Source organism: Neopelma chrysocephalum, unplaced genomic scaffold (genome assembly GCF_003984885.1).
Source record: "Neopelma chrysocephalum unplaced genomic scaffold, ASM398488v2 Primary Assembly neopelma1_166, whole genome shotgun sequence".
Taxonomy (NCBI): Eukaryota; Metazoa; Chordata; class Aves; order Passeriformes; family Pipridae; genus Neopelma; species Neopelma chrysocephalum.
In genome coordinates, this window is record NW_020897828.1 from 456,604 (window position 1) to 744,961 (window position 288,358).

Sequence of the window (288,358 nt, forward strand, 5' to 3'; positions counted from 1 at the left end):
CAGGCTTTCCTCCTGGATCCTGCACCTCCATGACCTTCCTGCTTTGGTTCAGTTTGGAGTTCAGTGCCCCGGACTTTCACTGGGATATATTTTGATATCCATGTGCTGCTGTCGGTGATGCGGTGAGAGAGGTCATCTGGCAGCACACTGGGATTCCTCCCTGCTATTTGAGGTTTTGGGTTTTGTTTTGAAAGCTTTGGAAAAAAAAAAAAGTCACGAAGCACTTTTACTCCATTTTTTTTCAGCATTCTGTTTGTTAAACTCATGGTTTGGGCTCAGCAACACAGAAAATTCCCGCGTGTTCAGCCATCTGGGAGGGTCTCTCACAAATTAAAAGATGCCACGCTTGTAAAATGATACTACAGCTGTTACCCTGACTGATTTTATTCTATTTATTTATTTATTTTCTATTTAAAATGCCCTCACGATATCAAGTGCTTATAGTGCCACCGTCTGGTCGAGACAGCTGCTGCCTCCAGGTTTTATCTTTAAACGAACATTTTGCTGTTGCTATAAGAAAATCCAAGCCGGTCTTGTGAGATTCTTAACACCCCTTCCTCTTGTTTGTAGTTGTTGAGAGGAAGTAATTTGAAGGCAGCAGCTAAAACGACTGGCACTGCAGAGGGATTTATATCTCCATTATGTGGTATGAATAACTTAATTTATCTGCTTTGGAAACTGTGAATATTAATCTATGTTAATATTTTAAAGCCATAATTTGAACTCGAGTTCTCAGTTTTTAAAATTGGTCTGTGCTTTTTATGATTATTTAATATCTTGGGGACGTGGTTCAGGGGTGATTATGGTGGTGCTGGGTGAGGGTGGGACTGGGTGATCGTGAAGGTCTCTTCCAACCTTGATGATTCTGTGATATAAAATTCTTCTGTATGTATTTAACCATCCCAAAAAGGGTTTGTTATTCTCTGTGCTCCACTGATTCAGTCAAACAGGGCAATGAAATTAATTACCACAGTTGATTTTTTCCTTTTTGATTTTTGCTTCTTCACGGTCTGATCCCGCAGTTGTAAAAGCCCCATTAGCAAAGATTATGGGATCAAGGTGGGAAAATAAGCAAATGGTGTTTGTGACACCATTTCAGAGTCAGTCAGGTGGGTCTGGCAGGGCAGGGAAGCCCTGAAACAAACCCCCTCTTGGCAGGTGAGTGTCCAAACAGGCCTGGCTGGTTTGCAATTCCACTTATTTCTTTGTCATGTTTACCATCCTATGGGTGCCACAACCGATGCCCAGCAGTTAATAATGACCAGGTCTGTGCCTGAAGTGCTGCCCTGTGTTTCAATCCACCTGCTGCCAGCATGGACTGTCCAGTGTGCTGCTGGCTCTGGTCCCAGTCTCAGCACTGGATTTGAGGATTTTTTTCACTGCCTGTTCCCTGGCTGACAACTGGTACCACCTCTGCCTGCATTAGATGCCTGAATTTGCCCAGAACCCCTCCAGTAGCTTGGGGTGGTTGGTCCACAGTGCTCAGGGGAGTCACTGGAGTACAAAAGTCACATAAACCCATCTTTGTCCTCTGTCCAAGTGGCAAATCACTGCCTCCTGCTGTCCTGGGCTCTGCCCTTACCTCTGGAGAGCCTTGAGGAGGGAGCAAATCCAAGAGCAGGTCTGTGCTTGCTCAACAGAGCAGGAAAGGGTGGCTGGGCATGAGAACAGGGTCCCCAGAGAAGTGGTCACATCACCAAGATGGTCAGAGTCCAAGGAGTGTTTGGACAACGCTCTCAGGGCCATGGTGGGATTCTTGGGGTCTCCTGTGCAGGGCCAGGAGTTGGACTGGATGATCCTTGTGGTTTCCTTCCAATTCAGCATGTTCTGTGTTTCTAACAGAGAAATCCCATGTGGTCGATTTGTTTGACCCCCTTTCCCCTGTGGACAATTCCCTTGTAGGGTCCTGCTGGAGAACTTGGGCCCTCCTATGGGGCAGGTTGGCAATGTTGTCCTGCCTCTCCCAAAACTGGGAAGACCATTTATGTGCTGCCTGAACCTTCTGTCCCTTGCAGAGAGCACAGTCACTGGAGGACACAAACCTGGGCATGTGACCTGAGGTCTTTTATGGGTTCCTTCTCAACAGCCACGTTGTGCAGGTGCCATAAGCAATTACCGGTTTTATAGGATACTTGAGTGAAACATTTTCAGAGGGGGAGATGTGGGTAATCTCTGGGCCCCAAGGAGTTGTTTCATTCTTAATTGTGCATTTTAGGGCCTGTGGGGCTCTGATATTTCAAGTTGTGTGCAAACAGCGAGCACACTGCTATCATTGTGCTCCCCTGCTCGGGGCTTGTGGCTGAATTACCTCATGATAGGCTTTTTAAGTCTTTTGGCCTCCTTCTTGGCCTCATATTTCAACACAGCACGTGAAAGAGATGAAGAATGAGCTAAAGCTCCCTTCCAAGTGCTGCAGAGTTATGGGCTATTTTATTTTTCATTCCATGTGTTTTCCAGCAACCTCTGGCTTCGCTAAAGCGATGCGGGATAGGTGAGGACGGCACGGAGGGAGGGAGTTTCCCCTCTGATGTCAGCACTTTGACTCTTTTTCCTTCACCCAGAAAAGGTGGAGTTTTGCTTCTGTTTGCTGCAAACAAAGCGAAGGTCCCTTCCCCAGTGGCCCTCTCTCTCTCTCTGCTCTGCAAAATCCATCTGTGAAGCGTGGCCCACACGTTCCCCCGAAAAGCAAACGCATCGTGACGTTCCCCTGGCTGCACAAAGGGCTTCGTGCCGAGAAATGTCACTCGGTTCTTTATCCCAGCAATGTTTTCCCAAGGCCTGCCCCAGCTCCCAGCTGTGTGTCCCAGGAGCTGCCAAGGGCTGGGGCTGGAGGGGTACCAGCACTCACAGCACTCAGAAATCTGCCAGAGCTGGTGCCACCGGGGCTGTGCTTGATCAGCCACAGCCTTTTCAGCTTTTAGGGAGCTTTTGGGCTGCCTGGGATTCCCTGGCCATGATTCTTCAGTAAATAACAGGGAATTGAAGCTCCAGTGCACGACTCAGACCTCTCCCCCTCCAGATACAGATCTGCCCCAGTCAGGGTCTAAAAGCTGTGCCAGAGGAGGGTGAATGGTCACTAGTGGGGTTCCCCAAGGCTCAGTATTGGGGCCAGCTCTGTTCCATATCTTTATTGATGATCTGGACAAGGGGATTGAGGGAATCCTCAGTAATTTCATGGAAGACACTAAGTTGGGTGGGAGTGTTGATCTGCTGGAGGGCAGGAAGGCTCTGCAGAGGGGTCTGGACAGGCTGGATCCATGGACTGAGGCCAACGGTGTGAGGTTCAATAAGGAGAAGTGCTGGGTCCTACACTTGGCTCTGGTTGGACATCAGGTAGAATTTCTTCCCTGGAAAGGGTGGTCAGGCCTTGGAAGGGGCTGCCCAGGGTGGTTTGGAGTCCCCATCCCTGGAGGTGTCCAAGGAAGGCCTGGATGTGGCACTCCGTGCTCTGGGCTGGGGGACAAGGTGGGCATCGGGCACAGGGTGGACCAGATGGTCTTGGAGGTCTTTTCCAACCTAAATTATTCTGGGATTCTGTGATTCTGAGTGGAGTGGATGTGCCCCAGCAGAAGGTGGGTGTCTCACTGCACTCCCACAGGTAAGTGCCACCAATAAGGTCCCCCCTGAGCCTCCTTTTCTCCAGGCTGAGCCCCCCCAGCTCCCTCAGCCCCTCCTGCTGATCCAACCCCTTCCCCAGCTCTCTTCCCTTCCCTGGACACGCTCCAGCCCCTCAATGTCTTTCTGGCAGTGAAGGGCCCAGCACTGGACACAGAATTCAAGTCGTGTCCTCACCACTGTCAAGTACAGGGGGAACAATCACTGCCCTGGTCCTGCTGGCCACACTATTCCTGATCCAAGCCAGCTGACATGGGATTCTTGCCCATCTGGGAACACCTGGGCTCTTGTTCAACCACTATCAAACAGCACCTCAGGCCCTTTCCCAATAGGCAGCTTTCCAGCCACTCTTCCCTCAGTGGGAATGAGCAGGTGAGATCTGAGACAACCACAGGTAAGGTCTAGGAGGGCTGGGATCTTCACAGAGCCCATGAAGAGCTAATTTAATATGGGGAAAAGGAATATTTCCACAAGAAGCTCTTGCAGCAGAAGACACTTCTACAGGGTGGTCAGTGCAAACTCTGCAGCCTGTTCTCTGCAGCACAAGTCAGCCCAAATATACAGGAGAAGGTGGTGGCATTGAGCTGGAAAACTTTCTTCCATGCTGTCATCTGGAAATGGTTGAAAGCAAAGTACATAAAGATGAGGAAAGGACGAGAAACTTTGCTTCTGTTGGGTGATTAAAGGGGGAAAAAAGCCTCACCGCTGTAAATAGGAATGAGATAAATCACATCACAAAGAAGTTTTTTTGCTGTGGTTATAAAAGTCTTCCCCTTTCATAAAAAGAAACTAATATGGCCGGGATCAAGTATGATTAGAGCTTAACTCCACAAAGAAAATAAAAGAAAATAAAAATACAAAAACTACACCAGTCAGAGAGGAAGAGTGGAGGAAGAGATAAAGGAGAGCACAGGAACGAGATGTGGGTAATTCGTAACTTTGCATCACATTCAAAAAGATTTAGAGGGCCTGTATCCTCCCAGAGGGGCTTTGGCATATCATTAAAACCTTTAACATTGTCTCGACAACTCTTCTATTGCTTGTATGTAGCTGTCTGATAAGGCAATATTGCTAACTTTAGTATTGCTGCCTTTTTAATTCCTTAAGAAAAATGCAATTGATCTTGAGAAGGATGAGGGGAAAAAAAATCCCGAATCCCTCAAGATGTTTTTTTTTTAAAACCAGATTGGAGCCAGGAAGCCTTACAAAGCCCTAGAGGAGCCTACAGCAATCACAGCCCTCCTGCCATCAGATTTGTTGTGAAGCTTTGCTGCACAACCTGACTGCACGTCTGTGGGTCCGTTTTGTGCCCGGGGACGGAGCTGAGTGAGACTGAGAAACCCTCCCTCGTGACTCCAGCCCTGGCATCTGCTGACTGCAGCGGGGCTGCTGCCGCCGTTACAGGCTGGTTTTCAGCATGAGTAACGGTGTCTGAGCTGGCCCATAAATCCTGGGTCATTTGTAAAGTGCCTGTCTCTTATCTGAAGAGCTGTGGCATTTTGGGAACCGCTCCGGGCAGTGGCAGAGGGGAGGCTCCTCAATTTGCTTTTCCAACGCGGCCCTGATCTCACGTGCTGCAGTGTCTTCCTTCACAACATCATGTTAACATCATCTCAGGAGGAATTTCTTTATGGAAAAGGTTGTTTGACACTGGAAGGGGCTGCCCAGGGAGGTGGTGGAGTCCCCATCCCTGGAGGTGTCCAAGGAACGAGTGGACGTGGCACTCAGTGCTCTGGTCTAGTTGAAAATGTGGTGATCAGCCACAGGTTGGACTCAGTGATCTTGGAGCTCTTTTCCCACCTAAATGATTCTGTGATTTCTGCTCCTGGTTGTGCCCATGGTGTCCATGGTTGTAGAAACTCAAAGGAAAACGTTTCATTTATCACTTCCCAGTTTTTCATTTCACATGAGAACATTCAACGCCAGAAAACTTCCTGTGCTCCCCCAGCCTGGTGAGCACATGTGGTGAGTTACCTGAGCAATTAAATGAAGGCACTTGTGTGAGTGGGTGCACATGGAACAGCCTTTGAAGATGTTCTGTGATCAAAGCAGAGAAAGGAAATAAAAACGAGTATATTTGCTAAATATTGAATAAATTAGATGTGAGGGTACTGCAACAAAAAGGTAGAACATGTGTTTGTGAAAAAAAGGCTGTATCCACTTCATACCCATGATAAAATATTTTCTGTTGTCCTGTTAACATTCCTTCCTGTCATTCCTGGTCGGGAAGCTAGAGGATAAAGGAGACTGAGGCAAAAGGGGGTTTGTGGGCATCTCTTTATGATTAATTTTGCAATTGCTGGGCCAAAGACAAATTTCTTTTATCTCCACAGGAAGAAACAGAACTGAGAGGGCTGCCAGGGCATAGAACTGTACAGTGATGCAGGCACCAGATTCCAGGGATGGGGCTGCCACAAGCTCTCTGGGAAACCTGTTCCAGGGTCTCACCACTCTCACAGGGAAGAATTTCCTCCTAATATCCAATCTAAACCTACTCTCTGAACCCATGCCCCCAGCTCCTGAGGAAAAGTCCCTCTCTGGATTCCTGGTGGGCCCTTCACATACTGGAAGGCCTTGTGGGCCCCTTTCTCCTGCTAAAAGGGAGAAGTAAAAATCAAGATAGGTTAAGTTTGAAATTGTTGGTGGTTTAACCTTTTTCACCACAGAGTCACCACCAATTTGTAACCCCTTATAATTTACTTAATAAGCTTTCTGTGGATTGGAAATTAAGCTTTAATCTCTGCACATCAGCTATGGCATCAGCAGAGGGTTAGTTCTGACTGTTCAGTTGAAGTTTATTGTAGGATGAAATACACAGTGGAATAAAAATGCACAGCCCTCGGGTCACAGTTTCCATCTATTGTGAAGGAATTCCCTTACAGATGTGGGAGAACATTTTGCCAGGTTATATAATTGGGAATACAGCAGCACAAACCCCAGTGAACTGCAGATCATGTATTCAGTGTCTGAAAGAGAAAAAAAAAACTACTCAGGTCTCTTGACTCACTCCAGTATTCTGCTTAGCAGTGGTAAGTCTTGTTTTAACTCCTCCTGGGCAGGCAGGAAGACCAGTATTATTTGACATTTCTTAAAATATCCAATGGCAGGTTTAGTGAAGAATGTGATAGGAAGTTTTGCTCTTGCTCAAATGTGTGATTCGACAAAGTCACAGTGAATCTGAGCGTGAGTGAGAGAAACTCAGTAGTTAATCCTGCAAAGTCATCTCTCTGGTTTCTTTTAATGAAATCAAAATTCATCTTTCAGATGTTGCTGTGTAAAATCTGAATTAGGCTGTCTGTCTCTCAGGCCACCATAAGTAAATTAAAAAAGGCGAAAGTTTCAAGTACGTTTTATAAGGGTGATAATAATAACAACTCCCTGATTTCTGCAACTGCTATGCACAAAAGATGTAAAGCTGTGTTTCTGCTCTTCAGAAATAAGGGGATGATCATATCATTCAGATTTTCAGACCTGTAAAATGCAGTGAAAGGAAAAAAAACTTTGCTTCTCTTTTTTCACAAACTACTTTCTGAACAGGAGGGGCTTCCCACCTTTTAACGTGACCCCGTCTGGTTTCACTTCATCTGATTTCTCGGTAGAGGACAGAGAGAAGTCATTCAGAATTCCTCTGAACACCAATTTCTCTTGCTTCTTCTGACTAATCAGGGAGTTTTCAGGTTTGCTAATCATTCCTCTTTGAGGTTGCCCCATTGATCTCGACCAAGTTTCCCTTAAAGGTGTACCCTTAATTCACAGGAACATCACCACCTTCTGCTTTTCATGTGCCACACACATGACATAAAATACTTTGCACGGAGTCTTCCTCCACAGAGGGAGGTGTAATACTGTGGGATCATCACTGGGATTGCCAGACCTCCAGATTAAAAGAGGCATTTGGCAGCAAAGCACTCCCAAGGCAGAGCTTGCACTTTATTAAAGGCTGATTGACATTCTTACCTCAAAATGCCGTGTGGGGTTGCTTGAATGTGGAAAGAAGCTGAGAGAAACACTGGGTGTTCAGCCAGTCTTTGCTTCCACCTTTACTACCACAGCAGCACCTACTCAAGCCACCTCAATTAATTTTGAAGTTATTAAGCCAAAAATCTTCCTAAATACAAAGTGATGTTTTAAATGACGCCACCTAAAGCTTATTATCCAAAATGAACGTGATTTACAACCCACCTTTTTCTTTCAGACTAACCAAACTTTAATTGCTGGGGTTAAACTTCACAAGCATGAAAAAATCCACCAGCTGCTGTTCTCAGAAGGTGCTTAATATGCCTCCAAATCTGGTCATTTTGCTCTCTCAAAAACACTGTGCTTTGTTGTGTATTAGTTTCCTTAGACAGCAAAACGACATAGGAAATATGAACAATGTGATCTTTTTCTCCCTTAATGTCGTTCTGACAGATGGCAGAAATATTCATATATTTTATTCATAAATATTACATATTGCCTGCAAACCATGTGATGTCTGAATATGTGCTCTTAACCCTCCTCAAGTGACTTCAGAGAATTAAAGCAATGCTTCTTTATAGACTACCTTTAGCAGAGATTTATTAACCTGTTTTAATTGTAGATCCCGTGTTTCCTAGAAGAAATGGTAATTGCACTGGATCACAGAGGGGCAACTTGCTCTGGAAAACAATATGAATATGGTGTTTCTTTGTATTTCAATTCACTCAAATATCTGTGATTTCACACTCAGGAAGCATTTAATCATAAATACAGCCCCTCTCTTCAAAGCACAAAACCTGTTTGCAATCCCAAACAATAATCACATTAAAAGTGGATTACAAGATAGACCATCTTCTAATTTAAATTAACATCACACCTACCATCCCATTTTAAAAGTTGCTCTAAGCAGGTGAACAAACCTGTTCTTCAAAGCCACTGAGATGGTGAGGGGTTTGGAGCATCTGACATGTGAAGAGAGGCTGAGAGAGCTGGGGTTACTCAGCCTGGAGAAGGGAAAGCCCAGGGGGATCTTATCCACATGTATAAATTCCTAGTGAAGGATGACTCCAAAGGATGGAGTCCAACTCTTTACAGTGGTGCCCAATGAAAGGACAAGAGGCAATGGGCACAATCTGAAATAAAAGGAATTCAACTTAAACATAACAAAAACCTTTTTTACCATTGGGGTGAAAAAACACTGGGAACAAGTTGCCCAGAGACATTGTGGACTCTCCCTCCTTGGAGATGCTTAAAATCAGTCTGATCTGCTCTGGCTGACCCAGGAAATCCCCTTCTTTCAACAGATCCACTTAACAGAGGGATCTTCCCAATCTTTTGGGATTTGGCTCCTGTTTTCTTATCCTGTCCCTGGAAGCAGATTCCTGGTGCACAGCTGAGAACATGTGCCCTGTGCTGGGACACACTTTGGTCAGACATCAGGCACGTTCTCAGCAGCAAAACTTCCCCAGTCCTTACCTGTCCCAGTGAACACACCTGCAGGGAACCACAGCTGACAGGGATCATCCCTCTCAGTGCACACACAGATTTAGGCTGGTTTTTAATGCTCTTTAGTTCATGTGATACCTCAGATGCCACAGTTCTATAATCAGGGGTTTGGTGATCTTGCCTCCTCCCCTTTCCTTGCAGTCTGGTCTCCAGCCACTTGAGATCCCAGTCTTTTCTTGTGTTCTAGATGACAGGACATTTCTGTGTGCTTGACATCCTCTGGTCTGGAATTTCCACTCTCGGAGCAGCTACATGAAGCAGTTCATTCCCTTTTCCTTATCACCTCCATCTATTAATAATCTCAGGCTTCAAGAAAGGGAACATTCAGTATTTTTCCCAATGCAACACTCTCACTCAATCCAGATTAGATTCCACTCCTCCACTGTTTATTTTAAGGTGCAGCAGAGTAAAAAAAAAAGAAGTAGAAAATAAGAGACTCTTTGTTCAAGCATGTGGTATATTTTGTGCAGAAATTTTAATTCATGCAGAAGAATTCTTAAAGACTTCTTTGTTATTAAGGTGGAGCCTGAACAGTCACCATGTCCTCACCAGTCTTGTTCCCTGAGCCTGTCTCCTCTCCACAGTTACTGGGGATACAAGATCTTTTCACTCCAAAATCTAGAAATCTTTCCTCCCATCCCTCCTGACAGCAGCAGCCTTTGTCCACCTCACAGTGTCTTGCTTCTTTCATGCTACATTTTGACTTCAGTAAAACACCTGCTCAAAATCTTTGGGGTCTCCAATCTGCCTTTAAACTTCTTTTCCCTCTCTTTATTTACCTGGTTTGGTGCTGTACGAAACAGAGCCCAAAGGGACTGCCTGAACACATGAGGCTTTGCCTGATGTTGCAGACAGACTGAGAGACATCTAGAAGCTCAGCTTCCACCCCAAAGCTCTTTAAGATCCTCACTCTCATGGGTCATCAACCTCACTCCCTGTTTAAATTCACTTGTGGCCAGTTTATGTTGATTTTCTCTTTTATCAAGTCTATCCTTTGCTTTAGGAGCTCAAATACCTCCCTAATTTACATGTGGAAGGCACTTAGGCTTTCTCCCCCTTAGATATAACTTTGGTGGACTAAACAAACCAAACTCTTCCAGCTTCTTTTTTTTTTTGCCATCCTAGTGGTCATTCTCCACATCTGCTCTGGTTTGGAAGTTGCTCTTATAGATGCAATACTGAGATCTTAATGCAAACACTATTATTTTACTCTATCCTGGCAGGATTTTCTGTTTGAATTTGTCTGTTTCTGAGCCGGATCACAACATTGTTTTTTAGGAACCTCATTTTCTTCCCCCTCATTTTCAGCTGGGAGCTGCTCAACATGCATGCCAGTTTTGTGGATATTTCTTGGATATTTGAGAGGACTGGGAAAATGTGGGACTTCTGGTTTCCTGCACTGTGCTCTTTTTTTTGGAACCAAGCTGAGTTTGGAGAGATCCTTACATTTAACATAAGAAAAGCCAAGTAGGATCAAGTTTGAAGCCAACTTGTGAATCCTTTGCTCTTCATAATCCCCTGCAGACATGGATTCAGTTGGATATTTCAAAATATCTCAGCAATTATGGGCATAATTTTTTATGAAGTATCTTAGCATTTAAACACACTCATTCAGTGACACGGCTCAGAACTGTTATTTTAAAAACCCTTTTACATATTCTTGGCCACTTTATTTGTCATGACTGTTTTTGGAATGCTTATCCTTAACAGTCCAGAGTTTTGGCTTTTAACTAATGATTGAATAGTCACAGTTCTGCCCCCCCCCAAAAAAAAGATCTGCTCTGATCTCAACACAGCCCAAAAAAGGTCCTGTTGTTGCTGAAGGCTGACATAAGTCAGGTGGAGTCTAGATTGGGTGTGAGACTGGGCTGGAGAGCGTAGGAACAGGAGAAAAGCTCACCTATCCCCACTGGAAACCCAGAAGAAAATTTATCAGAAAGAAATGTAAGCAAAATAAATCAGCTCTGGTACCAAAAATGTGCACAATAAAATGCTTAATCTCTTCATAAATGTGACAGAGGAGCACTTCAGACACAGAATCAGTGCCGACATCCTGCTCGGTCGGTGACGGGGGAATAATCCAGCGGAGAAGGGATTTCTCAGCAGCTTAATGGTACGAGAGGCACTAAAGGAAAAAAAATGAACTGAAACAAGAAGCAGCACGAGATAGATGTCTAACCCTGGAAGGGCTGGAAGTCTCCTGCTGCTGCTGCCAAGATTCCTGGCTGGCCAAGAGGAGCCGTGAAGGAGATGTCACAGTGCACGAGCGACCGCGCGGTGACCGTGGCGGGCAGCACACGAAGGGCAGGAGCTGCACCACAGCTCAGCCAGTTTTTGTGGATTCCTCCCTGATAGATCTGCTGGCTGTGCCTACTCTGCAGCAGCTCTGGAAGAGTCCTTCAGGGATTCCCGAGGCGTGTGTGGAATGGCAGTTCTGGGAAGTTGTGATGAGTTGCACAGCACTGCTACAGCGAACCAGAAACAGGGCAGGAGTCCTCTCCGCAGGGCACGGAGGGGGAAGAGGGACTTTCTGCAGTTTTACTCTTAAGTTTCATTCTCTCTCTGCCCTGGCATCTTGTGATCTGATACTTCTGCAGAACAGGAACTGGAGATCTGCCCTCCTCGGTTCCTTCTGTGCGCTGGACATTTTCTGCAACAAAATACTCTCCCAGCAGCTGCTCTGGCCTGCAGGACTGAGGATGTGGCTTTGTTTCCTGAGGGCTATAACTGAAGAAAAATACTGATCTCTTCATGTTGTCTTTATGTTTTTATGTATGAGGTTGTTACAGGCTGAATTTCATTTTTATTTCACTATCTATCAAATAATTTTATGGGAACAGTCTGCAGTGGGATAGTGTTTTGCCATTCAAAATTTAGGAATACAGTAAAGGCCCCATACAACTTCCCAGCAGAGTCATCAGAACCAGCCAGAGAAGATAATCCTGCATATGCTGTCTGTGTAGGATTTATTTCATTTGTGGACATTAAAACAGTTACTCACAGTTCAGCCTCATGAATTTGAACACTGTAACTTAAAGAAATGAGAAAACATCCTCTGTTTAAGCAAATCATGATAAGATTGTTTTTAATTGATTTTTTCCTAAAATATCATTACAGTGGTACTTAAAATATGAAAAAGCCCTTAAGAAATGAAAAGAATATTTGCTGGTTTTGACAGGCACATTCCACCTGAGGAGCTGCCAATCTGATAAGCGTGTTCTGCATGTAAAAAACTGAAGCACAGGGGAGTAAAAGATGCTCAGAGACTTCACAGCATCTTTGTAAAATGTATTAACTGGTCAGATGGTTAAAAGAAAAAAAAGAAAAATAATCAGCAAATAAAAAAAATATAAAGAATAAGGAGGGAATATACTTAATCCACAACAATACTTGTCTGGGAAGGAGAAATATAAAAGAAGTGATAATCATAGAAGGGTTTGGGTTGGAAGGGACCTTAAAGATCATCTCATTCTAACCCCTGCCATGGGCAGGGACATCTTCCACTATATCAGGTTGCTCAGAGCCCCTTCCAACCTGGCCTTGAACACTTCCAGGGATGGGGCAGCCACAGCTTCTCTGGGAAAATTTCACAACTTTAAAATATTACACAATTTGAAAATATTACACAATTTCATACAGCATGAACTCTTCAAGGAATTACGACTTTTAGAGGCTGAGTTCCACTTGGTTTGCCTTTAAAAAATCTACTCCAACTCTTGGAGGCATGTGGGAAGGATCTTTCCAATCCAACAACGTTGTCCTGTTAAAAAAAATAACCAAGAAAAGACAATTAGCTTTTCTGTGGATAACTTGCCATTCTGTTCTGTACAACTCTCACTCAGCAAAGGCCTCTGGTACTTGCTTAAATCCATCCCTGTTGACTTCAAGCATGTGCTTTAGGGCTGGGAAAAGTATCTGAGTTATTGGTGTGTTCATGAAATCCACGATGGGAAAAGTATTTGAGTTATTGGTGTGGCCATGAGATCCAGGATGAGAAAAATATCTGAGTTATTGGTGTGACCATGAGATCCAAAATGAGAAAAGTATTTGAGTTATTTGTGTGTCCATGAGATCCAGAATGGGAAAAGTATTTGAGTTACTGGTGTGTCCATGAGATCCAGAATGGGAAAAGTATCTGAGTTATTGGTGCAGACATGAGATCCAAGATGGGAAAAGTGTGTCCATGAGATCCAGGATCTAAAAGTGTCCGAGTTATTGGTGTGGCCATAAGATCCAGGATAGGAGATGTGCCTAAATTATTGGTGTGGCCATGAAATCCAGGATAGAAAAAGTATCTGAGTTATTTTGGTGTCCATGAGATCCAAGATGGGAAAGTATCTGAGTTACTGGTACTGCCATGAGATCCAGGATGGGAAAGTGTCTGAGTTATTGGTGTGTCCATGAAATCCATGATGGGAAAAGTATCTGAGTTATTGGTGTGGCCATGAGATGTAGGATGGGAAAAGTATCTGAGTTATTGGTGTGGCCATGAGATTCAGAATGGGAAAAGTATCTGAGTTATTGGTGCGGCCATGAGATCCAAGATGGGAAAAGTGTGTCCATGAGATCCAGGATCTAAAAGTGTCTGAGTTATTGGTGTGGCCATAAGATCCAGGATGGGAGATGTGTCTAAATTATTGGTGTGGCCATGAAATCCAGGATAGAAAAAGTATCTGAGTTATTTTGGTGTCCATGAGATCCAAGATGGGAAAGTATCTCAGTTATTGGTGCAGCCATGAGATCCAGGATGGGAAAAGTATCTGAGTTATTGGTGCAGCCATGAGATCCAGGATGAAAAAGTATCTGAGTTATTGGTGTGGCTGCAAGATCCAGGATGGGAGAATGGGAAAAGTGTCTGAGTTATCGGTGTGGTCACAAGATCCAGGACGGGAGACGTGTCACGTTGCCGAGCTGTGTGACTTGGCAGCCTCCTGCTCGACAGGAGCTGTGGGGCCTGCTGGGGTTTTCCACCACCCTTCAGATCCTTGGCTGTCACATTAATCCCCCTTTAAGCCCAGCCTCCCTTCTGCAGCAATTGACTCCTACATCTTTTTTTTTCCCCTCTCGGAGCAGCCAAGCAGCATCCTGAGCAGCTGAAAGCTATTCAGCTCCGGGCCCAGGCACACAGTGTGAGGGAAGCTCGTGGCCTTTCTTGGTGGTGATGGCCAAAAATGTGTGTAATGTGCTTAGTCTTCACCAGCCCACACAGAGAGAGACCCTGCTCCTCTCTTGAACTTGGGTGTAACACGTTCCCTCCGCCATCGGGCAGGCCAAGCTCTAGACTAATATTTTCTGTACAGTTAATTATGACAGGACAAGTGCTGTACCCCCGTGGAAATTTGCCCACTTGAAAAATTGCCTAAAAATATATCCTACAGTAAATGTTTCTCTGGGTGATTAAGTGTGCATGTGGACTGTGCTGCAGAGAGGGTTTCCCAAAAGCAAATGTCTCGCCTGAGTTTCTTGGCAAGGCCCCCTTGTTTTTTTAACAGTTTATCAGCTTGTGTGCTATTTACTAATGGCAGGGATTGCTCTGTCATTCCTTTTTAAACTGAAAGGTCTAAAAGCCTGTAAAGATGAGGGACCATAAAGGTAAAAAGAGGAGGATGAGATGAGGCAAAGAGTTTCGTTCTGGAGAACAAAAATACTCCAGGGATTAAAGAGGTATTTTTTAAAATTGGGGCCAACTCCTTGTCTTGCCTCAGCCTTCATGCACTCTGTAGGTAGCTCATTGCTGGACTGTTGTCACCTCTGTGCCAGGGGACCTGATGCATGGATCATAAGCAATGAGTGAATTTTGGAGCAAAGGCAATGTGAGATCATCTCAGGCTGTCACCACCGAGCAGAAGGTCAAACTACTGCACATGTGCTGCCATGAATCATGGAATGGCCTGGATTGGAAGGGACCTTAAATATCATCCAGTTCCAACTCCCTGTCATGGGCAGGGACACCTTCCACCAGCCCAGGTTGCTCCAAGCCCCGTCCAACCTGGCCTTGGACACTTCCAGGGATCCAGGGGCAGCCACAGCTTCTCTGGGCAACCTGTGCCAGGGCCTCACCACCCTCACAGCCAAGAATTTCTTCCTAATATCCAATCCAACCCTGCTGTCTGTCAGTTTGAAGCAATTCCACCTTGTCCTGTCACTCCATACTCCTGTAAATAGTCTCTCTCCATATTTTCTTTAGGCTCCCTTCAGGTCCTGGAAGGCCACAATCAGGTCACCCCAAAGCTTCTCTTCTCCAGGCTGAACAACCCCAGCTCTCCCAGCCTTTCCTCCCAGCAGAGCTGCTCCATCCCTCTGATCATCTTGGTGCCTCCTCTGGACTCTCTCCAGCAGCTCCATGTCCTTCCTGTGCTGAGGATCCCAGGGCTGGAGGCAGCTCTGCAGGTGGGGTCCCATGAGAGGGGAGTGGAGAGGAACAACCCCCTCCTCACCTGCTGCTCACACTGCTTTTGGTGCAGCCCAGGACTCGAGGGGTCTCTGGGTGCCAGAGCACACGGACAGGTGTCCTGCTTTTAACTCAAGAAGAATCTTGCTCCCCAAGACAGTGTTGAGACCCCATTCCAGAGCCTGGGGTCTGGAAAGTCTGGGAAGAGGATCTGTCCTTTTGACAGCCTCGAGCTGTTGTATTAGTCCAGTTGTTGTGTTAACCTGCCCCTGCAGACATGGAAGGGGTCACACTCCCAGCTGGGGATCGAGTGGGGTTCCACTGAACACATTTTCAGCTTCTAGAAAATGCTGCCTTGGGCTCTGGTGCACTTGATGTCTTGCAGATTTCTCTGAGAGAATATTGTGTAGCTGGCAAAAGAAAACACAGAGAAAGGAAGGAAGAAGCACTGATTGCTTTTCAGCCCTTTACTGTTCTCCTCTTCCCAAACCAGGCAGAGACACCTCGCCACGGCAAAGATGTGACACAAGGACAGAACATCTCTTGGAACCACAGAGAAAATCTCAGCCTAGACCTTTGCTTTTCCTCTTTAGGCAGACTGATGCAATTTGAAGGGCACAAGACAAGCTGTGTGAACCCAGAGCACCCCCCTGCCTAAGCAGGTTCCCATAAAAACCCTCTTGGTGTGATCTGCCCCGGTGCTCCGAGCTGGATTCCTCTGAAGACCAGAAAGGACTATTGCACTTGCATCCTCTGAGACAAATTAACACAATTCCCCCCCTGTGCTCCCACAGTCAGAGTTCTGTGATCTGCCAGGGTTGCAGTGCAGTTAATCTGGGGAGCAGAGCTTTCCAAAGGTGCCAACTGGTGTTTCACGGTGCCCCTGGGGTGCTTCGCTTTCATACGGGGCCTTGTCTGGAGAAATGCTGCGTGAGTATTTGCAGCAGCTACAAGGGCTGTTTGATCAGCCAGAATGGCTCCTCTGGGCAGTATTTGGGAAAAATAATATTTAAAAATTGCACTTTATAAAAATTCCGAGGACATACACCCCGAGTTGTCGGGTGTCAGCATAATGCCCGTTTGAGAAACGTTCTTCTCCTCGCTCTAAGTTGTGACAAAACAACACAGAAATCAGAAGGAAACCAAACTGCACAGCTTTACACAGTGACACTTTTTAACAGGGTTTCCACAGTTTTCTCTGTATCACAGAACTAAAATTTCGAGGTGTGTGGGGGTTTTTCTTTTACTTTGTTGAACCCAGGGACACCTCCCACCAGAATTAAATGTATTAGGCTTTCATAAGTAGCCACTGCCAGGGGGAAATTGTGTGCTCCTTCAGGGTATATCCATTTGGAGCTTTTGGAGAGGTTTCATGAGAAAGACCCTGTTTGTGTTCAGCCCCCAAGCCTGCCTCACACCTCAGGGCTGTCACCTCTCCCAGTGGATGCACAAATGGAATTCTACAGGAGTCTGTGTAGTTTAGATCACGTTCCATGAAGATTCAGAGGTCCACAGGGCAGGGAGAAAAGAGAAGGAGAAGAGGAGACTGTGTTGATGGCTCCTGACTGTATCCAGTGAGGCTCCTACAGATTTGGGATTCTTTTCTCAAGTTTTAAAGGTCTACCTTTGGTGTCCTGGCTGTGCCCCAGTTTGTGTGATCTTTCCTCCTGACCTACAGCCCTTCTTTAGTTTCAGCTGAATAATCTATTCCTCATTTTCTGTCTGTTTACCTTTGATGTATCCTGTTAGGACTCCATCTGGGAGGTGTGGAGCCCTCCTGTGACATCCTAAATGGAAAAAGGTAGCAAAAACCTTCCAGTTTGTTATCAGAAATTTTTCCTCATTCTGGGGCTGGAAGAACAGTGGGACAAGGATTTGAGCAACCAGACACTGCAAGCAGTGCTCTGCTGGGTTGGTGGGAAATTTCATCCCAAATTGCAGAGCACTTGCTGAGGTGGCATAAGGGAAAAGAGGATTTTCTTATGAGAAATTATGAGAAATTTCTGTCATCCAAAATTGCCAGTCACCTCAAGCACTGAGCTTCCTTTTGACTTTGCTGGCAGCAGGAAGCTTTCCCAGCCAGATGGATTTAGGTCCTTAAACTGCTGCTGCTTTTCCTTTGATGACTTGCTCCCTCACTTCAGTGGGCTCAGTGCCACTTGCAGTGCAGTTCCCTCTGGTCTGGGCTGTCCCTCTTGGGGCTTTGCAAAGGGCAGGGTTCCTCCTTAACCCCCAGGTCTCCTTAACTGGGCCTTACTTGGAGATTAAACCAGTTTTCCTGTTGAAATGCTCACCACTTTTCCCTTTTGCTTCATATTTGAAGCTCTGTGGTGTTATTTCTTCTGTGGGGGTTTTTTCCCTTTTTTTTTTTTTTTAAGTCTGCAGTCAGGTCAGTGTCAGGACCCTGAATCACAGAATCCCAGAATCATTCAGGTTGGAAAAGACCTCCCAGATCATCAAGTCCAACCTGTGCCCCATCCCCACCTTGTCCCCCAGCCCAGAGCACTGAGTGCCACAACCAGGCCTTCCTTGGACACCTCCAGGGATGGGGATTCCACCATCTCCCTGGGCAGCCCCTTCCAATGCTTCCTGCTGCTCCTGACTGACTTCTTGGATGAACTCAGGTCATCTCCTCTGCCTGGAGGATCCCCACTCTTGCTGCTCCCTGGCAGTCCTTCCTCCTTGTTACCTCCTGATCTTTCAAAACAGCTTTACTGCTGTTATGAAGCTGGAAAGAGAAAACTGGAACAGAACTCTGAACCCAATATGACCTTGAGATCATCTGGATTCAAGAATTCCCATATTATTTCAATGGGTCTCTCCCAGTAAATGTTGGATCTTTTACCATTAGTGCCTAAATGCATCTCAGGTTTTGGGGAGAGAAGTTTTTGCTCCTTCATAAAGGAGCTTTTTATTTTAAGACCTACAGGATTTCTGTCAGGATTAATCCATGGTGATTACCTCAGATCCCTGATCTTACAGCATGTAGGAACAATTCCAGGGAATCACTGATCACCAGTAGAGGACAGCCATCTGTCACAAGTGTTGGACCAGCCATGGGTTGTTTCCTGGCAGAGGTGACCCCCTGAGAACGTGACCTGAAAGCAACAAGGATGATAATTAAGCTTAATATACTAATAAACCGAGCCTTGCTATGTCTTGAAGTCACTGTAAATGACAAACACCCCTGAAGGAGGAATAACCTGTTCCCCATTCAGATACAGACCTCCTGGAATGATCTGTAGGAAAGAGAAACAACAAAAAACCGTTCTGGATAAAATATACCTTTGAGTATCTGAAGTGTCTCCATCCTCTGATCCCTAATAAAAGAAGAAATAAGCCCTAACTAGTAAAAGTCACAAGACCCAAGATTCTCCTGGAAAGAGAAATATGGGACCACTTCTATCTGATATTTGTTACTCGGGGCTGAAAGATGTTCAGGTGCCACTGTGAGATTTCTGAGGTACCTCTTCAGACACACGTGAGAGTAAGTTGTTCTAAATGTTTTCATTATCAGGAGATACATATATCTCAGAAGTGATTCTATTATCTAACAGAATCTGTATAAATATATTTATTATTATGGTGATATTTGGCTAAAATCCCACAAGATCTCTTAAAATGTCTGGGTTTAGACATTCATTGTAGGGTTAACAGGTGGGACACCGTGGTACATCAAGATCTGCGCTGGTGGATCTCAAGGAATACAGAAACTTTTGTTTCTAAATTATATCTGATCCAAATCAACAACAGATTTGCTTGTTAACAATTTTTTTGAAGCCTAAACAAGATGAGTAGGGCAAGTATTTCAGCCACCATCAAAATGAGTCTTTATTGGTAGTGATAACACACAAGAGATGACATTTATAAAATTTCCTGCCCCTTCCCCCAAGCCTGTAATGAAATTCCTCCAAGCCAAACTCACGTATTGAAACTCTCCGTGCTCTCTTGGTGCAGTCCATGAGTTCATTCTCCAGAGATGTTTTCCTTGCACATCTTAGGAGAAGCAGATTCGCTTTCACAAATGGGCGCTAAAAATCTGTGTGTAGGGAGAGCAGCAATCCAAAGGACATCCCATTTTTTTTGTGGCAAGGATATCTGTCCATGGTAAACAGCAATGCTTTGCCTATGATAACATCACCTTGCAGTTTCACTTTGGATGCAGAAAAGCTCCAACGAGGTCTTTTGGCACCTCATCCCCGTTGAAACAATTTCGAGTCAGGCATGTAAATATTTTGAACGGTCAGGGCCCAAATTTATGTTTGTTTGCAACTCTGATGTCTTCTCCATTTATACAAAACCTCTCAGCATAAAATTCAGTCTTTGCAAGTCAGTGGTGGCTGATAATGAATGGAACTAATGTAGTGAGGGTGAGAGGCACCTGAGTGAACAGAACACAGTCACATGAAACCCACCTAATCATCAGCCTCACCTCTTGTCACCAGACAGAAACAGCTGCCAGCAAAGAGGTTTTTCACATTTGCCCATGAGATTTCCAAATGTATTAATGATTTCTAGATGGTAAGAAAGGCAGCAAACACGGGAATCTGCAAAAATATTTGTGTGTAGGATTTCCCTCTCTCGAATTCTTGTCCCAGCTGACTCTGCCAGGAAGGGGCCTAAAATGCCCAGATCTGGAGGGTCGGTTTTAGCCCCTTCTGCCAACCACACACCCATGGGTTTGACAACCCTTGGAAAAGACGCTGTTTAAAGCTGTCTGCAGCAAGAAATTAAACAAATAACTCTGATAATGGGACTAACCTCGAAGATAGAACACTTAGAATAATTTACTATTGTATGAAGTGATGCAGCTGGTAAAATATTCCCCTCTTCTACACAGAGAGAGAGATGGATGCAGGAAGCAGTTCTAGAGAGCCATTTGAATTCCCCTGTGGCTTGTTTTGCTAAATCAGTTGCAGCAACAAAGGAGCTGCTCCAAACGGTGCATTTTTCTTGCCTTGGTTTGTTTTGTACTTGTTCAATAAAAGAGAGATTCCAGAAAACACAGGGTTGTATAATTTTTAATAAGATTCGTTAAAAATAGCGTGGCTGTGGTGAGAGGGATGACCAAAGGAAGTGATTTGTTTCCTGTGATCGTTCCTCCTCCTTTACCAGGGGACTTCACCAGAAAACATTCACTTTATTTAAAATTCATGGCAAACAGCGAGAGGGTAGCAGGGCTACCACAACTCTCATAAATTACACCCAAGCCTGACCCTTCTGGAAGGGGAGACTGAGGGACTTTCAGAGTTTGGTGCTGCTGCCTCTGACCACAGTGGGACACAAAATACACAGCGGGGACGTGCCTGGAGGAGGCCGAGGCTAAGCCAGGCCTATCTCCAAACCTCTGCAGAGGCTTAACCCCGGAAGGAAGCCCTTGCCCACAATGGTTCCTGCCTGTTCTAAAGGGGAACAGCATGTGCCTTAATGTGGTCATGGCTCCAGCTTCCACCAGCATCCCCCCCCTCCATGGAAAACCAGCAGGGTCTCCTGCCCTGCCTTCCCCAGGTGGGTGCTGGCAGAGCCCCCATCCTTCCCTCCTTGACAGGGAAAGCAGGAAAGCTGCCCCTGGCAAGAGCAGAGAAGCTTCAAACCCGTATTCTGCCCCCTTTTTTAATTCTTGTGTGACTGGTATTTCTCATGCAGGACTCCAGCAAACAGCAAAACACCTTCTTTTTGCAGCCGTGCAGTAAAAGGGAAAAGCTGAGGAAGGTCCTGTGGAGCACAGTGATAAAATAATCAGCACAACAACCCATATTCCAACTGGAAGTAGTCAGTTTGGTGCAGTTCCTCCCCCTGAACTGGGAAAGCTTACTCCTAGATCCAGAAATGATCATATTTTGCTCTAAAAAGGCTTTTCAGTGGGCCATTTTTGCCAGAGAGCTTGGCCGGCTCCTCCGCGCTCGGTCCGTGTTAACAATAACAACAGCAACAAAACTTTACAAGATGTTCTTTCCTCTTTGTCTGGAAGGATTAACAGTTCAGCCAAGGTCTGACCGGCCCCTGGCTCCAGAGAAGGACTCCAAGGCACTCAGAGGGAGTAGTCACAGGGAGAGCTATGCTACCAGAGGGGGCTTTGGGGATTGATTTTTCCCTCTGTGCTCATTCTGGGTGACGCTGATCACTGCCCAGAGTCCAGGATTGGGCTCTTGTGCTGTTGGAGGAACTTGCTCTGAGGAGTCTTCTAGGAAAAGCAAAGTCTGGGAGTCAGATGGACGTGCCAACATTTTCCCCCTGAATATCCACTTCTGGGCGTCTCGTCAGCGCCGAAGGATTGAAATAGCAAAGCTTTGGAAAACTGTTTTCTCCCCTGGAACAGTCACAGAATCACAGGATCACAGAATCACAGGATCACAGAATCACAGGATCACAGAGTAGTTAGGGTTGGAAGGGACCTCTGGAGATCATCCAGTCCAACCCCTCTTTGTGTCCCATCTCCGAGCATTTGTGTTTAAGCTAAAAAGAAGGGCAGATGTCACTCAAATGGATTGAAACAAAAGCATAACTCCATCAAACTTATCTCTGGACTGTTTTAGCCCATCACTGGCAGGCACATCCCAAGAGTGGGGCAGAAAAGAACCCATTAGCCTGGAGCCACGAGGTCAGGAGGAGGTGATGCCAATGACAGGAGAGCTTCTTGCTCAAACAGTGCAGTCAATGAGATTATTTTTTCCCCCCTCTCCTTGTGCATGAGAAGGGAGAAACTTCTCTTTTAAACATTTCATAGGCAGAATATAAACACACAACCTCAGGGCCATAGGTGCTGCAAACACTGTGCCTCTGCTTGTCTTTGCTCCCATGGGATGTTCCCATTGAAGATCCAAACCATGCAGAGCAAACAGGGAAGTGGAGTCAAGCAGGTGAGCCTGTGGATCCAACTGCCCTTCCAAGGAATCCCGACTGAGCTGGCTCACGAGGAGTCAGGATTAGGCCCTCATTCTTCCTGCTTAACACGCTGGATTTTCACCTTCCATGCTCCTCCTGCAGTACAACCCCCTGCTAAATTTAGAAAGCCTTTTTTAGCAGTTGTTTTATGAACACACACACGCACACGCACAATAATTACATTGTGAAAAACAAAAAAAAAATTAAATAAAAAAGCAGGCTTCAGAAATGCCATTTGTGAGGCTTTCCAACTATGTACGGCTGGCTCAGTTGCTGGCTCGCAGTTGCCATCTGAACATCTATTTTTCCAAGCATTTAAGAAAAGTGATGTGTACATTTTTCATGTGTAATTAGGCAGCGTAATGTGATCTCTTTCTGCAGTCAAGCTGCCATGTGCCGTAGCCTCACTGAATAGCTTCCAGATTTCAACCCAATCTCTTCTGTCTAGACTCTACGTTGCTATTTTTTTTCTTCTTTCTCTCTTTTTTTTTTTTTTTCCCTTGCCTAGCTTAAAGCAGACTCCAATATAAAATGCCAAAACCAGAAGGTTTTGTCCCTCTCTCTCATAAAGACGTGGGACAGATCTGGGAGGCCCCGCCGAGAGCTGAGTCCCAGACTTTTCATAAGACATGTGTCGTCTGAATCTGACATTAAAGATTGTGCAGGCATTTCAGCAGGTCATGCACACACAGGGGGGAAAAAATGCCCGAAAATATGGTTTTCATTAAGAAAGTGAGTATTTTTAGAGAGGTGTGGTTCAGTTCAGATGAAAAGGGAAGAAAGAAAAATGAAAGCGGCGCAAGAGATCCCCAACTGCAACATTATTTATATTGCTGTTGAAATGCAGTGTGTTCTCTTCATAAAGCTGCTTTTGGGAGAGAAATAATATAGACCCTGCCAGAACCAGGTGCATATCATGTAGATTGTTTATAATCCAAGTTAAAGGAGAGCAGATTTATACCAGAGAGAACTCTCCAAGGGGACTTTGGAGTTTAAGTGTACTGTCTTAATCTATACATTACCTCCTCAACAAAGCAGTTGTCTTGAACCAAAACATAAAATACACTCTCAATGAATTCACAGATAATTCCGGGGAATTTTATCTAGTGTGATATAGTTTTAGACTGCTTATTCTGTTCCCAGCTTTTTATTTGACTCTAAAGTTGTTTTATTCCTGCGTCAAGAAAATGAAAAAGATCAGAGGGGGCTTGTTTCCACAGAAAGATGTCTTTGTGCAATACAAGCAAAAAAAATAAAAGCAAGGCTTTCCCTGGCTTGCATTTCCACCACCTTGTCCTGGGATTCGCTGCAGTTTGCACACACTGCAATGGCTATTTCTACCTGAAGCAGAAAAGGCTCTTGTTTTAGTCCAGAAACAGAGTTGTGCAAACATTCCCTCACTTTTTTTTTTCATCCTTTTATTTTTTAAATTTTATCTTTTCATCTCTACCGCAATAACACCACGCTTTGGGTTTTCCTTTTGCTCTCAAGAAAATGGCTGTTGTCCCATTGAGAACATGCCCTTCTGCCTGCTCTTTGTGTAAATGGCAGATTGCTTGGAAAAACAGGAACGCTTTCACTCCTTTCTGAAGGGAAGCATGCAGTTCTCGCTAAAAATTCCCAGGCTTCTGCAGAACCAACTGTTCTTCGCATTAAAAAAACATCCACCTACTTGAGAAAACTTTTCAATGCGTTGGCCCAATTTTTCATCATTTTGTGAACTACAAAATGCTTGAAATAGTTGAAAAAAACCCCGTGCAAATACCTTTTCACACGTGTAAAAGGGAAATTAAACCAAAAAGATACCTGTCCAAAATGTAACTCTCTGTGAAATTCTAAATGATGACAGCAGACAGGGCAGTAATTTGATCACAGAATCATGGAATGGTTTGGGTTGAAAGGGAACTTAAAGATCATCTTGTTGCAACTCCACTGCCATGGGCAGGGACACCATCCACTAGACCAGGTCACTCCAACCTGGCCTTGATGACTGTGAAACGTTTGAAATTACATTTTAAGTAAAATTAATTTTCTTTTCCTCTTGTGTCTGGTATCTAAAATGATCACAGGAAGTGGTTTTCACTCTTCTGTTTCACAGTATCACAGAATCAATGAGGTTGTATAAGACCTCTGAGATCATCGATTCCAACCTAATGGTAAGGACTCATTTCACTAAAAAAGGGATTTTCCGAGTTCTAAATCATGTCAGAATTTTGACACAGGGGCTAGGGTGAGTGTTTGCAAGCTTCACATCATCAATAACAGCTTTTTTACAGTGTCTATCCTAGACTGCATTGATTTCCTAAATCTTTAAGCCAGATGGGACCAATTATGATAATTTATTCTGTTGAATGGTAGCAAAGACTGTAGGATTTCTTACAGTTGTTTTGTGTCTCTCTCTTTTTATCACCTTTTCTAGACATTCCTCTTAGTATTTCCAAGAATGTGGAGGGCCTTGTCCAAATCTTCATTCTGCTCATGAGCATCACCAAATATATTTGAGTCATATTTTGAAGGACGTGGAAGTGTTGGAGCAAGTCCAGAGGAGGCCACAGTTGATAAGGAGAGTAGAGAACCTTCCCTATGAAGACAGGCTGAGAAAACTGGGATTGTTCAACCTGGAGAAGAGAAGGTTGTGTGGAGATCTCACAGCACCTTCCAGTGTCTGAAGGGGCTACAAGGAAGCTGGAGAGGGACTGTTCATCAGGAACTGGAGAGACAGGACAATTGGGAATGGGTTGAGACTGAAAGAGGGGAAATTTGGTTTGGAAAAAATCCTTTACTGTGAGGGTGGTGAGGCCCTGGCCCAGGTTGCCCAGAGAAACTGTGGCTGCCCCTGGATCCCTGGAAGTGTCCAAGGCCAGGTTGGATGGGGCTTGGAGCAACCTGGGCTAGTGGAAGGTGTCCCTGCCCATGGCAGGGGTTGGAACTGGATGATCCTTAAGGTCCCTTCCCACCCAAACCATTCCATGTTTTGTGGTTCTATTTTGCTCCAACCCCCCAGTGTCAGAAGCAGATTTCAGGAGTGAGATGTGCTTTTGAATACTTCGCTTTTTCCAACAAATAGGGCACGAGAGCCTGGTCCCCTTTTGACCTACAAGCATCTTTCCATGTTCCCCAGTCAGCTCGAGGGCTCAGATACAAAATTCCTTTGTGGGATAATCCGAAGTTTTCTGATGCTCTAAGTCAAAAAACAATGGGGTCCATCATGTCATTTTTTTTCATGTGATAGAGCAAATAGACTTCACTTAATCCAGTCCAAATGGCTGCTCTGAATGAAACACACTCTTCATTTTTCATTATCTCTGAATATCACATACGACAGAAATGTGTGACAGGGAATCATGGAACCATTAAGGCTGGAAAAGGCCTCCAAGATCATCGAGTCCAACCTGTGACCGGTCACCACCTTGTCAATTAAACCATAGCACTGAGTCCAGTGGATAAAATTGTTCATGCTGAACATGACTGAGGGTTGGGACACACAGGGAATGTGCCACCAACCAGGCAGCAACAGAGCATCAGCCATGGCATGTGTGTCCCCACACACAGACAGATCCCCTCCATCACCCCCATTCCCAAATGCTGCCACCACCTCTCTCACCATCTTCTGCTTCAGATGTGTTCCTGCAGCAGCTGAAAGCAGGGGGTGGGTGTCTCCCTTTGCCATGGCTCATCCAGAGGGTGATTCAGTGTCACATCCAGAGCTGAGTCACCTTCTGCAGCGGCCTCTCCCTTCCTCTGCAGGCAGCAGACAGGAGCCTGTGCTGAGGCACCTGCCCAGCAAGCCAGCAGAGTGAGCTCTGGCCTGCCTGCAGACCACAGGGATGGCGTTTTTAGGGTACATATGGGACTTATTTGCACTTCTGCCACAAGGTAGGTGTGAAAACCGACTTGTGTTCGTATGCCTGTGTGTGCATTTGTGTGCATAGAACTGTAGCTGTGGAAAATCAGATTTATCCTGTTTGTTTATCACTAGGTTTTTGTAGCTTCAGGTTCTGTTTTTCTGCCTCTGATTTCAGGTGTTCCTCTGTTGTATGACACAACCAATGAAGAAATGCCGTGGCAAACTTGTGCTGAACTAGCCAAACGAAGGAGGGGGGTGGTAAAATGAGGTGATTAAATATGGGAAGAGCTGCAAAGAGATAGATATAGAGAAATATCACCTTTCCTAGAGCCATGTGAGTATGGAGGTGTGCTAACTAAGCTGTACGTACAGCAGCACAGACACTTGTGTATGAACACAGGAACAATTCCACAAACCTGAAGGCAATTTTTTTTTCCCCTGGTACATGACAAGGTAAAGAATGTAAAGAAGAGAGAGATTATAGTTCACAAATTTAGATCCTACACAAATTTTATTTACCTGGATATTGATTCTCTGTTGGGTTACATTTGCATTAAGCTATGGCCTCCTCAGAGATCATCATACACCAAGTAATCCGAGGGAATGCCGAAATGGAAGGACATGAATAAACAACAAGCAAGTAACTTTATGTATTTAAAATTATTAATTGCTTTCTATTGAAGACTTTATTTTTGGTCAGGCTTGTAGTCACCCTTTATTTAGCACCAGCTTTTTATATTAAATACCCATTCTGACCCAAATTATTTCTGTATCATAGAATCACAGAATCATGGAATAGTGTGGGCTGGAAGGGGACCCTAAGGATGATACAGTTCCAACCCCCTGCCATGGGCAGGGACACCTTCCACCAGCCCAGGTTGCTCCAAGCCCCATCCAACCTGGCTTTGGACACTCCCAGGGATGAAGCAGCCACAGCTTCTCTGGGAAACATGTGCCAGGGCCTCACCACCCTCACAGGGAACAATTTCTTCCTAATATCGTATCTAACCCTGCCCTTGTCCTGTCTCTCCAGGCCCTTGGAAATAGTCTCTCTCCATCTTTCTTGGAGTTCCTTCAGGTCCTGCAAGACCACAATCAGGTCACCCCAAACCTCCTCTTCTCCAGCTGAACAATCCCAGCTCTCCCAGCCTTTCCTCCCAGCAGAGCTGCTCCATCCCTCAGATCCTCTTGGTGCCTCCTCTGGACTCTCTCCAGCAGCTCCATGTCCTTGCTGGGCTGTTCCCCAGGGCCGGAGCAGCTCTGCAGGGGGGTCTCACCTCAGGGGGCAGAGGGGCAGAATCCCCCCCTCCCCTCTGCCCACATTGCTTTGGCTGCAGCCCAGGACATGTTTGACTTTCTGGGCTGCTAACACACATTACACATCTTTAAGTAGGAAAAAAACAAAACCAAAATGAAAATAAACAAATTATTTTGCTTGCCTTTTAGCCCACTGCTTGGGAAACAGTGTGAATTGTTTTAAATTGATACAGCAGTCCTGAATATCCATTGATGCTGAATATCCCAGTATCAGCAGATAGTGGTGATCAATATTCCATAATTCCAAATACCCTCTCTAACCATGCATTTAATCAGGTAAGTCCCAGTGTCTCTTCAAATTAAATAATTTCTTTTTCCAGTTTAGAGCTTTAAAAAAAAGTATTGTTCTTTCCTTCCCTAACTAAAAGCAATTCTCTCTTGGGAGAGACTTCAGAGTCTTCTCAGAGAGTGCCAAAACAATATTGGTGTTGAGTCTGTGACCAAAAGAAATCCATAAATGCTGTAAAAAGCCACCCTTTCTGATCCCTGAAAAATAGTTGCCTGTTCATATCTAACACACAGGATGTGTCTATATAAATGCCAATCTCTCCTGCTTTAAATGCCATTTTTACATGAGAACCTTTATTAATGAATGTCATCCACACCTGGGAGAGGTAATATTTATAAAAGTGTCCCCATTTTGTTGCCTGACTAGCCCCTCCTAAATGGTATTTTCATGGGTACAATGTTAATCCTTTCTGATTTTACTGAGGAAATCAGGTGCTGGAATTGCATTTTGTTTCACCTTGTTTCAAATCCAAAGAAATAAACATCATTCCTATATCCACTGACTTGATAATAACTATGATGTTTAACGCTATGAGTTTTTCACTTTCTTCAGTTCTGTTGAATGAATTGGTTGTTTAATCTGAAGGAAAGAAGGTTTATGGGGGTCCTTCTTGCTCTCTACAGCTCCCTTAAAGAAGGTTGGAGCCAGGTGGGGGTTGATTTTTTTCTCCCAGGGAACAAAGGATAGGACAAAAGGAAACAACCTCAAGTTGCATCTGGGGAGGTTTAGGCTGGATATTAGGAAAAATTTCTTCACTGAAAGGGTGGTCAGGCATTGGAACAGGCTGCCCAGGAAAGTGGTGGAGTCACCATCCTGGAAGTCTTCCAAAAACTTGTGGAGGTGGCACCTGGGGACATGGTTTGGTGGTGAACACAACTGCAGGCTAAAACCACTGTCAGCTCTGCACCCTTGAAGTGGTTCAGCCCCCAGTTCTTCCATGAAGAGACTGGAAGTTATCTGAGACTGTGCTATAAACAGATTTTCACAAGACCACTGCTCTGAAAGAAAAACCTGGTTATGGTATAATTTTTTTAACCCAGATGTGAAAATTCATTATTTTTTTATCATTTATTTGAAACTTATATTTTGAAAACCGTGTTTAACGAGATGGAAAATGACATGAACATTTTTTTGTCTTTCCACATGATGCTCCCGAGCAAGAGGCGGCACTCAAAGATCCACTCTCCATCTGCTCCTGTATGGAAACTCCCTCCTTCCTGGTGAGAGCAAGTCTTCAGGGTGGATCCTGTCCCTGCACAGGGCAGCAGGGCCAGGTTTGGGCACAGCTGCTGTGACAGAGCAAGTGGCTGTGAGCAAAGAGCTGCAGGGCCCTGGGAGCCGGGGCTGGATGTGGAAGGGGCTCCTTGATGCTGGCCGGTGGCACAGCAAGGATGCTCCAGCCTCCCACCTGGCTCTCCCTCCACCCCTTTCCTACCTCGTGCTCCCACTGCAGAAGAAACAACTTACTTTCTGCAGAAACCTGAATATTTGGGGTCACACGTGTCGGGCTTGAAGGATCAGCAGAAGATTGTTTTTTGGTTGGCGGCGTGAAAGGACAACGCAGAGCAGGTTGCTGGGTGGAATCCCCCCAGCTCTCCTCCTGACCTCTTGTGGTGGTGGCTGGTTTGCTGTGGGGCTGCCAAATTGTCCCCTCCCTCCACCTGAGAGAGACTGCACAGGACTTTACATCTGAAGGTGATGCAGGGTGGGCATGGAGATAGCTGGACATGATCCCCTGCTGGCTTTGCTGCAGCTCCTCAAGGAAAATACAGGATTTTGGGAACCCTGTCGTGGGTACAGCTCCTGCATCCACATCTGGGTGTAGCAAGAAGCTGCCACCGTGCTCAGTGTCCCTGTGTCTGCTCTGTTACTCAACAGGAATTCTGCATCACGCATTCCACAGAGCAGTTTGTGGCCATCGTGTTGCTGAGAGTTGCTGCGTGCAGCGTCCAAAGTGCATGACAAGGGTTACAGGACCCCCCCCAACCCACCTGCCCTCCTGGCTCCCATCCTGCCAGGCATTTTCTGACCCCAGGAATACCCTTACTAGAGTATCTAAACACCACACTCCTCCTGACCAGGGGTATCTAACCAACAGCTCCGCTGGGCAAATCTGATGCCACCAGCGCATCCTAAGGATGAAACTCCTGCTGGTTGTAGTTTGTTTCGGGGATCAACTGGTTTTGGGGCTGCCTCCTGCTAGATTTATGTTCTCTGAAGAGTTAAGTACATTAGTGTGGGTAATCTCACTCCATTACCTTCTATAAAACTGAATCTGTGATTTCCTCCCTGGTGAGCATTTACCATAGCGAAATAGGCTACTATTTTCATATTTAACTCATTGGTAACCCATAAAACCAGCTCAAATTGTCTTCCCCAAAGAGCAGAAGCTGTGGGACAGGATGGAGGGTCAGAGTTTTTACAAGACCCGGCAGTGTTGGTGCAGTGCTCTCAGCATCTCCTCTCACTCGCCCTTGCATCCCCATCACATCCCTCTCCCTGCTCCTTTGAGATCCACAAAATTCAGAAATTTACAGGCTTCTTAAAAATCTGAGATGAAGCAATTAAATCTCCAGACTGGAGGATGTGAACCTTTAAAGGCCCTTTGCAGAATATCAAAAGAAAGAGAGGATTATATTTAGCAGGTGTGACAGCCCACGCAGGACATTTCATTGCGAAAGGGGCTGACATGAACCAGGACCCAATACTTAAATTAATATAAAACATCTTGGGGGAAAGGTGTTTTCTTCTTTTTTTTTTCTTTTTTTTTTTTTAAGCATTAGGAAATAATAATGCTTTCTGGCTTCTTCAAAAGCAAAAGGCCCGAATATACAGGAGTCATCTGGCATGTAAAATAAAAAGCGGGTGGTGGGGGGGACACAAACCACCTAAACATGTTTTGGATGAGGTTGGGAGGGAAATGTTGGGGGGCTAAGACCAAGAAAAACAGTTGTGGCTCTCCCTCTGCTGCCTCACTTGAGGCTTTGTATTGCTGCTTGCAGATCCATGGGTTCTCCCTCTCCAGGGTAGCTTGTTCAGGGCAGAGGGGCAGGATTGGGATGCGGTGCCCCAGCCAGGTCTGTTCGTGCTCTCGGCGCTGTGGGATCATCCTCCCTGCCGCCACCTCTCCTCGTCCCTAACGCCCTGGAGGCACAACCCTTCATTACAGGAGTGCTTTATTCTGATCACTCCCGTTTCTATTCCTATCACACCCTCCCAAGCCCTGGAGTGGAAAACTTGAGTCGGTAGTTTTTGTGGGGAGGTGCCCACAACTTCCTCGCTTCATTCACCGGTGCGTGTTCCTAATTTTAACCAAACTGCTCCGTTTTGATTTTTCCAGAGCTGTGGATTTAATATCCAGAAGCTCGAGTTGTTTTCACACCCACTCACCGAGGGCCACAGGAGTGATGCTGCCTGTCCAGAGCAGGGCAGGCTGTGGGGAAGGCGGGGTGGGCAACAACACAGTGCCCTGCCCTGCACCGTGGGCTGGGGGGAAGGAACCACCCAAGCTCACCAGGAGATCTCCATAGCTGGGTGCTGCTGTGGCACAGGGGGCTCAGTCCCACTTTTGGGATATTTTACCTCTTCACTCTGCTAATTTGTGCACCAGGCTGTTGCTCGGGACCTTTGGGTTCTTAATCGCCCCAAAAAAATGCACAGAGGGGCAAAAAGCCCATCTTTTTGCTGTGGCTGCTCTGAGGGAGGAAGGTGTGTGGCTGCCTGGACCCTTTGGCATCGAGAGAGTTAAAGGTCCTCGGCACCCACCAGCCCTGGTCTAGGCAGTGTCTAAAATCAGTCCTAGACCCGCTTTATTTTTTCCTTAAAAACAGGAAATGGAGCCCTGAAGGCTTTTTAACCGGAGAGGGAGAGTGAGGAGGGGGTTTACTCGCTCTGCCCATACCCAGCCCTGAGCCTGACCCAGACTTGGGGGTCTCTGTGTGTGTGTTTTTTTTTTTTTTATTTCTCCTCCTTTTTTTTCCCCCCTATTATTTTGGCAGACTTTTTGGAATGTCTGGGAGCTAAGGGCTTTGCTTCATGGAGCAGAATCCTGAAGCAAGAAAAAGAGAAAGTTATAGACTAAACCACAGAAATGTAAACATGTCTGCAGCTAAAATAACTCCACTTTCATTGAAAACACTCCTCGCTCACAATCAGACTTCTGTGTGTGCTATGCTCAATAAAACTGCATGCTAATAGCGACCAATTAATACATTATGTAGTTCTGCCTTAAAAACTGAGACGCTTTTAATTTTTTTTTTTAATTTTTTAAATTATTATTATTTTTAATTAAGGGACTACTGGGTTTTCTGCTCTGGACGCTGGTTCTCGGCGGAGAAGCGCCGGGGAGAGCGGCGGGCGATGCCCGGCGGTGCGGCGAGCCCGGGGAAGGTCGGGGTGAGGCGGCGGAGGGGAGAAGCGGTGCCCCCTCGGTAAAGACCCCCTGGAGGGACGGGGCGCACCTCCCGCTTCCCCCCGGCTCGCCCTCCTCCCGCTGGGATTCCCCGCGAGGTGAGTGCCACTGGAACGCTCGGGATGCATCCCCCGCACCCCAGGGGGATGGGGCGCTCATCCCTCTCGGTTTCAGCCGGACCGGTCCCTTCTCCCCCTTTTACATTTCGGTGGGTCCCGTTATTTATCCCGCTGCCCTCCGCACCCCCCCGCAGCCACCTGGGGAGAGGCCGGGCTTAGGCTCGGGCTTCCCGTCGGGTCTCCGCAACAACCTCACGCTTGTTCTCGCCCCTTAAATCCGGCTCTTGTTCCCCGCGCCGGGAGCCCCGCCGAGCTGAGCCGAGCCCAGCCGAGCCCAGCCCAGCCGAGCCGAGCCCAGCAGAGCCCCGTGTCCCCCCTCCCTGCGGGTCCCGCTCACCTCCAGCTCCGCCCGGCCCCTCCCGTGCGGAGCGGGGGAGGACTCCGGGGACCGGGGGGGAGGATTGGGGGGTCCGAAGCGCCCCGGGGGGCGCCGGTGCCCGGCGGGGCCGCCCCGACGGCGGCGGGGGAAGCGCCGGGGAGCGGCGGCGGCCCCGCTCGGCGATTGGAGAGAGAGGCAGAGGCGCCCGGAGCCCGGGGCCAGCGCGATGGGCTGAGCCCGTCCCGACTGAAGTGACTCACCGCAGTCGGCAACGCCGCCGTCCCCTCGCCCGCTCCCTCACTCCCTCCCTCGCTCCCGCCGCCGGCGGCCGCTGCCTTCCCCCATCCCGACCCGTCCCGTCCCGTCCCGTCCCCCTTCCCCAGGAGCCCGGACTCGCCCCCAGCCCCCGCCCGGTAAGTCCTTTCCCAGCGGGGCTGCGATGGGGCGGGTGGGAGGGAGCGGCCGTCGGGGACAGCGGGGACAGCGGGGCGAGGGACCGGGCAGGGACCGGGATAGGCTCCCGGGGGCGGCGGGGGGACGGTCCGGTGCCCCCTCTCCCCGCACGTCGGTGGTGGAGCGAGGCAGCCCCGAGGGCTCGGCAGGGCGGCCGCGCATCCTCTGCGGGGAGAACCCTTCCCAAGTTCCCTTAACTTTTGAAGCGTTAAGGCTCTTTGGCTTCGGGCTGGCTGATGTCTTTTCGGGCAAAAATTATATCGCTCCCCCGTTCCCCCTCGCCATCATTCCACCCCCTCCCCCTTCCCCCTGGTTCGTACTATGAACCTTTGTAATTCTTTCATCAATTCATCATTCAATTAACTAACATCTCTATCGGCTTTTTAAAAGCCGGGCAACCCTTGAGCGTAGGAAAACCCTCAACTACCTGCGCTGGTCTGAGTAGGTTGTGGTACTTGTCGGAGTAAGGGACATGCAGAGCCGTGTTTTGGTGAGCAGATGACTCTGCTGGGGGGGTTTGGAGTGCGCATAATTATATTTACAAAAGCTGAAGTCGCGAGTTCTGCCTAACGTAAACTTCCATTCATTGCTGCCTTCGCTGACAACCCGCGGCGCAAGGAAAATTGCTCTTTCTTTAATGAAGTTTTTGTTTGGACTCAGAAGTGTCGTTCTCTGAATTAACTTCGGTTCTGGAGGACGAGTTTGGAAATTACATTCTGCCCATGTAATTTTGAGTCCATTAGGAAAGCCAGGATAGGTCTATGAACTGCACATGGAGAAATGTCACATTCCTTTGGTTTAACCCTTCAAGCACTTCCCTGGTTTCACTGAAACAAGTGAAGCAGACAAAGACAGCTTCTCACTGGGGTGCGAAATGTGAACTTTCATCAGGGTACGTGTATCAGGTATGTGATTTCAGGCACACCTGAACTGATAGGAAAATCGAGGAAGAGAAATAGATTGTTTGATAGCTTCCTAATTAAAAGTAAATATGTAAAGGCAAAAATGAACCAAGACATACCTCAAATACATTTTTGTGTTGATTATCTTATCTATTTCTTAAAGGGCACTTATAAAAACAAAGATATGGTACATTGGAATAGTAACATCAGTTCTTATTTTCTCTTTCATACACTTATGTGGGCAAACAATGGCAAATTCTTTGAAAAACTTTGCAAGACAGACAAAAATCACCTTCAAAACCATTTCAGGGTTTAGAGCTTTGAACAGCATCTGCCCCCACCTCCCCCAATTTAGTCCCAAAGTTAAACAAATCATATAGTACTGGATAGAGTTACATGTTCCAGGAATTTTATAAATGATCTGTCAGTGTAAGTCCTAGGTGTGATTAGTTGGATTTTTTGCTCCTAAGGTGTTACATTTGGATTGTCATTTCTGTAGCATTTGGTTCTTAAGGATATATTCTAATAGATATATATTTCTTCTGATGGTTTATAAGCAGTAGTGCCTGTGCGGCTTCTCTCTCTTTCTTTTAAGTGAGTTTGAGCTCTTTGTCAAGAAGTGAAGAAATCTGGGTGTGTGAGTCCAGTGAGGATTTACAGTGATGGGAACCATGAGCTTAAAACCCAGGTTGTTACAAACTTGTGTCTCTTACCACAAAGATGCTCATTTGTATGTTCATTCATTAGACCATTTCTGCTTGGAATACCAGGTTGGATCCCGCTGTTGTCAGTGTTTAAATGACAATTCTGCCTCAGAGCAGGACACGTGAATGTGCCTTTGCTACCTGCTCTGCTGTTGGAAGCTTATTTTCTGTGTGTGCCTGGAGTTGTGTAAACAAACAGAAAACCCTGGGAAGACTTGTTATCCAGTTGGTCTGAACAAAATACCTGGCTACTGATGAGGCAAATCCTCTGCCACTGCACTTTCTCCAGAACTCCAGGGCTTCAGTGTCCCGGTGTGAGGCTCATGGCTCTCCCTCTGCAGAGTGTTTGGTTTTCATGGCTTCACACACAGCAGTACCTCCTCCAGCAAGGATCAAAAAAAAAAAACACACGAGGAGCTTTTGTGGTGCTGGTGGCATCTGGTAGCCCCAAAACATTGCATGCTACATTTCCTTTCCTCGCCTCTGGATTGCTAAATGCTCCAGGAGTTACAAGCAGGTAACAACAAAATAATTGAAAATGTTTGGGTTGAAATGAGCCTTTTCCTTTAAATATCCATTGAGTTGGTTTGTTTGTTTTTTTCCCACTATCAGAAAGCTTGCCATTTTCTTTTCAATGAATAGTTGTTACTTTTCTCAGGAAAAGGCAGCTGTAAAGGCACAACTTTTAATCATGTGAGTGGCTCTGTGGAAATCTGTGTCCCAAACTCGAGGTGGAAGTTGTTGACAGGGGGGAAGGTCGGAAAGGGCCCTCTGGGCCTGATCCATATCAGCTGAGGTCAGTGGTGCAGGCTTAGCCCTGAGTGCCTAAAGCTGCCCACTGGTTTTCTGTCCAGCTGGGAAGGTAGGCCAGGGATTACTTTATGCTTTGTATGTTAGTTTTCCTACAGGGTTGACTTAAAATGCTTTTGTTTAAAAAAAAAAGTTCACACGGGCAAGATATTTTCAGCCTGAATTATAATGATGTTTGTCTTGGGTTGGAAGAATTACCTTTTGTGTGATAACACCACACTGGTTTTCATTATACCCACAACTGGCCACTTTCACAGCCAATGGAGTATTTTTTATTTCCCAGTGTGGTTCTGGCCATGAACTTTTCAATAGGCAGGTTTCCCAGCAAAATCAAACATTGTTTTGTCTTTTGGTTGAAGGTTTGAATCAAGAGAATTTCTATCTCTTTAGAAAATAATTATATAAGTGGAGAAAATCTAATATGTTTCCTTCACAGTGTAGTTAACCAGTGTAGGTAGAAAACTGGGCAGCCTAAAATTACTTTGCTAAATTTAAATGTAAGTAAAAAGTAGGCAATAGGAAAAAATTAAAGGGTATCTCTAAATATGGAGCTGCGGACATATCTGTTATATTTAAACTGCATTTTAACCTCTTCTATTTATATTTAGTGGTCTGGGTATAATGTGGAGGGCTTGATTGAATTCAAGAAACAGTAATTTCACCATGAACACCAAGGAGTTTGTTCTGCTGTGGATGCAGGGCACGTCCTTGTTAATGGGTGATGTATCAAAAGTCACACGTGTGCATGGAGGTATTTTCTTACGCCGTTTGAGAGCAAAAATGATACTTGATCTAAAATAAGCATGAATGGATTTGCAAAACGCCTGCTTCCCGCTCTGCTGTGGCAGGAGTATCTCCCGCTGACTTGGGTGGCACTTTTTCCTTGTGTGTGGAGTGTGAGACTGCACCGCAAAACTCATTTTCTTCCACCTCCCCTCGTTCTGAAATGCCCCTTTTTTAATTTACAAAGCTGCCACGGTGAGTGGATTGTTCTTGCATGCTGCTTGCATCAGCTGAAATCCCTCCTTGGCACAACTTCATTCCAATAAGGAAAAAAAGCCCCGTTATTCCAGGAACAAAATACATAGTTATTTTTGTTTGATAACGCATCATATAAATATTAATCGTCTGCCCGAAGAGGAAACAACAAACACATGTTTTCACTTGAGCTGGAGATACAACAGGCTCTGATAGAGGTTGGTTTGAAACCAAGGGCCTTGACTGGAAGCCACACAACTCTGGGTGACCACTATGGCTGGGAAGTTGTGGCTGAGCACAAGTGGGCGCTTGGTCCTGCCTTGAGATCTTTTGATTGATTTTAATTTGGAGGCCACGTGAGGAGAAGATACCCAGGTGCTTATTAAAGTGTCCCGGCAGCGGCTTTGCTTCCAGCCTTCGGAAAGATGCTGAGCTTCTGCTGGTCTTAGCAACATTGGTGGGATATTCCAAAGCTCCTGCAAACAAATACTGCCTTCTGCTGTGTTCCAGGCCCTCTGAATTTGTCAGGTAGCTTGGAACCTCAGGCACCTAATTAGCTGCTGATTGGGAAAAGCCAGGTTGGCTTGTAGGGAGCGATGAGCACCGGCGGGCCCGGAGCGCCGAGCGAGGCGAGTTAAACAAATACCACCTAAATGTGGTTTCAATCAGCCCCTCTTAAGACACCCAAGTTTTCAGCTTTCTCCAGGAGGTCTGTAATGAAACGGGCTTGTTTTCTTTTCACCTCGCAAAGGAACGGCGACGGGAGGGGAAAGTCTGCTGGAGCTTGCAGCGGGAGAGCGGTTTGGGGTGTCCGGGCGGGATGGGGCAGCACGGAGGAGCTGGAGGCTGTTCCTGCTGAGTCTGGGAATGCTGCCTGTGGCTCACACGCAGCTCCTTCCCTAATGAGAGCGGGGCAGGTCACAGCCCTGACTGCAGCACCTGGGCAGAGGCAGCCCCGTGAAGGCTGTGCAGGTGGGAGCGGGTCAGGAGGAGCTTTCCCTCCCTGCTGACCTGCCCTCATCCCAAACCTGCATCCCGGTGCCTGCTGAATGAGCATCTTTTCCTTCTGCTTTCCGCTGTCGGTAAGGGTTTGGGTTTTTTTTCTTTTTTCCTACTGCTCTGCTGTTAAAATGTGCATTGATTTATCAGCTGTCCAGGTCTTGTTTCGCTTTTTTAGTGCTGGGAGCGTAGGAGGAGCAGTTTGCTGCCCTGTAAACCACTTACAACAAAATGTTTTGTGAAATCTGACTGATTTCTCCTAATTTTAAAGGCTTACACTTTGAGCTTTTCATTATACTTTCTGGCCTTGCATTGAGTTGATTATCTGTAGCTTATTAAGTATGGATGTACGTGGTATATTTGACCTGATTTGACTGAAAAAAAACCCCCTCTTTCAAGTAGTCACATATTTTTGATATTCAGTAGCTATAGTGCATGAAGTCACTGTGTGATTTGTTTCAGTGCAGTTAAATGTATATTAAAAATCATGTGGATTTAGAAAACTGCACAAGTATCTTCTTCTGTAAATTGCTCTTCTTAAACAAGAACAAAAAAAATGAAATATGGCATTTAAACAATTTACTTTAGACAAACTACATTTCTGTCATGGTTTATATTTTTCTGTGTAAGTGAAAAGGGCTTTATAAAGAAGGAAGTTTAGTAGTTATGCAGAAGGAAAGGCTTCTAAGCAAAATTCCGTTTTCTAAGGAGGCTTTGTCAGTTCTGAATAAACCCTGCAATAAATTTAAAGCCGGTGGTTTAAAATTCTGTTTATAAAATGGACTGCTCTCTATAGAGTTCACAAATTATACACAAAGGATTAACCACTAAAGTAACATTAAGATGTTGCGTTACAACATGCACTGAGACTAAACTGAAAAATCTGCTTGAAAAAGCAGCTGATTTTTGCAGGACTTGCAAAGCAGTCATGGGAAAAGTTCTCCATCATTTCTCCAAAGAAACACAGTTCCATTGATTGTTCTGCTTGTGGTTGGCTCTTCAGAGGCTTACAGAAGGAGGTTTTTGCACAGTCTTGTGCAAAAAGCTGCATTAAAATCAGGTTTGGAAAAGAAAAAAAAAAATAAAGGTTTTAATATCACATGAAGATAAAATAAGGGATTTAATACCAAATTAAGATCTAGTTTGGTCCTGGTGGATATCTTGTGCCTTTTCTTGAATTTCATTAGATTGGCCAGAGGGTGAAGCTGGGAATTTGGGCTGGTGCTCTTCATTCCTTTGCTCCATTTATAAGTTCTCTGGTATTTTTATATATTTATAGCAAACGGTCTGTGACAGCCTCTGTAGCTCTCGCCATCAAGACAAGCCAAATCATCTGTCACCAATATGTGTGTCAACATCCTGACACCACCGAGAGCACCTTCTTTGCAGGCACAACCAAGGCTTCATTTCAGCAAAGCAATTAATCACCCTCTCCAGCTGAAGAGCCTGGAGAAATCTGAACCTGGGAGCCTTGTTCTTCTGTGTGGAGAAGTGATGAGACTTCCAAAGTGGTTTTAGGAGGGTGGAATTCACCTCACTTCGCTGTAGCCATCTGAAAATCAAGCACCTGGGTGACAGGAGCTGTGTAAATCTTGCCAGTCTGAGACTTTTGGGAAAGGGCACTGAAGGTGCAGCAGATGGTCCATCATTTTGGGTAGGAATTTGGATTGCAGGACTGGGTATCTTGGCTTTCAGATGGCTGGCATGGACTGAATTCTGTATCCAGAGACCAACCCAGGCCCCAGCAGCTGATCTGAGGGAGACTGAAGGAAAAAAATGTGATTAAAAGTACAGCGGAGAGAGCAGATGAATATTTTACAGTCTGACTGGGATTCAATCTTATTGCTTATTTATTATATTCATTTTAAGGTTGACCTGCTACATAATATTTTAATTTTTACTGTCAAACATCCCTTTTGTTGTCCAGTTTAGAAATAGAAACACAAATAGAAACACCAGAAATAGCAGCAGAAAGCCCTTCTGTGATTTCTGCACTGCTCTCTTTTAACTTCATTGAAAAATTGGATAATGAAAACATTAGCCATAATTTCTTTTAGCTTTTAGAGTAAGATAGGAATGGATTAATACTTATGCCTTTCTATCAGCATTCTGTTCTGCTCCTGCAGGAAACAGCAATATCCATTTAAGGTGATTTTTTTTTGTTTTTAGGCTGGTCCAGTATCTCATCCTGCTCAAAAAGGTTTTACCAACTGTACAGATGACAACCTTGGGTCCCTACTTTTCTTAAATCTCTCAAAGCACAGTTATGGAAAGCTTGGTTTGGACAGGGCATAAGATTTACGCCTGGCCTTGGGCACGGGGGCAGTTTTTGGGCCCCTGATCTGTGTCTTGACTTGCCAGTGGTCCCTGCAAGGAGCCCAGCTGAGCTCTGGAGCTGCAGGGAGAGTTGCAGAGCAGCTCTGCATGAGCCAGTGGGAAGGAGGGGCGAGCTCTGAGTTTGTTATTTGCTTGTGATTTCCATGACAGTTCACAGGAAAGAGGGTTTGTAACCAAATGTGAGCCCGGGGAGCTCGGTCTGTGGTCGGTCTGCAGAGCAGTAATGTGGGATGGGGGGGGTCAGGTTTGCTGGAGGGTGCAGGAGCTGGGATGGAGGGAATTTGAGCTGTTCTCCTCTCAGTTAACACCTCCCTGTGTCATGTGGCATGTGGGGCAGGGGATAGGGAACCAGCAGGATGGGGCACTGCCCCCTCAACCACCCACATCCATCCCTCATTTCTGCCCCTTGGACTGGGTCAACAATTCCTGCCAGGTTTTGATCCAGGATAGGATTTATATAAGTCCCTCTTTGCCGTGTTGGTTCCACAGGACTAAAGAGGAGTGAGAAGTAGTAAAAGTCTATTTTGGTCACTAAAGTAAGCAGACATGACTCAGAATACTCACTGGGAGCAGATCTGCTGGATGAAAAGGTGCCATTTTTACATAGTCACTTTTCTGACCGTGCCCTTTAAACTCTTACAAAAATAGAATCCTTTTCTCTGGCACTTCTCTTGGAAAGCAGAAATGGGAGTGAGAGCAGGGATGTTTGCTGCACTTCAGCCCCCGCTTCGAAACTGTGTGCAGGTTTTGTAAGGCGTGTGTAACATGTGTTTAACACCAGGAAAAGCAGAGAAGGAAGGCGTTTGAATTTGGTGGGGAGGGGATTTGGGCTCAGATAGCTTTACCATTTGCAGTGGGACAGCGTTGATTCCTCGCTCCTGCCCGTTAACGGTTGGATGAATCCTGGCTGCGACTCCGCGCCGATTTCTGGCTGCCTCGTGTCCCTGCAGGAGTAGAATTCACACCAGTGGGTTTGTCTGAGGCACGGCAAGGCTCCTCCTGACCATGGCCTCTGGGTTCCTCTTGGACCACGTGAGTGGCCTCAGCTAAAAATGAGCCTGAAACCACACTGACGTAATTGTGAGTGTTTATGGACCTGTGAGGAAACAAATCATCGCTGGCAACCAGAGCCCTGAAGGGGCTGACACTCACATGAGAGGCAAGTACCCCCCACGCCAGTGGGCTGAGGGCCCCTGCAGCTCCTGGGGAGGCTGATGGAGCCGGGCTCTTCCCGAAATCCCCACCCTGATCTTGCATTCCATGGAAAGCATTAGCAAGGCAAATCATTTCACAAAAAGTCGCTCTCGGCTAAGTAGGTGATACTGAATTTTTGACCTCTCGTCTCCTTCTCTTTTTTTTTAATGGTTTGGTAGGAAGCTGGGGTCTGGCTGGTGCAGGGAAACCCAAAACCAGTGGTGTAAGCACGCCACATGTGCTCCTGGGTGTTTGACAGTCCTGTTGTTCTCTTTTTGGAGCGTTGCTCTCTTGAAAAGAAAAACAACAAGCCCCTTTTAACGTATTTACCACTTTCAGTTGGTTTTACATGGAAAAAACACCAACCCATAAATTCCTCTTCCTCCTCCTTGCCAGAACAACCCATGGAAAGGTTTGAAAACTCTGAATTTCTGTTCAGGGAATGAAATCTTGACCTCGCTGAAGTGGCTGAAGCTTCTCTGCTGGCTTCTGAGGGGACAGAGCTCTTCAGCTTAAGTGTTTCTTCTTCATGTTTCTACTGGGGCTGGAAAGCCCTGGAAGTGTTCTCACTACTCATTTCCTACAGCCTTATATCCCCCCAGTTACTACAGCATTTAAAGGCACTGTCTTTTCAGCGCACGAAACGGGCACTGCTTTTTCTCCTGATAAAATTTCCCTTGTATAAGCTCAGAGAATTTCCACTTTCTCTGTGTGGGCTCATCTTTCAAAGAGGAGGAGACATGGGTCATACGCCTGTGGGTCTCACAACTCCCTCCTGCTCCATCTCTGGCCTCCTCCCAGTCCCTTGGCAGCAAGGAGTCAGTGAAGATTTGCTGTCAAGGTCTCTTTTTAATTCCTTACAGGACCCGGTAGCTTCCTATTGCTGGGGAATCCTATTTTTTCTGGTTTAAATTTGAAAGGTGTCTTGGATATGATGACATTTACAGCCAAAGCACATCACCTTTTACATGTTGTCTCCTCTTCCTGCAGCGAGACAGGAGATTTCAACAGGTCAGGAAAGGGAGGGAAGGCCCAGCAGTCTTGGGGGACACACAGGACTGTGACTAACCTGACACTGAATGAGGAGAGTGTTCCCTTCTCAGCACCACTTGTGTTGTGTGAAACAGAGCTGAGAACACCACGGGGAAACTCTTAAACTCCAGTTTTTCGAGTAGAGCTTGTTTGGAAGTTTTCTGTGTTACAGAATCACGGGATCACTGAGGTTGGAAAAGCCCTCCCAGCCCATGGAGTCCCCTCTGTGTCCCATCCCCACCTTGTCCCCCAGCCCAGAGCACTGAGTGCCACGGCCAGGCCTTCCTTGGACACCTCCAGGGATGGGGACTCCAAACCTCCCTGGGCAGCCCGTTCCAGTGCCTGACCACCCTTTCCAGGAGGAAATTCCTCCTGATGTCCAACCTGAGCCTCCCCTGGCACAGCTGGAGACCGTTCCCTCTCCTTCTGTCCCTTGTTCCCTGGGAGCAGAGCCCGACCCCCCCCCAGCTCCCCCCTCCTGTCAGGGAGTTGCAGAGCCAGAAGGTTCCCCCTGAGCCTCCTTTTCTCCAGGCTGAGCCCCCCCAGCTCCTTCAGCCCCTCCTGCTGCTCCAGCCCCTTCCCCAGCTCCGCTCCCTTCCCTGCACATGCTCCAGCCCCTCAATGTCTTTTCTGAATTGAGGGGTCCAGAACTGGACACAGGACTTGAAGGGCTTCAGCAGTGCCCAGTACAGAGGGACAAGCCCTGCCCGTGTCCTGCTGGCCATGCTGATTTTGATCCAAGCCTGGTGCCATTGGCCTTTTTGGCCCCCTGGGCTCAGGTTCAGCGAAGTTTGCAAAGCCTGGGTGCCTTAATCACCATCACTGAAACAGTTTCAAAGACAGATTCACCCAAACAAGAGGCAGCACAGTGAACATAGTGTGTAATGAAGAGTATTCATTTATCTGTGGTCACGGAATGGGCACAGAGGTGGCTTTGGGATGACTGCTCTGAGCACAGCCTTTCCTAGAGGGGTGCAGCTGGTGGTGTGCCAGGGCTTGCAGCCAGGTTTCATGTGCCATACACCAGGTTTTCCTCACCACCACACACCGAAGGGCACAGCTTTTACAATTACACCCCCACTTTGTGTATGTTTATGTGCCTGACATTTGTTTGCCAGGGGGGCAGAGGGAACGAAGGGGGAACTTGGCTTTTAGGTAAACAAAATGTTGCTGCTGCAGTGCTGTAATTACAAGCATTTTAAATTAGGTATTGACAGTCCTTTCTCCACTGTGCCTGCTGGCACAGGCAGTGAGATGCCTCCCAGCTCCTGAGGGGAGCCTTGTTGCAGGCTGGGAGAGTAACTCATTAAGCAGCTACTCCACGGTGGTGCTACTCCACATATGGTCTGAGGGCTGCTGATGGTCTGGAAGACATTAGAAAGTGGTCTGAGAAATGGCTGCGCAAGGAAAGGCAGCAAATAACCCCACGTGGCCACATTCCCGTTCCCACATCGCGGGCAGGAACGTGCCCGTGTCACCAGGTCACCCCGAGTCAGCGAGCTGTGCCGGGCTCTGGTTGCCTCCCCCTCCTGGGGTGAGCCCAAATGGGTGGATCTGGTGTAATTCCACACGAGGGGAACCTTTGCTTGGCGGGGAGCAAGTCTTCCTCCGTTAAGGGGGATGAATGTTCACCTCTTGTTGTGTTTTTGGTGCATGGGATGGGCCCGGGGATGCTGTTTCCACATCCCTGTTTCCAGAGGTAATGAATGCCACTGGGAAACGGGCAGTGCTTGAGCCCATTTCCTTCTCAGTGGGAGGAAGGTAGTAATTCAGGAGACCATTAAACATTGGAAATACCTCTACAAGGTCCCTACAAAGATACACTCCATTTAGATTAAAGTCCCATCGGGCCAATTATCCTGGAAGAACACAAGAACTTAAACAAAAGCTGAGTCAGGTATGCTGCCCACCAATGGATTGGAGCAAAAAATGGATGCGGGGGGAAAACACTCGTGTGTATTATGAAAGTGAGAATATTTAGAGTAGGTCTGTGCAATAACCAGCTTTTACTGTTCCCCCAGGATCAGTGTGCACAGGAAATATGTGTGGCATGCTTGCTTTTCCTGGAGATGACAGCAGCCCTTTGGCAACCACTTTGTTCAATACTTATCGAAATGTTGGGCTGTTGTTTTATGAATGTGCTCTGATTTTTCTGGTGCCAAAGCCTTTATGCTTGGCTTTCTACCCTTCCTAAACTTGTCCATTCCCATTCCAACCCTGGATATATCCCCACTAGTGCCACCTGGTACCTGTGATGATGCCTCTGTTTTCCTCCACGTCACCATCGGGATGGGGCTTGAAAAAAAGGGAAGCCAACAGAAAATCCCTTATGCTCCTTGTGTGAAAATAACCTCTGTGACCCGTGCTGGTGTGTGTGGGTGGCTCTGGACTCCTGGAGATGGAAGGTTAGGGCAAACAAATTTGAAACACTTTGTTTCTGTCAATGTTTTCCAAAAGTGAGCTGAGCAATTTGCACAAGACTGCAAAGCAGAGCTTGAAGCACTGGGGTTAAACCTTGCCTTTGCTTCAGCTGCTAGACCACAATTTTAATTGAACATTTAGCTATTTACAGTTAGACCTGAACACTAGAGTGCACTGAACCTTCAGGCAAGGGATTTTGAAAATGAGTCAGTTTTAAGACACCAGAGCAACATGTTCCTAAAAGTGTTTACTGATGCAAATTGCTGCCCGGTCTTGAAATGCCCTCTTCCATTTAACATCATAAAAGAACTTTCTGAAGAGAAGACACAATAAACAGTCTGAAGCCTAATAGCTGTACATGCAAGGCTGGAAGGTTTTAAAATACTTCTCGCTTAAATAAGACTCATTAACATTGTAACTGATAATGAGAAAAACGCTCTTGCCATTAGTGGTTCACCACTTTGGTTCCCAGAGGATAAAAACAGCTTCGTAAAAGAGACCGCAGACTGTCCATTTTCAGCCTCAGCACGGGGCAAACGCTTCAGAAAAAAACACAAACCCCGTAATTTAAGATAATAATTTAGTGTTTGTGTTTGGGAAACATGCTCGAGATGCCTTTTGAACTCATGGGAGTGTGGCGATGTGGGGCTTGGTGGCCCACGAGCACTGTGGCTCGTGCTGGTGCAGCACTGGGAGCCCCAGCACTGGATGTCCTTTCCTAGGACACCAGCTCATCCACCTGTTGGGAACAGTGCAGGTGCATCCTCTGCCTTCCAGCCTGCCTTTGGGATCCCCACCTGGATGGGGAAATCTTTGCCTTTGCCTGATAATGGCACAGGACTCAGCGAGTACACGTGGACATGTGAGGGTACATGTGGAATCCTTTCTGCATCAGTCTCAGTGTTTCCTGCTGCAGGAGTAGTTAAGTTTTTTTTAGAAATGGTTAAATTTCAGTCCCAGCTCAGTGTTGTGGTAGAGGAAATAAGAGATACTGGGTCTGGGAGGTGCTGGGTCTTCAGGGCACTGCTGGGACTGGGTGGCTGAGGAGCAGCATCAGTAGCAGTGATCTGACCTCGTTTAACTCATATATCTGGGTCAGATGCTCTTGTCTTCAAGATGGCCCCTTCCCTTTCTTCTGTGCTTCTCCCTCCTCTGGGCAGACCAGGCTGAGCCCTGTCTCTTGCTCAGGTTACTGGGAGGACTTGTGTTGACCTCAGCCAGGACTGACTCACACCCTTGAGAACCATAGAATGGTTTGGGTTGGAAGGGACCTTAAAGATCACCCAGTTCCAACCCTCAAGGAGACCTGGTGTTTCCCCCAGGAAAGCAAAGTTTGGGGCTCAATGTTTGCTGTGTCCTGGCCTTGTCTTTAGCCAAGAGCAGATGGAGGCTGAAGTGTTTTCTTAGACTCTCTCTGGCTGTAAATACAACAACCAGGTTTTACTGATGTTTCGTGCAGCCCCTTTACATCGACCACGGCATTCGCTCTTACGTAAAAATGGAAAGTTCCCCCAGCTCCCCCCATGAAAATGACTGTTGTGCCTTATTCAAAATGAGAACTCAATCAAGGAAGGAACACAGCTGGGCCAATGACAAGAGAAACAGAGCGGTGCCAGGCTGAATTTTTATGGAAATGCTCCCTGAATAGTATTTCCATGAAAAGGCAACTTACTCGCAGATGTAGCTGCATTGCATGAAGGAGAGTGTGTTGTACCACACCCTGGATCTGTCAAGGTCTATAAACTTTTCACATATTTTAAGTTCAGGCAATGGAGAGGCCATATTTAAGACACAAAGGCTTTCTTCTTTATGTCAGTGTAATTATGTTATCCCCAAAGGAAGAAAGTGTAAGCCAGGGGAAAATGAAAAGGGAAGTTTGTGGAAGAAACGTTTCAAATATAAAGTTCAAATATAATTTGGAATATAAAGTAAATGGATCTGTCAAAAAGGACATTTTCAGTACCATGAAAAGATTCTGACTTGACATTTCAACAGCATCCTAGTGATAGCAATGACTTGTAGGTCTGTGTCAGAGTGTCTGGTGGTCCTTTTAGTGCAGGAGTGGCTTAAAAACTGGAAAAAACTTTTCCCTGTTGATGGCAATGGGACTTTTCTTATCCACATTAGTAGAAAAAAAGATTAGAGGAACCATATAAAACACAAGTGATGAAGTATGATTGATGTTAGGGTTCGAAAAACGTGAGAGGGGAAAAAAGCAAAACAGTAAAAACCTCAGCACAATCCTGAAACTGCCCCACTTACATTTAATTAAACACCTTTTTTTTTGGAGATGTTGTAGCCTTCTCAGTGGGTTGGTTTCCAAATGGCCTGACAGGTTTCACTGTAGACTCACTGGCTTATTGGCAGAGCTCTTCCAAAGGTTGATTCTTGGAATCTGTTAATTTTCACTCGTTTCTTGACCTTTTTCATGTCACAGCAGTGGAGTTTAAAATGTGCTGAGAGAGAAGTTCTTGAGACAGCCTTGAAATTTTTCAGCCTATTTCTGCACATTGCTTTCTGAAATAGATGGGAATGCATTTTTTAATTGATGATAGCTTATAACTCGATGTCATGGCTGTTCTAAGAATAATAATCAAGGATTGTTATAGTGATTTGATTGTTTACATTTCCTTTTGGCACTGCCAGTGATAAGCCAGAGGTAATAATACTAAACATATTCTCCTGTCATCTTCTCAAAGCTTGTCTCCATGGAGTAGAAGATGACTGTGAGTGGGTTTTGAAGATGAAGACGTTTGTCAAACGCTATAATGTCTTCATAAAATCTGCAGTGGAGATCCCATTATGGAAAAACTTTGGAATGGCTCTAGCAGTTTGGAGTAGAGATGAGTGAGTGACGTTTTTAAACAATATTAGATTTGCCAAAAGGAAAACAAACAAGACCCAAAAACCAAACCAAACCAAAACAAAAAAACCCCTCCGAAACTAAAAAGGAATCTCAACAGGGGATTGTGAAACTGGGAGCAGGTTTGGTGGTGGCACTACAGAGAGTTAGAAGGTGGGCTGTACAAGGGATTGGTAGGGCTGTTGCTCCCTCATACTGATGTAAATCAGTTCCCTGCATCCCAGTCGGCTGTGGAGTTGTGAATCCATGTTGTTTGAGGACTTTACAGCGAGGAGTCATGGCAGAGGGACAGGGAATCACCTGCCAGCAGCACGTGGGAGAGCATCCCCCTCGCTCGGTGACAGCGGGCAGTGTCCTGGATCCTCTCTCTGAATCTCCAAAGCCCATCCAATAAACTCGGTAATCCACGGAAAAGGCATCAGTAGCAAGTGCAGACATGGGTGGAACACCCCTGGGGATGGAGAAGGGGATCCTGTTACCCCTTGTTCAGCTGCACAGCCTTTCAGGCGGCAGAGAACGAAACATTAACCCTTTCAAAGCTCTCGTGGCGAGCAGGGGAAGGTAATAAAGCGCTTCTTGCTCCCCTGGGGTTCGGCTTTAAAAAAATCTGTGTAAGTAGAAGGTCTGTGGGGAAACAAAAGTCCAGGTGGCTCAGGAAATGCTGTGGATGGCAGTGGCTGTCCTGGGTCGAGCAGGGACAAGGCTGGGATCAATCTGCTGCAGGCAATAAACTGTTTGGGCTGAGCCAGAGGAGAACATCGGAGTGAATTACAGCCTCCTGTTTACTCTGGGACTCTTTATCACCCCTTGTGTACTTGGAGGCAACTTTTCACTGCAAGAAGCAGAGGACATTCTCCTAAAAAAAAAAGAAGAAAAATCAGTTTCTATCAATGCATGACTTCCTACTCTCACTGGTTAACCCCCACATACCCACAAACATAGTTATGCCTCACTTACTTAGCACTAGAAAGGGGATATTACATGTCTAAGGTTATTTCCCCAGTACTTTTATTTTTCAGCCCACAACAGGAAGGGTTCGTAGAGTATATCCAGAAAGATGTTTTTGTTCCCCCACCATGGGTTTCAGTCCCAAGACTGCCAATTAAATTATCCCATAAATCCTCCATTATAGGTAGTAAAACCTAATTTTAGATTTCCTGCCCTCTCCAGTGTCCTGCCTGATTGCTACCAGTTGGACAGAGGCTCAACCTGCTAAGCAGACAATTGCAGGGAATTGGCTGTTCCTTTCTGTGCCACATGTGGAGAACTTTTTAATATCTGGCATTTGGTCATAATTCTCTCTGGCTATTTTCTACCTTTTAGTAGCTCAAATGGGGTTTTTTGTTGGGTTTTTTTTTGGCTTTTTTTTTTTTTAAGGCTGAAAAGTAGACATCTGTAATTTATTCTTTGGGCAAAATTGTTGTGAGAGAAAAGGTTGTTACCCTATGGATTAGGAAGAATGTTAACCTGCCTGCCACCACTAAACCATTAATAACTTAAAATTAGTTTTTATATAATTCCTATTTGAAAGCACTGTATTAATAGAGCTAACACAGTCCTGTGTAAGCAGAAAATATTTCAGGTGGTCTGAATATAAATTCATTCTTTCCGTTGTGTTTTAAATACAAATATATTATTTAGCTGCAAATGGAGCTGATTTTCTTGAGGGCAGCTTCTGTTAACCACATTCTCGTGGAGCAGCATTTATTTTGCATACAGGAAAATCTACATGCTAAAAATTCCTATTTTATTCTGAGTATAAATGACTCTTCATGTTTTTCTTCATAAACTTTACTGGAGACAAATACTAAATAAAGTTGTCAGAAAAAGTGGGTTTATTATGCAAATAAGGAATAAGCCCCTTGGTCTTTGGACAAAGGGATATTTACATTCAGTGTGGAGCTTCTGTCACTGGGGTTGAAGTAGAATTCAAGAATCTGTATGTGAGGAAAACGAGCTTAAAACATTATGAGAAATTAACAATTTTCTTTGTGTCTCTGACAGATTTGCGTTGTTAATCTGGTAAAATTCCTGACCCATTCAAATCACAGCTTTGGATACTGTGGAGGTACCTGTGGGTATCTTGTGCCTCCACAAAGCACTGTCTGTCAGAATTATTTCCTGTCTGAATAGTTTGGTGATGTTTTAGCAACTCTGTGTCAAATCAGGAAGGTGTGTGACAGTTGGCAGGGGACTTTTTCACCTCTGGTGACAGGAAGTTCAATTCAAGGTACCAGGACCCTTATCTTACAGATATTTGCAAAAGGGAAAAGTACTGCTGGGAGACGTCCCGTTGAAGGAGCAAACAATGCTTCTCATAGCATTGGTTTGGGTTGGAAGGGACCTTAAAGATCATCCAGTGCCACCCCCTGCCATGGGCAGGGACACCTTCCACTAGCCCAGGTTGCTCCAAGCCCCATCCAACCTGGCCTTGGACACTTCCAGGGATGGGGCAGCCAAAACTTCTCTGGGCAACCTGTGCCAGGGCCTCCCCACCCTCACAGGGAAGAATTTCTTCCTGACATCCATCTAAACCTACTCTCTGTCAGTTTGAAGCCATTGATATGATCTCAGACTAATGTAGCACAGAGGCTGGACCAGGACTTTCCTTTGACATCCAGCTTTGTTGATCCGCCACTGCCTCAGAATCATAAGATTATTAAGGTGGTAAAAGACCTCCAAGGTCATCAAGTCCAACCATTAATTATCACCAGCACGTTCATCACTAAATCATGTCCTCAAGTGTCACATCCACACATCTTTTGAACACCTCCAGGGATGGTGATTCCACCACCTCCCTGGGCAGCCCATTCCAGTGCCTGACCACCCTTTCAGTGAAGAAATTTTTCCTTGTATCCAATCTAAACATCCCCTGGCGCAACTTGAGGCCATTTCCTCTTGTCCTACCTAAATGTTTGGCTTGCACAGGTAAACTTCAGCTGAACCTGTTGGTGACAGCCACAGCACGTGCTGGTGGTGCTCAGGTGATGGCAGGAGCTTGGAAGTTGTCATGGACACTTAGGAAGTGTCCATCCTTGCTGGCAGGCAGGACTGGGGGCACAGAAAGGGGTGGTTCTGTTCAGATGGGCAAATTCATGTTTTTTAGGGATCCCCAATCCATAGATACCAGCAATTTGTGAACTGCAAAATGAATCACCCCCTTCCAGAGAATCCTGTGTGGATTCTCTGCTGCTTCTCTTTAGCTTTCCCCTTGGTGGAGGCACTAACTGTATTTCTCTGCTTCACCCAGCTGTTTGATTCCCTCAATCTTCATGGAACACAGTAATTTTAGTCTATCAGCCCCCTGTTAAATTTGGGAGAAACCAATGATTCCTAAGCTGGTGGAAGAAAAGGTCAAAAACCCCTCCTTTGTGCATATGAGGGTGATATCTCAAGTCTCACTGCTTGAAGAACTGGGCTAAAAATGGAACCATCATGGTCTTCTTGCTAAATAGATCTTCTCCACCTCATTTTGTTTATTGTACTGTGGCTCAGTGTGGGGAGATTATCATTTGCTGAGTGGTGCCTGAAGCACTGTATAAAAAATAAAACATACACAGAGACTAACAAAGAGTAGAAGAAAGGAATTTAGGCCTCCCAGTCACAGCCCTGGGGTTGATGAAATATTACATGTATGTGTTCAGTTGTATAATTTGTCCCATTTGGGAACCTGGAAATAGAAGAAGGATGGTCACAAACAGAAAGTAGGAAATCATCTAGGTGTTTTCTGTACTGAGGTGCAAGAGTGACAGACAGGGCCTTTTGGGGTACAGAGCACTGTGCAGTGCTGCTGAATTTTTTGGATGTGCAGCTGGCTTCAGGAATCACCCCTTGTGCTGCACAATCAAAACTTTAGGTGCCCAAACACAGTGCCTATAAAGGAAACCTTGAAATGTAATCCAAGTGACTTAGTCACACCTGTGTATCTGTAGACAGCATGGGCAAAAAATCCTTGGAAGCAGAGAGAACTTGATTTATCCATGGATATCATCCTGAAACTTAATTGATGTGTAAAATGTCACTACTGTAAATTATGTCCCAGTTGGATGTTTGGCATCAAACTGCCAGCAGCACCTTCATCTGTGCCAGAGATTCCAGCTCTTCTGTTGAGCATCTCCTGCGCTTCAGGGCTTGTTTGTTGTACTCTGGATTTCTAATTTAGAGGCAGCAAGAATCATAGGATGGTTTGGGTTGGAAGGGACCTCAAAGATCATCTAATTCCACCCCCCTGCCATGGGAACCTTCCAGGGATGGGGCATCCACAGCTTTTCTGGCCAACCTGTTCCACTGCCACATCACCCTCTCAGTAAAGGATTTCTTCCATCTGTTTATCCCAAGTTTCCCTTCTTTCAGTTTGAACCCATTCCCCCTTGTCCTGTCACTCCAGTTCCTGATGAACAGTCCTTCTCCAGCTTCCTTGTAGGGCCCCTTCAGACACTGGAAGGTGCTGTGAGGTCTCCACACACCCTTCTCTTCTCCAGGCTGAACAATCCCAACTTTCTCAGCCTGTCTCCGTAGGGGACGTGCTCCAGTCCCCTTTATCAGCTTCTTGGCCTCCTCTGGGCTTGCTCCAACAGTTCCATAAGAAGGACATGGAAGAAACAAAGACAATTTGATACCCAGTCCAGTAATACCAGGAATTCTACACTGATTGATTGTACTGGGCACTTTCATACTTATCTCATTTAAAAATATTTGCTTTTTACACTGAGCTGAGAATTTTGCTGAGTATCCAATATCTTGCATGGGAATGCTCTTAATTCTGGGTATCTGGCTTCAGAATTTGAACAAGGCTTATGTCAAGCCTGTGCTGTCTTGAATATGCTACTGTTACCAGAAAAAAAGTCTCCCTGGTATTCCAAGAAAAGGGGACGTGCTGGGGTTTGCAATTTTAGCATTACAGATTCTTTATTATTAATAGATTAGTGGGGATTTTTCCAAAGACTCCTATGAGTCAGAAGAGCTCCTGTTACTAAATTTCATATATTCATTTATTTATACAACTATACATGAAGTCTTATGGTCTTTTCAGCCCTGAAAGAGCCAAGGTACTGTAAGTGTAAATGCAGTTCATTGAGTTCTGGAGACCATAAATATCTCTTTTAACATCTGATTTATCTTGAACTATGTGCATTGAAAGAAGAGTCTCACCATTAGGAAAGAAGGGGCATATGCTGCTCTTTTGGACAACCTGTGTATTCATACCCAGAGCAAAACTTTGGCAGAGAGTGGTTTAGAATTAAACTGTCACCACCAGGGCAATTTTGCTTTATGTTCTGCAGGGTTATATGAGTTTTATAGGTTCATTTATTTTGCTGATGAACAGTACAGTCCTGCTCTTGACGAAGTCTCCTGTTTTTTTCATTCCTGTGGCTTCCCCAAGACGAGCAGAAGAGATAAAGTCTCAGGCAGAGGGAAATGTGAGAAGAGGAATTTCAAGGGAGGAAATTCCCCCCTCCCAACATTAATTTGTCTGGACTCCATGGCAACATTTTGGGTTTGTACTGTGAAGAGATTGTCCAGACAGATCTCAGCAATGCAAGGTTTCAGTATGTAAGGGAGCCAGCTACAGACAGTGCCTCGTGGAGACACTGCCATGCTGGTAAATCAGGGAGCCATGGAATGGTTTGGCTTGGAAGGGACCTTAAAGTTCATCCAGTTCCAATCCCCTGCCATGGGCAGGGAAACCTTCCACTAGCCCAGGTTGCTCAGAGCCCCTTCCAACCTGACCTTGAAATAATCAGTGTAATATTGAAGTTATCTTTGTGTTTCCTTGCTATCTCACCACTACTAAAGTGGAATAACAGGTAGATATTGTTTTCTTGGAAAACAATGATTGGAGAATGCCTCTATCATATTTCTTTCAACAATAATAAAAACAAAAAATAGAGAATTAAGCACATTTTCAATAATTGAATGACAATAATATGAATGTTTTCGATGAAATGATACACTGTGGTTTCATCTTCACAAACTGATACATCAAGATGTGCAGGTGATGGGGATAAAGGTGAGGAATATTGTACCTAAAAGTGCAAAATGCAATGACAATTTAAAACATTTGTGAAAAAAAAACCCACCTTGTTTTGAATTAAAGTGGTAAACTAACCTGGGCCTGCAATAAAGTAAAAGGTGTTTTTCAATATCACAGAGGATTAAAAAGGTCATAATGGTCATAATAACCTTGGGGCAACCTGGACATACCAGACTGTGTGTGCTTCTGACATAACAGCTGGCCAATGCATTATTCTGCTTTTCCTTTGCCTTTATTTCTTCTTCTTTCCTGTGGAAAGCAGCATCTTTTAGGAAACAAAAGGTGTCTCCTTATTGCCTGTACATTCCCTCATACATGTTGTGCTCTTTTCCTTTACTTGCCTCTCACCTGCTGACTGTGTTAGAGACAGTCTGTGTCCCCGGGGTGTGTTAGATGAGCAGGGAACCTGTCTATGAAATTACTCTCGGAATTACCTTTTTTTCCCGTGATTATGGAAAATAACAACTCTGCTTGGTGGGTGCACTGTTTACCTGTTAATTTGTCTGCGTGAATGCAGGAAAAGCAATTTGGCTGGGGCCAAGATTGCAGCAGATTTTATGACTGGTACCCAAGTTCTTGGTTTAAATCCCCTAGTCCTGAATAATTTGAGGTTCAGTTACACCAAGTATCACATTTTTTCCGTAGCTGAGATGAGAAGAGGGAGCATTTGTAGGGGCAGGAAATTCTCTGTAAGGAGCTCTTGTTCCTAAGCCCAAATTATTATTTTTAAATCCCTTTCATTTGTTTCACAGACATTGTGGGTGTCCACAATTGTGCTTTAAAAACAGAGTAGTAGTTTTTTTCTTCTGTGTGCTTCTGTGAATCCAACCATTGGAAGTGTTGTCCCTGAGCTCTTCCCATTTCATCCTTAAAAGTTCACAAGTCTCTTTCCCTTACTGGTCCATGGAAGTGCTTTTTCCAGGGTGTTCTGATCCCAGACCTCAGTCCAAATCCCTGCTGTGGTTTGACTGCAGATGAAAAGTCTCTCCTGTTTGGAATATCCTCACCAAGGGGTGCTGGCAGATGGGTCTCCCTCCATCCCCTCTGTAGAAGTGGGTCCAGTTTTGAGTCAAATGTTCAGTCACAGGGTGAAAAAGTCTTGTAACTCCATGGCTGAAACTTGTGGGAAGTAGGATGCATCCATCCAATCCCTGCTAGGATTTTGACATGATCTGCTTGTGGTTCCATCTGGCTCCATTTTGATTTCAGAGGATGGGAGTGTGCTTGTATTTTTAGGTAAACATCTTCCTTTGGATTGTCCTGCCTCAAAGCCAAAAAGTATTTCTTGGACCCTATAGGATCCCACAGCTTGCAATGGAAGATTTGCTGTTTATCCCACGTAAAGGGTTTTAAGCTAAGGCAATGGCAACTAAGCTGCAGAACAATTGCAGCTCCCAAGAAATTTATGTTGAGCCCAGTGCCTGTTTTCAGCCACATCAGTTAAATTCATTTTACTTATTCAGGTCTGCCAGTTCACGTGCAGACCCCTCCTCTAGTTGACACCTGAACAAAAGCATGACTGGAGAGGAAAAAAGGGTACCTTGTAGCTATACATTAAATATTTATCTCCTGAAGTGTCAGTTTGTGTTTTCTTTTTATTCTGTGTTGAGAATTCCACGGGGAAAGAGAATGTTTCTAGATTAGGGAGAGAAGCTGCCCAAATGTAGTTATGAAAGATGCTTGATCCGAGCTGGGGATTTGGTTACTGGTTTAAAAGTCTTCCCCCCCCCATTTAGTGACTGTGATCCTGGCAGAGACGTGGGGGTTTTGTGGCAGATGGTTGTTATACATCCTGAAAGGACGGGATACTTCCAATATGCTCCGTAAACCATTAAACGCTGGAAAAGCCTGGCAGACTTTATAGTTTGCATCCTGCCATTAGGGTTCCCTCTGAAGTCTGTCAGAGGGATATAATTCCACTCCAATTAAAGCTATTCCCCTTCTCCAAATGTGAAACCGGCTTAATTAATGACTAATTGTTTCGCAAATGTAAACTAGGCCTAATTGTTCCTTGCCCCCTGACTACAGGCCCTGCTCCCTCCCAGCTGAGCAGAACCCCTGCGAGGGCTGTTTTTCCTCCATTAAACTCCACCAGGACAACCAGTGGAAGAGGGAAGATATTTGGAGCGTGGCATTTTTCCACATGATGGTGACCGTGGTCTCCCTGAGGGGGTGGTTGGTGGGTCCTCAGCTGCCCTTCAGGCCTCAGAAGTGGGATGATAATTGTCAAATAGTTGTGCTTTGTGCACTCAGTAAACTCCAGCTCTGCTCCCCTCCTGCCTTTCTGCAAGGAGAGGAGGAAAAGGATGTTGAGACCAGCTCCTTGAAGCAAGAGGGAATTAATGCAGGATCTGTGGTGTTTGATCTTTGTATTTTATATCTGAGACTGAGTCAGCTGCTCAGTTAATTCCTCAGCAAGGTATGAGCTGCTTGAAGATGAAGCACATGAATCACACACAACCCATCCTGCAAAGCCTCTAAAGCTAAACTTCCAAATTGCTCTGTTAAAAAATTATGGCACATTGCAACTGGCAGCATCAAAGACAGTGGAAGTGGCAACACCGATTTGATTTTATCATCCCAACTATATTTCCACTGGCAGGTTGCACAAAGATGAGTCACAGCTTGGGGAGGAAAGGATAATTATTTACTTTTGTAATTCTACTGAAAAGGCAGAGTCATTGTTAGAGATCTGGTAGTTGACATTTATACACACCTGGCACATAAAAATAGTGGAAGAAATTGGATCTGCATATAAAGGAAATATTTTGCATCACTCAGTTAAATTTTTTGAACTTACAGCTTTTGGTTTTGTTTTTGTTTTTTAATTTTCTTTTAGGAGCATGTTTGTTTAAGGAAAAGCAAGACTAATGTTACAGAAAACATAAATCTAAATCTACATGCTAATGTGCCTAAAAAAAGGTCTTTAATGCTGGTATATCTGAATTTTCCTAAGGGTTAAAAATTTCAGAGAACACAAAATGAACTTTTAGAGCTGCCCCAGGGCTTTGAATCCTTATGAAAGCTATGATCATACATTAGTTATGACATGGCATGTTGGTGGTTGGAAGAACTCATGAGACCACCACAACCAAATGCTGATTATTTTTAATTGACTGGTGGATGGGAAAAAGGTATTTTTTACAGTATGAAATATTTTTTTAAATATGTAAGTATTTTTAAAATACGTAAATATTTTTTAAATATTTGAATATTTTTAAAATATTTAAATGTTTTAAAATATTTAAATATTTTTTATAGTGTGAAATACCCACAATTCGTGTTTTGCCCTCAGAAATGGAATAAAGCCTAATTACCTATTTTAAGGGTTCATATGCTCTGGAAATAATTCCTTAACTTGTAATACTGCACATACCTATAGAGATTGATATTAACTGTCTCTTTTTTAGCTGAACTGAATTATGTTAGTACCTGGCGGTGTAGCACTGAGCAAAAGATGAAAAGCATGAATAAAGAAGGTCCAAAGTTTGCAGAATAGATAAAAAAATAAATTAATATTATTATGGTCTTTGGCTGTGTAATGGGAAGGTGTAGAGAAGGCAGAGCTACATTCCTATCAGAGGTGTGCAGTAAAAGGACAAGGAATTGCAATTTAAGTTGCAACAGTGGAAACTGTGACTAGAAACAAGAAAAAAAAAGAATTGCTCTAAGGGTGACCACAACTGGAACAGGTGTCCAGAGCAGGGTGTAAGTCACAGAATCATCCTGGAATCGTGGAATGGTTTGGGTTGGAAGGGATTTTTAAGATCATCCAGTTCCAACACCCTGCTATGGGCAGGGACACCTTCCACTAGACCAGGTTGCTCCCAGCCTCATCCAGCCTGGCCTTGGACACTTCCAGGGATCCAGGGGCATCCACAGCTTCTCTGGGCAACCTGGGTCAGGGCCTCACAGCCAAGAATTTCTTCCCAGTATCTCATCTAACCCTGCTCTCTGTCAGTTTGAAGCCGTTCCCCCTTGTCCTGTCCCTCCAGACCCTTGCAAATAGTCTTGCTCCATCTTTCTTGGAGCTCCTTCAGGTCCTGGAAGGCCACAATCAGGTCATCCCAAAGCTTCCCTTTTCCAGGCTGAACGATCCCAGTTCTCCCAGTCTTTCCTCACAGAGCTGCTCCATCCCTCTGATCCTCTTGGTGCCTCCTCTGGACTCTCTCCAGCAGCTCCATGTCCTTGCTGTGCTGTTCCCCAGGGCTGGAGCAGCTCTGCAGGGGGGTCTCACCTGAGGGGGCAGAGGGGCAGAATCCCCCTTTCACCTGCTGCCCACGGTGCTTTGGCTACAGCCCAGGACACGTTTGACTTTCCAGGCTGCCCCACACGTGGCCAGCTCATGTCCAGCCTCTCACCCACTAATTCTGGCCTGGGAGATACTCAGAGCTCGACCAGGTTGATCATCCTGCTGTCACTGGGTCCTGCCCTGGGCAGAGGTTGGGACAAATGACCCCACAGGTCCCACCCAGGGGTGAGGGGGGATTTCCTGTGCGTTCTAAGAAGTGGAGAGAAACTTTCTGTGTGGTGCCTTATGCATTTATATTATCTTGTGGGAGGTTCCATTAATAAGGAGTACAAAGGTTTCTTAAGGGTTGAAGGGCAGTGGGGTTGGAACCTTTTAAGGTGCCTTCCAACCCAGACCATTCTGTGATTCTATGAATGAAAATAGAAGCCAAGATAAAACCTGGCCTACATTGTAAGTTCCTGTCAAACAGAAAGCAGTTTAAAAGGTCACAGTTCAACACCACAGGGTTTTTTTGGTGGCCCTCTACCATCCAGATTGGTTCTCCTCTGCTAGATCTCCATGATGGGTCTGGAGTGCTAAAAACTGAGCAGTTCCTAAATATAGTGGAAGCTGTGGAAATGTTGAAGGGAGGGCAAGAGGAAAAAAAGAAGGGAATTACTTGCTGTATTAAAACATGCTGATTGTTGCACCTTTGGGGAAGAGGGGCTGAAACACAAAAAAAATAATGCATAGGGGTATTTAGAATGAATAAAAATTCATTCTAAACTTGGAGTCTACAGTCAGGTTTGGCACCACCATAAATTCCCAACATTATTATGTGTCTATGTCTCATAATTTTTTTAGCAGGAGAATTTGAGATGAGATCTGTTGCTTTGGAGGCAGAGAACAAAGGAAAAATGTTGATTATAAAAATACTGGAAGAACATTTCCTTGAGAGCTGAGCAGTTTCAGTTGTGACAAGGTATGCTACGTATGGATGATCCAAAACAAAGGGTGGATGGCCAGCCTGGGGTGCAGGCAAAGTGTGTTGAATTCCTGTGGCAAAATTCCCATGCAAAGGCACAGCCCTCAAATACCATCCAGAATGTACCAGTTTCGTGGGGACAGGACATTATTTGGCTTTCCCCTGGTAAAGAAACAATTAGAATTATTCCTGTCTCTAAAATTGCCATCTATTTCTGCCCACCCTGGCAATTAGCTGTTTTCTGCAGCAGTGGAATTGCTCCTTCCTTCCAGGCACAAACCTCTTCAGAAGTGGGTGAAACACGTGTGTGCCCAGATAGTGGTTGGGAGTCTGATCCCGCATGGCTGAAATCTGGGATAGTTTTGCTCTTTCCCAGAAATGTCCTGTGATAGTTGTGTGCTTTTGGGAACCATCCTGATGGCAATAAATGTAGCGAGACACTAAACTTTGGCCATATTTCTGTAGCAGTGCACAGGACCATCTGTCCACCGTATGTCAATAAAAACAACTAATTACAGAATAACTAAATATAAAAGGCCCCTCTGCTCAAGAAAACCCTCCTGTAGCCCATTCCCAAACTTCCCGTTACATCTACAGAAAGTCTGGAGCACAAGCTGTAGTTGTTCCATTAATTCTGATTTGGAATTCGAGCTAAGCAAGAGGAAAACTGCAGCCCTGTCCTTGCAAAGGCTGGTCTGTTGTTGCCCAGAGAAGTTGTGGATGCCCCTGGGAGTGTTCAGGGTCAGGTTGGATGGAGCTTGGAACAACCTGGTTTAGTGGAAGGTGTCCCAGCCCATGGCAGAGGGTTGGAACTGGATGATCTTTAAGGTCCCTCCCAAACCAAACCATTCCATGATGATTCTCTGTCTTTAGATATTAAAACTAATCCCATTTTTGGGGCAACTGCTTCCAAAGTGCAGGTGTGGTTCCATCTCTAACTCTCTGCCACACCAGGGCCTTCCAAGGTCCTGTTGGAAAAGGGTGAGTGAATCCTGCTCAACTCTCAATCACTTTTCTTCTCCAGATGAAAGTAAAACACACCCTAATAGTTAATAGTTCTTTTTTACTTGTCCACATGCAAAAACCTGGTGAGTTGCTTTTGCTGCACTTTTTTTGCCTGCTGTGGATTCAGGTTTAGTGAGCTAAAAGCATTCCTGTGCCTTCTGTTTTTAAATAGTGTGTGAGGAGGAATACAGGCATTTCCCTTGCAATATATATAGAAATAATGAGTGTTTTTTTCCATGTGAGACTTGTTTCTTCTCATTTTTAGCTCAAACTCGCATCTTTGCTTAGCACAGGTTCACTAATGTGTTGTAAATTTAATATTACTGCTTCACACTCACTATTAACAAATACATTTAGATCCATAAAATATTACTTTTCTAAACACTTTCCAGTTTCACAAGTGACAGGTCCATGTTTCATCCAGCAAAGTACTTCAAAATCCAGATGCTGAAAAAATGAACCTAAAATTATGCATCCAGTCAGTATCAGCTATTTATAGAAATTCTTTAAATGCATTTGAAATAAAAAAAAATGAAAACAAAGCTGAGAAGGTCACAAATCAAAGTATTATTGAAGATTACTTATATCCTTCCAAGGTACTTTCTTGCTAGAGATATAGAGTATTTCTATATTTAGAATGCATGAATATTTTTTATTGATAAACTGAGATTCAAGCTGCAATGGAAGTGCCAGTCTTTCTGATATGTGCTTTTGAACAGCTTGTGCAGCTCAAGTCAACACTTGATGGAAGTCACTTATTTCTTAAATAACTCGTGTTTTTACAGCTGCTCTCTTTTGCTTTTTTTCTTTTGCTTTCCAACATCTGAACTGAAAATGCCACAAGTAAAAAGAGAAATCAAACCAATAGACAAAAAAAAAAAGGAGGGAAAAAAAAGGATTGTATGCCAAGGACATACAAAAGAAGTTAAAAAAGTAGTAACAGAAGGGAAGGTTGGTCTGAAGACCTTCAAAGTCTCCACTTAGTTTTGTTCTCTAGTCAGGTGATCATTTCCATTGGAAGCTGGATTAAGTTGCTGATATGCTGGAGAAGGATCACCACATGCACTTACACTTTGTCTAAAGAATATTTTAAGAAAAAAATGGTGTTGCCAGTCATATTGGCTGTGTTAATGTTTCACATCTTTAGGGTGGAGTTTCAAAACAACAGGAGCCCTGCAGGGGATTGTGAAGGTCCATCCACGCTCCTCTGTCACCCTCTGTATGGTGTTTTCCTTATCCCTTCACAGAGGACTTACCCATTCCTGCTGCTCCTGACATCCCCTGCGCTGTCCCCCCTCTTTTGCTGGTGCAGGGGATGCTCATACATGTCTGGAGAAGGGAAGCAGACACCACAAATGTCTTTGGAAACAAAGCTGTGCTGGAGAAATGTGCTTCAGGCACCTCAGTCAGGTATTCTTCCACTTCCAGTGAGTGTCCATGGCTGTGTCAGGTCACTTTCTGGGAAGTTTCCACATATGGGACTGCTTTTCTCACTCCTTGGGACACTTTAGGACCACAAACCTGGTGGCTGGGATGTGCCCAGATCCCTGTGGGCATTTTCTCTGGGATAGGGACTGCCAGTAAACTTCAGGAGTAGTTCACATTCACACAGTCTGCTCTTGATTTAACTTGCTCCAGAAAAGTTCTTGTCAAGCCCAGTTTAGGGCTTGATATGATCTCTGCTCTCCCTCCAGGCCCAGAATTCCCCAAGGGAGCCTCTCAGGGAAGGTGTTCCCACCCATGGGGGGTTAATTTGGCACAATGAGGTGCCACAACAGAAGGAAGGGGTTGGGGTGTGCAGGTAGAGGCTGAGCAATGACAGCAGTTTATCATGGAATCATGGAATCCCAGAATGGTTTGGGTTGGAAGGGACCTCCAAAGATCACCCAGTTGCACCCTCTGCCATGGGCAGGGACACCTTCCACTGGACCAGGTTGCTCAGAGCCCCATCCAACCTGCCCTTGGACACTTCCAGGGATGGGAGTTCCTTGAGACACCTTCCAAGAAGGTGTTCACTGGATCTGTCTCCTGGGTGAGTTCCCCAGGACACTCAGCTTCCTCTCCTCTTTGCAGCACCTTGGACCAACAACAGTGATTCCACACCCACTGGAAAAAAAAAACAATAAAATTATATTGCTCCTTAAAACAGTGGTTTTCCTCATTAGAACACAGAGCATCCCCCAGAAACCCGAAAGGAGAAAAAGGAGAACAATTTTCCAGGGCAGATTACAGAAACATTTGTTGCATCCCCAAAGTGAGCTCTTGCATGCAACAGATTGAGTGCCAGGACATTCTGTTCCTGAACAGCATATACATTACTTGAGTATGACAACTGAGGAAATTTATTGAAAGCAGAGGAAATGTGAACTATTTTTTATTTGTTGCTCATGTATTTCCAAGCTAAGTGTCGTTACACTTTAGTTCTCCCAGGAACTGAACTGAAGGTGCTTCAGATTTCAGACACTGTTTTTAACTGCAATAATTCAGGACTATTCCAGGTTTGACAGAGCTGTTGGATGATATGCAGTAAATAATACACAGGTCTAATGTACTCAGTAATTATGGAAAGTGCATGGTGTATGTAATTTTTGATTTTTCAAATTTAATCAAGTAGTTATCCTTGAAAACTCTGTGAGGTGTTCACACAATTATTTATGGCTTTTTAAAAATTACTCCTGTTTTCTGCTTGTTACATATACACCATCAGTTGGTGCTAGATGCTTAAATGTGGTTGAAAATATGAATATATATCACCTGATTGCTGTGTGTGCTGCAAAACTTACACTGATTCTTGCCTCCCACTTTCCGTGGGCTTATTAGAAACAGATCTGCTGTGAACGAAATTAAAAATAGAGGCAGAGGTATCTGACAGATGGAGGGCAGCTAGAGCAGCCAGTCTGATATTCTGTACATCATCTGTCCTTTGGGTTCACAGAGATACCTCTGGCCTGGAAAATTCAGAGTGCAGGATGACAGCACTGGCTGATCCTGAAATCCTTCTCAAATAAATGGTCTTAAAGTGCAAGAGGCACTGGACAAGGAAAGGTTGGAGGGGATGAAAACACTCACCATGGAAGGTTGGTGAGACCCCCCTGCAGAGCTGCTCCAGCCCTGGGGAACAGCCCAGCAAGGACATGGAGCTGCTGGAGAGAGTCCAGAGGAGGCACCAAGAGGATCCCAGGGCTGGAGCAGCTCTGCTGGGAGGAAAGGCTGGGAGAGCTGGGATTGTTCAACCTGGAGAAGAGAAGCTTTGGGGTGACCTGATTGTGGCCTTCCAGGACCTGAAGGAGCTCCAAGAAAGATGGAGAGAGACTATTTCCAAAGGATGGAGGGACAGGACAAAGGGGGAGTGGCTTCCAACTAAAAGAGAGTAGGGTTAGATTGGACATTAGGAAGAAATTGTTCCCTGTGAGGGTGGTGAGGCCCTGGCACATGTTTCCCAGAGAAGCTGTGGCTGCCCCTGGATCCCTGGAAGTGTCCAAGGCCAAGTTGGACAGGGCTTGGAGCAACCTGGACTAGTGGAAGTTGTCCCTGCCCATGACAGGAAGTTGGAATGACATGATCTCTAAGGTCCCTTCCAACCCAAACCATTCCATAATTCTATGATTCTATATGTAATATGTTATTGTTGAATTGAATCTTGTTATTTCACTTTCTAAAACACTTTCATTTACTTTTATCTTTCAAAAGGAGATACTAGTTTTTCTAGTATCTAGTTTTTCTAGCTTCAGCCTCAAGATAATTTGTTCTTAATTCTTTTGTTAACAGTGTGTGCATCTTCCAGCACATGTAATTTTAAGTGCAGTATTGGTTAAAGTGTTTGAAATAGGTTTGGGCTTTAACAGTGGACTGAATATAAATTAGAAACTGCTCTTTGTCATTATATATCTCTCCTGATGTCATCCTGCTTTTCTACAATGGTCTTCTTTGGAAAGCCATAGTTCTGTAGAGCACTGAGGTCCTTAATTACAATCTGCAGTCAGGAGTTACGTGGTGGTTACTTCATGGCCACGGGTCTTGCTCTTTAGGGCTGACTGGTGCCCACCTTCAGCTGAGTGTGGAGTTGAGCTGAGTTTGAATAGTTAAACACAGAAATCTGACAGGGCACCTCTGGCGTGAAACAGAAAGGCAGCAAAGTGCACCAAGAGGGAATTCTGACTTGATCTGGCAGTTTTTCTAGTTGCCTCTGTGGTTTTGCACTTGGAGGGTACGAAGTCCTGAATTCATTCATTAACTCTCCCCTTGGTATCCCGTGTGTGTGTCTGAGTATCCTGTAACAGGATAAGCATCAGGGAGTGATCACTATCAAACACCCCTACATGGTATTAAGATAGACAGTGAAAACCTTGAGCTGTGGAAAGTGGTTGGTGCAGTTAAATGTGTCAGACGTGACTCAAAAGTCTCCTTCCTTTCTGAAGATATTACTTCATTCATGTTTAACCACATTTGTAAGTGGCCTGGACTGAAGAGATAGCGTTTGGGGAATTCCAAACTCTTTTATATGCAGTTGGGAGTTTCAGGAATAGCTGCTCTGCATTCCACACTGATATATAATCCTCATTATGGCTTTGAATAAGAACATGGTAATTCGCCAGAAAAATAAATAAAACAAGTTATTGGTCAGAGGCACTATATAGGGAGGACTAATAAAACCAAATATTTCTGGCTGTAGTTTAAAGTTCCTACTGTAAATGAGCTAATTTAGGGCCGTATCCTCCCCTGAGATCACGGGCTGGAACATGAGATAAGCAGTAGCTGCACAGATACTTTTGGGTGGTAGCACAGAAATGTGCCTTCTCCACCAGCTCCACATTCAAAGGGGAGGAGAGGAGGGATTAGGGTAGGAGAGCTGACCACTCCAAAAAAAAAAAAAAAAAGTGGAAGAAAATCCATCTTCCATCCTGATGAACTCCAGGAGGGACAGGCACAGGCACAGATGGCACGGACGTGTTTCCAGGTTGTTGCATCTTTTACCCCCATGGATGTTGGGGTCCTGGTGCATTGCTGTGAGTGCAGAACCAGCTGTAACCCCCAGCCCTCTGTGCTTCACACACAGGTGGAGACACATGGCTTGTGCTTCAGTTACTGACTTGCTTATTCAACTTGCTGTTATTCAAGTTGTGGTTTCATGGTCGGCTTGAACCACACCAACCTCGTGTTTGTTCCAGCAGGGGCAAGTCTTGCCCACTCCTCCAAGCTGTGACGTCTTCCCTCCTGCCCCGTGTTATCCTGAGGTCTCCAGGGGCACCAGGACTCTGCACTAGGGAGCTGGTGCTGCTGTAAGGGAGTCCCATCAGAAAGGGGATTTGCTGCCAGTTAGACCAGCACTCTGATCTGACTGACAGAAACAGTGTGAACCTCGTGTGAGGGAGAGAGCTTATCAGTGTGGTCGTAAAACCAAATCCTCAGGAGGCTTTTCGGGAGGAAGGCTGGGTTTTCTTTATTTCCTGGAAAAAAAAAATAAAGAAAAAAGAGATTTAGCACATCTCCTGGGAAGACAGGCTGGGAGAGTTGGGGTTGTTCAGCTCAGAGAAGAGAAGGCCCCAGGGAGACCTTAGAGCCCCTTCCAGTGCCTAAAGGGGCTCCAGGAGAGCTGGAGAGGGACAGGACAAGGGGGAAGTGGTCTTAAGCTGAAGGAGAGCAGGTTTAGATTAGATATTAGGAAGAAATCCCTCCCTGTGAGGGTGGTGAGGCCCTGGCACAGGTTGCCCAGAGAAGCTGTGGCTGCCCCATCCCTGGAAATGTCCCAAGGCCAGGTTGGATGGGGCTTGGGACAACTTGGGCTAGTGGAAGGTGTCCCTACCTGTGGGATAGAACCAGGTAACCTTTAAGGTCCCTTCCAAACCAAACCATTCTGTGATTAACTTCTCTATGTGTTTCTTGAAAGTGAAAAATCTGGCCTTTTTTTTTTTTTTTTGCTACCAGAATTGAAACCCATCAATCCACCAGCTCCACTCAGCTTTTGGGTTTTTCCCCACTGATTTAAAAAAAAAAATGCCATGTTATTAAAAAAACCCCACTCAAACTAACAAGAGATGCTATTGGAAAATTATCAATGAGTTATTCTTCTACTTAAATTCCTCTTAAAGAACTGTGCACATAAGTCAGTGCACAAAACACCCCTTGAGTTCTGTCCCTCAAGGGCAGAGTGAGTATAAAAAATTTTCATTGAGAGTGGAAAACTGTCAAAATGTTGGTTCACACACCTTTCCCTGCCTTGATTTTCTTCTTCTTTTTTTGTTGTTTTATTCATGGCACCCACCTGCAACCACAAAGCCTTACCCTGAGAGCAGACACACTCAGTGACTGCAGGTGAACTGCCCTGGCAGAAGCATTTCTTGAGTGAACAGGATCTTTCCTCAGGGTTTTATTGTCGAGGCTGATAAAACACAGAGAGCTGCAGTGAAAGAAGCAAAAAACAACCCAAAATTGAAGTGTTGAACCCCAAGTTCAACATAAAAGCTTTAAGCCCGTGTTGTGCAGCTCTGTTGTGCAACATCTCACCGTGGCCCGGGGTTGGAGGAGCTGTGTTTCACATTCTGCTTATCAGTCTACAAATATTGAATTATAAATATTTCTGTGACTTCAGTTCGGGGCCTTTCTTCACTGGGTACTACTGGGTTTTGCTCTTTGAGCTGTTTTCCCCCCAGAAATCCGTGTCTGCAGGGCAGAGCGGGGCATGGTCCTGGCAAACCTAAAGGTTCTCCTAAACCTGGAATTGTTAGAGAAGGGGAGGCATAAACTCACCATGCCGTGCAAGAAGCTTGTTTGTTTGTTTAGCAGTTCCCAAATTGCCCACTTGTAAGATTCTTCTGAGCTTTGCCCACATCAACTAAGGCAGGGTGGGTGAATTTCTGGATTGCTTGAAACAGTGGCAAAAGTCCTGTTTATGAGGAGGATTTCACCTCTTCTCTTCTTAGTCCTGTTCAAGGACTTAATTTAAATAAATTAATAACCAAAATTAATAATTTCAATAAAGCCCTGTGATATGAATAAAGCAGCAGCACCAGGGGAATGACTGCACACTGGTTTTCTGTAAGTGCTCCTTGCAGCTCTTGACATCTGTGAGCTACTTCCAAAGTGCAGCAAGCCTAAAATTGGCTTAAATTTGCTATACAGGGGCTCCCACTGTAACTGGAATTATTTTAGGTGTCCAGAAAGGCTGAAAACCACATGTAGGGCACCAAAGAAGTTCAGCTTTAACCTCTAGCAGCAGGAGCTTGTGCTGTTTCTGCACACCAGGTTGATAGTCCTTCTGCCTGTTGAATATCCCAACCTTTGTCTCTGTCACACACTGTCTCACCAGGGCTGGTAGGACCCAGACACAGAAAAAGAACTTTCCTGAAAAAAAAAATATCCAGAAATGGATGTCTCAAAAGTTTTGCAACAGCTGAAAAACATCAGTTCTTATAAAATCCGTGAGCAGTCCAGTTGCATGGCAGCGTGAGGGGGTCAGAGAGTCCTGCTGGCACTCACGTGGGATATTCTGCATAACTGTTCAGGGATTCACCTCCTGTGAGTAATGGCAAACATCCTAAGTTATGCTGGTGAAATTTGGTGCAATGCCACTGTGTATTATTCATTGTGCAACCTGTGCTTGGATAACCCTTTAATGCTGTCCTTGCTTTCAGTGCACCAGGAATCTGGCCCAGTGTTTTGGGCATCTCGTTTGCTGTTGGTTAAGCAGCCCTTCATTATCTGGGATTGGGTGCACACTGTGGCTGTATTTTGAATATTTTTCCCTGTGCAGATGAGGACTTGTAGCCTGGAGAAAAGGAGGCTCAGGGGAGAGCTCCTCACTCTCTACAACTCCCTGAAAGGAGGTTGTAGCCAGGTGGGGGTCGGGCTCTGCTCCCAGGTAAAAGCAACAGGATGAGAGGAAATGGCCTCAAGCTGCACGAGGGGAGGTTCAGGTTGGACATCAGAAAGGATTTCTTCACTGAAAAGGTGATTGAGCTTGGAATGGGCTTCCCAAGGAGGTGGTGGAGTCCCCATCCCTGAAGGTGTCCAAGGAAGGACTGGCCATGGCACTCAGAGCTCTGGGCTGGGGGACAAGGTGGGGATCAGTCACAGGTTGGACTCCATGGTCTTGGAGGTCTTTTCCAACCTAAATGATTATGGGATTTGGGCCATGGTACTCCCTGCCAGAAGAGCAGCACGGGTTGTGTTTCTTTATTTGCTACAACCAAGCTCTGCTCCACGTGGGCATCACTTTGCCAGGAGTTTGGCCTGGAGCCTTTTTGTACCAGCGTTGCTGCCTGGTCGTGCTTTCTTGCATTGCAGTAGTGCAGGGTGTAGGACACATCAGGAGGAACCTACTGGCTTTTTTAGGTGAGCATATCATGCCAGATTATTGAGAATGTACCTAAATTCCTGTCTGCAAGGTAGCATGAGTTCAAAAATGTACAGTAGGGCTGTGTAGCGCCCCTGGTATAGAGGGGATGTTCAGCCCCTCAGTAATCTGGCAAAATACGTGTACATGAAAAGGTTTGATCCTTTTGATATGACTGCAGAAGGGAAGAACAATGCACTCACATCTGGTGAACTCTAGGGCTGTACATAATTTCACTTGATTCATTTGATGTATTTATATAACTCCAAAACCTCTGGTTGCACGTACAGAAAGACAACAGGCTCCAGAGCTTATCTGTCTCCTCCTGGGTAGCACTGGCATGCCCAGCTCTGGCTGGTTTCGTGCAATAACTTGTTTTTATCTTGGTATTTTAATCTGTCCTGAACACGAGAGGGGAATTTATGTCTCCCATCTCAGTGGCAATATTGTTACTTCTCGGCAGCTCCATTGTTCTGGTGTGACGCTTCGGATGCGTCAAGGGATGGAAACCAGCCCCAAAAGCCAGATCCTGGGGTGAATGCTGCCCACAGCTTGATGCCAGCTCTCCTCTTTTCTCAGGGGTGTGCCCAGAAGATGTGATTCTGGTCTGTTGTCCCAGCAGTCTCCTGCCTGTTCTCCCCCAGCTCCCTTGGAGAATGCTCAGGACACGCTCTGCCCCCCGATTATTTAACTAAAATACAGTTTATTTGCATTTTGGGGGTGTCTGTTGATTGTGGGGCGGGAGTGCACTGAGAAGCATCTGGCCACTGCCAGTAGAAGCTTTAGGGTCCATCTTTGGGACCAGCTCCAGAAGGACTGCTGTGTCTCCAGTCTTCAATGCCCTACCCTGGAGATCTGTCCTGCTAAAGCTGGACTAATAAAGGTTAATCTTTGCTCAGGACACCAGGAAGTGTAAGAAAACCTGCTCTGTGCCTACAGATATATCCTTCCATAGAATCATAGAATCACAGAATCACAGAATGGTTTGGGTTGGAAGGAACATTAAAGATCATCTTATTCCAACCCCCTGCCATGGGCAGGGACACCCTCCACTAGCCCAGGTTGCTCAGAGCCCAGTCCAAGACATCCTTCCAGGATAACCCTAAATCAGGAAGGCACTTAAGCAAGTGTTTAACTTTCAGTTTCCTGAAAAGAGGTGTCTCTCTAAACCAGGTTTTAGAGTCAGTTTTGGCTCTTGCCTTGGAGTCCTGCCAGCCAGGGGACGCAGGGCAAAACCTACAGCCACGTGCAGACCCTGTCACAGACTGTCAAGCACAAACATGACCAGCATGAAATTGTGGGGGGGGTGGAGGAGGTTCTGGCAACAGACACCATCTGGTTCAGCAAGTTAGCACCAGATGTCTGGAAGCTTCCAATTCCAGCCAGTAAAGGTGGAGCCGAAATAATTAAATCTATATTTCTGTTGGGGGGAAAAAAAAAAAGGAAAGGAAAACTGTCACAGCTTTTTTTTTTTTTTTAATGCTACTTTCCAGAGGTAAAAAGAGAAAAGTTGTGCATTTTGCAAACTAGGATTTGTCCCACTTTAGAGTAACTAGAATTGAATATCCAGGTGAGAAAGAAGAATACACTGCCAAGCGTTGAGTTTAAAGCAGAATTCCCCCTTTTTAGGTTCACAGAAGTACAGGGAAAAATTTAAATGTCCAGAACAGCTTCATGTGCATCTTTCCAACATTTGCTTGGATAACAATTTGGACAACATTTGCTTGTCTTTGATTCCCAGACCATGTGGTCCAGAGTTGGCAACTGGTTTGCAAATGTTCTCCATCATCTTGTCTTCAATTAAGAATCCATCTTCTTGGGGAAAGATGGGATATGAATGGGACTGGAAGAGTTCAGACAGCTTGTTTTTAACTCAAAAGCAGGTCTGAGCTCTGAAAGAAAGGTCTGTTTGCCATCCCAGAGGCATTTTTTGGATGCAGTTCACACCTGTGAGCTTGACACATGATTCCTGAGCTAAATCCTGCTTCTGTCAGGTGAATCACCCAGGTGATGGGAGCTCTGGAGAGGCAGGAATCCCTGCCAGGCATTCCCAGCTCAGTGGCTCTGTGAGCTGGAGCAGGATGGGCAATCTGGAGGTCCTGCAAGATGGCCCATGGTTGGTCCAGGAGGGGGAACAAAGCAGCATTTTATTGGGGGACACAGAGGGACAGAGCTCTGTAAGGAGCACTGGAACCCCTTCTCTTTGTCTGGGTGTTGTTGGAATTGGAGCAGAGATTGAGATAAACAGGGATGTGGCACAATTCCCCTCTTCCCTGGGTGGGTTCCTTTGCTGGGGGCGAGGTAACCACAGCGCTGAGAGTCTGAAAACAGTGCAAACATGATCTGACACAGGGTTCAAAGCACTTTTCTGTCCATTTAATGTGAAGTTTAGCACTTTCCGGATCCCGTGCGTGATGTTTCCAAAGCTTAAAATACGAATCCCATAAATCCAGTGAATAACGTGGCAGGCATGGATTTACTGGGGAAGGGAGGGAGGGGACTGAGAGCCACGTCAGCAGCTTCAACCTGAACAACACTGCTGGTGAAATTTTGCCTTTGCTGAAACAAGCATCCATTGCTTTTGAAGATATTTAAGCTGTGTGGAAAGAAAAATCTTTTCTTAAAACCGTGATGTCATTTATCCCAATTGATTATCCACAGATAGCTGAGAAAAGGGGACAAAATGGGAATTTGGCTTGTTTGGGGGGTTTCTTTAATAGGCCATCAAATTAACTACTTTGTTTCCATGGATTTGAAGTGGGGCAAAACTGTTTTAAGTAATAAAGGGGAAGTGTACTAAGATCTAAATGGTGATACCTTCAGTTGCACTTTTTAGAGCAATTTATTTAAATTAAACTGGCATAATTTATAGATGGTTCCCTTACATCAGTGCTTCTGGAGGAGGCTGCAGCTCAGTGCTAGTCAGTCAGTATTTCTCCTAAATCAATAGGTAATCAATAGGTATTTCTCCTAAATCAGCAGGTAAAATCTACCTGCAATTTGATTTCCAATGTAGCGCAGATGTGAGAAGAGATAATGAAATAAAAATAGTTAATGCTGAATAAAAATCTCTTTTCTCTGAGAGTCCCTTGCTGCTTTAAAAGGTAAGCTCAAGGTCATGGGCAGAAGGAAACATCTTGTGTGAGAAATGGGAATTTCCAGGCTTTTAGGGAGAATGGAGTAAAAGATTATTTTAAATAATATTCCTATTCCTGAATTTCCCACGTTTTCTAATGCCTTGAGTTACCAGTCCCAATTTATTAGCAGTTGTTTGATGTTTGGGTTACTGAGCAGGACTCTACGTTATTTACATTACATATTGTTATTTTAACTGGTTTTAATGGTTTTCCACCCCCTACCCATGCAGACAAATGCTCTCCACCTGCCCCAGCCCCTCTGTGCTGTATTACTGGACATGGACAAGGGATTCCAGAACATCCAAGTGCTGTTAATTGAACGGCTGGACCAGATTTGCAGCTCTTGTGATATGGTGCTTATTTATATCAACTCCAGATCTGTCCCAGTCCTGCTGCATGTTTCTAAACTGGGAATTGTGGAAATCCCTGATATCTCGGGTGAATAATGGGGCTGTGCAGGGCAGAGCACGTCCCAAGTTCTTATTTCTTAATTGTCCATTACAAATAAGGACAATTTTCCCATGAGGATTTCAGGGCTGACTGTTTTCTCCTGTATGAAATATGTCTTAGGCTCTGTATAAACAGGTTTTCTCACAGCTTCAACTGTACTGATTCTCAAGAAGGTCTGGGGAAGGAAAGGTGCTTATCTTATGAAAAGATAAGAGATTTCTATTGAAAACAAACTTTTAAAATGTAATGATGTGACTTCTGTTTCTTTGGTTGTGCAGCTGCCTTGGGATCTGAGCTCCTGGTAACCACGCTGGCCTGTTAAAGGACATGATTCAGACTGTCCCAGATCCAGCAGCTCACATCAAGGTTAGTTTCCTGTTTATCGTGTGTCCTCAGATGTTTGGAGAGTCATAAAACTAAAGAATATGTATTCATACCCCAGGTTTTCTTGCGTGTTTACAAATTGTGCTGCTGCCCAACACCGGCTCTTTCATTCCTCAATATTTACATGCTGTTGTCTGAGTCAGTCCTGCAGTCTTTGTTGCTGACACCTGTGTGATCTGCTGTGAAGCCTGTGGATATTTTAAGGACAACTTTTTCTAAAATTAAACCTCCTCGACCAACCTTTAATATTTGGTGTGCTTGATAAAAATATACCTACCTGAAAAATGTTGAGTTTGCCTGTTCCTGGTTCAGCTCCGTGAAAGCCAGTGGCAAACATTTGGTTCAACTGAAAAAAGGAAAATGAGCATAAAGCAAAAATCCAAAGCCAAACAAGCATCCCTTCGAAAAGATTCAGTGCATGGTTTAAAATGCTTTAAAACCAGCATTGGTTTGCTACATTTTAGAAGGAGCTGTACTGTTTTTACTGTATTGTTGCTCTTATTATTATTATTGTTCCTGTGTTTGCTTATCTTTCTTCACTGAAGACTTGGAACCTGCTGGACTTGGCAGGTGTAGCTGGTGATGTGTTGCTGAAAAAAAAGTAATTTTGGGGTATTGTACAGAAATTTCTTCAGGAACTGTAGTGATAAGACCAGTAGTAATGGGTTCACACCAGGAGAGAGTGGGTTTAGATGGGATATTGGGAAGAAATTCTTGGCTGTGAGGGTGGTGAGGCCCTGGCACAGGTTGCCCAGAGAAGCTGTGGCTGCCCCTGGATCCCTGGAAGTGTCCAAGGCCAGGCTGGACAGGGCTTGGAGCAACATGGGCTAGTGGAAGGTGTCCCTGCCCATGGCAGGGGGTGGCACTGGGTGATCTTTAAGGTCCCTTCCAACCCAAACCATTCCATAATTCTATTCTAAGTAGCATCTAAGCCTCACAAAGTAACTCCTTTGGGGGACACTGTTCCTGCCTCATTATTCCACCATCTAGAGGTTTTATTTGGAAAGCTTTCCTGACTGCTTCTAGATAATAACAGTAACTTTTGCAAAGTAAAAAGATACTCTTAATAGCAATGTCTTAGATGGGAAAAGTCATCAGATCCTTCTGTACAAACAATATGATGAAACTGTGTTTTTTCTCATTCACATTGATTTTACCATCTGAAAGTGCTGCTGGTGTAATAGCATTGCTGTAGGCAAATAAACAGATCAGCCATACTGGGCTGGAAGTGAAAATTTGTCTTTCATTCTTTCCGAGTGCCCTTTTGTCTGTCTTTCCTTGAAGTTACATTTTCAGCAACTTCTTCCATGTCAGTTCTTCTCAGTTGGCTTCCATCTCCCAGTCAGCAGCTCTCTGTAGAAAAGGTTCACTTTACAGCTTATTTTTAACTGAGGCATAGAATAAAAATTAAATATTATTTCTAAGCACTCACTTTTAATGTAAAATGTAGTGAATGAAAGAACCTCTATGCATTTCTCTGTGTTGTTTTTGGGTTAGGGTTAGGGTTAGGGTTAGGGTTTAGATATTAGGATGAGCTGCAGCAGTGAGAGAGTTTGTCCCTTCCCTCTCTCCAAGTTTTCCCAAACCCAGCACTTTCAGAGTCTACTGGTCCTCAATTATTTTTATGGAAAGAGTAGAAAAACATACCCCCTGACTCCCCAAAAAGTCTCACCTCAACATGTCTCATCATCTGGATTTCAACCAGTAAGACTTCAAAACCCTGAAGGGGGATTTAGTACCTCTCAGTGCTGCCTGAATATCCACAGCACCAGAAATAACCTCAAGAGGAGCTCAGTTTTGTGCTTTCTGCCAGAAGTGGTGCCCAAAAGTAGGTTTTTATAACCACAGGAGTTATGGCATCTTATTACAGCAAGTAAAAGAGAGCTGCATTAAAATCTCTGTGGTGGTGTGTTCGGGGGGACTCGTAGGAGCCTGTTTTCAGCACAACATCCCCCTGAAGTTGCTGTTAAATTGAAAAGGGGTGTGAGAGAGGCAATTACTCTGTGTTTGGGGTAGGAGAGCTGGCCAAGCAGACATCAAACCCTTCCCATTTCTGTTTATGTCATCAGGGTCTGCTGTGGTCTAAACACATTCTTTGGAAAGCTGCCACGGGTGCTCTGTTCATTTAGGCTTTTAAAGTGGACATAACAACATTCTCAAAAATCAGCCATGATAAAGGATAGCTCATGGGACAGACTGTTTGGTGTGATGGTCAGGAACAGGTTTCCTAGAGAAGCCCATCCCTGGAAGTGTCCAAGGCTGGCTTGGAGCAACTCAGTCTAGTGGAAGGTGTCCCTGCCCATGGCAGGGGGTTGGAATTGGTTGATCTTTAAGGTCCCTTCCAACCCAAACCATCCTGTGATTTTAGGATTCTCTGATCTGTCATTGCTGTCATTACAGTCATCCTCGATACAGTTTTGTTTAATTAACTATCACATGGTACTGTTTCTTTTCTTCCCTTGAACAGGGAGACACAGATTCATGCACATTCAGAGTGTGACTTTGAAAATTCACTTTCTAGGAAGTTGCCTGGATTATTAAGATTTGACAGGTTTTCTGCCTGAACATGTGCAGAAAAATAATGCAAAAAAACCCAAAAATTAATATGGCAATATGAACACCCAGAGATGCCTTTTTTTTTTTTTTTCAGAAAGGGGGATTTCATTTGCATTGTGTGAGTTTTGTTATGTGCTATTTTTGAATCAGCCTTTCCCCCTACCAGAAGAAAACGTAGCAGATCTCCCAGCTCTTGTGCTCCATTCCCGAATGGGAAATGGAACCAGCTGATTTCCAGCACCCAGGCAGATCCTATCCAATTTTGGGAATGTTTTGAAAGCCTTAAAGTGTGTGTCCTCGTTCTGTTTGGGCAGCTTCATCCCACGGTTACTAAGGATGAAGCTTTACATTTTTCAGCTCGAGTGGAGCATCCATCACTGATATGGATCACAACTTGGGTTCCTGCTGCTCCCTAAGGTGTGATTTCACTTGAGTCACAGACTCGTCTTTTGCCCAGGAAAGAAACATTTGAGGTGGTCAAGAAAAAGGCTGTAATTTTTCAGACTTTCAGTTCCAGTTCAGCAAAATTTGGGGAGTTTTGACCCTGATCTGTGAGCAGTTCCACACGTTTAGTGCCTGTGAGAGGACTGAAATAAGTAAGATTACTCGCATTGATAAAATTGTCACTTTGTATGGACAAGACTGTCATTTACACGTATTTTAATGTCGTTTTTTTGTTTTTCTATTATCATTAAACTCCAGTTCTTACAGCCATAGTCACAGAAACACTCTGAAATGCTGCCTGAGATTTGCATCTTTTAGTTTTAGTGGTTTATGCTGTGTGAACACTGACCCTTCAGTAAACCTTTTATTTTTTTAAGGGTTAAATTCTGGTTTTAGCAAAGATGAAAAGCTTGTTTGACTTTAGTTAGCTTGTTCCATCACTGTGAGGGGATTTTGTGGAAACAGTTCTCAGAAAAAAATGAGTTACTGCTGTTCCTTCAGCCCTCACTGGGCAGGAAGAGTCCAGGGTATGGCTTGTATGTAAAAAAATGACTGTATTTATCAGGAGTGGTGTCTGTCCTGGGATAAATGGGTGTGATTTTCATTGAATCAAGGCTGGTGGAAGATCTGGTCTGTTCATATTTAGATGGTCTGATTTTTCTGTTCCTTGGTGATGATTTGGGATGACTGAAGAGGCAGGTGAATGGCAGCAGCTTGTGGATTGCAACCCTCCTTTCGCACTGTAGGAGTTGAAAGGTGGGAACACTTTATCTTCCAGACACCTTGATCAAAGAGGATATTTTTAATAAAAAAATTCTTAAAGGGCATCACACACTTTGGGCCAAGTTCAGCTGCTCTGTGTCCCTGCAACCTCATTTGTTCTGTGGATGTAAATGAGGTTGTTGCCTCTGAATCTTTCAAATTGGGGTTATCAAACCTAATACTACAATGTATGGTTTCTCAGGCAAAATCAAATAATTCTTCCATTTCTGCAGCCATTTCTGACAATTACTCCTGAATTTAGCCTGGATTATGGTGGCACATGCACATTTCCAGGGACAGCATCCCATATTGTCATTGGAAGTTTTACAAAACCTGATCTCACAACTCCTTTGTTGGCCAAAGGATATGTTGGATTTCAAATTGGTGGCAGCTGAGAGATGCTGCTGGATGTACCTAATCTGTTGTGTTAGGGTTAAATCTGATTTTTTTTTTTAACTGGTATTATTTGTTAAGGAGCATATTCTGGGTCTGATATAATCTGTTATTTTTCCTGGAATTGTAGAGTCTCTAAATAGGATCCAAGACTTTGTTGTGCTGGGAGTTTTGTATGCACAATGCAGTCTCTGCCTGAATAAGCAGGGAGACAAGAAGGGAAGGATGGTAGAATTATTATTATCCTCCAGGATAAGGAGGATAAAACCAGGCTTTTACTCCCACCTCTTTTTAGGGTCTTGACTGAGCTGGAAGCCTGGTCTTTTGCAGATTCTTTGCATTGCTAAAGCACTTCTTTCATTGCTTATAAAGTGATATTTGGGCAGCTCAGCTGGGAGTGAGAGCATGGGAAACCCGAGCCAAGGATACAAAGAGCTTTGCCCAAAGTCCCACGTGAAGTGAGCTAAGGGCAGACACACTGCAGCATGGATGGATCCATATGGGATATGTAACACTGCTGGATCACAGGATGTCACCACCGGAGTCAGAGTGATAACATGCTGCCATCCCTTCCAGAAAATATGGAATAACTGCTTCTGGGAGCTGTTGGCTAATGAGCCAAGCCTCCTGCAGGTATAAATTGGTGGTGATCCCGTGGAGGAACTGCCCGCAGTGACCTCTCGCTGTGAGAAAGTGCCTTCAGCCCCAGTGCACAGGGGGGAACAAGCTGCTGGGAGTTATCTGGGCTGCAGACTGGCTGCCTGACAGCTGCTGTGGGATGGGCTGCTGCCTGCAGGGTTACAAATGTCCCCCGTGACAGATGTGGAAAAGCACCAGTATCAGCAGCCCCTGGCGCTGTGAGTCCCACCCCCTTCACTCACCCCTCACTGTGTCCTTCATTCCTAATTCTGGAGGAGCTTTCAAAGCTCTCCCCCTGCTTTTGTACTGACAGGGTGACACCAGTGGCTCGGTGTCACTGTGGTTCTTGCTGGTTGTGCTGGCTGGCTCACAGTTGTTAAATCTTGTTTGAACAACAGCCACGGTTTGCTTTTTGCTCTCAGGAGATAAAGGAGCTGAGTTTATCGTGAGTGTGGGGGACACTCCTCCGACCTGTGCTCATTCACCAAGCCCCCAAACTTCCAGGCTTCAAGCTGGGTGTGTTATTTCCATCCTCCCCCAGCATTACCTGTAATAATTCCAGAATCACTACTGGTTTTGAATGCTAGAATGTCCTCATAAGCAGAAATCGTGATTTACTTCTCAGAAGCTCAGAATTCTGGCTTGTGACCAAAAGATTGCCATAGAGTTTCAGTGAGGAAGTTCTTTCTTCTTTTTGTTTTTGTTTTTTTTTTTTTTCTTTTCTCTTGAACTCTACCTCTTCTCTCTGCCTGAGCAAATACCTCCTTGCTAAAGGAAAAGGGAGATAATGGCTTCTGTGTGCTATAATTGATGAACTTTCAGCAATTCGGAGCAAATCCAAGACCGCTGCCAACAGCCAGATGGAAAACAGTGTCAATGACATGTTCAAAGAAGAGTATGTTATTTTGATAGGGGATGGTCTAGGGACTTTAATCTCTATTGTTATAGGAACTAATGGCATGGATAATTCCTTAAGTGGGGCCGTTTTTAAACAAAAATTATCTTTTTCATAAGCAGGAAAGAGCAAACTGAAGAGCACCAAATGCATTTTCAATGCTCTGGCTGATAGATGTGCTTTACACTAACCCTCTGTTACATGGAGTCAGATGTGTTTAAATCTCATTTCTGCAGTCTGCCAGACAGTTAAAAGTCTGGGCATTTCTGCTGCTCATGGGTAGAAATCATGAAATGGATGGTCGTGGAAAACTAGAGTTGGGGTGGGAAGCTGAGGGTGGGGAGGAGTTACGAGGAGTTGGGAAGGATGGACAAAGCAAACTGGGACTGGAACAAAACCAGTTACACTTTGGGGGAACTGAGATAGAAGAGTCCTCCTGTTCCTATTCCTCAGTGGGACTGAGGGCTGTCAAATCTTATCAGTGTGGTGCTTGGGATTCCAAGAGGCTGCAAGGAGAGTCTCCTGCTTCCTTGAAAAATTACAGAAACCACCTGCCCAGGACAATCCTCGCACAGATCTGCAGTGCAAATGCTGAAGATGTGTGGGGATTATCTCCCAGCAAATCAGAGATTACAGTTTAATATACACTGGATTTGTATTTTGCCTTGATGTGGGCCACAGATATCCCAAGCAATGCGTCATCTTTAGCCTTTTTCAGGGATGATTCCCCCTGACTCGTTGTCAGGAAGCGTTTCCTCGTATTCAGCCGCCCTGATTCCCTCTTTGTGTATCAGCTCTGCACAGATTCAGACTCCCTAATTTCACCCTGCTTTTGCTCCTCCTCACCTTCTTGGAGAGGGAGATTTATAGGGAGAGCTGAGGGGAGGTTGCCAAGCATCCCACAGCCTGTCCACATTAGTTCTGGTCAGAGTCCCTCTCAGGTGGTGGGGTCAGGCAGCCTTTCCCCCCTCCCTGCTGCATCCAGCCCTGCTTCTGGCTGTACTTGCTGCATGGTCACAAATGTGGTCACAAATGACCACTTTGTTATCCTTCTGGTTATCCCTCCTGGGCCTGAAAAGCATTTTCCAGAGGCTGCTGCTCTGGCATCCCAGACAGGGATAGATTATTCTCTTGGACTTGGTGATGTGCTTTGTCTGCTCAAAAATGAATCTCTCCCCTCTCTCACTCTCCCTGCTCTTCCTCCTCTTCCTCCTCTCTCTCTCTCCCTCATTTAAAAAACTCTCAAACTTGTTCTAAAACCCATTCTCTTCAAATCTGAAATCTTGTTTCATTATTTCCTGTTCCAATCTCCTCAAGAGTCCTTAGGATTATTTCACCAATCCTGTTGCTGTCCCTAAGTTGACTTTAGGCTGAAATATCTTTTGCTGATGTGTTTTTTTATCCCCCTTCTTTAGATTATTAATACAGACATTACCTCATAAACAGTTATGGGCATTTGATTAGATACCTTTCACCAACTTGCTATTTTATCATTTGCCATAAGACTTTCACTCTTGTTCTGTAGGACATTTTCAGACTCTCACAGTTCTTTCCCTAAACAATTCAAATTGTCGTTGTGAAAAATACTTCTTTGCCTCATCAGTAGCCAATATTTGGGTATTTACAAACATGTTTCATTAGCAAGAGAAACTGATTCTCTGCAATAAATGTACTCTTGGTGCAATTTTATTCATTTATCAAATAAAGGATGACTGCTGTCCCCCTAAAATCCCATATCTGTCTTGCCAGCCAGCTCTGTTCCCAAGAGGCTCCTCTGTGCTCCTTCACTACCAGGTCCTGCTCAGAATTACAGCTTTTTGCTGTCTGTGAAACCCAAATGTTTACAACGTGGTTAAACTCAACTAATATGGGTGAGTTTTACTGTATTATCATAGAATTATAGAATGGTCTGTGTTGGAAGGGACCTTAAAGATCATCCAGTCTCACCCCCTGCCATGGGCAGGGACACCTTCCACCAGCCCATGTTGCTCCAAGCCCCATCCAACCTGGCCTTGGACACTTCCAGGGATCCAGGGGCAGCCACAATTTGTCTGGGCAACCTGGGCCAGGGCCTCATCACCTTCACAGGGAGAAATTTCTTCCTAACCAATCCTAATCTTCAGTCTGAAGCCATTCCCCCTTGTCCTGTCACTCCAGGCCCTTGGAAATAGTCTCTGTCCACCTCCTACAACCCTAAGCCAGTACTTCTGTTCCAGGCTTTGGGGGTTTTTTTTGACACGGAAGGGATTAATTTCTTCTGCTGCTGGGGCTTAAAAGAGTGTTTGACATGTGCACTGTGTATTTCATGTTTTCTGTGACTACCTTGGATCAAAGATAAACTTGCTGGCAATCATTATCACCTTCCTAAAGAGCAGTGAAAGTTTGGTAGGACACTGTAACCTGCTCTTGCAAGTTCAACAAAGCAGCACTGGGAAGGAGGTAGGTAAATCTGTAGAGTGTTGTGAGCCTTCCAGGATGAGCTGACAAGAATTATTTGTCTGTGTTGGTTGTATAGAGACATTTTCCAAGATCCCAGAAACCTGGCATGTCCAGGCTGTGATTAATGTGGGAGAAATCCTGGCACAGGTTGCCCAGAGAAGCTGTGGCTGCCCCTGGATCCCTGGAAGTGTCCAAGGACAGGTTGGACGGGGCTTGGAGCAACCTGGTCTAGTGGAAGGTGTCCCTGCCCATGGCAGGGGTTGGAATGAGATGAACATTAAGGTCCTTTCCAATGCAAACCATTCATTCAGTTTAAGCAGGTTCTGGGTTCCCTTTCTAAAGAAAGGGTGGGAACCTGTATTAGGAAGGGGTGAATTGTCCTTGGGAATCACCTGTGTTTTCCACTGTTTCCATGAGGACTCAGTGTAGGTTCATTGAGCACAAGGGGGGACTCATAGGTTGCTCTTTATTCAATGGACTCCATCCCATCTTATATGGCATAACTTCAATATGTAACATGGAATTGGGGGTACACCCAGGACTTTTTGAAACAAGCCAACTCCAATCCCAGAGCAATGTAATCACATCAAGATGACACATGTGCAGTAATCCTTTGGAAAGCAGGGAGTAGATGGCCGGCTGTGTGGGAGCAGCTGTGTCCCAAAGCTGAGTCAGTATCTCTGGATGGCAGCACAGGATGGAGATTTGCAGGGCAGGACCACAGGTGATGTCTGAAGGCACTTGGGACATGGCCCTTGCTGCCTTCCTCCCTGCCCCTGAGCATCCTTGCAAAGGAACCCATGTAGGTGAGCAGGTGGGAACCTGCAGGGCCCTCCTGCCTCTGTGGAGAAAATCCAGGAACAAGGGCTGCAGAGCATCATGGGCTGTGTGGCATGGACATGAGTGCTTTGAGAAGAGTGTTGGCAGCAGGTCAGGGAGGTGATCCTGCCCCTCTGCCCAGCCCTGGGAGGCACATCTGCAGTGCTGGGTCCAACTTGGGCTCCTCAGCACAGCAGGGACATGGAGCTGCTGGAAGATGATTCTCCTGTGAAGATACTGAAGGGATGGAGCATCTCTGGGAGCAGGAAAGGCTGAGGGAGCTGGGGCTGTTCAGCCTCCAGAGCAGACACTGAGAGGGGACCTCCCCCAGGTCTGTAGGGGCTGCAGGGAGGGGGCAGAGGATGGACCAGGCTCTGCTCGGGGGGGCCCAGCAATGGCACAAGAGGAATGGGCAGGAACTGATGCCCAGGAAGTTCCACCTGGACAGGAGGAAGAACTTCTTTGCTGGGCAATGACCCAGCACTGAACAGATTGTCCAGAGAGGGTGTGGAGTCTCCTCACTGGGGATATTCCAGAACCCTCTGGACACAATCCTGTGCCGTGTGCTCTGGGATGACCCTGTTGGAGCAGGGAAGTTGGGCCAGATGACCCACTGTGGTCCCTTCCAGCTTGATCCATCCTGTGATTCTGTGTGACACAGCTGGCACACGTGTCCAGGTCTGGGACAGCAGAGCTTTCCTGCCCAACAGTTAGATTGAGAGGCCCTCAAAATGAACTCAGAACGAACAAAAAAAAAATTTATTTAAAACACAGTTGGAGGCCAACTGAGAATTCAGTTAAATGGACCCACTGGCTCCTCACTTACAGCTTCAGAAAATCTTTCCAATTCTTCCAGAATTGTCCCAGAACTGCAGCCAGCCAGCAAAGAGTGTGTCAGCCATCACAGAGACATTATTAACTCAGACAGGGGAAAATATACTTTCAGTTATTACATGCTAATAAAGCACAAACTAAACAAATTTAGGCAACAGAAGCAATTACACCATTAAACATTTAACTGCAAGATTGATTTTTAAATTACTAATAATCTAAACCAAAGTATGCACACAGAGAGGAAGGGGAAGGAAGGCAATTTTACCAGTTGAATCTAATCAGTGCCTCGGTTCAAATGCAAAGCTATAAATGCCAAAACATGTAAGATCCGATGCAAGAACAGGAGTGGAACCAGAATGGATGAACATTCCTCACTTGACCAGATTCTTCTAATAGGGAGGAAGTTAAACACATGGAGTAGAGGAACTGGGTGAGCTGGGTTATCTGCAGATCTGTTCCTGATCTGCCCTTTGGAAGCAGTGAACTGAGGCACAAATTTGGGCTCAGCCTTGTGCTTGCACGAGCCCTTCCACGTTCCGGCGCTGTCGCCTGCAGAGGAGGATGAGCTGGATCCTCACTCAGTCAGGAGAGGGCTGCTGGGAGGGAATGGAGAAATTCCCCTCTTCACCTGGGAAAAAGCTGTTCACAGGAAGGTTGGGGCTGTCCTGGGCTGCAGCAGAAGGTGGGTCTGGTGGTCAGTGCTGTCGGGGTGGGACGCCCTCGTGGCTGCAGCGTTGGGTTTGTTCCCATGGTTTATGGCAGGGCTGCTCCCTTCGAGAAAAGTATAAATCATAATCAAATAAAACTGATGTGCTGCCATATTTACCCAATCTCACTGGTTGTCCTACATCATGTTTTAGCATATAAGTTACATGACAGAGTTATCCAGGGGTTGCCAGCTGACACAGAAACAAACCCTCATGTTAAATTGCCTGCAGATGTCCTCTTCCAACTCCTGTAAGGAACTTCTACCAGTTCTCTCTCTCTCCCCCCCCCTTTTTTTTGTGTGTGTGTGTGTGTTAAATAAAAGCAGCAGAAGAGGGGGAAAACAATCTCAGTTGAATCTCTGTGCTAGTTGCCTCTGTTTTCAGGACAGGAAGCCTTCAGAAGACAATGCAATTTATAGGCAAGCGCAGCAAAAAGCCCTGTAAGGATTTCCATGAGCCTTAGTGGACCAAACGAGTCGGGGTTATTTTTAAGCCTGGAGCTGACTGAATAATGCCAAGCCTAGTGCTGCCAAGGTGGGCTTTTCAGAAGATTCAGACCTGAGGAGGTGAGAAGATCTTTGTGTTCTGTTGCCTGTAATTTATCTGATACCAAAATTTACGGCTTAAGAGTTGCGACTGGGCATCCCTTTTGTTTTGATATCGATCTAAAGAAATCGGGATTTTATCTGATGGACTCGAATTCTTGTTCTCTTCTGCAGAAATCTCCCAAGTAAGGCTGTGACATTCTTGAAAGCATTCACTGTTTTCATTTACATAATTAGGAATTTTTGTTTTGTTTTCATTGTATGAATTTACTGGAGTTTGTGAACTTTTTGCCTGGCTGTCTCCCTTGGTTGGGGAAATCACAGAATGTTGTTTCTTTTCCCTGGCTGGAGGAGTAGGGGCTATTTATGCCTGGTTTTAAAATAGACTTTCTGTGAGTGCTTACACTGCTCTTTGCAATGGGATATTTCTGGATGATCAGCCCAGCCAAAAGCAATTGCAAAAGGTTAGTGGAGAGCAGAGCTCCCATTTAAACACCTCCATGAAGTATCAGCCCTTCAGAAGCTGTGAGTGCCAAACAGCTCCCACTTGGAACAATGGGAGCTGGTGAGTGCCGACAGCTTCCGAAAATGTGGCCTCATGTGGCTTCAAGAAGAGATTGATTAGCAAGTCCAGCAAACTGGGTTTTTTTCTGTACTTGCTTAGCTCTGCATGGAGAATATTCTCTGTGCTTATGCAGTGCTCAGCAGTGGCAGGTGATGCAGGTTCCTCCTGGGAAGGTGGAATTCCAGGTGAGGAGGCAGTTTTTTCCAGGTTTGCTTCAGGAGAGCTTGGGCCAGGAATGCTGAACTTCGCTGACCAGGTAGAAGGAAAGCCCTGGAGAGCTCCCTCTGTAACTGCCCCACATGGATCTATTTTCTGCAAGAAAAGTAGTTTTCCCATTTGTCTTAAACGGCTTCGGAAGTGACATAAATGAAAACAGAAAAGGCCACTCTGACATTACTGAAATAGGGATGTCCAGATGGGAAATTACAGTAATATCACTTGTGCATTCAAACTTCACGTCCTGTGTAACTTCCATGTGGGGGCAAAGCGGATAAATTTGCTCTCTGGAGCTACATGTGCACTTCTTTCTTTTGATTAAGCCTGAAACACATTTCTCTTCCCTTCTGTGGTGATGGAGTGAGGTCTGCAGGAAAAACAGGATTAGAAATTAATGTTTTGGGCACTTCATTTCCAAACTGAGTTATCCTTGTGGCTTTCTGCAATGTTGTGATTTTTTTTTGTTTTGTTTTAAATTCTCTCTATCACAAATCACGAGCCATTTTTTCAGCAAAGCGGACCAAGAGCAATAAGGCTGTGCTAAAAGGAAAGAAGATTAATTCTGAAAATCAGCTAATGGGCTTTTCTCATTGTTGCTTTTTAAACATGGCAAACAGGTTGGGGACCAATATGTTTGCAAAACGACCTAAGTCTTCCTTTCCAGCGGTAATCCGTATTCTTTTGAAAAGCTAATAAAAGTGGTGTATGAAAGAAATTCCTGGGGCACTGCAGAACTCACCCTCCTAGGGAGAGAGCCAGATGTGCTGGTTAATAACCTAGAAAGCATTCAAAGCCAGGGCAGCAACCACTTGGTATCACCTAAGCCAGACGTTGTGTGTCGACGCAAGGCAATATCACACACTGGTCACATTCTCAGCAGAGCTGGGAGACATGTGTAGTCTTATTAAAAAGGAAGGGGAAAAAAAAAAAAGAAGAAGGAAAAAGAAAAGGAGGGGACAGGGAGAAGGAGAGGGAGACAATGTGTCTGTCCTGAGAAGCAGCAAAGGAGCAGACACACTCCTCCACATGTGCATTAGTCTGTCGGCCTGGATTCTGTTCTCCAGATGTCGGGGTGGATCCTGTGGCAGGGGCTTTTAAAAGAAATCATATTTCAGTGGTGAAATTAACGTTACCAGATTTTTCAGAACGCGATCACCCAGCGTAAGTTTTCAGGATGCTTTAGGAAAATAACAAATTCTGGGTTTAATGCTTTTTACAGGTTTGCTTGGCAGCACCTCTCCCAAACACGACTGTCTGTGCGTGCAGCTTGTCAGTCGCTTTTAGGACCAACACGCCTTAGAGTAAACAGCACGGTAAAGTTGTTCTCAGGCCAGTCCTACTGAACAGAAAATTGTTTGTGGCCGGGGTCCCAAAGTCTGATGGGCCTTTCTCGAGGCCCCACCCCTCAGCACCAAACCCTTTGAGGGCTTTTGGCCGTCACATCAAAACGCTGCTTATGCCTAACAAAAACATATATATTTGCAGTGGCAATCAGAATACATCAGCATCAGACGAGATTTTTTTTTTTAAAAAGTGCCAAATTTGCTCTCCCAGGCACGGCAGAAAAATAAATGACTTATGGCATTTATGGTATATTTGTAATTTGAAACTGGTGGCTTCACGTTACGGGGCGCGACGTGTGCGGCGGATAAACAAACACTGCACAGAAAGACAAGTCCCAGCTTTGTCTCTCTGACACTTCTCCCCCGTGACCGGGATCCCACAGGGAATTCCACACGTGCGTTTGTGCTGAGCTGGTGTTTAGGCTGAGCTCAGCTCAGGTCTCAGTGTTGCGTGGCAGGATCGGGCTGTTCCATGAGGAACCGGGGTGCAGCGATCGGAGATGATGTTCATTCCTGACCAGCCATGGCCATCACCAGAACATCTGTGAATAAACATTTATTTGAATGTGTTAAACAACGTGGTTGTTGTTCTTGCCTGTGCATTTTTCACGAGGCCCAGGAACGCAGCGTTTACGTAAAAAGACGGTAACACACAAATGTTGCTGAACCCCGTGTTCATGACTTGATGAGGAGTCACCGCTTTCAGTTCTTGCAGAAAGCAGAGTGGGGGTACACGAAGACTTGAATCGTGGATTTGTGATTACATTTCAAGCAGAAACAAGGCAATTTTATATCAATACTAAGATAGAGCACTTTGGAAGCAGTCTGGATGTTTTCATACATAATTACGGTTCCAGTAAAATTGTACATTTATAGAGACAGCTGACATATCTTTCCCAGTGTTGGAACAGTATCAGCTGAGTAGGTCTTGTGAGAAATCTCAGTTTGTAGTTCTGGTAAAAGCCAGAATCACAGATAGATTTCTTTGTGGCATTTTGCTGTTGGATGTGATCTTGACTCTGCTCTGAATCTCAAAAATTAGTGGATCTCTGCAATCCATTCTTGCTAATCCATCACACAAAGTCCGTGGGGAGGTGCAGCACCACCTAACCAGGGTGAAAATAATATTTTCCTTCCTGATACAGCCAGGGTGTATCTCTGAGTGCCCAGCAGAGATAACCAAGCTAGGGGAGCACGGGCCAGCTCTGGTGCTGCCCACGGCAGAGGCACATTGGTGTGACATCAGCCTGCAGGTCCCTGAGGAGCCAAGTGTTATCTCAGAGACCCATTAACCTCAGTCTGCTCCAGAACTGAGCACACACCTCAGAAGGGGCTGAGAGCTGCTGGGGCTGGTGGGTGAGAGCTTTCCAGGCAAAGCAGCCCGTCATCACAGACTGCAGTTTGTCAGAGGGAGAGCCTTGGAGCCAGCAGGGTGTGATTCATCCATCCCAGCGAGGTCTCTGAGGCAATCTGACATTATTCGGACTGATATCATTAATTAATGAGGGCTGAATGTTATTCTTAGACACTGGATTGGGTTTTGGGGAGAGGAGCCTATGAAAGGGCTCTTTCATTTTTTGGAAAATTCCTATGGCACTGTTGTCAAATTTGCTAACAAAATTAAATCATCTGCCAACTTTCCAAGTTAAGGAGCACATCCCTTCTGGAGTCTTGACTGAGTCTCCTCAGTGCCTTCTTGGGATCAAGGGATTTTTTGATCTATATTTAAGCCAAACGAAAATGACAGATAGCTTCCAAAACCCCCAGCCATATTAAATGTATCAGGAGAGCTTTGGAAAAAGCAGTTTTGTTTGCTTGCCTCAGCACAGGTTTGATCCTCCCCCACCTTTGCTTGGCTGCGTTTGGTTTAATGTGTTCAAGGTAGAAGGGGGGCCAAACCCCCCCGAGTTTTTGTGCAGCCTGAGAGTTGGTCACTGGGTTGTGCAGCCCCCCATCCTCCATGGGACAGGAGACCTCAAACAAACCCCGAATGAGGTTTGGGGCTGGTCTGAAAAAAATATCAGTGTGTGCTCCAGAACAAACGAAGGGAGCAGCTCTCCTTGCTCCCAGCACTCCCATCCTCGGGACTGCTCTTCCCTCTTCCCGATGCTTTTCCTCCCTCCTGCCCCAGTGCCGACTGGCTGCTCCCTTCACGGACCGTGCAGGTGTCCAGAATTAGCAAAGCCTTGGTGGGGCCCCTGGCGGCAGAAATATAAATAAAATGCTGTCATTTAAAACCCGGGCCCCGGCAGGGCTGGGAGCACAGGAAGCACGGAGCACATGTGGGCTGGGATCACACATGGATCCCATTGCGGCCCTAATAATGCCGGGCTGGGGGGAGAAGGGTGAGGGGGCTGCTGGCAGGTCAGCTCCTCTCCCTGGTTTGTCTGTCTCCCCAGGCTGCTCTTGGTCTTTGTGTAAACAGAGAGCTGTCCAAGTGTGCCTGGTTCCACAGTCTGCTCTTGCCACCACTGTTTTGGGGCAAGGAGCTGCACTTTGTGGTTGAATTAAGGTCCAAGTTGTCTGAGGTAGGTGCTTTTGGGATGATACCACATAGTGATGGTGGTCGTGACCACCATCCAGGGTTCTTCTGGAACAGGATTTGGACCTGAGGGTGCTGGTGACAGTGGCTGGACACGAGCCCGGGTGTGCCCAGGGGGGCAAGAGGCCAATGGCACCTGGATCAGGAATAGCGTGGGCACAGCCCCAGGGCAGGGATTGTCCCCTGTGCTGGCACTGCTGAGGGACCTCCAGGGCTGTGTCCAGCTCTGGGCCCTCATGGAAGAGAGACACGGAGGGGCTGGAGCAGCAGGAGTAGCTGAGGGAGCTGGGGGGGCTCAGCCTGGAGAAAAGGAGGCTCAGGGGGGACCTTCTGGCTCTGCAACTCCCTGACAGGAGGGGGGAGCCAGAGGAGGAATTGGGCTCTGCTCCCAGGGAACAAGGGACAGGACAAGAGGGAACGGCCTCCAGCTGTGCCAAGGGAGGCTCAGGTTGGACCTCAGAAAGAATTTCTTCATGGAAAGGATTATTAAGCATTGGAATGGGCTGCCCAGGGAGGTGGTGGAGACTCATCCCTGGAGGTGTCCAAGGAAGGCCTGGATGTGGCACTCAGTGCTCTGGGCTGGGGGACAACGGGGATATTGGGAACAGGTTGGACTTGATGTTCTTGGAAGTCTTTTTCAACCTGAGTGATTCTGGGATTCTGCATTGTGGGTCAGGTTCATCTTTGAGCCCGTAGCACGTTGTCCTCAGGGCAGCCCCTGCAATCCATGTGCCTGCACACACACACAGCTGGGAGCAGACCAGCAGCCACCTTAACTGAATAAAGCTCATGAATATTTACCATTTGGGAGGAAAAAAATACATCTGCTTTGGATTGTGCTAATTATACAGAGCTTTAACGTGGTACTGTACGTTCAGCAGCAGGAAGACCTGAGTTATTTGGATCCCTTGTTTGATTTGGTGTGGCTCATGTCCATGAACCGGGCTGTAATCTCCAGTTCTGGCTGCTGGAGTGAGAATTTTTTTTTAGGGATGTGTGTGTGACTTGCTTTAGATATCTGCTCTAGAGGCGCCCTTAAAGCATTTTGCTTCCGTTGCCAGGATCAACAGACGGGGGTGCTGGAAACAAACTGATAAATTAAATAGCAACAAGTTACCCAGACCTAATGGTATTAATCCAGGAGTTGGGAAAGGCTTGGAGAATGAAGTGGCTGAGCTGCTCACGACAGAAATGTATGGACTCAAGGGAAGTGGAGAACTTAAGAGTGACAGTCTTTGTACTTAGTTTTGAAAACAAACATGAGAGCGGTGCTGGGAAGCACCTCCAGGCCTTTCTGCAGGGCAAAAATAACACCTGACCAGTCTCAATAATAAACAATGGCAAAGTTATAAATACACCTCCTACATCAGTGATATGAAGTGGGATGTATTTTCCAAAGGAAAATTGGAAGTCTTTTTTGTACCACGTTTTTTTAGAACATGCACACACACACAAAAAGAAAGGGGATCTGAAAGAATGGGTTTGGTTTCTTTTAAAAAAACAAAGCTCGAAAAGTTTTCTTGTCGAAGGAAAAAGTGACATCCAGTCAGCCATTAGAAATGGATAGAAAAGAGAAAACAAGAAAGTAATAGTTAACATTAATTTTTCAGCCTGGCACTCAAGATCGGTAGCAGGGGTGTCTCCAATCACATCCTAAATCTGGCATTTAATGTGTTTAGTAATGAGCTGGAAAACGGGAAGCGAGGCCCCAACCAGATTGGAGATGATATCCATGTTCATGGGTTTTTTAGGTTATTCAAGATAAGCTGAAGGAAATACAGAATGTGTCACCGAGCCAAGTAGAAAGCACTGTGCTATGACAAATCAATCTGCAAAAGTAATGTGAAAAAATATGTGCCGTTGAATAACTACCACTGTGATTAAACGTACTGAAACCTGCTTTTGAGACACACCATATTAATCTCCTTCCATGCTGAAAACTGGTCTCTGACTCTTTGCTTATCAGTTTCTAACTTATGGTGAAATATGAACCTGCATCCTGAGACAACCCTTTGTCTTAGATAACTTTTCTTAAAGTTATTCTGCAGAAAGTCCTGAGCTTCTGTTTCATTTGTCTTCTGTCTGGACCAACCAGTGATCCATGTGGTGCAGTGGCTGACAAATGGCAGTGGTGGTAATTAATACCATAATCAGCTTTTGGAGTCTCTAATCAGCTGTGTTGGGTCTCTGTGCCTGTGACTGAGCTTGGTGACTGGAGCAGATACAGGATTAATGTGTGTCCTGATACTGCTCCTCCGTGGAATCATTCCTAGTGCTGCTGCTGGTGGGTTTGGTAGAGTTTGGTGTCAATGTATGTTTTTTGAGATAGCTGTGCAAAATATTTTTTGCATTTATTGTCTCTTGCAGTATAAATTTTTTCATTTTTCAACTTGTATCGAGAGAAGTACACAGAACCACAGAGTGGGCCAGGCTGGAAGGGACCACAGTGGGTCATCTGATCCCACCTCCCTGCTCCAGCAGGGTCATCCCAGAGCACATGGCACAGGATTGTGTCCAGAGGGTTCTGGAATATCTCCAGTGAGGAGACTCCACACCCTCTCTGGACGATCTGTTCAGTGCTGGGTCACTGCCCAGCAAAGAAGTTCTTCCTCCTGTCCAGGTGGAACTTCCTGGGCATCAGTTCCTGCCCGTTCCTCTTGTGCCATTGCTGGGCCCCCCCGAGCAGAGCCTGGTCCATCCTCTGCCCCCTCCCTGCAGCCCCTACAGACCTGGGGGAGGTCCCCTCTCAGTGTCTGCTCTGGAGGCTGAACAGCCCCAGCTGAGAGATTTCAGAAATCGAGAAACAGAACATGAAAAAGAAATACAGAAGAGTTGGTGCTCAGTGACTGATTAGAAACCCACCTCTTAACTCCTTCCTGGCCAAGGAAATCTCTTGTTCTGTGACTGTAACACTGAAGGTCTCTGGGCATATTGTCAAGTGGTGTCCTTGGAGAAATGCTTTGAGGGAGCCTCAAGGTTTGCTGTGGCCCTGCAAGGTGTTGTATAAGCCTTGTTGTATAAGAAATTTCTTCTCAGGTATCATGTCTGCATTTGCACGTGGGGTGGGCACTGGGAAGGGACTGTGGGCCTGGATGATCCCTTGTGCCCAGGAGAATGGTATGGAGCAGGAAGAAGCTGGATGAGCACCCTTTCCTTTGCCCTGGTGCCTCCAGGCATGGCCTTCAACATTCACTTGCAGGATGAGAGAATAGTTTGGTCTCTGTCCCTCGAGGAAGCCTTCTCCTCTCCAGAGGAGGCTGCCAAGGTTAACAGCCATGCATGGGTGTAACCTGAAGTGAGGCCAACATCTTGTTTTCTGGGGCCTGGGCTAAAACCACCACTAAAAAAAACACCTGTCTGCTGGTGATGACTTCTGGTTGTTTCCCAGCTAAGCTGGATCTAAAATGGGAATGTGGATGACCCAATTCCTATTTACAGTTTCCTCAGCTCTCCAGATATATCTTCACTTGGGGGAACTACATAAAGCAGTTGCCACGGGCTTCATTCAGAGTTTCCATGAGTTGGTGCAGAGGGTGCCAAGCCCTGTCCTCACTTATGTCAGTGAGATCCCAGTGCTCTGTGAGTTCCCTGGGATCAGGGAGCTGGTGTGGCTGGTGCTGGCTGCCCAGTACCACGTGCTTTGTAGGATGTTTTCTGCCTTGCCTATCCCATTATTTGTGTCTTCTCTATGTCCTGCAGATAAGGGCTGTGAATCCCTCCTCTGACATGTCTTCATTACATTCCAGAGTCACAAGATAGTTGGGGTTGGAAGGGACCTCTGGTGCTCATCCAGTCCAAGCCCTCTGCCCAGGCAGGGTCACCTGGTGACACAGGACTGTGTCCAGGTGGATTTGGAATGTCTCTAGAGGGAGACTCCATGCCCTCCCTGGGCAGCTCTTCCAGAGCTCTTCACCCTCAGTGTAAAGGATTTATTCCTCGTGTTGAGGTGGAACTTCTTGTGATTTAGTTTATGGTCATAACTCCTTGTCTCTTCCTAAAAAAAGGGACTTTATGTCACTGGGATCAAGATTCATCTCACCTACCTCACCTGAAAGCTAAACCTGCCTTCAGAGCAAAGGGAAAATGAGGCCTATCCAGAGGGTATTTAATCCCATTTAAAAGTAGATTTCAAAAGAGGCAAAAATTTTAGCCTAGATGTTGAACTTTTGGGCAGCTCAGTTAAGGTAATGATAATCTCTCTAAAGGATTTGCATACATTGCTGCTTCTTGACTCTGTAGTGGAAGGGGGCATTCGCAGGCTTGAAGAGTTTCCTTAAACTTCTAAAATAAAATTTAACCTTTATAACCAATGGATCAGATGGAAAGAAGTTTTACCAGATATGTTTCAAACTGGGATCTTGGGTAGTTTTAGCACCCAGTCAAAGGTATCAGAGATACAGGGATTAACAATTTGGATGTAAAAATTACTAATTTTTTTTAATGTTTTCTGTGGTAGTTAGGAGGGCAAAAGTGTCTCATGGGACTGCAAATTTTTAAAGTTTCAAAACTCACTTTTGTATGCTAATTTTCCTTTCACCGACATTTGTAGAATTACACAAAATTTTAAAAGTATATTTAATCCTTTTTGTTTAGGAGTTCAGTGAAATATTTTGTTTTAATACTTTGTGTCTGCATGGCTCTGACTAAAAATTAAATAATTCTATCTTTGTTCTTTTTCTGCCTCAGAAAGGTGCCCTTTAAAATAGATTCAAATGCACAACCCTATTACTCAAGTTGATGGTATCATTCCTAGATAGGATCCCTGTGGCTCTTGCAGATTTTAGCTTTTCCTGACAAGGAGGCACATTATTCCTGGCTATTTGCACCATATGGTGTAGCTTTTATCCCAAAGCAGTCTCTGAGAGCTTTTCAGACAATTTTTATAGGAGTCACTTCATTCATCACTGAAGTGGAGCCAGGGCTGGGGTAAAACATGTCAACCACTCAGAGGTAACAGGAGTCTGCAGCACTTCTGAAAAACTGGGAACATTTGGCACACTGTCAGTATTTTGATGGCATTGGTCATGGGAGGCCAGGTCCTCAGTGTGAATAAACAACATACGAATAAACTGCAGCTGGTGCAGGCTCTGCACCTTTCTCACTTCAGGATGAGGGGAAGAAAAACCAGCTTGATTTTTGGATTATCCTTGCAGCCAACACCAGGTGGAGGTAACAACCCAGGTGGCCTCAGTTTCATGGAATATCCTGAGTTGGAAGAAACCCCCAAGGATCATCCAGTCCAACCCCCGGCCCTGCCCAGGACACCCCAACACTCCCCCCTGTCCCTCAGAGCGTTTTCCAAACCCTCCTGGAGCTCTGGCAGCCTTGGGGCCGTGCCCACTGCCCTGGGGAGCCTGGGCAGTGCCCACCACCCTCTGGGGGAAGAACCTTGTCCTGAGATCCACCCTGAGCCTGCCCTGTTCCAGCTCCAGCCCTTCCCTGGCTCCTGTCCCTGCTCCCAGCGAGCAGAGGTCAGAGCTGCCCCTCCAGTGCCCCCTGGCAGGAAGCTGCAGACCCCAGTGAGGTCAAGTGACCTCATTTGTTGATCTTCTGTTGATCTTCAGGCAGATTCAGCATCTCTACCAATTTCCTGCTCCATCCCAAGCATGGCATGAGGTCTCCCTCTGCTTCAGTCACCTGCTCTGCAGTGGGGAGATGGCACCTCACCAGCAGCAAAGGAGGCAGCAGTGTTTTCCCACTTCAGACATGCTTTAGGAGAGTAAATTTATCAAGTAAAACAGGCAGAGAGCTGCCAGGTGGGTGCCAAAGTTCCAAACAGAGAAATACCAGGTAAAATTTCTGAGGTGAACAGTAGATGCCTAAAGCTAGAAATCAAAGCTTTCTGCTGTCACTTCAGACAAATAAATTCTGTGTTTTTTCCCCCGTGAAAGTTTTTGAAAGGAAACTCTCTTCTCATGGCCCTCTTTAAAATGTGTGGGATGTTCTAGTCTGAGCCTTAGGGCCTGGCATTCGTTGCCCTCTACATCAGAGGGAAACCTCACACCGAAGAGAGGAAACAGCAGCTCCAAAATGATGGGCTTTGTCTTTTAAGAGGTGGAAATTCTCATGATCTTATAAGTACATGCTTTAAATTAGAGGCTCTCCAAGGCAGGTTTAATGTGAGCACTGGGATCTGGGGATGCAGGACTTCCCACGGTGTCGGCTGGGCTCTGCTGAAAAACGCGATAAAAACGAGGGCTGGGACACAATGGGTGGAGCTGTGTGGAGGAGAGAGGGTGTCTGACAGCGTTTTTCCAGGAAACTGGACAGTGGGCTTGTGATTTCAGCCACTTTACTACGTACTGCTGGTGCTCCTGATGAGCAAACCAGGCTGCCTTTGTGCTGGGTGAGGTTCAGCTCACGCCTCGCCCCGCTGCAACACCCCGTCATGTGGTTTAGATATGAGACATTTAAATTTATTTGAATGAGAGACTTTAATGAGAAGGCAGTTTTGGAAGTGCTGGCTGTAATAGCCCTGCAAATATTCCTGGTTTTGGCATGGTAGAAATGGGAAAGCTCTTTTCAGAGCCAGACATCTGAGAGGCTTCACAGGGGGTAGCATCTCTTCTATCCATCTTGCACTGCATGTGGTTCTAACTTGAAACCATTATTCCCCCCAGGCCAGCAAACAATTTTGGCTAAAAATTGACTTGGATGTGGGAGACAAAGATCAGCTTCACACGTGGGGGCATAACCTACAGCACATCATATTCCTCCCTCTTCCCGAGATAAGCTGTGAGGGAGTTTCCTGAAATATTTCCCTGACAGGAGCAAAGGAAACGTTTTTTGAAGGGAGAGGTGCCTCAAAGAAAGGAAGGAATCTGTAATTACATCCCTTTCATCGCTGTCAACATGCCTTTTAATGACTTTCATTTTCAGGTAGCAAATCAGCAATTCATTCTCAAAAAGTCTTCTGGCTGCATTACTCCAAAGCATAACCACAATTTCCTTCTCCAATCTGTATATTTACATTTGAAAATGAAACTGTATAAGAAGTATCTTTACACTAAGGATATTTTTATTTTTATTAAAAACAAAACAAAACAAACAAACAAACAAACAAACAAACAAACAAACCAAAACAAAAAACAACAAAAAAACAAAACAAAAAACAAACAAACAAACAAAAACAACAAAAACCCCAAAAAAACCAACAAAAAAAAACCAAACAAAAAAAACCCCAAAACAAAACAAAAAAAAGAGAAATCATTTAGAAGGGACTGATGATATGAAATCACTGTTTTAAAGCTATATATCACTGAACACACTGCCAGGAAAGCAATACAACATGTTACACTTCCCTGCTTTGAAGGGTTGTGCTCTCTGAAAGGAATAAAATTGAAGTAATGTAGAAGAATTACCTTCCAAACCTATCAAGGAAATAGAAAAAATGAAAAATAATGACACAATTCTTAAATTAAGTGTGGTGACATTTCACAACAGGGGGCAGTCACGTTCAATCTACAGAATTTGCCTAAATTTAAACAGCTCCTCCTCTCTCATACCATTTTAGGGGGGAAAAATTATCTCCTCAGACCTGGATTGCTCACCCTTCTTTACGAGAGGGGTGTTTAAACTCATATTTTGCCCTCCCCAGGACGTCATTCAAACAGCAGGGTCACAGGAAAGCTTAGGACATGGTGGACAGCAAGGCAGGGAGAACACTTCCCATCCTGGTGAGGGAGTTTATGGAGCCAGAAGGTTGGATTTGACCATTCCCAGTGCCCCTTGTGGCAATGTCCTGTGAGGAGCAGCTGAGGGAGCTGGGGGGGTTTATCTGGAGAAGAGGAGGCTCAGGGGGGACCTCATTGCTCTCTGCAACTCCCTGACAGGAGGGGGCAGGGAGGGGGGTCAGGCTCTGCTGCCATGTCCCAAGGGAAAGGAGGAGAGGAAATGGCCTCAAACTCCACCAGGGGAGGCTCAGATTAGAGATTAGGAAAAAAAAAATCCAATGCCAGAGTGGTCAGGCCTTGGAATAAGTGTCCCAGGGAGGTGATGGAGTCCTTGTGTCTGGGAGTGTTCCAGAGGTGTCTGGATGTGGCCCTTGGGGATGTGGATTAGGGGTGATTGTGGTGGTGCTGGGTGAGGGTGGCACTGGGTGATTGTGAAGGTCTCTTGCATCCTCAGTGATTCTTTGATGATCAGCTTCAATGGGCACCAAGTCTCAAAGATTAAATTTTGCAGCGAGTTCTGTCTGGACAGTGACACAGACATCGCATGACTTCAGGTTCAGGGCTTTGCAGTAAAGGTTCTACCAACAGGAAATGAAGAAAAACCATATTTCACAATGTAAACATCTTTAGAGTCATGTGAGGCATTTTTTTTTTTTTTTGCTACCTGAAGCTAGATCTTAATCCAATATACAGGCACATAACTTGATTTTCTGAGTGAAGGTTGGTTATGTGGATTGGTGACCCTTTTTAAATCTGGGCAGCCTGAACACCGTTTAGGAGATGACTTGAGAAGGAGCTGGTCTGACCAGCTTGGAGCTTTCAGATAACCAACACAAGCAGAAACATTTTCCCTGCTTAAATCAGCTTTAGCCTGGTAGGCCAAAAACTTCAAAACTGACAGAAGTAGTTTAATTTCAACACTGAGGCCGTTTTTAAATCTTCCCCCCCCCTCACACACACGTGCAATTTGGCTGCTATTTATCACTTTAAATTGGTCCCTATCAAATATGAGAAGTGTTATGAGTAGCTGGGATGAAGTGCAGGCTCTAAGGAAGACAGTGATAAAGCTCCTCTGGCTTCAGCAGAGACAGGATTTAACCCTCACTCTCTTTTTTAGCTCTGTGTATATACTTTTATTGGTTATGAACTGTATCACTTCTTGCTATTTTATTTTGGCAGACTGCAGTGCTAGATAATAGCATGCATTTTTTGAAGTCTAGTTGCTAGCTTTGTAAAAGGAAATTAAATACTCACTTTTAAGTATAATTAGTCTGCTAAAAGAAATAAAAAAGGAGATAGTAGAGCCATGCAGAGGGAGATGACAAGATAAACTGGTGAGTAGAGCTCTTAAGGCAACGTGCTTGAATATGTTTTAACAAACTATTCAAATTCTGAATATTGTCTGTTTTTCTTCCATAGTTGTCCATGAATATGGAATTATTTTCTACATATTTGTACATCCTCTGAAGTAACTCACACATGACATCAATCCATTCATAGTCTTGAGGAAGCTACAGCCTGAATTCACTAAGTTGATTTAAAAACCTGTACTCCAAGTGTATGACTGGTCTGGTCCCTGCGTTTCCTGTAGTACATTTTGTGAATGGATAATTGAAACCATCTAAGCTACAGGCCAGAAAGAAATCCAGCAGTGCTCATCTCTCACTGAAATCATCCTTCAGCACAGAACTGTCTTGTCACAATTTCGTGTCAGTCACTTCAAAATGTGCCACATAAGAAGTAAAAATATGGACATTTTTACAACTGTAGAATATATAGATTAGCAATAGTTATTTTAGAAGGTTGATGCAGTAGCACAGGCTGGTAATTTCTTTTCTGTACTGAGTTATAAATACAGTAACCAATTGTGCTGCATTTTAAGGGAGTTTGCAAGAAACTCTCCTGAATTTTTACTAGCAGTGGTTATCAAATCTCAATGATAAGTGGGTAGAAATGAGCTTGTGCAGTGTCAGAAATGCCAAACTGAACATTTTTTAAAGTATGCAAATGTTTGCTTCAGTGTCTGCATTTATCTAAGTATTTTGACACAATGGAAAAACATTAACTTGAGAAACACATTACATAAAACCACAGTAATCACTGAGATCTCGTAATGTTTTTATGACCTTCCAAAATCAAGTTGATATAAACTTTGTTAAGCTGGTAGTAGTGATGTAGTTTGTTGTGTAAACAGCTTGAGAGATTTGGATGAAAAGCATTAACCTTGGCATTTGAGGGTTTGGGTTTTTTTTTAAAGAAAAGCCATAAAAAATGTACAACAAAGTCATATCTTTACTTTTTATTGGTAGGCTTCATCTCACCTACCTTCAGACATCTGTGATGTCTGAATTCAAGCTGTTTGTCTGAAACTCCCTTTACAGAATCACAGAATCAAAGTTGGGAGAGACCTTCAAGGTCATCCAGTGCCACCCTCACCCAGCACCACCACAATCACCCCTAATCCATGTCCCCAAGGGGCACATCCAGACACCTCTGGAGCACTCCCAGAGGCAGTGACTCCACCACCTCCCTGGGACACTTATTCCGAGGCCTGGCCATTCTTGCAGGGAAAATAAAATTTCTGATCTCTAATCTGAGCCTCCCCTGGTGGAGTTTGAGGCCATTTCTTCTCCTCCTTTCCCTCGGGACATGGCAGCAGAGCCCGACCCCCCTTCCCTGCCCCCTCCTGTCGGGGAGTTGCAGAGAGCAATGAGGTCCCCCCTGAGCCTCCTCTTCTCCAGATAACCCCCCTCAGCTCCCTCAGCTGCTTCTCACAGGACATGTTCTCCAGACCCTTCCCCTGCTCTGTTGCCCTTCTCTGGACATGCTCCAGCACCAAAAAGTCCTTTTTTTGAAGTGAGGGAGTTTCCTCCTCCAGTGTGAGGGAACCACACATCATTAAGGGCAAAAATAACCTCTCAAGTTGCCGAAAATGAACCAGAAGAAACTATTGCTGCAGAGCACAGCCCTGATTCCCTCCAAAGACACTCTGGAAGTGGTGTCTCCCTGGGAGAGGGGTCACCTGCAGAGGTGGGGAGAGGCCTTTAGGAGGTGGCCCCGGAGGAGAAGCGGAGCTGTCCAGCACCACCAGCTTGGAGCACCCAGCTCTCCTCGGGGCACTGCAGCTGCTCTGCCTGGCACAAGGGACACACACACACACGTGGGGAGAAAGCCCTACCTTTCCCATCCCACCAGCAGGCACTTGCCTGCTCCACAGCTGCAGCCAGAGTGGCTTTTGAAGCCTCCTTGTTCGCAGGGGCCGAGCACCGAGCGTGTCTGACATCATCCACAAATGTTAAACACAAGTGGAGCCGGGTCGACGGAAGTTCCCCTTTGAAAGATGCTTTTTGAAGCGCTGCAGCCTTCAAAAGCTGGGTTACATCCCCCTGCCCTGTGATACACGGCCTTTGTTTTGCATAAGTGTTTGTTTTAATGAGGCAGCTCATCAAAATCAAAAACATATGATGCACCCTAGGCAAGAGAAAGGCAATAACTGTACAGATTTTTGAAGGGGGCTAGTCATACCACAGGCTACCATTATAACAGAAAAAACAACAAGAATTTTAATATAGCTGTCTGGCCAAATATATTAATTTAAATGGAATGGCTTTTTCTGATATTATAGCTGTGAGGCACAATGTTCTACTGGCAAGCATCTTCAAAACCTTTTTTAGAAGATTTGCTTCAAATTATTTCTGTGCACCAGATCTTGATGGTATGTGCATTTGGGAGCATAACCAAAGGGGGGGAAAAAAAAAAGCTTTTGATTAAATCAATGACCTTTCCTGGAGGTTGAATGGAATGGAGATTGTAATACAAAAAGCTACGTCCTCCAAACAGTGTTTTCTACAGAATATTTACTCTAAGCTCTGCTCCATTAACTTTGCCCTAACTTTTTCACCATGTCTGTATCCTTGTGCCAGCACAGAAATATATTTTCCCATTAGCAAATCCTTTAAAATAAATTTTAGTCATTTCCATGATTATTTCCCAAAATGGTTTGCTAACTACCAGTTTATTTCTTTGCCAGAGAATGCTGTTTATTCGTACAAACTTGGTCCTTATTGTGCTCATGCTTTGCTGTGCTTCTTCAAAACCTGGTAATACTTGTTTCCCTCAGCTAATTTCATCTCTTCCCTCTTGACAAACTAGAGACATTTTCCTGCTTGCTTGGAGAAGAAAAGTGCGATCATTTCTTAAAAATTATTTTCTGAGTGGATTTTGCTCGATAAAAAATAGCATCAGCTTATCCTGGCAAATATCTTTGCACTTTGTTCTTGAAACAAAAAAACTTGTTCAGTGAAACAAAGCTCTGGGAACCCAGTGAAGCCGAGAACAACATGTCAGATCCTTCCCAGTTGATGTTAATGGAAGTGGAGTCCCACAAGGAGGCCAACAGCTTGTATGATATTAGGTTGCCTGTTATTAGATTAGACTTGCTATAAAGCCATCACAAATTTCACCAAAAGGCACAGGGTCAGCAACAGCTCCTGTGCAGAGCTGGTGGAGGACAAGCATTGGTTTTGTGCTCACCTGGGTGGCTTCATTTTCCCTTGGGTGTGGGGCAACCCACAGACAGCCCTGACACGGTTTGAAGTGGTCTCTGAGGGTTTCTTCTCGTGTTGTCTGTGCTGGATGTTGATTCTTTACACCCAACTTGCCTTCTAGAGCAAAAGAAATCTTAAGTGACCCTTTTAGGCTTGTGCCTGTTTGGTGCACCATAAATCACTATGGAATAATAGGTGGATTGGGTTGGAAGGGACCTTAGAGATCATCTCATTCCAACCCCCTGCCATGGGCAGGGACACCTTCCACTAGACCAGGTTGCTCCAACTTGGCCTTGGACACCTCCAAGGATCCAGGGGCAGCCACAGCTTCTCTGAGCAACCTGTGCCAGGACCTCCCCACCCTCACAGGGAACAATTTCTTCCTAATATCCAATCTAACCCTACCCTCCTTCAGCATAAGGCCATTTCATAACGAGTAATTCCCTAGTGACTAATAACTAATGACTATTTTCATATCCAGACATATTTTTATGAAGTCATCCACTCACCTGAACGCTTCCCCGAGTTTCCAGCTCTGCCATTGGTCACCAGATCTGGAATGGTTGTAGTCTGGCAAACCTGTTTTTCTTCTGCCTTGGATGCACTTGAGTACTTCATTTGAAGTTCTGAGAGTGCTGGAGGGCTCAGTGCTCTGGTCTGGGTCACAAGGTGGTGATGAGTCACAGGTTGGACTCGATAATCTTGGAGGTCTTTTCCAACCTAAATGATTCCGTGACTCTGTACAAACTTGTGCCAGGTTTGAGCATTTTCCAGAAAAAATGCTCTGATTTACAGGCCTGATTTTATGAAACAGAGATGTATTTTTCTATCATCCACGCCTCCAGCTGTAACTCCCAGGACCAGACCTGGAGAGGTGCTAGTGCTCCAGGATTTCAGAGGCACTGGGCTCAGCACAGCTTGGGGCTCAGCCTGCAGTGTGACAGCCCTTTTGTCTCTGTTCAGAGGTGAAAGGGGCAATAAGGAACAATTGATTGATGGGTGTGATCAGATCTGTCCCACAGATCACCCTCTGACAGCACGGGGTGTTTCTGCTCTGCTGCTCTTTTAACACTACATGCAGGGATGATATTTGTGATCCTGGCTAGGAGACCTCTTTTCTTCTAATCCTGCTCACTTAGGTTTTCTTCCTATTTTTCTGGAAGCTTTCTCAATAATAACTGACATTCCATTAGCTCCCCATATAAGGTTTTTGGGTTTTCTACTCCTTTCTGCAGTCACCAGTAGCAACATGCATTTCTACCTCCTGATCTGGGATTAAGGAAGTAGTCAAAGGATGTGCTTAACTTTGAGGCTAAGCTTAAAATTCCCCAGTTTTCACGGGGTTTAAGCATCTGCTTAAAGTGAAACCTAAAATTTCACGTCCTTCCTGAGTGAGGATGTTGTCCTGAGTCAGACCCTGCCTGCGCTGCCCCAGAATAGACCCTGGCTGTCCCTCGGGTATGTCAGACACGCCGGATGCTTTCAGAAGTGGTTCATCTGATGAAAGAATTCATCTCGGAGTCAAAAAGAAACCACAAGTTTCCTTCACTTTTCAGTCTGCTGCTTTGATATCATTGGTCAGCAGTTCTCCTCAAAAGCCATCCCCCAGTGGAGCCCTGCTCCACAACAATCTGCTTTACACAGCCTGATTTACCGACTGCATGAAGATGTTTGTCACCCCACTGCATCCTTTGCATTTTCTTCCCTGTATACTCTGAATATTTGGGGAAGGATATTCCTTCCATGTCTTGCCCAGGGAATCACCATGTAATGAAGCCCAAAAGAGCGTGAATTTATGTATATAATTTCCATAAGACACTTTAATGCATGAGGTCTGTTTTAATCTATAGGTGTTCCAGCTTAAAAATGGTTGAATAACTTAAAATAACTAAACAAAACAAACAAACAAACAAACAAAAAAATCCCACAACTCTAGGAAAAAAAGACACCCCACACAATAAAAAAATTAACCCAAGGGAGAAAATCCTTCCAATGAAACTTCACCCACAGCAGCTGAATATTTTGTTAAAAGCCAGACACGCTAAAATCATCATTGTAATTGAAAAGTCAACTATTTCAACTACTTTTGTACATAACATAACATAAATGGCCGTGTATGAATCTGGATATTCACAGTGCAGAAGGTTCTGTTGCTTGGTATAGGAAGCTTGAAAAAGCCATGTGTGTTTTCCAACCTTACTTGAACTAACACATATCATTTTATTTGTTATCCACCGCAGTTTTGCTTTAAAGGAAAATTTCTGGAATGACAGCTCAGTAACATCAGAATTGCTGTAACTTTTGCATTTTTTTTATTATTTTTTCTATTAGAAGCTCAAGCCAGAAAAATATCCCCCTTCTTGGCAGTTGATTAGAGCCATTGACTCTAATTTTTGACGCTGCAATTATATGGTTCTGTGTCAAATAATGCATCCCAAATTCTTTCCTCATGGAGGGAGCTGTGTGGCTGGCAGTGTCTTGATGGGCTTGCTTGGATCATTCTTGGAATATTGGCAGATGCACAGCTTTGGTTCTGCACATGCTTGGCTCGAGCAAAGCCTACACAAACAGAGCTTGGAGAGAAGTGCATTCCTTTAGAACTTTATTCCTGTGTGTTGTTTGTACTCCAAGGGGAGACAAAGCTCCCCCCGCCCCCAGATTTGGGGCTGCCGCTCTGCAGGACCCAGGAGAAGTTTAGGATTGAAGCTCCTGGTCCAGGAAAGCACATGACCAAGTGTTATATATTGCAGTTCAGGTGCTTTTAATTCCTTTTGTCCTACTTCTCACAGGACAATTGAGGAGCAAGTGGGAGGCTGAGCTGGGGACTGCACGCTGCTGGCAAAGGATGAGGTGATCCGAGTGCTGGGCTACTGTGGAGAAAGGAGGGGGGTTCCTTCCTTGAAAACTCTGAGAATCCTGCTTTTTTCCTTCTTTTGCTTTCATGACGAGTGCCCTGAAAACCAAGGGTTGAAGCCACTTAAAAAATATCAGTTCAAGGGAACCTCTGACGTTTCCAAAGCCTGCCTGTTATTTTTGTGCGGGCCAAAACTGTGCGGCAAGTTTGTCCTGAGCTAACAAATGTGTTCAGCTGTCCCCAGACCACATTCTTTGGCAAATAACTGCATTGCCCATAAATAAATAGGGTTTCACTGCACTGTGATGGAAAGGATGCATATGGGGAGAGGCCTTTAAAGACTGGAAGTGCAGCTTGGCCTCGGAGGGGAACAAGCCCCGTGTTTGAGTGCTGGGGTGTTAAACCACCTGGGCATCCTAAATACCTGTGGCTGGTTGGAGAAGTAGCTTGAATAACTCCTTAGGATGTACTGGTACTGTTAGTAGTGTCAGCAGCTGAGGGTTGGAAGGTTGATCCATCTATACAGGACTGTTTTTTAAATGGTAATTTTCTATATTCTTGGTAAGACCATTATCAATGTCACATCTGAAGGAAGTCTGTCAAAGACTGTTTTCCACATCAGACAGTAAAGTCCATGTTTTCTGCAAATGCCTGCATATTTTTCATCTGGTTTAGGTCTCCTAGAACTCTGAGTGTCTGATGACACTGGTGAATCTCACAGCTGACTGACCTGCATTGGACATAAAAACCGGTGGCCTCAAGCATTTGTACCTGTGATATATGAGGGAACAATTACAGTCTTAGTTACAGCTGCAGTGAAACATCTCATAAAAAGGAAAAAAATTAGAAAAATAAAGTCCCAAACCTGCAAAACCACATCCATAAATTTGTTCCTTATATTTTACGTAGCGTTCACTGAACTCAGTGAGAACGTTGGGTTTGGTTATGTAAAGATAAACCCATATAAAACTCTTTACAGGACCGAAGTTCACATCTGTGGTGTTATTTTCAAAAGCAAAATGAGATCATTAAAAAGAAATCAAGTAGTTACAGTCGCTAAGTGACAACAACTCAGGTACCAGTAGTGTCCTTTATTGAAACAAAGAACTGAAAAATTAAGAAATATTAACACTTGAAGAAAACAAAAATCTTAGTTACTTTAAAGTCTGAGGAGAATTTTTCAGGTTTTCCTTTCCTGTTCCCTTTTCCTTTTCTTTTTAATGCCAGATCATTAAAAAAAAATTACAGTGCCATGAGTAACATTTTTGCTGCCTTCTCATCATAACTGATTTGCCATTTACAAGCCAGAATGGCTCGGGTTGGAAGGGACCTTAAAGATGATCTCGTTCCAACTCTTTGCCATGGGCAGGGACACCTTCCACTTGCCCAGGTTTCTCCAAGCCCTGTCCAACCTGGCCTTGGACACTTCCAGGGATCCAGGGGCAGCCACAGCTTCTCTGGGCAACCTGTGCCAGGGCCTCACCACCCTCACAGCCAAGAACTGTTTCCTGATATCACTTGGAAGCCATTCCCCTTTGTCCTGTCCCTCCATCCCTTGGAAATAGTCTCTCTCCATCTTTCTTGGAGCTCCTTCAGGCCCTGGAAGGCCACAATCAGGTCACCCCAAAGCTTCTCTCCTCCAAGCTGAACAATCCCAATTGTCTCAGCCTTTCCTCATTGCCTTGTTTTTTAAATTAGAACTGTGATGTTGGTTACAATTTATGGGTGAAACGAGGATCACTCCCCCATCGAGGCAGCCATTCAGTGTGGGGACAGATCTGACTGGAGGGACAGTTTAGGACTGGCTTAACTCAAGGAGATCCTTTCCATATTTCACAGGAAAAACAGAGCTTCACAGAGGAGGGGTTGACAGTCCAAAGTTTATCAGCCTTGTGTGAGGATGAGAGAGCTGAGGGAAAGAGGTTGTGTGCCTGCCAAGGGAAGGGCAGGAGGAGCATTTTATCCTGCACCAGGAGCATTTTGCTTTGCATTTGGCCACAGCTGCTCACACAGGAACCCTCAGGGACCCAGAGTTCTTGCACATAGTCTGTGAGTGGCAGGAGTGAGACCAGGAGTCCTTGGCAGTGGGAAGGAAGGATTAGGAGGCGGCGAGGCCAAGGAAACCAAACTGCCTCAATGCCGCTGCTCCTTCTGGGGAAATGCAGTGGCACTTTGGGTAAAAATGTTTTAACCAGGAGCCTCCTGACCATTCTGCATTGTGGAACATTCTGGGCTAATTCCAGAAGGGTTAAGATCAAATCATTCAAAGTCAGATCCAGCCCAGCAGACGAAGGGATAATTTAAACATCCATCTTTCAGCTGATGCGGTTGAAAAACAGAGAAGAAGCAGCAGACACAACATGCCCTTGAGTGCCATGAGCTGGAAGAGTTTGGCATCTTCTAGGGCCTGGCCCAAACCACAGATCCTTTCAGAACAAGTGCCCCATTCTGTGGGAATAATGCTGCACACAACATTTCATTCCTGTCCTACTGGATCCCAGCTAATTGTGAGTGGTTGTTGGGAAAGTCACAGGCCACCAAAGTAATTCAACACACATGTTTTAGCAAGTTTTTCACACATGTCTGGCAAGCCTTTCACAGTAGGAGAAGGCTTTAGGGATTCTTTCCCGGGCCTTAAATCATGCATTAAATCCTATCAATTATTGGTTCCCTCCCTGTTTCCACTGCTGCTCATTTTTTGTTATTGGACAGGACTTTTTGTGCCTGGTAACACGATCTGCTTAGAGCCCTTTGAAACTCAGATATTCCAGTTTGCACAGAACACTACAAAGTGTTTTAGATAGGGGTAAAAAGATTGTGATGATCATGACAAATCCCAGCTCTGTAAAAAGTCTGAGTTAGAATTAACTTGGCAATTAATTATATTCAGTGCATTTTTCCCCCCTGAATGATAAGCATTTTATGCCTACAGTTTTTTATCCATTAAAGTAAATGAGAACTCCTTTGCTCTTTCTTGCCAGTGTATTTATTCCCCAAGAGAAAATATTTTGGTTTATCGTTGCCAAGTCCTTTGATTTCACTGTAGTACTTTTAAGATAATAATCTCATTTTCTTGTATGCTGTTGGAAATGTCTTTCTCTCAGATGTACTGAGCTTAAGAAATGTGATCATATGGAAATCAGATCAGGTAGGACTTTAATAACATGGCATTTCTTGTCTGTTGGAAATACCTGCTATTTGACATCAAGCCTTAGAGATCCAAGGTGATGAATATTTCTAATTTAAATTTATAACTGAGTATTATAAAACCATATAACTAGTTGACAGTGATTTTTTTTTTCCCTCACAAGACATGTGGTATTACAGGGTCTTAGAGAGAGCCAGAAATATCAGACAGTTACAGATATGTGGGAATTTTATCCCTTTTGGACCACACAGCTTAGCCTTGGGAGTATTCCTAGAAGATGTAACATCACACTTCCCAAGTGCTTAATTTCAAATGATTCTTTGAATCTTATTGCAAAATATTTTTTTTAATTACTGCTGGTTTGATGGTTTCAGTATTTAAAAGGATGAGATAAACATGTTCTTCTCTCCTAGATAGAAAAAGGAAAGGAAAATGAAAGAAAAACAAGTTACCAGTGCAGTGGAAGTAGCTGATTTTTGCCATATCCATATGCAACAAACATTTAGTTTTTGGAAGCACTGATGGGAATGGCATCTCCTGCAGCCTGAATTTTGCCTTCATCATTTTGCCCTGGGAAGATTGTTCGTGGAGGAGTCCAATCAGTGCATTGCTCCATCAACTCCTACCCTGTTGCTTTTCTAACTGTGCCCTGTCACCCCAAGCCCAGGGTGGCACCAGGGCAATGATTTCACTTAAAAAATAATATAATGTGAGATACCTGGTGGTGTTTGAGACAACCTAAGTGGAACAAAGTGGTTTTTTGGCATGTCTGTTGTTTCCTCTCTGAAGGATTCACCTCTGGGGGAGCTGCCTAAATGGAAAGAGGCTGATTGATAGTGGGGGAATAAAATTGATGGGGAATCCTTTTTTTTTTTGCTGTTGTTCAAATATTGAACTGCATCTGAGTTCATAATTAGCATAAAGGTGTTTAACAGTGCTGAGGGTTTCTCTTTGTGTCTGTCTGTCTGTCTGCTGGGGTGGGGGTAGGGTTATTCCTCAGTGTGTGCCTGTGCCTCAAGGTGGTCAAAGGGTGGCAGATTTCAGTTATTAAGAATGATCTGGATTAGCCCTGGTCTTTCTGGGTCACTAAGTTTCAAACATAGACATTTCACATCTGTTTCTTGTTCACAGCCACTAACAAAGAAGTACAATATCGAGGGAGCCCCGATTTGAGATACGTGTCTGGTCCTTTAAGGAGTTCAGCTGGTGACTCTGAGAGAGGAAAACAAAAAGCACAGCTCTACCTCCTATTCAAATTTACAGATTAGGCAAAAGCCCAGAGGTGAAAGGTCAAATAAAACAGTTTAAAGCATTTTCTCTAGACTTCCTGGTCATGGAGGGGAAAAAAAAAAGAGTGCTCAGTGCTCCAAAGCAAGCTATAAAAGCCAGGAGAGTGTGAGAGACACTTTAATAGGTTCCATTCTTGATGAAAATCCTGAAACAGCCTCACTAATACGGTGTAGAAATCCAATATGCCAGATATACTTGCTGTGTGCAGTGGCCATCAGTCTAGGGATGGAAGGACTATGAAGGACAGTGTCCAATAACCACTTCAGACTATTGTGCAGTTCAGTTAAAATTATCAAAAACACTTGGAAGAAAGTGAGGAAAAAATATTGGCCTTTGCCCTCACAGTTGCTTCTTTTTTTTCCTTGCAGGGAAGTTGCTTTTTTGAGGTATTTTGGGTTTTGTTTGTGTGTGTGTGTCCTGTGTTATCATTGTCACTTAACCAGTTTTAAATTAGTATTAAACATAAACCAAACAGTTTTCTTATTCATACTTTGAGCTGAATTGATAACTTTAATTATCAGTCTGTGTTATCAAACACCCTTTTGGCATTTGGTGGTACAAGTGTTGACATTTCAGAGATGGGAAAATTAAGGAATTTAATTTAGGTTTAGGTGCGATTCATCTCCTATAAGCAGAGTTATCCAAAAGCTGGGTGTCTCGGGGTATAGTACAGGCTCACTTTGTAGGTGATGGAGAGAAAGAACTACTTTAAAGGTGCAATTTATCTCACCACTTTCAAATAGGGTTTTAAGTGAGACTGAATGAAGTGACGAAGATATTTTTATTGGGAACTGCAGAGGTCTTGGAAAACTAGAGTAGTTCTGACACCTACATTTAAAACCATTGAAGTCTGATGCAGTGAATTCCACTTCAGCAGAGAGTGATTCAATTCCTTATCTGCAAATGAGTGTCAGCACTTCCCTGTTCCAAAGTACTACTGAAAATAATTCCAGTGTCAATTAATACTGACTGTGACAATTCAATTCACTTAGGCAGAAGTCCCGTTTCATTTCCCATTTCTGTGGTATTTGTTTTATGTAGAGTCTACAGGTGGTCTCCAAAGATGATCACAACAGAAAAAATGGCCAAACAGGTGTAGCCACCAAAAATATTGTGGCTGATAGAAGCTTAAATAGCTTGAGTCATAGATAAGAGTTGGTAAATGAAGTACTTTGATTTTCACTTTGAAAACTTCCAAGACTTCTTTTCTGTAAAGCTTTGGCTGTAGGAAAATAACCTGTTCTTGACTGCTGTTGTCCCATGGAGTAATGTTAAAATAATAAATAAAAAAAAAGGGTGGCCCCGAAACCAGGTTCTGTCCCAACTTTTCAGCTTTGAGAGGGAATTCTTTGCTGTGAGAGGAAGGAGGGTGGGGATGGGGGGAAATATGGGAAGGGACTAATTGGGCAAATGGGTTGGAGAAGTGAGAGGGGTGATGAAGGGAAGCAAAAACAGGAGAACAGGAAGGCATTAAGTCATAACCAGCCCTGAGTGCAAAAATAATGGGGGGGGGGGGGGAGTGTGCCACTGAAGCAGGAAGAAATGTCTTTTATTTGCTTCTGTTAAAGTATTCTTTTTGATAAAAGGATTAATTGCTGACTTGGGAGCGAGCCTCGTGCTGGAGGGAGCAGCGCAGCCCGGCGAGCTCCGTTCGAGGGGCAGGGAGCACCCTCTAGTGACCGCCGGGCTGGGCTGGGCTGCCCACAGGGCATTCCCGGCCCTCAGCACCTTCCGGGAATGTGGAAGGGTTCAGGACATCTCCCTCCTCTGCGGTGCAAGGCCTGGTAGTGCGGGAAATGACAGGCACAAAACCTTGGAAGCAGCGCTGGAGGGAAGGATGCTGAGAGCTGTGATGCCCCCGTGGCCAGGCAGCGATAATTAGTGTTAATTACGTGGCCAGGCAGTGATGATTAGTGTTAATTACATGGCTTTACATGGGCTGCTGGCTTCCACTTGGATTTTGGGCGAAGCAAGTGCCCCACTCCTCTCATCGTGCTTCCTCCCAGAGCTGACCTGCACGTTTCCAGCCATGGATTAATGGGAATGAGCCCACCCCAGAACTGAACCCTGTTGTTCCCAGCATGGGTTTTGTCCTGTCCCCTCAGACCTGGTGCTGAATCAAAGCTGTGGAAGGAAGAGGTCCCTTCAGCAGCCCCAAAGGCACAACATTCCAGGGGACCAGAATCCGTCATCCCTGAGCTGCAGCCTCGGAGCTGGCTGTGAAACTCAGTTCTTCTCCTGAGCACCTCCATTTGTTCCCCTGGTGAAATCCTAATTGTGAGAGCTTTCTTTGTGGGGAGGGCAGAGTTTCCCTGATATTTTCATCAGAGCCACGGGAAAACTGGGAATTAAAGGGAAACTGTCCTGCTGAAGGGCTTGGTAAGGGTGTAGTTGACCCTCACACACCAAACTGGTGCTTGGAGCTACATTTAAGCAAAATCCTACACTTTTTTAGAGGATTGAGACCTTTACAAATGTGTCTTCACATGCTCTGAAGTAGCAATAATTTTCCTGGATTTCTTAAAATCTGCTTCCAAAAACTACAGTGCAGATTCTTTTTTTCTGCTCAAGTTTTTGGATTTTTAACCTGGTTCTACCTAGAGGACAACCTCCTTTTTACCTGCAATGTTGGTAAGAGGAACAGGAACTCACTTTTTATCACTGTTCTTTTATTTTATACCCACATCTGCAGGCATTCTATGTGTGAATAGTAAGCATGACACACAAAGTGAATCTGTCTCCAGTTTTCCCAATTGTTTTCCCAGAGGAATTTGTACAGTTGAAGGGATGAAGGTCACATTATTAACGTAGCAGAGTGTGCCTCTATTCTCTTGATCAGCCCAGGCTGACAGCAGAGTTCTTGTTTTACCTCCCAGACAGCAAGATGGATTATAAATCTGTTTACATAGGGAATATTGCAATGTACTTCCTCCATCCCAACACTCCAGTGGATATGAGATGAAAAAATCCAAGGACAGGATTGTTTTTTAGAATTACTAGTGGTGTTTCAAATAGCATGAAGAATGGTCTTTCTGGAAGTATTTTATAGAATCATAGAATGGTTTGGGTTGGAAGGGACCTTAAAGATCATCCAGTGCCACCTCCTGCCATGGGCAGGGACACCTTCCACTAGACCAGGTTGCTCCAAACCCTCTCCAGCCTGGCCTTGGACACTTCCAGGGATCCAGGAGCAGCCACAGCTTCTCTGGGCAACCTGTGCCAGGGCCTCCCCACCCTCACAGCCAAGAATTTCTTCCCAATATCTCATGTAACCCTGCCCTCCTTCAGCTGAAGGAGAGAGAAATTAAGAGGGGAGCATGGGGTGACTTGTGTGGATTTTTAGTACTTTTTTGGGTGCTTTTATTCCACTTATTGACCAAGTTCTCCACACTCACAGAGCCTTATTTCAGACAATAACATGTAGTTGCCTAACATAACAAAACCATTTTTCTTTCTACTTAAAAAAAAAACCAGAAAAGAGAAAAATAGTAGGAGTGCTTGGACTATTTTTCTTTTGCAACTGGATGATGGTGATTTGATAACCCAATATTTTCCTTCCCTTACAATACCAAGGCTCTGCTTGCAATTGGATCAACACAAGCATAAGCACTCAGAAATCTGCCTGTGGGTATTAGTTTGAAAGTCAAATAAACTTCATTGAATTCTTTGGCACAGAACCTGTGCCAGTTTGAAATGGCAAAATCCTCACCGGGCTGAGGGCTCTGTAAAACTTATATAATAATAATAGAGCTCAGCAGTGCCTTATGCTTCCAAAATCCCTGTATAAACCAAGAGGAGCTTTGTCTATGTGGAGGTGGGGTGGAGAGGAATCATTACTAAAACCTGCTTGTGAATGAATTTGTTAGATCCTCTCCACTGGAGAGCTGGAACTGATGCTTGCAGCCTCTCAGTATATTTGAGTAAAAAAAAAACACAAAAAACCCCAAAATATCATGGGCTTAACTGGGGTGGAAGTCACCCAACTGAAACATTATACAAGGCTTTGAAATGTCAAGAAAAAGGTTCTAATCTTTTGGCTGTCTTGCTCATTGTTTGGAGATGAAAAGGGAGGAAATCAACATCCCCATGAAACACAATTACTGTAAATTGCTTTCTTTTCATACTGTTGGTAACGAAAATAGGAAAGTTACCAGGAGTTACCTGCTCTGCAGGAGCACCGTAATTCCATGGATGTAGGCTCCAAGAAGACATTCAGCAGTGCAACACCGGGTTTCCATAAGAACCAACTAATGGAGAATATAAAATATTGGATGGCAGTGCTGGCTCTGGATTGCTCTGAAGCGGCCAAAGTTATCTTTACAGTGGAAGAAACCAGAGCTCCTTAAAGTGAATATAAAATTGAATATAAAATTGAACTGATCTTGAACAGGGAGTGGATCCTGTGGCACCTTGGGGTCAAGAGCAGGGAGGGAAAAGCAGGGTGTCTGCTCTCCCATTCCCACTCTCTCTGTTGGGATCTGGAGGCTCGCTCAGCTCCTTTTTTTGGGGGGGGGGTGGGTCCCCAAGGATTGTGAGGCAGCTGGGGATGAGTTGGGACAGAGGCTCAGCTGGGTGTCACTGCCAAAGTTGGAACGGGATCTGCCCTGGGACAGCTCTGCCAGATCCCAACTGTAGTGATCCTGTGTCCCAAAGGTTGGACACAATGATCTGGGAGGTGTTTTCCAGCCACACTGATTTTATGATTCTGTGTGTCACTCTGTTGCATCCAGGGATTTCCAGCTCTGCACCTGGAAACAAGGATTTCCTGGGATCTAATGGGTAGCAGAGCCATTCCCATGAGCAGGGGAGGGTGGATGAGCCTTTCTTTCCTCTGCCCTGCCCTGGGGGGAGATGGAGCAGCACCTGCAGGACAAATTCCTGAGGGCCAAACAGGCGGCACTTCACGTCCTCTCTGTGTGTCTGGAATAGTACATTTCACCTTCTTCGGGTCAGGAGAGGAGGGGAAAAGTGAACTGGGATTTACTGCTGTCTTTGTGTGGAAAAAATGCACGTTGGATGCCAGCAGACATCACCAGCTACACAGCAACGCTCTGATTTCCCTTTTGTTTTTCCTAAGGAGCAGGAGGAGAAGATGTTGGGAGAGGTCATCTGTTCCCACTAAATAATGCTGCACCAAGCCATCGTTATTCCGTGTTCTTTTTATCATACCAGAATCCCCGGTCAGAGGGCAGGACCTTTTCAGCTGGAATGATCTACCCAGTGCTTCCAGCTGCCCATGGCTGGATGTTGTTGCAGGGAGCAGTGAGAAATTATAAACCTGTTAGAGTAGGATTGGCTTTTTAAAATGATAAGTTTTGTTTTAAAAAAAAATAACATATTCTGACGTGGTTTCATTTTTCATTCCATTTTTAAGGATTCTGTCTTCAAGCTTTTCTCTTCTAGCTGAAAGCTCAGAATCTCCTGACACCAGGGATTATGTCTTCTATGGAAACATAAAATGCTGTGAGACTCCTAAGGGCGAAAGGGTTGTGCCAGCTCTGGATCCTGAGTGGTTCTTTACATGTGGGATTTAACACTGGCTGGTATTATGGAAGTGCTTTGCCTTTCTTACTTATTTTTTCTTTTAAGTTCAGCACTCCTAAGCAAAGGCCTGGGACAGGGACGGTGTTTTGTTTGCACAGCTGGGAGTTCTGAGGTGCCCTGTGACTGCCAAGTGCTACAAAAGGACAAATAAAAATATAACACTGAATAAAAAATGACTATCACACTCTAACCAGGAAGAAAATCGCCAGTGAAACCACCTCCTTCTCATGCATGGATAGGGCTGTGAAATAAGGGAAGAATATGGGAGATTTAAGGCTGTTTATGGCATTTGCTTTCTGTCTTTTTGTGACTTCCTTTCCTCAGTGAGAAAGACACATCAAAAAGAACCGATTGTCTCCAACCTACTCGCTTCTCCTCTAAGGAAAAAAAGAAAAAAGTGCTCAATCAGACAGGCCAGAGAGTGTCAATAGCTCAGGAATCCAGGAATGAGGCTGATGGACAAATATAGATGTGGTGTAAGCAGGGCTAGACTTCATTAACATATTTGGAGTTACACCCCTTATACCCAGCCTGGCTTTGGCCCTGAACCAACAATTCCCCAGTGAACAGCCTGCATCAGACTACTGCTGAATTTGGCCCATTTCATCTGACATCTGCATCCTGCCTCAAAGTGGCCTGTCACACTTGCTGCACATCACATCACACCTGCCTGGGCAGCCACAGGCAATTGGCTTTTTTGTTTTTTTTTTTTTTTTTTTTTAAAAAAAAAAAAAAAAAATAAAAAAAAAATTTAGTCACATATCATCAAGAAAAACAACATTGTTTTAGGACTCTTATCTCTTCACTCCCAAATATCCTGTTTCTTCGAGCTGTGGTGGCCAGGACCAATAGAAACCTCTTCCTGCCATTGGCTGACTTCATTTCCCAGAGTTAGCACAATCTCATCCGCTCTAAACAACCTCATCAAAACTTCTTTCTGGTCAGAGCGAAGCAATAATTATTATTAGCAAATTATTTAGCAATCAATAATCTTGATCACATTATGGCAAGCACTATTAAGGTAAGAAAGGGGCACCTTTTTTTGTCGGCGTTTTTTTGGTCACTTTTGCGTGTTCTTTGGTTTCCTTTTATCAACCTAGATAAGTTAGAATTGGGCAACACCCCCACTGCCACAATAGAGGACAACAAGATTTCCTTTGTACTGCCTAGTAAATTTCCTTTTTCCTACTCCAACCATCCGCAAGGCTTAAAAACTTCAAACTCGGACAAAAAAAAATTGGGTTTTTTTGAAATTCGCTCTTCGGTGCCGCGGATCGCAAAAATGCGAAGCCCTTTTTTAAAAAAGGGGAGCTTCTGAAATTCCTTGGAGGTATCACTGGGACAACTTGGATGTGTTTGCGGACTACCAGGAGGGGAGAGGGTGTGCACTGGAAGGAAAAAGCGGGTTCCCTAAGAGCGCTTTTGGATACTTTGAAATGTTTCTCTTGTGGATGGGGAGACAAATTTGAGCGAGCGGGAAGGAGAGGCACCAGCTCTTGTTTCTCTCTCGTGCAGGTGTTAATTATGTGCTTTTCTAGAAACCCTGATCCTTTTATTGGGCACCTTTCTGAATGTTATTTTAATGGTGGTGGGAAGATCTCCTGGGTGTGTTCTTTTTTTGCTTTAATTTTTTTGGACAATAAAATTCTCTTCTTGGCGTTTAACTTGACTTCGGTGCATGGTTTGTTATTTTTTTCTTATTATTATTTTAAGACTGGCTTTGCTGAGCTTTTTGGGTTGTGCCACTTAGTTGAATAAATCCATATGTGTGTCTCTCTAGTTTTTGCTTCTCTCTATGTTGCAGTTACTGCCATAGCAATAGCTGCCATTAATTGCAGAATAAAACTGTAATTTTGTGATAGTGAAACTAATTTTGCATAAAGAGCATGTTCAGGGAGGATTCTGCTGTGTTGTGTTATCAGATTCGGGGTCAAGGTATTATCAGATTTGGGCTCAAGGTATTTGTTTTCTTGGTGGAATTGTCTGTTTCTGCACTTTTCTGATTATGCCAGAGATTTAACAGGAGATGTGGAATAGCCTGGGTGTCGGCTCAGGGGAGCTGCACTTGGATTTCTCAGTAGCTTCTGCTTTGCTGTTTATATTTTAGAGATCATTTGATGCTTTTTTTTTGTTATGGTTTTTGAGATCTGAAAGTCTTGCCTGAAGTCAATGTGATTAAAAAGTCTAATGAACCTCTTCTTTTTGTGATCACTGATGTTTTCACGGGGCTATCAATAGAGACAGAGGTCTGGATCTCCTCTGCATTGCTGAGTATCTTTTAAATGCTAAGTAGCTCCTGAAACTAAATTCCCTGTGGTTCCTGAAGTTCAGGGAGTCAAGTTTTGGCTAAAAGAATGGATCTGTGTTGAGGTGGTAGCGCTGCATTTTTTGTGCCTATTACTCAGAATAAACTATTGATGTTGATAGGAAATTTACTTTCAAAAATAACAGCACCATGAGTTTGGATGGTGTTTGCATTTTGAGGATCTCTTGTTATTTATTTCTCTTAGTGTTTCGTAGTAGATGAATTGTAATAGGGTAAAAAAAATGGTAATAAGGTAAAAGATTGTAAATAATACCTCATGGTTATTATTTTACCTTCACCTGACTCTTAGGGAGATGAGAAGAGCCGTGTTTTATCCAGCCTGGGAATGCAGTGCAGTCAGGAAAGCCTCCTGAGTGGAAAAACATGCACTTCTCTCTCCTCATCTGGAGTGTGAAACTTGCAGGGGGAAACACACCCCAAAAGGTTGAGGGTTTTGGTGCCCAGGGTGCTGGGAAGGCCTTCCATGCTGAAGCAAGGATTTTATTTATGTAAGTGCAAAATGTAAAATGACTGGGAAGAAATGGCAGGTGCTTTTGCTCTAGATCCAGGAAATCTACTCTGACATGACCCTAAGCCAGTCCAAAGAGATTCAATTCCTCTTCTATAAGGAGTTCATAAAGAAGTCATTTAACTGAGAGGTTTCTGAAATAAGGAGATTCCAGTTGAAGGCCAGACAGGTGTTTGTTAACTTTTGCTAAAAAGTTATATTTTTATCTATCTATCTATCTATATATTCAATAATATAAATATATATATTTAATGTGATATAATGGCTTATGTTCTCTGCTGGCAAAGGGTATCCCAGCTATCCCAACATTGGGATACAAGGGGCTGTGGTCATGGAAGGTAGAGAGCCTTGTCTGGGATCTCCGTGCTGGGAATTCACTCTCTTCTTTGGTGAAGCTGTGGAGTCCTTAAATGTCAAAATCAGGCTGTGAATGGTTATGTTTTTGTTCACAACTGGGTAGAAGTTTCTGGGAATGCACACACACGTGCAAAAGTGGCTTTCCAGTAAGACTCTCTGATTCATCCCTTCCCTATCCCAAACTTGCAGGCAGACCCGTGGGACGCTTGTAATTCCTGAGGGATCAGTCTGACTTCACTGGGGTTAATTGGTATCTGTGAAGACAAGCATTTGTGTGAGATTTTTGGTGCTGGGTTTGACATCATGAGTGTGGTTTTTCCCAGGAGATACATCTCTCCTTGTCCCCCGCCCTCCTTCTGCTGCCCCCTGTCCCTTCTCCACCGTGAGGGGGAAAGTGCCGCGGTGGAAAGTTTGTCCTAAAAAGGAGGAGGAGGAGGAGGAGGAAGAGGCAGAAATGGCTTTTTCCCAGGTTCTGGCATGGATGGATAACATTAATCCTGATTTTCTCACTGTGGGGGCAGCTGTTCTTGCTCAGGCCATGGATCTCTCCCCCTTTGACTGGGAGTGGGGCCGGCTCCGGAGTAAGAAACAATGGAGAGGGGAATGGTGCAAAAAGGTGCCTCCACACCAAGGATTTTGGGTTTGGTACAGTCAGGGGGCTGATATTTCTGATCCCAGTACCTGGTGCGCGTGCAGCTGATCTCCCTGTTACGTTTTTTGGCATTTGAAGGGGAAAATGTGTTTTTTTCAGGTGCAGAAAGTCTCTTAAGATCCAGGATTTCGGTGCTAAGGTGACATGTTTCCTTCTGGCACAAGTGGGATCTGGCAGCTGTGTGTGCAGAGCACTGAAACTAAAGACTCTCAAATCCATAAAAATCTAAGTGTCCCTATTACTGTAAAAACAATTTTAGAACGTATCAAATGCTTCTGAATTAGGCATCAGTCTTTTTTTTGGTGGTTTGTTTTTTTTTTTTTTTAATAGAATGGAGCAAAAACTTATTTAAGCATTACCTTGGGATGAAGTAAAAATAGTTATCCTGAAGGTCATTTTGTTTTTTTTTTTCCCCTCCATTATCCTATAGTGGAGGAAAGAACATTAAATAGAAAAGTACAATTGGAATTCTATTTCCTTGCCATGTTCAAGCCTGGTTATATTTTTCTCCTTGCCTACTTATTAAAACTCTTCAGTGTAATTATTCTTATTAAAACTCTTCAGTAAGTGATCTTGACTTTGCAATGATTTATCAATTACACTTGTGGATATTTCTTTTACTTTAATTTACACCTAATTATGCTCACGTCCACTTTTTATTATTGGTTTCTACTGTGCTGTTCCTGTGGAATCTGCGATTTCTGGGAGAAAAAGTCTGTGCATTTGATAAAGGACAGGAGAATCTTTGTGGTTTCTGAGGCTTGAAAGAGTATGGACACGCTGATTAAAGCAGAATATAGGGGCAAGATTTATTTTCGAGGAATATTGTGCTGTGCTTCTCTCTTTGGTATTACTTTTCTCTCACTTTCTTTTAGAAAATCTTAAGTACTCCCTCAAATATTTCTGAAGCCAAGGAAAGCTGGAGACAGTTAAGAAATAAATCTGTCCTTGGCGTATGGAAATGTTTAAGTCTTTGTTTAAAGGTTTGCATCTGCACTGAATCCAGCAGAGCTGATACAGTAATTTGTACATTTGTTCCTTGCATTAAAACAATTATAAAGGTTATTATCTTTTTTTTTTTTCCCCTCGTCTCAATTAATGAGCCAATGGTATATTTAGTTTTAAGCCTGTAAATACTTCCCCTGGTGTGGTACAACCCCCTTAAAGCAGGGAACACACCTGAGTGCTCAGGTGAATCAGAAACAGGAAGAGCAAGAGAGCTTTAAACCCCTTATCCTGATCCTGCCCTCCTTAATTCAGAGTTTCCACCAATTCCATGAAGTTTTTGTTCCAATAAAGGCAGCAGAATCAGACCTATAATTATTGCCAGGTAAAACGATATTTCTGACTCAAGTACAAATGTACAATTTCAAGGCAGAAATAGTCATATAAGAACAGAAGAACATATTCTGGGGGATTTTTGTGTTGTTTTCTTTTGCTTTTAATCAGCAGCCATTTAACTCGATTTGTTTTGTGTCTTCATATGCCAAAATGAAGTGAAATATAAGGGTTTTGCTTTCTAGAATTAAGTCCCCAGGCAAGGAACAACAGCTGGAAAATGCATATATTTGACTGTCTGAGTTTGTTGCTTTGTTTGTTTTTCCTTAACGAGCACTATATTATCCCTTAACAAGACGTTTCTCAGCAAGTTCCCCAAGTTACAAAAGGCCTTTCAGAAATAATGTTAAAAGAAACAAGTGCTCTTGGAGAACGACTTGCTGAAAGACAAATACAGAAGTAGTTTCACAAAATGCCAAAAGAAGTTATTTATTTTCAGAGGGACAGCTTGTGATTCACTAAAAATGTATAATGCTGTTTACTTAAAAAAGAAATAGCCTTTATTATGCAGGTTTCTAAATCAAACCAACAGAATTATTTAAGAATCAGCAAAAAAATAAGAAAAGAAAATTTGGGTTTGTATTATCAATTGTATTGAAATTAATAATACTTGTATTATCAATTTTATCAAAATAAGGGTGATAACAGTAGAAAATATCACATGCAGTGCCAAACCTTGCCAAGTTAACAAGTTCATTGACTGCAATGTGATTTCTATCAGATTCATCTTTAACTATTGAAAAATTAATTCCTTTTGAGAGATAATCAGTCATCCTGCTGTCTTGGGTAGATATTTATGTATTATGGAAGAAATTTTTGTGTAGAAAACACCAACAAACATAAAAAAACCTTGGAAGAATATATATGAAAAAGGTCACAGTCCTTTCTTTGAAGTGTCTTTGTTGTTGAAGGGATTATTTTAAATGTTGTAACCAAGCCTGCCTTATGTTGGATAACTCTGTGTCCCTCAATTTATTCCTACTCCCTTACAAGGACTGTAAATCCTGTAATCAACTTATCACAGTGAACAGAGGGAGAAGTTTCAGGAAATCTGGTGAGATTCAGGTTGCAAGCCTGGATCACAAGGATCTCGCTCCTTGGAATCCATCCTTAGGCACTGCCAATTTTTACCATGCACAGAGTCATCCTATTAGAGAGATTGGAAAGGGATATTAGTGGGTTATAAACAAGTAATATTCAGAATGGGTTTTAATAACTACTGTGTGTGAATCAGTGATTGCCACTTCTGGTAATTATCGTGTCGTAAATCGAATTTATTTCAAAGAAAAAAGGAGTAAATTTGACAAATATGAATAAATGTGACAGTTATTGTCTTAAAAACGTCATTGAACTTTCAGAGGTTATAAAAAAAGACTGATGAGTAATAGTGATTTTTTTAAGGCTGAAGGACACACCAAGTGGTCACTCACTTGGTCCACACAGAGTGCCCGAGGCAAATGGCCTTTTGGAACGGTGGATTTCGGGAATTAATGAGTGGAAGGAATGCCTAGGATATGATGTCTTCCACTTGCAATGCGTGTTTACGTGGAGTGTAAATCTCCAGTGATGGGTGGGAAGTGGTGTCACCAGGCTGGGTAACCTCCTCACGCCAGGAAAGGCTCTGACTTGCTTAGTCAAAGGTGTGCGTTGCCAACAGATGACAAGGACTGGGCATATGCAAATACCTGCAGGAAGGGGTGGGTCACTGGTTTTGGGGAAGTGGCAGAGCTCTTTAAAACTACCTGCCTGGCTTAGGAAAGATGGGGAAAAAAAAAACAAACACCCAGGAGACTGGGAATGTTTTGTTTGCAAATCCCTAATTGCAGCTGTGATGAGAAAAACAAGGAGCAGCACGTTAATTCTCCATGGAAGGTTTTGCATAACTGCAGTGCCTGTAAGATTTTTTTATTATTTTTTTTTTTAAACTGCATTCTTCAGACTTGAAAAACATCTTTTTTTAGACCGTATGTTTATTACCTTGATAAACAGCAAAATGCTGCCACAGCAATTACCTTGATGATAAAGGGTCTGTAGACAGATACTTCCTGCATTCATTTCCTACCCAGATAAGTTGCCAAAATCAGGGACCACCAATACAGGAAATGCTTTCAATAGGAACTTCCTATCTGTTAATATCTAATTCACTGGAAAGATCTAAGCCCTTCTTGTTTGATATGAAGGTAATTCTCTACCTGTTACTATTTAAACACTTAAACCACAGCACAGTGCATCTGTTTGTGTAATAACTTTAAGACCAATACTGTTACCCTGGGCTGTGAAATAACAGGATTTTTCTCTGCAATGGTAGGAAAAGTAGCTCTGCATTTTATAATATGGGAAATTGGGATGTTTCATAATCCATTAGCATTGTCAGATGAAAAACAAACATCCTCCCTCCAACTCCGTGTTGCCTGAATCCTTATTTGTGTGCATCACCAAATAAAATACACATTTCTCTAGGACTTGAGGTGGAATTCTCCAACAAATAGTCCAGAGCATGTTCTGGATATCTTAAAGATTCATGGCCATCTCTTGCAATCCACGTATCCATATTCAACCAAAATGACTGAAACAGAGATTTTTGCCTTGCTGTGAAGAGAAATAAAACCATGACTAACCTGCATGTTTGAACTTCTGCTGGGGAAAAGAGAAATCTGGAGCAGAGGGAAAATAAATAAAGACAGAAACCTCCATTGCTAATTGTAACTTCAGGGTAATTGGTTTCAGGCACATCAATAGGATGAATGAGGACTTATGAAGCCTGAAGTGAAATTGGGCAAAATGAAGGCAAAAGTATGGCCTGACTGGGGCCAGGCTTGCACCCAAGTTATTCAGGAGCTCAGCCCAAATTTTCTGTGTTGTTTTGCCAATGATTCCCCTGGAGTCATTCCAGGTTTCTGCCACTGTGACTGAGATTGGGATGGTGGCCTTTCCCTGGATAATTGAGTAGAGCTTTGGTGCTGTGGCTTCACACACATCACACCTTTTTGTCTGGGAAGAGCAGACCCAAGTCCAGTTATCTCCTCTGTGTTTATGTGGTGGTCTAACAGGCTGGGAATCCGAGGATGGATTTACAGACCCTTCCAGAGACCTTGGAAGACGTCAGACATCACTGGAAGCACCAGCTGTCAGATGGGAGGGCTGGTCCTGTGGGCACCTGACCCAACAGCCCAGTTCTGCAAGTTGGGAGTTAGTTTTGACAAGCAACTTCCACAAGTCCGTGGGTGAGGAAGCTCCAGGAAACTGCCCCTTGGCTTTGGGGTGTTGGGGAAGTGCACACTTGGTCCTGAGAGCAGCATTCCTCAGATGTGGTCACTCAGCTCTTATCTGCTCACATACATTTTTATTATTGTTGGTCTTTGGCGTATTCCCACCAGCTTTCCTCATGCCTGAGGTATTCCCTTGGAAGTGCTCAAAGTTGTTGCTTTTTTACTAATCAGATCAACTCACTTAAAGCGGTGGCCAGAGACATTTTTCACATTATTTCCACACAGACATTACCTTTTAAAAAAAAATTTCCCTGCGATTTGTCATCGAGGCACTGTTACATCCACTGTTTTCATGGAATCCAGAACCTGATTGTTTAGTCTACGTAAGCAGGGGGGGGGAAAAACGAGGGGGATCCTGTGCCTTTAATGTTGTTTATAACGGTTGGACAGAGCTTGTCAGGTGAAGGTTAATTGCTCTCCAGTTAAAGCAGTTCTCTGCACAGATGGGTTATCAGGGCTGAACACTCGTTACAAGATTAATCTCATTTCCGACAAGACTTCCCTTTCCTTCAACTGATTTTTGCTCAGCCATTGGACCTGTCAGCAGCCGTTAAGAGAAGGGTGGGTTACCTCTGGGATATTAATGCTTGTGTGCAGCGAAACAATGCAAAGTGTGTGTGTCATATCGGCGGGGAACATCTTTAGGAGACAGCACATTTCAGTGCTGCTCTGAAGGTCGAGATTCATAAACAACAGAAACAATCAGGAACATTCGTGTTAACCCTCCTCGTGGACACAAGCTCCAGCTGAACCATCCACAGGCTTGTTTGGCATTCCTGTTCTCTTCCAAATGTGATATTTTTTTAGTTTGATTTTGGTGTGAGTTTTAGTCAACGAAATAGTCACTCATGAGATGTAGAACTCAGGATGCTTCTGTCCCGTCAACTGATGGGTGAGGCCTTCAGTTCATGTTTTTTTTTAAGCCAAAATGTTTTTTTAACCATGTTTTTTTATCATGGTGACCACTCCAACTTTGGGAGTTTTCTCTTGGGCTCTAAGGAAACCTGTTAAATTTTCCTCGTCCTCGAAGTCGGAATAAATCAGAACTGGATCCATTATATCCAACAGGCTGCAGAGGTATGAGAGAAGTGAGAGAAGAACCAGGCACATCATGTTCTCAGCATAATAGTGCCTTGCAAGCCAAGACTGCAGCAGATCTGCCAGTCCAGGCTCATCCTGAGCCGTTGGATGAACCGAGTTCAAGGAGGCTACGGCACGAACACAAAAGTCTCACTGGAGTTTGGGGTTTATTTCAGGAGTTCTGAGACAACCAAAATAACACAGCTTGGCAAAGGTCTCTGCCTGCCAGGCTTCTTCCACGCAGCTTCAGTCAGTAAATTCCAAAACACGAAACAAATATTCGAGGCAACAAACAGGGCAAGCTCTTATGTTTCCTCAGAGTTTCCTGTCCTGGCTTGGGATCAGCTCCATCCTGTCGATGCTGTTGAGTCTCTCCATTGACTTCAGTGAACTTTGAGCCAGGCTGGGCTGCCCCAGCCAAAAAATCGAGCTCTGTGGAGGGTCTCAGGCTCCATTTTATTCATTGGATGCTTGTTGGAGATGTGATCCATCAAACCATACGGAGCTGTGCTGGGCTGGAAGCATCTGAGCTGTTCCCCTGATGGTTTAGATTAGGGGTGTGCAAAGGGGCCTCCTCGTGCTGGGCTCTGCAGTGGAGAGGTGACATCCCTCACTTGCTTTGTATTAAACTAATAAGGCAAATCCAGCCTTATATCATAATATAATTATAATTTTATACACCTGTAAGGTCAGAGGTGCCTGCACACGTACAGTGTTAGACAGGTTGAGTAGTGAGGAGACTTATGTCCATGGAAACATCAGAATATCATGTTATTTCTTCTCTTTTGGGGCAAAAAAAATAGGAAAAAGACAGAGGGAGAAAGATCATTGCCTTGTCTGATGGGTGCACAGCAAAAAAAGTCATCCTTGTTCCTGTGCCTGAGGCTCCCACATAGTGAGAAGAATAAATTTGTGTGCGTCATTAGGAATATTAGTTATTCTCCTGAAGGCCTTTATTGAAGCAGTTTATTTTTAATTTATGTTTTATAAGCATTTAACAAAGCTAATAAATTATATAAAAAACTAGGTTTTGTTAGAAAACATCTACCTACAAGCTTCTGAGAATTCCTTAATTTTCTTTTTTGTCTCCTTTCAATCATCAAGCTCTCTAATAACCTTACTGCTAAATTCTTAGTTTTTTTGTGTTTTTTTTTGTTAAATACTCATGAGATTAAAAATACATTTTCCTTTGATTTGGAATCCACAGAATTTAAGGAAATTTACTTGCTGCAGTTATAAAGCTGAAATGAAAGGTAGACAGGAATGTAACCTCTGGATGTCATCCTCCTCAGCACTTCGCACTCAGAGCCAAAGAAATTCAAGCGAGTGAATTCCATGACTGGTTCTAATAAGATAGGAAAAGTGCATAGTAAATCTTTACAATGCCAACTAAATCATTGGTGCTCTGTGCCAAAGGAGGCAAGTTTAGTAGAAAGTCTTTAAATGGACCAGGTTGAATTTCTTTTTTTTTTTAAAAAGAAAAGAGTCCCTAAGGTTTGGTTGTTAAATCTCTGCTTAGAGCTTTGAATAAGGAGCTGGATTTTTCAAGATGCTGATCAAATTGAGAGTTCCTGCTGCCTCTGCTCGAAGAGAAGAAACTCACTGAGAAGTGCTCCATGCTGTTCTGGTGGATTTTTGGAGATGGATGTTTGCTCACAGTTGGAAAGTGTTCTTACATCACTTACCTGATGTGAGAAAACCCCTCCTTGCCAATTCTACCTTTCTAGGAAAAGGAAGGGAAATTGAAAGTGGTCAGATCTTGCTTTTTCTTAGTGAAAGTCTTTGTTGAGCAAAATAATATTATCTTTATTGTGAGAGTGGTGACACCCTGGCACAGGTTACCCAGAGCAGCTGTGGCTGCCCCTGGATCCCTGGAAGTGTCCAAGGCCAGGTTGGATGGGGCTTGGAGCAACCTGGTCTAGTGGAAGGTGTCCCTGCCCATGGCAGAGGGTTGGAATGATCTGGTCTTTAAGGTCCTTTCCAACCCAGGCCATTCTGTGGTTCTGTGATGATTTTGTTTTTGTTTTCTCACTTCGAATGGGAAGCTTTAGCTGCAGACGTTCCAAATGGGACAGCAATGAACTACAAATTGCAAAACTGCTTGTAGGTTATAGATTTACAATTACAACGCCATTTTTACAAAAAAAAAAAAAAGGTATTTAAATATATGTTAAAAATTTTTGAAGTAAAGCACAATCTGTAACATGTACATGTAGGTTACTGACTTTTAACTTTCCCCGTAATGGGGCCCAGATCCTGTTCAATCAGCATGAATGTTAAATATTACAGAATCACAGACTCATAAGATTGGAAAAGAACTCCAAGAACATCAAGTCCACCCTGTGCCCCATCCCCAACTTGTCCCCCAGCCCAGAGCACTGAGTGCCACGGCCAGGCCTTCCTGGGACACCTCCAGGGGTGGGGACTCCAAACCTCCCTGGGCAGCCCCTGCCAAGGCCTGACCACCCTTTCCAGCAAGAAATTCCTCCTGATATCCAACCTGAGACTCCCCTGGCACAGCTTGAGGCTGTTCCCTCTCCTCCTGTCCCTTGTTCCCTGGGAGCAGAGCCCGACCCCCCTGGGATCCCCCATCTTTTCAGGGAATTCTAGAGAGCAAGAAGGTCTCCGTTATTTACTGTCTTCAGATTTAGTTTTTTTCTCCCCACACCTTCATCACACACCTCATGTGACCTTTTAGAACCCAGATCAGACCAAATTCACTTTCAGGTACCTTTCTCTTCTGAGCTTGGCCCTTCATAAGACTATTTTCCACTTTCATAGAGGTTTTGTGAGGCCTCAATCTCTGTCAACCTCCTCTGCTTCTTGGAGGATGCGATTCTTGCTGACCCATGCAATTTTTATCAAGAATATTGTGATATTTAATAATTAAAGGGCAGTTTCTTGAATTACACGACCACTTGAAGCCTTCAGTTTTCATTGACAAAAGGCTGTAGTTCTAAAGAATTTTCCTCAAAAGCCAGGGTACAGACCCAAAGCACGTTGGTTTTAAGCACTTTTTGTTTCTAAGGCCTGACTAAAAAAACTTGGAACACTTCATGGAACAGGGCTGAACTCAGCACAGGGCAGAGACCCTGCAGAAGTCAACACAGCACCTGGACACTGCTTACCTGCTTCTTAAGGGGCTGCCCGTGGTGTCACTTCTGCTTGGGTCTTGACCTCATCCCACAGGTAGATCTGACACAAAAATAAGTGCCCTGCTTAAGGCTCTGATGAACACTCAGTAACGTGGAATTTTAAGGTACACTTTTTAATTAATGAAAAACAGCGAGTCAAACACATTTCTGGTGGTGTTTCAGGTTTGTAAGCTGGGCTTCAGGTGGTTTCTTGTCTTCAGGTGTCCAGCATTAAACCCTGCTCCCAAAAGTGTTAAGAAATAAAGCTGTTGGAGAAAGGTACTGTCTGTGTAGTGACTGCCAAAAGCTTCAGCTCATATTTTAAAAATCTGAAAATATCCAAGTTTTGTAATATCAGAAGTAAAGATAGTGCATCTCTATATATCTTAGTTGAATCTTGCTCTCCAAATATTGCAATTTAGGGAGCCTGAAGGCTTTTAAGGCTCTGGAGAGGATCAGTTAAGGGGGCTTGAGGTTGCTTGAGAAAGCTCAACTTTAAGTGGGGTGTCTGTGAGCCCCAAGATATTTTTTTCCTTATTTTTTTCCCCCTCAACTGCTTTCTGTTCCTTTCCTTAGTGAAAAGAGGAGAAATTCAGAAGGTTGAATAAGACAAGTTAAAATGTTGCAAAAGGTTCTATATGGAAGTCTCGAGGTGGAGGTAGAAAGCAGTGGGATGTGATACTGAAATTAAGGTGACAATAAAGAGTATTATACTTTTTGTCAGTAAAAATATTCAGAAATCATAGTGACATGAGCTTAAAAACCATGGAATTTCAGGTTATAATATATATTATATTATTTGTCTTATCTGCATTTTAAACCTTGAAAATCACACTTCTTTTGCTGAAATGAAAACTAACAGCCTTATTTTTTAGCTGACTGTAGAATTTAGGTCCAAAGGAACCCGAGGTTCAGTAAGGTCATGAAAGTTGGCAGCTACTGTTGTTAAAAAGGAAGCTTGATAAATCCTCAGAATTAACTATTTAAAAATCCTGTTTAAATAGGACTGGGATGATGCTGAAAAAGAAATTCTTCACTAAAACTGGATGCTGAGAGGAAGCAGGACCAGTGGAATTCGATTGAAAATAATTTTCTAACTCTCGAATAAGCAATTGAAACAATAATAATCAGTGTCAATCAGTGCTGGAAAAAAACAACAACCAACAACCCCAAAGTGAAAGGTGGGAAAACAAAATCTGGCAAGGAAGTACTTTGAGTCATGAAGTGTCCTAAGGAGGACAAAGTTTTTGAGTTCTCAAAACTGTCAGGGACATTATCAGAAAAGAAAAACAAAGTCATTATACTCTGAATTTTCATGACAGTGAGTATAAACTGTAACCCCCAGTGTTTCAGAGACCATTTACAGTTAGCAGGCTTGTTTAAATAAATGAGAAGATGGCCAAACAAAGGAGAGCAGAGGGCAAAACTTCCAAAAAAGTCAAACTTTGCAAGCAAAGAAGTCCTATGCAAAATATTGCCTCAATTGCTTCTGAGTTTCTCAGTTTCCCAGGTTGAATTTGTTGTATTTCATTCCTTCCCACTGCTCCAGCCACCTGCAGAACCCTCCACCCTCACAGGCTTCAGCCTGTTTTTTAACCATTAATATTCTTCTCTGTATGTCTTCAATCTCATTTTAGACTCCTTCATCTCTTCCTCTCTTTTCTTTTTCACTCAGATTGCAGTTCATTTGCTTTATTTAATCCTTGGTTACCCTCAACTTCTAAACAAATGTTTCTGAAGGATAGAGTTGGTTTCACTCTTTGTGTCCTGCATCTTGGAGAGAGACGTTCTACAAGGACAGGTAGTGACAGGACAAGGGGGAATGCCAGAAAACAGGGTTAGATTGGATATTAGGAAGAAATTCTTCCCTGTGAGGGTGGGTTGGCCCTGGCACAGGTTGCCCAGAGAAGCTGCGGCTCCCCCTGGATCCCTGGAAGTGTCCAAGGCCAGGTTGGACGGGGTTTGGAGCAACCTGGGCTAGTGGAAGGTGTCCCTGCCCATGGCAGGGGTTGGAACTGGATGATCTTTAAGGTCCCTTCCACCCCAAGCCTTTCCACAATTCTGTGATCTTCACACAACCACCTTGCATCCCTTCCCACCAGAAACACTGTTCACCTGACTCTGCAACTTCAGGTCTTGTTGAAATGTTTGTAAGAGCAGTTTGCTCGTGTGGGAAAACCTTTCCCTCTGAATAATAAAAATAAGGCAGGGAAAAAGTCCCAGATTTTCCTTTTTGTGTGATCAGCAGCCTGCTCTTTACTCATGCAGTTGCTGGACAGGTCATTTTGCCTTTTTTAATTCCCGTGTTGTAACCCCAGAGGGAACAAAGAGTTTCCAGCTCTCTGACAGGAGGGGGCAGTGAGGGGAGGTCAGGTTCTTCTGCCACGTCTCAAGTGAAAGGATGAGAGGAAATGGCCTCAACTTGTGCCAGGGGAGGTTCAGGTTAAATACTAGAAAATGTTTCCCTGACAGAGCGTTCAGGCCTTGGAATAAGTTGCCCAGGAAGGAGGTGGAGTCACTGTCTCTGGAAGTGTCCAAGAATTGTCTGGATGTGGCCCTTGGGGACGTGGTTTAGGGGTGATTCTGGTGGTGGCACTGGGTTATCCCAAAGGTCTCTTCCACCCTTGGTGATCCAGTGACTCTGGGATGTGGTAGCAGTGAATCACAGCGAGTTTTGTGCGTGATCTGATGGGCAGTGGCTTGGTCAGAGGACTGAAAGGGGGATTTTTCAGAGATTTTTTTTTTTGCTGTGACTTGAAAAACCCCCTCTGTATTTTCAGAAACAGCTGGGTTTTTTCAGGTTCCCACCTGAGACACTTCCATTGTGATTTTCAGAGCTTTTCTATTTCCCACAGAATTGTTGTAATTAATAACTTTTAAGAGCTTTTAATCTGACACGAAATGGGACATTATTCTGCTAAAATTGCACAGGCTGCCACTAAGCTCAGTTATTGCTGAAGCTGTTCTAGTGCTTTAAGAAATATCTGTCAATTAGAGGCTCTTATTTGCAAATAGTTCTGCTTATGGCAACAGAAATGCTTATATAAAAGATCAGTGTGGAATGCAAAACTCTTAGCTACCAAGATTTAAAATGAGTGGTGTGGTTTTCATTGCAAGAATTGATGATTTCACTGACAGCTAAAAAAAAAATGGTCAAAGTTAGGAAAATATCCTCAGGAATGTTAAGTGAAATCCAGAATCAGGAGCTCTGGACTCTGAAAACTGCATAAATAAGAAGTGACTTTTCAAATAACTAATTTAAAAATATTATTTGTGCATGTTACAAATATAATATTTAGTGTACTCAGTGCACAAAAACTGTTTGTAGAAAAAAGTAGAATACAAGAAGATGTGGCAGGAACTTTAAATGTTTCTAACAAATATTTTCTCCACAGTTGTGACTGAAGCCTGAAGCTTCAGAGGGTAATAAACAGCTTTAAAACATGCCTGGTCAGTGATGAAATACTCAACATGAGGAAGCAAAAATCTTACTGAAGCCTTAGATCTGTTTTCCATATTCTTACAAAAGAGTTGGTTTCTAAAGATCTGTTTTCGATTTCAGTCTCACTGGAAGTATCTCATAAGAAAGCTTTTATATATTTTAAAGACATTCTGAAGAGTCAGCATTCTCCTGATAAAAAGTATTACATGTTTCTGTTAACTCTGATGGAGCAAAATTAGTTTGCAGTGAACCATAATTTTCTTTTGGTAAAAGTAACGTTTGAAATCCTCAGCAACGGGTTTGTGTTGGGCTGGTTGAGGAATTACAGTCTTGGGAAATCCAGGTTTTGAACAAATGCTTAGTTCAGACATGGATACCAAAATAAAGATGGAAAGAGGCAATTTTCAAGGGCCTGGAGTGACAGGACAAGGGGAATGGCTTCAAACTGACAGCAGGGTTAGATTGGATATTAAGAGAAAATTCTTCCCTGTGAGGGTGGGGAGGCCCTGGCACAGGTTACTCAGAGAAGCTGTGGCTGCCCCTGGATCCCTGGAAGTGTCCAAGGCCAGGCTGGACAGGGCTTGGAGCAACCTGGGCTAGTGGAAGGTGTCCTTGCCCATGGCAGGGAGTAGGAATGGGATTATCTTTAAGTTCCTTTCCAACCCAAACCATTCCATGATTCCATGACATCTGAGGCTGGGCACCTATATGTACATCACAATAACCTGCTTGACTTGCCAGCGTATCAATCCCCCACAACTCCAAAAGCCTCATTAACTGGATGTGTTCCAGCTGAACTGAATGATGTATTAAGTAAAGCCTAGGATTTTCCTTGGTCAAATTCCAGTCTTCAGGCTGTCAGGCTCTCAGAGGGAAAATAAGACATAACAAGCCCACCTTCCTGCTCTCGTGTCTAGTGCTCTTACCCACTTACTGTTGCCTTTGGCTTGTCTCAGCTCTTGGCAGCTCCTGACATTGCCAAAACCAAGCCCCAGCATTCCAGATCAATATTGCATCAGTTTGCTCCTGCGTGTTCTCCCCACTGTGTGGTCCAGGCATAATCCTAGTCAGTCAAAGGGCATCTAAAAGTGGAAAGATCCCTCCAGTTTCACTGGGAACACAGGGAGGGATCAGCCAGAGCAGAGCCAGAGAAAGCAGCTTCAGAAGGAGACTGGACAGGGATGAGTTGCTCGTATGGTTTTATCTGGTTCCAGACTGTTCCAGACTCTTTGCTTTTCCTTCCCCTTTCATCAGTCTTTTCACCTTCACTCCACTTCTTACTTGCCATTCATGGTAGCCTTCCATTATTTATTATCTTCTGCTCATTCAAATTGAAAAATAACCTCTGGCACAACTGTGACAGTCACACTGGTCATACAATGAACTTCTGCTTTATATCTGTTTCTCTCCACTCGTGTCTCTGTCACCTGCAAGCATTCAGTGAAAGGTTTATCTAATGCTTTCCCTTAGTCCTGTGTCCATTTATTTCTTGCATCTAGGACTGCATAAAATTCATGGTTAGTAAATACTATTCAAAGGTGCTTCTTGCAGCAGTATTGTGGCAGTTTAATACAAATCCACAGTAGGAAGTCAGCACATTGTGACATGAGTGTTGCACCACATCTCCTCCTCTGTAGACTACACCTTTCATGGTCATGCCAGGTCTTGCTGACACATTGTAGTGTTTGGGACCGTGGGTTTGAATTGCAGTGACTGCAACATCTGTGGGGTTGCATCTTTTATCAACAGAAAAAAAAGAAATGAACCACATTGTTTTTTCACTGCAGAAGCAGCATCTCCCTACCAAACATTTCAAAGCTGGTCAGATTCTTGATTTCATGGATTCATAGAATGATTTGAGTTGGAAGGGACCTTAAAGATCATCCAGTTTTCCCCCTCCCTACCACGGGCAGGGACACCTTCCACTAGCCCAGGTTGCTCCAAGCCCTGTCTAACCTGGCCTTGGACACTTCCAGGGATCCAGGGGCAGCCACAGCTTCTCTGGGCAACCTGGGCCAGGGTGTCCCCACTCTCACAGGGAAGAATTTCTTCCTAATATCCAATCTAACCCTACCCTCTTTCAGTTTAAAGCCATTCCTCTTGTCCTGTCACTCCATCCCTTGGAAATAGTCTCTCTCCATCTTTTTTGTTGGCTCCTTCAGGTCCTGGAAGGCTGCAATTACATCACCTCAAAGCCTTCCCTTTTCCAGGCTGAACAATCCCAATTCTCCCTGTCTTTCCTCATAGAGCTGCTCCAGCCCTGGGATCATCTTCATGAGCTTCTCTGGACCTTCTTCAACAGTTCCATGTCCTTCTTATTTTGGGTCCCCCAGGGCTGGAGGCAGCTCTGCAGATGGGATCTCACCAGAGCTGGGCAGAGGGGCAGAATCCCCACCACCACCTTCTGCCCACGGTGCTTTTGATGCAGCCCAGGACACAGTCTGGGGAAAAGCATTCCAGTTGTTGTGTTGACTCTAAAAATTATGTTTTTCTTACTTGAGTAATCCTCATGGACAGAAAGGCTGAAATAATTTGTTCCTTCCTTACTTTTATTCCTCCTTTTTTTTGCTTTTATATCCTTGGCGGGCCCAATACAGAAAGAGGATTTTAAAATGGCATGGTGACATTTATCATTGGCTTTTATCACATGTCTCTCAATGAGTGGTATCATCATTCCTGTGGGAGTTTAGTGGGTAGGTTTTCTTGGTTTACTGACTAGCAGGAACTTTGGATATTGCTCAGGTCAGCCAGGATCTAAATGAACATGATCATCTGGTTTTCCCTTCTTACTGAACGACATCTATCATTTGGCTTTATTTAGTCCATGCTTTCATTTTATTAGATTGCAGAGAAGCATAAATGGTGTCTGTTTACATTCCTCACTGATTCAACTTGAAATTATGACCAAGTATGGCTCGAGTAGTCTATAAAAAGATATGGTAGTTTCTGGCTCTCAGACATATAAAGGTGTTCCTGGAAGCTCCAAACCCAGAGCACAAATCAGTTGGACTCCTCGATGATTTTGAAACCTCAAATCCTTTGAAATAGTTGGCAACTTGCCTGTTGCATATTTACAGTTACACAACTCACAGCTCTTCCCCACTGTGACTTCTAAAAGTTCCTCCTTCCTTTTTTCTTCAAGTCCCTTGGCAGCATCAAAACAGCTTCGATCCTTCCCTCTCTCCCTTCCCCCCTTCCCCTTCAGCCTTCCTCCCCTCCAGCTCTCCCTCTCCTTGGTATGGCACATTGTTCTGGGGAAATGGGTTGTTTTGAGTTCACACTTTGTTTTCCTGCTGTTTTTCTGGGAAGCTGGACGTGGCACAAAAGATATGGGAACAGCTTGTAGGAAATGGGTTTGTTTGGGGAAACAATAAAAGAGAAACAGCCTGCAGACCTCTCTACCTCTCCTGTGTGTTTGAAGGCCTAGATTACAGTATATAAAGAGATTTTGGGGGTAGTTTTTCAATACAGTCCGAAGGAAAGTAAATCAAAATATTTTCTTTCAGCATGTCTTAATCTTTGCATCCTCCCAGCTTCGTTTCCTACAGTAATGTATATTAGACACTTGGTCTTATTAGTGAGGTGTGGGGGAAAGCATCTTTATGTTTTTTATTGCTGTGGTAAACTCAGGTCTCACAATTTTGGGCTTGAGATTCTCTTCATTTGCATTGACTTTCTCAGCTCACTTTTCATCAATGGCAGCAGATGATCTTTTATGTCCTTCCAGAGTTAATGTTGGTGCCACTGCAAAACAGAGTCCATAGCAGAGCTGCAGGGCCTGGTTTTTGAGGGATAACTCTGGTAATCAGCAGTTTGGAAGAAATATTGCCACGGGGAAAAGCTGCAGGATTTGTTCTTTGTTGCCACATCAAAGATATCAACATGTGCATTTTCCTTTTCTTCTTCACATGTAAAATTAAAAATGGGCCACAACCTGTTTCTGCTGGGTTGCAGCAGAGAGAAGGGTCACAGAGCCACAAGTTCACAGAAGCATAGAATGGTTTGAGGTGAAAGTTTAAATTTGTGAGGCAGATCTCCTAAAAAAGGGAAAAAAGAATGAAACAGTTGAAAATTTTCTGAAGTAATTGCTTATATTTTGTGAGTTTGGATTGGTGATTTTATTTAGAAATTTGTTGCTTAAATAAAGTAATAAGAACTCAGTTTAAAAGCCAAACCACAGGTTTGGATTATTTTTTTTTTTCTACTGTCATAAAGCAAATGGGTTTGTTGTATTATGTGAGGGTTTCCTGTTGGGACAGTTCTGTTTTGATTTATCTGGGGAGAAAAAAAGAACATTCACTCCAACCTTTGTCAATCATAGGTATGAAACAACATTTTACTTCCAATCTATTGCTCTGGCTACTTCTTTAACTGCAATATGTCAAAACCTATTCCAGTCTCTTTGATCTCATAGTTAATGTTTGAGCTAAAACAACTCCTTATTTTTACTGGTTCAGCAGAGCAGGTTAAATATCCTTAAACAAAAGCAGGCACTTTATTGCTATTTTATGAGCAGTCTCATGTGTTGCTCTTTGCACCCCCAGAAATTACTTAGTGCTGTGACATTCAACCCTATATTAATTTCATTAGTCATGTTTTGTGGCAGATGGCTAAAATAACGTGTGCAGAAGTATGAATCAAGATATTCCTTATAAACAATTATAGGAAAGTATGCTGGGCTATACACTGGAAAGGTTATCGTGACAGGAAGTCATATTTTACATACACAGTGGGCATATTTGGAAAGTTCATTCTGAATTTAGAAAGATTACCTATCCAAGCAAGATTCCATATGCTCGTAAAATGGGGAATACCATGAGAAGCATATAATACTATGTATGTATATAGTCAATGTATACATGGAGGATCCAGAATAAAAGGTGTCTGAGGAAAAGGAAGGGAGAATAATGTAAACACAAGATTTTCTGCTCCAGTGTTGTGGAGAAATGGAGAGCACTGTTAAGGTAGGGAGTGTTTTAAACAGCAATAGAAAATTTGCCTTTTAATTCCAGTTATTAATGGGGGGTAGTCAGTACAAAATATAGAATCACAGAGTGGTTTGTGTTGAAAGGGACCTTAAAGATCATCATCCAACCCAACTTCCACAATCCCAGGTTGCTCCAAGCCCCGTCCAACCTGGCCTTGGACACTTCCAGGGATCCAGGGGCAGCCACAGCTTCTCTGGGCAACCTGTGCCAGGGCCTCCCCACCCTCACAGGGGAGAATTACATCAAGACAAATACATTTGGAAGTGAATAAAAACATCCATATAAATAAAGATGGTTGGAGCAGCATTTGCAGAAAGATCAAGCAAGGAAATTAGTAAGTGCTGAGTGTGGCAAGTGCTCTCTAAATGGGAAGGTGAGGGTTTTAAATATGCATGGAGGTGAACACAGGGGAGCATCTGAGACCTGGCCAGCCTGGTGCAGCAGGCGGGAGGATCTCCAACTCTAAGGAGTCCCTGAGGAGGAGCCTGAGCCGCAGGACAGCAGCTCTGCAGATGCCCAAGAGCACATCCCACTCCCTCTCCCTGGGCTGATTCCCGTTCCTGGCTGCTGGGTGGATGCAGCAGGTAACACACCCAGTGGGCAACCTGCGGTTCTCCTGTGATTTCTTTGGATTGGCTAATATTTGGAGCTAAAATTCCCCTGGAATTGCAGTCTTTCCAAGCAGAAGGTGAGTGATCCACTCATCCCGCTCGTGTGTGCACGTGCACAACCACCACACACAGAGACACTGCAGGGAAGTGATGGGTCACTGAGAAGTTCAGTTGGTGGCCACCATCCAAGTGTTATTTCCCCTAATGCTGTCAGGCATTCATAAAAACCTAAGGGTCAGTGGAAAAGAAACTAACTTGGGTGCTGCTTTTCAGTTTTACCCTTAGTATTTAACATTTTCGTCGATGTAATGACCGTAAAAAATCTCTTCATTCCTTCCTGTATGTTTTTATTTTTAATCACTTTGCTGGTGAGCTTGTCCTCGATCCATAGTATGCCCTAGAGAAAAGTATTTTAATGCCTGAATTATTTTTACTTTAAAATTTGTTCAGAGATCGAGGGTGGGATTGTCTAAAAATGTGTGTCTGTACATATACTTATGCATATATGTATATAATGGGAATATATAATTAAATATAAAAATATATAAGTGGTGAGTCAACCCACCACAGTGAACAAATATTAAACTAAGTATAAATGTACTGTACAATCTTTTTGTAGTTTTTGCTTGGATGGTAGGAAAAAAGAGTTGCAAATGTTACCACCTGGTGATAACACTGCAAAAATCTTTTGAATAAAGCTAAAAAAAAGAAAAAGGTTAAAAATTTTCTCAATAGAGTTTCCAAAACCAATATACCAGGGTTTGTTACTGGGTACAAGCAAAGCCTCTAATTCTGGACAGGAGACTAACTCTGATTAACACACAGTAATTCTTGAAGACAACCCAGGTGAACATCTGGGGCTACCCAAGATGCAAAAGATTGTAAGAGGAGACACAGAATGGATAGGATGGTCTTGAATGAGATCAATATCTTGTTTTGGTCAAGTGTTTTGTTCCCGAGACTCTTTCCCAAGACTCTTTCCCCAATATCATTTTGATCTATCAACAAAATTTCACAGCAGGTGTGGTTGTGCACCCTCAGTTCCCTCCGCTTGGGCTCTGGGCCACTTTACAAACCTGCCACCTGGTTTTGCCAAACAAATCCTTGCTGGAAAGATTGCTGGAAAAACACTCAGATGTTTATGTTTTTCAACAAAGTAGAAGGTTGGCTGTTCCTTCAGATTAAGGTAGGCCTGTACGAGAAAAACAACAGGCTTGCCCTGAGCTGAGACAGAAATTCAGGTTTTATATCCAAGTTTTCCCAATTTTCCAGGCATTGTGAAGCCCTAGAAGTTAACAGCCAAGCATGGAGGAGGAAAAAACTTCAAGCTTTCAAAGTCCTCCATAATTGACAATACTCTCAAGATGAAAAGGAAGAAAAGTCTATTGTATTGACTGAAAAAATAGTCATTCAGACTTCGGTGTTTAAGAGCTCCTTACGTGGATGGAAGTGCTAAAATAAGCATACAAAGCTACAGTTTCTTTAAAAATGCTCATACAATATACAATCTGCAGGATATTTTGTATTGTTTTTAGCACTGGGGATGTAAAGGTTGACATAATCATTCAGGATTACGTATTTGGATCGTTGTGCTGCTCCAGCCCTGCAGCCACCTCTTCGTTCAGCTGATGGTGCACTTGATAAAACCTGGTGTTGCCTCAGTGTTTGAGTGATTTGCCAGCACTCTGCTCGTGCAGATGGAGAATTCTGAGGTCCAGGTGCAGTTCTTTGGTGGTTTTGCGTGGACAGAGCTGGTTCCAAGCAGCTTGAAGTTGCTTGGGCACTGAAATTCAAGCAGGTGCAGGGTGGAGGGTTTCATCACTGTGTTGCTTAGACGGTGTGCAGGGCATGTGACATGCACAAAAGAGTTCCCTACTTCCATTTGTTAACTCCTGGTTTGGTGTCAAGCTATTAATTTGCACTTTACTGCCAGAAAAAGGCTGCAGATGAAACAATTAGTTGTGAAATGACAGCTCTTTAAATCAGATGTTTCCTGATCTCTGGAAGTTGTTCTTCTTGGTGTGATAATCTCAGTGCGTGAGATTCAGGGTAATCCCCAATAGGGCACAGAGCCTGGCATGAGGGAGATATGTTTGCTAAACCAAGACCCTTTTTTAGCAATTCTTAACCAAAGTTCCCCCACCTGCAACAGTGGAACGGTGATTTTTTTGTTTTATGAAGCATTTAGAGACGTGGATTTCAACGCCTTATGCTACAAATATTACTTTGTGATAATAGGACATGTCAAAAATAGCCTGGGCAAAAGCAGGGGTAGCTGACATTTCAGGAATGATGGTTTATATGTTAAAAATTGTGATAAAGCAGCGCAGTTTACATTTGAATTTGTAATATTTCAGAATTTGTTCATCAAGGCACAAAATATTAAGCCTTTGGGCTTAGCCATGAGGCCTCTGTTCACGTTCCTGGTGAAGTCAGGAGAAGGGTTTACGCTGCAGGATAAGGCCTCAAACATCTGCTATTGTTTCCCAGAAATGAGCCTTGCCCGAAATTTCATAACATCCAAGTTTGATGGATGCTTGATTATTCCTTTTTTCAAGTGGCACTCCAAACATCCTTGTGTTTTCCTCAGCAAGAGGTGAAATGGCTGATAAGGGGCAGCACCAGGCGTGTGTTTGGATTAACAGGGACCATCCAAGTGCTCCCTGCAAATAGGTGGGGGATGTTCGCTGAGCTGGCAATCAGGTTCTCATCTGTCTTTCCTATCTTGTACTTGCCAAGGCTTTTTGTTGTTCCTGAACTCTCTCATGAATAGAATATGTGGATTTTTGTCTGATCTAATGAATCCAAGGCTCGGAGATTTAGAAGGAAAACATATTCCAGATGTGTGTTGCAATTCCTGACTCAGGTGACTGCGTTTTGAGCAGTAACCTTTTCCAGTATGTTCCACACACCGTATTGAATATCCTTCTCCTGCAAATGGTCAGGAGAGAGTTGTATGAGCACAGTGATTAATACGCCCCAGCAAGGCTAAACCATCAATCATTTGTCTTTTATTCCACCGATTCCTGCTGGATGCCATGAATCCAAGGCTCAAAAGACTTGGCTTTAAAGCAGGGCTGCAAATTTAGGCTGGAAGCTCTTTAAGCAGCTCAACCACAGCTTGTTCCATCGTGCAGTGGTGCCTGTTGCAGACGTGAGCAGGGTTTCAGGCTGGAAGGCTGCCTGCTGCTCTGAGAGGTTCTGGTGTCCAGCCTCGCTGTTCCAGGGTGGAAATGACATTCCTGGCCTGTTTGGAATTAGGCTTTCACTCCAGATAAACAGTTCCTAGAGCATCAGGAGATGCAGCCTGAGGAAGAACAGAGAGTAGCAAGCAGGCTTGGTCAAGGTGTGCACTGTGTGCTCTCCTCCACACTGTCACCTGTTCTTTCTCTCAGTAACAGTCGTATGTAATTCCATTTAAACAACCTCAGTAACAAATGTCATCGAGTATACAAGGGATACCGAGTGCAAAAAAGCATGGAAACGCTTACAGGCCTAATTGCATGGTCTTAATCAGAACAATCTTCCCTCAGAAAAAAACAGGTCCTCTCCAAATGTGTTTATTAGAAAGCTGTAACATCTGCAAAACACACGCCAGCGCATTACAATCCATCCTTTTAATAAACAGTTGGGTGAAAGTTTTCTTATAACAGCTTTTGGTCTAATTTAAGATGAAAATAAGTCTCAGGATGTCAGAATTCTTTGCAGAACGGAGAATTAATTTCTCTGACCGACCGTAGACATGCAAGAAGTGATGGGAAACAGCCCGTGTCTGAACTTGTGGCTGTGTGGAGCTCTGAGCTTGTGGCTTATTTACTATGAAATCAGATTAGGGAAGAAGTAAAAGTTGTTTACGTTAATGAGGAGAAATATTAAAAACCGTGTGTCAGAAGTGGACATATGGCAAAGCTAATTAAAAGTTTTTAATTGCAGTTGTTGCAAGTCAAGGGTACCAGCTCCATTTGGAGTCCTGAGTGCTGACTCTCCAAGCAATAAATGCATTTTAGTATCCGTATCATCTCAATGCACAGCCAGGGTTGTTGCTGTATTTGTGTCTCTTCATGCATCCTCCTCTTGATGTGCACTTCTTGCCCAGTATCTTACTGGTTTGTGGACAGTGTTTCTCATCATACTGGTGTGATATTGGCTGCTCGGATTTTGACAGTGTTGCCCAGTTAAGTTCTTGACTTTGAAAGTTCTTGAAGCATTTTTTTTTTTCCTTGAGCAGGAAATCGCTTGATAGATTTTGGATAGACAAGGGGGCTAAAAAAGATCTACTAAACCTTTTCTGTTATGGGGATTGAGCAGGAAACCATGGAAAAATCTGAAGGAATGAAGGAAAAACAGAGCTGAATATTTTGAGATCATAAAATCATAGAGTCACAGAGTGATTTGAATTGGAAGGGACCTCAAAGATCATCCAGCTCCACCTCCTGCTATGGGCAGGGACACCTTCCACTAGCCCAGGTTGCTCCAAGCCCCATCCAACCTGGCCTTGGACATTTCCAGGGATCCAGGGGCAGCCACAGCTTCTCTGGGCAACCTGTGCCAGGGCCTCTCCACCCTCACAATCAAGAATTTCTTCCTAATATAAACTCAGTTTAAAACATTGCCCATGAAAAAAAATAACAACCAAGTTTTCAATTTAAAACCACTGCCCTTTCTAACCCTTGGGTTAGAATGGCCTCCAAAGTATTTTAACATCCTGCTGCTGTATTTTTTCCCCCAAGATCCCCCTGCACAAGCAAATTATGCTACACAGCCCCACACCTTATTGCCTTTTTTAGCCATTTCTTAATTTTGATGAAGCTTTAGTAAAAAAAGTCTTTGTCCTTAGTTCCTGACATTGCATTTAAAGGACAGGGCAGCTTGGATATACTCCTCATGATGGGAACTACTTCAATCACATTTCCTGTAACTTCTTGCTTCCAGGCCAAGTAATCTTGCATTTGATTAAGTAAACACCTTTGTCCTAATGACTTTATGCCTACTTTAAAGGCGTTGCTGTACCTATTGTTCTACAAATTTGTCAGTCTGTTATTCTTTTTCTATTTTAAAAAAACTTATCAGCGAAGCATAAGTCAAATCCAAAGAGAGAAATCATTTTGTTCTTTTATCATTAGTACAGAAAGTCCAAGGGAGAAGCCAGGTTTTGCACGGTATAAGTGATTATAAAATAAAAGTCTTAATGAAGGAAGTAACAGGGGATTTTTTTGTTTGTTTGTCTTGCTGGTGATGTTATGAGAGGAAAAGGAAGATGAAATAAAGAAAATTTGTGTTCAGTGTTGACCTCAGATACCAACAACTCTGCTTCACAGATTTGCATGAATTACCTTTCTCACCTGCTGTCATAAACTGCGTGTGTTGCTTTCTTCATATCAACTTTAGGCAGTGGTTACTAGAAATGAAAGGTTTTATTTCTGGGCTGTCCTGAGAACATGTTATTGCCATGTGAAATCCAGGAAAATGACCCAATCACCACTAAAATTGTTGTTACAGAGGTACATAACTTGTCAAAAATGAAAGAAGCCTGTAATGCATCTCTTTGGTAATGTTAATGTTTACGTTGCTTTATCTCACTTGTGGCTTGGTGTTGCCAAACTGCCCCCAGAAACAGCATTAATATGGATGAGAAAAAAGGATTAAGATGTGAATGAGTAATGAAAAGCCTTTACTGGAAATAGAACTGGTATCCATATGTAATAAAACCTTGCCAAACACTGTCAGTGTTAATAGTTTTGTTTACATTTCTACGTGGCCAGGCCATGCCGCTGCTTTTCATGATTGTGAATTCTGACAATTTTTATATTCTGTTTGGTCCAGGAGCTTGGATGTGCAATTATAGAAGAAAACACACTCCTAAGTCCCTGTATTCAAGGAAGAAATACCCACAACTGCTTTCTCTGAGCTGTTTTGGTGCAGCAGTTTGCTGTCAGAACCTTCCTTTCAGAGCTCATGTTTGAAGATCCAAAATTATGCCAGTTGTCAGCCATTCCCATGGAGCTGAGAAATGCCTCATATTTCTTGATGCTGTTTCTATGCTTTCCCACAGGATGAGTTTCACATGAGGTTATATCAGGTTGTTTTGAGTTCTGATTGTTCAGCATCACCGTGCCTTGCAAGGTCAGTGGACTCAGAAAAGCCTGGGCCACAAATCCTCACCTTTTAAGTAGACAGACTGGGAGGGCTGGGGCTCTTCATCCTGGAGAAGAGAAGGCTCCAGGGAAACCTTAGAGCCCCTTCCAGTGCCTAAAGGGGCTACAAGAAGGTTGGAAAGGGACTTTTCAAAAGGGTATGGAGTGATAGGACAAAAGAGAATGGACTTAAGCTGAAGGAGTGCAGGGTTAGATTGGATATTAGGAAGAAATTCTTGGCTTGAGGGTGATGAGGCCCTGGCCCAGGTTGCCCAGAGAAGCTGTGGCTGCCCCTGGATCCCTGGAAGTGTCCAAGGCCAGATTGGACAGGGCTTGGAGCAACCTGGGCTAGTGGAAGGTGTCCCTGCCCATGGCAGGGGTTGGAACAAGATGATCTTCAAAGTCCCTTCCAACCCAAACCGTTTGGTGATTCTGTAATTTAAGATCACTGAGAGGAAGAAAGGCAGCAGTTGCAATCCTGGACACACAACTCCCATCCCTGAGTTGCAGAGGACTGTTTTCCCTGTGTGTGAGGATATGCAAGGACCACAAATATCATCTGTAGTCGTTGCTGGTACATTGACATCAATGGTCCTGGTTGTGTTTGGAGGAGAGGACAGTCAGTGTGACTACCTGAGTCCTGGCTCACAGGAGGAGTAGAAGAGATGTTAAACATATTTTCCATGTTTCTTACTCTGAAATCTCAATCTCATTTAGGTGTGAGAAAAGAGAAAAGGTGGTTAAAGAGGAAGTAAGGCTAATCCCAGCTTAGACCATGTTCTTTAATTATGCTGACTCCTCAATATTTTGCAAAGGTTTAGCTGGCCAGTTCAGCTTTTACAATGTGCTCAAGGGAGGGGAGGATATGTGTCCTACTGTCCTTAAAAACGGCACAGCAAAGATCAGTGAGGACTTGGAGTGAAATGTCAGAGCTACTCACTGTTGTAGAGTGCACATTAATGAGGCTTCCACATGAGGACCAACCCAAGAGCACACAAAGCTGGCAGGGACTCAGTTATTCCTCCAGAGCCTTCACAGCCCTGTCAGCAAGCACTGACTGATAAGGATGGAGTGCAGATGAGTGCTATTAAACCAGAACAAAACCCCAGCAAGCACATTGAGCTTTCTTTGTCCGTGAATAACCAGGAATTTTCCTCTGAAATGTCTTAAAAGTTTAAGCCCGTCCCTTGGGTTCATTTATGTGTGTCTTGGTTTTGCCATAGTTGTAGGTATTTGCACAGCATTTAGTAATTGGGCTCATATTTCCAGCATTTTGCTGTCCTCCTCAGGAAGTTAAAATGTGTGGACTTTCCCTCTTTTTGCAGCATAATAGGCATCCATAGCACAAGCAATATTTGTTGTCATTAGAAATGCCAATAAATAGAAAACCCATATTTTTTTTTGTGTGTTTACATTTACACTTACCCTAAGTATTCATTAACTTTTATCAGGTGCACTCCTCTTTAATAGGAAGCAGAATTTGCCTTTGTTTCACTTGTGTGTGGGAGAATGAGAAATATATTATATAGTGTTTGATGCTTGTTTTGAAAAGGTCTATTAATAAATGGCTTAGAAAGTAAAGTAATGCTCTTTATATTTGCAATCTTGTATTTGCTTTCTCCTGTATAATTCACACTTTCATGTATTTGCTGGCGCTCCCTCTTCCAAAATTAACTTTTTGTTAGGTGTTTTTTGGCTCATGTGTTTGCTGTACAGTGGGGCAGAAAAGAGAAAAGTGTGGATTAGATAGTTTGAGGTGTGGGATGCATTGTAACCACCTGGCCAGGCTGTGTTTGTGAATATATATATTTAATTTGGGGGTTTTTTCCCATGAAAACTTCCATGGACTGCTGAGAAGGAGCTTTTTATTTTCTTCCCAGTGTTACATTTTCTTTCTTTAGTTCTCATGATATGATCCCTGCTACTTTCCTACCCAAGCACATCAAGCTCCCTGCTGTCTCTCAGCACAGTGTAGCCAGGGAGGAATCTTTGGGGGAGCGAGGGACCAGCAGCCACCTCCTCCCACCTCTTGGTCTGCAGAAATTTCCCAGAAATGGCTCATCAGAAAAGCTTCAGACCACCAACAGCAGAGGTTTCTGGCAGAGCAGAGGCCCAGAGGAGCACGAGAGGCATGGCAAAAAGGAGAGAGGTGTTATTCTGGCATCCTTTTTGTCTCACAGAACCACAGTTCACATCACCAGAAACCCAAGAGGCATCAGTTTGGTAGTGGGGTACAGGTTGGTGGGTGTGCAGAGCAAGGAAGCAACTGGGGAATCAGTGGTGATACCCTGGTGATGATCTTTGCACTCAAATGCCATCTGAAAATCAGCAATGAGATGGTGCAGATCACTGCCTGAACTTGGTGATTCAATCACAAGTCTCACAGTGGCTTGGCTGCTTGAGATCCCATTCCCCAAGTCCAGATATTAAGGGAGGATCTCAATTTTCATGAGCAGTAAGCAGGAGAAAGAGATGTTCCCACCTTTGCAGTTGCAGAGCAAAGTATGAATATTAACAGAGTGCACTCTGAGGGCTCACAAACCAAGTGGATAAAAGGAATGATAGAAGCAGAACCACAGAATCACATCCCTGGTTGGAAGGGACCCACAAGGATCATCGAGTCCAACTGTTATCTCCTCACAGGACACCCCCAAGAGTCACACCATGTGCCTTAAAATGAACAAATACAACCGCTGATTTTTAGGGCAGCATGTGGCTGCTGGAGCTTGTGCAAAGCCCTCTTCCAGCAGGCAGGGAGGGTGGGAGCCTGCAGGCAGCTGGAGGACTCCGTGTCTTTTCTCTCTCCCTTCTCCACCATCCTCTGCTGACAGGGCCACACGGTTTTATTGTCCTCCTGTGGGCCATCAGCAGCAGATCTGGCAGCAGCACAGCCCACACACGCTGCCTCGGGAGGGTGGGGTCGTTCACGGAGCACCCTGCCCCAAAATCTGGCTTGGGCTCCCGTCCTCACCCCCATCCTTGGCCCCTGCACCTCCAGCCACTGCCAGCTGGCCTCCTCCATGGCTGCTGTCGTCTCATGGGCTGCACACTGAGCCTCCTCACCAGCCCAGGGCTGGGAGTTGTTCCCTGGCTGCTGGAGAGGGCTGTGTGGTGATCAGGGAGGTGCTGGGCTGCACCCCCTGCTCCATCCTGTACCTCGCTGCCAGGCTGGGAGGAGGGAGTCGTGCTGTGCTTCCTGTCCATCTCATACGTTGGAAAAGCCCTCCGAGATCACCAAGTCCAACCTGTGACCTTGTCAGCCAGAGCACTGAGTGCCACGTCCAGTCCTTCCTTGGACATCTCCAGGGATGGGGACTCCACCACCTCCCCGGGCAGCCCCTTCCAGTGTACACCCTCAAGCACCCTGGTCACCCTAAGTAGCCCCTGGAGAGGGGGTGCTTTCCTTGGAAGCTTGCTTTTCAGGGGTGCCCCCTGAGCCTGTGCACTGCTGGGACAGCAGGAGTGTGGGAGCCTAGACCAGTTCTCGTGGCCAGGGAGCCTCATCTCAGGCAGGATGTGTCCCTTCGGGAGTTTCAGCTCTTCCCACAGCTTCCTGATGGATGTGGTAGACTCACCACCAGCCCAAGCCTGGCCCAGGCATCACCACGATAACACAGGGAAGGAATTGGTGCCAGCATGGATGCATGGCACTGGGGATAGAGGATGACATTCCCTTCCTCTGGAGTCTCCAGACCAGATATGATGGCAGCAGTCCCATCACCAAGGGGCCTGGTGAGCCCTGCTGCCCTCGAAGGACATAACCTCTGTGGTGAGGGAAGGGGGCTGGGGAAGCCCTTCCCACAGCTCCAGAGCAGGATGCCCAGCCAGGAAGGGTTGCCATGAGAGAGAGAGAAGTGGTTGGTGGGCACCGTGTCCTCTCAGGGTTGGAGGTGGGCATCTCTGCTCAAGCTGGCAGTGGGTGCTGGCAGAAAGGGCAAGGTCCCTGGATCAGAGGTTGTGCCCAGATGTCTCAGCTCCTGGTCCAGAAGGGACTTGGCCTGTGTCCCAGAGGAGGGAAGGGGAGCTCCCAGGGAGTCAGCAAGGCCTGGCTTTAGGTCGCTCCTTCAGGGGCAGTTAAAGCAGTGGTTTGTCTGCACCCCTGGCAGATCTGGCCCTCTGCATCACTACCTGGGACCCCACAGACCCGGGCTTTGCTACCCATCCTGCCCTCTGCTCCCTCCCAGCTCCTGGCCACTGTTCCCCAGTGTTTGGTGGTGTGTGTTTCCTCATCAGCTCAGCCACTGGTGGGGTGGGTCTCCCCAGGGCAGAGCTGGCAACACGTGTGTCCCCACGGGCCCTCACCTCCACCAGCACTCGTGGGCCTAAAAAGTAATAAACAAGTGATGACTTCACCTCCTCGTGTGAGGTACAAACCCCTTTTTTGAGGGGAATGTTGTAATACCTTCTCTGAAACGTGGTCCCACTGACCCTTCTCCTGTTTGCAGGAAGCGTTATCAGTGGTGAGCGAAGACCAGTCCCTGTTCGAGTGTGCCTACGGATCACCCCACCTCGCCAAGACAGAGATGACGGCCTCCTCCTCCAGTGAATATGGGCAGACCTCAAAGATGAGCCCACGTGTCCCCCAGCAGGACTGGTTGTCACAGCCCCCGGCCAGAGTCACCATCAAGATGGAGTGTAACCCCAACCAGGTTAATGGGTCAAGGTAATGAGGCTCAAGAACGCTTTTTCTTGGGATGGGCGTAGCTCAGTTGTCTAAATCTGCGAATCTGGCCCCATTTTAGATGCCCCAGGTGGCACCTGGTCACCAGCTGCCATCCCAGAAGGCTTCAGGTCTCCCCATCACACCACCCAGCCCTGTTCAGGTGTTAGAAGGTCTTAAAAGGTGCTACAGGCACAGTCTTCTCATGAGCTTGTGCAAGACTTCTGTGTCTCCTCTGACTGTGGCTAATTTTTGGATGTGAACTTGCTTTGAAAGAGCACTTATTAAGGTTAATAAAATGAGGGTTTGCTGTAGGCTGGAGCAGCACTGCTGATCCATCGAGGGCATGGGGTGTGTGATCTAACACTCGGTGGAAGTTGTCAAATGCAGTAATTTGGGCAGTTGCCTTTGCTCTAAAAATAACCAGAGAAGCATAGGGAAAAGAAAAGATAAATCTTGTAATGGCAGGGGGAGTAAACTCTTGATCTTTGCTTTTATATTTACTGTAAACACAGTGCCAAAAAGTGGAGTTGTATTTAAGAAGAATTCACGCTGAAGAAACAACATGTATGGAGGGAGGGAGGGGAGTGGAAAGGAACAGGAAAAGAAATTATTCAGCTCAGCTGGCAGTATCCACAGCGTGTCTGTGAATTAACTGTTGACTCAGGACTTCTTTTATGAATGTCACTATGAAGGAGAATCATATTGATTAGGCTGAAAGAGTAATACAGTGAATTTTTGAGTGTCAATAAGCAGCTCCCCCAAGCTTAGGGGCACTCTCTGGGCCATCTGAAAAAAACACAATGGAGATTTTTTTTTTTTTCAAGGAAACTATCCAAACAAGAGTTTTCCTGTTTAAAATGCCTCACTGTCAAAACAGTTTTCCTTTGGTGTTGCTCAAGGGCAAAGGTCCAGAGAGTCAGTTGCTCACAACTGGTGGTGATGTACCAGTGAGGGCTGTGCTTCACATCCCTCTGTCGCCAACAGCTGCGTTCTCATCTCATCTCCCAGCACCAGTTGTTTAGAAAAACCTCAGCCATGGGCTCTGTGGTCGCTGTTCACACTTGCTGTGTTGATGTGATGAGCACCACAAGCAGGGCAAAGTGGTTTGGCAGCTTATCACACCTCTTCACTGGTAAAAATGGAAATTGTGCTGAAGCCAAATCAGAATTTCCAGTGAATAGTCGAAGATTTGAGATACGTGGAAATAAACGGTGAGCTGAAATTTTAAAGAATTAGAGGAAGTGTTCTTGTAAGCCTGCTTATTCAGAATTTCAAGTGTCTTTATATCAGTGTCTTTTTTATTTTTATGCTAAGCAAATGCACAGGTATAATCACAAATGGAGTATTGATTCAAAACCAGCCTTACCTGCTTCCTAAAACTGCCTCTTAAATACTTGTGTAAGCAAACTGATCCCAGTTTTCCTTAGTGTAGATTCCATAAAATGCATTAGAGTAGATAATTGGTGTTGATTGCTACTGAGATTAGTGGTAATAATTTGTGATTAGTGATAATAATTTGTAATTAGTGGCAATAATTTGTAACTAACGTCAGTCATACAGGGACTCCTGCTTTGACATACTCCCAAATCTTAAAGAAGAGTCGAGATGGCACAGATCCATTTGGAGTTGTTGGACAATCACATTTTAAAAGCAGTCAAGCCAGAATCCTGAATTTGCTGTCTAGGATTCCTGAAATACATAACTAGACTGAATATTAGAGCTCAGTTTGTGCATCACAGGAATTTGGCTGTTGCTGACGTGGTTTCGAGGACAAAACTGTGGGCAGCAATACCACCTTTTATTAACTGAAACCTTGTCCTGCCTAGTCCTTGTTAGCAACCCTGGTAAGGGTTATAGTTTGATTTAAGAGGTCAGGACCCCTACCAAACCCAAAATGTGTGCCCAGAGTCAGATCAGTTCAACTGAGTCTCAGGCAAACCCACGTAACCTGTGGGTGAGGGCTCGGTGTGGAAAACCTGCTGTCCCACACCAGCATCCTCAAACCAGTAGGGACTGGTAGGAGCCCTGATTTGGGAACACAGACATCTCCAGGCACTAAATCTCTGACTCCTGCAGGGACTTGCCTGGTCCAGAGAGGGCCAGGTACCCTGAGACCCCCTGACTTTAGGGCAGGGCTGGCTCATGTTCAGCCTGTTTTACAGCCTGGAGGCTTGGGGGTATGTGCTTGGGTTGGGGTGGAGGTTTGCTGCCCATATCCCCCCGTTTAAGTGTGTTCACCTTCTATATGTGAGCTCAAAATACTTCCCAGGGATGGATAAGCATTCAGAAACCCTGAATTAAACAGGCTGTTTGGATTTATCTGCATAAAGTCTATCAATGTAATGCTGTGCCACATTATAAGAGAGAGATGAAGCTGTTAGAGAGCATCCAGAGGAGGCTGGGAAGATGATGAAGGGTTCAGAGGGGCCAGACAAGATGCAGCTGAGGGTACTTGGCTTGTCCAGCTGGAGCAGAGGACACTGAGAGCAGAGCTCATTGGGCTCTGCAGCTCCTCCCAAGGGGCAGCTCCGATCCCTGCTCGCTGGGAGCAGGGACAGGACCCAGGGAAGGGCTGGAGCTGGGACAGGGCAGGGTCAGGTTGGATCTCAGGACAAGGTTCTTCCCCCAGAGGGTGGTGAGCACTGACCAGGCTCCCCAGGGCAGTGGGCACGGCCCCAAGGCTGCCAGAGCTCCAGGAGGGTTTGGACAACGCTCTGAGGGACAGGGGGGAGTGTTGGGGTGTCCTGGGCAGGGCCAGGGCTTGGACTGGATGATCCTTGAGGGTCCCTCCCAACTCAGAATATTCTATGATTCTGTAATTCCCCCTTCCTTTATGCTGTTTTCTGTTAATGTGTTGAATCACTCAGGGTGATACTCTGGCTCCCTGCAGAGCCAACAGACAGGAGCTGCTGCTGGTTTTGGCTGCCAAAATTGCTCTTTGTGGACAGGCCTGTCTGCCTTTCTTGCAGAGGTGTCTGCACTATCTGTATAAAGTACCTGTGCATGTGGAGAGGGGCTCTTCCTCAGCATCTGGAGTGACAGGACAAGGGGAAATGGCTTCACACTGAAAGACAGCAAAGTGAGATCAGATATTAGGAAGAAATTCTTGGCTGTGAGGGTGGGGAGGCCCTGGCACAGGTTGCCCAGAGAAGCTGTGGCTGCCCCTGGATCCCTGGAAGTGTCCAAGGCCAGGTTGGATGGCCTTGGAGCAACCTGGTCTAGTGGAAGGTGTCCCTGTCCATGGCAGAGGGGTGGAATGGGATGACCTTTAAGGTCCCTTCCAACCCAAACCATTCCGTGTTTTATGATCTGCACTGTTGCAAGCAGAACGGGCATCTACTTCTGCAAGGATGTATAATCTGAACACTGGGGAATTGTCTTTAAGTGAAACTTCTTCACTTAGTCATGGGGCATAATTTTGATTCAGACCTTTCCTGCAGAACTGTTGTCACAAAGATGAGACACTCAGGAGTTTCCAAGGAACCCCAGGACACACTTTTGCACCACCCTGGTCACCTTTACCACCACTGCAGAAGTAAAGAGATGAAAAGAAGCAATTTTGTGTGTCTCCTCTCTAAAAAGAAATAGCATTAAGTCTACCTACTCCATCATTTGGAGTTTAGTGCAAATCAGCTGAGCAGCACATGAAGAACAATTCCTTCATTTTGCTCTGGACAGCATCACTCAGAGGTTTTTAATGGGGTCACCACTGGGAAATGAACAGCTCAGCAGTGGCTCTGAAAGGGGTTGTACAAGTTCCTGCTCTGAACTGCAGAATGGTTTTGCTCAGAACATTGGTTTCCTAAAGAAAATATAATGGGGTGCAACGTAATTCTTTCTATATTGAATTAAAAATAACCTGCAACACTGAAAGCAGGGGTTTGTTTATTAATCTTGGATTTGACAACCTCCCCTGTTGAAAGAGCTCCTACCTGGGCCAAAGAAATTTCATACTTCACTACAGTTCCTCAGACATGACTTGCTGAAAAAGAAACAAAAAAATTCACTTACAAGCTACCAAAAAAGAAAAAGATTACAGAACAACAACAAAAAAATTGTGTGCATATATATGTTTATACTATGCTCAAAAATAATAAAAAAATATTATTATAATTAAAAAACACCATTTATTTCATCAAAGAACTATTTTTTTATAAGGCCTAACTCATCCCTGAAAAGATACATCTTAAATAATACACTTTTAATGGAGAACTAGCACTGCCAAGTAACAAAAATAAAGATGTTATGGCACTTCCAAAACTCACATACACGTGTGAGTAGGGTGTAGGGTGTTATTACACTTTGGGGATTGGAATCTTCTTAGTATGTGAAATTCCAGCCAGTTTTAGGGAAAAAAACCCATGTGTATCAGATTGGTGGTACCCTGTGATTCTGTAGGTCACTTTGCATTTTTCTTTTCTGCAGGAGGTTTACCCAACCCTGCTCTTTTACAGTGCATAAATTTATTGCCTTAAAAGAAATGCTCAGTTGTTAAAAAATACTTCCTGAGTTTGAAAATTAACACATGCAGTATCTGGAGCTGCTTTTCATTTTTAGTAAAGCTGTACCTGCTCTGTTTGCACCCATTTTAAAATCTGGGTGGTCCCAAAGGAGTCTAAAATATGACACCACTTTGCTGAGCCATGGAAGTGCTACCTGGAGGATCTCCAGAGTGCATCCTCTGGAATTGTCTTCCTGGGCACCTGGGTCTGAATAATTCAGTGTAAAGAGGATGCAAAGTAGGGTGTGAGGCCCCACAAAGGGGTGAGCAGGGAGGAGCTAAAATGGCAATATTTGCTGTCCAGCTCTCCCTTCTCACTTTATTTCCTGGCCATATATTCTGTCATCTGGGAGAGGGTGTAAAATTCTAGGAGCACACTGAACCCTTTAGACATCCACAATTAAGTAGAAAAATGTGCTCATCTGGTAGGACTTTTCCCACATATACTTTACCTGTAATTGCCCTACATGAAATCTCAAAACATAACTGGCATTCCTGTGAATACCAAAAAAAAAAATACCATTAGAGTAAAATTAAAGGGTTATTTTCAGAGGGATTAGCTACCCAGTTTTCTTTAACAATAACAGCATTTTTAGAGCTAAACCCACCAGAAAATACAGCCTGAGGGCCCACCTTAAATTAAATAAAACCTGAAAAGTTTAAATTAAAGCTGTCATTTACCTTGCTGTTGTTGCATAAATAATGCAGATTGTCACAGGTGGTATCAAATTGAGTTTCTTTAAATATATTATGTAGGTACAGCCATTATATTTCTCCCAGGTACATAAATCTAATGAGACCTTTTGTGCCCCCACAGAGTCAATCTTTCACCTGAATGTAATAATAGTGTTTCCTGCTATTTATTGCTCTTGAGTCAGACCAAAAGATTCACCCTGGTGTAGGGTTTTTTATATATATATATTTCTTTATATATATTTTATATATATTTATACATATACATAAATCTGGAGGTTGCATGTGCCACACCGTTATTTATTGTTCTGTTTATCATTCTTTACATATTTTATCAAATTAAGCACAAGGAATTCTGTCACAAAGGTAGCTTGGAATAACCACATTCACTGGTAGATAATCCTTTTTTTTTTTAAGGCAGGCTTAGGTGAAACACAAGTCTTATTCAGATTTCACTTGCAGCGTGATGATTTCACTGAGGAGGTATTTTTGAAACTGAACTGCAGTGAAAGCACAGCAGAAGCTTTCCAACATCAGCTTGGCTGATCACAGGAGTTTTAAAGAAGTGCCAGAAATAATTAGTTGCCCTTAAGATTTAATAATGTGCAAAATGTTGATTTAAGTGCTACCAATTGTTGCTTGAAAACCATTTGAGAGTGAAATTATCACTTAATACATCTTTTGTGCTGGCTCTTTTGGGGAAATACCACTTTTTCTTTGCCTGAATTTTCATCAAAGGGCCTCTGTACTGGCTGGGTTGAGCACATCTGACACACAGAAGGAGTTTTCAGAGCCCAGGGTGACCTCAAGTTTTCTTGTTGGGGTTTTTTTTTAATTTTCCCCTTGATGTAAAGTCTTCTAAGGAGTAGCTATTTTGTGCTATCCAAGCCAGCAAATCAGAATGAGCAGCACTCGAGGTACCTTGCACAGTCTGGATGTGTGACAGCTGCTGTTCCCGGGCACTGAGGAGGGTGCAGTCATCCATGTGGAGCTCTGAATTCCCACCAGCTCCCAGGATCCAGGCTGGCGGGATCTGCATCACATTCCAGTCTGTGGTTGGATACTGATGGACTAAGTTGGAGCATTTGCAAATATGCAGAGAATCCCCGAATCACAGAATTGTCAGGGGTAGAAGGGACCTCTGGACATCATCCATCCAACTCCCCGGCCAAGGCAGGGTCACCTGGAGCAGGTGACACAGGAACGTGTCCAGGTGGGTTTGGAATATCAAAAGCTTGAGGAAGCTTCAACATGAGGACGAACTTCTTTCCATGGAGGGTGAAGAGCACTGGAACAGCTGCACAGAGAGGGAGACTCCACACCCTCCCTGGGCTGCTGTTCCAGTGCTCTTCACCCTCCAGGGAAATAAGTTCTCCCTCATGTTGAGGTGGAATTTCTTGTGTTTTAGTTTATGGCCGTTTCTCCTCGTCCTGTCTGTGGGCACCGCCGAGAAGAGCCCGGCACCACCCTCCTGACACCCACCTTGTGAGTGTCCAGCATGTGGATAAACAGGGCTGAGCTGCAGCCATCCCCCTGACATCACTTGTTTTTCAAGGGCATGGCTTTTTCCACCCCTGGAGCACAACCCCGCGGCGGAGGCGCGGCGCCATCCCTTCCACATCTGGTGGTGCACCACCGGCATGCAGCCCTGGTATTCCCGGGAAACCTCAGCTCAGACTAAACAACAGGCACGGTCCAAACCCCACTGCAGTCCATGGGACTCTCTCCTCAGTCTCCAGCAGGGCTTGAGTCAGCCCCTGCGTCAGCCCAGGGAGCTCTGCCTTAAGAGCAGGCCTTTCCTAACGCACTTATTGGAGCTGCCTGTGTAAAGTAACGTTTTTCCCCATAATCTTGGGTAAAAGGACATCAGTTATCTCAGGCTGATAATCTTTTTTCCCACTGACTGGGTGGCTGGTGGAGTGGCTGCCAACCAGACTGGAAAAAGTGCAAATTCAGGATCTTGTCCGTGTGTGACTGCTCCAAGAAGTTCCTGTTTGCTCTGAAAAATCCACCAGCTTAACACCGGCACTTACATGTGTGTGTGTGTGCACGGTTTGGCTCCATCCTTGAGGCAAACATGTTGCCAAGGAGAAAAACAAACTCAGCTCACTGATCCTATAACTATTCTTTTTTTTCTTTTGCATTTTTTGGGGGTACTGGGCTGGCAGGTGCTGGCTAAGGAGCTTTTCACTCTGGGATAAATGGACTCATTCAGAATTGGCACAGATACATTTCGGATTGACCACCGAATTTCAAGCAAAGTGAAATACAAAAATAGGCTTCAAATAATGACAGAGAGCCCCACAAGAGCTGTGATCACTGTCATTTTTTAGGACTATTGGTATCATTACTTCTTTATTTCCAGCAGAGGATTTCCTGTGTCTGCAGCATTTAGAGCTGGGGGTTGTGGTGTCCCCCCTGGCTGGCACGGCACAGTCAGATTGTTTCTTAACTCCTCTCCCCCTTCATTAATAGGTGTTTTATTTTGATCAGGATAACATCAGTGGGGCTGTTCAGTATTTAAAGTTTAGGAACAACTTTTTAAGAGAAAACAAAAGGTAAGAAAAGGGGCTGATCATTGGTTTTACCATTTTGCACCCGTCGGCCTCACAGCCCGATAAAGTTAATCATGAAAATCAGCAGACATTCCACAGACATAGGGGATTATGGTTTCCATACAGGGTGTCACTTCTGTTTATGCCTGGCATACTACTTCACTAACTTTCTATATGATCCCTGCCCACAAAAGAAGGCACATGTGGTTTGGGAAGGGCCCCCGTCTCCCTGTATTTCATATTTCACGAAACCACAAATACAACAGTCTTACAAGCTCTTGAAATGAAATACAATTTGAGAAATGTAATCCATTACCATTATAATAGAATTTCTATAAAAATAATAAAAGAAAAACAAGGGAAAATAGGTCCTGAAAGTTATAGGCCAACTGGGAAGTCGTTGTGGCTTTGGCCTAGCTATCACCATGTCAGACCTCAGCCTTCTCCCAGGCAGCAATCTAATTGTAAATTATGTATATATACAGAACATCATTTCTTAGCTTTGGCTTTTCGTGACCCCCTTCCCTTCTTTCCCTTTCTTCACTCCAACCTGACACGTAAGAAATATTGAAGTGTTTGCGCTAATGGAGAAATGACAACGTGCAGTCAAACTTAAACCAGCTGTTTCCCCACACTGCGAACACAAAGAGCCAGGCTGGTAATATTTATAGCTTGACTGGCCTCTAGTGAGCCAGATGCTGACTGCCTTAATTTGCCATGATGGCCTTAAGGCTTGGAGCAGCTGTGGGCTGCAGGATAGCCAGGGAAAGCGAAGGGGAAAAGAATAGAAAACGAAAAGATTGATTTAGTAAAAGTTGTTGTTTGATTGGAAATGAACGGTTGCTGCATGAGCAGCTCGATAAATGTGCACCTCCCATTTCGCCTGGGGAAAGCCGAGGGTGTTGTTTGTGCTGGCGTGTGGTGGTGGCTTTCTTCTTTCACTGGAGAAAGGAACCAGAGGCACCTCTGGGTGACATTTCCAGGTGACCCCTGGGACAGCCCTGTGTAACCCTGAGCACCTACCGAGCGCAGGGCACCCCACACAGTGATTAATCCCCGTGTTTTGGGTGCTGCAGGGTTGTGTTTGCAGGGGGCTGCCCCAGCCTCTCCATTGCCATGGTCTTTTGGGGCTGCTGAACCCTTTTGGTTGCCGCTGCCCACGTGGAGCTGTGCTCTGCCATGACTGAGTTGCCCTGGGAGGACTTGGTTTGTCACAGAATCCCAGAATCATTTAAGTTGGAAAAGACCTCTGAGACCATGGAGTCCAACCTGAGCCTGATGCCCACCTTGTCCCCCAGCCCAGAGCACTGAGTGCCACGGCCAGGCCTTCCTTGGGGACCTCCAGGGGTGGGGACTCCACCACCTCCCTGGGCAGCCCATTCCAATATCTAATTCCAGTATCTAATCACCCTGTCTGCAAAGAATTTATATATCTTGTTTATCTTTATTTTTTTCTTTTCTTCTGTCTTCTTAGTCCTACTTTTGACACCATATAGCAAATATAAACAGCCTGTCACCGTGGCTTCAGCATCACTTTAAGCCACTGATGTGGATCCTTAGGGGCTTCCCTCCCTTCCACAGACCTCAGCAGCTTTTTCCCACCCTGGCCATCCCCTTTCCTGAGGGGAAGCATCCCCTTCCCACAGCCACCACACATGTCCAGCCTGGAGAAGAGAAGCTTTGGGGTGACCTAACTGTGGCCTTCCAAGACGTGAAGGAGCCAACAAGAAAGATGAAGAGAGACTATTTCCAAGGGCCAGGAGCGACAAGATAAGGGGGAATGGCTTCAAACTGAAAAATAGCAGGGTTAGATGGGATATTGGGAAGAAATTCTTGGCTGTGAGGGTGGGGAGGCCCTGGCACAGGTTGCTCAGAGAAGCTGTGGCTGCCCCTGGATCCCTGGAAGTGTCCAAGACCAGGTTGGACGGGGCTTGGAGCAACCTGGTCTAGTGGAAGGTGTCCCTGCCCATGGCAGGGGGTGGAACTGGATGAGCTTTAAGGTGCCTTCCAACCCAACATTTCTATGATTCTGTGATTCTATGGCAAGTGTTGGGGTCTCTAATATCCCCTCTGGAAACTCCTTTCTGAGTCTCACTTAGTACCCATGGAGATCACCCTCGGTGCCAGGGAAGCAGCTCCTGTGCCTTGCAAAGCTGCTGGTGCATCCCTGCTCCTGCTCCAGTGGCTGGGAAGCACAGGCTCCTTCTCCCCAGGGAGGGTTGGGTTGCCCCCAATGTAAGTAAAAAAATCTCTACTTACCTCTAAGTGAGAAATCTCAGGGAAGTTTTGGGTTTTCTCTTCATAGGCCACTTTTTCAGTGACAAACCATTCTGGGGAGGAAGCACTGACCAAATCCACCACAGCCTGAGTAGCTGCAGAGAGTGGAGATGAGCCTGAACGTGCTTTGCAATCCTCTCAGTATGAGCTGACCTCTGCAGGATGTCATTTTTGCTAAATATAAATTTGAATATGTTGGCCCAAATCGTGGGAGGGAGCTGGTTTGTGGGGCTCTCCCTCCTGTACATAAGGACGGGGTGGGGGCATCACAGCCCTGCTGGGGTCATTCCCCTTTTTCTCAGATCAGTGGCATTGCAAAATGACAGAGAAGAGGTGAGGAGATCAATCTTTATCCTGTAGGAAAGTGTCATGGTTTGTTTGCCAGATCCTCCCAGAAGGAAAGTTCTGGTAGCTCAGCCTGTCCTCTGACCTCACATGGAGACCATGCATGGAAAGCTCTTCAAAGATATCCTTACACTTCTCTACCCTCCTGAAACCCCTTCTCTGTAAGTAAGAAAGTTATCCAAGCTTGGATAATTAAATAAACTTGTAAAGACATGTAGATATTTGGACGATACAATTTTTTTTTTCATTTATTTCCCTGTGAACTTCAGAAATATTAAAGAGAGGAGTTTGTATTATAGGAATGTCACAGAGATCAGGCAGAATTTTGCTGATTCTTAATCCATATTTCTCTGACACCTTGCATTTTAACACAACACAGGTGTTCTCTGTCACATGGGGAAAATAGTAGCATAGTGAAGAGGAAAAAATGTGTTTCATACACTTATTTATGAACTTACATCTGCTTTCATCAGAGTCAGTGGCTGGCAAAACTCCAATAAGCTTCAGTAGGAGTGGGTGATAAATTTAACCATCAAATCAGCTCAATTTTAAGTAACCCTGCGTAAAGGTGAGGCTTCCAGGTCCAAGGCCCTGTGGGGAAATACTTTCTCAACAGGCATTTATCAGCAATCAGAGCTGAATCAGCTCAGGCCTGGACTGTCCTTGGGTACCATGATTGTCTGAAGTCTTCCCTCTTTTTTGGTTTTTAAATGTTTTTTGTGTGAACTCCAGGTGTAACACAGTATATTTACAAAGGGTAAGAATAACATGCAGCTGCAAAGAAAAACATCTTGTGCTTCGTTTCAGACCTGGAGCTGAGGATGAATCACTGCAAAGCTGCACCTTTTACAGCGGGCACGCTTTCCAAAAGCTGCTTTTCCACCCTGGTGGCTCAGAAATAAAGCAGACTCACAGAAAGTCCTAAAAAAAACCCAACCCCTTTGTAGACAATCACTCTCTTGTTGTTCTGGGCACTAGAAATACCATTTTCTAGTGTCTGTTTGCCTTTTTAGTTTTGCTTTCTGTACTGTGGAAGTCCGTTCCAGGCAGTTGAACTAAGCCCTGGCTCAGTGGTTTTGAGCCCACACTCAATTTGAAGTATCTGAGTAGTCCTGTTAGTCCCATGGAGCTGCTTAAGTGCTCAAAGTTAAGCTTGGTCTTGGGAGATTTGATGAATGGGAGATTTGCTTGTCCACCCAGTGAGCTCTTGACCATCTGCTTCTGGATCCTGATGAAAAGTTATGACTTATTTATGATCTTCTCCCCCACCCCTGTGTGTTTATATTCAGATCAGAAAACCATCTCAGAAGCCCTGTCAGGTTGCCAGAAGTTGTGTGCTACTGGATCTTTCACATCATTTGCTGTTCAGTGTTTACAAGAGTGTTTTTCATGCACAATTGCCCCTAGAAATGGTGTGGGCCGTGCTGATGGGATATTTCACATATCCCATGTGGGGATATAAGACTTTGGGGTCCCTGTATCCCAAGTTACTGTTCCCAGAAAGAAAAAAAAACAATAAAAAAACAACTGTGCCAGTTAGATTAAAGGGTGCTCGTGGCTCTCCATTTCTCCAGAACATCCCTGAAAAGTCAGTGAATGGGCCAAATAGTTCTTTGTACCATAATTGCTTTTGGAAGTCATGGTGCACATCTGCACAGGTCTAAGGGCAGGAGGAGGAGGATGTTTCCTAATACACATGATTTAGTGTGCAGACTCACTTATGCATACGTGCCATTTCTGTTTATTAAAGTGAATAGAAAAATCCAACATTTTGGTCCCAAGGAACCGTCACAAAAGCTCTTTTTCAACATTTATGACCAAAAGAGAACGTTGCTTTGTTTTGCTCAGCTCTGCTTAGACAGAAATAGCTGCAGCCCAGGATTAGAATTAGTGGTGTGTAGTAGGAGAGCAAAATTAAACCTGGGAGAGTAGTGCCCAAGTGCTCTGGTTGTGAATTCCCCACCTCTCAAGGACAGGTGCTGACTGTATCTTCCTTGTGGTTGTTATTCAGCCCTGTGGCTGACAGAGCAGTTCCAGGGCCTTTACACAAGGCACATTTCATATGGAATCTGAATATATTTTATTTTTAAACTGAAAGCCATCAGCATTTAAATTTTCTTTGACATATACATTAAGGGGGTAAAATTAGTAGAAACACTGCATAGAAAAAACCTGATATATATATATATAAAACATAATTTTAGTATCTAAGATTTTCAGAACGTCTTGTCACCTTTCCAAGTGCTGGTTACGTTTTTTAAAGCACGTGTGTGAGAATTATAATTGCATTACTTCCCGAGCCATGGTAGGGCTGAGCAGTCAACTGAGTCACTTGGGAATTGGATAAAATATCTGCCACATCCTTTTGTTGTATGTTGGGCAGACATTGGTCCAAACTATACATTATTTTCCCTCTTTTGCCCTCAAACAATAGCAAAACCCTTCTGGGAAGACACGTGTGTTCTGACCACTGGTGGGCTCACAGTGATGTTGCTGCCCAACACTTGCAAGGATTTCCAGTGGAATTTCCAAGCTGGGGAAAGCAAGAGGATCTGGGTTAAACACATTTTGAGGGGCAGATCCTGAAAAGCACTTTCAGCAGTCTGGGTCTTGGAGGGTCTCTTGGTTCTCTAGACTGAAAATTAATTGGAAGCAAATGAAGCATCAGAAGCTGATTTAGAATGCAGAGGAGGCCACTAAATTAATCCCAGGGCTGGAGCACCTCTGCTGTGGAGACAGGGCAAGAGATTTGGGATTATTCAATCTGGAGAAGGCTCCAAGGAGACCTTGGAGCACCTTCCAGTGCCTAAAGGAGCTACAAGAAAGTTGAAAAGGGACTTTCCTATAGGGCCTGGAGTGACAGGACAGGGGGGAATGGCCTTGAGCTGAAGGAGAGCAGGGTTAGATTAGATATTAGGAAGAAATACTTGGCTATGAGGATGGTGAGGCCCTGGCACGGGTTGCCCAGAGAAGCTGTGGCTGCCCCTGGATCCCTGGAAGTGTCCAAGGCCAGATTGGATGGGGCTTGGAGCAACCTGGTCTAGTGGAAGGTGTCCCTGCCCCTGGCAGGGGGTTGGAACAAGATGATCTTCAAGGTCCCTTCTAACCCAAACCATTCCATGGTTCTAGGATTCTGTGATTCTGTGACTTTCTGCTTCTTTAGTAAGCCCATAGTACAGTTTCAGGAGTTAAATGGTAGGACTAAAAGAAAGCTTGTTAGTAATGAAGTATCACTAAAAAAACCCCAAACCCAGCTAACACCCTCCTTCCCTTGCCAAGCAGCCCCTTTACATTTCCAGGTATTCCCCATGGCTGTGTTCTTTGTTTTGATTTTCGTAACAATTTTTCTCTCTCTGATGAAACACGTTGTAGACATTAAATTAAGGGACAAATATGTCTTGTGTCTGCCAGAAGGAAAACTGTGATGCAATTAAAATGCCATTAGGGAACCCCCCGTGGGATGTTAAACCTAAAGGCTCTATTCAGAAGGCAGAGCCAAAATTAAAGAGGTGTCTGGTTGCAGATCCTCTGCAGGTTTCCATTCCTTGACTACAGTGCCATGGAGACTGGGCTGGTTGGGAGCTGAAAGGTTTTTCCAGTCGTGCGTGTGGTATTTGGGATCGTGGCTTTGGCAAATGTTCCTTTTCTGGGAGCCACACGTGGAAAAGTGTGACATTGCATGGCATAAAGCGATGGCAGAGGAGATGGGAAGCTGTCCAAGCCTTGGACTGCTTGGACAACGGCAGCTAATAATAGTTTTCCCTCAGAAAATTCACGTTAGGTGCAGCTCTGTGTTTGCTGAGTCGCCTGTGAGGTGTTTGGAGGGAGAAATGCAGCCGCCAGGCCAAGCAAGCTCGTGGACAAGCCTCAATTCCGTGTTGGTCTCTGGGAGTAAATCATTAGTGTTTGTGGTTTTGGAGACATAAATTTGTGGTCCATTGAATGAAGGAATCAGCAGAGTCACTGGGTGGCAGATACTGAGTTTTCCAGGGACAGCCCAACCCCGGCGCTCAAGTCCTGTTTTTCCGTTTCATTCAGGTTGATTCTTTGCTAACAGCATTAGTAGGGATTGAAATAATAATAAAAGCACACCTTTCTTCTCTGTCTAGGAATTCTCCTGATGACTGCAGCGTGGCAAAAGGAGGGAAGATGGTCAGCGGCTCAGACAGCGTTGGGATGAACTATGGAAACTACATGGAAGAGAAGCACGTGCCACCCCCAAACATGACCACCAACGAACGAAGAGTCATCGTGCCAGCAGGTTAGACCCTCTGCTTGGAAATTTCAAGCTGAAAAAAATTGCATTTCCCTCAAATTTACTAAGATTATTTAAGGAGAGTTGGACAAAAGTGACAATCAGGAAGAAAAGAGCAGTAATTTCCCAGGGTTATTGAGAGAACGAGATGAGAAATATCTCAGCAAAGCCACCTCCTCAACCTGTTCTTCTCATTTCAGCAGCAGGACTGGCTTATGACAGGCACTCAGATCTTATCTGACTTCTCCAACTCCTTTTGGAGGATTTCACCCTAAAGTGGGCAAAAGAGCCACTTGCATTTCCTGGAACATGGACTAGCTGGGTGCAGAGTGTGTGGGAGAAAGGATCACTGTAGCACAGGAAATCCAAATACCAAACCACCCTCAGTACATGAAAAGCACAATCCATCAGGGATCCAAAGCCTTTACCTGGGTTGTCCCCTGAGTTTGGGCAGTGTAAAACATTTTAATAAGCAAACTGACAACTCCACTGCAATGTAAGAGCCCAGTTGAGAAATTCCTGGTGAGCCTTGGCAGGCTTGGCTGTGGGATCCAGCAGTTAATGGGCCAAGAGGGCACATTCACTTCTTGCCCTCCAAACAAACATCTGCTGGAAGACTGGTTTGCAAAATAATTAGCAGACCCATTTCCAAAATCAGAGGCATACGTGGGTGTTGATAAACCACTGGATGCACACTGGATAGACACAACACCTGCAAGCAGGAGGGAATGTTTTGCTGCTGGTTCCTCCCCAGCAGAGATGTGCCTGTCTGAAATATTGCTGCCTCTGCTCTGTTGCTTAACGTTCTTACAGTTTTTCAGTTGCTAAGACATGCAAGAGTACTGACTGTGGCCAATTTTGCAAGCTGTGATTATTTCAGTTATTTGTCAAGATAGGTGTGGACAAATCTGCTGCAGTGTCCTCTGCAATGGTATTGTCAATTCTGTCCTGAAGGCAGAAGAGTGATGCACTGAATAATGGGTGTCCTGCCAACTGGAAGGAGACCACACTGAAATACATGACATTTAAATGTTCTAAAATATTTGTCTTCCTGGTGTTTGGCACTTTTTAGTCTTTTAGTAACCCTTAGCTCAGCAAGGTATTTTTTTCTTAGTGTGTTCCTGGAGGTGTGTTTCGAGGTGGATTTGAGTGACATTCAAGGAATGTCACAGTCACTATTTTGAGGTCACTGGAAGAAATTAATGGGTAAAAATCAGCAGGTTTTGATTACTGCATAGGCAGTGTGCAGTTCACGTGGCAACATTCATAAATGAAAAAGAAAAAGTCATATTTCAGCTGTGCTAACTTTCTTATTCTAATTATCATAAATAAGAAGAATTAAAAATTATGGGCATCGTCAAAATGTTTTGATAAACCTCCTGGTGTTTGGCTGCTTACTTCAAACCAAACTGAAGTAGTTGTCAGAGTTCTTTGCTGTAGGTGTGGCCAATCCCATCCACACCCCAGATTTACCACCAGACTTGCATCCCTCTAGTTTGCTATGTATTTCATACCAGATGGAGGCATTCTTTTAAGTGTTTTTTGCTGAAATTCAGAGAACAGAGAAGCCCAAGGCTTAAAATGCTGAGAGAAGCATTAGAAAAAGGGAGGCACTAAGGGATGAAGGATTAGGAGTGAGCAACAGCATGAGAGTCTCTCAGTATTCCCTATGGAAAGAGGTCTCCACCTCTTTCAGACCAACCTGAACAGTCAGAAGAGAGGGAATGGCACTGAAGTTAAGCCACAGAAAAGCTATTTAAGTCATCATCCAAGTCCCAGCCCTTCTGCAGACTTCCATGTCATGGACAGCAGCCAGTTGACCTCCATGTGCTCCATTCTCAGTCTTCAGGATGTCACAGAATCACTGAGTCTTTTAGGTGGGAAGGCAGAAACTCTTGAAGAATTTGTTTCCCCTTGGCTTTAATACTTCTCTCTGAAAAAAGTATATATTGTTCATGGTAGGAGCTGTCTCCTGTTGTGGGGAGGTTCACTAAAGGTCCTGAGGGATCTTCATGATGTTTAATCCTTACTCAAGAAGATCGAAAAGTAAAATGGAAGAGAAATGGAAAAGGAGGAGTTTAGAGAGGGAAAAAAAGTTAAAATTAAGGATTCATTAAAAAAACATTTTGCTGCAAATCTGGACTGGTTCTTGTTTGGTTTGTTTTTTTTTTCCCCAGATGGTTTTGCCAGTACTACAGGTATTAAGTAAAAACCCAGGCAGGTGTAACAATGTACTCCAGTACAACACAGCATCCAGGAAAGACAATGTGGAATGTTTTAATATTACCCACTCTAGTTTATGAAATAACTGGTCAAATCTGTGAGTGCTTACTTAGCCTACACCCAAGAAAGTGTAGATCTGACATGAGTGGAAATTTCACTTGAATAAAGACACAGATTCAACGGGGAGCTTTGAAAATTGTTCAGCTACGAGTTGCAGAGCTGTTGGTGAGTCAGAAACCTCTGTTAGTCTGTGGGTAAAACCTATGAGACAGAAGAACTAAATGAGAGAAGGAGCTCATTCAGCAGGAGAGGTTTTGTTAACAGCTCTTCCCTATCAGTTTTCCACAGACAGTTATTCTCCCTTGAGACTGAAATGGGCAGAGGAGTTACGACCTTCCAGGTGTGGACATCTTGTTCCAGAATAATCTGTTCATCAGTGGATAAAACTAATGGCACAGAAGAAATAAATGAGAGAATGAGCTCAGGGATTGTTGTTAACACTCAGAGCTCACAGCTCTTCCCTAACAGTTTTCCACAGGCAGTTATTCACTCTTGCACTCAACACGGCAAATTAATTCCTCGTGCACTTCCAGCAGTCAATAAACAGGGGGTTAAGGTGTCTCCAGGTTGTCTGTGCCTACATTTATTTTGCACTGGTCCAGTGCATCAACACTCACCCTTCTCTCCCTGATTTTTATGGTTTGTGCCACCCCCAGATCCCACGTTATGGAGCACAGACCACGTGCGCCAGTGGCTGGAGTGGGCGGTGAAGGAATATGGGCTGCCGGACGTGGACATCTTGTTGTTCCAGAACATCGATGGGAAGGAGCTCTGCAAAATGACCAAAGATGACTTCCAGAGGCTCACCCCAAGCTACAATGCAGACATCCTCCTGTCACACCTACACTACCTCAGAGAGAGTAAGCCAGTTCTCCATCACTGTGGTAGAGCCTGCGGTCGGTCTGTGGCCGATGCCAGTCTTAGATTTCGTGGTGTGGATAACTTTGTGGATGACTTAACTGGGTTTGCAGATGTTGCTGTTCCTAAGAATACAGTAGGGAACATGATCCAAGGCCTTTTGAGTTTGATGGAAAGATTCCCATTAATTCCAGTTGGCTGTCGCTCATGTCCCTCTAAGGAAAGAGTCAGGGAATCTTTCTGCGTATCCATCTCAGAGGAAAATCAAGCTGAAATTCAGCATATTCATCAGCATCGTGTAGGAAGAAAATCATATGGGATTCAGTGCTAATGTTTTTTCTGGTCACATACTCATTTCTTTCCATTTTAATGATGAGGATGCTAAACAAGAGCGCAAACATTGATTCATAAAGCGAATTCCAGGCATGATTCGAAGGACTGGCAGCAGTTTGCTGCGCTCTGAATAGGATCAGGGAGATTTAACTGAATTGAATTAAAATTCTGTAAATTCATGGGAAAAAAAAGGAACAGTCTCTGGAGTCCAAATGCAAATTGATTGTGGTGCTTGGTTAGCATTTCAAAGGGAAAGAAGGGATGAGGGTTTTCACCTAAGCTTGAGGAAAATTTTAAGAAGTTAAAATGAAGATGGTTTTTAGAATGAAAAACAACAACCAGCATTGCAACACCAGTGCGGTGCAGTCTCCTCCACACGCACACTGTCAGGAAACCAGTTCAGAAATATTGTGCATTCATAATGTGGAATAAATTGAATAAATGAATGCCCTGGTTTAAGCTGTAGCAAACACGCCTCCCTCCAAAGCGCAGGTTGGAACTCTGGACAGACTCGCATTCAGACAATCCTGTCAGGGGAAAAAAAAATATGGTTTAAAAAAAAAAGATAATTCACAGATTTTTTTTTTTACGTTTTGGTGTTGCTTTTTGTTTTGTTTTGTAGCTCCTCTTCCACATTTGACTTCAGATGATGTTGATAAGGCCTTACAAAACTCTCCACGGTTAATGCATGCTAGAAACACAGGTAATGCTGGCACTGCTCCCATTGCTATAGGGCATCTTGGAAAAAGCACAGGATTCCTCTTTATGGGTTGCTTGCTAAAAAAATGGAAGTGGTAAATCCAGGAGGGAGACAAGTGGATCCTCTCCTTGCTGTGTGTGTGAGTTTTATGCACAGACACACGGAGAACTGGTGGGATCACGCAGGGCCAGATGGCACAAAAATGGTCTTGCTGGTCATTTCTTGTGTCCTGCAAGAGAAGGGGGTCCCTCACTCATGATAAACTGCAGGTTTGGGGCCTTTTATCCTTTTATCTGAGGACTTTTTTTCTCATTCTGTCTCATTGTACTGTCAGATCTACTCCACAGATCCCTAGAAACCTGTTGGAGCTCAAAAGTGCTTCGGCACTTGCCTGAGTGCTTTGGGCTCTGGTGAATGGGGATGTCTCCTCCCATGCAGCAAATATTGTATAAATCAATACAGTTGCTATTCAGGCAGTTAGCTTATCTAATTTTCTAGCTATATGAGCTGGAAATTCCACTAAGTTTGGTGTTGTAATCTCCACTAAGTATGATCTGGATGTAAAATGATTTTTGTTGATATTCTGTTGATTTGGCCCAGAAAACTGTTGAGTGTAGGTAGGAGAATGACACGTGCCTCAAAAGCATCTGTCTTTCAGGATGTGGCTTAAAATACTTATTTGAGGATAATTCAGAATACATTTTATCTTTATCTCTAACAGTTGTGCAACAGAGGATGGCATGGAATTGTACATACAGTATGTTATACATGCTGACTAAAGATGTTTGGAATATTGCATGATCATGCCTGAGGGTATTAGTTACCTACAGTGACCAGAAATAACAATCCTTTATGAGAAATGAAAAAGATAATACAAAGGATAATGCAAAAGAAAAAGAAAACAAGACTTGGATTGCAATGCTTTATTTAGTTTTTCACTTTGAGTGAGTTTTCCAGCAAAATTCACCGGATTAAAGATCTCTCCCTGAGAATAGAGTTTTGCCACCAGCCAAAGTGGCTAACACAAAGTCCTATTGTGGGTTGTAGTCCTGCTGCAAACCCCACCAAAGGCAACAAAAAAGCAAATTCCATTTATTTTGATGTGGTTTGGAATAAGCCTGAAGTCCTTTTTAAAAATAGATGGACTTTTCCATCTCTGGCTTTTGAGATTCTGATTTGCCAAGCAGCTTCCATATATAGAGATATCCAAGTGTTGTTCAGCAGTTCTGTGTGTTATCTTTTTCTATGTATGTGCACTGACAATGATAGTTGGACATTCATTTCACCAAAATAAGATTGTCTGCATCTCTGTCATTGGGAGTGGGAATAACACCATGATGATCTTCAGCACAGGGAAATTAGTTGATCAATTTTCAGTGAATAAAAAAAAGCTAGAAAGAAATGATTCTTCAAGTCAACAGTAATTGCACAAATCCTTATGACCCTTTTCAGGTTCCTGGAGAGGGTCATGAGGAGCCCATTGGGGTAGTTGGAGCAATTTCAGTGCCTGAGATATGTGAGGGACTGTTTTCTACAAAAAGTTCAACATTTTTAATTTTTCCACTCCGTGAAGATAATGAAATTTCTGGGGGCCTGGCCCAAAAAGTCCCTGTTTGAAAATATGAACCTGTTTGGGGAATGGCAAAGAAGTTTTATTTCAGAACATAACAAAGCCCAGGTGGAGGTGGTTGTGGTGAAGGGAGGAGGGATTTCCTGAACTTCACTGTCCTTCCTTAAAACAGATTTTTGCAGAGTTTTATCCAGTTATTTGAATGGATTTATACAGGTGTAAAGACTTTCAGAATGAACTTTTATGTATAACAGTCCTAAGAGAGAAATTAGTTATTCGTAGTCTTTATTCAGCCACAGGAGGGAAAATATCAGTGGGTTTAGGGGCTGTGGAAATGAATCTTTAGGTGTTATTTCATCTTCTTTCTCTTTAGGAGGTGCCACTTTTATTTTTCCAAATACATCAGTTTATCCAGAAGCAACACAGAGAATTACAACCAGGCCAGGTATGAACAATGACCACCTTTTGTATGCTGTGATGTTACTCTTTTCATCTCTTGAAGTATCTCATTCTTTTTCTCCTTTAACTCTCTTTTTTTTATAAATATTGGGCTGTATTTTGAATACACACACATATATTATATACCTGTATTATATATGTGTGTTTATATAATTGTGTAGAGTGAGTTGATTAAATAGAGCAGTTTAATAAGTCCATTTCTTCCACGTATCTCTGCTTTTAAACAACTTTATTTACTGTCTAAAGCACCAGAGAATAAGAAGAACTGAGCTCTGTTCAATTTTTCTGCTGCATTGTCCCAGCACAATCACTTTTCACTGTGCTTAAGTTCTGTGTTTGTAAAATGAGACAAAATTTCCCTCTTCTATAGTCCTATTTGAAGTATATTGGGTAAAAACACTCTAAAACTGCAGGATACGTGTTTCTCCTGCTACCTGCTTTTTATTTATGTTTGAGGCAGGCAAACCCCACAACATCTGATTGGGAGTTTAAGAGACTTAAATAAGAAAAATCGAAACATAAGAAAGCACTTCTTGCTCAAATGTTTAAAGCCCATGAGAGTTTATTGTGGATGTGCTGGTTTGTGAAAAGCTAAAGGGAATAATTAAAGAACGTGAGGACGTGGCTAGGAAGCTCAAATTTTTCTTTATATTGCCAATTCACCACGAGAAATTCTGGAAAAATGCCTAATCTGGGCATTTGCTTTACTAATAATGAGTGCAAAGTACTATGAGACATCAAGAGGAGTTGCAGCAAAATATTGAATTTAAAGGAAATCCATTACTAAGCCAGAGACATAAACCCAAGTGTTCTGAAGGGACACACATTGAATTGGCTAAGTTCTTGTGAAAAGATACATTTTTGCCTTAAAGCCAGAGGGATTTGGATAGCAAATATTTTATCTACGCTCCAGGGTATAATCAGGATGATACATACAAGAAACTATTTTATATACACTTGTATACTTGTATATATGCATGTCTGTAGATTTGTTAATTGATAATTAAAAAAAGATAAAGATAAGATAAAGAAACCACTGCCAGGCCATTATGGGTTCAAATCCACCCTGCTCAGGTTGTTGGAGAACAAGCTCTTCTGCTGCATTTATTTGTCTACAGTAGAGAATAAAAAGGCTTTGGGTTGACTTAATTGTGGCCTTCCAGTGCCTGAAGGGAGCCTGCAAGGAAGATGGAGAGAGAGGTTTCCAAGGAGTGACAGGACAAGGGGGGATGGCTTCAAACTGACAGAGAGTAGGGTTAGATGGGATATTGGGAAGAAATTCTTGGCTGTGAGGGTGGGGAGGCCCTGGCACGGGTTGACCAGAGAAGCTGTGGCTGCCCCTGGATCCCTGGAAGTGTCCAAGGCCAGGTTGGACGGGGCTTGGAGCAACCTGGGCTGGTGGAAGGTGTCCCTGCCCATGGCAGGGGTGGGAACTGGATGATTTTTAAGGTCGCTTCCAACCCAATATTTCTATAATTCTATAATTTTGTCATTACCTAAAAACAGAGATTCCTCTACAGGATCCCTGTGCAGGCACCCAGGAAGCTCATTAGAGAGAAATGGCCATATGTAAACAGCTGAAAATACAAGTTGATAAATAAACACACAAGTTATTTGCATATCTTACTGACTTCAAATTAGCCCTCTTCACTCATGAAAGAACAACTCAACGTAGTCATCTCTGTTTCTGGCACAGTGACAGCCACTGCTCTAGTGAAAAAAAAGTGAACAAATGAAGAAACACGGTGGAGGATCATGTGGGAAATCTGACTGTGCCATAAAATAAACCAGCAGCGTGGCCTTGCATGGAAAGCTGGTGAATCATCCCTTATCAAAAAGGCTGTTTGTAGAATTAGAAAGGGAAAGCCATGGGAACGTGGAAAAACTTCCGAGCACGTTGAGAGACAGAAATGTTTGAAATCGTTCAAATCGAGGTCTGGGGCTGAGGGAACACGATATAATTATCTAAATAAGGAGTGTCTCAGGGTACCTGCTTAGGCTCAGTGTTAGAAGAAAGAATATTCAAAAAAAAAAATCAGATATTTTCATGAAATGTTAAACCAATAACACAGGGTATAGGAGCACTCAGGAGCTTTGAGTGGCACGGGGGAATGTTGACACGATTATGATTAAGAAGACAAAATATAGTTATAGAAACAATTACCAACTATGAGGTGTAAATCCTGATGCCCAAAACTCTCAGGAGTTCCCAAGGGACATGAACATGTAACATAAGACCAGAGGGACCTGGGTGTCCTGCAGGAAATAGGCTGGAATAAGTCTATTTTATGGTATTTTCCTCCGGACTTGAACGAAAACTGGACTTTTTATCCCACGAGAAGTTCTATGATTTCAATATTTGTTTCATTCTGGCGTTTATGGAAAAATACAATACTATTTTGTTATGAAGGAAAAGGTTGTAAACCACATATCAGACATGGTGAACTCCTTAATTTCAGCTTTTTTATCTGACCCGTGTTTAAAATGACACATAAAACAAAAAGCTTTACTCCAGCATTTTTCTGTTTTTACACAATTACTTGGGGGAATTGCAGTTTGGATACATGGTGTCTCTGTTCTTCTGTGCAGAGCAGTGTATCCTAACTGAACGTTTTCTACAAAAAAACTATCCTGTGATCTTGGAAGCATTATTTTATTTTATCTTTTCCAATTGAGAGCAGGCAGACATCCTCAAAGTCAGAATTTTTTGCGCAGAAGGAAAAAAAGCTTTTTGCAGAAATTCAGTTTTCTTTCAAGAAACTGTTTTGTTGGCTTATCCTGTGGCTTTCCTTTTAGTTAAATGTCACATTTCGACCAGACTGCAAAGAAGCTTTTCCATAACAAAGCACTGTTCGTGTGAGAGCAACAGCAGGCCCTGGGGACAATCACTTGATGACATGAAAAAGGTCAAAAATGAGGAGGGGGGAATAAATAATGCCCAGTGGGAGTTAGCCAGATTCTAGGCTGCAATTCTGGAGAAAGCAATTAAGCATTGTCATTGTTAAGGCACCACAATAGAAAATGGGAAATGAGCAGGGCTTGCCATGAGCTGCAGTCAAAAAAAAAGGAGAATTTCTTCAGTCACCTTTACAACAGAACATGAAGTTTCAGAAAATAATTAATACCAGGAGGCCTGTTGGGAGTTCAGTGAGACCTGGTGTGGGTTTGTCTGCATGTCTCACCGAACAGGAGCATTCCCAGAAAAGATCTTTCCAAGATAAGCACACGTTGTACTAATATCTCATGGACAAGAACAGATCTTCTTATCTAGAGCAGCAACGTGTTTATCAAGGCATGGCACTGAACTAAGGGTGAAGTTGGAATTTTGCACTATTTCAAGAAGGGCTGATAACTGGATTCTTCTTCCCATGGGGAGGGCGTAGTAAAAAAAAAAAAAATCATCTTATGGTGCTTTGAGTTAAAAGGCAAAACATTTTTCTCACGGTACTTAATTTGTACCAAATATATTTTGAGGCTGCAAGTGGCACCAGGTACAGGCACGTGGCATCACAGAGTCCCCTCAGGGCACAGGGTCTAAGAATTTGGAGACCCAAGAATAAGATAAAGAGAAGAGAAAGAGGGGAAAGGAGAGGAGAAAGAGGGGAAAAGAGAGGAGAAAAAGGGAAAAGGAGAGAAGAAAGAGGGAAGGGAAGGGAAGGGAAGGGAAGGGAAGGGAAGGGAAGGGAAGGGAAGGGAAGGGAAGGGAAGGGAAGGGAAGGGAAGGGAAGGGAAGGGAAGGGGAAAGGGGAAAGGGGAAAGGGGAAAGGGGAAAGGGGAAAGGGGAAAGAGGAAAGAGGAAAGAGGGAAAAGGGAAGGCTAAAGGGAAGGGAAAAAGGGAAGGGGGAAGGGAAGGGAAAAAGGGAAGGGAGGGGGGAATGGGGAAGGGGAAGGGAAGGGGAAGGGGAAAGGGAGGGGGAAGGGGAAAGGGAAGGGGAAGGGAAGGGGAAAGGGAAAGGGAGGGGAAAGGGAAGGGAAAGAGGAAAGGGAAGGAGAGGAGTTGCACAGTGTCTTTCTGGGATGGGAATGGAAGAGCTGGAGGAAAAAAATATGAGATGTCTTTGATTAAAATGTTAATAGCAGTGGTGATCTCAACCTGGTCAGGACATCTGCACTGTACAATGATTCACCTGCACACCAGTACTGTGCACTTGTACAGTTTATGTTATTTCTGAAAGACAAGGCTGTGGAATAGTTCTCAAGAAATCAGGGATACAAGATCACTGGTTTTGAAAATGCAATACAAAGGTGAATTGCATATCTCAGCAAAAGCAAAGGTTTTGAAGTGTGAGATTCTGGGAGGTGACAGTGCTGGGAGTGCCAGTCTGCACCCTTTAGCCAAAAAGATTAATAAATTGAAGGTGTTTTGCTTGGGAATTTCACATTGCACTTTATTTCCATTCAGTATTTCTGCTCGTACTGCCTGGAAATGGGCAGCTACATCTGCCTTGCACAGACCTAGTCTGTGACTGTTTCTTTGCTTCCCAACTGGTTTCATTTCCAAACATGAATTCCAAAATAAAGCAGTGATAAGAACCAAGACATCCACACCAACTTAGTTTCACCGGGTGGGCACTGCTGCCTTCCTGAGGTCCTGGGCGGGCTGCTTAAGTCTCAGATTTTGGCAGCAATTTTAACTGATGTCTTAAAGTCAGCCATGGAAAAGCACAGGAAACTGCAAAGATTTCAAAGGGTAAAGCAAACATTTTAATTTACTACATTTGCTTTATGAAGAAAGCTTTTGTGGTTTAGTTTCCTCATTTTTTTTAATATTCCAAAGCATTTAAATAAAATAGAAATAATGAGCAACTGAAAGAAGGGCAAATTAAATTAAGTTAAGGAGCTTGTCCCAAGAAGCAGAAAGGAATAAATCAACTAAAGCCCATCTTCTTAAAAGGAAATAGTTAGATGCTGAAATTGGGAGGGAATTTTATGCACAAAATCAGCTCTGACTTCTTGGGGGACTTTTCCTGCAAGACTCTAACACAGATTATTCATTATGTCAGTGTTTGTCGTTCCTTGGTGTCCTGGGCTGAGGAAGAGGACTGAAGGGAGTACTCTGAGCCTTTGGAAGTGATGAACTCTGTGTATCCTCTAAATATTATTTGTAGCAGCTATTTCAGTGCAGTTTGGACTTCTAAGAAGAACAGGCACCTCTAAAGAGCAACGCAGAGGGCAATGTGGTGCTGTTATTTTTAGAGACAATAAAGATGATAAAGGTTTAAACAAGGAATATCCTTCCTGGTTCAGTGATTTTTCAAATCCAGAGCCCCCTAGAAACGTGCCCTTTATGGACATAAGCACTTTGTGCCATATCTACATGAATAAGTGTCTTTCTCCTCCACAGATTTGCCTTATGAGCAAGCCAGGAGATCAGCATGGACGAGTCACACCCACCCCAGTCCTCAGTCAAAAGGTAAAAGCATCTGCACATGTGGGGCAACCCGGATTAGACTCCAAAATGAACTGGCGGGAGCTCAGCACTCAGCTCTGGAGGGTTTTTACCTGTGCATTGGCTGGAAATCCTGTTAGCAGTGTATGGGCAGTACTGGGTGGTGTCACTGGGCAGCCACAGCCTTCCCTAAACTCCTGAAGTCCACAGAGTCCATGAAGTCCATCACCATTTAGTCTTGTAAAGCTTAAATCCTCTTGTGTCCATCATGGAGTGGTGAGCAGCAGGAGCTCCCGGCCTGTGGTCTCTCGTAGGTTTGGTGACCGACTTCCTAAAAAATAACTACACGGGGTTTCTTTTCCATTTTCAGCTACTCAGCCATCATCCTCAACAGTTCCCAAAACAGAAGACCAGCGTCCTCAGTTAGGTGGGTGTCATTTTGTTTGAATTGTGCCTGGGTGTGATGGGTTTGTTGAACTTGATGAGAAGGAAAGCTCTCACCTGCATCATCTGGTTCAGACCACTAAAGAGATCATCAGATGGTGCCACTAAAACCCCAGATGTGTATGAGTTGGTTCTACAGCTGGATGTGAGATGAAGGTTCCCTTGGCCCCCTAAAAGTTGCTTTTAGTGATGCTTAAAGGCAGTGACAACCTCGCAGGGTGAAAATGCTGCTAAAAAAAGTCCCCGTGCACAGTTTAGCCACAAAGGTGGAAGGTGAGGATGTCAAAAGACCCCAGTAGTTGAAATGCCAGCAGCTGGAAAATGTGCACGAGCAAAGGAATGAAAATAGCTTACAGCAAACAGAAACTTATTTGAATTTGGCTCCTGGAATACAACAGGAATATCAGAGGGATTCTCAATCTATTGGAAAACTGAGGAGAAAGTAGAAGTTTATGAGTTTGTAGACTGGTGGTTTGAAAAATGGTTGCCTTTTGTGTTTTCAAAGCAGCAAATCCATGGAGTAGGACCAAATCCCTTAGTATGTTTTGCACAGGTAGCTGGAAAGCACTACAGAGATTTTGAGTCTGTTATGGCTTTTGTTAAAAGTAAAAGGTTAGGAGGAGGAAATAAAAGAGATTTAGAGGATATTCTTAGCTCAGAAGACTCTGAGCCAGTTTTTATCACATGGATTTCAAATCATTATTCTGGTTTTTGTTATAGCTAAATAAGACTGTGCACATGACTACATCTCATTAGCTCGTACACACACTGCCTGGGAAGGATTACACTGATTTTTTGCCTGAACATTGTTTTATCGAACCTGGCCTTCCGACCACGAGAGTCATTCTAGAAATGTGCTGATGATTTATGTGAGTCCTTAGGACCATTTAATGACTGTGTGTGAGCTGCACAGGTTATTTAAATGTATAAGGAATGTAACCTGATTGTCTTCCTGGCTGTAAAACTGGTGGCTGTTTGAGAGCAGCCGCCCAGAGCCGAGGCAGCCCCAGGGACAGGGATGGCAGTGAGGGGCTCCAGGCTTTTGTGCTGCTGTCACAGCTTTCCCTTTTTCCTGTCCTACTTCAGGACAAACTAAGTTTTCATTCCCAGAGGGAATTCCTTGAGGTGTTATGGGCATTGTGTGGCCTTCACGGGCTCTTCAGGAAACCCTGGTTGGGTTCCCCTACGTGGGATCCCTCACTGGACTCCAATGACAAAGAAGAATCATGGAATCGTTTAGATTGGAAAAGATCTCCAGGGCCATTGAATCCAGTCTGTGCCCCATCCCCACCTTGTCCCCCAGCCCAGAGCACTGAGTGCCACGTCCAGTCCTTCCTTGGACACCTCCAGGGATGGGGACTCCACCACCTCCCTGGGCAACCTCTGCCAAGGCCTGACCACACTTTCCATGAAGAAATTACTCCTGCTGACCCAGCCACATTCCCAGGGTCCACCCATACACTCTCAGGCCTCTCTTGGAACCTCTTTTGACACAGAAAGAGCAGCCCACAAATGTGGCCTCACAAGAAAAGAGGCCACTGTCCTATTTGGAGGTGGCTCTCGCCCCATTGCCCTCTGTGCCTGTGGGCCCTGGCATCCTGAATATAGACTCATGCACACTAATACACTCCAAAAGACAAATGTATGTCCTTGCATGCTGGGTTTGAACAGAACACATGCAAATATTGTGATGCAGAGAGAGGAACTGCTTAGGTGTTGGACCTGCTGTCCCATCAGGCAGCACACGCTGTCCCACGCAAGGTTCAAAAATGAACTATTTGACATAAATGTTACATGACTGTAAATCTTTCTTTCACAATTTTGTAGATCCTTATCAGATACTTGGACCGACCAGCAGCCGACTTGCAAATCCAGGTGAGAAGGGGTTTTACTGATTAAGAAAGAATTCTCTTCATTCTTAGTGTCCCCATTTGAGCTTTCAGACCACACCTGGGAGGTGATGTGGTTGATTTTACCACTCCTCAGTGTGACTCAGTGGGAGCTGATGTTACCCAGTGGGTTGCAGAAATTAAGTTTCTAAGTTACACAAGGGTGGGACTGAGGTCACAGATTGAAACTAATGTACCTTAATTTAGGTGTCTGGGTATCAGCTGGGTGTCTGATTTCCCATGATATTCATTGGAGCTCTCTGTATAGCTCTCTGTAGAGAGCTGTTCAAATCATCCTGGAGTAGATGGTTACACTTGATCAGCTGAGTACCTCATTAGAGGTATTTGAACTCCTCATATCAACAGGAATCATGGAATCATTAAGGTTGGAAAAGACCTCCAAGACCATCGAGTCCAGCCTTTGAAGCTGGAGTTCACTTCAGTTGCCTAAACATCAGGATTTTATTAAGATACCCCATCTGGCCTCCAGTTACCCCTCCAGAAGGGAATGAGTCTCTTACCAGTCTGCATCATATGTGTCCCAGATCCTGTTAACCCACAGCACAGTCCCATACTGGCCTTGACAAATACAGAATTTTGGGATGAGTAACCCAAACCATCAGAAATATATAGGAAAAAAAAACAACAGAAAAGCATAATCTGTTTGCAAAGAATAGCTGGGTTAAACACTTCCAAAATGTTCCCCCACTTGAAGAAGGCAATGAGGTGAATCATGGACAGGGACTTGTACCATAGAACGGAGTCAAAGAATCATTTAGGTTGGAAAAGACCTCTAAGATCATCCAACCTTTTACCATAATGTTTTCACTAAAGACAAGGGACTTTCTGGGTACATTATTAGCTCTGGTTGGGAATTGTGTTGGGATTTCACTGGAGCTGCCCCGAGTCTGCAGGACACTCTGTGGCTGTACTGCACCATAATCAGCATCATAATCTGCCACAAAGGATTGACACCGTGTGTTCCACTTCCTATTTCCCTTCTTGAACAGTCACAAGGGCACAGAATTTCTCATTCCACATTCTCCTCAACCCCTAGTGACAGTGTTTCTTTTTACAACAATCGTACGGCTTTTCAAGGCCTCAAATTGCCAAAATACTGATCCCTTTCCTTTCACTTTATCCCAAGTGACATCAAGCCCAGTTCTAGATTAGCTGACTTTCTAAACAGCTTTGTGTGGCAGAGGAAAGTAATTAAGTAAGTGTTAAGAACAGGATTTTCCAAATGGCCTGGGGCAGTAGGTTTCCAGATAACACTGGTCTTAACTGGAAATGGGGGCCTACATCCCTTTAATTTGTCCATAAATCATGGCTTTTTAAACTTTATCGAGTGTCCATTTGGTAGGCTTCATTACTGTGGATGACACTCACACGATCTGGATTGGGATGCTTTTTTAACATTTGGATATGGAATTCCTACACGCCATCGTTCCCGTGCTTTACCATGTTTTGTGTGTTTATAAACGGGTGGAATTACTCTCTCATTAAAAGGAAATTGACAGCAACCATTTATTTTCATAGGACTTATATATTACATTTGGAAGGCAAGTGTTTATGTTAGAACATGTGTTGGATTGCTTATTCAAAAAATTTGTGTTTTGTCCGGTGCTGAACTGTTTATTGATTTTCAAAGGCTAATCCCCCTGTTATGTTTCGTGCATTAAATCTTGCATGCCTCGCTCATACCACGGATTCTTCTGTTTGTTTGTTTATCTAACGCATGTTAATGGAACAGAAGAAATTCATTAAGGACAGTTTGGATAAATATAATTGAAACAAAGATGGGTTTCAGTTGCACTGAAGTATAAACTGCCAATGGATTTCAGATGCTACTCTAGCTTGATATTGTAATGGCTACTATGAGGTCTCTAAAGAAAAGTTTGTTTATTGTACCAATAAAGCTGGTTTGGGGATAACAAAAAAAGAAACCAAACCGATTCCTAGTCAGGGATGTACTTAGAATTAGCACATCCAAGCTGGTTGGCAAATTCTGCTGACACTGTGCTTGTGAAACAGATTGCCCTGCAAGCTGCTTCGGCTCGATTTTGCATCATTTCAGTGCTGCTTTATTAAGAAACGCTAAGCTTTTAACAGTATCAGTGGCAAGGCCCTTTGAAACCTACCTTCAGTTGTCTAAAACGGTCAAATTTTGTCGCTCTGACTCGATTTTGCGAAGTTTACAGCAACTGATTATTTTGATTTTGAGATTAAATTGGCAGAGAGCGAGAAAAAAGCGATGGCAACATTTCGAGTCTTAACCTAAAATTTAACTTAAACTCATTTAACGAAGCAGAATGACGACAAGGATGTATTTTATGGACCTTTTCACTGTTCTTGCAAGTGTTTTGCCCTATGGTTGTGTGCAGTGCAACAGCAAGCTAATAAGTTTCCGTTCTGCATTTCCCCAAACGCTGCAAATGGGTGATATGGTTTGGCACCAGCCCAGCTGTCACTAAACTTCTCCATTTTGTGGAGGCTCATTCCATAGCAGGGAACACAGCAGTTGCAACATAATGCTGTGAGAACAAGCGAAAACGTTACGCAAGTGAAAGCTGTTTGTCCTGAACTTTAGAGATTAGTTTCCTAAATGAGCGCTGGATTATTTCCCCATCAATTGTCTGCGCTGAGTGACATTAGGTAACAATTAAACCTCCATGTAATGGCATTCTGCCACTCACACGAGGGAAAACATAACACATAACAATTATCCCTGCTCTTTAGGATTTCGTGAGGCAGTCCTGGGAGAAGGGGGGAATGGTTAAGGGTAAGAATTAGGAACCGGCGTTGCAACATTTCCTAATGGGGTCCTCTGTGAGAGACAGAAGAATTGATGTCTTGCCGTTGTTCGTCGCCAGCCCTGACATTTCTGCTTTGTTTCCCGGCGCAGGGAGCGGGCAGATCCAGCTATGGCAGTTCCTGCTGGAGCTCCTCTCGGACAGCTCCAACTCCAACTGCATCACCTGGGAGGGCACCAACGGGGAGTTCAAGATGACGGACCCCGACGAGGTCGCCCGGCGCTGGGGCGAGCGGAAGAGCAAACCCAACATGAACTATGACAAACTCAGCCGCGCCCTCCGCTACTACTACGACAAAAACATCATGACCAAGGTCCACGGCAAGCGCTACGCCTACAAATTCGACTTCCACGGCATCGCCCAGGCCCTCCAGCCTCACCCCCCGGAGTCCTCCATGTACAAATACCCGTCAGACCTCCCCTACATGAGCTCCTACCACGCGCACCCTCAGAAGATGAACTTTGTAGCTCCCCACCCCCCTGCTTTGCCCGTGACATCGTCGAGCTTTTTCGCCGCCCCGACTCCCTACTGGAATTCGCCAACTGGAGGGATCTACCCCAACACCAGGCTGCCAGCTGCTCATATGCCTTCTCATCTTGGCACCTACTACTAAGCGTGGGGTGGTGGGGTGGGGAAAAGAAACGCCAGAAAAAGCAAAGACACTTCTCGCTGGGATGAAGGAATCGCAGCGAACTCTGTGGGAGTACACGAATTCAAAGTGCCTAAAGAGACAAGGGAAGGTTTGGCTGGGAAAAAAACATGTTAAAAAATAGATGTCAAAAAAGACTCTTTGTAGTAGGGATTTAAAGGAAATATCCAAGAAGTATTAAGATACTAAAATGTAATGTATATGGGCATCGACTCTGTGGACCAAACAACAATAGACTATTGTAGGTGAAAGCATGAAATGATAAGGAAAACCTACGGAAGCTGGTGGTCTTAAAAAGTTGATAAGCTTATGTGTAAAGTTTGATACCTTGCTAGTGCAAAACTGGGACTATACTACAGCAATATAAGGATAAGTCTATAGTGACCTAACATACAATATATGGATCATTAAAAAAGAGGAGGGAAAAGGGAAAAAAAATAAAGGAAAAAACCACACCTGTCTGTATTTAAAAAATAGAAACATATCAACAGAAGAGACTGGTTAGTGTGGAAGCTGATTTGGAAAATAGCAGCATTGTTTTACTTAAAAGCAAATGAGTTCCATTCATTGGAGGGAATCAGCTACTCAAACTGTGAAGACAACCCAAACTTTCAGATTCCTTGACAGTATTGCAGGAACCCTGAGCCAAACATTGGAAATGAGAATGTGCTGAAGGGCGAGTGTATGATTGTAGATCAGAGGCCTGTACCTGACAGAGGAAGCAGGAAGGAGAAGGAGAGGGATGAAGGTGGTAAGAATGGGAGAAAAGAAACTTCTTCACCAGCAGAGACTGAAAAGACTGAAAACTCAGTAGCGTTGGGGACTGTGAAGAAACACTTGTTTGGACTTGTGAAAAGTATTGCTCAGTATTATACCATTCCCAGTATTTCAGGTGGGACAGACTTGATTTCCTAGTAACACAAAAAAAAAGAGCAGGAAAAGGGAAAAGCAGAAGAATTCAGAAATCAGAACACGCATCTCTCTCTCTCTCTTTTTTTTTTTTTTTGGTAAAAAAAAAAAAGAAGCAAAACTGGAATTGTGTCTGATATTTAAAAGTTACCGGTTAGAACCTCATCACTGCTAAGGGAGTTTTGTTTTCTAGTGGTTAAAGCAAGAGACAACCAAGATCAGAAATCATCTAAGTATTTTTGTGAGGCGGGCGCCAGTTTTTCTTATCGAGTCGCGAACGCTGTGCGTTTGTCAGAGTGAAGTATACAAGTCAATGTTATTTTTTTTTTCCTTTTTATATAATTATTATATAACTTATGCATTTATACACTACGAGTTGATCTCGGCCAACCAAAGACACACACACACACACACACACAAACACACACACAAAAAAACAAAAAAAGGGACAATCGAATAAAAACCAAACTATCGTGGCCTTGAATTTTAACTCTGTATGCTTTAATGTTTACATTATGAACATTATTAGTACTTAGAATGCAGAATGTATGTAATAAAATAAGCTTGGCCTAGCATGGCAATTCAGATTGACACTGTGGTTTGCATTTGTATTTGCATTTTTAGTGCCTGGCGCCCTCGTCAGATCTGCTACTGGGAAATCTGGCAGTCTTGGAAATGTAGGGCCAAACAGCCAAAGTTCAAAGTGGGCACGTGCTTTTCTTCTTTTCCAGAAAGTTCTGCTGAAACACTCGCAACCCTTCTTTAACAGTGCCTTGCCATTCCTGTCCTGAGCTTCTTTTGCCCAGGGATTGCAAACACGCCCAATTCTCTGACAGCTCCATGGCCAAGATGGAAAGTGAAGTCTAAAGGAGGCCTCTAAGGAAGGATATTGATACTGAGAAATTTTCTTTTGTTGCCATCAAATTATGCTGCAAAATCTCAACCTGAGATGTATCTTCTTACTGAATATGCTGAATTACCAGACCCCCTTGCTCTTAACACAGACTGTATCATCATTAGTAAATAAAGTGAATAACGAATAATTTCCATTATTCCTCACTTTAGAATGGAGTGTATGGTAATTTGTCATTGCAGTGCATCCTGGCTTTTTACAAAGGGCAGGATTTTTTTTTTTTTTTTACTCTTCCAGCTTTATAAGCTTCCCACACTGTGCCCTGGGCCCCAAAAAACTCCATCTGGTGCCTCGTGGGATGGCTCCATTTTTTTTGCAACACCATCTGAAGGACCAGTTTGTAAAATCAGCACTGACATTTATGAGTGTTTGCTGCAGAGACCTCAGACAGCTCAGACCTCTGGGTCCCTCCTTTTTGCTGCTCTTTTCTCTCTTTTTTTTTTTTTCCCTGAAAAAATGGGCATGGTTTCAGGTTTTACAGCAAACATTCTGCATATCCATTTTGGGGGAGCACTGTGCAATGGGAGCCAACTTGCCAGGCTCTCATGTCATGGGGTGTCTTGGTGGCACTTTATAAGCACAGGATTGTGTTACTGATGTGTGAGACCTTGTGATCATCTGGGAAGTAAGCACTGTAAGTCTATATCTCTTAAAAATAATAGAAAAAAACCCCGAAGTCTTGGAAAAGGTTAGTCACTCACTATTTTAGAAAGTTGTGGCAGGCACACCTACCTGTGACAATGAGGACAAATGATTTGCCTTTCAGGGGAAATACATCTACAGATGCCTCACTGTCTGCTTCATGTGTGCTTCCAACCCAAAACTCAAAATGATAAGTGTATTTTTGAACCAGCTCTTAATTAAACTCCTAAAAATTTAGATAAAACAACCATCTTTGTTTGGATTGGCAAGGACGTGCCCGGAGGCCTCCGAGGCATCGCCACTGCTCACAGAGCTGCCTGCAGGATTTCCAGCCTGTGTTGCCTGGCAATGGGAACAGCATCCTGACATTGGAAGGAAGGATCCAAACCCTGGGACAGGTATGGAGTCCCAGCAGGTGGCCTGATGGAGTCCCCTCATGATGAAGAACAAAATCCTACAGCAGGACAGGGGAAGCTCACCAGTGAATTAGAGCTACACCTTTCACCAGGACCAGCTCACAGCTTTCCAGGAGCCTTGGAAAACCTGGATGTTGCAACTCTGAGGATGAAGAGAGCGAAGGACGGAAAGACCCTTCTGCTGCTGCATCAGGACTACTTTTAGGGTCTCCCTGTCCCAGGGAGCAGCCACCCCATGGTCTCTTCCCTTGGGATGTCAAGGACCAGCCTGGTGCCTCAGGGCACTGACAGAGCCAACACAGATCCATGGCAGTCTCTGCTGTCACTGCCCAGTCTGGTCCTTTTACTGGGAGCCAGGAAGACCAGAGCAAGGCCAGAGCTCATTCCCTGTTCAGTCCATGACTGTGGATGGGGCCAGCACAGCCAAAATTCTCAGGGAAGCTGAGAAACTCCATGTCCACACCATGAGAGGTGTTCACGTGAGACTCAGACAGACCCCAAGACGTGGCTGAACATTCTCTTTGCCATTTAGGTACCTGGATGCATGGACAACATGGCCCTGATGAGTCCACATTTGTACAAGTTGGTCATGTTGACGACTTTGTCCCTTTAATTAAATCAGGACTTCTTTTAAAGTCAGTTGTCAGTCAAGTTTCAAACCTTATTGCAGCACTTCTCACATTCCCAAGAGTCCACGTTGGGTACCTCAAATCCCACATGCCTTTTAAACTGCCCACAGAAACACAGGGATCATCAGCGATTTAGATTTTCTTCTGCAAACTCTTCTGTCTCAGGCTGTTTCTCACACCAGCTAAGATGTAATTTTAAAATAAATTTTTAATTAGAGATGTGTTACAGAAAGGTAAAAAAACCCAACCAAACATTTTACCTGTATTATATGATTAGTGCTCCCATGATCTTTTTCTGTGCCATCATCTCAAGTTTTGGGCACATCAGTGGATTGGCCCTGAGAACAGTCTCATCCTCATCCCTCCAAAGTGTTCATTTAATTCATGACTGAATTTTACCTGCCTCCTGAAGCAATCCTGATGCAACACAAATGCTTTGTTCCCTATCTAGTGGGCGGTGGGAGCATTTGGATACCTTCACAGCAGATCCTGGGACCTTACTTAAGGAGATGAGGAACTACCATGGGTGCTTGCAGTGGACAGTGGCTATTCCTTGGGACCTTGCTGACCCCCAGCAAGACAAGCCCTTTCATGAGGGACAGCTAACCCAGACATGTGGCAGCAACATATGGTGGATAAAACCACCTCCCTTGTGTTTTCTTGGCAAAGATATTTCTTCTTCTGTCCCCCTGACTGGAGCTGTCCCATCCCTCGCTGCGTTGGGAACAGCAAGATCAAACACAACTGTGAAGGCTCAGTAAGCTTGAGTTAAACTTTTGGGAAGCACATGAGGTTCCTCAGAAGGCTGTCCTGGCTCCCTGCTTGTTTCCAGGCTTCAGCTGCAATGTCCAAAGTGTCTTTGCTCCACTGCTGTCCCATGGGTGGGATGATCACTCCTTGGAGGCACCAGCAGCTGAGGCATCATCAGATGTGTGACCCAGTGTGAGCCTGGATTGAAGAACTTTGAGCTGGTTAATGAGGGTATTAGGACAACTGGAATGTGGAAAATTGTTGCAAAATTTAATTATAGAATCACAGAAGGGTTTGGGTTGGAAGGGACCTTAAACATCATCCAGTTCCACCCCCCTGCCATGGGCAGGGACACCTTCCACTATTTCAGGTTGCTCCAAGCCCCATCCAACCTGGCCTTGGACACTTCCATGGATAGGGCAGCCACAGCTTCTCTGGGCAACCTGTGCCAGGGCCTCAGCACCCTCACAGGCAGGAATTTCTTTCCAATATCCCATCTAACCCTATTCTCTGTCAGTTGGAAACCATTCCCCCTTGTCCTGTCACTACATACTCTTGTAAAAAAATCCCTCCCCTCCTTTCTTGTATGGTCACTTCCCATCATTGTTTAAAAGGGCACATATTTTCAAGAAAACTAATAAAACAGGCAGGGGAGGTTAAGCCAGAAATTGCCCCTGAGAGCTACTTTTAAATCAGTGGAGTGAGGACTCCTCAAAACCAGGCTCAGAAAATTTTTGTGTTGTATACCAGAGTATTGGTCTGCATATATTTTATAAGAATAAGGAACAGAATAGTTTTCAATGCACAACCCTAGAAGTAGTGAGAAATTCTGCTTGGGAAGCCCCCCTCAGTAAAACAGAAGTATTTTCAATTGTACACTTACTGATATTTCCTGATCCTTCTTCTCATTTGAAAAGGTCTCAACTCCAGGGTTTTTCCACCCGTTCCCGTAACACAGAAAATGATACATCTCATTGTCAAAGGGTTTTTTTTTTTGTTGTTGCTTTCCTGCTACTTTTGTATTTTGCAGCTTCATCTGATTGCACTCCCCATGCATCACACTCCAGAGTTCCTTGCCTGCCTCAATGTTTACAGCTTTCCAAATATTTGTAGACTGTTATCACGCTCCCTTGGACTGGGAGTTTGCCAAGCTTAGACATATTCCACTTCACAGACCTATCCCTCTTCTTCTCTGATAATTGTTAATGGGCCCTCTTTCTTCTTTTTTCCTTCCTCCCCCCCTTTTTATCCCTGTTTCTTCACATGGCCAGGCCCGATGTCTCCTTCTGTCTAAACTATTCCCATGTAGGAGTTCTCTGACTGCCACCTCCATCCCACAGGAGTCTGTGCCTCTCTCTCCAGCCATGAACTTCTTATAGTCTCACCTGGCTGAAAGGTGAGCAGCTTGAGCAGCTAAAAGATGGACTTTTATGCTCTCCTTTGCTTGGAGTTTCTTTCTCATGAGCTGAAAATCCTCCTTTCCTCGGGTCTTTCCACCAGCAGACCACCAGGAAGGTTTTTCCAAACTGTTGTCTGCAACAGTTCCACCAGCTCACAATCATCGAGGTTGGAAGAGACCTTCATGATCATCCAGTCCCACCATCAACCCAGCACCAGCATAATCACCCCTAATCCATGTCCCCAAATGCCAAAACAGGTTCTTAAAACAGACACAAGCACTTGGGCTAAAAGATTGGCGTGGTACTTTTAGGCTTCAAAGCAGTCCTAAGAGGATATTAAAGGCAAATTTTAAATTTTAGGCACACCTTTTACTCAATTCTTTCATATATTTTTTTTTCAAAATTACTGGTTTGTGTCACAAAACAGTCCTGTAGATGCTTTGGCCACCTGAAAGATGGGCAGAGGAGTGCCAGGGATGATAGAGGGCTTCAAAAAGCACGTTCCTCCACCCTCCTGGAGAAGAGCTGGAGGGCTTGTGAGGCTCTCCAGTCTGCAACCACAGTGACCACTGAAATGGCAAACTTTAAAAAAAATAATCTCCCTTTTCCCCCGTGGGTTGGGGAGGGGTATATTCACCTGCATCAGCGCAGTCAAAACACAAGGGGAAGAAAAAAAAGGGGAAAGTCGAAACATCAATTTGTTTCACGGTTGAAAAATGTCCCCTGTGCTGTTCCCAGAAACACTTGTCTGGTACATCAATATATTTCAGTTTCCTGGGGTGAGACTGGCATTCAGATGACCCAGCCATGAGTCTGATCCCATTGTGCTGGATGTGGTAAATACAGATCATGACTAACAGACATTTGCTTTGAAGTGCTCGTGTCTTTAAATACACAAGGCTAATAAATGCTGGAAAATTCTGTATTTTCTACCAAGGCTGGCTGAACATTTTCCATTCAGCTCTTTCTTCAAGGAGGGAGCATGGAATTTTTGGTTTTTTTTTAATTCTAGAGTGCTCTGAGGATAAATCCAGGAAATGTGTAGAAGGTGGTTGGACATTGGGATGGGCTCATATCCTGGCAAAGATAGACAGCTCATAGCCTGGCTCCCAGGGGACTGGAGTGTCTGTTGTTTCCCTGCATGGCTGCTGGTTACAACTATGGAAAAGTTCCAGGTGCCTCTGCGTGGTCACAAGCAAGTTGTAAAGCTCCCACCACAAATTTCCAAAGAAAAAAAATGGCAAATGAAGACTAAAGCAAATGGCACACAGCCTTTGGAGCAGGGCAGGGCTTGATTCTCTAAACAAGTGTGAAAATAAAACTTATTGCTTTGGCTGTTCCTGGAAGATTAAAGTGGAGGAGATGGCAGGAGAAGGGACATACAACTAAGGATGTATGGAAATGAAAGAGTTATTATCAGTTGGGCTTGGACAGGGGAAGGAAAAATAGGAGAAGGAGGCCAAAATCAAGAGGTAAAGAAGAAGAAAAAGAGTATTGAAGTGCTGTCGGAGAGGTAGGAAAAATGTCATGACTCTGAGCCCCTTATTAGCAATTTATGGATGGAAGGGGATAGAAGGGGAGCTTTAGGACATCCTTGCAGGGATTACTTGGTGCTGAGTGTTAGACCTGATTTGATGATGGTGAGATGAGATCAGATCTGAGTTGTCAGTAAACAGAAATCCAACCAGAATATCAGACCATGGGTTGACACAGTGAGGGCAACAATCCAGGAGGATGATTTAGCCCAAATCACCCTTATGGAAAAGGGAATTGCAAGTGGTCAGGGGATGCCAGGAAGGCTCCAATACCCAGGGAAACCCAAACAGGTTATTCTCCTGTATAGGCTTGGAAAGTGAAAGATGGATGTGAGGCATATGAGGAAGGAAACAGCCATTGGACATCAGGAGGTTTGCAGAAAAAGAGATGAAAGTGGAAAAAAAAGAAGAGTGTAACCCCTTCGGAATTTAGAGGTTCAGGAGAACCAAAAAACGGCCTTAAAAAGAAAATAGGGTCAGGTTTAATTCAAAGTAATGAGCCCAGAGGAGTTGCTGGAGAGCAACTGTGAGGTGCAATTCAATGGGAAAGGCAGGTCAGCAGCGGCTGAGCCCAGGAGACAGCGGAGTTTGTAAATGTTAGACTTCATTTCTCTTTCTACACTTACCACTTTAATATATTTTCAGCTAACATTTCATTACAATTTCCACAAACATTTCATGTCACGACTTCATTACAATGCAGACTGAACAGCTGTAAAATAGCCCTGCCAGTGCTGGCAGTTTGCACTGGGAATGTAATATCCAGTTCCAATGGCTGGTGAGTGCTGTGCAAAATGAGCTAACAGGCATTTTTCATTTCTTTAACCACTTACCTCAACAATTAAATGTATTGCAATGCTAAATGTGTAGTGTGTAATCAGTCATACTAGACTGTATAAAAGCATCAGACCATACATCTCTGTTGTTTTGTCAGAAGCTGTACAAAGTGCTGGCTTAGCACTCTGCAAATGGTTTTGTTCGCTCTTGTGATTTTAATTGTGTAACAAAAAGCAGGGAAGTTTCATTCATACTGTGTGTGTCTCCTGCCAGGTGCCAAATCTAATATGCTCTCCTTTTCCTTTTCCTACTTAGTGCAGATAAAAGTGAAAGGTTTTATCACAGCAGTCTGTTGCATTTCTATTTTCCTTCTTTGCCCCAAAGCTGAGGCATTTGGCTTGTGGCTCAGTCCTCTATGTCTCAAAAACGTCTGTTGGGCTTTAATTATAATTATAATAGAGTCATAAAAAGTTTGGGTTGGAAAGGACCTTAAAGATCATCCAGTCCCACTCCCTGCCATGGGCAGGGACACCTTCCACTAGACCAGGTTGCTCCAAGCCCCGTCCAGCCTGGTCTTGGACACTTCCAGGGATCCAGGGGCAGCCACAGCTTCTCTGGGTAACCTGTGCCAGGGCCTCACCACCCTCATGGGGAAGAATTTCTTCCATATATCGAAACTAACTCCTCTCTCTTTCAATTTGAAGCCATTCCCCCTTGTCCTGTCACTCCAGCCCTTGCAAATAGTCTCTCTCCATCTTTCCTGGAGCTCCTTCAGGTCCTGGAAGGCCACAATCAGGTCACCCCAAAGCTTCTCTTCTCCAGGCTGAACAATCCCAGCTCTCCCAGCCTTTCCTCCCAGCAGAGCTGCTCCAGCCCTGGGATCCTCTTGGGGCCTCCTCTGGACTGTCTCCAGCAGCTCCATGTCCTTGCTGTGCTGTTCCCCAGGGCTGGAGCAGCTCTGCAGGGGGGTCTCACCTGAGGGGGTAGAGGGGCAGAATTATGTTACAGAGAGGCATTGGGGTCTGACATATGTTTTTCCCCCAATTTTGGCACAGTGGAAAAGTAGATAAATTGGAAGAGGTAAAGCAGTTGCATTCAGCCAGAACACCTGGCAAAATGTAGTTCAACCTGTGCCTGATGCCCACCTTGTCCCCCAGCCCAGAGCACTGAGTGCCACGGCCAGGCCTTCCTGGGACACCTCCAGGGGTGGGGACTCCAAACCTCCCTGGGCAGCCCCTGCCAATACCTGACCACCCTTTCCATGAAGAAATTCCTCCTCATGTCCAACCTGAGCCTCCCCCAGCACAGCTTGAGACTCTGTCCTCTCATCCTGTCGATGAGATCAGTCAACTCCCAACCAACCAACCCCTACAGCCAAAGTTGCCCGTGGAGCTGTGGGTGTGGAAGGGACCAAGCATTTTTCTATTCAGCAAGTAAAACAAAAAAATCTGTTTAAAAGAGTACAGAAGCTGGTATGTCAATGAGTGTTGACAGCTGGCTGGATGTGAGCCAGCAGTGTGCCCAGATGGCCAAGAAGGCCAATGTCATCTTGGCCTGTATCAAGAATGGTGTGGCCAGCAGGACCAGGGAAGTGATTGTCCTTCTGTACTGGGCACTGGTGAGGCTGCACCTCAAATCCTGTGTCCAGTTCTGGGCCCCTCACTTCAAAAAGGACATGGAGGGGCTGAAGCGTGTCCAGAGAAGGGAACAGAGCTGGGGAAGGGGCTGGAGAACATGTCCTGTGAGGAGCAGCTGGGGGGGTTTATCTGGAGAAGAGGAGGCTCAGGGGGGACCTCATTGCTCTCTGCAACTCCCTGACAGGAGGGGGCAGGAGGGGGGATCGGGCTCTGTTGCCATGTCCCAAGGGAAAGGAGGAGAGGAAATGGCCTCAAACTGCACCAGGGCAGGTTCAGATTAGACATGAGGGAAAAAATTTTCCCTTCAAGAGTGGTTGGGCCTTGGAATCAGTGCCCCAGGGAGGTGGTGGAGTCCCTGTGTCTGGGAGTGTTCTAGAGGTGTCTGGATGTGGCCCTTGGGGATGTGGATTAAGGATGATTGTGGTGGTGCTGGGTGAGGGTGGGACTGGATGACCCTGAAGGTCTCTTCCAACCTTGGTGACTCTGTGATTCTGTGAATCTCACGTTCCTGGTGTCAGTGTGCCAAGGCTGGACCGGGGCTCCTCTGCTTGTGCTCCTGCAGAGCAGGGGACAGGGGAGGTTGCCAGGCTGGGACCAAACCCACTGCCATGGCCACTCTGGCATTTGGCATGTCTGGGCTGTGGGCAGAAGTTCTGTAGGCTGCCAGCACCGGCTGTGCCGAGGGACACCAGGTCAAACCCTCCTGCTGTCTCATTCCACGCAGTCACTGCACTTCTCTTATGGTGAAGGTTCATCTCAGGGTGCAAATCTGTGGGTTGGGGCTTTTGCAGGCACTGATCCAAGTATCCCTGTGTACCCTCCTTCCCTGTCCTCCCTCTCCCTGCAGCTGCAGAGGGAGGGCTGGGCACCCTCAGGCTCAGCTCAGGGCTTCCCTCAGGTGCCGGCAGAAGGGGGAGTGTGTTCCCACACGTGTGTGCAGTTCCCGTGCCCCCAGTGATCCCTGGTAAAGTCTCCTCATCACCATCTCTTGATCCCCACACTGGTCCTCTGCAGGGCTTTACCAGGTGGTTTATAAGAGGTGTTTTGAAGGATGTTTTCCAACACAAATTTTACTCAAACTCTCTTCCCTCATCCCTTTCCAATTTTCTGGCTGGTGAGAGCTGAAGGCACAGGACATTTCAGGATGTTCCCTGTACCCTGAAGTTTCTGTTTGAAGGTCTGGGCTGTGCCCTTTTCCCAGCCTGGATCAGGCTGTGGTGCTGAGCCTGATCCCCCCAGGGCAGCTGAAGGAGGGACATGAAGTCAGCAGGGGCTGGAAAGGACAGTCAGTACCCCTGCCTGACTTTATGATGCTTTTTTACTGCGCTGCAGGTGCACCTCTTGCTCCTTCTGGAAACATCCTGCACTTTTTCTGTCCCCTCAACAGGTCCCTGTGCTGTGGGGGAGAGTGGGGGGGGGGCACTGTGCTCACCCCAGGACAAGTGGCCCCCAGCCCAGTGCTCCCCAGAGCCACTCTTAGCTGCTCTCCTCAAATGTGCCAGGTCGGATTTGCTGGTCAGGGCATATTCCTGTTTCCCCCAAAAGATGGCACTAGGATTCACCAAAAGTGAACCACTCAGCACCCTGAATATATTTAATCCATGAGGAATGCCACCAGCACTGTCCTTGCCTCACCCCATAGCCAAGGGATGGCCCCTCCAGAGCATCCTCCCCTGGGCAGTTCGGGATCAAGGCTTTGGGAAACAACAGCAGAGGGAAAAACAAGTTTCCACCTGCTCAGAGTGTGTAGCAGGAGGGGATTCCTTTGCTAGGATGAAAATATTCCTCCCCCCCCTCCCCTTTACACCCCATGTTTTATTTCTAAGGCAATGGGAAAAACAAATATGCAATATTGGAATGAATCTCCTTGCATGCTGACATTATCTGCTGCAGCAAAATCGACATCATTAGGATTTTTACTCAGAAGTTAATTATTTTTTCATTTGAGCAACACAGCCCATAAACCTATGAATAGAGAGCCTGCCTGGTAATTTAGACTGGGTTTTAAGGGTTTTTTTTAATGGAAATACTTCTACATAATGATAATTATAGAAATATTTCCATGATTAAAAGAATAAAACTAATGAAAGTGTCTTTTGGTGAGATTATTTTTCCTTGCAATTTCTATAACATATTGAAGAAAGCTTTTTATCTGTCAGTGAAGCAATCAGTTTTTGCCTGAAAAACCATCCCCATTCCAAGATAATCAACTTCTTGTATTCATTAACATCTCTAATAGAGCTATCACCTGAAGAGCTGGAATTTTGCTCTTCATTAAAGAAAGTGATGGGATCATAGCTCTATAAATGAAAAGAAGTTAAAAGTGTGCAGATGAAGGGTTTCTGAAGACAGCAGAACTCCCTGGCTGAAAGGGAGTACATTTAATAATGAAAGGATCAACTCACCTGCCTGGGAAGATCCACAATCTCCAAGGACTATTGGATCCTACAATTGCCCAAGAAAACAGTGTTTATTAACAACAGCAAGTCCAGCAGCGATGCTTTTTGCAAAAAGCTCTTTTTTTTTTACAAATGTTGATGTCAGAAATGAAAGATGGATCTCTGACTCCCACATCCTTCCAATTTTTTGGGGACCAGAGGCCAGCATACAGTAATTCCTATTGCTAGCAGCCAAAAGGGCTTCCCCCCCCCTCAAGTGTTACCAGGGCTAAAAAGTGATTAAAAATAAGAGTGTGAAAGGCAGCTGAAGACTCTACTTAGCCTTGATCTGAAAAGCCCTCATGGCAAACCTGGGAAGGTGATGTTCTGGCAATGCAGATGTTCTTTAAAGTACAGGAGCTTGGAGGTATCTTGAGCATGTTGCTGCCCCTGACTATTATCCTATTTTAACAGGGATCTACATGTCCCACTCCTTTTCCTGCTCTTGTCTCTGGGTCTGTTCAGTAGTCTGCAAAATGCCATTCACTTTTGCAGCACAGCTACTAATTAAATAGTAAAGGGTAGCAGAGACTTGGAGGAGAGGACTGCTCCAGGGTGGATTCACCTGTAGCCCTTCTGGAGGGCTGGAATAACCTGTGGGCCTTCTGGATTCATCCATAGCCCTTCTGGAGGACAGGATTCATCCATAACCCCTTTGGAGGGCAGCAGCTTGCTGCCTTTCCTAAACTAAGAAAACCCCGGATAAAACCAAACCAACCCCCCCTCCCAAAAAAACCCAATTAACAACAACGACAAAACACTTTACAAAGCAGCCCCTGATGGTGGAGATGCACTGTTTGAAGAGCGTTTATTTAGGATGCTTTGGAAGCAAAGGGATGAACACGGGGGATCTGGGTGTTGTAGGATGCGCTGTCACTAGATGGAGCGATGGGTCAGCGCGATCCCTCTTTGCCGGAGATCCTGCTCCGAGCATATTTTAGGCTCGTCCTGGGGTTTGGCAGGACGGGGCATGTTTGCAACCTCCTCTCCAGAGGCGCCAGGGTCTGAAGGAGCCGTGTGGTCCCGGGTCAGGACGCAGAGAGGTGCTCAGCTGTTTTTCCAGCCGTTCCCACCCCAGTTCTGCTCCTCCGCCGCTCGCTTCCATTAACAGCATCACTGCCCAGAAACTACAGAGAAAGCAAAGCTAATTACCAAAATTAATCATCCCCAAAGGACAGGAGCCAACATCTAGTGCCAAAATAGTCCATGGGATGAGTCTAGCTCTGCCACAGGAGCTGTTTTCCTGAAGCCTGTAAGTGCAAGCCCAGCTCATACCAACATCTACAGGGTGCACCCAAGGGTGCAGAATTCAACATGTGTGTGTTGCCATTCCAGAGCACCGGTTCTTCATCTTAGAGGCCTTTTCCAGCAGCAACGATTCCATGATTCCTTGATCTGGCAAGTGCTGGGCTGCCCCGGGGAGCTGTGGGTGCCTGCCCTGCTTGCTGATGTCAACGGCAGCGAATGGGATGCGGCGCTTTGAGGAGACCTTGGCACCTCCACAGGCACGAGGCTTTCATGTGGTTTCTTGGGTGTAACTGAAAGCAGCTTTTGGCCCAGAGGAACGAATATTTTTTGCCTTTGTGTGTGCCCTGGTTTCTGTAGTCATGGTGTGAAATGCGTCTTCTGGAGAGCGGTAATTAACAGAGGATGTGTTTTAGCTGCTTCTTCAGGAGTCTGTAGCAAAAATAGTGAGGCAGCAGGACCGGGGCAGGGATTGTCCCCCTGTGCTGGCACTGGGGAGGCCACATCTCGAGGGCTGTGTCCAGTTCTGGGCCCCTCATTGCAACAAAGACATGGAGGGGCTGGAGCGTGTCCAGGGGAAGGAACAGAGCTGGGGAAGGGGCTGGAGCAGCTGAGGGAGCTGAGGAGGCTCAACCTGGAGAAGAGGATGCTCAGGGGGGACCTTCTGGCTCTGCAACTCCCTGACAGGAGGGGGAAGCCGGGGGGGGTCAGGCTCTACTCCCAGGGAACAAGGGACAGGAGAGGGAATGGCCTCAAGCTGTGCCAGGGGAGGCTCAGGTTGGACATGAGGAGGAATTTCTTCATGGAAAGGATTATTAAACATTGGAAGGGGCTGCCCAGGGAGGTGGTGGAGTTCCCACCCCTGGAGATGTCCAGAGCACTCAGTGCTCTGGGCTGGGGGACAAGGTGGGGATTGGGCACAGGTTGGACTGAATGATCCGGGAGGATTTTTCCAACCTAAACGATCCTGGGATTCTGTGATAGGCATTGAGTATGGCTGTTCAAAGCATGATTTTTTTTTTCACTCTTCTGAATAGATGATTTTCTTTTCATCAAAACACGTGTCAGCAGCATCCTCAGGGTCAGAGCAACAGCTTTGGGAAGGATTTCTTTCGTGACACCATGGATTAGGCACATGAACTCCTGCTAACCTGTCCTGAACTCTGTGGTCTTGAGCCACTTCAGCAGTTTGGGTCACTTGGCCACAACCCCAAGAAATATTCTGAGTGCAATTTAAACCTGGTGTTAAAGTCCTGGTGTTTGATACTTAGCTACTTCTTAGACTCTCTTCAATTATATGCATTAGTGGTCAAAACTGGGCCATCACAGGAGAGCCAAATGTGCCTCCAGTCAAGGCTTTGCTTTATAACCCAAGAGGAACTGAAAAGGAAGAAAAAGTGACATATTATAGTGACTAAGTCAGTCTTTCAGCACAGTTCATCATAACTCTTGTTCCTTAAATGTCTCCTTCTGTGATGCTCACAATGTAAACCTCAGCTTACCTTCCCAGAAGAATGAAGTTTCTTTTAGCACGTGAAAGAGGTTTTTCAGAGCTTGAGCTTTTATAGCCTGTGGAAAAATAAGCATTGAAATGATACAGGAAAATAATAACCTTGGGGAGGGAAAGGGGGTAAGGTAATGATCATGGTGAAATGGTTCTGAGTGTGATTTCACTGTCAGGATGCTGTAGTAGGAATTGGAGATTTTTTTATCATCCATCAGGAGGGACAAAGTCTAAACAATTGGGTCAGGAATATTTTTTTATGAAAAAACAAGGCGAGTTTAGTTTGTTGTCCCTCCTGGGTTCAGTTTTGAGGTCAGCAGGGACCAGTTGCTTGTCTTGCCTGATCTCCTTTGGTACCACAAGCCTTAAGATTTCATCCAGTTATTCCTGCAATGAGCTTGACACTAGAGGAATAAGTTCTTAATTTTTCATCAGTATTCCAAAAGAACCACAGGAATTCTCTCACTTTCATTAGTTTTAGCACAAATACGTGTTTTTTTTCTGTCAAAGTTCAGTCACTACTGTGTTTGTTGCTCTTTAGTTGCCTTATTTGTTTACTGTCTATAGCAAATATTATGTTCTCCCCTGTAAAAGTGCCCACACGTCAGTCAGGGAATAAGAAACAATCCCACATCCCTGAGGTGACTCACACACCTCGTGGATACTGAATCACCATCAAGATGAGGTGAACATGTGGTGAGCAAAGCAGAGGCTGGAACGTTTTCAGCCAAAACATTCAGAAAATACTGGTGCACATTAAGGAATTCTGGGGAGGGGAAGAGCAGCAGCTTGTGAATGATTTTTTGCAGCTCAAAGGGCTAAACTAACACTTCCCAAATGCTTCTGGCTGCCACCCTCGTTACAGACCATTAATTTTGTTCTACCCCAAAAAAGAGGGCAATATAGAAAATTCAGCAGTCCCCATTTCAAGTTTGGGTGCTACTGGGCTAAACTATAATTTGCTAGTACATGCTCATTACCCACATGACACTGTAATACCCCATATATCACCCAAAAATCCCTTTGGGGACTAAAAATGAGGCTCTGCTGTCTGCAGGAGGACTGGAAGCAGCAGCACCAGCCCCCCAGAAGAAGCTTTTTGAGCTGAGATGGGCCTTGTCCTTCATAGTTTCCACCCCCATCCAGGTTGAGGAGGAACAAGGATGATCCTCAGTAGCTCTCAGGAAGATCAGGGATTGTTGTGGTGCCAAGCAAAGCCGGATACTCCTCGTGGTCCCTGTATGAGCTTGGTGGCAGTGCCGTGTTGGGGCAACCACCGGGTTCCCAGCAGCATTGGGCACAGGTAAAGCTCCCCTGTGGTGGCACAGCACAAGGTGGGTGCCCTGCAGGACCTTTGGGAACTCCATTCCTGAGGGACCTGGCCAAGGCTGTACTGGAAGCACGCCGAAATTATGGGAACTGAGTCACAGATCCCAGCACACACGGGATGCTTTTATAGGTTAAAAGCAAATCCCATTTAGGAGGCTTCCCCCCCCCTCCCATATGAAGGTGATTTGGGCTGATTATTTTGTTCAGAGTTGGATCCGTGACGTTTTGTTGTCGCTCGAGCCGAGAGGTCCATGTGTTAAACACTGTTCCAGAGCTGTACCCGATTGTGTCCCAGGTTAATAGATGAGCCTTTGTCAAGGACATTGTGCAAACACATTTCCACAAGACATTATTGTCTGGACACATGAGCAAATATTTGCCTAAAAAGTCTAATTGACTATTGTTCAAGAGCTGCCACCTGCCCCTTGGCTTTCTGGCACTCTCCTAGAAGGGACTGTGTTTCACAGCAGTGCCTGCAGCCAACATTTCCACGGGAGCCAACTCTTGACCAGTAATTGAGTAAACATTCAACTTGCTGCCTATTATTTTAATTTTTTTAAAATTTATTTTTAATAGTAAAGGAAGCGTTACGAAGAAAAGGAGTAAAGGCAACATGCCTTGTGCTACAGGGAAATGATGTACCTGGAGAACTGTGGTCTGACAGAATCACAGAATCACACAATCAATAAGGCTGGAAAAGGCTTCCAAGGGCATTGAGTCCAACCTTTGACTGATCCCCACCTTGTCCCCCGGCCCAGAGCACTGAGTGCCACGTCCAGTCCTTCCTTGGACACCTCCAGGGGTGGGGACATGCTGGAGCAGTCATGGATGAGCCCACCAGCAACACAAAGGGCAATCCCATCTGTGTTGAACAGTTCATTGTGTCAGCTGAAGCCACCAGAAGTGATGACAGTCACGATGCCAGGGGATGGATGGACAAAAGGAGCCTGTGCAGCTGTTCCTGCGAAATGTGGGGCGTGACATGCCAGGGGTTTGGGCAGGAGCTCTTGGGAGAAATGTCCTTCTGCATCTCCAGCAAAGCTGCCCCGAGCTGCAAACAAATGGCTTCAGGGATAAACACTCGCCCACCTGCCTTAATCTTAAAGATGTATTTATACAGAGATTTATTTTGGAAAGCTACCCTCGAATTCAAAGTGGAAAACCAAATATTTTTGTTTGAGAATCTGGAAGTTAAATATTTTGTCTTCTCAGCCCTTTCTGGTTGAAGTAGTGCACTGAATTTGATAGGAATTCAACAAAATATTTGGTCAATTAAAATAGGGTTTTTTTTATTTATACCCTTCTGTTAGAGATTTTTTTCAGCCAGTTCCACTCATGGAAACTCTATGATTGTTCAAAGTGGTTTTATTTTTTTCTTCATATTTATATCACCTTTATTTCTAATTCCTTCTCCCAAAAACAGGTGATGTTGCTGCCAGTTTCAGTTGTGCCCTGGGTTTTGTGGAGGCAGTTACTGGCTAGAAACATGTAATTGTACGAGATGAATTCCCTTTTGGTTTGCTCAGTGTAATAAAGCATTAGCTTACCAGTTAATAGAAACTAATATTTCTTTTCAAATCTATCAGATTTCCCAGCTGAGTAGCTCCCCCAGCTCTGGTTGTTGCAATTCTGTTGCCCTCAGAGCTCAGTAGATGAGTTTGTTTGCCCACTCCTTTGTTCCTTCCTCTCATACTCCTACTGCTTACTGAAAGGGTCCTGTTTTTCCAGAACATTGCCAGAGTCATCCTAATCCTGACCCTATTATTCCCACTTGTCCTCGTTTCACAAGGCCCATGAAATCCTTTCTCTGTTAAGAGCTGACTGAACCACAGAAATAGAACCACAGAATTATAGAACTGGGGAACCAGAGAATGTTAAGGGTTGGAAGGGACCTTAAAGATCATCTCAACCCCTCTGCCATGGGCAGGGACACCTCCCACTAGACCAGGTTGCTCAAGGCCTTACCCAACCTCACCTTGGACACTTCCAGGGTTGTATAAGAGGCTTGACTTCACCCCATACTTTTTCTTCTGCATTGTCACTGTGACCCCCCCCACAGCTATCAAAGCTCTTCAGAGACATAGCCCATGCATGGTGTTTTATAAATGAGAATTTGTGGCATTTTTGTGCTCCTCATGTCCATCCTTGCTCAGAAAACATGATTTTTAGGTGAGGGACAGCCCACCCTGTCTGAGGATGACAAGATTTGGGCGGAGATACCTGCTCAGGACACACATTTTAAGCTGAGGCCCTTCACTACCATCACCTTATCCCTTTGATCTGTCCCTGCACTTGTGTTATGGCACCACTGATGCTGTTGACAAGAGGAGCAGAATAATATTACCAAAACCCCCCCAAAATAGCCTCCTGCCCTCTTTCAACACCAGCTGTCCACTGCCCACGGCAGGAAATGCTTCCTCCGGTGTGTTTTCCTCCCGAGGGACTGCGAGGTCCTAAACATGCCATTGTGCAGAGCAGGGATTCAATACACAAAAGGCTAAAAACTGCTCAGCATCCTGTCCTTGCTATTCATGAAGTGGAGTCCTCCTCTCACTCTGAGAGACGGTGAGGGGCCGAAAAGCGAACTGCAGGTGCCTCACCCAGCAGCGAGTTTTCACAGCAAAGTCACAGCCCTGAGGCTGAGTCCTGCACCAGAGCAACTCTTCAGAGAGCTGACATGGCCCTCACTGCCCAGAAAAAGAGGGAAATGAGGCGCTGAATTATTTCCTTGCACAAGGACTGCACGGTCTAGGCTGAAGGGAAGAGCGATGTTGATGACTTGCAGTGATTCCCACCAGCGGGTTGCCTTCCAAAAAATATAATCACACTTGTCCTTTACTCTGCAAGCTTTACTGGCAAAGTGCTCTATGTTTGGTGTGGCAAAGGCCTTGGAAAGTCTCTGTGTCCCAGCCTTTTGGAGAAGGGGTGAGAGGTGAGCGAAGGTGGGATGCAAGAAATTGCTGTGGAGTCACCGAGAGCATGAATGGCGTAAATGCCAAGAAATATCCTCCTGCTGATTATATTTAGGTACTGATAAGGCTGCACTGACCCAGAGCATGCTGTGCCCTCTCCTGTGTCTTTCCTGCCAGCTGAGGAGCCAGGGGAGGCTTGTGCAAAGGTTTCACTGATGAAAGAGGAAATCATTTCTTGCTGCATGCCAAGGTTATAATCAGGGGGAGTGGGGGGGAAATTTGCGCAACTGGGAAAAACCTCGACTTTTCTTCATCTCTCATGAGGAAATTGAGAAGCTCCCTTGCCAAATATCTGTTGGGAGAATCAAGAGGAAGCAGAGGTGTTTATTCTCTGAAGGAAATGGGAGGGCTCAGTGGCTGCAGTGGTGACATTATCTGGGCTCGGGGCATGCACGGGGCCGTGCTGGGACTCTCATCCTGTTGCCTTGGAGGAGCGGGAAGCCCCTATCCCTGAGCTCTTTCTCTTGCTGGTGCCCAGGCTGCACTGAGCCTCAGGGAGGTCCTGAGCCCTGTGAGATTTTTTAATTTAACCCCTGCTTCAAAGACCATGGGCTTTACAATGTGTGTTTGTGCATGTGTGTGTGTGACTTGCTTCTCATCCGTGCCCTCTTATTCAGCTTTTCCTTTTGGCTGTTTGATTCCCACCTGGATGAAAAATAAACAAACAGCCAAACAAAAAACACCAACCCAGAAATACCTCCCTGTGCATCTCACCCATCCCTACTTCAGCTTAGTAGAAATGTCTCTCCAAATTTAGTGAACAGCGCTGGTCAGGCTGTTGTGCTATCCATAGTTTGGGGATTATTATTATTATTATTATAATTATTATTATTATTATTATTATCATTATTATACTGGATTTATCTTTTGAGGAGCTGTATGTGACTCCAGGAGTATATTATAGCACATGACAAGTATATGGTGCATGTGGTTTGGTTTCCCTTTCCCAGAGGAAAAATTACTTATGCGTGTGGATTTAGTGCTTTCAGGGTTTTTAGGATGCACTTTGTTTTTCCAACATCCTCATTCCTCTTTGTGTGTGGATTAGAGGGTGACAAGGGCTGACACAGCCCAAAGCTCCTGTGGGCAGATGATTTCATGGTACACGACCAGCTTTCAAAGTTCCATTTTCTCCTGAATAGAAGAATATTAAATTTATGGGGGAAGTTATTGGTGACATTGAGCTGCAAACTCTTCCAACCGCTGCCCTTGGCCAACCAGCACCACCTTCACCCTCCACTTTGGCTCTGGGTCAGAAATTGTGCTTTTCTCTGGTTATACCTGCCCATCTGGTCTGAAGAACAACAAAGTTTATCCATCACTGGGCCCCCTCAAAGATCTGTTAAACAAAATGTAAATGGTAAGGAAAAGACAGGCAACAATCTGGCACCTTTTGTTGGCCTGATGCTCCTCTGGGAAATGCCAGTGCTCTGTCAGGACAAAATGGGAAAGGGGTGTAATTACCCTCCTATGGAATGGAGAAGTAGAATGAAAAAGCCTCGGTGGCACTGGAGGTCGAGGACACATCATCAAGTTGCTGCAGATGCATTTGTGTTTCATTCTTTTCCTGGGCCCAGGAAACACATAAAACAACACAGAGATGGTGCCCGCAGAGCTCAGCCTGGGAAGGTGTGTGATCTGCACCAGGTCACTGGGGAGGTGACAGCACAAGGGGGAATGGCTTCAGACTGACAGAGGGCAGGTTTAGATGGGATATCAGGAAAAAATTCCTCCCTGTGAGGATGGGGAGGCCCTGGCACAGGTTGCCCAGAGAAGCTGTGGCTGCCCCTGGATCTCTGGAAGTGTCCAAGGCCAGATTGGATGGGACTTGGAGCAACCTTGTCTAGTGGAAGGTGTCTCTGGCCATGGCAGGGGGTTGGAATGAGATGATCTTTAAGGTCCCTTCCAACCCAGGCCATTCTATGATTCTGTGATTCCACCCCAGCTCACAAATGTGAGCACACAGGACGCCTTGCCCTCTGTCAGCTGCCCTATGCCAACTCCTACAGAGCCTTTCTAGGAGAATTGAACAGGCTTTTAAAGTATCTGCCCATTTACACATAAAACCAAACTACATAATTGTAGCTGCCATCAAAGTCCAGGGAACATGTCCACAGAGCAGCATGATTTGGCCTTCAAACAGGAACCCTCTTACAAAATTCAACGATGCCGCAAAGGCAAAGGCTGCTGTAAATAATTTATTTTACTTGGGAAAGGGCAGAGCAGAGCAGGAAGGAGAGGGCACCTGCATTTGCAGCCAGCCAGATTGGCATCAGCCCTGGAAACATATCTGAGCAGGGATCAGAGGAAAGCTGACAAAAGTTGTCCTTTGTGTGTGGCCTGCAGTAACAAAACAGGGGTGTAAAGGCCATCCAAAATAAACAGCAAACCTTCCTTCTTCTTTCAAGACACAGAACCGTGTGAGTGGTGATGGCAGTGGAGAGGTGAGGGGCAGCTGGTGAAGCTGTGCCCCTGCTAAGGCCCAGCCACAGCCCTCGTGTGCCAGGGACCAGCACAGCCCCCAGAGTGTCCCAATATCCTGTTGGGACACAGGGCAACAAGGAGAATGTTTTGGCCGGTGAGGTGCTTCCAGAAGAGGAATATTTTTCAGGACAGCCCCGTTGTAGCCAGAGTTGGCAAATGAACAACCTCTCTGATCCGGAGAGACCCACAGGCTCTCTGAACCCCTCTCTCACATTCTAACCCCCAGATCAACCTGTGCTGGGAGACAGCTCTCAGGTCTCCCATATCCCTCCAAGTATCCCAGATCTCTCCAGGTCCCCCAGGTCTCCCCAGGCACTGCCAGCTGCAGTTTGAGGCACTTTCTGCACTGCCCACATCCCTCAGGGCAGCTGGGCTTGTTTTGCCTTGGCCACTCTGACTTTGGTTCCAGTGATGGTGCTTGTCACTAACAAGCACAACCTGCAAAGCCAATGATTTTTCCTTAAATCAAATCCACCCCAGACAAAAGAAACAACAGAAATCTTGATTCTAGTCCATTCCTAAGGCTGGACCCTTCCCTGCTCCTGGGGAAGCCCATCCCATTTTCCTCCTTTACAAAATCAAACCCGTCACCTGCTTGTGCTCACCCACCCTCTCACCTCCCACCAGAAAGGACTTTTAGTTCCATAATCTTTTGATCCCCAAGCTCCACTAATATATAATTTTCAATGGACTGGAGACCAGACCTCCGAACCCAACAGCACTGCTTGCTATCTTTTGATATGACCTTAAATCACCTTACCCAGAAAACTGGAAGGTTACTTCACCCGTTTTACTTTCACCAGAATAATTTATACTAAAGCATGTAATACCTATCCCTGGACCCTGAGACAGCTCATACAGTTTCTCTTAATAACCTTCATAAAGTCATTAAGTTTATTACTCAATAACATATAGTTGGGGGGTCATAAAGTTTATTTGTATTAGATAGTTTCCCAGGTATGTGGAAAACAGTTCAGCACCCCCAGCCTGTGTTCTGATAATCAAACAGATTCCTTAAAATACTGAAGGTTTATAGGCAAACCAATTTTTGTTTAATCAAAGAGATATTCCTGCCAGGTCTGAGATATTCCTCAGTAATGTGTTGACTTTCAAGAACTTTGTTCCTTTGTTCCTGTCATGCTACACTAAGCAAAGCCACTCATGTTTTAATTTCCTCTTGGACCAGAATGAGACACCTTGGAGCTGGTCATTGCCTTGGAGGGTGCAGGGAGGATGGAAACGACTGAGTGCTGCAGGTCACGTGCTGGTGCTGCCCTGTGCTGTGTGTAAGGACAAGTCCTGAAGTCACCCTCGGGTCCCAGCTCACCTGGCAGGGTCTGTGCTGCACAAATGCCGTGGGGACACCTCAACAGGGACCCTCTCATTGCTGTCTGAGCGTTGCTGCTCTCATCCCTTTGGCTTTGGATTGATAGGAAGGATTTGCAAATGAGGGAAATCTGGAAATCGGCACCCAGGTTCAGTTTTGGGCTCTGCCAGGGACTTCCTGAGGCAGCGTGGGAAAGTCATCACATCCCTTGTGCCACTGGGTGTCCCTCTGGGAAGGGGGAGGGAGAGAGAATCTCTCAGTTCTTCCTCCCTTTGTTCATCTCATCCTTTAAGAGCTTCTCAGTCTACCAGTATCCTGAATTTGGCCACAGCCCGTGGGTTTTGCTCTAATACAGACAACAAATAATAAAAACAGCCATGAAATTGCTCTCACCAGATGTGGCTCAAAAAGAAATTAAATAAATGGCATGAAGCTGAATTTTGTTAGCTCTCTAAGTTATGTGGAGCTCTTAGGGCAGGTAAATGGGACAGGTTCTTGTAATGGCACTAGAAGTCTCCCAGTATTTGTTTTGTTGGGTTTTTTTTGTGAAAACTTCATGTCCTAGAGTCAGGTGGTTATAGCTGAGTCTCAGCTTCCACTAGAAAACAAGTTTCCTTACTTGGAATAGTCCAGAGTAAAGCTTTAGAATATTAATACTGGAGGAAGAGAGAGAAGTGGAGAATAAGAGGGAAATAGGAGGAAGGCAGAACAAGAGAGAGGAAAAGATAGAAAGAGGGAAAGAGGGAAAGAAGGGAAGAAAGAAAGAAGGAAAGAGAGAAAGAAAGAAAGAGAGAAAGAAAGAAAGAAGGAAGGAAAGAAAGAAGGAAGGAAAGAAAGAAAAGAAAGAAAGAAGGAAAGAAAGAAGGAAAAGAAAGAAAGAAAGAGAGAAAGAAAGAAAGAAAAAGAAAGAGAAATAAACAAAGGAAGAAAGAAAGAAGGAAAGAAAGAAAGAAAAGAAAGTAAGAAAGAAAATAAGGGGGTTTTTTTTGTTTTGTTTAGTTTAAGGTCTCATGATGTTTATGCCCGTCTTAAGAACTTTAATGGGCTGATCTGTGGTTTCTGAATGGATATCTTTGGCAGCACAGAAATCTTACTTAAGACTCTAAACAATTATGTTCTCAGAGTCTCCAAATAAAATGCTTGTGCTTTAACAACAGTGGAAAAGTGAAAGGTTTGGCTTCTTTCCCTTTTGGATCAACAATGGCATGAATGGAAAACTGGTGCTGTGTGCTGCACTGATAAAAGAGCAAACAGTTTGCTTCTAGCAGTGCTGGAGCACATCAGCCAGGAGGACCTGATTCACATTTCATCTGACTCTGCTGGCCTGGGGACTGGTTGTGCTGTTCTTGCCGAAAAGTTTCTTCTATAAGCTAAGAGAGATGCCACCCTCACTAGTTTTGAGGACTTTATCTTCTTTGTGTGTGTCAGATGTAGCAGTGGAAGACCACTCCCCCAGCTAGATTAGGACAAATCCCAGTCCTAGGCATAGTCTGGGTATCACAGGGAGTTCAGAAGTCACAATAACTTTTGAATATCCTCCCCACAAGCAAACCCACTTCAGTGGGTACCGTTCAGCACAAGAATTAGAAAATCATAAGGCTCAAATAGCCTAGTTTGACTGCTGGTCTTCTGGTCATACCATGGAAATTAATGGATGCTGAGGGGATACTCCATGTCCTGCTCTGTTTCATGTGAGCCCCAAATCTGATGACAGCAGCTGTTTGGGTAAGAATCCTCATCACACAAACCCAGGAGTTTTCCACTCCTCAATTATGAACGTGAACTCCAGTCCCGGGTCAGCTTCGAGCCACAAACCAAATCTAAACTTAATCTGGATGCAGACCCAGCCCCTTCCCCCGCTCAAAACACGCAGGAATTCCAAAGGCGAATTTTGGAATTTTCCATGGTTTTGTGATAGTCTCTGTGGAGCAGAGTGTGGGCAAAGCAAGCACGGCACGGGGCTGGTGGGGGCCAGAGGAGTGGGAGCAGTTGTTTGCTTTGTGGGCAATACCTTGGAAGACAACGGGGCTGCTCTCTAGGGAAAACATGGGAAATCAGTAATGGAATCTATGTCCGTAACCTCCTGGAATTCCAGGGTTCAGCAAATGAGGCAGAGCTGAAAGGGAGCACTGGAGGGGCTGCTTTAGACCCCCGAAGATCTGTTTTCTCCGGGTTTGAAACCTGAGGGAGCTAAAGGAGAAATGGAGCGTCAGCAATCCCTGTCCGAGATTCTCGTCCTTTGGATTGTCTGCCTCTGGGAGAATTTGCCCTGTGAACACTCACCAAAGTGTGTGAAAACTCCAGTCCTGCTCAGACTTCCACAAAAGGCTTTCCCCAGCCCCTGGAGCTCAGTGAGTCCCTGTGCCTGAGCCCCACAAGGGAGTGCTGAGGGACTGGTTGGGTGGGCACAGGGCCCTGAATTCTCACCTGTTTGCATCTAAATTCCCCACAGAGTGTTTTTTCCCGAACACATTTGGCAAAACTGTCAAACTTCAGACGTGCAAGTGTTTATGAAGCTCAGTGGGGTTTGGTTTGGGAAGCCCTGGGTGACTCTTTTTCAGACATATATTCCAACTAGGCAGCACAAATGTTCGAATTCCTTGGCTGCTTTCTGGAGTCCCGGGTCTTTACCTTTGCCTTGATCAGATCTGGATCAGACCAGAACTGCTTGGGAGTGATTTTCCTTTATCAGGTGATTTACCACCAGTCCAAGCTGCATATTTACTTTGAAGAGCAGCAACTTCTCCTCTCAGATAAGATTACTCTCCTCCAGGTAAATATTGGGCAGAACACAAGGAAGGGATGAAAACTGCAGACAAAATGAAAAGGAAATGGCTGATCAGGCTGTCAGAGAGTTAGTTCAGGTTGAAGTACCTTTGGAATTGGTCAGAAAGGACATCAGAGGGGAAAGCTGTTCATGGCTTTGTAGGACCAAGTGCAAGGCTCTGCAGTGGTTTGTGATCTTTGCATAGTATTCACCTGCCAAGATCAGTAGATTTAGGCACTGAAAGTTAATTTGGAGAGCTGGAGAAATGCTCTTCAGCTAAATGTGCCTGTTTGCTGTAGCATCCAAAGTCTACTGCGTGATAGCCCAAACTCTAAAACATAAAAATTACAGCCCTGTTTAGAAGCCTTTTCTCTGTGGAGGGGATGCTGCACTGCAGGGCAGCAGATGCCAGGCTCTCCCACTCTTCCCACGAGGAAGCAAACATTTGGAACAAGCCCTTTTGGAGCGAATGCCTGGGTGGGGAACCTGGGAGAGAGACACAACGATGACGAGCTGCATCAGCTGCAAACCTGGGTGCTGCTTCCCACGTGGTGCTTGGCTACCCTGGTGACAGACACGTTATAAATACCTCAAGACAGCCCCATTTTGGAGGGGTGCCTGCAGCTGTGGGGGAGCTGAAGATTAGGAATTCCAACAGACTTGTCACAGGCACGAAAAATATTTCCCAGTTCTGCTCTGTGCTCCGGGGGCTTTCCTTAAGCAGACAGGAGGTCACTGGGCTCATCACACTGCTGTTACAAAGGGTTGTGAGAGCTGCACTCAGCCCAAAAACTGATTACTGCTGCTGTCAAAGCCAGGGTGATGTAGGGCTTGCCCTTGGAGCAAAATAATAAGACCAGTGGAGAACTGATTGTGACTGAAGAGGGGAGGGTGGTGTGAAATGGAGGGGCCAGTAGCAAGAGGCCACACGTGCACCAAACCACCAGGTCACACATTCCAAAATGTGCATGTAGGGCTTAAATCACCCATGTGACATCAGCCAGCAAAACACTGCACGTGGTCACTCCCTGGAAGTGTCCAAGGCCAGGTTGGATGAGGCTTGGAGCAACCTGGGCTAGTGGAAGGTGTCCCTGCTCATGGCAAGGGGGTTAAAATTAGATGGTCTTCAAGGTTCCTCCCAACCCCAACTGTCCTAGGACAGTATGATTATGCCAATGCTCCAATCCCAACCTATATTGAGGGAGATTTAGTGTCCACCTTCAGTAGCATGGTTTAAATTACATCCAGTACCATGTCCACCCCTTTGTTCCCATTCTTTGTGCTCCTGGAGGAGTGACCATCACACCCAGCCCACCTCGTGGCAGGTTGTCCGTGTGGGTACCCACCTCGTGGGTGACAGAAATGTTGACAGCACAGTTCACCACACAGGGGACATGTGAGACAGATTTCATCCTGAATTGTGAACCTCCCCAGCCTAAAACCTTCCTGGGATACACTGATATTACTAAAAATGCAATTGTGAAGGCTCTTAACAGGCTGAAAGCGTTTTCCTTTCTGAAAGAGAAGCATTTCTCACTCTGATATTCCAGCAAACTCAGTTCCAGGCAGTGCAATACCCGGGACACAATCAAAGCCCAACTGCGCAAACAACGGGAAGGAGAGGAAATGATGCTGGAATTTGTGCTTTCCCCTCCATGAAGACATGAATGAGGAATTGCTGGGCTGAATCACTCCTTTCTGATAAAAGCCTCAGTATTAATTAAACTAATCACTCTCCATGGCTCCTCATGCAGCTGGTAGATTGTTACCAGCCTGCTGATGATCGTGTTTACGAAAAGCAACGGGGGTCACCTTTTTATTGGTGTTATCAGAGATTTCCACCCATCCCTGACTTGTTCCTTCCTCCACCACATAGCCCTTGGATGTGCCAAATGCCAGATTAACTGTTTGGGGGGTGGTTGTTCCCCGAAGACGAAGAAATCTCCAGGCTGAAGAAGGAGGCAGGTGCAACAAGCGCTTTTAACAGGGTTTTTCCTCCTCCTTGGTGCTTACAAGAACAAGAGTGAAATGGTGCAATATTCCTCTGCTTCCCTCTAAATGCCATTTTTCTGCACTACCACAAAATTCCTCTGGCCCAGACACATATTAGCATAAGGTTTGTAAGTGCTCTGGGGACCCTGATTACATTCACTGCCTTCCCTTGCCAGAATGTAAAGTAAATTATTTTCATATATATTTTATGTGTTCGTAAAAAGCTATACCTTGCTTGACATCTGTTATCTGGATTAAGGCTATTCATTCAGCTGGCCAAAAAGAGATGGAAGGCTGTGGAGCATTTTGTTTGCCACAGTCCACAGATGATGGTCATTTGTCGGGTTGCTAATGTGAAAAAATCCAATAAAACAAGCAATCAGCCTTTGGACTTAAATAAAACAACAGAAAGGGGGAGAAATACAAGAAATACTCCATTTTTGCTCTCCTATTTATTATTTTTGTCTGTGTGGTCTTATGATCACAAATGTTGCCATGACAGTCTCCATGGCTTTCTTGCATCTATCACTGGGCGAGGGATTAATCCCCAAGACCTTCTGGCAAAGAGAAGACAAAATGCAATGCTTTGAAGGTCTCCTCTGAATTCAAAAGCCTGAGCTGAAAATGGTCAACCCTGAGCCAGCTCAGAATTATTGCTGCATTTACTAGAACTGGTAATGTCCAGAGTTATTTCCACCCTGCTCTTTTTCCAAGTCGTGTGATTTCATTTCTCCTCTATCAACACTCTGGGTAAATGAAAACCAGACTCATAATGACACATTCAATTTTATTACGTTGCCACTGTGTGAAAGGGAAAGCTTCAGAGATTAGGCAGCGTTTTAGATAAGGAGAGTGAACAAACCATGATGGCTTCAACAACAACAGCAAGAAAGTGGGAGCATGTAAATAAATGATTGTGGAAAAGAACTATTTCACAGAGTCAGAACATAATTGGGTACATTACATGGCTGATATGCTGATGGCCATGAAAATTTAATTACCTTATGAGCCACTGGATGAATTATGCAGCCTCTGATCGCTGCAGAATAAAGTTTATAGGCCACATTCACTGTTGGCACAAGAAAACAGAGCCACATTTGCTTCCATGGAGCTGCCATCACTTATTCCAGCAGTGAGCTTGGCTCACCATCGCTACAGCTTGGACCCAGAGTCCCTGGGAGTCAATGGAAAGGTCCCTTGACTTCAAGGGACTTTGGATCATGTCTGGTCTGCTGTGTTTTGCCAACAGCTGAATTAATTGTGCTGCAGCTCACCCTGTTCATACATACTCAGTGTTGTGACACGCAGTGACCCAGGAGTGGGACTGGAAATGCATCCCCAGCAGCAAACACTCTATTTCTGTAACCCAAACCCTCATTTGGAGCTGGGCTCTTCGCATTTAGAATATTTCCACTTAGTGCCAGCCCCTCAGTTTGTTTGCACTTTCAACCCTTCTAGAATGTTATTCCATCACCCCCTCAAATCGCTCAGTAGCTGCCTGGAAATGGAAACTATTTTAGACGAAGCTTCATCAGAAGAGATGTGGTTATAACTGAACATATTCTTGCCCTCCACCAGCTGTCTGTTCCCCAGACCTAGCTGTGAAAATAATATTCCCAAGGAAGCTCTCTGGCAGAAGTTAGATAGAAGGAGGACGAGATTGTGTGTTTTAACTACTGTTTAGCAGCATTAAGTTGCTGGATTTGCTCTTCTCAAATACTGTCTAAACTGGGTAGAGAAGGTCCACGTGAGCAATGCAGTGGCTCCAGTCATCACACAACTGAATAAATGCAGAGAAAGTCCAACAAACCAGTGGTGAAACACTGGAAAAGGTTTCCCAGAGAAGCTGCGGCTGCTCCATCCCTGGAAGTGTCCAAGGCCGGGGTGGGTGGAGCAACCTGGTCTATGGAAGGTGTCCCTGCCCATGGAAGGGGGTTGAAATGAGATGAACTTTAAGGTCTCTTCCAATCCAAACCATTCCATGATTCTATGAAACACAAAGCCCCTCAGAGGCTCTGCTTCCCAGTTATTTGTGGGATGCCTCAAGTGGCACCTCTGGACAGGTTCAGGCTGCATCCCATGGGTGGCTCTCAGTGAGACCCATGACCTGTCCTGTCCATCCTGGGTCTGGAGACTGAGCCACAGGTCTCACCAGCAGCAATCCATCTTTTCCATTGGCAGGCTGAGGGAGCAAATGAATTTTCACTTGTCCACCTCAGCACAACAAGTGTTTGATAGAGAAGGAGGCCAAGGACTGAGGGAGACTGAGCAGACACATGGAAAAATAACCAGAGAGGAAATCCCAGCAGGCAGGAATGAGCTGACCAAGGGAACTGAGCAAGGGAACAAAAGCTGTGCCAGTAACACTGTTTATCTCAAAGAACAAACACCAGTGTGAGACTGAACTGCCTCCTGGAGGAGACAGAAAATCTGCCACGTGCCATTTCTCAGGTGGCATCAAACGTATTAAAAAATGTTTACATGCCTAATGTGACCTAACTGTGACCTCCCTGAAGTAAAACTCAGCTCTCCAGCTTTGACACCAGGGATTGACACCTCCAGCTTTGACCTGCTGGGTTCCCCCTTCTTTTTTTTGCTATTCTGTGCCACAGCTATGAAGAAGAATGACAGTAAATCACCTTGACTGCTTTAACGAAGCACTCAAAACCCTCCTGTTCTAAAGAGGAGCAAAAGCAAAGCGGGCAGATTTACTATTATTTAGCAGCTGTATTCAGGTATGAGCTGACTATTTGGTAAAGGGCTGGTGGTATCAGATGGCAGGTTTAAAAATAGGCACTTTCAGCATATGAAAAGTCCACAGGCAAACTTGTGAAACACCAGCTCAGTCACTGACCGTGGATTAGCGATGAAGTCTAAGTTCAAATTCCAGCTAAAAAGCCAAATTTAGGGTTGTAAAATATAATGTTTAAACAAACCTGTATCTGACACCAGCTGAACATCACAAAACAGAATGAGAGCTGGCTGCAATTCCTATGGGTGAGCATGAAACTACTGGAACTTTAAAGCTTTTTTTTGGTTGTTTTTTTTTTGTCACAATCTTGATAATGGGCTTATTATGGGGGTTGTAAAATTTCATTGCAGCTCATTCGTTTCTTGAGCAAAATGAAGCTCATTTTTCCAGTGGAAATAGCCTGGTGTTGATGATCCTTCTCCCTGTGCCAGAGAAAAAGTTCAGCTGGATGACTGGATCAGCTTTAGGGCCTCGCTTTGCAACGCCAGGATGCTGCAGGAAAGGGACCCTCGGAGCCAAGAATTTGGCCTCTGGATTTCAGTGACATTAACACCCAGAAAGAATTCCTGGGAAGGACCACTTCCATGAGCAAAACTGGAGCCATTCCTCACAGTCTGGGGCTTGTCTGCACATGCAAATAAATGCATCTGGAATAAGAGGAGTCGTAAATTTAGAGTGGGAGAGTGGTAAAATGGAGCAAGTCATGTGGCAATGTGATTATTTCTGTTTTATTTCTGATGGAATTGGTCGTGAAAGTCAGTGAAGTCAATGCAGGGAAAGACACCCACATTCCAGCCTCCCAGAATCCACATGTGCTGTCACTCTGGACTGAGTTACTTGGAGTTGCTGAATGATTTTGCTGGAATAACTCCACGTGAAGACAAGCTCTCATTTTTCTGGAGAAGTGGGGAATGGAAGAAGTCTATCAGGGGATAAATTCAGCCTGCTTATTTCCCCTCAGAATGAAAGATTTTTCCGGGTTTGTGAGGTTGGTCTAAATAAAATTGCCTGGGTTAAGCAATCAGGGTTCCATTAATAGACATTTTGCAGCTGAGTAAACTTTTCTCCGACATATCAGAAGGCTCAACCATTTCTGGTTTTCCAAACATTAGTTTTGAGTGTCTTTCAAGCTCTCAAGCACTCTGCTTGAAGGAGAAAATATCAGCTATCCTATTCACCCAGGAATAAGTAAAAAAATGGGCTTAGGGCAATTTTCTAGAGAGAAAACAAAATTTGCCTTACACTGAGGTGCAACTTATTTGGAGTGGAATACAAGGCTCAGTTCTGAAGTGCCACACACTTAGGGAAGATATTTATTTCTTCCTCTCTTTCTTGTCTGTCTTTTGGAAAGCATTTTCCTTGATTTTTTTGTCAAAATATGCACCCAAATCTGCAGCTTTTAGAGATGCTTTGTGTTCATACAGAGCTTGTGGGGCTACCTTTCGTCATCCACTGCTCTTTCAGGGGGGTCAGTTACAGAGCATGACAAAAATGTGTCCATGGAAAAGAGCAGGAAGGAGAAGGAGGAAAGAAGAAATTGGGGATTTCATTGGGAATTGCTCTTAACCTGCATTCTGACCTTCCCCAGACACCTGATGGTGCTGCTCTGAGACCGAAGGCAGTGATTCCGTCACACAATTATCAGTCGGGCACATTTTGGGAAGCAAACTTTGCCTAAACCTGTGTTTCTCACAGGAAAGCACCTCAATGTCTGCAGCTTTACAATGAAAAACCACTCTGACATATACATCATTCTTTCTGAGCTTTGTCTACCAGCAGGGCAACGTTTATGACACTTTTTTTTTCCCCCCTGAAAATAAACCTCTGAGTTTTCTTTCCGATGACTGGCGAGATTGGTCATTTAGCATGAATCACCTAATTCATCCCAGATCTTGGACTTTGATGTTTATTTTGAGACCTTTCTTATTTTGGAGCACAGCAAAGGGCACATTTCACAGAGCATTTTACCAATTTCATCGAGTAAAGAACGAATAACAATTACCCAACTTGAAGATCGTTGCTTAACCGCAGTCGTTAAGTGAAATCATACTCTGCTTATGATTCAAGTCTGTATCTCTGTTGCAAAGGAAAAATAAATAAATTATGATCCTAACCAACATTGGATAATTAGATGCTTGATATGAGCAAGAGAAGGGAAAAAACATTGAAATAGGTCTATAGGAGGTGAACAATTTGTACTGGAAAAGCCATTAATGAGTTCTGGAGCCATCTGACCTCCTTTAAATCCTTCCCTCAGCCCTTTTTGATGTATAGAAACTCGGACTCAGTGGGTTTTGATGTGAGGCTGGAGTGTTCCCAAGACAGAGCAGATATACAGTGAGGGTGAGCAGAGAAGGCTTCATGTTGCTGCACCCTTTGGACACTTTTGTTCAGCGTGAAAGTCACCAAAACAGCTCCACAGAGCTGGATCTTCACACCAACGCACCTCCACCAGCTGGTTTTGGTTCCGTCAGAGCCTTCCACACATTTGGATCTCAGCTGGAGCCTTGGCAGTGCCAGGCAATGCTCCATTCTGCCGTGGGATGGAGGATGCTGACCTTGGGCAAAGCAGAGGAGCACACAGGTAAAGCGGGTCTTTGTCCACAGTGAAAAATTGAGGGCAAAATGTCAAAAATCCTACGTCTTTTTAAACACTTTCCTCCTCTCAGTATAACTCGTGTCAGCCATCATGTCATGGTTTGTCTGGATGAACCCTTGGTAAAGAAGGAATGGATTTAACACACGTGATATGGGGAAGTGCACAGTGACCACTGTGGAATTTATTGTCAAGAGGAGATGCAAAAATCATATGCAAGTTGTGCTACTTGTGGAATTACTTTCCCTCTGCACCATGTGCTAACACAGGACAAAGCAGCTCCAAACAGTCTCTGCTGGGGGAATATATGGCATCCTGGAAATGCCCCAAAAGCCCTTTCAAGCCATGTAGGTACAGGATGTTCAAGCAGCACCTATTGCATTAAAAGGGCTCTGCTCTGGTAATCTAATACCTGCAGAGAGTATCTGCTGGAGGCTGAACAGGCAAGTCAGGGGAACATTCCTTTATTCATGTAATCCCATCAACATGAGGGCGACCAGGACACAATTGCTCTGCAGCCCAACAGAATAATAGCAATGAATAAGCAAGAGCTGGAGCACACACTGAGCTGCTTTAAACTTCTCTCCATCAGGGATTTGATGGAGTCGTCGCAGAGTCTTACCTGTTCTCTCACAAAATCAGGCTGTCATCAGACTGACACTGAGCAAACACACGCAGGAGTCATCAGGAACATTTGCTCAAATGCAGAGCTTGCATTCCCTTTTCCCAGTTCTTTGAGTCATCCCAGCAAATCTGAGGGAGTTGAGGTGGTTTTTTTTTAACCTGGCATCCTATGGAAGTAGCAAATGCTCAGTCATATGGATGGGTATAACTTTGCATGTTTGGGGTTTTTTTTTCTCTGTTTTCCCAGTTTGCATCCCCTCCCCCAGTGGATTTTAGGCTTAATAGCTATTTGCCCTCCTGATTTTATTCAGAAAATTAGAGAACCATGTTTTTCTGGAGACCACTGCATCCCCCCTGTCGAGTTCTTGGCTTTCCACAGACATTGTCATCCATTTGGAAGATGAAGTGAAAGGTTAGAGAAGGATGATGGATTTAACTCTGGCACAGGGAGCCTGCAGCCTCTGCAAGGAAGCAACTGCAAGTGAAATTATGCTTCTTCAATCACCTACCTCCACAGAAAAAACTCCCACCAAAACAAAAAAAAAAACCCAAAAAAAAACAAACAAAGAAAGAACAAAAACGAGAACAGTGAATTATTAAAGCAAAGGCAAATTATTCAGAAACATCCGTGAGCTGAAATAAGTCCCCACTCAGCTGTGTGCTGTACAAGTCCAGACAAGTAAAACTACTCCAAAAATGCTCTGCTTACTGATAACTCACAAATAAAAGAAGCCTAAATATGTCACATCCCTCAGTAAATTTTAAAGGGTGAATGACTGGATTTTTAAAAAGTCTGACTTTTAGAATGCGACTGGAGTGGAGGGTTTACTTGACGGAGATATTCCAGTTGGCACAAGGACATGGGATGTCACTACTTTTTTTAGACTCTGAAATTTTTAGGTTAAGATTTAATTTTAATTACTTCAAAAAGTTAGTACATTTTAGAGGACAGTGGTTCCTCAAGTGCTACCCTCCATTTTTGGGATGGGGAGCAGGATGAGCTGTGGATGCTCTGCCCCAACACCCTCAGGACAAGCAGGTGACAGACAAGAAGGGTCTCACACCCCTCAATCACCACTTGGGCAGGACAGTCCTTGCCCCTGGGTGAGGCAGCTTTGGGATGGCCACCAAAATTTTGCTTTTTGACTCCCAATCCTGCCAGTCCTCAGTAAGTCCCCAGAGCCGTGTTCACACAACCAGAGGAGCTGCCCCAGGCAGTGAGAGGTTGTGGTTTGCTGGTGATCCAGGTCAGATCCACATGTCAGGACATTTTTCCGCTGCAGTTCATCACTCTGCAGCTGAGCTGCTCCACTGCTGCTCTTCCCAGCTTGCAGGGACAGCCATGGAAGTCACACTTGCATGAAAGCAAGAGAGAAAACTTCACCTTCCTGCAGAGTAAGGCTGTTTTCCTAAGCTGAAATTAATAAATATTATGCTAATGTGTGTATATAATGCTACTGTACACTCTCTCACTACCTGATGAAGGTTTGTCTTGGTTTTGCCAAAGATTTCTAACATCGCAGAATCACTAAAGTTGGAAGAGACCTTCAAGCTCATCCAGTGCCACCCTCACCCAGTACCACAGTCACCCCTAAACCACGTCCCCGAGGGCCACATCCAGACTCCTCCGGAACACTTCCAGATACAGTGACTCCACCACCTCCCTGGGACACTTATTCCAATGCCTGAACATTACTGCAGGGAAATTTTTCTTCTCATCCCTAATCTGAACCTTCCCTGGTGCAGTTTAAGGCCATTTCCTCTCATCCTTTTCCTTGGGACATGGCAGAAGAACCCGACCCCCCACCCTCACTACAACCTTCTTTCAGATAATTGTAGACAAAACTTTCTTCTTCCTTTTTATGGAGAAACAGCTCCCTCTCCCTCTCCTCTCCTCTCCCCCTCTTTCCCCTTCTCTCCCCTCCCCTCTCCTCCTCTCTCCTTTCTTCTCTTCTTCTTCTCTTTCTCTCCTTTTTTTTTTTCCTTGTAGGACCAAAAGTTCAGAGAAAATAACTTCTGTGATGTTTTCTTTCCCAAGGTTTCTGCTTAAGATGCTTTTTCTTTGGGATAACAATGACTGGAATGGCCTTGAGAGCACAGTGACTGAACATTGGGATGCTGTGCAAAGGGATCAGTCCAACATCAGGGATTTCTGGAGAATAACCAGCTCACTTGCTGTAGGTGAATTGTTTCATAGTCAACATACAACTGTGACAGTTGCTTTAGGAATGATCTGAGTCCTTGCCTGGATAAGAAAGAATTGGAGTGTTTGTTTCTTAAAACAAGCTTGGCAGAGGAAGAGTTAAGACACACTTTCACCTCAGCATCCCAAAGCAGCATTCTTTGGGTTCTGGAACATGAACCTCTGGTCCACAAAATTTATGGAGCATGCAGGATTCCTTGAAACAAAACAAGAAATCAGGGAAAGTGATGGAAAACTGAAAATTAACAACCAATAATTTAAACATTGACATCCTCCATATGTGATAAAAATGGAATTCTGTGTGACAATCACCTGGAAATACCAGGTAACACCCCCTGGAAAGTCATTCCACAAATGCTGTCAGGCCCTGCAATTACAGTGGTTTGGGAAACCTTGCTCCTGTTGTGGTGAGTAAGGAACCTTCTTGGATTAAGTCTCTCTCTTCAAATAAGAACTTGGGTGTTGTCCAGGTCACCCAGAGAAGTTTTGGCTGCCCGTGGATCCTGGAAGTGTCCAAGGCCAGGCTGGACGGGGCTTGGAGCAACCTGGGCTAGTGGAAGGTGTCCCTGCCCATGGCAGGGGGGTGGGACTGGATTACCTTTAATGTCCCTTCCAACCCAAACCATTCTGTGATTCTGTATCTGATTTCTCACACAGGAGAGCTCATCATTGACATAAATGAGTAGTTTTAATCCTCTCAAGCCCCCCTTACCACCCCCATCACCCCCCTGCACACAGACACCCACAGACCCCTGCACTGTGTGCTCCTTTCTTCTTGACATTCCTTCCTGGTGCCAGGGGCACCTCTGTTCTCAACTTTAGCCTCTTTAGGCTGCAAACTGGATTTATTTATTGCATAGAGTATTGTATAGCAGACTGCAGGACTTCATCCCACCAGGCCACTTGGTGCTGGGAAGCTCACCACAGTATTGCCACGTGTAATGACACCAAAAATCATCGAATCCCTTAATTTTTTTGGTTGGAAGGGACCTTAAAGATCATCTACTTCCACCTCCCCTGCCCTCTCATGCTGGTCTTGGTGGCTCTCAGGCCAAGACCTGGCCCAAAGACCCAAACCTTGCGCTAAAAACATCTTTGTCTTGCCAAAGCTTTAGGGGAGAAAAATCTCTAGAACTCAGACAGCTGCCAAAGTTATATGAGCCAGAAATAATTTCAAAGTCCCATTAAAAAGCTGACCCATATATAACAGACTTGCTACACTGACACCTGCAGAGTCCCCAGGCTTTGTGCCACATGCAAATACCTGCACCAAGCACCCTTTCAGCACCTCTGAGGTTCTACACCCTCTCCCCCCGCCACAAAGACATCGGGAACCGCTCGAATTTAATTCCTTTATTAATGGAATGGTTTTAGTTAGACCAAAAAAATGAAATGGATGAAAGGAATGCTTGTCCTTTATGGTTGCCAGAAAAAAAAAAAAAGTAAATATTGTCTACAGACGTTACACAGCTTTCTTTTAACCAGAATTAAATATGGTCCATAGCAAAGCAAGCAATCTGTAGAATTGTATTGTTATGCTGCTGCTACAAACTATTTACACTGGATAAAAAACAGGTGTCTCAAAGCCAGCTGTAACCTTAGTTGATCACTGTCATGATTCTGTGCATCTTGCCCTCATCTCCCTCATTTTTTGCTATTATATATAAATCAGGCATTAGCAAGGTTAAAAAAGTGAGTGATCATAAAACAATCACAAAACAAGCTCTGAGCAGCAGAGACAGGGAGCGAGTTCTCTTCCTCACCACCCAGCACTACTCTGTCACCCTCCTTCAAGATTTAAGGATTTTAACCCCTCCCTGCAGGCTCTTTCCACATCCAATCCTTTTTTTTCTTCCACTCAACTTACTTTCAGTGCCAGGAATCCCCCGGGAGGCAATGCCTGGTACGAGAATATACATTTTAAATAGGTGTACTTTAAAGGAGCAGTGCTGTGTGCCGTCTCTGCGAGTGCATGTTCACAGTAAAACCACGTCAAATAAATATTTGGAGGAATCAGCACAGTGCATCCAGTTTCACTTTCCAAAAGGAAAGTGCTGTGTCTGCTTTTAGTGGTGGCAGAAGGCACAGACTTAACACAAATCCGACTTTGCTAAGTCGTGATGGTGCACAAAGAAATCCTGCCTAATTAAAAAATAATTGATTGACCACTCAACCAAAGGGATTGATTTACTGTGCACCAGAGCTAAAAAAGGACTCCCCTGCTGGTTTCACAGCAGACATACAGCACAGAGTATGGTTTTTTTTTTTTCAGTTTGCAAAAAGGATTAATCAGAATAGTTTGTCCATTCAATCAAACATTGCTCTGCTGTAACAACATTGTTCTCAGTTCCCTCTCCCTCTGATCCTCCTGCCTGTATTTCTCCTCTAGTTTTTGCTTTTCAGAGTCCATGCTGTAAAAAGTAGAATCTGTGCTCCTCCTGATCTTCTCGAACTGGCTGAAATCCGCAACGTACTTTCCATTTGGAGAGAGGGAAACCACAGGCACGAACTCGTAGCCCCAGTGGATCTCCTCGGGGATGTAGGAAGTCCTGCTCTGGCAGACAGCACTGGTGGACTCCACCGTGGCATTCAGGAGCACCACCAGCTCAAAGTCCTTCTCCTTGAGATTCTGAGGTGTCAGGTCTCTCAAGGGGCTGCTCTCATCCAAAATGTGGTAGAAGGTTAAAGGCAAAATGAGAAAGGGACTCTCTGAGGAGGAGTCAACATTGAATTTGACACTGGCTTGGTTCAGCAGGATCCTCTCCCCTTCTTTGGTTTCGTACGTCTGGAGAAGCTTCCCAGACAGCTGACACTGTATCAGAAGGCTCTTCCTCATGTTTGCCACTCTGATCACCAGGCAAAGTTCTCCGTTGTGCTTAGTAATGACGGCACAGTGGCTGAATTTAATGGTCTCTGCCCTCTTTTTAGGTCTCGCGATTTTGGCCAGAAAGGTACCTGTGATGAAGATTTCAATCAGGGTGGTGATGACCAGCTGGGCCACGAGCAAGAAGATGGCGTGGGGACACTCCTCTGTAATGAAACGGAACCCATAGCCAATGGTTGTCTGTGACTCCAGGGAGAAGAGGAAAGCCCCAGTCAGAGAGTCCACGTTCTTGACGCACGGCTCGCTCTTCGGGGGGAACTTGTTCATCTCCAAGTCGCCGTGGAGGAACGCGATGGCGTAGTAGATAACCCCAAAGAGGAACCAGGTCATGACAAAAGTAGCAGCGAACAAGGTGAGTTTGTACCTCCACTTCATGTCTATCACTGTAGTCCACAGGTCCTGGAGGTAGAGCAGGTAAATGCCGTCGACTTTGTCGATGCGCACGTTGCTGTGGCCGCTTTTGGACATCACCCGGGGCTTGTGCGCCTTGAGCATGGCAGAGTCGATGCCTCCGTTCACCAGAGGGACACGGGACATGTTGATCTTCGTGGTTTCCATTCTCACTGCTTCAGTCCTGAGGAGAGAGCACAAGAAGACTGTTACTCAACCAAGCCGAAGCCCGCAGCTGACCCTAAAAACCATTTGATGGAGCGAAGGCACAAACACGATCTAAACACAGCACACGGTGAATAAAAACGGCTGGAATGCAAAGTTAGCATCATACAGTATCTGACATTGCAAATAATTTGATATTCTTTTTTTTTTTTAATCCAGGAAGAAAAAAAAAATCATTCTTTGATTCTGGTGACTGCCAAGTGTGGAGAAGTAAAGGTTTCTGTTTATGACAGCCTGCAAAAGAAATTCGACAGAGCTGAACTTTTACATCAGTCCTTTATTTCTGTAAAAGGCATTAAATAATTTTTTTTTTCTTACGTTTCTCTAGAGAAGAGGCTCTTTTTGATTAGTGAGCAGGTTTTCTTTAATGCCCTGAAGAGAGACATCTGATCAGAGTTAAAGTCGCGTCAAGGCTGGGTTCAGAGAGCAGATCCAGCACCACCTCTGTCTCTTCCTGCGACGGAGGCAGAATGAGCCAGACCAGCTTTCACTGTGAACAATTAACTTCCACAAGTGATTTACTCAATCGGATCTGGCTCTTTGTTACACGAACCTACAACTAACCTAGAGGGAAACAAAGCAGACCTGAGCTACATCAAAGTCGAGCTTTGGAAAAGGAGCATTTACACCTGAATGCGACCCTTTGAAGCCGTTTGCGCTGCACAGCACCGCGACTTTAAGCTAAAAAAAAAAAACATAAAAAGGAGGCAATTCACAAAGTCAGCGTTCTGAAGGTGGGCCCTGACCTGCTCAAACCCAGCAGTCATTGGACCACCCGAGTCCTGAAGTTTGTTTATTGTGCATCAGCCCGGATGGAGCGTTAAGTGTGAGGACACTCCGGGCTGAGCAAAGCCCACAGAGTGAAGCAGAGCGGTGCCTGTGCCAGTTGGATGAGGCAGCTTAACAAGACCCGGCTTGCAGGACCAGACAGCGATTACGTAGAGCAAGGACAGTGCATGTTATAGTCGTTTCCAACAACAAAACTTCCTGCTGACAAAAGCAACAAAGAAAAAAAACATCCCATGCATCCTTTGTGCTTTGGCAGGTCTTACAAAAAGGCATTGTTTTGTTCCATTGTTTTCCTCAAAAAGAGCCTCAAGTAAGTGATTAGTTCTCGTGAGCCACTGAAAAAAAAAAAAAGAAAAAAGGAAAAAAATAATGTCTTCCTTATAGCTACTTAAAAGAATTTTGCAGGAAGTACAAGATATATTTGTGGCACACACATGTGCCAGCCCAGGACATCAGCATAATTGCTCACTGAAGTTACTTTCCTGTTATGTCAATTAAGGAGAATTTTTGTTTGGGACTATATCATCACACTGTTGCAGGTTTTCTGGGAAAGGGTAATTAAACTTAGCTCCCATTAACAACTGTAACTCATTCCAGTTTTGGTTTAATCACCAGCATTTCTCTTCCATAGCTTAGGAACCATTGCCATGTATATATATATATATATATATATATATATAAATAAAAGAAAGGAATGCATCCATGATCCCAGTAGGAGATTCCTTATGTGACAGTCAAACAACACACAGTGCACAGCATGTCCGGATAATAAACAGGAAAAAACCTTCAAGTGATCCGAAAAAGAACAACGGGAGGAAATGGGGGGGGGGGAGGCTGGGATGGGGGTTGGGGTGGGAGGGCAGGGGGTGGGAAGGGCTGTACATGCAACTGCTCTTTAGGCAAACCCTGAGTCAAACACTGCTGCCAGTGTGCAATAAATACGTGCAACCTGTAGTGGGAAACCTGTCAGGGAAATGCTTAAGGAAGAGGCTCCGTTCCCCACACCAAGGCTCACCCTGGATAAGACATGGATGTAAAACATATGGAAAACTTTTGTCCTGAAATAAGTTCACTTCTCCCTCTCAAGCACAGCTCCCCTTAGCCATTAATTCTACCTCGCCAGAACAAGTTTCCCTGCCACAAAGTTCCAGGTCAGGAGATAGCTGGCCTCTCTCATCCAGTGCTGGACACACATCCCCATCCCACCCCCTTGCTCAGCCTACCTGGGCTCCTGCTCCTGGGAGCAACTCCCCAGGGCTGCCAGCTCCTCCTCCACAGGGACGGAGACAGCCAAGGCTCCACCTCCCTCCTCGGGGCTCCTGCTGGTGGGCTCCAGCTGGGGGGGCAGGGACAGGGCTCCAGAGACACTGTTTACTGCACAAGTGGTCGGAATATGTGTTTGGGATGCAGTGGATAGGGTGGGAACAGCAGTTCTACCACTTGGATACTTCCACCATGTGCCAAGCTTGGTAAAACAAGCACCACACTCTTCATTTGCAGCACCAGCTGGGTCCACACGTTGGTGAGAGATCCTCACAAGGGCTCCTCACATCTGGGAGAAGGGTGACACGACCAGATGTCACCTGGAGCAGCCAGAGTGAGGTGGGAATAACCACAGTTATAGAATGGTTTGGGTTGGAAGGGACCTCAAAGATCATCCAGTTCCACTCTGTGCCATGGGCAGGGACACCTTCCACCAGACCAGGTTGCTCCAAGTCCTGTCCAACATTGAACACTTCCAAGGATGGGGCAGACACAACTTCTCTGGGCAACTTGTTCCAGCGTCTCACCCCCCTGACAGTAAAGAACAAGGTTCAACCCAGACAAGGGCTTGGTAAGAGTCTCTCTTGCCCCTCTCTCTCCTCTGCCCTGGAATATGTTGTTCCCTGTCCAGGAGCCCCAAATGGAGAAAATCCTGCCACTGCATCCTGCCACATTCCCACACCTGCTGGAGGACACCCAATACCACAGATATGACACCAAAATGCTGTGGCAGAAGAGTTCCCCCCAGAAGATGGGAGGGAGTGAGGGAGTTGCAGAGCACAGTGTCTTGGCTGCACCAGCACAGAGGGGGACAGCTGCAAAACTCTGCCCTTTCAGGTTTAACCTGAGAAGCTTTGGTGTGCCTGTCACACTCCAGGCTGTGTTTCAATTCACAAGTCACAATTTCTCCCTGTCCCTCTCCGCTGTCCCTGTGTGTGATGTTGATCTCCACGTGTGAGGTCAGCGTGGTGGAGCATTTTGGAGTCTAATATAGATGAAAGAGGCTGGATCAGAGCTCCCCCATCATCTTCTGCCTCCTCCCTTCACTTGGATTTCTCTATGTGACAAAGTTACTGAGCTTTACAGAGATTTCCTGAAATGGATCCCAGCCAATTCCTGGTGCTTTTTTTGGTCAATGGGTATTTTTTTTTTTACGTTGATTTGCTTCCTTTTTTTTTTTTTTTTCTCCCTCACATCACTTTTTCCTGTGTGATGCTGAATTCCTCTAGTGCTCTTTTCCTCCCTGGGGAAATTCTTCTTGGTTTCCTTTCCCTGCAGAAATGTTTCCCTTCCCTGCCCCACTGATATGGGAAGAGAGAAGGATCTGTCACAGTGGCAGTGCTGCCCCTGCTCCCCTCCCTTACCACTGGCAGGGGGAGAAACTCTTATGAAACCATCCATGAAAAAAAAAGAAAAAGGGCTTCAGAGGAGGATTTTCCCCTGCCCCCAGTTCCCCCCTGCTTCCTGAGTGAAGTGACCAGTCCTATATCCCACAATAAATGATTCATGGGTGTCTCTATGTGTAAAAAAAACATGTTACAACACCTGCATTGCTATTTCCCATCTTATATTTTATAGAGGGACCTTAGACTCTTTGCCCTGACAGCCAAGCCCAGCACCTCTGCCAAAACACTTCGGTTTGTTTGGTTTATAGTCACTCTAAATCATAAAGCATGTCTAGCACAGTAAGTTAATATAAGCAAACAAGCCTGAATAATAATATCACATCCATTTTTAAATTAAAAGAACACCTACTGTCTGTTCCCTAGCTGATTTTACACTGATAAATTCTTTTTTTGTTACTGTAAATCAAAGTGTAGCTGCAAATAAAAGTGAGTTGAAGTACAGTCAAGGAAACATACTTCAAGAGGGAAGAAAATAAAATCATCTCAGACTTGTTTAGCATTCTAATGTCCTATGAATTACCTCCTTTCCTCACCAGCCCTTTGGAACAGCCAGAGGTGACTCCTCAGCAGAGCAGGTGCTCGTAAGGGAGTTCAGTGCAGACAAAGTCAACAAAACATAGAGCTACATACCAAACCATGAATACCTTGATATTAAGGTAATTCCAGCAGCCAGGGATCTAAGAAGCACATTAACACTGCTTCCAGAGACCACATTATCAAGGAGTCAGAGCCAGCTTGCATACATGCAAAAATGTTCCTCCTGCACGAAGCCAGATTTGCTTGTGCAAGACCTCTTTTGGCAGCCACCACTGACTGAAAGGGTTCAGGAGCATGACTTGCTCGAATGGCCTCTGCTGTTTGCTTTTTTTCCCAATCAGATCTGCTTTGCCACTGGAGCAAATCCTCAGGCATGCTTCACTGCCACTCTGAGACGGGGGTGCAACTTGAACTGTTTTTTCAACCAGCAAAAACCATTAGCAAGAAAAAAAAAAAGGAAAAAAAAAAGAGAGAGCAGGGGTGAGGAAAGAAAACATGGAAAAGAACTGCATAATCTTCAGATCTTTCCTAGGTCTGCCGTGGTTCAGTAGGTTACAAAAGTCCCTCCTGAATTCTCAGTGCTCTGCCTAGCATGAACATCCTCCTCCCCCTGGGCTGAGCACCAGGTTATGCTGTACAACTGTCAACAGGCAAAATCCTGCTCCCTGGCTGAGTTGTGGAATACAAAGGGAGCAGGGGCAGAGGGAGCGAAGCACAGGCTGCAAAAGGATGCTTTGCCAGGGCAACAACTCTTTGCAGAGCAGTGTTAAAGGAAGTGAAAACCCAAATCCATCTCTGTCCCTCCTGATATCTGGGCATGGAAGAATAATTAAAGTTGGAGAAGTCTTGTGGTGTACAAATATCCCTTTCTCAGGGATGTTTGTACAGGAATCTTGTTGTTCCCAAGGGTAGGGTGTAAAGCTTTGCAGTAACTATTCATTTACACAGATGAGCCTTGGAAGCTACACTGATGTGAAGAAACAGGAAAACAACCAAGAGGGTAGAGAGAAGGCAAAAGATGACTCAAAGCTGATGGAGTAGTTCCCAGTGATTTCCCAGATCTCTGGATCAGGCCTCCAAGTGGAGAAAAAGCACATCCTGCAAGTGTCTGAGCAGCTGACACACCACAAGTCAGCATCCACCCTTCCAAAAACCTGCCCTCCAGCATCCACCCTGAGCTCTGTGGATGAACAGGGGACTTGGCCATGCACAGCCTTCAGTCAAGGAACCTTCAAGGACACCAAAGGCTTCTTTCAGGAAGAAGTAAATAAACTCTTCACTTTCTGAAACTCTCCTTTTTGTGTTCAGTAGTATGGTTTACACAATACTGTTGGGAAAAAAAAAAATAAAAAAAATAGGTTGCCCAGAAACCTGCCCTGCTTTTTTATTTTAACAAATGGCTTTTCTTCAGCAGGGCAGGCAACATAAAATCCTTCTGAATGTCTCCCTTGCTGGTGTTTTGTTGCTTCAAACTCTTTTCAAACACCTTGGGAGCACAGTTAAGCATTTCAAACCTGCCCGTGCTGTGATGCTCTTCCCACCCTCTTACCCTTTCCTCATTCCTGCTGTGCAAACCATACCTGGCTCTTTCTACCTGGGCAAGTCTAAACAGACTCCTGAAATCCTGTCCTCTCCGTTTCTGGGAAATTGGATGCCAGAACTGCTCTGCAAGGCTGAAAGGGACATTTATTTTTGCATAAAGCTTAGCAAGCTCATACCCTGCACTTCCACTTTCAGTTACATCTTTGGCCTGTTGTGGGAACATTAAACATCTCAGCAACACCTCAGAGAAGGAACTGAGCTAAGGGAGGATGGCAGTGATGTCTTTTCCCCATATAAAGCCAGGACTAGACCTTCAGAGAGCTTAAAGCCTAATGTTGTCCTGTTCTGCAGTCACTGCCACAATTTCTTCACTCTCCCCCCCCATGGGGGGGATTTCAGTAGCTAAATCCTGTCCTTCCTTCTCCCTGAGGTATTTCTCTTTTCCACAACAGTATCTCTCATTATCCTGTTTTCCCCCATTTTGCTTTGCATCCCGTTCCTCTCCTCTTTCCCATCCTCTGTGAATCCAAAGGTCCAAACTAGTTGTGCTGGCACCACCACCAGACAAGTGTGTAGTTGTGGCAGCAGAGCTGTTTCTCACAAGATTATTGGTTTATGTTCAACAAATATCTCACTGTAGGTTCACAGCACCTATTCCTGACCTCTCCATTATATCATAAAACTGTAGAACCACAGAATGATTTGTGCTGGAAGGGAACTTAAAACACCATCTACTTCCAACCCCTCTGCCTCGGGCAGGGAGGACTCTTATTTTCAATGTTTCAAATTTTACAAACCTTCACCCCTTTGGGCTGAAGTTTTCCTTGAGGCTGATCACAGGTGAAGACACTTTAATGTGTCAGTCAAAGCAAAACAGCCATTTCCAAAATCAAAGCCAAGAAAAAATGCCTGGAGATGTTTCTGCCTCAGTGCTCAGACAGTTTTGGTGTCTTTTTCTTCAGGAACACATCAGCATATTTTGGTGCAGAGACTGAAGGTCTCACTCTCCATGAGCACCCCAACACCCCATTCACAGAGTAATGTCAATGCTTTCCTGCTTTCTGGCCTTATAAATCCTCATCCATGCAGTGATGAAGCTTCATTAGGAAGTGCAAGGTCTCTCTCCCCATCTTTCCAGTTCCTTATTGGTGAACTCCCCTGCAAGGGTGGAAATTTGGGAACAAAGCCTCAGACTCAGGGAGGAGCCTCACCTCCACCTCCTCCAATGATCAGATTTGGGAACACGAGTGGCAGCAGCCACATGGATCAGGGAGCCTTGCTGTGCAGGAGGGAGGAGAAGAAGATCTGGGGAATATATTGGGAGAAGGCAAGCCAAGGAATGCCTCATTTTTGGCTCTCCTTACTTGGCCATGAGATAAACCAATCCCTTTGGTGTTGTGCAGGGTGCTCTGTGACAAGCCCAAACACGGAGCTCTTGGGCATCCAGCAGAATGAGGGGCAGAAAGGAAGGCACCTGTACACATTCCAGCACGGAACACGAGCTGGGCAGGGATTTTCTGCAGAATACTTTTTCACTTAGTCAACTAAGGCCTACCTAAGTCCTGCCTAAGTACTTAATTCCTTTTTTGGGAGCAGGCCCTTTGCCAGCCAGCTACTCTAATTCCTGTGGGAGTGTGTTTTCACACAGCTCCTACTGCCTTCCCCATCCCAGAGCCCGGACAGGCCACCTCTCCAGAGCACAACTCCAACCAGAGAGGCTGCACTGCTGCTCCTGTCTCTGATTTCAGGGCTGGGGCTCAAGAGGGTTGAGGTTTTTTGCCTCAAAAGCCATATTTTTACCTCACTTTATGGCTCTTTATGTGCTGCCTGGTATAAGTCACCTGTCTATAATCTGCCTGCACCAGCTCATGTGCCAAGAGTTTCGTGTTTCTGTACCCAAGAGAGGGACAACTGTGTTTCCTTCTGGTGTTTTAGTCACATGGTGGTGGCTTCACGAGGTACCAGCATGGAGAATAAGGAGTCTGAAGGCATTTACTGCTCAGGTTGTTGAGTCTCACAAAGTTCATAGGGAGGGGAATCCCCTCCCAGGTCACCAGAGAACAAACCTGTGACTGGGAATGCCCAAGGAACACCTCAAAATAGCTTCCCGGTACCTGAAAGGTGGTTGGAGAGGGACTTTTCACATGGAGTGACAGGAAAAGGGGGAATGCCCTTAAGCTGAGGGATAGAAGTTTAAGTCTAAATATTGGGAAGGAATTCTTCCCTGTGAGGGAGGGGAGGCCCTGGCACAGGTTGCCCAGAGAAGCTGTGGCTGCCCCTGGATCCCTGGAAGTGTCCAAGGACAGGTTGAGTGGAGCTCTGAGTATCCTGGTCTAGAGGAAAGTTGGGGGGTTGGAACTGGATGATTGTTAAGGTCCCTTCCAACCCAAACAATTCCATTATTCCATGATAATCTTGCTGGGACTGTCAGCCCCTGCTCACTGGAAGTTGGCTGTGTCCTTGCTTTCCCTTATTTCACAGCAGCTAAATGACAGCATCTTGTTTTTAACCTTCCCAGAACTCACCCATCACTTCATAATCTGTCAGACACCTACTCTGCCACTGAATAATAGTAATAATAATAATAATAACAATAATAATAATAAAGTTAAACTCAGAGCCACTGATTTGCCAACCTCCAGCTGGTTTGAAATCTGCTGCTTTTGCTTCAGACCTGCAGAAGGGTTAGTGGGACAGAAAACTTCCCTGGTCTCTTTTCTTGTTTGTTTGCCTTTTTTTTTCCCTCCAAAATTCATTTCTCGGTCTAACAAAAATCTGGTTTTGCTTAAAAACAAGCAAGCAAACAAACCCCAAACTAGACACTTCCTCTAGATTTTTAATTTAAATTGTCAGCAGGTGGCTGGAAATGAATAGCAGTGCCTAGTCATGGTTATGCAAGAGGCAGGGAGAAAAGTTAGCACTTCGCTGCAGTTCACAAAATCTGGCTAAAACAGCTGCAACTTGTCTTCCCCGGGGCTACTTCTTCTCCCTCTTTCTCAGCTCCCACAGCTGGGAGATGAAAGATATTTATCAGGCAGCAGTGGGATATTCCAGACCATTCAGAGTGGTTTGTGCTTCTATTTTCTTGGGCGACAAATCCCCTGAAGCCTCAAACCCCACATCAGATATCAGGTCCCAGCACCAGCCTTGTCTCAGGGGCATCACCTCCTGCTTTTGTGCCAACCCTGGGGTATAAATACATTTAATTATCCTTTTTAATTACCCTTTGTGATGTCAATTCATTGCCCTGCATCCCAGTCAAGTTGGGGTTTGTTCTTAAATTAGTCATGGCACACCAGGGCTCTCAGAGCTCGGGGTAGGTGTGGCTGGGGGGTGAGGCTCCCTCAGGGGTGTCAGGCTCCTGCTGGGGCACAATTTTGGATGTGTTCCCTCCGTATTTCTCATAAATCACAGCTCTCCTTTAGCCCAGACTCACGAAGAACGGCTTTAGTCCCCCACAAATATCCCTCTGTGTGTGCATATTCACAAACACTGCAGAGAGAAACGTGCTCCTGATTTTCCATTCCTGTGCAGCCACACCTCAAAGCTGAAATATCAGGCTACAAAAAGAAGCTTCCACCAAAAAGAAAAAAAAAATTAAATTCCTAGGCCTTTTAAATATCTAAAAACCTCAATAGTATTGAAAGTAATGGTAGGGTTGCAAAAGGCCAGGAAGGGCCTTTCCCTGTCAAGGGAAAAAATAATTTTCTTTGAAGGTCTGAATATTGGTAACCTTTTGTTCATCTATTCCTAATGTAGAAAGAATCAAACCTAAAACAGCACACCCTGACCCAGCAGAAGATGGATGTTGTTACAGTAGTAAAGCTTTTCCTCTGAGAGTTTCTGGGTCTCTCTTACCTGTGTGGTGCAGCTGATTTGTGCTTCACGCAGGAAGAGTAATGATAAATACAGAGCTAAATGCTAAATAAGCCAAATTTTTGTCTTCTCTGCACTGCCAGGACACAGCAGTGAGTTTGGACTGGTGATCTTTGCAATCCTGCAAAGCACATTTCCAAGGGAGAAGGATGGGTTTGTCGTGGCTTCATCTCAAAACTTGTTACAAGCTGATTTTCTCAGGAAGTTATTTGGTTATGAAGAATTGCCCTGCCTGTGTGAACAAGTTCATACTGTGCAAAATGTTTGCAAAAAGCAACCCTTCTTCCACACTAGCAAGAGGAAAAATCCACTTCCCTCACCCAAATCTGAATTATTTTTAAAGTGAATGTCTTTCTCTCTTAGGCAAAGGACAGGTGATGCTGCTGCACAGCAGGGACATATGCAGATAACTTAATTATCTTTTATAATTAATGACTTTACTGTGAATTAGAGAGTGGGCCCAGTATGCTCTTTGAGGGACACAACAGCTTCAAAAATGTCCATTCCTACTGTTTTCTCTGCACTACAAATTGCATGAAGCACCACTTCCCTTGATTGTCCAGGTCTGATAAACAGAGATCAAACTTAACTTCATCTCAAAAAAATGTCTGGGAGCTCCTTAACAAAAACAGAGCGTTGAAACTTTTAAATGCTGGAAAGAAAATTCAAGAGCGCCCAATAAAATCAGGGCATGTGGTGTTTCACAGGCAAATATTTATGTGCCCTTACACAGCCTGTCCCCATCCTCTTCTCCATCCCTGGCCCTGCTCCTGTCCCATCCAAGCACTGCCTCCTCACCAGCCTCATGGACAGAGGCCACAGCTCCAGGAAGGACAGAAATGGTCATGGGGGGTCCTAAAACCCACTAAATCCTGGAGTAATATATAAACCAGGGCCTTCCACCTGCCTCTTCGAGGTGATCAGGGATGAACTAAAGCTACCAATGGCACTTTCCCATTGGTGTAGGGTTGCTTATCCTCAGTGCTGCCTAAGAGTTTTATTTCAGGGCACTTTTTTCCTTTTTTTTGTTTTTTTTTCTTTTGTTCCTGACCAATCCATGGATGTGGTTAATTTAAGGTTTAAAAGGCTTTTTCTCACACATACACACACACCCCCACCCATATATGTTTTCCACTGAAGTCTGTGCTTTTTCCTAGACCCACCCAAATTCCAGGACATGGCTCACTTGTGTGCCAAGCTTTCAGGCTCTCCTTGCAACGAATGGAAAAATGCCCTTTTTTTTCCCTCTTCTGCACATTTTAGGGGGAGAACCCCCAGGAGCAGGAGGAGGAATTTGGTTATACCTGTTATTTCAGAGCAGGAACAGGAAAGAATCCCAGAGTTGTCCATGGGAACTCTCTGTTCCTGAGGTCCACGGGGTCCAAGCCCCAGTGCTTTGCTTGGGACTCTGAGCTTCAGCTGTGGAGCACTAAGGAGATTTAAAAATTAATAATTAAAAAGTAAAAACTTCCGGTTGGTAGAATTCCATTCTTTTTATGGGAACTACTTAGCACTCCTGAGTACATTGGCATTTTAGGAGAGGAATGGAAGAAAATCAAAGATTAATGGGGAGAATCATAGGGGAGTTTTAAGTGGAAATTACAGTTTTCAGCTGTGTCACTCCCTGCTCCCTTTAACGGGGTATTTTAGGCTACCAGCAGCTTCATAGAATCACAGAATGGTTTGGGTTGGAAGGGACCTTAAAGATCATCCAGTTCCACCCCCTTGCCGTGGGCAGGGACACCTTCCACTGGACCAGGTTGCTCCAAGCTCTGTCCAACCTGGCCTTGGACTGTGTGAGAGGTGGTGGACAAGAACAAAGGGCTCCTCTTGTTCCCCAGAGCAGCCTGGCAGAGGGAAGGCTGCAGGAATTCCACCTTCCCTCCCCACGGGGTTGCTGTGTGGCTCATGGGGTGGCAGGAGGCCTCAGGACATGAGGAAAGAGCCATCAAAACGCTGTTCCCTCCTGTTCTGGCACCTCCAGGGTGACCCCCAGGGCTGTAACAACACAAAAATTCCATCCAAACCCTTTTCCTTGCCCTTGCCTCTGTGGGGATTCTCTGATGTCTTGCTCAGGCCGGTCCCCCTTGATTTCCTCTTCTCAGTGAGGGAATTAACAAATCCTCTCTGACTTCCAGAGCTCCCCAGTTTCATGGAGCTTGTTGGAACATAATTTCTGAAGCCTCTGTTCACCTGCCAAGCTAAGCTGAAATTAGCCCATGGATTTAGAGCCCTGGGCTGGTTTGTATCCCTTCACTCTTAGGTGATGGAAATTAAAATGTGCTGGGTTAATTATTTATCCTTTCCATCAGCAAAATGCTCACACTGTACAGAAGCTTGTTGTCACTCTCACACATGCGCAAAAATCGGAAGAATAATATATATATTTTTAAGAAGAAGCTGTTTCCTGAGTTTCTTGATTGGGAGGTCAAACAGCCCAGGACTGTGTGTCTTCCAGATAAACTCCTAAGGAATCAGAGGGAAAAGAATGTTTGTTTTCCTCATTGCTCTCCCAAATTGCTTGATCCCTGCCAATTTCCATGACACAGACCCCTCAGTCTGCTGCAGAGACTGTGGCTTCTGAAAGGGAGGAAATAGCAAGAATGTACTGGTGCACATCGATATTTTTGGAATTTTCTGGCCAAACCAGAAATATCAAAACAAACAAAACAAAAGCAGAAAAAAAAAAAAAAGCTTCAACTTTTTCTTTCTGGCAAAATTAAAAAAAAAAAAAGCAAACAACAAGGGTAATTCTGGCTGTTAGTTCAAACCAAAACCAAACCTTTCATTTTGCTTTGATGTTTGCAGAGATATATGTGTGGGTCTAATTTAAATCAGGTGAGGAACAAGACGTGCCTCGAAGCGACCGAACGTGACATTTCTCTTCCACAAAGTCAACACGGAAATTTTTTTTACCTTTCAAGTTTGTTTTCAAGGCTTTTTCAGTCTGAGCTGCCCTACCGAATTCTCATGGATTCATTAGATCTTCCATCCAAACCTGCATTTTCAGTCCATAAAGCTTTTTGGATGAACGATCTGAGCCTTCTGGAGCTGCAGGGGCCACGCGAGTTTCCTGGTTCGGTGACAAGTGACACTTGGAGAACAGAGCCTGTCCTGGTTGTTGGGATTTGGGGACACAACTGTGCAATTCTCTCATCATTTCTCTTTGTCTTACAGTTTCTTGGGAACCTCCATAAAAACAGAGGTGATGGGCCCCAACAAGAGAAAATCTCACGCTGTTTTTCAAAGTTGCTGCGTTTCCTTATGCTCAGAGGGGGCTGTTTTGCCTGTTTATTTACACACACCTTATCTTTATGGCTGTTCCTTTATGATCCCATGTCATCCCTGCAATCTTGTGCAGTTGGGAGCTTGGGAAGGTCTAGCTTTGATCACTGGGGTGATTAGACTGAATAGAACATTGTTCCTGTTCTGCTGAGGAGGTTTTTCCGACGACTTCCAGAAAACACCGCGAATTTATTTTTAAGATTCTACAACATTCAGCAACTTCTTCCTCATCTTTTTTTTTTTTTTTTTTGGTAAGTTTTACAGATGCCATGAATTTCATGAGTCACTTTGATGTTTTCCAAGCAGCCTGATTTATGGGAATAAAAAGTACCACCGTTCCCCAATTACTTTCTGTAATAAGGCTCGATCCATCAATGGAAATACAGCCTGGCTGAGGAGTCCAAGGCACAAAGAATAACTGGGCTATGAGGAAATCAAGTACATTGCCAACAGGAGATCATTCTTTCAGTGGAAAAAATATCAAACTTTTTGATCTCTAACCCTCTGTATTTTTCCTGTAATATTTAATTTAATCAAGCCCCCATTTTCATTGAAAACCACCCTTGATGGGAAACGTGTAACTAGCAGACCTTTCCATGTTATTTTAGTGCTGTTTATGTTCTATTTTAGTGCTGTTGAAAGGAATTGGTATTTTGTAGGTAGTTGCTAAAGATAAGTGGTTGCAAAAAGTAGCTGAGCAGGACCCTGACTATCTCAAATTGCAGCAGCACATTTCAGATGGGGTTAAGATAGTGACATTTCTGAAAGTCCAGAGACTGTCACTCCACCAGTCAGGTGGCACCTTAAAGACAAAGTAGAAAACTCCTTCATTCCCCGTTCTGGTGACTCGTTGTCAAGCCCAGCCTTTCCCAAAGGAAAAGCACTTCCTTTCTAAAAAGCACTTCCCCTTGCTGCATGACTTGTCTGTAGGCAACTTGCCGCCACAGCATCTCCAAAATCTGCCTTTTCTTCAAGTCCAGAGCTTCAATTTATTAATTAACCATTTCCCAGTGCACCTCCTGCTCAGAGTCCTTCTCATCTGTTCCATGGACAAATCCCTCAGACTTCCAGGGTAAAAATCTTCTTTCCTGTCCGCTTTTTCGACCATTTTATTTTCCCCTTTGTTAATTCAAACACCTCTTTCATTCCTTTAGACCCCTGAAGCTCACAGCCCTGGCCCCCCACAGCTCTGCTTTCTTCTGCTCTTTGTTGGGGTCTCATTCCTCTTTCTCAACAAATCAGTCCCTGGTGGTTTTTTGCTCCCTCCCTGCTTTACAATCCTCTTATGCCATTCCACAACACCTTCCTATTAGACACACATGAAATTCCTCCCTTCACCATATCCTGAAAGTACACCTGGTTTGAGACACATCACAACTTCAACAAACATCTCCCCATCCCCGTGTTCATCCAGCAAGTTCCCCCTGTGTGTCCCACCATGCATCACTTGCTGCTAGATCTGAAATAATTTAGAGAAGATTTGAAGTTTTCTCTTTTTTTATTAATCTGCCAAGGCCTCACCACTTTGATTCCTTCCTAATATGTTACCTACTCTCTCGTCAATTTGAAGTCATTCCCGCTTGTCCTGGCACTCCAGGCCCTTGGAAATAATCCTCCTCCATCTTCCTTTTAGGCTCCCTTCAAGGACTGAAGGGACAGTAGACAATTAGGTCACCCCAAAGCTTCTCTCCTCCAGGCTGAACAATCCCAACCCTCCCAGCCTTTCCTCCCAGCAGAGCTGCTCCAGTCCTCTGATCATCTTGGTGCCTCCTCTGGACTCTCTCCAGCAGCTCCATGTCCTTCCCATGCTGGGGATCCCAGGACTGGAGCAGCTCTGCAGGGGGGTCTCACCAGAGAGGAGAAGAGAGGCAGAATCCCCCCCTGCCCTGCTGCCCACGCTGTGGGATGAGCCCAAGTGAGTCCTGTCTAAAAGAAATTTGGAAATATGCTTCCCTTAATTTTTTTCTGGGAATACCGGGCGTCTGAAAACCTCACTCTGAGACAGAAGTTCTGACTTGGCTGCAAAGCTTCTACCAAACAGAGCCATTTCCAGAGGTGCACTGAGAGCCCAGTTGTGGGATTCAGTAGGTTGAAATTCCTCTCTGTTCAGGTTAGTTCCCTAAAAGGTTTCTGCCTACTCTGAGCTAATCTTCCAAGGCAGAGTCAGTGGAGAGAGCTGGACACCTCCACACAGTGAGTCTGCCTCTCCCTCTAATCCCTGGAGGTGCCCATCTGGTGACCTGAGACCAGATGTCAAACTTCTAAACAGCTGAAATCATCTTTTCCTCGCACCTGTATAACCAGACCAGCCCTTTTGAAAGATGCCACACTTATTTATCACATGAAAATCATCTGTTCTGGTGCATGTGGAGGTAACCCCACTATTCCTGGAAGCATGAGGTTAACACATGTAAATTAAATAGAACAGGTGTATATTTTAAGTTGGAATATCCTGGTTTGACTCGTACTGCTGAAGCTTTTCAGGTTAAATCCCATAGAAAATGCTGTGCAAATGGAATCCAATGTAGGATTACACAACTAGATGCACTCCTTCCATCACACATAGAGTTTAGTTACTGTAAAAGAATGCAAATTATACATCACTGAAGGTGATAAACAAGATTTTGTATAAAAACAACCTATCTAGGAATCTAAAATAACATGTGGGGTAAGTCTGCTCTCTTTTACAGGTTCAGATTGCTTGTCTGTGTCATCAACACGGAAACTGTCACCATGTCCCTTCCCAAAATATGGGTTCATCATGACTGAAGGCTTGTGATCATCCATGGTCACAGAATCACCTCTTTTGAATCTGGGGAATGAGGATTTTGGTTGTTCTCCCAGGTTTTTTTGCTGATTTCACTGTTAATTTTGAGCTCAAAGAGAAACATGCTTAAATCAAAGTTTCTACCGAGAAAAAAAGGTTGTTATTGACCTCTGTGACATTGTCAGTCTTTATGTGACATCTTGGGTGGTTAACAACTAAATTTCTTAAGATCACATAAAGCAATCACAAACAAAAGCTTATCCTTGATGATGTGTTAATTATTTATAATAATTATTTATAAGATCTAAAGAAACTCTGCAGCATTTAAAGACATGGTGTCTCCTTTCACATTTTCATTGTTTGCCAACCAAAAATACTTCTGCAAAAGCAGAACCCCCCACCAAGGTGCAGTAGGAGGATAAATCAGTGGGATTGCTCCACTGAAATGAGTCTTTTGGTAATTCTGCACATAAACACTAAGAAATTTTCTTAAAGTAGGAATTTATTTTCCCTATTACTAAGAAACTTTCTTAAAATAGGAATTTATTTTCCCTATTACCTGAGACCTTACAAAGGGGAGGGAGATTTACCACCAATAAATATTATTTTGGGTCATGCTCAAGTGACAGCTTTGGACATTTTACTCTGACAAGAGAAGAAATCAATGCTAAATTTTATACATCTTTGTTCCAAAAATATATATTTAAGGTTAATGTTTTACATATTTTGGGTTTTTTTTTCGTTGTTGCTGTTGTGGTGATGTTTTGGTCTTGTTGTTTTTTTTAAATTTTATTTGGCTTCGATTTTTTGGGTTTTGAGAGGAGTTTTTGGTTGTTTTGGAGGTTTGGGGGGCATTTGTTTTGTTTTGTTTTGTTTTGGGGTTTGGTTTTGTGGGTAGTCAGCTGAGGTTTTTTTAAACTGCAACTACAGAGCAGAGTAGGAATGAACTTCAAGGACCAGGAATTCCTCAAAACTTGGGCTGAAGCACCAGTAATGTTGTTACCCATCCTGAGGACAGGGAGTGAGGGTTGTGACCTTAAGTAATTCAGCATAATTAGCTCAAGAAGACCAAAGGTACAAGGAAAAAAATCTATTATTAAGATTTCTAGCAGTATGACAGAGCTTTAGACTAAAACTAACTGAAGCACAGGCATGATTCTATGGGTTTTTCTTGTTGAATTCTGTTCTCACAGGTGAAAACAAACAGACCACGACCTGGAGCTTGTGATGTGCTGCTGAAGAGCCACATCTGGCCTCCACATCTCCCCCAGCACCGTGGAAGGGCCACAGTGTGAACAAGAACCAGACCTGAACCCTTCTGTCTGTCCATTATACACAGATTAAAACAGCCCTGTTGGCTCTCCCACACCTGCCCTTGTGGCGTTCAGTCACCTCTGGTCCCATGGAAGCATTTTTGCACCGCAGGCCATTCCAGTCTGACCCTTTTGTGCCTTGACAGGAGCTTTCAGCCCCTTTTCAGCACATTCCACAGCAGGTAATGGACATTCAGCACCCCTGGGCTGACGTTCACCGCGTTAATTCATAACTCATGAACAGAGTCCCTCGTAACAAATGACTTTTTGCCTAATCTTAAGCAAAAAGGAGGTTTGATTCAGAAGCAGTAAGCTGGGAACAGTCAAGGGACAAAATACCACGTGCCACAGAGGCCACCAAGCCTGCCAGTAAACCAAATTCAACATGGGCATAAAATAAAATGTCACCTTAAAGAGTTTTGGCTCTTTTCATTCTATTTTCATGAGAACATTTTGTCTTTTGCATAAGAAAATCAGAACTGCAAGTGCTTTGTATCACTCAAACACCTCCCTCCATATCCTGATGTACCTTTGAGTGAATGAAGCACATCCTTGCTCTGAAAACCCCAGAAAACACATTTTTTCTTGTTTTCCCTCCATCCTTTTATCCATTCCTGCAGCACAGGGCTGTGGTTTGGCTGTTTATGGCGGAGAGAGGGGACTGTTGATAGGTTTGGTGTCGAAGTGTTTGAGGAAGGAAACTTTCAGGAAACATTATTTCTGGATAAGGCAGCAGGAAACTGAGGCCTGTTTGCTTGGGTGAGAGGCTGGAAGGGGTTCAGAAAAGGACAGCTGGAGTGGAAGTTTCCAGGAGTAAGGACAGGTAGCCTGGAGCAGGATTATTGCTGAGCAGAAAGCAAGGGAGCACTTTGAGGGAACTTCAGAGTCAAGGTCAGAAAGTCTCAGGAGCATTTTTCTGGTTGATATTTTCCTTGGAAGATATTGTGTGAAATTAAAATAATTTAAGCAGGAAGAACTTATTTACTTGCCAAAATGTTATTTTATTTTTATTCTACTTATTCTGGCTATTTTATTTTATTTTATTTATTTATATCAATTTTATTATATATTTTTGTCAGACTGTGTAATTCCAGTGAGAAAAAGGGGAAATTTTGATCCTAATGTATTTTACCCTTTTCTCTTCATGAGTTCATGCTGACAATATACCTTTTAAGCCATATAAATCAGCGCACTGTTATGTATATTGCTTCACTACAGATTATGGGAATATATTACACAGATAAACATTTTTATCATATAGTCTCAATGCAAAAGTGTTAATTGTAGATAAGGAAAAGTGCATAACGTAAAACCAGAGAGGTGTCCTGCAAACTGTGACCTAACCTACAGTGAAACACCTCAGTCAAAGCAATGGAGATTAAACTAATCTAATCTGGGCATGCTACTGTTCCAGTCAAAATTTATTTGACTCTTTTGAGTTACAAAGAGAAGGTGGCTCTCTAAGCACAGACAAATCCAGCTGACAAATCCCCCACAAGGAAAGCAAACCAGAAAGGAGTCAAGTGTGGTTTCGAAAGGTACCAAACAGAAGCCTCAGGCTTCCCCTCCACCTTAAACACCAGCTAAAATGCACGTGCCCCCAAGGTCAAATTTGAACCGAGTGGGAGAAGGAATTTCTTAATCATGAAGGCCGCAGAAGGCAGGAGTGTCCAGCTCTGGGCCCCTCAGTTCAGGAAGGACATGGAGGGGCTGGAGCAGGTCCAGAGGAGAGCAACGAGGCTGGGGAAGGGACTGGAGCACAAGTGCTGTGAGGAGAGGCTGAGGGAGCTGGGGCTGTTCAGCCTGGAGAAGAGGAGGCTCAGGGGAGACCTCCTCACTCTCTGCAACTCCCTGACAGGAGGGGGGAGCCAGGGGGGGGTTGGTCTCTTCTCCCAGGCAACTCTCAGCAAGACAAGAGGTCATGGTCTTAAGCTGTGCCAGGGGAGGTTTAGGTTGCATATTAGGAAGAATTTCTTTCCAGAGAGGGTGCTCAGCCATTGGAATGGGCTGCCCAGGGAAGTGGTGGATTCTCCATCCCTGGAGGTTTTTAAGGTGAGACTGGATGTGGCATCAGTGCCATGGTCTGGGAACCACGGCGAGGTTGGATCAAAGGTTGGACTTGATGATCTCAGAGGTCTTTTCCAACCTGGCTGATTCTATGATTTTATGATTCTATGATTCATACCTCACCGGACCCAGAGCAGGGAGGGAATGGGCTTGGAACAGACCAGAAACGATCAGGTGCTCACCACCAACACCTGGGAGGTCAGCCGGGTCTCCTCAGCAAGGATTCTCCAGCCTTGGTGTCTCAAAGCTTGCAAGGCTCCCCCAGAGGAAGGAAAACATCTCCAAGGGTGTTCTGCAGCCAGAGAGAATCTGCACAACGTGATGGTACCTCCCTGAGACACCTGCTGGGTCCAACCCATGTCCCAGCAGTTCACTCTCAGCCTTTCCCCAGGGGCAGGGGAAGGTTTGCAAAAGGCTCTGCTGGAAGAGGAAATTTGCCAAACACCCCAACGGGTGTAAATACCTGCAGATGTGTTATCCAAAAAAAATGTCCCTCCCCTCTTTATGTCCAAGCAATATTTTTCCAGTGAAGGATGATGATACCTGGAGCATTCAGGTCGTTGTTTGCTCCCTTCCTGCCTGACCACGACCTCGGATTCCTGTGAGCCTCAGAGTGTGCCAGTCACACAAAGACAATCTCATGCTTAGGATGCTCTGGTTGGTTCTGTATCCAGTGGTTTTGGCTGTTCTCCATGAGCATTTCACACCACTCAGGATAGATAGGTATGGAATGAACGAGCGTTTCAATTCGTGCACAGCCAATACAGAAATCAGGGAGCTACTTTTTCCAGCAGTGCCCTGTTTACTCCAGGACCATGCACATGATTTTTATCAAGCTATTTGCCATATTAACACCAAGCTATTTGCCATATTAACACCAAGCTATTTGCCATATGAAAAACACACTGAGGGCTAAAATGATCCTTGAGTCTGTAGTAACTCATTCAAGTCATTCATGAAAGCTCTCTCATCCCAAGGGGTGAAGGACAGCTCAGCAGGAAGATATCTTTCAAATATTCCCATTTAGGGAATCCATTTGCACTGACAAGGTTGATTTTAACTGTTTGATACCTCAACCAATAATTTTTACTGATTTTCATACCCATTATTGCCTATAAGGTAAAAACCTTTCCCTCCATTAAAACAAACAAACAAATAAACCAAAAAGACATCACCCCAAAATCTGCTTTGTTTTTCCTGGAAGCAAAGTAAAGCAAAATTTGTTTCAAAACGTTCTGAAGTTCAGCCTGCAAAGCATTTACACTCCTGTTTTTCTTGGTCCCTCACAGCTTTGGTCTCTACCTGTTCCCAAAGAATACAGCCTGTCTCTAGGAACTCTGTGTCTCAGGAAACAGGGGAAGAGGCAGGAATAATATTCCAGACTTCTTTAATGAAACCTGGACAAATAAAAAAATTCAGCTGCCATCAGGGCTGATGGCTTGTTTGCTTCTTTGCATGGGGGAGCCAGGGTAAAAAAGAACTGTTTGTTTTCATTTGAAATTCTATAAAAAGTAACAGGGCTGAATTATTGTATGTATGTTGGAAGACTGAAGCCCAAGTCATCTGCTGCTGTTTTTGTCTCCAGGCCATGCCTCATTTGCTGGGATGGAATTCTTGGGGAAGTTTTTGGTCTGGTCTACACTCTGCTTTTGAAAAGCAATGCCAGTTTGTACTGTACAACCAGCACTATGCTACATTCCAGCCTTGCTTCCTCCCTCCCATAAGTTGGTTATTAGAGAGTGCAGAGAGCGTAGTGACATTTTACAAGCAAGGAAATAAAGAAGACATTTCTTTAGCAGCAAATTGCCTCCTTTCCCCTTCAATTAAAAATCAAATAAAATATATCACAGGTAACTATATCACAGGAAAACACAGACTTGGCAGACAGGTACACAGTGATCAGAAAGACCCCAAAATACCTCTAAATGCAATATGGCCAAAGGCAAGTCAGGGATCAAGGTCAGTTAAAAAGTAATGTAGATACTCCTGGTTCACAAAGGAAAGCCAACTTTGTTCTTTTTTACAACCAGCACGCCATGGATGAAAAAAAGAACTTATCTGTAAATATCATTACAGCAGGATCCCAAAATATAAATAAAAAGGGAGACAAAAACAAGCTGCACTGAAGGAGAAGAGGATTTGCACCTCAGGTTTAGATTTTGATTAACGAGGAAAAGCCAAACCTGCCGTAAACAAGTGGTGTGAAGACACAGGCAGAAGTTCTCCAACCCAGACATGTTCACATTCTTTATACCTGCCACAGAAAACTTACATTCTCTTTTTTCATACAGACAGGTAACAGGGGCAGGACAAAGTCTTAGGCAAGTTTTCCCACTACGCCAATGAAAACCGGTTTCTGAACTCGAAAAAGAGCAAGAGCTGCCTGAAAATTATGCTTCTAACACCCCATAAATCACCGTGGGCTCCTACAAGGAAAAATTTCTGGCAGGAAAACAGTTACAAAGAGGTATAAACATATAAATATATGTAAAAATACCAGCCACAAACCTCCCATTCAGTAACTTGCATCAGTGGAAAGACCAAACAGCTTTTGCTTTGTCGCTCAACTGCTTGTACCCCAAAATTCACTACAAGGCACAATCTTATAAACATTTTTGCTTTTACACACAGTTTTTAAATCCTTAAACCACTAAAATGAAAGAAAAACAGGGAAAGCACCTACTCCTTAGCTTCCAGTTCCTCACAGCTTCCAAAGCACTGCTAAGCATTTATGCATTTTTGACAAATACCTCTTACCTGTAAAAGAGCAATGTTCAGATTCCTTACTAGATGTTATCGTCATGTCAAGTCAAACAGTCCTTTTTTATAAGAGGTTGGATGGTTTTTTTCAATAATGCATGTGCGCAGGTTTAAAAAAAAAAAAAAAAGAGAGCCAAAAAACAACAGAAATCAAACCCCTCAGAGAGTCTCCCTTCCCTCGCTGTCAGTCAAAAAACAAGTTGCAATAAGCCTGAGTTGGAATTACCTGAATAAAGAAACTGGAGAGAGGGAGGGAGGAGAGGGAGGGAGGGAGAAAGAGAGGGGAAAAAAAAATAAAAGAGTCTGAGAGGAGACTCAGTGATGTCAGCAGAGAGTGTTAAGGAAATCCACAGCTGAGCCCAGCAAACTTTATAACTACACAGCACTCGACACCCAGTTACGTGGTGAGCAAATACCTGCCCAAGAGGAACTGAGTTACTTCTAAAGAAGTCAGTTAATCTTTGAAGAAACTTCAGCCAGGCTGATCAAAGTCCCCTAAAGGCCTTATTTCCTAAATAAATAAGGCTATGAGTGGTTGCATAACGCTAAGGAAAGAGGAAGAGGGATGAAAAGTCAACATTATTGATCACCCCTTTCCTGTCGGTGAAAGGGAGCCTGAAACTCATCTGAGATAAATTCATGTTATGGTTGTGACACACTGAGCTGCAGCAGCTGAAAGCCCTGACCACCAGAGTTTAGCCACAACACTCTTTCCCTTTGATGACTTGTCCTGGGTTTGCTCCAGTGCCTTTTTGCTGTTGTTTCCTCGTTGCAGAAAGCACAGGCAGTGCTGATTTGAGCAGGGGAAATCAGGTGCTTTGAAAACAGGGAGGAAGAGTGTGGATGTAAAGCCTGTGCTGTTGGTACCATGCTGGGATTTGATGGGATTCCCAGAACTGGATGCAAACAGCAGCAGTGAAAGGGAAGTCACTGTCACACCAGAGAAGTTAATGTAATAACCCTTAGATATCATTCTTCTGTGTCCCTATTCCCAGGGATGCTGCTCCCAAGAATTATACATCTCAATACACCTGTAGCTCAGCATCACCTGCAGGGACATCTCACAGCCCAACTGATGCCAGCTTAACTTCCTTCCCTTTTCCTTGGGGGAAACAACCACGGGGTGAATGTTTTGCCACCAAAACTCTGCCTGCCTCAAATTCCCAGAGAGAACCTCAGCAAAAGCAAAATCCCTGGTAAACAGGGGATTTAAATGCCATTAACAGATATTAATAATGGCATGATGTGCAACCATAAGAAACTAGAGGCTGGAATTCTGCTGTCAAGTGGTGGAGTATGTAGGAATTCAGGCAGTGCCAGTAGGCAGCAGCTGTTTTACATTTAAAAGGGCAACAGTTTAGATGTGATTATTTTTTTTCACTTTGCCAGAGACTGAAGAATTTCACACGACTTGGATTGTCCCCCAAATCCATGAACCTGTTGCACTCATATATCTTTCTCTATATTTACTATGAGGGAGATGGCAACAGCTATATATAAATATATGTGTATATTTATATATAAAAATGCTTGTGAAAGTCTTTTTCTGCTTTCAGATGAGCTCTTCTGTTTGCAGACCCCTCTGCAATGTCATGGGATAAAGCACCTATACGAGGAATTCTCTTTCACTATCCAATTAAATTATGTTTGGTTGTAACTGAATTATGGATTATTATTATTATTAAAAGTCTTCAATTAAAGCTTTCCTCTTCTTTTCTTCTGGAAAGGTTTGGCAAAATGCCCAAATCACACCTGAATATGAGCATTCTAATGAGTTTGTCCCACACTTTCCCCACATCAGCACTTGTGGCAACGCAGAGACCGTGAAATCAAGTGCAGCATGAGGGGTCTTTGGGAGAGTGTAAGATGAGGATTTGCTCTGAAAGGTGCGTTTCACACTGTGCAAACACACAACAGTTCAGGTTTTAATCCCTCTGCTGCTTTGTTAATGCTCTGTGGACTCCTATCCCAGCGTGGAAGACAGACCAGCAAAGCAGAGGGCAGAATTTGAGTCACAGGGTCATTCCTCAGCTTTACATGCTTGACTTCAAAATGTAAATACCTTTCTTTAAACAGGTTTCCATTCATTCAGCAGAGAGCCCACAGCTGATGAGGCCTCTGGGCAGCAAAGGATGACGACAAAGCCTCTCTCCAGGAAGATACAGAGAGGCTCCAGAAGTTGGCTGAGTTGACTGCCCTGCTCTTGGCCACACAAAGAGGTCTTAAAATTTCTCTTCCCCCATTTTCCCTCTGCTTTTGCTGTGCTGCCCCTTCTCCACCTTTGAACCACCCCTGGGGCTTGTCCAGCCCCCTCAGTGAATTCCATCTGCTGGTAAATCAGACAGAAAGTGCCATGTGCCTGTTCCCTTCTGCAGGGTGACTTTTGATCCGAGGCACCTCATCTGGAGGTTTGGGAACTCCTACAAGGGTGAGAAGAGTGTGTGGCCAGCAGAGGAAGACCAGGACATGGGTTACCAGGCAGTCAGCTGCCTGTGCTCAGTCCTTACTCCTTTTTTACAAGCCAACTGTTTTAAACAAACCTCTCTTCCTAGTGGGTCACCACGTGCTCCTGAGCTGTTCCCACATGAGTAGGAAAAGCCAGATTGTCAGCTCAAAATGCACAAGTTCACATGTTGTTTCTCGAGATTCACCTCACTACTGAATGTTATAAACCTGTCTCCTTGCAGCAACAACAGGTGAGTTCAAAAGTTTGGGCTGGATAAGCTGAAATACTTGTCCAAACTTCCTCAATCAATAAAGGCGAGCAGGAAATCCCGTGATCATAAAAGGCTTGCTCAGGGAATTTTCAGATTTTATGTTGGCTCTAGGTAAATTTAAACAAGGAAAAGAGACAATAAAACTAAAATCCCTGGCAGAAGAGTTAGTCCTACACATCAGAGCTGCACCTGCAGCTTATCCTCAATCCAATAGTCAGTTATTTTACTGAAAATGTGCTTTGGGCTTCTCAGGTGGAGTGTGACCCTCAGTTCTTAAGGACATGTGCACGTCCTTAAGATGGGGAAAAGCCACAGTGACACTTCAAGCCCTATTTCTTTTTTCTCTGTTGCTGTGAATTCCAAATTCAAGAGTTAAAAATCAGACATGGGATATAAAGACGTTGGGATTGTTATACAAAACCAGCTGTAAGACAAGAAATGGGCCTTACACAAAATAAATTCAGGATGTCACCTGAGAACTCCTAAATACCTTTTTGTACTTTTACACACCCAAATATCTGTGTAAAGCTGAGCCTTGTCTGCCCTTGGAAGCCCTGAGGAGCACAGCTCCCAGGGAAATCCCACTGCTGCATTCGTGGTCTCTCGGGACTCAATCTCCCCCTGTAACACTGGGATAACAGCACAGCTAAACCTCAGGAGTGTTTCGCAACAAATACAATAAAAATGGGAAGGGAAAGCACAAAAATGTACCTCTTGTAATAGGGGATTTATTTTTAGGGCAGGCTCCAAGCCGAAACAATTTGGTGAAGTGTTCAGCTCTGCTGGCTGGAGGCCAGAACTGCTCTGAATTGGTTCATGGTGCTGTGTTCTGCTGCCACCTCGGTCCTCCAGCCCAAACACTGCTTTTAATTTCAGTATTAAGCTGCTAGAACTTAATGTTTTCTGCCTGTACCAGCTGGCTTTCCACCTTCACCCACCCAAGCTATTTTTTCTGGGTTTATTGTAGGTTTTTGAAAGCTTGCATCAATAAGAGCAAAGCTTTCAGTTAAAGTGTTAGTGAAAAGCTGGTAGGAACCCTGCCTAAGTTGTCCATGGATTCATTACTTCAAACGTGTCTTGATTTGAAAGTAAATACTATAAAACCAATGCAACTGAAACTATCCACTTAACAGTGACAAAATCTAACACATAATGCAGAACTAAACCCATCTCATCAAGCATTATTTGAGCTGTACCCAGTCATTCAGTATAAGGCACCTCTAGGATTAAAACTGCATTAATTAGAAATAGTAAAAAAACCCCACACTGCTGTGCAAGTGGAAGAATTTGATTTTAAAAGTAAAAAATAACTTTAAATTTATTTTCCTAGACATGAAATTACTTGAACGTCCCCTGCAGCTAAACTTTCATTGACTTTCCTGCATGGAAATAGATGTATATAGTTTCCAAACTGGAATACTCAAATAAGAGACACTATAGAAACACAGGATGATAGAAAAATTAAGGTTGGGAAAGCCCTCCAAGACCATCAAGTCCACCCTGTGCCCGATGCCCACCTTGTCCCCCAGCCCAGAACACTGAGTGCCACGGCCAGGCCTTCCTTGGACACCTCCAGGGATGGGCACTCCAAACCTCCCTGGGCAGCCCCTGCCAAGGCCTGACCACCTTTTCCATGAAGAAATTCCTGCTGATGTCCAACCTGAACCTGCCTCTGGCACAGCCTGAGAACGTTTCCTCTTGTCCTCCCCCTGGGAGAAGAAGCCAAAGTATTTAATCGAAAACTAGTTCTTGTTAAACACAGATAAACTCCCCTGTGACTTTGTACTTTCTGTATTCTGTTTTCTTTAATTGCTTGTAAATAGTCTCCTATATTTTGCATTTTTCCCGTGTGTATTAGAATATTCATCTAAACTGTAAATCAAACCATTCACTTGATTCTTATTGATAAAGTTCTTGATAGAAAAAATAATTGAAAGGGTTGAAATTCATTACAGAGATTACCACGAGATTAGGAAAGACATTGGACCTGAAGGTGCTGAAGGAAATGCAATGCACAGAATCATAGAATGGGTTGGATTTGAAGGGGTCTTAAGGATCATCCAGTCCCACCCCCTGTCATGGGCAGGGACACCTTCCACTAGCCCAGGTTGCTCCAAGCCCCGTCCAGCCTGGTCTTGGACACTTCCAGGGATCCAGGGGCAGCCACAGCTTCTCAGGGCAACCTCTGCCAGGGCCTTACCACCTTCACAGCCAAGAATTTCTTCCGAATATCTATTCTGAACCTACTCTCAGTTTGAAGCCATTCCCCCTTGTCCTGGCACTCCATCCCTTGGAAATAGTCTCTCTCCATCTTTCTTATCGGCTCCTTCAGGTCCCTGAAGGCCACAATCAGGTCACCCCAAAACTTCTCCAGGCTGAACAATCCCAGCTCTCCCAGCCTTTTCTTCCAGCAGGGCTGTTCCATGCCTCTGACCATCTTGGTGCCTCCTCTGGACTCTCTCCAGCAGCTCCATGTCCTTGCTGTGCAGGTCAAGCATCTGAACACTGATGGGGACACGAATCTTCACACTCCAAAGCAATCAGAAATCAGCTCTCACATCATACATGTGCTCTTAGCATGGTCTAAACACATTTTTCCATCTTTTTTTCTTTTGTCACCTCTCTGTTGACGTTGCAAGAACAGCTGCACCAAGGAATTTACATCTCCACTGCATCTCCAGCTCGGGGTTAACGCCGTGGTTTGAGTACAAGGCCTCCACCACGTGTTCTTTGCATTAGGAGAGGTTGTGGCTGACACTGTCGTTCCTCAGGGACACTTGTGCACATGAAAAGCAGACAACTGGAACAGGATTTTATTCCACTTGACAAACTTCACAGGGAAGAATCTGGCTGAGGAGAGTCCAGCTCTGTTCCCAGTGAAGGGAACAGTGACCTTTGTGGAAACCCTCTTCCTGCAGCAGCTAATTCTTTCAAAAATTTCAGCTTCATCCTAAGGAGTTTGGATGTGAGAAGGCTGCAGTTGCTGAGATGTGTCTTATCTGTTCATGTATTCTTCGTCCAGCTGGCTCAGGGTTTCAGAGCCTCAGAAAGACTGTTCTGCTCAGGATGGAAGTACTTTGACAACAAACCTCAACTCCCAAATTTAAGCTTCTGCCCAGAGGTGTTGCTTCTTGATGACAGATCTACTGATATATCACCCACAAAGATGTCAGAAGGATTACCAGGTAGCAGAAAGCTCTGGAGAAAAAACAGCCTTCTGAGAAAAGACACACATTCCCTGGCTTTGGAAATGAGCATCCTCTGGGTTTGGTTCCAGCCCAGAGCCAGGGCAGATTCACAAGCAGGAATTCAAATCCAAGCTGACTTTCCACACCAGAGAGAAAACAAAAACAGCCTTCAGATCCAAAAGGGATTTTAATTTCCCCTCCCCTGCCAAACTGGTCAAAAATTTACCTTGGATTCCTGGAATTGGGCCACATATCTTTGCTTTGTGATATTCTGTGATGGGTGCATGTTCAGTTTGCCACATCAGGAGCCAGCAGGATGCACAAATGTCTCCATGGGGATGGTGTGCTCACATTGCTGGTGGCATCCCAGCAGGAAAAGCAATTCCAAGCAAGGGCAGACAACTCTCCAGGTCGCTCAGGTCAGAACTCTAACGTGACATTGGGTTTGCTGCAATAGGATCAGATCCACACTCCTGGAGAACTGTGCTCTGCCAGACTCAATCCTGAATATTGTTCTCAGCTCCAAGCAGGATATCTGGCCTAAGAAATGACCCAGGGTTATGGTCTGGAAGGACTGCTCCAGGGGATGCTGGAGAAGCAGGGCTGGAAGGAGTCAGCTGTGAGAACCACTGACCACAAAAAGGGAGGCAGCTTTGCCTGATCTATCATTGTCCTCTGCTTGACCCACGATGGACTATCTCTCTGGTATTCTGTGGTTTCTCCTTAAGTGTGAATTTTCCCAGTTCAGAGCTGCCCTGATGACCAGAAATCCATCTGGGAACTGCTGGAAATCCCCAGCTCCTCACCCGGTTGATCCCTCGTATTGATGTGTTTTCTGTGGCACAAAGAGCATTTCTCAGTCAAAAAGAAGCTTTCATATTCAATTCCTCCTGGTTACATCCTGTCCCACATCCTCAGTAGCACCCTTAGAAGGACAGCAATGGGAAGGAAAATCTCTCCCAGTCAGACTTCAGTTTCTTGGGATTGTTGAATCTGGTAAATCCACTCTGAATTCTCCAACCATGGAGCCACAATCTCTGGTTCTCAAGCACATTTCTCAGCTGGTAGATTAGTTTTTCCCTTACCTTTAAAACTCAGTGGTATTTTAATGGAGGTGTGCTTTGGAGCAATTTGAAAAATAATGAATTATTTTACTTGGAAGAGTATTTTCAGGAGCACCAGTAAAAGCCATGTAAAAATACCTGTTAGGGCTTTCTTTACTGAACTTCTTTGAGATGTAAAGTGACTATTTGGGACAAAAATGTGGCATTACTGTTACCAGTTTCAGATACCCAGAACTGATGGCCTCTCAGGAAGCAGCAGAACAAATTAACTGAGTACCTTTGTGTGTGTTTTAAATGTGTCTTCCTGGAAAAAGAACTTCTGACTTGAATGAAAGGAACTGAAGTGTGTACTTTTGCCAAACTTTATCAAAGAGGATTATGAAGTGAGCCCACAGACAACTCCTGAGGTTGACAGAGCATAAAATACTCCTGAAAGTGCACAAAAAGAGGGTAATAAAGGGAAGGGTACAGACTTTTCAGCACAGGGTGTATGAACAAAGACTATCCCCAAAAGATTAGGAAAGTGATCTCCCAAACTCAAAGTGCAAACACTTGTCCAGGCAGCGCTGAGAAGACTCAACTTCAAGATCAATTTTTTTGTAGAAAGCAGAGTTGTCATCATTTATCTGCTGAACTCCACTTTGAGAGGAAGTAAAGCACAATCCACGGTGTTACAGGGGAAGCAAATGATTGTTTCATGGCAAGAAGGTGGCATGGGGTGACCACACCCGCTGTCACCGGGGTTGCACCACAGTTTCCATCATAACCTCCTACTTCCATACACCGCCAGCATTGCAAAACCTCGACCTTTGGGGCTGCATTTTTCCATGCCTGCTCCCTGCCCCAGAGGTGAATTCCTTCAGAAAGGCTGAGCAGAACCTTTGCAGGGACCGTGGCTATTATTTTTGGCCGTTGCCAGGGCGGCCTTGCCTGGGGCAAGTGGAATAACGAGCGGTTTGTTCCTCTGAGCTACGATAAATCCTCCCATCCATCACGTAGAGCAGAAAATTAAAAGCATGAAAAACGAATCACTGTAATGCTTGCAAGGACTGTTTAGGCTTGCAAATGGCAGCAGGTAAAGAAAAGGGAGATTTAAGTGGGAAACTGAATAAGAGCCTCCTTTAATGAAAACTGCTGACATAACCATATTTATATCAGGAGTTCCTGGGTTACAGGGACAACTATGGACAAGTGTGTTAAATAGAGTCTTTAGGACACACCACGAGAGGAGACTGGGTCTATTTTGTCACTTTGAGTGTCTCTTGGATGGGACACTTTCTTTTCTTACCCCACTGGCTGGGTAAGTCAGTGCCAAGTGTATCAGATATTCTGCATTTCTCAAAAGCAGGACTCAAAGGAGCCTTCAAATATGGATATAGATGCTGAACTGCAGGTACCCATGGCTGAAAATGCTCTCTAGGGCTTTAAAGACACAGATTATGTATTAGGATTGAGATGCTGAGCAGTACTCAAAGCCACAAACAACCCCAGAACAAAACCCCATGTCTACTCTTAGGACATATCACCCAGGTGGCCTCATCTACCCTCACACATTCTCCTGATTTTATCATTCACAGAAAATATGTCTGAAAGGTACTGTACAGACAGGAAAAGCCAGTCTCCTTACAGGCCACAATAAAGACCAGAGATGTCCAAAGGTCTCTGGGAGTGCAAATGTATTTGTTTCAGCAGGTCTAGTTTATGAGGATGCACACCCTCCAGATTACACCTTCATTTGGTGCCAAGCTACAGGAGAAAATTTGGTTTCAATGTGATATTTAATACTGCTGAACAGTTGATTATTATTTATCTCTAAATTTGCCTCCCATGGTTTGGTCTTATAGGGATTTCAGTCACGGATTTAAGGGCACAAGCTGCATGAAAATCTGAGCTGGGCTTTCTAGAAGCAGGTAGGAAATGGCTCCAGTAAAACATCACAGCTGGTGTACAGGAGACCAGGCAAGTTACACTGAAGCCTTAATTTATGAATCAAAACTTTTGCAGGCAGCCATTAAATGGCTTCCTCTGCACCTCCCAGGCTTTCAGCAGACACTGGGAGCAGAGAATTGTCACTGCCTGTCCCTGCCCAGGAACTGGTTCCTCCTCTGAGTCCTGTTTGGCTGCACAGGACTCCAGCCCCGTTGGCTGAATCCACTCAGACCAACCCGTTCAGTCTTTTTCTTCTGGAACTGACCTTGGCTGCATTTGCATCACTATCTCTGGCATCCTGTTATCTGCTGGATTTCTGCAGTATTCCCACCACCATAACCTTTTCAGGTTCAGTCATTCCCATACCTTGATTTCCACAGAATGTGCCAGGTTGGAAGGGACCACAGTGAGTCATCTGGTCCCACCTCCCTGCTCCAGCAGGATCATCCCAGAGCACAAGCACAGGATTGTGTCCAGATAGGTCTGGAACATGTCCAGTGAGGAGACTCCACACCCTCTCTGGATAATCTGTTCTGTGCTGCGTCACTGAACAGCAAAGAAGTTCTTCCTCCTGTCCAGGTGGAACTTCCTGGGCATCAGTTCCTGCCCGTTCCTCTTGTGCCATTGCTGGGCCCCCCCGAGCAGAGCCTGGTCCATCCTCTGCCCCCTCCCTGCAGCCCCTACAGACCTGGGGGAGGTCCCCTCTCAGGGTCTGCTCTGGAGGCTGAACAGCCCCAGCTCCCTCAGCCTTTCCTGCTCCCAGAGATGCTCCATCCCTTCGGCATCTCCGCAGGAGAATCATCTTCCAGCAGCTCCATGTCCCTGCTGTCCTGAGGAGCCAGAGCTGGACCCAGCCCTGCAGATGTGCCTCCCCAGGGATGAGTAGAGGGGCAGGATCACCTTTCTAACCTGCTGGCAATACTCTTCCTAGTGCTCTCCAGGATCCCACTGGCCTCCAGGACACACAGTTGGCTCATGGACACCTCGTTGTCCATCAGGACCCACAGGTCCTTCTCAGAGCTACTTCCCAGCATTTTTGTCTTCAAAAGATTGCACTTTACATTCTCTGTTTTTCCAGCTTCTGCCTTTGAGTGCCTGATTATCTACTTTTGCTGACTCCATCATTCAGTCCACATTTGTATTTGACATTACACATAACACTTCAGTGCCACACTTTTAACCTCAAGCACAACAGAATGCCTGGCTAAGATGAAGTTTACAGAGTTTACACATAACAATCTGTTTGCTTTATAACTTCCTTTTCCTAGCTGGAACTAATGCATCTACATGCCAGTTATTGTTAAATAATTCCTCCAGTCTTGTTTGCTACCTAAGAACAGTAATTGCACCTTCACATGGACTTTAACATCAGACTTTCAGAAGCTTTGTTTTCTAATACAACTAGCATTTATAATACCTGATGAAAAGCAAAAAGAATGATGGTGAAATCATACTGTTTTGTCATTCACTGAACTTTTATATGAAGCAATTGCTTAATCCCATAAATCCTCATAGCTTTGTGTTTTACAAATTCGAGCACAGCTTTTATCAGTGTATTAAACAGCTTCAATCTGACAGAGAATAGGGTTAGGAAGAAATTCTTCCCTGTGAGGGTGGTGAGGCCCTGCAACAGGTTTTCCAGAGAAGCTGTGGCTGTTCCATATCCTGGAAGGGTTCATGGTCGTTTTGGACAGGGCTTGGAGCAACCTGGGATAGTGGAAGATGATCTCTCAGGTCCCTTCCAATCCAAACCATTCTGTGATTCTATGATTCTCCCTGTGTTTATTCTACTTCTCACAACATCTCCCAGCTGAATATTCTGATGAATCCAGCAGAAACAGTGACAGTGGACTCACAGTGGAGTTCTTCCTCTCTCCATACTTTTCCATGTACTGCTGGAGTACTGGTTCCTTGACCACTGCAACATGCCCTGATTTGGAATCACACTGTCTCTTCCCCCTATTCTGTGTCCAACTGCAGCCTGTTGACAATTGATTTCATCAGGACAATGAATTATACCTCTGGATTGCTTGGAATGAAAGGAACTCCTTTCCTCAGGGTTCATTCCACTATTTTCTTTACTCAGCAACCTTGAGTCTCCAATTGCTCCAATATACTTCTTCAGATGTTTTTTTTCTGCTTTGGCAGAATTTGTCCCTAAAAGGTCAACTGTGATATTTATCTTTCCCTGGAACACATCTGCTTTTAACTCCTTCTTGGAGCAGAGTTTTCTGCTGAAGGAACTGAGCCCATTCAAATGTGTCTCCAGTGTTTGCACTGCAGGGAGGAACTGCAATCTTCCAAAGCTGGCTAAGGTAGGCTTCAAAATATTTCCTCCATGTTTACTTCACCTTTAGGGTATGTGGTTCACCACTCTTTTTTTCCCCCTAAATTGTTGGTATTGTGGCCCAACTGCATTTCCCCAGAAATGAACCTTTAGCACACTGCTCTTGCACCTTGATCTCCTGATCTCCCCTCAGATCTCTCCCTGCTTTTCCAGTCTCAGATTTTATCAGTGTTCTGCAAGACACTTTTACTTCTTTTGTTTCCCTTTGTCCTCTTGTTTACATTTTCCCCATATTGCCTTCTTTTATTGCTCATTTGGACTGTCATTAACTATGTGTACTTTTCAATAACTTCCTTCACTTTGTTTTTTATCACTTCCTTGAACATATCCCAGCCAACCTGCGGTGAGATTTCTTCATCCTTGCAAGTCAGTGGCCTGAAAAGTCATGGAAAACCACCCTGGAGGACTGTCCCCAAGAATTATCCTGTAACACAGCCCTGCACTTGGACACAGGAGGTTTGTCGTGCTTTCCATAGGTGAATCAGAGCAGGAAAACACTCCACCATGATCAAAGCCAATAAAACTTGCAGTGAATATCATGGATAAGATTGTACTGAGTCAGTTGAGGGTGTGGATGACAAAGACTCCAGGCAGGCAACTCACAGAGCTGCATAGGTGAGTCTGTCTCAGGGGACACCCCGAGTTCTCACCAGGATGATGGAGACAGGCTTGCTTTGGATAAAGAGGGCAGTATCTGGCCCTGGCCCTGGTGTGGCTCTTCCTTCCCTGTCCAGAAGAACACAGTGATCTTTTTCTAGGAAAAAAAAATGGCCTAGGTCATGGAAAGGGCTCTGGATTTCCAATAAGTTGAACCTCCAGGAATCTGGAGCTATCAAAACTGGAGTGAGACAATTTCATTCCAGCTCTGGCAAGGCAGTATTTGGATGCAAGATGTTACAAGATGTCCTGCCAGTTCTGGTTTTAGGCACAGGCTCCAAAGCAGGTGAATCCTTCCTTATTTGTAGTTCCACAGCAAGTAAAATGTTTCACAGAGCTCCAGCAGAGATGAAACCAGCTGGCTGACAGAGAGGGCTGAGAGAAGTGGTCCTCTCAAAAGAGCTGTTGTACCTGCTGCCAGCAGTTTCTGACATGAAGGCCAATTAAATTAAAATAATTGTATTATATATCTATATCTGCACTGAGATAGGTACCTGGGTGCAAATATAACCTGAATTTGTACACACAGACACAGAATGTGTGCACACAGAACAGAGGTATTTTCTAGAAGAGAGCTTTTCACACATTCCTTGGCAGACCAGATCACCTTCACCTCCTGTGATCCCAGGCATTGAGAGAAGATGTTGGAGAAGGAATGGGTCCTTTGTTTCTCTCAGGCTTCTGGAACTGCTTCCCACAGATTCTCATTTTTATACCTCTGCTCCTGACACATTTGCCCATCAAAGGACATCTCTATTCCCCTCACCCTCTTATCTCAAGAGCTTTGTTGTAAAATAAAGGAGGTTGGGCTGGATGGAGTTGCCAAACTTTGAAAAGCTTCTGTAAAACTTTACATTTTCCTACAGTGCTGCAAAGCCCACATTTACCTAATAGACTGTGGAGAGTCCAAAGGAGCTTCTAAAAAACTTCTGGTAAAGAGTATTTGTTTTAGGAATTGATATGCATGCCAAAAACAATGTACTGCATTTATCAGCCTGGAACTGTTACAATCTTTTCAGCAAATAATATCCCAGTTTCTGAAAAAGCCTAAAATGTGTATCTAATCCAATTGTGTCACCTCTCATTTCCTTCAAAGGAGGGGAAAAAGGCAAAGCTAAGCCTGAAATTCTGGTTTGAATTAACTGCCACTTTATCTCTAAGTGACCTCTCTGTGCAAAGTTATTACTGCAAACACAGTCTCTGAGATCATTCAGTCGTCTCCAACCCCTGAAAACAGAATTACAAGGTAGTTAATGCTATCAGCACCATCATCTTGCATTTGTGGAGGGCTTCTCATCCAAAATGTTCCAGCTCCTGGCAGGATGATCCATCCTGGGGACCAGGTTGGGTGGGCTCATTCTGTGGGTGCTGAATTAAGCATTGTAAAAGGTAAGGGAAGGTGGGAGGGGGCAGGAGGGGGATTATACACTCGAATTCCAGTGCCACTGTTAAAGCATTAACCCTCCACAAAGTGAAAACCAGCAACAAGTGCTGCACAGCCATGGAGAGAAGGAAATGAAGAATATTCCAGGTATTATCTCCGTTCCACTCAGTTCTCTCTGGCAGCATGGGGAGACCCAAATGTAAGGAGGTTGAGATCCTCCAACAGAAAATATAGGGCTACAATGGGTACTTAAACTAAGAGACTTGGTTATTCAAGCTGTGAGAGAGCCCTGGTTCCAGTCAGGACAGTCTGGTAAAAGCCTGACTATTTCAAGTGGGATGATTAAAATTTTCTTCATTAGAGTAAAGAACAATTTTAAACCATTAAATTATTCCTTGTTGTCAGTCCTGCCAGCCCCTCATTCTCCCCACCCTGCCACGCACCCACAAGTACCTTTGCACACCAGCCCATTGATTCCTGGTCCTTCCCCAGCTCTCAGGGGCTCCTCTCTTTGATGGTATCTCCTGAGTGTGTGTGTGGAGTCAGCTGCTGAGGATTGAGGAGCTCATCTCTCCCCTGTTCTGCCCCACTGGTCCCTGAGGCTCTGTCCCTCCTGGTCGGATCCGTTCCTGGCTGCTCCTGCAACCTCCTTGCTCCCGGCTGCTGGAGAAGGTTGAAGGTGGTGAGCCAGAGAGAGCTGGAGAGCAAAGGAGAAAGAAGGGAATTTATACTTTGGCATTTTGGAAGCTGGAATCCAGGGAGAAGCTTAAGAACGTGACTTGGGGCCAAAACGTTTGGCTCTGCCGTTCCGGAGCGGAGCGGGGCAGGTTTATTCCTATCACAACACTGTGGTCCACGTCCTGTTGGAAGCTGCCAACATCAGTGATGTGTGGTGGGTTCAGAGGAACCTCTCCTTCACTCTCCTCCTTCCTGCAGTGCTGTGGGAGGAAAGGCATAACAGAGGAATTAGCTGCACTGCAAGAAACTTGTCTGACATAGAGTGGTCCACGGGGGAGCATGATGCAAACAACCCCAGGAGATCCTGTGCCTGGGAGTTATTATTGGGACACGCAGAGGTTACAACTCCTCCTGCCACTGTTCTCCTCAGCTGTCCTCCCTCACCATCATTCCAGCAGACTTGTGGCCCTCAAACTGTTAATTTGGCCTTTGACTGCTATTTCATTTATTCCAGCTGCTGAGTTAGGGAAAGAAAGGAGAAAAAAAAAGCAGCATCTCACTGAAAACAGATGCTGCCTCTGTACTAAGCAGATAAACTAAATGCATAAAGCATGGCTTGTTTACAGTGTTGATTTTTTGGTAAAGTTTTACTGGTTTTATTCTTGATATTAAAATTCAAAGTACGTTGTCTCACAATTTTTGACGCAGGTGGATTAGGGAAATAGCCTACTGGCATTTTTTAGGAATATTGTAAATGAAATGGACTAACAATTCACCATAGAAATGACAGTACAGAATAAAAGAAAAGTGATTTCAGCTTTTACTCCTGTAGAACAGACACAGCTTTTCTAGCCTGCATTTCTCCACAGTCACTCAGAATTCTGTGCAATTTTTCCCTGTATCCAACATACACAACTTTAATACATTCGAGTAAACCACGTTATTCCAGCATGGATCTGCATGCACAAAGACACACAGAGAGGAATACAGATACATGTAGAGATCAAAGATCCCTGAATCATCAAGGTTGGAAGAGACCTTCAGGGTCATCCAGTCCCACCCTCACCCAGCACCACCACAATCACCCCTAATCCATGGCCCCAAGGACCACATCCAGACACCTCTGGGACACTCCCAGACACTGGGACTCCACCACCTCCCTGGGGCACTTATTCCAAGGCCTGACCACTCTGGCAGGGAATTTTATTTTTTCTAATCTCCAATCTGAACCTGCCCTGGTGGAGTTTGAGGCCATTTCCTCTCCTCCTTTCCCCTCGGGACATGGCAGCAGAGCCTGACCCCCCCTCCCTGCCCCCTCCTGTCAGGGAGTTGCAGAGAGCAATGAGGTCCCCCCTGAGCCTCCTCTTCTCCAGATAAACCCCCCCAGCTCCCTCAGTTGCTCCTCACAGGACATGTTTTCCAGCCCCTTCCCCAACTCCGTTCCCTTCCCTGGACACGCTCCAGCCCCTCCATGTCCTTTTTGCAGTGAGGGGGCCAAAACTGAACACGGGATTCAAAATGTGGCCTCACCAGTGCCCAGTACAGGGGGGAAATCACTGCCCTGGTCCTTCTGGACACACTATTCCTGACACAGGCCAAGATGCCTTTGGTCCTCTTGGCCACCAGGATTAAAGCCATTGCAGCACATTGTCTGTCTCGGAGCTCACTGGCTCCTCAACAAACTGTGATGTATGTTGGTATCTGGTTAGAACAGAGGCAAACACCTTTGTTTTAGCACAGTGCAATAGTCAAAGCTGACCCCAGAGCCTCTGAGGCAAAAAATGATCTTTAGTTTAAAACACCTGCCCAGTGTTTACAGCTCTATGGAAATACAACAATGTGCACAGCCCAATAACCTTGAAAACTCAAATGAGAAGTGCCCATGATATTCAGGTGTCAAGGTTAACGAAGGCACAATGATCTTTGCAACTTCTTAGCAACAGTTTTCACTCAGGGAAGACAGACAGAAAGTTTGTGGTCTGCCAGGGCCAGCAGAATTTGGAGTTTGTTGAAGTTTCAGGATTTTGTGCCTCAAGTTAATATACACATTAAACAGAACGTGTATATGAAAGAGTATCAGTGCCTGCATTGATGTCGCTAATTTTCATCTCAGTAATGTAAAAAAAAAATAAATCAACTTACAACAAAAAAAAAATGATTTGGCAGCAAATCCATCTTCAAACATGGTTAGGGAGATGGGATGAAGAAAGAGCTAAGGTCAAAGTCAGCACAGCAACTGCAGAATTTCATATGCTACATGTTTATAGAGATTTTCATCTCATTCTGCCTCCTTTGGCACTCAGGATCTCCCCCAGGCAGATCCAAGCAAGATGTCACAGACATCCTGTCAATCCCTCCATCTGGGGGTCCAGGTTGGACTAGTGGTGGGGAATGGGGAGGAGGTGGCAGATCCTCACACTCACAAGGCAGCCCCAAGGACTGGTCCTTGGGGTCTGTTTTGTTGAACCTGCACGGGACTGAGATGGCTCAGTCATTGTTTTTCTTGGTTTCTGTGAAAACTGAAAGGCCAGGGATGTGAAAAGGAAAGTCTCTCACACTTACTTCTCATGATACAAGACAGGACAAGATTTATCTTTGCACTGTTCTCCTTGGAAAGCTTTGTAAAAGGGAGCCACTTCCTCAAAGCAATACATTTGGCAGGTTTTAATTTGCAGGAAGCCACCTGGTTTTCCATGTGCAGCAAAACTCTGAGGTCGTGCTTGTTACTGGTGTGAAAGAATTCAGAAAAGCCCCCCCAAGCACACTCTTGCATGCTCTGGTGATCCAAGGGTAAAGCAACAGGGGAAAAGTAGGAAGCCCCGATCTTTTGGGTTCTTCTTGGGAAAATCACCCGAAATTTGGAAGTCTGGTGCCATCCAGATCCCTCACTGGAGTCCCAGCCTCAGAAATTGCTGCAGCCTAGTTGGAAATCAGGGTTCCCTACTCTGTCCTGTTGCTTTCCCCCTGGTTTTACCAGACACCACGCAAGAAAGTGCTTATGGGGGCATCCGAAATTTAACTCTTGGGAACACAGGAACTCAGGACAACCTTTTTGCATACTTCTGAGCATGGTCACATGCTCTTCTTGTGGGAATCAGGCCAGGATTTTACAGTGGTTGGAGATGGTACCCGTGGTTTATATCAGCTCTCAGCTGATTTCCATTCTCCCCCAAGAAACGGGAGGCATGAATGGTTCTCCTCTACCACAGAAGGTTCTCCTCAGCCACAGAAGGTTCTCCTCAGCCACAGAAATCTCTCCTCAGGAGTAATCCCAGCCCATGCAGAAGCCAGCTGAGCACTGAATCTCTGTGTCCCTGTCATGTACTAAACCAAAGTATCAGGGGCACATCTTGTGAGGGGATCTGACTCTGCCAAGGTGTCCCAATTGTCCTGACCTGAACCTTGCCCCTGTGGCAGCATAGGTTAAGAAGTTGCCAGTCCCCTGTTAGTCAAGGCAGGAACTCAGGGTTTGGCTGATCACAGCAGAAAAATGCTGCCCCTGTGCAGAAGCAGAGCTGTGTGACTAATGAGTTGTTCTAAACTGACTGGAATTAAAAGCCCAGTTGAGATTATGGATCACCAAACCAGTGTTTGTATCCCAGCCACTTCAACAATAACTTCTCTGGTTAATACACCTGTATTGGGGAAGGGAAATGGATTGTCAGGGAATGATTTCCTTAAACTTGCTTTTGGTGGTCTGACTTGGTGGTGGTTAATGAGGCTCAGTTGATCAATATGGATCTTCCTTGAGGAGAAATTAATTCTTTCCTATTTGTATTTGGACAACTTCCTTGAGGAGAAATTAATTTTTTCTTATCTGTATTTGGACAACTGTTGTTGCATTTCCCACAGATCACTTGGATACAAAATCAATTACTCAGCCTGCTCCTGTAGGAAATAAAACTTTTTATTTGCTTGTATTCTCCTTGTCATTGTCACTGGGCAATTGTTTGCAGCTAAAACTGCACTTAATGAGACTGTGGCTATAAAGACACCCTGACAAATCCATTAACTGCAGTGGTTATTATAAAGTCCCTTCCTTCTGCTTCTTGTTAAAGCTGAAACTCAGTCCCAGTGCAACATCCAAGCAGGCAAACTCAAGAATCCAAGGAAGACTTCACCAGACAACTGAAATCTTGTATTTTTACTGATAAAACCACACTATGCTTTCCAAAGAGAAAAAAACTATCCTCATTTTTTGTAAAACACCAGGCCAATGGTAAAACTTGTGACTGAAAGCACATGACAAATCACTCCTGATACCACAAAGGCCAAGATTCAGCACTTATTTGTCAGACAACCTGCAATCTGCCAGCACTAAAGTTGTCTGTGATGCAAAGGGAACCACTGTGGTATTAAATCTCTGGTTCAGGTACAGCATCTTCCACGATGTTTAACACATCAAGAAGACTCCTATTATGTATGAACTGTATTCTGGCTACTTTTTAACCATTCCTGGTGAGAAAAATCTTGGAAACGTGTGCTGAGTCAGTTCTTATGTAATCATAGGGGTGAATTCTTACCCTTCAGCAATTGCTCTCACAGTTCCTACATCCTTCTTTAGCAACTAGAGGTGCAGAGGTTAACTGAGGGTCCAACCAGCTTCCCATGGATGCATGGGGACAATTCCTGACCACTGCTCCTGTTCACAGTCCAGCTGTGGCAGAAGGTGCTGCCTCAGGACTTTATCTCAGAATAATTAGCACCAGGCAAGGGAGTTGGGGAGTTCAGTGCCAGTTTAAATTCATTTAATCCCAGAATGGTTTGGGTGGGAAGGGACCTTAATGGTCATCCCATTCCACCCCCTGCCATGGGCAGGGACACCTTCCACTAGCCCAGGTTGCTCCAAGCCCCATCCAACCCAGCCTTGGACACTTCCAGGGATCAGGGGCAGCCACAGCTTCTCTGGGCAACCTGGACCAGGACCTCAACAGCCTCATAGGGAAGAATTTATTCCTAATATCCCATCTAACCCTACTCTCTGTCCGTTCGAAGCCATTCCCCCTTGTCCTGTCACTCCATCTCTTGTCCAAAGTCTCTCTCCAGCTCTCTTGGAGCCCCTTTAGGCACTGGAAGGGGCTTTAAGGTCTCCCTGGATCCTTCTCTTCTCCAGGCTGAACAACCCCAAATCCCTCAGCTTGGCTCCAGAGCAGAGGGTCTCCAGCCCTCTGATCATGTGAGTGGCCCTCCTGTAACTGTAGTGTACTGATTATTTAATTTGACAGCTTTCAAACTATACATCCTGTAACCTTCAGCAAAAAAATACCCCAAAACCTGATTGTCATAACTGAGGTCCTGGAAATGTCTCTCAAATAACTTCAGAAATAATTAGAAAGTGTAAAATTATAGTTTGCACTAAGAAAAAATAAATTAGGGTGTAGTGATTAGATTTTCTCTGTCAACATGAAGACGAAGGTCAGAAAACTGAGCCAAATATGCTCAGCTATCTTTTAACACAAGGCCCTTTTTCCCTTGTAGTGCTGCCACAGCAAAACAGATGCTAGAAATTCTCACTCCAAAACCCTTTGCTTTTCATCCAGTTTTAAAGCTGTGGTGAGGTTCCAAGTTAAACTCACAAAGGAGAAAGAAATATGCTGGTGTTTTCATTGTAATATGAATTTTCCATTGAAGAAGTGGTTGAATTAGCAGTTCATTTTTTAACTATTACTTTAATTTGCTCCTTGTGGTCATTCTTTTTTTTTTCTTTCTATAAAAGTCATGCCTCAGTCCTGTGCCTTTTGAGACAAGTCGACATAAAATGTTTTAAAGGGAAGGGAAATGTCTAATTATATGTCTGTAAAGTGGCTCTTGAGCTTCATTTGTGTGGAGTAAAACAAATAAGAGAAAATGTGGAGGAATGTGCTGCTGATTGAGTGTGGACATTCCCATCTTGTTCCCATACACGGGCAGGAATATTAAGGTGTTGGGAGTGACTCTGAGTCTAGACATCCATTATAGGTTTTGTATTTTCAACCCCTCTTTTAACTTGTGCCTGAAGTAACTGATGTTGTTCACACACTTGGACATTTAAAGCAAGGCAGAAGGAAACTTTTTTTTTCCCCTTTTTTTTTCTCCTTAGCACATGGAAAGTAAAGAGAATTGTGTGATTTTCATTATATACTTTGCCACAGTGTATTTACCTCCCGGGGGCTATGTTTTAGGGGCTTTCAAATCCTGGACATTTTAAATTGTGGATCATTTTCCAGGAGGTAATTCATGAGGAATTCAAGGCTGGTGGGTCCTTTCTAGATGGACAATCAATGCTGGGTTTTAATTTTAATACCAGTGTTGAGTGTGTGAGAGGGACAAATGTAACTCATGAACCTTTTCTTTTGTAGAAGACAGTGGAAACCAAGAGAGGGTGTATCCAATGGCACACTGGAAAGAGGGAAAGCTGGCAGGAAACACAGGGAGGGGACAACAGGCTGAGATCCCCCAGCTTGAAGCTGAATAGAAAAACTGTGAATTTGACTCACTGAAAAGAGCTCCAGAGCAAGGCTGTGGACTGTGAAAAGCCAGGAGAAAGGGCTCTGGGAAGCAAAGATGACTTGGAATAATAGTTGTCTACCTCCAAAGAGGGAGAGCTGAACAGGAGACACACTTCCCCTCCTTCCAACCTGTCATGTTCCAGGAAATGCTACTAAAGACATATTGTGTGCCAAAGAAATAGGAGGAAACCTCAGGTGAGAGTGAGACCCTGAGGAAACCAACGTTCAGCTGCATTTAGAGAGGATAAGGCTATTTAGGAACAGCAGCACTTGTTGGAGACTCAGAGTGAAAGCACAGGCCAGAAAACCTTAAAAGATCCCAAAGCATCCAGGGGATGCTTTTCCCAAGCTGTGGGAATGACACTAGACCATGACTAATGAAACAAGACTTTTTAGTGATGCCTGGATAAAGTTGCCCTGGGGTTCTGTTTTTCTTGCCTGAGGCAGCACCAGAGGGAGCCCAGATAAAGTTGTCTGGGTGGTTTGACTGGGTGTTTTCACAGGTTTGGGTTTCTTTTCAGTTCCACTTACAGTCTACATTTCACAGATGTTTAAAGTTTCCTGCAATCTGCAATATTGCTTCAGGAGCTTTCTTCCCCAGGTAATAGTGCACACTCAGAGAGCTTTACTTAACTTGATTGCACTGGAGTTTTTAGGGAATTCTTAAATTCAGGTTGTGCTTAAAAGTTATTTCCCCTTTCTCAGAGTGCAATTGCCAAAGAGGTGTGTGGAGAAAGAGCCCTGTAAGGGCCTGACTGCCCTGAGCACAGAATTTAACAGACTTTTACCATTTTTTAACAGCACTTTTTCAGCCACTCCTGATAAAGAATTTAACCTATGAAGAAGCAGGACAGTGCTCTAAAAACATATAATAATTCATGAAGTGAAAAATATAACAGCCAGGTTAAGAATAATCTTTGCAAGAGAAACATCTGCTACCTTTTCTATCACCCACTCTAAGGGATGAAATTTTCTGTCTTTATAACTGCGTATATAGTTATACATGCCCCTAACAAAAAACTGTCTTTTGGACCTTTCAAAACTTAACTCATCTTTCAAACTGATACATTTTAATACCATCCAAATCCTTTACGTCCTTATCTAAATTCTGTCAAATGCACTTGTTGTACCAAAATATAACCTGATATCAAAATGTCAAACAACCTTGACTTCCCAATGCTACTCAGAACCACTTCAATACTCAGAAGCCCCTGATTTTCATCTCCCTTTTAGTCTTTCAATTCCTTCTTGACAGTTAAGAAGCAGATTTTCAAGAGCTTTTTTGTGAAGGCTCTCCCTAATTTCTGGGTCTGGAGAAGTGTTGAAGGCTGGCCACTCTCCTGGCAGAGCTTCTTCAGCTGTATTTCCCACCTAGGAATCCTTCTCTGGCCCTTGGAGTCCATAGGTTCATCTCCCAGCCCTCTTCTATATTTTTTCCCCTTAAGGAGCTGAATTGGAACCAAATTATGTTTTATTTTAGTGCAGCTCTGAATGTGGATCATCTACAACTGTTACTGGTTTAACCAGAAGCAAACAGTGCCCTCATGCCTGGTGATTCTTATATTATTTGACTGCAATAAGCACAGTTGCATTCAGGGAGCAAAGACTCATCTCACTCCAGTCAAAGGGGTTTTCTTGGAGAAAGAAAAGCTCAAGGCAGGTCTGCAGGTTTTCAACCAATTAAGCTCCTGATTCAGCATCAAATCTGAGCAGGTACTTGGTGTGCAATTTATGTTGAACAAGACACAGAAGCTTGTGACCCTCTCCACTGAGACAAATTCCACAGAAATACAGGCCTAAATGCTTTGCTAGACATGTGGGCTTCAATACATCCTTATATGTTTATCCCTGTCTGGGCTTCCCAAGCTGTAGAAAACAAACTAATGTGAACGTGACAGAGGTGCATGTGGGAATTTAAGAAAATCACAGAAACACAGAATATCCTGAGTTAGAAAGACCCACAAGGATCATCAAAGTCACACTCCTGGCCCTGCCCAGGACACTCCAACAATCCCCCCTGTCCCTCAGAGCGTTGTCCAAACTCTCCTGGAGCTCTGGCAGCCTTGGGGCCGTGCCCACTGCCCTGGGGAGCCTGGGCAGTGCCCACCACCCTCTGGGGGAAGAACCTTGTCCTGAGATCCACCCTGACCCTACCCTGTCCCAGCTCCAGCCCTTTCCTTCCCAGGTGGAAGGTGGCTGATGACATCTGAGAACAGACTTAGTAGTTAAGGTGTGACATCAGTGACCTTGCCTGTGGTGGGTCTGAAGGGTTTGAGGGTGCTCAGTAAACACCCCACAAGCTCTCCGTGACCCTTGTAAGTCAAAAACTACAAAATGCCATTATTTTCTTGGTGTGAAAAGAGACCATCACCTCAGCTAACACACCCTGACTCTTCCTATTGCTGCACAGGAGAAAAATGGTCACATAGCTACAACATTTGGGGAAGTTTTTCTCTCTCAGTTTTGAGACTGAATAGTGCTGAGCACTTCTAAGAGGCTCTGAGAAAACCTGAACTATAACCTTGTAGTCCTGTAAAACAGAATTGTCACCATTAGTCACAGGCCATAAACACTGAGCTTGCAAAGCCTCAGGCCTGAGGCTTCTCGGCCTTGCTAGGCCTGAGCTTGCTCAGCTGCAGTTTTCTTGCACTTGGTTTAACCGTGGTAACAATTTTTCTAATTGGTCATGTGCCTATGACTAATCTGTTTAGAAAATTTAGGTACTGCTCTCTGTACAGAATGAGGCATTTATGACTCTAAAATGATGACTGTTCTGAGAGAAACGCCACCCCGGTATGGCAGCAGAGGCCTTGAGAAGTGGAGACAAAGGGCAAAACATTAAGGATTACAGGCATGGGGTGACAAGAGGTGGGGTACAGGCTTGGCACTGGCTGTAAAAAACTCACCAATGGTCAGTTAAAATGCCAGATCTAGATCTGGATAAACACAATTTTGGGAGTGACAAGCAGTATCTCACATGTGGGAAAGGCCCTCAGTGTGGTAAACTCAGCTGTAACAGGGCGCTGCAGACCAATAAAGTCAGGGTAAAGGTGCACATTAGCCAACATAAAAGTGATCTCAAGTGGATCCTAGAGTGAGGAAGAAGCATGAATATCACATTCCTCGTGGAGAAGGACTGACTTTAATACCCAGCCCAGAGGAACAGTGAGGGGCTGAGCATAACACCAGGAAAACAGGCAGAAACTCAGAAATCTCGTGGATACCAATTTGAATTAAAGTGTTGTTATTATTTATTCTTCTGTAACTATTATATCTAGACTATTTATGACTAAATTCTTCAGATTTTAATAAATTCAGGGCTTTAGTGGTACATAAGTTGTACTTTGCCTTTACCATAAACCGGATTTTAAGAGAGACTTTGTCAGCTTTGCAGATCCGAGTCTTTTACACTCAGCACTTCAGTCAAGAGAAATGAGAACTATGAGTTGACACATGTATTTCAAGTTTAATGGAAAACAAATAGACATATATATACATATATATATATATATAAAGACACATGTTGAGGTAATTTTGGGGTTATTCCCCTAGCAGAGGTCTGAATGCAGCCTTAGGTCAGCGAACCAATGGTGCATGATACAAACAGGATTTGGTGCAGGGTTCATCTCCAGCACAGCTCAGGGTTCTCTGTGCACTGAACCCACACACAGGGACTTGTTTTGATCAAACTTTCCCTCCCATATCTTTTATGCAGTTGAAGAATTGCTACGTCTAAACTCAATCTTCTCTTCCTTAACCAAAACAACTAATTCATACCAACTTCTGTCTTATTTTCACCTCCCTGATAATTTTAAGCAGCTTTTGATTGGTCCTATCCTTCATGAAGGTGCAGTGACCCAAGTAAAAGGAAATGGATGGGTTATTCCTGGTGGTCCTATAGGAATTTTCCAGGTAATGACAAAAACAGGGCAAAAGCAAAGATGGTTCTAGGGTTAGAGTTTAATATCACAAGAAAGCAGGAGAATTAGAGGAACTTTTTTTTTCTGTGAGAATCAGCAAAAGTTTTTAAAACCTGTGACCTATTAAATAAATAAATAAATAAAATATCCCCATTACGACCATGGAGCTGCCTCTTGGGAAAAGAAAGACATGCAGTCTCTGAGTGAGTTTTACTCCAAACTATCCCTAGCCTGGATCTGCAGAGCCCAGAACTATCCTCCCAGTCAGGAACCAAGGAGAACCAGTTTGGTTTGATCACTCTGGCCCCTACAAAAGCAGGGTAAGTGGGGTTGTTGGGGACATCACCCTCAGCAGAATGTTCCTGAACAGGTCTAAAATGCCCATACAGGTGGCAACACCTTCTAATAATCTTTGTCCACTGTAGTAATTTTCTTAAGACAACTTTAGAACTCCCTCTGAGGTGACCTCTGGGCTTTCCAACTCTTTTTAGCCCTTGAGGTTGCAATCCCATCTGTTCAACCACCTTCCTCCTCCAGCCACTGACTCCTCAGCTATGTAACAAGCTCCCAGGGGAGTTGTTTTGCTGTTCCAACCATTCCAGTTGGAAATGGATGAATTTTGGTGATTCTGTTTAGAAAGGGAGAGTCAGCAGTTTGAAATATAACAATAAATTTTTTCAAAGGGTGAGCAGCATTCTACTTACTATCAGGAGAGCGTGTGCAGCATTTTGGCAAGAAGCAAACATCAAATTCTCACATTTTGCCAAAGTTTAAAACACGTCAAGCCCTCTCTCAACTAAGTGATTGGAAAGATGTTTGTGTTTTAAAACTCTGTGTCAAGTTACTGTTTTAATCTTTAAGATTGCTTGAGGAGATTGTGTTTAAATTCCAGGCAGGTTAAAATTCAGGTCTTCTGTTTGAGGAGAAATCATCATCCAAATTTTTGTATAGGTTGATTACTGGTAAGTCTTATAAGCAATGAGGAATTTAAAACACAAACAAACAAAAAAAAAAGAAAAAAGAGGGGCTTATGGAGCAACTTCAGCTTCCCAAGGCATTATTTCAGACAGAACAGCCGAGTCTACAGGAAGGCAGAAAGCCAAAACTAAAGACTTTGTTACTGTTAATAAAAAAAATCGGTGTACTGGTGATTTGTGACTAACTAACTGAGCACTGAGGCCTGTGAGTTCAGCAAAAGAGGTGTGGTTATGAAACAGCTGTCTTTTGGCCCAGTTATTTTCGATTTCACAAGCCTGATGGATAGGTGGGATAATTATTTGCTGCACAAAGTGCTGTCTAAGCTTCAGCAAGTTTACCCTCACGGCTCCAAGAGTCACCATGGGAACTGGAAATTAATGGCTGGATAACTAAACCTGCTGGAGCTCATTGTTAGGGCCACGTCCCCTCACAAGGCAAGACCACAGAGGGATGTGGGACTGGCCTCAGGAACTCTCAACTCCCTGCTTGTGCTAAATCTGTATCTCTGTAGAGGGTGGGAAAGGGGCTGGTTGGATTGGCCCTGGCACAGGTTGCCAAGAGAAGCTGTGGCTGTCCCTGGATCCCTGGAAGTGTCCAAGGCCAGGTTGGACGGGGCTTGGAGCAACCCGGGCTAGTGGAAGGTGTCCCTGCCCATGGCAGGGGGTGGCACTGGTTGATCTTTAAGGTCCCTTCCAATCTAAACCATTCTATGATCCTATGAATCCTGTTGTCTTCTATTTCCATTTATTTGTCTGTGTGTTTTAGTCATTACAGAAACCAAAAGCTTTCAGGGTTTTCAGGTAACTGTATCAGCAGTGGTGCTGTCATCACTTTGCTGACATTTAGCACTTACCTTAATAAATTTTTTCAGAGGCTGAGGGAGAAGTCAGCTTTACATTTTTGCATGTGACTTCTTTTCCTTATTTTACTGAACACATCCTCATTCCTTTGCTCAAAGGCAGAGTCAGTCAGGTAGGCAGAGATTGTGACCTTGCCCCAGATTATGGGTAATTTTTCATGAGGTTATTTCAATCTGGCCTTCAAGGTAACCCAAGTTGGTTGTGCAGCTGTCCATGAAGAGTAGAGCAAACATAGAATCCCAGAATCATTGAGGTTGGAAAAGCCCTCCAAGGACATCAAGTCCACCCTGTGCCCCATCTCCACCTTGTCCCCCAGCCCAGAGCACTGAGTGCCACAGTCAGGCCTTCCTTGGACACCTCCAGGGATGAGGACTCCACCACCTCCCTGGGCAGCCCTTTCCAATGCCTGACCACCCTTTCCAGGGAGAAATTCCTGCTAATATCCATCCTGAACTTCCCCTGGCATTCTTTTTATCTTTAAGCTGTGTGAGTCCGACCATGCTCAACATCAGAGCTGCTTGGAATGTCTTCATGGAGGTACTTTGCACATGTGCAACGTATCCATCAGTTGGTTGAAGACCTGATTAAGGAGAAAACTCTAAGCTGACATCTAGTTATGATGGAACTTCAGTGTAACAAGTCAATCAACAAACTTCAGAGGAAAAAGATTGAAAAGACAGGAGAAGGAACTGTGCTCCCCTCAGTCAATCAATCTGTGAACACCAAAGTGAAAATGCAGCAATTGGTCTAAGGCAGAATGTGCCAGGGAATGTTTTATATAAGCCTGAAATGTTTATAAGACCAGCTACATTTACATGGAAGAAACTGTATGATTTTTCTGGAATGCGGCCATTAATTAAGTTTTATTTCATAATAATGTCTTTCAAATAACCTATTGGCATTTGGTTTTCTCCTAGCTCCAGGATAATGAACGGAAGGGTTTTTTATAAATAAGAATTCTGGACAAAACAATAAGAAAGCCAGAAGTACGATGTAATCTCAGAATTAGGATTTTTTCATAACTGGTGATTAAATATCTCTAAAACTGCCGATTCTCTGCCATTTGGATCAAGAAGTGGAAATTTGTTTCCTCTTCCACGAAACAAACACTGCATTTATGCTTTCTGAATATAGAAACAGGTTTTGCAACCATAATTATAACCAATTCTTTATTCTCAGCTTACAATCTATAACCTGTTCATAGAATGGTTTGGGTTGGAAGAGCCCTTAAAGATCCTCCAGTTCCAATCCCCTGCAACTCCCTGTTCAGCAACAACAAGTAGGATCACTAACAAATAGACTGATCCCATACTGAAATTATTCATGATGGAGCAGGACAGTTTGATTTTGGAAGGGAAGTCTGGCATTGTAGTTCAAAAATGGTACTGTGGTTTGGAAAAGATACTCCTATTGTCATGCTTTAAGGTGATGTTGAAGCCATCAAGCAAGAAGTCATACTTTGGGGCAGTAAATTTGTGACTAAAACCAGAGAAGAAACTAATCTGTCTGTTTTCTTCTTTATATTTCCTTTTTTTTTTCTCCTTTATTCGCAGAAATCGTGTTTTTCACCTTAAATAGGATGGGCACCTGTTCTATCAAGCAATATTTTTAATTATTTACTACAGAAAGTGCCATGGGTCACCTCAAAGATTGAGGCCTAAGTGACTTTGACACCACGTACCAGGAGAGCCAGCTGGTAATTTTTTACTAACATCGTGTTTCTGTGGGGAAAGCTTAATTTACCCAAAGTTTCCTGATTTCCCAGCTGACCATCTCAATTGAAATGTTCATCGTGGTTGACCTTGAGCTACTGGCTGTTAAAAAAAGCACCTTCCTGGCAGCATTTTCTGGCTGGAGCCCAGTAAAGGGTGTAGTGGGAAGGGCTGTTGGGAGCAAGCAGGTTGGAAAACTGGTGAATTCCAGAGCTTAGCCATGAGGTGAGTGCTCAGAGCAGGGCTTTAAGCACCAAGGGAACAATTTAGTAAGAAATATCATCAATTTTAAGAGCAGAATCCAACAAAGAGATTTTTTGGGGACAACCAAGGTTGTGACACTTGTGCTGCTGTGTGACTCCAACCCCGGGTGACCTGTCCCTTCTCTTGGCATCAGCAAGCACTTTTCCAGACATGTAGTCCAGTCTCTTACCACTAAACCATCTCTCATTCACTTATTTCTCTCATTTTTTACACAAATCAAAGAGCCAAACTTGTGGCTGTGCGTAAAAAACGCGGGAGAAGAAGCCTTTTCTACTTCTTAGGGAAGGAAAAGCCCCATCTTTGTTTCTTTTCAAGCTTTCTCAGCCACATCTCAACCTGGAGACCACAGAGTTGGGTGTCCAGCTCTGACCCCACACAAAAGATGATGCAAGACTTGACAAAATAGCACCTTTTCCACCACGATTCAGATTAATTCTTACCACAGCTTGCAAAAGATGGGGTCTCATTCAACCATATTAATAATTGTTGTGGCTTTCAAAATATTTGGTTCTTGATGTGCCTTTGCAGATCTTTCACCAAGATGGATCTACCAAAAGGGATGTTTCTTGTCAGAGCAGAAACCACTGAACAGACCACCTTGCAACAAGCAGAATTTCCCTACTGAATTCTGAATTTTAGACCCTTCCCACCCTAATTATAGTATGAATTTCCTTCTGATGTGAGAATAAACAGCAGTGGCAGGAATTAATACCTTTGCAGGACTTCAGGAAGTCTTAGGATTCAGCAGAGCCTTTCTCCACCAGTTAAGTTGTCACCACCACTGCTTTCAGCCTTGACCAATGTTTTTTTGGCCACAATTTTGGCCACAATGGCAAAAACAGAGTGTGACAAGTCACAGCTTACAGAATTATAGTAGTATACTGTCTATAATTAAACTTTTCCACTTAGAGACAATCTTTTTGTTCTGTCTCTGGGTTAGTTCTGCTTTGATAAAAATACCAGAGGAGTCACTCAGATTATTTTTTTTTAATTATTTTCCTGAATAATGGAGACTAGAAACACTAAAATCACACTTGTTCCACTTCCACAATGCAAAGGAGATAATAGCAGCACACTTAGTAATACCAACTTAATTTAATAATGCCCACTATTAACACCTAATAAAAACATTATGACAATAATCCTCATTCATAATATCTCAATAACATCCAAAGAAACAGCCTTCCCTTTCAAAGCTTTGTCCATCAGAAGCTATTGAAGGCAAATTGGGCCTCCCTACCAGTGTTTTCCTCACAGGCATCCCAAATTCTGATTCAGCCCCATCCATCCCTTGCAGCCTCGCCCACCACATTCCCTCTCACTTTTTGCAGTCTCCAGCCTTTGCAAGAGGCTCCATCTCCTGCCAGTCACTGCCCATAGCCCTGCAGGTCACACTTTTCCTCAAAAACTGGTTTCTCCATCCCTTTTCTCTGGGCATTGATATTTCCTGGAGGAGCCCAGTGAAAAGTCGTGAAGTTTTCCCTTCTTTTTTTTTCCTCCTCTCCTTTTTTTCCCCTTTTTCTTCTGTGTAATGGCATTTAAAAGCTTCCCCACCCCAGGCTTGCTACATCTATGCCATCTTCTGGATGTTCTGTGAATCTTCCTTATCCCAGAGCACCTCTGGCAGTTGGATGTCCCGAGTAAAAAACACTTTAACAAACGTTCCTGCTTCCTGAAGTCTGCAAAGGACACACCGCTGATATGGGGAGAGGGACAAGGTTTTAGGGCCAGGGTCACAGCTTCAGATGTGCTTCCTTTGTTTACTGCCTGCATGCAAGGAAAAGTGATTGTTGCTCAAGGAACTGCCACTTCTATGCTAAGAATAGATACTGAATCCAGCAAAACATTCCCCTTCCACGGGGAAGTTACTTTCACTCAGTTAAGAATTTATCAAATGCACTTTTTTTCAATGCACTGAACACCTGCTCAGAACTTATTCCCTTGTTTTTTTTGCTGCCAGATGTTGGAGTTGTCCTGTTTAGAGTCTATTCCCTTGTTTTTTGCTGCCAAATGTTGAAGCTGTAATTTCCCTTCCAGCATTTTCTTACCCTTTATGTCTGGGTTTCGTCTCACTGTTTTGAGATCTGCAGCTGATTTTCCTTCAACTGTTTAGAAACAGTTGTCTCTGAATTATTTACAGTCTATGATTTCCCTGCATGATGAACAGACATCCTCACTTTGGGCATCCTTCTACTCTTATTTATATATAAATTGAAATAATTCATATTATTTCAATAATATAAATTATATAATAATATAATTAAAATACTTAAATAATACTTTGGGTTTTCTTGATGAAAACTAGCTGGAGTTCTTCACTATTCCCTCTTGTAGGGAGCCCAAAATTAGTGAGGAATTCAGTCAGAAAACCAGTTCTTTCTTGTATATTTAAATATTAGCAACATGATTAAATGACTTGTTAAATCACAGCCCAGATAGCAAAGACTCAGGGAGATAATTTCAGCTTAATAAGAGAGACATTACTTAAGGTTTCCACTAAATCTCCTCCATTGTCTAAAGAAGTGCAAATAATTCATTGGAAAACCAGAGAAACAGTAGGATGATTCATTACTTTAAATGCTGCTTTTACCAGGCAGTTCTAGACTAATCAGTGAGGCTGGGCTGCTGTGTAACAATTTCTTGATTTTAAAGTCAAAGAAACAAACTATTTTTTTTTAGGAACCAATAACACAGTCACTGCAAGGCAAGACTTCTTATGAAAGTTGAATATTAAAAAATAAACATATAAAAAATTCAAGCTTTCATTGCCAGGAAGCAATCACAGTAACTCACTGTTCAGTGGTACTCCCACAGGTTGATAATTCTCACAGTCAGTTGAAAAATAATCGTTTTTGCTCCATCAGAAATTCAGATTGTGGCCAGGAATGAAAGTGTTGAAATTCCTCACTGAGAGTTCTGTTTTTCACAGATCAGTGAAAGTGGAAAGCATCGATAGGTTACATTTCCATCCCTCTTTTGTAGATGAAGTTTTTTGATTCTCCAACAGTGACCATGAACTTCTGAACTGCCAGAAGCTTCCACAGCCAGAAGAACCTTTCCCTCCAAGGAGCAGTTCAACATCAGGCTGAACTCTCACACTTTGGGTTTATTCCTTTTAATAAGTGCCTTGGCCAGGGGGAGAGAAGTCAGAAGGAAAAAAATCGGATATTCTGGCTGCTCCTTCTAATGTGCACAACTCCAACCATGCTAAATCCCTCCTAGGCCAACTCCTGATTGCATCCCAGGGTGTTAGGACTAGAAAAATGTGTTTTATGTGAGGTACATCATCTGCAAACAAGAGAGATTGCTAAGATGAGACGTAAGTTAGTTGTCAGAACAGGGGGCAGAAGTTTGACAGGAAGATTTGACAGACAGGGAGATTATTGAATCTTTTAGGTTGGAAAAGACCTTTGAGATCATCAAGTCCAACCCAGCACTGACAAGGCCACCACTAACCCATGTTCCCAAGTGCCACACCTACACATCTTTTAAATATTTCCAGGGATAGGGACTCCACCACCTCCCTGGGCAGCCCCTTCCAGTGCTTGACAACCCTTTCTGTGAAGAAATTCTTCCCAATATCGAATTTAAACCTCCCCTGGTGCAACTCAAGGCTGTTTCCTCTCCTCCTGTCCCTTGTTCCCTGGGAGCAAAGCCCGACTCCCCCCCTGGCTCCCCTCTCCTGTCAGGGGGTTGCAGAGCCAGAAGGTCCCCCCTGAGCCTCCTTTTCTCCAGGCTGAGCCCTCCCAGCTCCTTCAGCTGCTCCAGCCCCTTCCCAGCTCTGTTCCTTTCCCTGGACACACTCCAGCCCCTCAGTGTCCTTCTTGTCATGTGGGTCCTAAAACAATCCAGGATTTGAATTGTGACCTCCCCAGTGCCCAGCACAGGGGGACAGTCACTGCCCTGGTCCTGCTGGCCACACTATTGCTGGTACAAACCAGATCCAAAGATATGTGAGAATGAAGATGAAACTTCTTGGCGGCAGCACGAGTATTCAGGATTTCAAACCCCCTGACAAACTCCAAATTAGCTCTCTGACAACTGCAGATGGAGAGCACAGGGAGAGGTTAAGGCTGACACTTCTGAAGCATCTCCTTCTTTTTATGGTCTCATTACTTTAAGAGCTCACATCTGGGGTCACGTGCCAGGAAAAGCATGGGCTGAAAAGCAGAATTCAGAACATCACACATCAGCCTTCATTTCCAGAGCGCTGTCTCTGGATAGCAGACAGCTCCATGGATGTTTTGGAAAGGTGAAGCATGGGCCAGTCTAGCAAAGTATAAGGAAGGCAAGCTAGAAATTCCCCCTCACAGGCCATACCAGGGTGGGATTTATCTCAACTAAAATATCCAATCAACTGCATAATCTGGTGATTTTTGCTTTCTCCAGAGGCAATGTGGACAGGGACCTCTGAGGAGCAATTCACTCCTCCTAATTAAGATATCCACTTCAGTTCACCAGCCTGGTCTAGAAGCTTATCTGGCATTTGGTAAAAATTGGGTGGGATGGGACCTACCTTGTACAAATTTCACCTAAAGATTTTAATGGTTTGCAAAGATTAAAATGAAAGCAAATGTCAGTATATATCAGGAAATTTATTACACCTACAAAACAGTCTGGAGAACTCAAAGGTAGGCAAAGAGAGAGAACTCCCATCTCCTTCCCTGTAAGAGAGAAATGGGGAAGGAGGCAGAAGACTCATAAAAACAAGCTGACTGAACCTCTGAAATAATGCTAATCCCCCTGCTCTGAATTGTCTATTCTCTTTACCTAAAGTGAAACAGTCCCAATTAGCAATCCATTACTAAGATTAGTGTAAGAACAATCCACTTCACTGGAAAATGAGTCATAAACTTCCAGAGGGAGGACTGTAAACAGGACCATTCAATATTCATCCCTCTGCATTGTTCTGCAAAGAACCATCTCTAATTTAATGATCTGGTCCAGTATATTTATGGTGCTGCTCCCAAATCCACTTTGTATTGCCAACAGATTATTTCTGTCTAAGTAATGGGGCTGTCTCTTGTTTGCTGCTTACTCATTATTCTTAAGTAATTAATGTTAAACCCACAGGCTTTTGAATGATAGATCTGCTCCAGGTTTGCAAACAAGTGTTATAATCCCCTGGGTACCCTTTTATTTTCAGTCTGCAGGAAAAAGCTGTGCAACAAACTTGAGTATGATCCGTGTTTTTAAGATCCATGCAGGGAGGCCTCAGTTTGGTCAGTATTTTGCCCAAATTCCCACACTCAGGGCTTGATCCTGTGAGGATTTAGGCATGTCTTCACATGCACTGCAGTCAGAGGAAGCATCAGCTGTGCCGAGGGAAAGGCTCAACCCAATTTAATCTTTCCCTCAGCCTAAAACGCCCGGAGCACTAGAAGACTAGAGAAGAGAGAAAAAGTAAAATATATATGAGTAAGGAGTGAAGATTCCCCTCACAGAAAGGTCTGTGTTTGTCTCTGGCCAACCAAAGAGATCAAAGTCACATAAAGCAGATGCTGTTCTCCAAAAAATCCAGATGCACAATGGGGTTTCTTGCCTTTGGGAAGGGAAAGTTTGGGCACTGGGGAGGAAAACAACTCCTAACTCAGGTTCTTCACTGCTCTGTTCCTCAGGGAACCATTTCTACCCAGGCATTCAGTTTGTTTTGTATCAAAAAGGACTTGATTGTGCAAATGCAGAAGCCAGGGAAGCTGATCCCACGTTAAATTCAAGCCACCTTGATTAACAAAGAAATTCCCATCTTCATATGTGGATCCAAATGGCAAGAGCAGTTAAAAGCAGAGCAAGGTTGCTCACAAATTGCCAATATCTGGGAGCAAAGGTGGGATTTAAGGTTAACATTCATACTGCCCTTTTTCCAGAAGGTGAATATATCTATGGGCAAAATATTTCCAACATCTGTGCTGGTAAATTCCGAGTTTTTCAGGATCAGACTCATACTAATGAACCCTCAGACTCTCTGTCAGCTCAGCCACATGCAAACTATTTATCAGGAATTATTTATCAGGCACTAAGAGATTTTGGAGAGTCCTATCTCTCTGAGATTAAAACCATTTTAGGGACTGCTCTAAAAGTCATAATGAACAGGAGACAAATTTATGGCAGCTGAAAATGTTCCCTGACACTGTTTACTCTCCTGGTAGAGACGTGGCCTCTACAGAAAGACGTGGTCAGTAACCTAAATAAAATACACCCCACAAATTTAATGTCAGAAGGGTTTGCAAGAAGGGATAAATACACAGCAGGAGTAACAAACTGTATTCCAAGGGGATTGTTTCCCACCTCGTTTTTAGCTTGAACATCCAGTGTGATTTCTTTTCAGTGATGTTTTCTTGATATGGAAGATGTTAAGACCTTCAACCACTGGGTAAGATCCAGAGAAATTCCTATTTAGCAGCTACAGGGATAAGCTACTAAGAACTTCTGGTGAGGAATGGCTCTTTAAGCACTGCTATTCCATTTTTGATATGGCAAGCAGTGCCAGAAATTAATCATTCTATGCTGAACAGGGAAAAAAAGCAGCACCTGGACCTCCCAGTGTCCTCCTTAGTTCTGCTGGCTCAGCAGAATTGAGAGCAAGTCAGGTGAATGAAGTATTTTCTTTTTATTTAATTCTAAAAGCTGGCTCCTGATTCATCTTCCTACAGCAAGTGTGAATGTCTGTGTAATCTTCTGGGGAGTGGAAAGAGTAATATTTTAGTGAAAGGGTTTTTTTTCTTACCTTTTTAGTCAAATAATCTGGAGGCTGAAGAATCTGCTATTTCCAGAAACTCTCCCTCCTCCTGCACTGACCAGTAGCTGGAGGATAATCTTATTTATCTCCTACATTCTTGAGAATTGCTGATGGAAAAACCACGGAGACATACACATAATATACATCTTTTCTGCACCAATACCCCCTGCAGGGATCAGAAGGGGAGCAGAGGTACCAACAGGACTGTTTGCAAGGCTCAGAACGCTTCACTCTCACTGCAGCTTGGCTGAGGTCAGGATGTGACCCTGACGTGACCCTACACAACACCAGCCCGAGCTGAGAGGGGTCAGTGACTTTGCACCCAGATACACGAGGTGTGAAAAGTTGTCAGACCCCAAAGGAGGGAAAAAACCCCACCACTGGTTTTTTCCACCTGAGATTCCCCCTGTGCAGCATCACTGCCCTCAGCAAGCACAGTAAGGGTTAACCAGAGGCAGATACTAAAAGTCAGCAGACTCACATACCCACACATCCAGGTGCAGGCAACAGTGTCCAGTTTTTAAATTACTTTTATTTCTCAACTGGAGAGAAAAACATACGGTTTTGAAGCCAGTGGCAATTGGTGACAGTGCCCTAAGAGTGCTGATAACAAATCTGAAGCAAGCAAAACAAAACTTGCAATTGTTTTCAGTGAAAAAGCCTCGCCCTCCTTTCCCCCCCTCAATCCCCTGCTCATTACAAGCTGCTTTTCTATCTGATAAATAAAACCAATTTACCATGTTTTCTTTCCAGCTTGTTTGTGCACATAAAAGAGGCTGAGGATGAAAATATTAAGCACACACCACCCAGCTGCTGGTTTGTCTCTGCTCCAGGGCTGGCAGGACAGGAATTGCTGATCTAAATGCTGACAGAGCTCTTGTCAGAGAGGAAAGGTCTTTTCCATCAAAGCAAAATCCACGAGGTAAGACAACCTAGTGCTTGGACAGCACTGCTCACCTCCAGGAGGGAGCTTCAGAAGTGAGTTATGAGAGCAAGCTTTGAGACTGAGGAAAAGAATTGGGTATATTGGAAGTTCCTGTGAGCCACAGTGACTGGAAAACAAACCTTGGATAACCAGTGGGTGTAAAAATGGATGGGGCACCAGTTGGCATCATCATGGAGTGCAGAGCAAGAGGAGCAAAGCAGCTGCTGCTGAAAACCCCCAGGTTCATGAAAATTTCAGTCCCCATGTGCAGCTTCTGGTTCAAACCTGCCTAGGAAAAGAATTCCCTGGTATCTTATGGGAATTGTTATAAAAACTGTTCCTTTTCTCCTTTTTGAATTCTTTTTTTCTATGGACTCAAAGCAATGACAGCTCTTCCACCTGGTTGTTGTCCCAGCTGGACAGACTGGACACAATCACACACAGGACTTTGGCTGCAGAGAATTTTGCCTTTGAAGCAATTTTGCTAACTTTGTTTTCTTATTCTTCTTTTTTTCCATCAGCATCAGCTCAGGCTTGACTGCTACATTTTTGAAGCAATTTAATAATAGTAATAATGACTATTATGATTATGATGACAATGATGAAAATTACTCCTTTATATTTATGCTCTAAAGTTTTCAGAGAGGAGAAAGAAACCCAGCATTTTGCCTTGCTGTTTTTCTCCCCACACAAAGTCTAATGATCGCTTCTTAAATAAATAATCTGGAAAAAAACATCTTGGCAAGTTTATGACCAGGTCAGGCATTGATGTGCTTTCAGCAGGGAAGGAAGAAGAAAGAGCAGAAGAAATAATTCCACAGAAGGAATAAGGCAGAGCTGTATTACTGCAAAAGCAAATAAAGGAGGCTGAGGGAAGCAGTCCCTGCTGTCCAGGCAAAGAGTGAAGTATAATTTATACCTCTCACACAGAAGGAGTCTCCTGCAGGGTGAACTGCAGCAGGCACTGAGCAAAACAAAACTCAGCTGAGAACTGGAAAAACAACATCCAGGGCTGTCTGCTCTTGGCAACAGACAAGGATGTCACCACCTGAAATCCCTCCTTTCCCCCCACTTGGAGTATTTCCTGACCATTTTCTTTTCAGCTGGTGTTGACAGTGACTTGGTTGCTTGAGTCAGAGGTGGAAATAATTTCCACCACTCTTTCAGGAGACTCTCCTAGTAAAGAATACTTACTGCCCTTAATCCCTTTTGGTCTCTCTCATCCTTACAAACATTTCTGCTGTCCCAGCTGTGAGGACCACTGGTAACACAGACAGGGCTGTGGGACATTATGGACTGTCTTATTCACACTCAGCAGATGTTGGAGGCATCATAGGAAACACCAACACAAATCCCTGCAGCCACAGGGGCAGGATTTTCCTTGTCTTAGGAGCTGTGGATTTCCCAGGATGGGGAGGTTCTGGTGTGAGCAGCAGTGGATGACTTGGGGAGAAGTTCTACAGCACAGATGGCACTCCCAGGAGCTGGGGAGCTCTTGCATCATCAAAACATGTTCATCTGCAGAGATAATTAGGGACTTGACCAGCCTGAGAATAATTCCACAAGAAACTTCACCCTCCTGAAGACACAAAAAGCCTTTATTTGTTTCAGTTTTTGATTCCCACAGGTGGGATCTATAACCCTGGTTTTGGGATCCAAATCCTCCTTGACAGGGAGGCAGAGTCCTGTTGAACTGACCAGGTTCCTGTGAAATGACCTCACAGAAGAATCCACCTGGGACCCTCAGTCCCAGCACAAGGAGGCTGGAAATCTGTCTCTTGTCCAAAAAGGGCATTTCCCCTGCATCCAGGTCTTTCTGCAGCTCAAGTCAGCACATTTAAGCTCTTGGCAGACAAAATGATCAGGCTTTGCTGATAATAAGAGCTGCTCCAGCACTGCTTTGGGACCAGGCACTCGAGGAGCTATTTATAGATGAGAGAAGAGCAGCAACGGGGAAAAGGAAGGAAAAAATGGAACTGGCTGAATGTGTGAGCAACATTTTTCCTTTTTAAATTATACATCTGCAAAGTGATCTCAGGAGCTCGAGACTCACATTCTGTTCTCCAAACAGCTGATTTCATCAGGAGGTTTTAAGGACATTATAATCCCTTCATTCACAAATGTGGGTTAAAAATGAAGGCTAAATATGCAGAAAATGCTCTGAATCTTCAGAGCCCTCGGTGGCTGCTGGTGCAGTGACCCTTGCTGTAGTCTTTTGATGTTGGAAGTGAACATTGGTCCTGTTTAATGGTCAGGAACCACATGGAAAATTTGGACAGGGCTTGGAGCAACCTGGTCTAGGGGAAGGTGTCCCTGCCCTTGGCAGGGGGTTTGGAATGAGATGATCTTTAAGGTCCCTTCCAACCCAATCCCAAATTTTATGATTCTATATGGTGATTAATTTGACCTTGCAGCCATCAGGTCATGAGCTGTTAACATGTTTTGCCAAAATTGAAGAAGAAAAAGTGTCGTACTGAGATACTGGTGTGAGGATGAAATCAGCCCTCCCTAATCCTCCACTTTAGGTTCAGAAGCCAGCTCGAGAATCTCCACACTTCAATTCATTTTGTGACATGCACATTTAGTGGCTGTCCCCTTGTCTGAGAAAATGGGATATCTGAGGCATTCGGGTTCAAACAACACCTGTGGAACCTGTTTTCCTTGTCAGCAGAGGGATAAACTGGAGAGGGTGGGAGAGAGCTAATGGTGAATGGTCTCGAGGTGAAGCCACAGGAGGATCCTCTGAGGGCACTTGGTGTGTTCAGCTGGAGCAGAGGACACTGAGGGCAGAGCCCATCGGGCTCTGCAGCTCCTCCCGAGGGGCAGCTCCGACCTCTGCTCGCTGGGAGCAGGGACAGGACCCAGGGAAGGGCTGGAGCTGGGACAGGGCAGGCTCAGGGTGGATCTCAGGACAAGGTTCTTCCCCCAGAGGGTGGTGGGCACTGACCAGGCTCCCCAGGGCAGTGGGCACGGCCCCAAGGCTGCCAGAGCTCCAGGAGGGTTTGGACAACGCTCTGAGGGACAGGGGGGAGTGTTGGGGTGTCCTGGGCAGGGCCAGAGCTTGGACTGGATGATCCTTGAGGGTCCCTCCCAACTCAGGGATTCTGTGTGTCTCTCTGTCTGATGCTGGGCTTGCCCAAGACTTCCCACTTCAGGACTCCTCTCTCAGCCTCTGGTTTCAAGCTCTCTTAGTAACACCAGTACGACTGTCAGCAGTTCAGGAATCAAGGAAAGAATAAACCAAGTTTTTTTCTATGATTTTTTTCCACGTTACTCAAGGCTTTGGCATTTGGGAATCCAGTCCGGTGTCACTGCATTTCCCCATCCCGGGGCTCAACTGTGCGGCGGGGAGGGAATGCGGTGTCCGGACTCTCCTCCCCTCCTCTCTCCCAGCCGCTGTTCCCACTAGATGGCATCTCCGTCCCGCAAACATCTCCGGCTCCCGCGGTGTTATCTAACCCTCCCGGATTTACATGGCTCTTAGAACACTAGTTTATCACTGAGCGACTAAAGTGGGCAAACATTTCATTATTCTACATCGATTTCTACTCCAGGATACCACAAAAAAAAGTGCCACGGATCAGCAGCATTGGAGCATCTTCCTTTCAATCATCCCTTCTGAAACACTGTCACTGCTGTCAGTGGTGTCCCAGTGACAATTTGTTCTCTTACAGGACATGAAGTGCCTCAGCAGTGCCCAGCACAGAGGGAAAATCACTTCCCTGGGCCTGTGCCCACATTATTCCTGATCCAAGCCAGGTGCCATTGGCCTTCCTGCCCACCTGGGCACACCTGGGCTCGTGTTCAGCCTCTGTCACCAGCACCCCCAGGGCCTTTTCCAACAGGCAGCTTTCCAGCCACAGAAGGAAGAGTTCTTTGAAGGTAAGTGTTCTTTGAGCAGTGATGTGAACAACAGACCAGCACACAGTGCAGATTTGCCAGGGTTTCAACTCAGACAGCCCCTCAAAGTCATAAACTCAATGGATGTATTCTTCTCTTCGTACCTGATCCAATGGATCCCTGGTGGTGGCAGTGGAAGTGATGAAAAATTTTAGCTCTGAGCTGGCAGAATAAAATCCCTCCATCCCAGGGTTGTGGGAAGAAACAGGAACATTCTCCATACATGTTGTGCCTTGAGATTGCAATGGAGAAATGACTTGTTGCTGTGTGAGCTTTGTCCCCTCTGCACTTGAAGACGTGTGTGCCTCATGTCTGAGGAAATTTTGGGAGGGCACTCTCACTTGTGTGGGAGGTGCCCATCAGGCTTCAGTCACGATTAGGGCCGGGGATGTGCTGGACACCCCAGGTGCTTGTGGAAAGCACAGCACGGAGGAGTACAAAGAGATGCCTGAGGGGACAGGATCTGCCAGAGGCACACGAGAAACTTGTACACAAAGCCTGAGGCTTCAACCTGGTGTTTCAGCAGCTCACCCCTGATGTCTCATTAAGCTGTCACCTCATATCTGAGGTTTGAGAGCATTTGTTCCTTTACCACAGTGTTTTTGTTGTCGCTGTCATTAAGCTCTGCAAGAACAGGGAGGATGGAGGTATCACGTTCTTGCACAGTTCACAGTCACAGAATTACAGAATATTCTGAGTTGGAAGGGACTCACAAGGATCATCAAGTCCTTAAATCAATGGAAATACTATTGTAAAAAATGACATCTATCCAGTATTTCAGTTCAGTAGTTTATAACCTGTACCCACCCCACCCACACCACAGTGTTGTATTTTTGTGTCTATATTGCTTTCTTGCCCTTCTCAACATGCAACAATCATGAGGAAAGTTACAGCTTAAACCCCTGTTTGATCAGCAGCATTATGGCATCTGTATCATCTCTTGTGTTTGGTTTATTGGGGGAAATTGGTCTAAGTTACTCAAATCCTGTAAAAATAATATGGATCTCAATGGGTATCACACATCAAATTGTTATCACCATATCCACCTCAGTGGCATCTTCCATTGGAAACCAACTGAATCTTGTTTCTGACATTTTCCCAATTACAGCAGCTGCACATATTCCAGAAAAGCACTGCAGAACCAGATGAATTCCCCAGGCACAAACCTGTCTTTCTCTCACCAGCTGTTGGGCTGGTGCCTGGTGTTTCTTCAGGTGCATTTGCCTCAATAAATGTCATAAATTCTCACATTTAGGAAGTGCCCAGGGGAGGGAATCAGGGCGAGTAATTTAGGACCTGCCCCCCCCAAAGCCATAGGATAGGATGGGATATGTGTATTTATCCACTTCACTGTAACATCAGAACCCCTGAACTCTCCCAAGAAGGATGGTTACATATGAGAAATTCTCTGTGGCGGTTCAGATTGGATGCTAGGAAAAATTTCCTCACAGAAAGGGTTGTCAGGCATTGGAAGGAGCTGCCCAGGGAGGTGGTGGATCCCCATCTCTGGAGATATTTAAAAGAGGTGTGGATGTGACACTTGGGGACATGGCTTAGTGGTGTCCTTGATAGTGTTAGCTTAAGGGTTGGACTCGATATTAAAGGTATTTTGCAACCTAAATGACTCCGTGATTCTTTAATTTCTATTGTGATGGTAATACTGGTTTGATACAGTTAAAAGCATAAGAACTTCTTCCTTCATATGCAAATTTCTTTTAAATAAACAATGTGTCAGGAGATTTCAGGTATGTTCTTTTGTGAGAAAAAATTGTGCCCCAAGCCCACTGTAATTGCTTTGACTTTTTTACTTGGTTAGTCAATTCCTTAGGAAAATTAGAAGTATAATGAAGGAGAATGTCACCATCTGTCTGAAACCGGTGTACAGAGTAAAATGCTTTAAAAATTGCATATTATTCCCAAAAGTAATTTATCACTTTGACCCAAAGAGAAAGAATTGCCGTGAAACCAGCGCTATGCTGCTCACAAACTCTGCGTGCTCAGAGCCTTTGAGCCTTTTTGGTTTCTTCTACTCACTTGCCAGCAGCTGCTGATGTCAGTGCCAGCAGGAAAGCACTGCAGGTGGAACAAAGAAGAAGATAAATCAGAGAAGACAAAACAGCTCGTGGGGAGCCTGAACCCCCTAAGTCACAGCACAGCACTGCCACTTCTCCTGGAGCACTTCCCTGCACGAGCAGGGGCTGTGTGAGCTGCTGGGGGTGATTTGTGTGGGCTGTTGTGGCCAAGAGAGCTGCAAACCTGAGGAGGTACTTCTTCAGTGATTGTAGTTAGGGGACAAAACAAGTTCTGATCAAGTATTAGAAGTTAGAACATTTCATAACCCCAGCACAGGAAGGATGTGGAGCTGCTGGAGAGAGTCCAGAGGAGGCACCAAGAGGATCCCAGGGCTGGAGCAGCTCTGCTGGGAGGAAAGGCTGGGAGAGCTGGGGTTGTTCAGCCTGGAGAAGAGAAGCTTCGGGGTGACCTGATTGTGGCCTTGCAGGGCCTGAAGGAGCTCCAAGAAAGATGGAGAGAGACTATTTGCAAGGGCCTGGAGTGACAGGACGAGGGGAAATGGCTTCGAACTGACAGAGAGTAGGGTTAGATGGGATATTAGGAAGAAATCCTTCCCTCTGAGGGTGGTGAGACCCTGGCCCAGGTTGCCCAGAGAAGCTGTGGCTGCTCCTGGATCCCTGGAAGTGTCCAAGGCCAGGCTGGATGGAGGCTGGAACAACCTGGGCTAGTGGAAGTTGTCCCTGCTCACGGCAGGGTTTGGAACTGGGTGATCATTAAGGTCCCTTCCAACCCAAACCATTCTGTGTTTCTCTAACTCTCTTGCCTTGGGTTCCCTTTTCAGTGCTCTGTGCCTTCCCTTTTCCTTCCTCCTTCTTTTGGTTACACCCAAGCTGGACTAATAAACCTCTGGGGGGAAAGCACTGGTAGCATTTTTATGTCCTTCCTTCACAGCACAACACGTTGCCAAAATTATAAAGCATTTTGTGAGAACTTTTTGGATTTGGTGAAGTCCATGATCAACTTCCTGTTAATTCTTAGGATCATCCTTGATTTCTGCAACAAGCCAGAGCTCCACATCTCTGACTGCAGAGGCCATTTCTAAGGATAAAGCCCTAGAGAATGATTTCATTTCAAGACGTGACTTCCTTGGGAAGAACAGTCCCCATTCCTGGTGTGAGACACCTGCAGAATGACACCATGAGAAGCCACACTCAGCTTTGCCACTGTGGTGGATTGACCATGGCTGGATGTCAGGTGCCCACCAAATTGCTTTATCACTTCCCTCCCCCTGGAGAGGGGAGAGAAAATACAGTGAAATGTTTGTAGGTTGAAATAAGGGCAGGGAGAGATCACTCACCATTTATCATCACAGGCAGAACAGACTTGACTTGGGGAAATTAGTTCAGGGGTGTCAGGAATATCTTGATTCCATGGGGGCTCTGCCTGAGTTTCTTCCCTCTTTACCTCCACATTCAGAATTTGGAGCTGAACACACACACACAAAGAAGGGAAGGAAAAGGAAGAAAAGCAAAAAAAATCAAAGAGGGATTAATATTTTCTCACTGAAATTCCTGCCCACCCACAAATCCCACGTTGAAATAGAGACAACACCGGGATTGTCAAGAGCTGTACCACTCATGTATGGCCTTTGACAGTCACAGAATCTCACTGAGCTTTACAAAGGAGGTAAATTCAACCCTCAGAGTTTTACACATGAAGAAAGTACAAGAGAAAAATAACACACAGCAGAGAAAGAGCAGGGCCAAGGCTGGGACACACACAGCCAGTGGCATTGCCCACCAGCTCAGTTGTCCTGGCAATGAGTTGTTGTTCCACAGAGATCCCATTGAGCTTCAACCACCTTCAGAGCCTGAGGATGATTCAGGGTGGTTGAACTGCATGAACACTTTCATTCTGACAAGTCCCTCACAACTCTTCAGTGCTCCATCCTTTGTGTTCAGTTCTTCAGGGCTCTGTTTCTGGTTTCTGTCGCAGTGATCAACTCTTTTATCAGTGTCAGGAAATTTACCATGGATTATAGAATTCACAAGTCACAAATCGAGTCTGTGGACTCTGAGTGGCCCATAGTGACCCCAAGGTGTCACTGAGGGCCTGGCCCACGTGGCAGGGAATGAACAGCACCAAGTTAGAGAGGATCATAAGAATTTTTGATGTGGTTGCCCATCCCAGTCTGCAGGAAGCAGGTCTTTGCCACTGCAAAGGACTTTTCTGACACAGGAGAGAGCTGTGCCTTTCTGATCAACTGCTTCCCTTGCACTCTTGATTTGCTGCTTTGCTGAATTGCTCTAAAATCAGATGTATAACAGAGACTGGATAATATCCCAGAGCACTCAGGGCTTGCCCTGCCCCAGAGCAATCACAGCAGTCAGGAACTTGAGAAGGAGAAATGGGATTAAGTGGTTTTTTCTTGGCAGTTTGATAAGGGAATAAAGAAGCAGGGATGGAAAAGAGGGCAGGGATGGAGGAGAGAGCAGGACTGCACAGCCCAGAAGGAAGCAGCAGAGGAAGAGAAGATGCATTCCTGTCATTCTCCTGGACAGAAATTTTGGAGGTAGAGAAAAGAGCAAAGGAGCATAAGCTCTGGATTCAAAGCCAGCCCAACCTGTCTACAACTGCAACAAATCTCTGCTCCCAAGCAAGGGAATGGCAGAAGCTCCCAGAGTGTTTCTGAACCCAGTGTGAACCAGGAGAGTTGTGTTGGCTTCTGTCCAGGCTGCATCACATCAGAACCTGCTTTCAAAATGGGCCCTGGAAAACTGGGTCTGTGTGTTGACCTGGGGGGGATTATCCTCTCTTCCACCCTCTCACCTTAACACTGTGCCTGCATGTGGCCACTCGAGGTACAGCTGAAGTAGAAATGATCATAGTAGAAAACAAGCAGGTTTTCCTTCAGCTTTCACCAGGGGGGGTGTGAAGAAAGCAAACTCAGGCAGATTATTGCAATCCTTCACCACTCCCTCCCTCCCTCAATTGTTCCTCTGCTCCCAACATCTCTCTCCTGTCTTTTTTTCTCATCACTCCTTTCAGAAACTCCTTCTCTTCTTTTCTCTGCAGTGGGTTTAATAGTACTCAGGACACATCTGCAGACAAGGCTGATGTTTCCTTCCGCTTTCACATTTGATCTAAAATCACCAAAATCTCCAAAAGGTTCTAAACTGTGAGCAGTGCTGAGCCTCATGTTGGCAATCAGGGAACAAAGCTGTCCATCCAGGTGTGAGGTGGGAACAACATGAGATCCATCACCTTCTCCCTGCCCCGCAGAGACTTTGCACAGCTCAGGTCCCTGCCTTAAAATCTCCCCTCAGCAAATAATAAACAGAAATTACAACATTAATTAGGAAGGACACTTCTGAAGTTGGCTCCTGAGATGGTGAGATTATTTCTGCAGTAATTCATTTCCAAAAAAGGATTGACAGAAATTAAGTATGGAATTAAAAACAAAACAAAACAACCAACTCAAGAGCAGTTTACAGCAGGGAATTCTTTTGTCTCACACACATGAGTTTGTTATGAGCACAAAGGATTTGCTCTGTTAAAAATCAGATTTGATCCCCAGATTAAGGCAGCAAAAAACATCTTTCCATGCATCTCTCCAGAGGGCTGTAACCATATACAGGCTCTGAGAAGGGGAGCTGAGGGTGATTAAGTTTCTTTATCATTTGACAGACTGAGATAGGTTTGGCAAGAGGAATCTCACAGACTTTGCAGAGCTTCTGAGGAGGAAAGGGGGGAAAATCACAAGAAATGGGAGAGGAGACGAGTTCAAACTCATCAGTTACACAAGAACCTTGGAAGTGCAATTCCCAGGCAGAGCAATCACCTGTTGTGGTGGTTGACCTTGTCTGGCTGCCAACCACCCACCCGGCTCCTCTCCCACTCCCCCTCCTGCTGCTCTGCCCTGTGCTGCTGGATTTCTTCTCACACCTCTTCTAACTCCTCTCTCACACCTCTTTTAACTCCTCTCTCACAGCTGCTGCACCTCGGGTTTTACCCTTTTCCTAAATGTGTTTTCATAGAATCACAGAATGATTTGGGATGGGAGGGACCCTAAAAATCATCCAGTGCCACCCCCTGCCATGGGCAGGGACAACTTCCACTAGCCCAGGTTGCTCCAAGCCCTGCCCAACCTGGCCTTGGACACTTCCAGGGATCCAGGGGCAGCCACAGCTTCTCTGGGCAACCTGTGCCAGGGCCTCCCCACCCTCACAGGGAACAATTTCTTCCCAATATCTAATCTAAACTGACTCTCAGTTTGAAACCATTCCCCCTTTTCCTGTCACTCTATGCCCTTGGAAATAGTTGTCCCAGAGGCTCCACCACCTTGGCTGAGGGGTTGAGCTTTTACCAGTGCTGAGTCCATTTTGGAAACACTGGAACTGGCTGTGCCTGGCACAGAGGCCACCACTGCAGCACCCCTGGCTACCAAGACCTTGTCACAGAAAGCCAAACACACCTGTAAACTCTGCAAGCCTGGCAGAGACAGGCAACAAAAGCTCCATGAGTGCCCAATATTGGCTTTGATGGATCTACCCCTTTTCTTCTACATGTCGACAAGGGGGAATGGCCTTAAACTGAAACAGTGCAGCTTTAGATTAGATATTAGGAAGAAATTCTTCCCTGTGAGGATGGTGAGGCCCTGGCCCAGGTTGCCCAGAGAAGCTGTGGCTGCCCCTGGATCCCTGGAAGTGTCCAAGGCCAGGTTGGATGGGGCTTGGAGCAACCTGGTCTAGTGGAAGTTGTCCCTGCCCATGGCGGGGGGTTGGAATGAAATGATCTTTAAGTTCCCTTCCAACCCAAACCATTCTGTGATTCTATAATTCTATGTTTTGTAACACCTATCTCTCAAAGTCCCCTTTCAGAGAGGCCTTTACTTCCAGCCCTTCTGCTCTGGTGCACTTATCCCAGAACTCTTCCCAATTCCAGGGATCAGTACATCTCCCTCCAGCACCAACCTCAGTGTTAACCGGGTGAATATTTGGAATTTCTGGGCTTTTCAGAGTCGGTGTTTGTGCTCTTTTTCACGCTCACATGCTGCCTTCAGGAAAACCCAGAGTTCCTAAACCTTAGGGGAGGCAAAACCTGCAACTGGGACTTTCCCTGTGCTCTGAGATGGAACAGATTGCTGGAGATGGCAGCAGCTCTCCAGGTCCAGCCGTGCGAGAGATGCTGCAGTGGAACTGCTGCTCAAATTGCTGATTTCCAAGCTGGTCCCATGCTCAAGTAAAACCAATCCAGAGTTCACTTTAAGGGCAAGCAGCCTCATCAAGCCAGCAATGTACAATAAAGCAAAAAAAAAGAGGAAGGGCAATCAAAAGTCATTTTCCCTCATGTTCAGCAATCTTTTTGCAATCTGCTGGGATGTATTGACCCAACTTGTACACGAGCAGGAAATCCCAGGGGATAAGTTACCCTGCACAACCTGCTGTAGATGGGTCATTGATCAGGCAATCAAGGATCATTAGCCAGATTTCTTATGAACACATCACTCTTGGCTCAGATGTTAAAAAGAAAACCACAACGCGAAACAAAAGGCTGCAGTCGTGGCTGGGTTTTGGCAACAAACCCACTCAGATGGATGTGCTTGGAGAGGGGGAGCTGCCTGGGAAACATGTGGGATTTCAGACTCTCCCTGGTGTTTGTCAGCCTTTTCCAGAGCAGCAGAGTTCAAGACCCGGCTCTGTCTGAACAGAAAAGTGGGACTGGAAGGTTGGGAGTAGAAAGATGTGACTCGTCCAAAGGCCACCCAGATTCTTGGCTGTGTTGGGTCAAACCTGCAGCCTCTGCCAGTGGATTCTCTCTCTCCAGCCCCTCCCATGGTTTGACTCCTGTGCTTAGAAAGGGGCAAAGGTGGATGGGTTAAATTGCTATTGAACTCCCATTTCACTCAAGTGTGACTTTCTGTTAACATCTTATAAATTACCAGGGGCTGAGCCAGACAGCTCTGAAGTAACTCAGGAACCAAATTCTCACGCTGGACCAGAAGGCTTGGATGTAATGCAGAAGATTTTTAGGAGGAAATGAGGTGACTCCCTAGACAACAGATGTGGATTTGAACAGCTTAAGGAAGTTCAGGGTTACAGCTGTTTTCTTGCTGTTTTTTTTCTGGCAAGTTCCAAAAGGAAGAAAAGAGACTCATTTTTGGGTGGAGGGAGAAGTTTGCAGGAGTATTTAAAGAAATGTGCGTAATCATCTGAAAATTAACACAATTCAATTGTACTGCAGGCTTCCATGGCTCTTATCTTTCATTGGCCCCATTTCAAATTTGCAAGTTTTCCCAGTGGAGAGTGTGGTTTTTTCCTTCTCTCATTCTCTATACAGAAAAAAAAAACAACCCTAACCCAACAAATCCAAATAACACTTGAGTAAAAAGAAAACTCCAAAGTCAAGCTGGGAATGTTTCTGCCCTTCCAGAAGTCCCAGACTGAAACTCCTGCAATTGCATTGGAGAGGTAGAAATACCTTTACAATGTGACTCATTTCATGTATTTTTCATTTAAAGATGAGAGGAAATCCCAGTGGAAGTGCCAGTTTCTCTCTCATGGAAGGAACTCAGATAATTGCCTTCCATGAGACATTACCTTGCAATTAGGCAAGACAAATCCCATCAACAATTATGATCTCCAGAAGCCTCACAGAAAATCTCCTCCCCTCTCATGGGATTCCCAGGTGTAATTAAAACCAATCCCTGTGGTTGTGGGAACAAACACTTTATCCTGAAGAGAAAAGACACTCCAGACACACAGCTGATGGTTGTAAACCACTCACATTCCGTGGCCAAATCAACAAAATGCTTAAGCCCCAACACAGATCTTTATTAAGACCCCCTTCTTAAACAAGAAGACCCCTGTGAAATCAAAAATGGGGTGAAGAACAGAAGACACAGAAACAATTTGCATGCAGACAAGCCTTCAGTTTTCCTACATTTTCAAACATTTCAAAGACAGTTACATTTTAAACCCTAATTTCTTGCATTTCTCGGGAAGTGCAATCAAATTTTCTACCAATTTTTTGGGGAAATAAAAGTGTGAAGGCACTTGACTTCACTTTACTCAAAGTCTCACCCTTCTGAGCTGGAGGGAAAACTAAAAGTAGCTGGAGATGATGGTTCCATTCCTGCTGACTTCAGGGCAGCTGGACTGTGGACTGTTTCCACCCTTGCCAACCTCCAAGTCCCTTTGGAGAAAGGGCTGGATTTTTATCCCTGTGACTGTTTGGTGCCATCAGAGTGGTGTAAAGGAGCAGGAGGATCTCGTAGTGCTGGCTCCCAAATTCTGTGGAGGGTGGGTGCAAAGGGTTGTGACTCCCCTAAACCCACACAATCTTCTGGGAACTCCAGAGACGTGGTACAGGCTCGGATTTATCCAGGACACAGGCAAATGGATAGATTTGCACAAAATATTCCAAGGTTGACAGGCCTTAAACCTGCATTGTTCAAACCCAGAAAGGTTTTATTTGGTCTCGAGCAGGCAGCAAAAATACCAATTTATTTCTTTCACTTCCTAAACTGAAAGAACACGAGAGGACTGAGTAATTTTGCTTAAAATCAGCCCGAATCACCCAGAGAAATATGGTATCGTGGAAAAACAGCCCAGTGCACAGCCCAGCAAGCAGAGACACAGCTTCTATTGGAAAACTACAACTCCCTGCAGCAAGCTGCAGTGCCAGGAAGATGATGTTCTTTTCCATGGATCATAAGAAAAGCTGGGCACAAAGGGCTGTTTTTTTTCCCCTTTGAGGCTGAACTCCTTAACAGGCCAACACTGTTCATGACCTCACAGCTGATAAAACAATAACTAAACAGGTGAAACAATAACTAAAGATGTCTGAAGGCTTTGCTGAGGGTGGGATTTGTTTTGGCAGGTTCCTCAGAGAACATCCAGTCAAAGTGCTCAGTGAGTGAGGTGGGATGGACAGCAGAGATGTGCCACTGGCAGAAGGAAATCTGACTTGTTTCCCCCTAAAATAAAGTTGCTACAGCAGGCAGAGGGTCTGGGGGAGGAGGGATACCAAGTTCAGAGAATGTGGCAGATTTTCCATGAACTCTCTTCAGCCCTTTGGAAGTTGTGCTGCCTTTTTTTTTTTTAGCCAGGACAAATTAGGTGTAGCTTGATTTTATATGTCAGATGGGTTTATAACTAAAGATATGCATTGAATAAGGAATATGAGACAAAAATACATTAATTTTTGCCTGCTTGATTTAATCTTGGCCCAGAAACACCCAAGAGGGATAAAACATCCCACTCTCCTGCAGCAGAGCTGAGCAGAACCAAACCCTGAGTGCTCTTTCAGGGTGAAGGTGAGAGGAAAACTGAACATGTTTTCCCTGAAACCTCTGCATTGCCAGCACTGAGAAAGGCTCAGGATTTCTAAAAGTTGCTGTTGAGGATGGTTTGGCCAAAGCTGGCACTTGAAAGACAAATCACCCAGAGTGAACAGTCCTGAACTTTCATTT

At 44.6% G+C, this 288,358-nt stretch overlaps 2 protein-coding genes across 11 annotated transcripts; one reads left to right on the forward strand and one right to left on the reverse strand.

Annotated features, from left to right (window-relative positions):
• The first annotated feature begins 71,800 nt into the window (after positions 1 to 71,800).
• ERG (ETS transcription factor ERG) lies at positions 71,801 to 178,677 on the forward strand. 7 transcript variants are annotated; one of them, XM_027701805.1, is made up of 10 exons: positions 71,801 to 71,889; positions 144,947 to 145,164; positions 159,645 to 159,796; positions 162,730 to 162,933; positions 163,887 to 163,967; positions 165,908 to 165,979; positions 171,338 to 171,406; positions 171,753 to 171,809; positions 173,654 to 173,701; positions 176,621 to 178,677. In XM_027701805.1, the coding sequence occupies exons 1-10, from the start codon at positions 71,851 to 71,853 to the stop codon at positions 177,139 to 177,141; spliced, it is 1,461 nt and encodes a 486-aa protein (XP_027557606.1). In that variant the 5' UTR covers positions 71,801 to 71,850; the 3' UTR covers positions 177,142 to 178,677. The 7 variants fall into 7 exon arrangements, with proteins under 7 accessions (XP_027557606.1, XP_027557608.1, XP_027557613.1 ...); XM_027701812.1 differs by lacking the exon at positions 71,801 to 71,889 and adding an exon at positions 82,931 to 82,961; XM_027701806.1 differs by lacking the exon at positions 71,801 to 71,889 and adding an exon at positions 113,566 to 113,683.
• A 35,673-nt stretch (positions 178,678 to 214,350) lies between these two features.
• KCNJ15 (potassium voltage-gated channel subfamily J member 15) lies at positions 214,351 to 238,542 on the reverse strand. Of its 4 annotated transcripts, XM_027701770.1 has the most exons (3): positions 238,120 to 238,542; positions 227,235 to 227,359; positions 214,351 to 216,476 (listed from the first exon to the last, which is right to left on the reverse strand). In XM_027701770.1, the coding sequence occupies exon 3, from the start codon at positions 216,458 to 216,460 to the stop codon at positions 215,330 to 215,332; it is 1,131 nt and encodes a 376-aa protein (XP_027557571.1). In that variant the 5' UTR covers positions 216,461 to 216,476; positions 227,235 to 227,359; positions 238,120 to 238,542; the 3' UTR covers positions 214,351 to 215,329. The 4 variants fall into 4 exon arrangements, with proteins under 4 accessions (XP_027557571.1, XP_027557569.1, XP_027557572.1 ...); XM_027701768.1 differs by lacking the exon at positions 227,235 to 227,359; XM_027701771.1 differs by lacking the exons at positions 227,235 to 227,359; positions 238,120 to 238,542 and adding an exon at positions 220,620 to 220,912.
• Between the last annotated feature and the right edge of the window lie 49,816 nt (positions 238,543 to 288,358).

Excerpts from the sequence above, each read along its gene's own strand:
- KCNJ15 (XM_027701772.1), bottom strand. The coding sequence starts at position 216,903 with ATGTCTCTCTTCAGGGCATTAAAGAAAACCTGCTCACTAATCAAAAAG. Across the intron at positions 216,477-216,835 it reads AGCCTCTTCTCTAGAGAAAC|GACTGAAGCAGTGAGAATGG; the intron begins GTAAGAAAAAAA and ends CTCTCTCCTCAG.
- ERG (XM_027701805.1), top strand. The coding sequence starts at position 71,851 with ATGATTCAGACTGTCCCAGATCCAGCAGCTCACATCAAG. Across the intron at positions 162,934-163,886 it reads CCTACACTACCTCAGAGAGA|CTCCTCTTCCACATTTGACT; the intron begins GTAAGCCAGTTC and ends TTTGTTTTGTAG. Across the intron at positions 173,702-176,620 it reads CAGCCGACTTGCAAATCCAG|GGAGCGGGCAGATCCAGCTA; the intron begins GTGAGAAGGGGT and ends TTCCCGGCGCAG.